Genomic DNA, 212,584 nt, shown 5'->3' on the forward strand with positions numbered 1-212,584 from the left:
CATCTTGGCCTGTGCAGGTGGGACCTGAATAAGTAATGCCTTTCTCTGTGTCAAGCACCACTGTCAATTTACCCATGCTCCTGTGGTCGCACAATAAACCGGAAAATAAAATCTGTAAAAACAGTCCACGTGCTGCCCGGCTATACATATAAATAAATACGTAATAGGCAGAGAACAGACTGCAGCGTTGTGGTACAACTTTGGTAGAATGTTTTCTTTAAGTCATCTGACTTACGGGGAAATGCTCGTCTCCAGAGATACTTCCCTTTCAGTCTGGGAATTCATTAGGGTCACAACAATATTTTCACATGGCCTCTGCACTGAACTGACATTCAAATAAATACTCTGTACTTTCATGGATGGTTCAATTCTCTGGAAAATGTTGATGTCCACATTAAGCTGCCGCTTTTTTGGCCTGTTAGGAATAATTGGTGTATTAGAACGGATGTACCAAACAACATAATGTGAAAAATGTTCCCGTTTTAAAATAAGCACACTCATTTGGACTGCAGGCATGCAAAATTATACAGAATCTCTTGCATTATACTAACATGATCTTGGTGACAATGGCGTTTCATCTTGTTAACGTTTGAAAATAAGGACCAAACACGCGACACAGCTGAGTCTGAAGGGTTTTGAAGGTATGTGCAAGTAGGAGCGAAGTCAAAAACTGCAGTTCCTAGAATGGCCAATTGAAGCAAACTCCACAGGCAAGTTAATCCCCCATAGACCTTTGTGTTAAAATGATATAAAATAAAAGCAGTTTTAGTTTTCAAACCTAATTTCTCATCCATGACACCTGTTTATAGGTAAGTAAAGGTGTGGTTTGCTTGTGACATGTGTGTTGTCACAAGGTTGCCACGTGTCCACCAAGGCATCTACCTCAGCACAGCATACAACAACATCTTCCCCTCAAAACCAGTCCTGTTGGATATGTGACTTCCCAACAGGCAGGCCCCAAGTGGTGAGAACTGAAATCTGCACCTCCACTTCGCTGACCCTCAAGACAGGAGCACCACAGGGCTGTGTTCTTAGCCTCCTCCCATTCTCTCTGTTTACCCATGACGATCAACCATCTTGGGCCTCATCGCAGACAATCATAAGACTGCGTACAGAGAGGAGGTAAAAGTATTGACCAGGTGATGCAAAGACAAGATGAATGTGAGCAAAAAAGAAAGAAAGATGGTTGTGGACTACATGGACAACAGGGAAGCAGACACACACCCATCTACATTGGTGATACCGAAGTTGAGACCTACAGTTGTACCATTGAGGGCTTGCTGACTGGTTTCATCATGGTATGATACTGGAACTGTTCCAGGCAAGTCTCCCATCCATTCAAGACATTTATTAAAAACCCTGGCTATACAGAAGGTCTACAGTATACTCAGGACTATCTGCATGCAGACATTTTTCTGTCTGGTTGCCCTCACAAAAAGACTGAAGGATTATTCTCTGGACACTGAGCAACATATCATACTGCTGTTTTGTTTTCTGATCTCACTATTTATGACTGAGCTGACCGGTTCTCTCGTCCACAGCGTTTCATTCATCCCGCACATGATGAATAAACCTGAATTAGCCAGGAGGAAGGTGAAGAAACCACTGCAAAGAAAGCTACAGCCGGATCCACCACACTGAGCTCTAAAGCTGTCCTCAAAGAAACCCGTGGGCGACATCACAGATGGTTTGTCCATCTTTACATAAAGTCAGCAGAAGTAAAATCTTGTCTTGGTGATGAAAAGTTACAGGAAACACCCAAAGTAATTTAGGTCTCTTAAAGGTGGAATATACCTGGATCCAATTTCACAGCACTCCACATCAAAGTTCTCCAGATCTTCCACTCATAATCAAAGATGGCACCAACATGGTGGTCACCATCAACATCCAGTCATGTTGTGATCTTTTGCGGTCCATATCTAGTGCTTTTAGGACCTGGCGCTTTATGGCTCTGCTAATAATCACTCAAATACAGCACAGTAAACCAGTGATTAGGGTGTCACATATATTCCATTTATTCTCAAGGTTCAGCACAAAGCGGTTTTGTGGGCCACTAACTATCAGTCATATCTATCTGAGCCATGTGTTTGTTAAATTCCCGAAGATGAGTGGTTTAATTTTAATAATTGTATTACCGCTTCCTTCATATTTCTTAATCATACATTATTATCTTATCTTCCCTCACTGCATGCACTGACATGATATAGGGAAACATGTTCTGTCAGATGCAATAAGCATGGAGGAGTTCTGGTATGTGCTTTTTGTGCGTGCATGAATATGCATGCCAAGATACCGAGATGTTTTCACACAGGAAGCAGAAACAGAACATTTGATTTGTTTCCACAGTGCTTTTGGCACTTCCTGCTCCATGACAGTGTTTTTAGAGAGAACAACAACTGTTAACAAAATGCATGTAAAGATATAAAATTCATTTTGGCAAACATTCAGCTTTCAAAATCTAAGTAAATATTTTATCACATAATATATTGGAGCTGTATACAGATATTTAGCAATTTATAAAAACAGGAAAGCAAAACAGGAAGCCAACCCATCGGGCCCTCTTTAGACCTGCTATCGTGCGTAACATCCTGAGAAAGAAGAGGCCAGCTTGTGTTTGTACTGATTTGGGATGCAGTAGAATATTGTTCAAACAGGTGTCGTCTCTAGGGGATTGCTACTACTGCTGGTTCAGAACAATAACAGTGCTGTTTGCGTTGAGGGTGTCCTGAGTGACGACATGATATGAATCTGTGGGACATAATGAGCTGTAAAGTCTCCATGATTCACTTAAAGCACAAGCGTTAAATTACCTATCTCCATTATTAGTTATTTCAGTGAGTCGCACTGTCACACAAATCCTGGAAGCCTCCCAACTTGTAGTAATTTCCTTGCTTTGCTGTTTGCAGCTCTGACATTTAGGTAAATAAGGACATTACTGAGGACATAGTAACAGATCTCTGTTGTCAAATCTCAGCCTCCCCCATCCCAGATGTGCCCTCACCCTGAGGCTCCATCGCTGGCTTCCTCTATCATCATATGTCTACACATTACCAGGAAACTTATTTGCATCAACTTGTATCTGGAACAAGGGTGGCCAAACTTGCTTGGTGTCTTGAAAATGATCCATCCAAGTAGTTTCTTCAGTTCTGAGTCACTGATTTCTGGATGGATGGGGTTTTGTTGGGAACAACTGTGGGGCATGATTACCTGGAACTCTTTAGAATATGTGAGCAGATACAGATAATTTTAAGTGAATATTTACTGACTCAGCTGTGGTCAATTGAGTTTTGGTATCTGACTGGCAGTTTAAAAATAGCAGTCCCCTCTTTGGCTGTGTTGCGTCCCAAGTGTGGGTTAAGTGCTACTGCAGCTGTGATGGAAAATTACAATGGAACTATAATAAAAACTTTTACAGGCATTTCAATGCTGCTTCAAAATAGTGTGACTGTTGTCAGGGGATATTCACCTCCAGGTCTATGCCTTCCTTCTTTGATGGGATTGATGCGATTATCTGTTTTGGTAGCAGGTGCAGCAACAGGTGGGTGACTTACTGGATGGCCCGATGGACGTTTAACCTTGACTTTGACCCCCTTATTTTCACGTTAATGTCCACATTAGCAGAGCTTTTAGCCATTTGGACGCAGTGCAACAAGCTGTAAACACAAAACCTCCTAGCAAATTTGTTGCAGATGTTTGCAAAGAGTACTCTAGAATCCATTTTGTTGCAGTTTGTTTTCTTATACCATTTGGTTCTGAGTGGATAGGGAAAGTCTTTGGTATTAAGTTGCAGACTTTACTGTTAAAACAGTGGAACCAAACAAATCCTGCATATGTTCATCCCTAATTACTGGTGCAGATTTAAGTTTTGTATCCAGCAGTGCAGTGGACACTCCTTTCTAAACAAACAGGATGTATTTTTGGAGTTGCAACCATGTCCTGCTCGAAGTTTGCTCCTATCTCATGGATAAATAAAGCGGGGTTGTATCCCAGTGTTTCTTTGGCCTGGTCTGGATCAGTGTGAGTCAGTGAGAGGCCTGCTGGAAATTTCTTATCGCTGCTGGAGAGCGCCAAAGGAATTATGTGATCAAATATCCCTTGTGGCATACAGTACACACACAAAAACACCCATGGATTAATGTGTTGTACCTCAGCTAGAGGGGATAATTTGAGGTGACCACTGACAGATGGAAAGCTTGTCACTCAGCTCTTGTTCCTCTAAGTCTCTTCGAAACCCCTTTGTGCCCACAGCTACAAATAATGCTCCTCTAGGTCTGTGGTCACGAAAATAGACCTGGCTTTCATCCAGAAAAATCTGATCCCAGAGCCATGTACACAACAACAGATAGTCGCATGGATGTACACCCTGGCTTGTTTGTGGTGTTGTGAATGATTGGTGTGTATTCTGACACCGTGCTTCAGAAATAGCTCCTCATGCCCAGAGACTCTCTGCCCCACATAAAGCTCTCTGTCCGTGGGACTTCAATATGTCTCTTCCCAGGCTGTTACTACAAATGTTGAGGAGATCAACTCGAACGTGAACTTTTCTTTTCATGTTTTACTTCAGGCGATCATCTGCGTGTGACAGAAGGTGAGTGATTTTAAATATTTACACCTGACCGCATCATAACTAATACTGCTGACGTCTTTCTAGTACGTGTTTCAATACAGAGTCACTGGAGCTGTTCTTGTGCAGTTGGTTGGTCACTTGGAGATATATCTGGCTACGTGCTTGACTTTGCTTTTGTATGCCATCCCTCCCTCAGTGTTTTTGCACATCTTACCATCTGTTTGCTTTGATGACGAACGGACAAAGGGAGATCAGAGAACTGCTTCATGTTTTTGACACGCCATATCACACCCTGTTGGCAAGCAAGCTAAAACTGCTTAAACAAAACTGCTGTAGCGGTTTTTAAACTGTTGACTGGGTAAGTCCATACTTGCGTCTGGAGCTGTTTGTTGGACTGTCAGCACACTGTCCGTTACGTGAGTCTGCTGGACCCCCCCCCCCCAACACTGTCCCCTGAGTCATCATTTGATAGCGTGGATGAGTTCCCTCTTTGCACGAGTTCCGGGTAGATCCTTCTTTATTTAGTTTGTTATTATACATTTTCAGAATCTCAGATCCATGTGTTTATACAGCAATCAGCCATAACATTACAACCACCTTCCTAATATTGTGTAGGTCTCCCTTGTGCCTCCAAAACAGTTGTGATTCATCGGAGAGTGGACCTGGACCTTCTGAGGGTGTCCTGTGGTGTCTGGCAACAGGATGTCTGGATGTTGTTAGTGGGGACCCTTTGGGTCCTGTGGGTTGAGGGGAGGGGCCTTTGATGATCAGGCTTGTTCCACTGCATCCCATAGATACTTAATCAGTTCGGGATCTACTCACTCTGGAGACCAGATCAAGACCTTGGGCTGTTTTTTATGTTATTTTTGAGTTGTTCCTAAACTGTCTTTGTGTGTGTGTGTGTGTGTGTGTGTGTGTGTGTGTGTGTGTGTGTGTGTGTGTGTGTGTGTGTGTGTGTGACATTGCTTTGTGGTGAGGATGACTTTTCTTTTCTAGGTGGGTGGTATACACCAGGTCCAAAGGTTTCCCAGGAGGACATCGTATTGTCACAAGATGGTCACTGTCATTTAATTCTCTCGTCAGTGGTCATAATGTTATGCCTGATCGGTTTGTGTATTTAACTTAGGTACACCGCCAGTGTACCTAGTGTCACTCATGCAAATTGACTTTGTCTTTGTAAGCTGTGCCAACCCGGTTGTTAAGGTCCTGATTAAACCATCAGTTTGTTCCAACCCAGCGTGATCACTGACTCAGATGCTAGTGCATTTGTTTCCTAGAGGGAGGTGATGCACGTACGCAAATTCGACTTGGTTTGTTTGTTCCCTCAGGATTTAAATCCTCTTCGCAAAGGATGTAGCAAAATATTTAAGTGCACATTCAAAATGCCTCTCCTGTCAGTGGTTTTAATGTTGTGTGTGATCGGTGTAAGTAGACGAAAGGAAAGCCTAAAGATGCTATGCTAGGATAAACCTGCGCTCTCCAAGTTCAGCCTTCACTCTATCAAAATCAGAAATCAGTCAAGTAAAGCAAAGTAAATAATAGGGTGCAAATGACAAGAGTTGATTATCAAATGGTTATAAGTTATAGGGATAACTTTTTTGTTCATTCAAAAAGGGAACTAAGACAACTTCTGTTTTTTTGGCTTACGTCACAGAGACATATTTCTCCAGACTGCAGAGCTGCAGCTGCCAGTGTGGGCTTAACCCCCCCTTTAAACCTGTGATTAAGACATTTCCTCTTACGATAAATTTAATCCATATACATACTTCTGTTCTGGACAGTAGTTTTGAAAGGTAATATTTTTATCCCAGCTGTTGATACGGGCTTATATCCAGAGCTGCAGAATTTGAGGCTTTACCACCACCAAGTCAAGCTGAGACGTGGTGCTTTTATAACAGACACATTTTCATTTGAGCCTGAGGCAAAAACTGCCCAGACAGGCTTCGATCGGCAGTCCAGTGCTTGGTGATCAGAGGAGGACAGTCTTGTTTTTCAATCTGTGTCAGAGGTAACAGCCTTGGTCTTTCTGCTGAGCACCTTTTGCACCCATTTGAACCAACTGGTTTATTTAAACTAGGAGTGCAAAAGGTGAGATTATGGTCAGAGATATCTTTGCGGCCTTGAGCTGTTTGCTCATGTTGGAGCTTGGGAGGTAAAAGTGTAAATACTTTTTTAACCTTTGATCAATGCTTCATGGAGGACTGCGGGGCAAACTAACATCTAAATTCTTGTGAAAAAGACAGGAATTTAAGGATTTTCGAACCTCGTGAGCAGCATTTTTGAAAGGCCAACACATGTTAAGTGCATGTGTCTCTGTAAGACTGCAGACAGCTCTTATTTCTTTTTCACAATTAAACACCTAATAATCATCTGGAAGCCTGTCTGCAGGTAAAAACAAAAGAACAACAACAACAAAAAAGCATATTATTTACAGTGGTGGTTTCTGGTTCTAAATGAAGCAAAAATGGTTTAATTGATATGACTTCATATAGCTGTACGTTTTTTATACCTGATTTAATGCAGTTCACAGTCACTTAAGACACAGTGCCATCAGCGTTTTGGTCGTGGCGTATGTATATGCAGCTCCTGTGTTGTCAAATTGGTGAATATGTTTTCTTAATTTTCTTGTGTTTCATCCACTTGCATGGCTTTTCTTTAATTGGAGTGTTTTCAGCTTGGCCACCCAACAGAATGGGCCTCCACAGACCAATGAGGACTTTGTGTTTCTGTGCACCCCGTTCAATTCATCCCACTGCCTTTCTGCTTTACTGTCTTCTCTCCGGTGAATCAGGAGCTTTATATACACCACATGACAACATGACTAAATGTTTTCGTGCTGAGTGTTTGTCAGCAAGTTACTTTGACTTGTATGTTTTAAGGTAATAATAATGCTTTTAGCATAAAGTAGAGCAATTATTCTAGGAAGGAAGATGAGATTCTCCACTTTGGTACATTCATTGAGTTGCTCTTTACTTTTCAAATTTTCCATCATTATCATTGTCCTCTTTATTGTTGACCTTCTCATTTGTCCTTCATACAAAAGCACACTTGCTCAGTTCCTGTTTGTTTTTGCACTAATTTGAACTCACTTTCTTTTTAGGCTGATATTTGTTATGTGATGTTTTTTATGCTAAACTGCTTTTTACCACGAAAACACACACATACACACACAAATGCTCACATCCACATGCATTTGCAGACACACACATGTCATTTGTTCGTCATATTTAATTTGGACATTCATCGACATGATGCATTCCCTTGCTCCTTACTTAAGCCTAACCATAACCTAATTGTAACCTCAACAATGAACCCAAGTCTTAACCCGCAAACAATTTTATAATAAAGGGATTACCAGCCAAAATATCCTTACTTTGCACCAATGTCCTCACTCTGATGGTGTAAAAGCTGGTCCTCAGAAAGATAGGGGTACAAGAGCAAATACACATACTGTATTTCCTCTAATAGTGGCCGGGTCCTTTATTTCCTCAGTCGCCCAAACCACCTGGCCATTATCGGAGGCAGGCTGTTATTAGAGGGGGGCCTTTATTTCTAATTCCCTTTGTTTCATACCGGTACGTGCCGTATTTGCTCAAAGTTTTCCTACCATTTACTCTGCTATTTTATTCACTTTAGCAGGTACACCATACAGGCAACAGCATCCGGGCAGGATTAATTGACGCTTACGCGCAGATGGTCAGAACGGACGAACGAATAAATTGCACCATTGTATCAGTTTGAACTCTGAAAAATAAACAGGTCCATTTATTGGGCAAACTGACAAGGTTTACAAAAAAGGCCAAAAAATAAAAAATAAATAAAAATTACTGTGTTTTGCAGCTTATGTAGATGTTTTGCAGCTTCAATGTTGTTTTGAGAGTATTTCGTCAAAAGTCTGGGTTCATGTGGCACTTGAACATGTAGCACATGTAGCTACTGCCATCTGTGGCACCTGCGTGTTACTACATCTAGCGCACCTGGCATGTATTTGAGACCGGCCTTTATTTGTTCGTGTATGCCACGTCCCTGGCCATTATAAAACACCCGGCTACTAATTGAAAACCAGCCACTACTAGAGGAAATATGGTACACATGGACAATCAGTTGAGCACTCAGACATTTCTGGTGCTGATAGGTCAAGAAGCATCCATGAAAGCTGAAAAAAAAGAATAAAACATGACTGGACAAAAGCCTGGTTGGACAATCAGAAAACTGAGAAGGTTCTAAGTAATCCAAGTCATGGTTTATTCAAAAATGTTAAGAAACTGGACTTGTAGAGTTTCATTCAAGTAGCTTCCGATCGGGCATAAACTAAAACATCTATGCGTGTAAACCATCAAAAACTCGCTTTTCTAGTGTCTTTTGCTAAAGCTTTTGGATAAAACATCTTGCTGTTAGTACATTGCTATTATTAAACTTTTCAGAGTTTTGTAACTGTAAAAATTACCTATCGGCACTCATGCAGTCCCATGGTAGCTGATTGGAGGGGAAATAAAAATGGGAAAAAAAGATGTATTCAGGCTTCAAAAAAGGCAGTTTCACATTCACAGACCAGTTTGTTGGAAAACATTAGAATATGAAATGAACAAATCCTCACTGGTGATTGCATGCCCCCAGCCAGGGGAGTTTGATTCTGAAAAGAGCAGATGGAACACTTTCATTCACAGAAACACTTAAGGATCATCTGTGTACTGAAACGACTCCTCTCTGCCAGGCTTTATAACCCTAACTCTAAAGGCTGAAGGTGCCAAACCGACGCTCTCTCCGCTGCTGAATGGATGCAGTAAGACATTAAGGTATGACTCAAACAGAGAGCTGCTGGGTGACTGATAAAGACTGTTATACAGTGAGCGGATGCAGAAGGAACAAATCAACAGACACTAGTGGGTAGTTGCTGAGTTGTTGAAACCAACTTCTACTTTTCGGTGTCCTTCTGAAGTATTCACTTTCCTTGACTGGCAATAACAGACTTTGCTTCCTGTTTTTTCAAATTACACTTTTATGGTCACTGTGATACATGTTCTGTTTCCCAGGGAGCTCTGGCATCCTTAGATCTAGTCTAAACCTGCTGTTTAATGGACACAGTGATACATGAGGTGTCATATTTACCGTAATAATGAGAACATTTTTCATATTTAAAGGACAGGACATAAATAAAACAACATGTATACAATTCCACTTATTATCTCACCTTCCAACACTTAAGGCTGTCATTTACATATTTTGGTGGACGAATGTCTGTGTGTTTGTTGCCACTTCAAATCTTTGAGAGCTCCCTTTAAACAGCAAACACTTCCCTCAGACTAACTTTTTCCCCATATCTTCATATGCTCAGTTCAGTAAATAATAATCATTTAAAATAAAAAATGCACAGGACCAAGTATAAGACTCAGAAGCAGTGCAGTCAGCTTGTACTTTCCTGAGGAAAAAAAAAAAAAAAAAAAAATAAAGCAAAGCAAAACCAAGTGCAGAGCAGAGATCGGGGTCCAAAAAACAGACAAAGGGTCAGAGGAGGTAATCAAAACAGACACGGAGGATCTGGAGAACTCTTTTGCACCCATCAACCATAATATTAAAAGCGCTGTGGAATACACAGCCTCAAATACAGACTCCACATGACAGAATACACTGATCAGCCGCAACATTACGACCACTGACACATGAAGTGAATAACATTGAGTGTTTTGTGTCAATGTCCTGCTGGGAAACTTTTGGACCTGGCGTTCGTGTGGATGTTGTTTAGACTGCTACTGCTGTTGGCTAGGCTAGTTAGCTGGTGTCTTGTTGCTGGTTGGTAGCTGCTAGCTGACTGCTAGCCTGCTGGTCGGTTTTTCAGTTGGATTGGGCTTCTATGTGTTTTGCCTCGGGTCTTGGCACAAGCGATTGTAACATGAATGACATGTATGACACATCTAGACCAAACCAGGCACCCCCACCTAAAGCAATGACACTCCTTGGTAGCACGGTACAAGGTGTTGACTCAAAATTCACTAGATCCCAAACTGATCAAGTATCAGGGGGACGATCCACACGGAGGCCCCTCCCCTCAACCCCATATGACCCAAATGCCCCCACTAACAACATTGTGTTACCAAACACCACAGGACACCCTCAGAAGGCCCATGTCCATTCTCTGATGAGTCAGAACTGTTTGGAGGCACAAGAGAAACCTACACAATATCAAGCAGATGGTCATAAAGTTATGCCTGATCAGTTTAAGCTGGTAAAAAAAGTGTAAACAGTGTAAGAACAGTAACCTCAGTCTAAATAACGGCTGCAATAAAGACAACAAAAGCCTACATCTGCTTTTAAGGCTGCTACAAACCTATATCAAGGTGACAGCAGCAAAACACAAATTCAGTCTTTTATCAGATCAGAGCCTCTACTTGACTCTCTTGCTGTTACTTTATTGTGATGGCCGGGAGGAGGACAGCTCACAGGGTATAAGTTAATAAAACCTAATGACGCACAAGCTCGGCACTGCAACACCTCAGCACTTTCTCTCCTCCAGCCTTTTTTTTTTTTTTTTTCTCTAATTCTTTCCAGATATGTTGTCTGCTCTGCCTGGGAATATGGAAAGAAGAGAAGTGCTCCTTCATAATCCCGTCTGTCTCTCTGAGGAGAAAGTGAGAGGGAAGCTGCGCGAGTGTCTGAGCACATAATCTACTCGCCGTGGAACAAGTGACGGAGGAGCTGGGGCTGTCAGTGTGTGTGTGTGTGTGTGCAGTTGTGTGTGTGCTCCAACAAGGTGGAGCCTGTGCTCCAGTGAGAGGCTGTGATTGTGGTTTAACGAGTGACTCCGTCGGGCTCTGATGATGATGCGGTTGTGGCGGCGCACACAACGAGCTGGGAGTCAATACGCTGCTGTCATGTCGACGCATCACTCGTGTGTGCTGATGTGTGCTTACTACAGGAGCAAAACAGGGGGAGACGAGGGGAGGAGGGGGGGGAGAAAAAAGAAAGGAGCAACCACAGGATGAGTAAGAGAGACTCATCTCACCCCCTCAGGCTCTTTGCTTGGGTCTCTGATGCTGAGCCCCTGCAGTCCTCATCTTTAAGCCTCGCTGGTGTCACAGCCAGATGTTATCCATCCGCATCTGGCGCTAATGTGTGTTTTTCACAGTGCGCACCCACAAACCCCCGAACAACACGGCTCTTTGTGTTTTCCAGGACGGTGTTTTCGCCAGCTGATGAGCGGGATCACTAATAGGCCCCATTAAATGATATTAGCTGTGGCTGCCTTGTTAACTCTTGTGAAACCCGAAGGCTGAACCCTCGCTGTTTTTTTGCTCTCTCCCTCTCACTCACACACACACACACACACACACACAGAAAGCACATGCACGGGTTGGGTGTGTCGATTGTGTCGCAAGCGCGCACATGATCTCATTCAGGTCCAGCCGTTGCGACACGCAGTTACTCTCCGACTGCAACAGGACGAGAAGCAGAGACAGAGAAAACAATTACGGTTAACAATCAATGGACAAATGATTGCGTTAATATAATGAAAGAGGAACATGTGGTCGCGATTACACTTTCATTGAGCCAAAGGTCTTTAAATGACAGATTTGGTCAAAACAACTGCTCAGATCTAAAAAAAATGACCCATATTATTTCAGTTATCATTCATTTATATTCATATTTATTTATTATTTGTTTCTATGTGCAACTGAGCTACTGTGACCATGCAATTTGTTTCGTGGATCATTAAAGTCTAAACACTTAGCTTTAATGCTTGTTACATGCCTGACTGATATATTGTTTTTGAGTCAAAGTCAACTGTGGACACGCCTTGAGGGCTGAGAGTTGAACAGTCCTGCATTTGTTGCATATTTGGCGGGAAAGAAATAAAAAACATATAATGTCACTGAGATTAAATGCTGTTTTGTCGTATGGTTGCTTGCTCTGGTTGGGCTGGGTTGCCTCACTCTCACATTTTCCCCCAGCTTCCCAGATGTTTTCTCCACCTGTCTCCTCTCTGGCAGGACTTCTCAATGTCTGGCTCAGCTGCGTCTCATGTGTAGTTCTCCAACAGAAGAGCTTCTCTGCTAATTTTTTTATTTAAAAAAAAAAAAAAAACTGCTCTTGAAGAAAAAAAATAAAATGTTTCTCATAATATGAAATATGCTAATGGAATAGGCATCATGAAATAGGCACATCTGTAATAAGAAATGATTGCGATAAGGAAAGAAGTAAAAGTAGGAATGTACTGTTCCAGCAAAGGCTGGTGCAAATAAATATTTTTGTGGTTAGAGTCTGATAAAGCAACATCAGAGAGTGGAGACCCAGATGAAGGGAGTCGATAGGGACAAGCACCACCTGGAGTCTGGATGGTTTGGTGGCGCTGGTGGTGGAGCAGATATCGGCTGATGGAGACTTCAAGATGAGGTGGAGAGTGACAGAACTGAAATTAATTGGGACTAAATGTCCCAAAGAATGAGCGCAAACAGATCATTGGGCAAGAGTGGTGATGTTGAAATTGAGAATGGAGTGATTCTGACAGCGCTGAAAGTGGAAGTGATGAAGTGACAGGGGAAGATGAAATCGTCCAAAATGACCATTGAGAGATAGTTCGCTCACGAGACCACACCTCAGTGTGTACAAAGAAGTCAGAATCAGCTTCAATGGCCAAGTAATTGTGCACATATGAGGAATTTGATTCAGGTCACTGATGGTACAAGACAAAACACTTAAATAAGCATGAAAATAAACGCGTAAAAAATAGAAAGCTGTACAAATCACTTAAATAAGCGTAAAAATAAGAGCGTAAAAATTTGAATAAATGAAATAAATCTGTACAACATATATTAGACTTCCAGAATAAAGGAATTTAAAGAATAATAATAAGAGATGGTTGGTGGGAGGTTGAGAACTGACCCAAATGGGTGAGGAAAGGTTAGATGCGACTATGAAGACAGGTGCGAGTAACTGGAAGTATGAGGCATGGACTTGTTCCTGACTCTAAGTTATATGACTAACAGATCTTGCACAATGAAAACATATTCAGAACCTAAACCTTTTCCAGAAGTCGGTGGATGTACATCCAGCTTCGTGCTTTCGTCACGTAATCACTTTTTTTTCACGTTTTATACTCTCTTCTTCTGAGACTTACGTTTGTGGGGATTTTATTACGTCCACTAAGTTCTCCGAGCAGCAAACGTTAGCAGGTTTTACTGCTTTCTGGCCTACGACTCCAAATGACCAGTCCGTTTTAATGTGACAGATTCTGGCTACATTAACCAGAGCTCAAGGCAAAAACGCCGTCAGCTTGTATTTCAGCACACGCAAGGAGACGTGATACAGCTGTGCTCTGGAAAAGCCACCACGCTCAAGAGTTTGTCAACGCACACTTCTGCTCGTATGCTGATGAAGATATTTCATGGTGCAAACAAGCTCAAATAAAAAAATCATTTAAATCATGAAGGGTGAGACTTGACAGCTTTCATCGGGCCTACGAGTGTGTGACTGTTTTTTCCAGTAAGGATATTCATAGTGTGGCTCTGGGCAAAACGCCAATGGAAATAAGGATGTCCAGTTCAAGGACCTTCCACTACACGAAAACACAGAGCTCGAGGGTGTAAACATTCAAACTATGAGCAGGAAGAACAGATATTTTAAAACTCAGTTGCAAATTAAAAGCAAAACACATTCAAAACACATTCAAAACACTGACGAAAAATATCGTCATGGCACTAAAATGTTAAACTCATTTTAATATGTCTGCCGCTGCATGTGCTGCAGATTTTCCCCGTCAAGGGTGAAATGAAGGTCCTGTAAAAGGGCAAATTAGGTTCAATGCTGCTCCTCTCGCTCTTATCACTTTGGCCTTTTCCACCCAGAGGATAATGAGCTCCATCAAAACAATACATTTCTCTAGAGAGAATATTTCCAGACCTTTCCAGGCCTAGTGAAAATCTTATCTTATCTTAGCTTATCTTAGCTTAGCTTAGCTTGTAGCCTGCAGGTTAAGAACTGGAAGTGTGGAGGTTTCAAGACATGACTTTGACTTCCACCACGGGGAAGTGTGGGATTTTATCCATGCTGCTTAAAACTGAATAATTCATTAAAACAAATAATTCTCAAGGTAGAAACATATTAAATTCATAGAAAAAGACAGTTACTATGTGAGAGTCATGCCTCAGTGTGGGCATCACATTTAAAATGAAAAGATGACATCATCCCCTTCAGTGACATCATCCTCACCAGCCTGCAAGCATGATCTCATCCTGTTGGTATGTAATCCCCCACGAGGCTTTTTTCCCCCCTTACTGCTCATTAATAATTCATGAACGGCATCCCCGTTTGAGGCTCTGAAGCTCTTCATACTGCAGGGGACGGAGAGCAGCTTATTAGAAAGAGTCGACTCATGATGCAGATACAGTGTGAGAGAATTGACTCAGAGAGATGATACTGTGGCTCTCAAATCATAAATCATCATCCCTCAAACCAATTATGACGTAAGAATAGCGATCCAGAGAGAACCTTTGCCGGTCAATTGGTGGACTTAAATATCTGAAATTTATGTTATGTTATATTTCTACTTCACTAGACTTTACAGGGATTTTAATTTCCAAAAATGAAAATAAATAACCTCCACCACCTCTACCAATCATGTCTATACATCAATATTTATGTAATAGAAATCTAATAATGGAATACAAAGTGGTAATAACAGTAACAGGAGACTCATTTGTCTGCACTAGATACTTTTAATACTCAAAGTGTATGTTCTTGAATTATGCTTGTACAGGTAAAACATTCATAAATATAATAGCGAAATAACTATGGCAACAGAGTAGGACCAGATAAATAAAGATTCTGTGTACATGATATTTAAATCCAAATTGTCGAAACCTTCAGAGACTTATTGTAATCAGTGACAGTCTCCCGGAGTCTTCCCTGGCTTTGTTGTGATCACAGATAATATGGTAATACTTCAAACAAAGCACAGCCCCCTCCCCCTTCCGACAGTTCAAGTCCAGACAGCAGCAGATAGCAGATTGGATCATCGTGGTCCTACTGTGAAAGTGCACTGCAGTAGACAAAGAGAGATCAAGGTTGATGTAATTCCCTTCTTTATCTGTGGACGCTATGAAAAGCGTGTAAAACTTCCTATAATCACGCAGGCAGTTCATGTGGAACTTTAATAATTGCATTGTGTATTTCACTGTTTATTGTTACGTATGAGAATTACACATCGGGAGGATGATGTCACAGTTGCACACATGTTGTGATGATGATGTCATCTCTTCATTGTGAATGCGCACTGTAGGTGTAGCTGCTGCTGCTGCTGCTGCTGCTGTGTTCCCTTCAGTGTTGCCAGATATATGATCGTATTTATATGGTAGGTTCAGGGTCTGTACGATATACAGTGGGGGAAATAAGTATTTGATCCCCTGCTGAATTTGTAAGTTTGCCCACTTCCATAGAAATGATCAGACTCTGGTTTTTATGGTTGTTTACTGGTTATGGGTATAGACAGAATATCAGTCGAAAATGCATAAAAAACACACAATCTAAAAGTTATAAATTGTTATGTATTTTATTAAGGGAAATAAGTATTTGATCCCCAAGCACAACACAAGTCAGTACTTTGTAGAGAAACCTTTGTTGGCAAGCACAGCGATGAGACGTTTCTTGTAGTTGGTCACCAGGTTTGCACACAGCGCAGGAGGGATTTTGGCCCATTCATCTTTACAGACAGTCTAAATCCTTCAAGTTTCTTGGCTGCCTCTTGGAAACTCGGAGCTTCAGCTCCCTCCACAGGTTTTCGATCGGGTTAAGGTCTGGAGACTGACTAGGCCACTCCATGACCTTAATATGCTTCTTCTTGAGCCACTCCTTTGTTGTCCTGGCAGTATGTTTTGGGTCATTGTCATGTTGGAAAACCCACCCACGAGGCATCTTCAGTGTTCTTGCTGAGGAAAGAAGGTTTTTGTCCAAGATGTTACAGTACATGGCTGCATTCATTGGCCCCATAATGCGGTGAAGTTGCCCTGTACCCTTTGCTGAAAAACAGCCCCAAAACATGATGTTTCCACCTCCATGCTTAACCGTGGGTATGGTGTTCTTTGGGTCATACTCACGTTTTTTCATCCTCCAAACACGGCGGGTCGAGTTAATGCCAAATAGCTCAACTTTGGTTTCGTCAGACCACAGCACTTTCTCCCAAGCCTTCTCTGAGTCATTTAGATGTTCACTGGCAAACTTAAGGCGGGCCTGTACATGTGCCTTCTTGAGCAGGGGGACCTTGCGGGCACTGCAAGAGTTCAATCCATAACGGCGCAGTGTGTTGCCAACTGTTTTCTTGGTGACGGAGGTCCCAACTGCTTCCAGATCATTAACAAGCTCCTGCCGTGTTGTTTTAGGCTGCTCCCTCACCTTTCTCATCATCATCCTCACTCCATGAGGCGAGATTTTGCGGGGAGCTCCAGACCGAGGACAGTTGATGGTCCTTTTATGGGTCTTCCACTTGGGAATAATGGCACCAGTAGTTGTCACCTTCTCACCAAGCCTTTTGCTGATGGTTTTGTAACCTATACCAGCCTTGTGCAGGTCTACAATCTTGTCCCTGACATCTTTTGACAGCTCTTTGGTCTTGCCCATGGTGCTGTAGAAGTTGGAATGTAAGAAACTGATTCTTAGAGCAGGTGTGCTTTATATACATGACGAGTTAAGATCAGGAGTATTGGTAATTAGTTGACTGAGCATAGCTGTGTGCCACATGCGCACCAGCCAATCTGTAGGAGCCTGAATTCTAAGTGAATTGTTGGGGATCAAATACTTATTTCCCTTAATAAAATACATAACAATTTATAACTTTTAGATTGTGTGTTTTTTATGCATTTTCGATTGATATTCTGTCTATACCCATAACCAGTAAACAACCATAAAAACCAGAGTCTGATCATTTCTATGGAAGTGGGCAAACTTACAAATTCAGCAGGGGATCAAATACTTATTTCCCCCACTGTAAAGGGACAAATATACGATAGTTTGCCTTTTGACTGACAATGAACAGTTGTTTCATTCAAATGACCAAGTCTCTGTGTTGTTATTGCACTTACATGCACATAGAATAGCTCTGATATTAAATACATTGTCTTAGTACACATGATAGATTGGGGCCGAATACAATAATTTTTTATAAGCTGCAATTAATATTTTTTCATTTCCCATGCTTCCCATCTCCCTCCCTGACTGACTATTTGACCGAGGTATAGGCGTCGTCTCGTAGGCTGCCAATCTCTTTGATGCAGAGAAAGAACGTGAAATATTTCCAGTTGTCAGAGGAAAGTGTTGTAATCGCACACGGTTTACAGGAATAACCTCTTAAGTGATTAACTCTGGCAACGTGTTAGTGTTTTCCTTGAATTGAAAGTATGTTGTCTTTGTGAGTCACGTCGACTGCAGATGTTTAACGACCCAAACTGCTAAAAATATTTCCCATAAAGAGTACTTTGCAATAATTTTCATCTGCTTAGTCCCAGTTTTCTATTTGTTCAGCCTGTGGGCCCCTATGGGCGGATGACATTGACACTCCAGCTCAGCTGACAAAGACATCCCATAACAGCACTTGGCAAAAGTAAGAAAAGACAAAAAACCGTCTTTTTTTTTCTTATCTCATTTGCTTTTTCCTTGTGCCTCCTGAAAAGATTTAGCTTGTATGTGAAGCCAGCACAATGCCAGGCTCCTAAGAATAATGAGCAAATCCCATCACAATAAATATCCACAGGTCGTAAAAAGTGAGGTGATGTGCCGCTGTTGTGACGCAGGCGAAGTAAAATCCATCTGTGAATGGATCTCCTCCTCTTCGTGAAGTAAAGCGTATATAGGCGCACTATGACGCATCCTTTCTACGTCATAAAGTTTGATAGTGACTGCAGGCACTAGCTCACTCCCGCCCACGAACACAAATCTATAATACTATAATTGTGGGGACACTGAGCCACAGTGAACCCACAGAGGCTTTCCCTGGCTATGAACATACATGCAAGTTCCACCCACAGCCTAGTGTTGTTTCCACCGAGCAAGAAGTTCCTATGTCTAAATATGCTGCCCAGCTGCGTCTGCTCTCAGTATCTGTCTGGATTTCCTCCAGATGCTCCAGTTTTCTGTTTTCTCTTGCACCAAAGATGAAGTGGAATCTGAGAGTTAATGTCACGGACCTTTACAGAGTTTTCCTCGCTCTCAGGTCACTCAACAATATATTGTCTTGGAAATTCCATCTGGGACTGAAAAGGTTAATCAACTAAATCATCCTTCAGTCTGAACGAGCATATTTGTCCCTGCACTCTGACTCATAGGAATGAATCTGTAAGACATTTGTTATTTTTGTTAAAGTTCAAAAAAAGAAAAAAAAAGAAAAAAAAAAGATGAAGATGAAGATCAGGCTTCAGGCTAAGATACTGTATAAGAATGTTAATGTTAAGGTCATGGCTGCAAACAGGTACAGGTGATGCGCGCCTATTTATGATCTATTCTACAGTTTACTTTTTATATATATTATTGGTATTTATCTCACGTTCTAACCTGCTTCACCTGGCTTTGTTTGACCTCTGATTTTGACCCATAGCTTAATGGAGGCAGTGTGATTATATGGAGGATATGCCCTAACTGGAAAGTTGTCTGAATATGAAAATGGACACTATTGTTAGATACCAGAAGCTAACAGTGGTCGTCTGAGTTAAAGTACAGTGTTTTTTCGACCCGTCCATCCACCCTGACCTACTCTCCATCTATCAGAATTTCTAACTCTCTGAATGAATATGTGCCACGATCATTGGCTGTGTATTAAATGATAGGTGAGTCTTCTGTGACCATCCATTTGGTTCATAAAGAGCAGTTATGAACCCATGCTCAGTGTAGTGGTGGTGGTTTTGACTCCACTTAACATCTCATTCAAAAAATGTTAAAAGAAATGGAACATGAGGTGGGTGGGTAACACTGAGGCAGACAGCGAGGAACCTGGGAGGTCACCCAGCAGTCGTCACCCGCAGTGGCCACGCATCACTTTAATCACTGATATCATCTAAATTCATCCTTATACTTATATTTCTAAGTTGGGCATGTAAACATGGAGGTCTGTGGAGATCGATCCGCTTCCGGGGTCACGGTCAAGTGGCCGTTTGAGGAAGTGCAGGGACCACAGTATTTACTTGCGACCATACATTGTATCCTCTTTAAAAATGACTCGTCCAGTGGCACCATACTGAGAAAACAGAGAGTCTAATGAAACATGTTGGCTTGTAAATCAACACCTACAGCTAATGAGGATTCAACGCCTACGGGAAGAGCAGCCATGAGCTCAATAATTAACCGACACGGTAAACAACCCACAACTATATGACACTTTCCAGGTAGTGATAGACGGTATGGCAGCTGGACCCTAATTAATATTCATCATATTTTGTGTGATCTTATTTGTCACATGTGTGATAACTTGCACAGAGGCCTGGTCACGTCCAGGATTACTGACAAAAAGAAGCCATCTGATGTGTCGGAAACCTTTACTTTATTTGAGCGAGAAGCTGGAGGATCATGCGGAACATTTACAGACAGTAGTAAACACATGCACCGATCAGCCACATCATTAAAACCAGAAGTAAATAATACTGACCATCTTGTGACAATTCAGTGTTTTGCTGGGAAATGTTTGGCATTAATTCATGAGGATGTTACTACTACATGTAGCACCCACCTAGACCAGACAAGACCAGACACCTCCACCCCATAGTAATGACTTCAGCAGCCATCCCCAGCAGAATGCAGGCTGACACATGCTCACACAGTGAAGGCATAACTCAAACAAACATTTGGCCTCTAAATTCACTAGATCAAGTATCTGTGGGATGGACTTGAAAAAGCCTGATCCACACAGGCCTCTCCCCTGGGCCATGGGACCCAAAGGCCCCCGCTGTTGCCAGAGACCACAGGGCACCCTCAGAAGGCCAATGTCCATTCTCTGTTTCGGAGGCACAAGGGAGACCTACACAATATTAGGACGGTGGTCATAATCTTATGCCTGATCGGTGCATCTATAAATTTAATAAGTTTTCTACTCCATATAAGGAATGAACTGGGATAGCTTTTAGTTTTGTTCCATTCATCATTGTCTCTCCAGATGTTTACACTCATTAGTCTGTCAAAACCTGTGGGCACAAACCTTGTTTTCTTCCATAAATATAGTAGTCTGCCACCTCAGTTTCAGCAGTGAGTTCACCACCATCATTTGGATGCTGGTCAAAGGTATACCCTGGGGGACTGTTTCAAGGCAGTATCAATAAAGCACATTCTATATTTCCAGCCGGTTCAGTTTCAGGCAACGTCACTCTGGACAACAACACTATTCACAGCTGTGGGATTCCCTGAATAGCTAATGGTGATACAGACATACTTTCCATTCAGTGAGAACGTATCATTGACTGGTTCGTCTGTTTGCATTTGGAAAAGTAGGTTGACTTAGTGGTGTGGTACATCTGGATGGAGTTTTTTTTTTCCAGGGCTAAAACAGTGGGCTTTTTTAGGTTAATTAAAAAAATGAGGGAAAAAGTTAAATGTCATCATAAACCTGCATTCTGCCCCTAAACTGTCCTGCACACCAGTGCAATCCGAAGTTCAATTAAATTTTATTGATATAGCTTAAACAACAATGCAAACTGTCTCAAGACGCTTCACAAAAGCAGGCCTGAAACCCCCCAGAGCAAGCATGAATGTGCATGAAAGAAAAACTCCCTTTTAACAGAGATGGCTCAGTCCAGTCCTAACTATAAGCTTTATCAAAAATGAAAGTCATAAGCCTGACCTTAAAAGCAGACAGGACGTCTGCCTCCCAAACCCAAACTGAAAAACAAGTGTTTTCTATGTGTGTGAGTGTCAGCTTGGACATAACCGTGACGTACAGATAAAAAGTTCTTTCTGTAGTTCTGTAGAAGAGGGGCGAGAAATACAGAGGAGGAGAAGGACGTTAGGGACCTAGGGACATTTCATGTCATTGCCAGCAGTCTGCTTATCATCTCATACAGACTATGAGAAAAGGGGAGTGTTAGCAATTGTGAAGAAGAGATAAGTTTTCAGCACATTTTTTAACTTTATATAAGCACTTAATTATCAAAAGTCATTGGGAAAGCCAAAAAACAACACAAAACAAAAAAAATTGTGTATGTGCAGGTTGGCTTGAAGCTACATTTACCAGAGCCTGGAGATCATTACCATGTCAAAGCCCTTGCAGAGCTGGGATTTTTTTTTTTTTTTTTTTTTTTTTTTTTTTAACATTTCTCCATTATTAATTATTCAGTGCAACATTCTCAGTGCAGAGATTAGACACGGTTGTGTTATTTCCTAGCTTGATCTTATTCCATCAGAATGACAAATGTAGAAATAAGTAACATGTGGTGGCGGTATGTTTATCTTTAATTAGAGGAAGGTCATTACCAGTCGCGACAGCAAGCAGGGTGTACTTGTACACAGCTGCAGCAGACTCATGAATTTGTAAAAATGCTGCTCGAGGATCACGAATCGAGAGGCTGGGCTGCTCTTCCACAGAGGCATTTTCAATGTTTTGCTGTATCCTTTGCGAGCTAGGAGAGGACTTAAATCCCGAGGGAACAAACTCACAAAGTTGAATCTGCGCGCACGCATCACAGTAGATTGGAAGGTAATGTTTGCAGTGAGGAATCAGAGTGATTATGGGATTGTGGGTGGCATGACATTATGACTACTGAGAGGAGAAATAAAGAACATTGCTCATCAAGGGGTCAATTTTTCCATATTTAACGTTAAAAAATACCCCACATTAACAGTTATATTTGGACAAATCTACATCTGTATCGTCAGCATGGAGACCCACATAGATAGATAGATAGATAGATAGATAGATAGATAGATAGATAGATAGATAGATAGATAGATAGATAGATAGATAGATAGATCTAGGAAAACACAATACACTATATATACACAATATTTGCAGGAATTATTATAAACGTACAGATGAGGAATTTAATTGATGAGGAAAATTTTAGAGTAAAATTCAAATGTATTTGTTTTATTTTCTTATATTACAGTAAAATGTCCTCAGGCGGAAAATCTCAAGCAACGTGCTAGTATCTTAAAGCCATTTGCAGTATTTGGGCAAACGCGCTACGAACTGGTTCTCATTCATCCACGAGAGGTGTCAGGAATTGCGGAGGTGTCCTGAACGCATCACCGTGGACTGGGAGTGGGGACTGTGGCTCGTCCCTCCTCCTCCTCCTCCTCCTCCTCTCAGCTTGCGGTCTATCTTCCTTCTCCACGGCGGCAGGTTCAGCTGCAGCATCGTGAGTAAGGGACGGGGAACGCGTCTCTCTGTGGCCGCTGGTGGACAGAGAAGTGTGACAGACGCGCGCGGATCTCCACAGAGGATTAAGCTCACCTGTGCGACGGAAGAAAACCCTGGAAGGGAAAAACACTCGCAACCGCAAAGTGCAAGGGAGAGAACCGTAAGTCTCGCATTTGCCGAGTCTCACTTTTAACGCTTCTAATAACCGCAGGCGAGTCTCGCCGCTCCTGTGACCTTTCAGAACCCCTCCATTCCTCTTTCGCACTGAGATGGGGAATTACTCACTCGCTTTTTTTCTGTCAAACTGACAGCTTAACTGATCTTCAATTTCTGTGGTTTCAGGCGGTTTTCCCCTCATTTTCTTGATGTTATTGTTAAACCTTGAGACGCAAAACATATTGGGCAACAGTCTTTTTTTGTATCTTTTGAGTGAGGATGTTTTCTCCTGGTGAGTTTAATCTCTTTGGACTTTTTGTGCGTTTTCCTCTCATTAATCATTCATTTTCCACTCGCCACGTGCGTAAATCGCATCGCAGTGTTTAGTTTATCTGCGTAAATCGTATCACAGTGTTTGGTTTATTGTGCGCTCCGAGCGGTGTGAAAGTTGTGATGAACGGCCAGGCTGCTGCTACTCCCCGACTCTAACCATCAGAGTAAATGTTACCAACTCGAGTTGCGTTGCTCCTGTTTTGGCTGTTGACTGATTGTAAGGTGAGGAAGGGCGGGGGACAAGCCCCGGCGCGCCTCCGTGCCGAGCAGCTTCAGACTGGCAGGGACCGGGTGAGTCAGACCGGGATGAATAGCTGGCCTAGTGTACATAATACTGTAGTCCCCGAGGACGCGGGGCAGAGGGGAAGAGCCTCATTTGAAAGCGGAAAATAGTTTCAGATGTTTGTCTTGATCTAGAATAGCGGTTTCCAAAGGGGATGAGGGAAGAGATGGTATGCAGACACTGCTGCTCCCTCAATTTAAACTGTCCAGGACCTGGCACAGTTCTGCATGCGAGGTGTGCAGCTGATCAGTGAGTTTTTTTTAATGATACCTGAGATGTCAGCTCTCACAGGTAGCTATCTCTATAAATGACTTAAGCTGCTGCAAGTCATTAAATGTTTGGCTGCTGTTACTTGGCCCACGCGGAGACAATCAGATTATCTGAGCACATAATCCAGTTACAAGCGATCATGATCCTCTCACTTGTCACTGCTGTTCTGTTACATCTTTACACCCAGCCCCATCTTTGAAATTTGATTCTGTCATTGGTTTCTGTATTACATAAACTGGAATGAATTGTTCCGCTTAAAACAACTCCGTGAACACAGTGAAACCTGCACCTGCGCTTTCCTGAACGACCTCAACGATGCCTCCAGAATCACTGGTGCATATCGCCCAATCAGCGATGGAAACTTAATGACGTTCAGCCGAGAAAATAAACAGTACATTATCACATTTTAGAAGCTATGATTATGAATTTGCTATGTTGTTGTTCTGCAATACAGTTAATTGAGTTCCCAGCTGCTGATATGACTCCCAACTGTGACTGAATAAATATATGAAATGCCTATTCTGAATTTGTTAATCTAATGCCATGAGTCTGTGGTTCTGTGCCAGCACAGATGATAAGACAGTGAATATAAAGCAGTCCAGCATATTAATGCGTCATTTCACTCTCTCTTTTTTTAATTAATTAATTTATTTTTTGGCTCAGACAAAACGAGGCACCGCTATGCAGTGATCCAGGTTTGGCAGAGGTGTTGGGACTTATTACTGTGTGACAGCTCCCTTATTACTATCCATGGATTAAAATAAACTTCTGTAGGCAGTGTAGCAAATCAGTTATGATGTCTTCACATCAGTGTTGAATGTTGGCAGGATTTTTTCGAATCAGTGTGTGACTGCACGTCATTTATCAGGTATTAGATTTATGGCTTTGCCCCAAAATAGACTTTCCCATCTAGTTGATGAGGATGATGATGATGAAAAGTTTTGTGTTGCCTGGATAAGCGCACATACATGCACTTTTATTGTACTTTATCCTATGTCTTCGCGTAGCTCCATGGTATTGGAGGAATGTCCTCTCATCTCACTATGTGCTGCACCTGCTGTATGCTGTGCGGTTGAAATGACAATAAAAAAAAAAAACTTTTCTTTTACCCCTTTGACCCTTTTTAAACTCTCACAATCCTCCCTAAAGCACAGGTTCCGAAAACTTTTTTTGTGCATTCAGGTGCTCTTTTATTATTTCACATGCAAATGACATGAGGGACTAAAGGGGTTTTTCTCAAGGGAGTTTATTGGAATCACCAAAAGTGAAACTTGTATAATAAGTCTCAACACATGTAGTTTTACAGCAAAATCTGGCTTTTTTTTCTTTTTTACAAAATTTTAAAAAATATACCAAAAAAGACCAAAAATATTAGCTCATCACAGCTGGAGCTGCAGATTGAATTTTGTAGTTAATTAGTAATAAAACTTTCCTAAAAGTGAAAAGTGAAATCACTGTGGGTATTTATAGTAGATCCTCCACAGATGTTGTGTCAGAATCAGTCAACAGGCTTTGTCTTGCACACCTGAACACGATGATGGGTACTTTACGTGAGAAGAGATGCATTCAAATGCTCAAGACTTGTTTTTACATGTTATATGTTTTACACGCAGTCCCTTCTTTTGCTTGTGCAGCTGCTCCGCATCACACAATTTATTCTTAAACAGACTTGTTTTTTTTTGTTTTTTTTGCATTTTTGTCTTCCCCGTTGCATTTTCAGGCAAACACATCTGTACACAGACTCTAAACATTGACGGGTTCGGGCACACATTTACAGACTGATTTGGAAATGATCAGCTCATCACAGATACGGTGAACACAAAGTTCCCGGTGTTTGTCCGCGGTGCTGTTTTTCCACTGGTCCAGTGAGCATATTAATGAATTAAAAGACGTGGCTGTTGTCATCATTTGTGGCCTTGCTGCTCTTGTTTGGCACCAAGAACAATAATTAGCAGAAGGGTTCAGGAGAAAGACGGATATTAACAAAAGGAGAGTAGCCGCATGTTAATTGGATTTTAATTGGAGATGTGCTTCAAGACGTCAAAGTGATTCTGACTTCCACTTAGATACATGGACTATAACGTTCCTGCTTCTTTTCCAGTGAATTTATTTTTTCTTTTTCCTTTTTTTTTCAAAATCACCTCTGGAGTATTTTATGCGATCTACATCTCAAATAAGATGTGTCTGAGAAATCATTCTTTCAATGATTCAGTGCCACTTTTTAAAAACAAAAAACAGTGCATTTGCAGTCTGCTTTATTCTTTCTAAAGTTTGAGGTGTGCCTTTTATTCCAGTCACGACGGAGGTCTTCAGTCTTGTCTGAGTCAAGGTCAGCTTATTGACAGCGCTGCCTCAGGTCCCTGTGTATTATCTCTATGAGAAACCTCAGCGTCTCTTCTCTTCTCTGTCTGTCTTTCTCCAGTGAGATTCACCCCAGCCGAAGAACAGTCAGACCATGCTCACACTATGACCCCAGCCATGTAAGTATCGAACACCGTGCATTAATCTGAATTGAAGTCACTGACTGGGAGAGCGCTGGAGTTTTGGGCTGATCGTAGCTGGACGTCTGCACTCTGAAAACGAGGACACGTTTGTGCTCTGAAAATATTAACCTGAAATTAATGACAGTGCTGCACGGTTAAATCGCAGGGAGATCTGCTGCAACAGGCCAATTGTTCTTTCCAAACCGTTTTAGCAAATTAGCAAAGATTTGTACTTAAGGAGGACAGGGACTATTTGACACAACGAACCTAATGCGAGTGCCTCTGTCAAATAAAAACCTCATTTGGGTTATGCAGCTGCACCGTGCATCTTAATAACAGTGTGTCACACCTGTTTTGCTGTTATTTCACGTTGGCATTTCACTATGCCGTGTACACAGTCACAGACTTCACACCACATAGCAAAGGTTATTACTGAGGTTTGTCCTTGGTTTGCACCGTCATGTTAAATCATTCAGTATAGTGTGTAATGACTCATCATTTACATAATTTGAAGCAGAGAAGTCTTCATGTGCAAAATTGCGATAATACTGATCTTCAGTATTCCTAATGAAAAGATAATAAGCAATCTTAATGATAAACTAACTGTGAGAATATTGTGATCTCAATTAGTCCAGAGCCCAGTGGTTAGATTTGATGTACGATTTCATATCAGCAAACTTAAAGTCAATCTTTGGTTTTGAAGATAATGAGAAAATGTGTTACTCTTAGCTGAGTTTAAATCTTAGAGCAGCTGCTGCACGTGTATACTAGAGAGCACATGAGCAGCAAGGTATTTGAAATACATAAAGTTATGCAGCTGACTAAGCCTACGGAAAAAAGTTCAAAATATTCTTTTCAGTTTTAGTTACAGCACTGAATTATAGCCGGATAACTTAAATGAATGGATTTGGTGCTGATGAAAGAAAGGAAACGATCTGAACCACGGCTCCTGGACGAACAGAGCATAGTTGGCGTCGACCTCTTAGCGCTGCCGTGCCTAAAAAGCTGCTTGTGCCAATCACTGCTTCACCTGTGCGTCTAGTGTTGCGCCATCACAGGGCTTGCATCAAATGAGTCATCATTTCTGCCAAAGCATCGCTCAAGTCTTCCAGTGTGTGGTTTAACTGTAGCAGGTTCACTGGAATCTGTGTGATGACAGCACCATAGTGCACATACCTGCACCTCCCACTGCTTTCCCAGAATACCTGACCATTGTAAAGTTTCCGATCTGGAGATGAATTGTTTTACAGTATGTCGTAATCTGTTGAGATTTGCATTGCCTATCCCATTCACAGTGAATTCAAAATACACAAGAGATTTCACAAGACAGATCAAAGATACATCAGATAAGAGAGCTGGCTGCTAAAACTGATTACAGTTTATTATTGTTTATTGTTGCAGAAACTAAATTTCTCTTTCCTCCTGTTTTTATGCCCTCACCACTAACTGTCCATTTATTGATTACCCCCTCGATTTCTCTCTGCAGGGTTCGGTCTGTAATGTTGACAGTCCTGATGTGTATTTCCCTGGCTCCCCTTGGTGAGTGTTATCTCCCACAACCACGACACCGGTGGCTCTTGTGTTCTTGCTTAATTGCTCGCATGTGGAGTACAGAGAACAGAAACCACGAATGTAGGGTTTTCTGTTTAAACGTAAGACGCACTATGCTCTGAGTTTAATTTATAATGTTTAGGTTTCGACGTGATGTGAATAATTTTCTGGAGGGACATTTTGTCTGCGAAACAGACACCAGAGGTGCATTTGTGTAGTCTTAAACTAGTGCATCGGTTACAGACTCAGACATGGAAACTCTTGAGCTGTTAATACTATCTGATTGTTGGAGATTCAATATTTAACAAGGATTTGTGAACATAACAAAAATAATCCTCAGGGTTCTTTTCTCTTCTCTTCTCCTTAAATGACTGTCTAATGTAATTTTTATACAGATGACATACGCTTTTATATCATTCTTGTTAGGAAAAAAATATATGTTTTCAGAAATATTGAAGCTGTTTTAAAATCTGTTTGTGGCCTTTGGGGAGATCATAAATAAATTAAAGGCTAACTGGTCTGTGAATATTACACAACAGTGATATTATTTAAATGTTTTGAAGCACAAGAGATTTGAAACAACACATATGCAACTTTATTTATATTAGATTTAGAGTTATCACATGACAACAGGCAGATTTCCCTTATGCACGGCTATCTACTGAACTCTTTTGTGTGCCTTTCATCCTCAAAACACTTCATAAAATTCATTCTTTTTTATTTTCTCTTGCCTCTCCTTGAGCAGTGGTTCAGTGTTTGGAGCCTGATGATGGAGCCCCTCTACGTTCAGGTACCCGAGAACTTCCGTGGCAGGATGAGTTGTGCTGTGACTCACCCCCAGCCCACTTCAATCTGGAGGGAGGCAACGCGGACACATCGGAGACAAATCGCTCCGGTTCGAACCTCCCACACCAACCCCGCTGTACCTTCAGGAGCACGACAACTGAATCACGTCCTCATGAGCCCTATGGCGGTAAGAGCTTATGTCCACAGTGTTTGTCATAAAGTAAGCCTTGCTACACCCGTCCTTGTTGTTGTCCTGATTGGAGAAATTCTTTTGTCTGTACTACTGAAAAAAGATTGTCATATCTCGTCTCCTCTGACTCATTGTCATGAAGATCGATGTTCGTTTGAAACAACAAAACCTGGCAAACATAACAGTCCTTGTGCAACTTTCTAAAAGCATTTTATAAAGTGCAGGAAGGTTCCATAATAATTATTCTTATTAACATCAAGCCTTGCTCACATCTGGGTTTATTGCGGGGACATTCCCTTTTCAAATAACAGTCTCATGATGTGATTGAGATTTCTTCATTAGAAGCTCTATTTTCCCCATTAGACAGAGGAGATTCTTTATGTTATACACACACAAACTGATTCCTGCACATTTCTCATCCATCTGTGTACACACATGAAATAATGAGCAGTTGGATGCTTTGCTCAAGGGAACTCGTTCATTACACTCTCGTTCTTCCAAAAAACATAAGAATCTTCAATAGTTGTAATAGGAACAGAAAGAGAATAAAAAATAGTACTTATACACATAAAACTCCATGCAGTATACAAAACATATAATATTTCACACAACAAAACGTGATCATTCTGGTTCATTCAATTCATGAATCATTGAAGAAACCCAACATTGTCCAGGTATCACAAAAACAATGTTAACAATTAAAATCCTTAATTGTTACAGATAATCATATCTGTATCATCTACTATACAGTAACTGACTTTTTTTATTTAAAATTTTAAATCATTGCACCAACTGCACATACTCTAGTTAGGGTTAGGGATGGGGTTAGGGTTAGGGTTCGGTTCAGGGTTCTCTCAAAGACATGAAAGTTGGTATCGGACAGTCTTGGTTAGGTTAGTTAAATCTAAATAAAAGGGCATTTCTGTTATCACTCCCTAAGTTTGCCCTGTAAAGTTTGAGACCACTAGCGGTGCTAAAGAGCTACGTTCCTATAAGAGTCCTGTACTTACAGATGCACCATCGTCCCTTTCAGTGCTTGACTTTAAACGCTACCAGACAAAGAGTCAGCAGAGTAGGGACCCAAAAACTGTGCTCTCTCCCAATAAAACATTTAACGGTAGCGACAGGGTTTCTGCACATCGTGACTCCCGCTCATCGGAACAAACCACAGGGTTGTTCTGACACAGCCTCATGACTCGGCCTGCCGCACTGTCACTTGTCATTGATAGACTCATTACACTTTAACGGCTTTTCATTTGACGTACGTCCCGGCTGATGTCCCATGATCGGTTCGCATCATGGTACGGTATTTACCTCTCCTGTTATTTGCACAGCAGACTCAAACCACCTGCGTCTTTTTAATGTTTCTTTGCGAGGAAGACAAGTAAGGGTCATTAAGTTTAAACGGCAAACTGCAGCTAATTCACTGAGTCATAATTATAAAATGCTCTGTGGATATTATCCTTGCGGAGGTGAGGCAACGCTGAGGAAAGAGGAGGATTAGTTCGCCTGCATCCCTCTGTCACGGCTCGTGATGCACAAAAGCTCCCATAAGATCAGAAAACGGCAAAGTTAAAGAGCTGTGCCATGCCTCCTGGTAACTTTATGCTGCCTTTTGATAGTCAGGGGTGATTCAGATCTTGATGCACGCATGAAAATAAGTATCCACAGTGGACTGTAGCCGCGACTGAGTTTCAGAACAGTCATTTTGCATACGCGGTTAGTCATACCAGTTTTCATTCACCCGTTTTGTTATAGTACACATATTTTCTGAGGGCAAAGATGAATACTGCACGTTTGCCTGCGGTGCATGGCAGACACTGAGAGAAGGTGAAGGTTGAAATGAAAATTTGTGGACATTTTATGACTGTTTTCAACCGGTAGACAAGTGTTTTTGCTGGAGAAATCCAACCCTTTATCCATCTGAGTGGTATTACGACACACACCGAACAGGCATAACATTATGACCACCTTCGTAATATTGTGTAGGTCTCTCTTGTGCCTCCAAAACAGTTGTGACTCATTAGAGAATGGACATGAGCGTTCTGAGGGTGTCTGGTAACAGGATGTTGTTAGTGGGGGGGCCTCAGGGTCCTTGTGCTGTTTTAATGTTTTTTATGTGTTGTTCCTAAACTGGTTTGTCTGTGTCAGGCTGCATCCTGCTGTGGATGACTGCTGCCATTAAGGTGTGTCATTACTATGGGGTGGGGGTTCCTGGTCTGGTCTATGTGGGTGTTACATGTCTTAGTAACATCCACACGAATGAATGCCAGGTCCAAAAGTTTCAGAACATTGTCACAAAATGGTCAATGTTATTTACTTCTCCTGTTAGCGGTCATAATGTTATGCCTGATCAAATGTTTTCAACATTAGGGAAGGTTTATTCCTTTATTCATTTCATGACTAAACTACCAGGTAGCGGGGGCCATGTGAAGCAGATGAGACAGTTCCACAGTCTCATCACAGAGGCTCGGTTCTCAGAATATCAAGCAAAGACTTGTTCTCAGAAGCATTCATTAGGAGGCCACGCTCTTCTAACATGCAAATGTGATTTCTTGCCAGGAACCTGTTTGTACATCCAGTGCAGCATTGATGAAAACTGGGGCAATCTAACCTGTGATCTTCAGTCTAACGGCCAGTCCTCAGGCAGGCTGTCTGCTGGTCTCAGCTTACGGCGGCTGTTGTGAGTGTGATGCTGTTTTCTTTTAACTGTTTCATTGATGTTCTTTTTTTTTTTTTTATAGATGACTCGTTATGTGTGTGTTTTAGTCTGATCAGATCTTCCTCCAGTTCTTCCCCGAGGCTTTAAGCATGTGTGTTTGCTTTGATCAGCAGAGGGGAAGCTCTGTGAGACGCTGTGTAAAGAGAACAATTGACCACTGAACTACCACACCATCTGATAAGAGATGGATGATAATGAAAAAAAACAAACACACAAACGTCATACTCTGTTCTTTTCTGCGAAAGTAAACAACAATATTCACCTGAATGAGCTGTCTAGCTCATGTAATTTTCTCAGCACTAGCTGGAGACATGGGACTCCATGACAACCGATACAGTAGATAATCCCTGTCATGCTGATCATAATCTTAAAAACTCAACAAAAGTTCATAAGAATATATCGTTTGTTTCCTTCGTTTATTTCCAGGCCTGGAGAAAGAAACGACACAGAGGTGAACGGGGCTCCGTCTGATAATTCCGTCATTTGCGAAGCCGAGGATTCCTTCACGTGCTCTGTCGCTCTCAGCCCTGCAACGAGCGCCGTCGCCGTGGTGGCAGTCACCATCTCTGACGCCGTGGCTCCACCGGTTCTGCTCAGAGTTCCCGCTCGACCCGGTAAGACAGCAGGCTTTTTGGTGTCAATCTTTCATAACAGGAACATGGATTGTGTTTGACCCTGACAGAGAGTGTGACTGAAAGTAAAGCTCATCCGACCTGAGCGCCGTGCACTGGTCAGGTTAAAGCTGCAGGGAGTTGTGCTAGTTGCTCCTATTTTCCTGTTGTTTTTGACTGTCTCTTTTTTTTTTTTTTTTGAATTGCTATGATGAATGTACTGCGGGGATGCAACTGAACTGCAACTACCACATCAGTGATGATTTATAAAGCATTTAAAACTAGAGGTTTGACCAGACTTTAACAGACAGTGGTAACGGGAAAGTGTTTCAGACTCTCACAGAATAGCTTCTAAAGCCGGATAATATATTTTAGATGCACAACCTCTCTGCTTTAAATGCATTACAGTAAATGATCTAAGAATCGCCTCTTTTACAAGGTCATTGACATTAAAAATACGTTCGGCCTCGCATGACGCTAATACAAGTCCTCAGTGTTTTAAACACCAACGCATTCAAGTCTAATGATTCCGGACAGATAAGGAGAAGGGCTGTTATTCAGCCGTGATTGGCGGACGTGACTTGAATTCATCTGAGGAGCTGAGCCGTTGTGTGCGTGTGTGTTTATATATGGTACACAACGCTGAAGGTGTGAGATCTCCACAGCGATAGACGAGGACTTTCCATGCTGTGTTTGTTCAGTCGGACCTCTTTGGTTAAACCGACAGAGCAGAGCAGAAACTGAGGAGTGACTGTATGTTGTCCAAGGATGACTCTCCTCACGTGTCCATGTCTAAAAAGGCATCTGCACAAACACTCTCTTTAAATACAGTTTGTTTTGAGAGAGTTTTCTGCAGGATTTGCTTCTACTCCAGTACCTTTAATTCATTATGATTTATAGATAAAAACAGTTGTGGTCATTTTATGTCATTGTGCATTGTTGTAAATGTTTAAGCATCAATAAGAACAAACCAGTAATATAAAATATATGCTTATACAACTTTGAATGGTTCACATTACATTAAACATAAATTTACTTTTGAAATAAAGTCATTAAGGCATTTTGCAGCATTTTGTCAGAAATACGAAATTTATACTAAACTAAAATGTTAAACGTGTTTATGTGTTTTAAAGTAGGGGTTAAAAAGACAGTGAAAACTGTCTCAAGACAATGAACGTTAAAGTTGAAACGTAAAACAGAGAGATCTGAGTTGCTAGACTCAAGTGAAAACTGCCTCTGAGGGATTCAAGCTAAAGTTGTAACGTTAACTCCAGGTTACATGATATTTTGTTTTTGCATCATCAAAATATGTTATGAGCAGTTGTCTTTTGCTCTGTAACCATGGAAACTGACATCACTAGCCAGTACCATGGCGCATTCAGATTTTACTTAAAAATTAGCTTGAGGGCTTTGGAAGGCATGCAGTGACATTCTCTGTCACGTGTGCAGAAGAACTGTGCAGTTGGATGACACAATGACGATATTAGGAAAATAAGAGCACATATCTCTTCATATACTGTTGCGTGGGCTAATTAACCTCTCCGAAAGTGGGTAAAAGTGTTCCCAGTGTCTGATTTGAGAGCAGTCTGGAACTCAGATTCCTGACCTTTTACTCATGACGTTGAGCAATCTCTGTTCTCCCCGTAGGCGCATTTGTGGTTTTATCAGACTTTATAATCTCTGGCTGAATTAGTCATAACTAAATGATGAACCAGGATGTACTTGTTACCTGGAGCGCTGCGCTCGTCTCACTTCGGTGAACGACAGTGGAGAAAGATCCAGGTCGATGCCTTTGAGATCCTCCTGAAGCAAGAACTTTGAATCTCTTTTCATTAGCTCACACTATCACACTTTGGTAGAAGTGAATGGAAACATGCCATGTTTATCACGGCTGAGAAATGAAGTGAATCTTCTAGTTATGCGATGCGGGGGAAGTCAGCTACACATTTGTCACGACCTCTGTATTAAAGACGTGATTGATGCATTCATTTAATATTAACAATCCTGTCACAAGAGCATTGATAAGTTAATTTACAGCATTAGATGTCATGCTTCGTGTTCTCAGTGATGTAGAAAACAGCTCTAAAATAAGAGGCCTTGAGGTTGTACTGTTATGAGCTATAGGAAGAATATAATGCTCTTGCACTTGCTAGGATTTATTAATCACTGATGATGCAAGTTGACATTAGGAAGGATCAAAGTGGTGGTGGATGTCATCATTGTGAGCCATTACACAGATGTAGAGCGAATCGATGCTGTAGTGGAGCTCAAAGTGCAGAAATCTTGTCTTTTGCTGCAGAGAAACCGAGTCCTCCAGTCAACATCTCACACATTCAGACCATTGAAGGGGAGCTGATGTTACTCTGGGACGCGCCGCTGGACTTTAAGGCCGGCCCGCTGAGGTACGAGGTCCGGTACTCCTCCAACAGAAGCCACCCAGCCTGGCAGGTAAATGCTAAACCTTTAGTGATGATGTTGACAGACGATGCTTTGTTATCAATTAACCTGCATGTTTACATTGTGGAAATCTTGTGGAAAGAATGACTTTGCTTGAATATTGTTTTGTTACTGATAGACTAATTGTTGCAGCTCTGAAGAGACGATAACTTGAAGCCATGTGATCTGCTGCCCGCTTTTATCACTACATCAAAGACACACTTGTCTCAGTGATGCGTGTGATGTTTTAAAAGAGTCCGTCCGTGTAGGTCGTAAAGAATTCAGAAGAAGGAGAAGTTTAAAACAAGAAGCCCGCTTCATGGAAATACTCAGCCGTCTACATACAGTCTGGTTTTGTTTTGGCAGTCGTTCCAGTTGATGAGTCACCAAACGGCTGCCACCACCATGTTGTGATGATTCATTTAATTCAGTCATCGATCCCTGAAAGCAACACACCCTGCGCTTTCATCATGTGTGTGTGTGTGTGTGTGTGTGTGCGCGGTTGCTTCTGCATGTGTACATGTTGTTGATGTTTATTCTCCCCTCCACTGTCTCCAGGTGGTGACTGCACCTGGTGAGCGCAGGTTATCTCTAGACCCGAGGGCGGGACCTAACTACACCATCCAGGTCCGCTGCTCCGGCCTGAGCGCGCCTCCGCTGTGGAGCGAGTGGAGCGCACCATACCACATCTTTCTGCAAAGTAAGAACCACCTTTAGATGTTTATATGGAAAAACATGCACCGATCAGCCACAACATTATGACCGGAGACAGGAGAATACATCACTTTGACCGTCTCGACCAGACCAGTCACCTCCATCCCATAACAACGGCACACAGCCTGCCTAGATTTCTACAGTTTTCATCAATTCTGCACTGGATGTCCAAACAGGTGCCTGACAAGAAATCACATGTGCATGTTAGAAGATTGTGGCCTCCTACTGAATGCTTCTGAGAAAAGGTCTTCGCTTGATATTCTGAAAACCGAGCCTCTGTGATGAGACCATGGAAGTGTCACGTCTGCTTCACATGGCCCCTGCTCCCTGTTAGTTTAGTCATGAAATGAATAAAGGAATAAACCTTCCCCTAGTGTTGAACACACTTGTATATGTATACACTGATCAGGCATAACATTATGACCACTGACAGAAGGAGGAAATAACATTGACCATCTTGTGACAATACAGGGTTCTGCTGGGAAATGTTTGGACTTTACATTCATTCGTGTGGATGTTACTTAGACATGTAGCACCCACCTAGACCAGACCAGGCAGCCCCCACCCCATAGCAATGACACTCCGTGATGGCAGCAGGATGCAAACTGACACAGACACACAAACAAAAACGCTTTAGGTACAACTCAAAAACCATGAAAAACAACACAAGGGGTTGACCTGGCTTCTAAAGTCACTAAATCGCAAACTGATCAATTATCTGTGGGATAACAACAATAACAAACTCACTTACATAATCTGGCTCTGTTTGCTCTCAGCGATCCTGCAGTTGCCAAGTAGAATTGTTTTTGCAGTAAACATTTTATACCAGTTCTCCTTGGCAGCAGTTCCACCATCATTTTCTTGTCTCTGCGGCCGAGAATTCATGACCGAGTGAGTCACAGTCAAACAGTGACCTCGATTATCTCTCAGGCAGATTTATGCCAGTGCTGCACTATTAATAAGGAACCCAGGTCATTAGCCTCGGCCATTAACGAGGAACCTATCCCAGTATGGCTAATGTCAGGGAACCCGGAACTAGAGGTCGTCTTTAAGGTTAGTGATCGGTTTCGAGTCGTTAATCAGTGTGACGCGGTGGATGTGAAGCCGCCATCCCGCATAGCTGTGCATATGACAAACAAGCACTAAATAACGAAGCCAGTATTAGAAAAAAAGGTTTGAATGAATGTGTAATTCAAATTACAAGTGCATTGTTCGTGGCAGCTTCTTGTCAGATGGTTTAAAACTAACCTGAGCCTCACAGCACTTTATGAGTTTATGGTTTTGTTGTTATATTAGTTGAACGTGTGCTTACGTGCTGCTACACACACACACACACACACACACACACATTTTCCATAAGACTGCTGCTCTACTGTGTGTCACTGGACCTGTGTGTGTCTGTGTGTGTGTCAGAGGGTTAAGTTTACAGCAAGCACGTTGAAATGAGCGACACAAACTTCTCTCAGGCGAAGTAAAGTTTAAAAAAAAAAGTCGAATGGAATGAAAGTTTTGGTGAAGGAGAGTTACAGAAATAACAATTCATCATGTGAACACAATACATCATGCACGTCACACAGATGTATTCACAAAAGTTTCTCTGATTTGCGGATGATTCACGATCCTTTTTTTGGCGGAACGGTTACGTCTCCCCAGATGTTTTTTGATTGGCTGCATGAAAGGAGGTGGTTAGATAAAATAAGCATTCAAAAAAGAAATCCCTGAAAAAGTTTTTTTTTTACTTTTGTACACATGGAAATCTGTGGGGTGAATGATGATGAGTCAGCCGTTTGTTCTCCATCAGAGCTTTTGTCTTAGTCTCCTTTATTGCTCTTGACAGCCGACTCTACATTCTGAAAATGTCTGTTCCTGAAGGGCCTGTCACGTAGAAACAACAGCAGATTCAGGAGTGAGTCTTAGAGTGATGCCATTAATTACAAAAAAAAGTTTTTCAGTATTGTCTTTCTATCTTTTTCTTTTTTTATCGTGTGCGCAGCGGTGAGCTACATCCCCGAGAAGATCGTGGTGCGGCCCGGGGAGAACGTAACGGTGTATTGCGTGTTCAACAACCGCAGCATCAACGCCAGCACGGCCGCGTGGAAGCTCGACCTCCAGCAGCCGCTTCATCCCAGCCAGTACCACTCAGTCAATCCCTGGGTATGATGCAACTCCTCGTGCACAGCTGCGTGCGATCCTGGGATTTTTTTCCAAAAGGAAGTCAAATGACTCCCAAAATAGGCATTTAGAAAAGCACAGTCCATTTTTTTTTTAACCCACTCTAGGTCAGCCGGATCACAATGCAGCCTTCGGCGAATCGGATGTACGTCTTGCTGAGTTGTCCGCAGAACTGGAGCAAACCTTACAGCCAGATCTTCGTAGAAGGTGAGCTTTACCGCAACAATGAGACGAAACACTAAGCGGCGTATCGCCACTGCTGTTACACATCTGGAACTATCAACGAATGGCGTTGAAGTTGTTGTTTAGTTTCCTCCCTTCAGTGGACAAAGACAGGAAAGAGATTGGCGATGTGTAACCACACAACAATGTGAACCGAAATACACCCAATCCCACAGCACAGAGTCTGCCTCACGTCAGCTTTACATATTAATCGACCCTCATCTCTCACGCGCCTCTGTCTTGTGTGTTTCAGGGGCTTTCATCAATATAACGTGCAAAACCAACGGAGACCTGGACGCGATGGACTGCAACTGGAAGAACAAGGAGAGGACGACGCTCGAACTGAAGTTCAAGTAAAGCGGCGTTTAATACACATCACTTTTTAAACACACAAAGGGCGTATGTAAACACTCATTAGACAATGTGCAGGGTGAGGGCCTGGGAGTCACCGACCGCAGTGTACCAGAGATCGCATTCGCTGGTCACACCCAGGAAATACTTAACGTCCAATCCTGTCCGCACATTCGCAATACCAGGAAGTTTCTTTCAGCAGCCAACTCAGTGTGTGTGTGTGTGGGCTCACTGACTAGAACAGGAAGTCCCTACACACATTCGAGGACAGTGATAGCTGACGGATTAATGTACACCGATCAGGCATATCATTATGACCACCTTCCTAAAATTGTGTAGGGCTCCCTTGTGAATCCAAATCAGTTCTGACTTGTCAGAGAATGGACATGGGCCTTCTGAGTGGTCATAATGTTGTGGCGGCTGTCACTGACTCACGCAGTTAGCTTGAATCCTTCTCTTTATTTTCTACTTTTCCTTGTTTACTTCCCCCCCCCAATCCCCCAACACTGTACACAAAGAAGACAAAATACTGTAAATTTGACAAAACAAAAGCTGTAATGTTTAAGATTACTTTTGATTTTGTTCATTGTTATATTCATTCGTCCTCTATAGTAATAACATTGCTGAGCTCTGGGTACACAGTGATGGAAAAAGAGTGGAAATTGTTCCGTTTATTGTGGGATTTTAGCTCCACATTTCACGTGTGCTGGCTAAACTGAGGCTGCTTATTTCTTGGAGCCATTACTTTGTTCCCAGATTTTGTTTTTCCGTACACACAGTCAAAAAAGGGAAAGAATACTTGAGATCTGGGCTATTGAAGTGAAGACTGGGAAAAAAACTAGGTTGAGGAGGTTCTCAGCAATTTAGAGTTTGTAATAAGAATTGGTTTGACAGCAATTACATGAGTGGTTGATCGAGAATGTATCAAATTATGAATGGTTATGCTAGAAACTCTAGACGCTAGAAAGCTGCCAGCTGATTAGGGAGGAAGCAAGAGTTGTGAATGAGCGAGGACAAAGACAGTCTTCACGATTTAACTTAATCTTTATTCGTTATTCAGTTATTCTTCATGCACAGCTGTTTTGATCGCACCGCATTAAGCTCCTTTGCCTTTTTCCCTCATGGCAGGTGGGCTGACCTGCCGTGCGACGTGATGCAGGAGAGGGAGCGAGCGGGTGAGGAAGTGGGGGAGATGGGGCCCGCATGCAGCCAGGTCAGGCCCAAGCAGAAGACCTGCACCATCTACCCTCTGAACATGAACTGCTACAAGCTGTGGCTGGAGGTCCCGTCCAAACTGGGCCGCATCAGCTCCAAACCGGTCTACCTGTCACCCGTCGATCACGGTAGGAAAGAGGGAGTTGCGTGTGGAGAACATCACCAGTAAATCAGTGACCACAGCTTATATATTAATCTATGAAGCTGAAATTAAAGAAATAAGAAATATATTTCTTAAAATAATAAGTTTGCCACATTTTTTATTATTCATTTACTAATGGAAAACAAATTTTTTAACTCACTGGTTTGATCTTCAAATGAAATGTTCTATACAGGGGTCCTTCCATAATTCATCTGAATATTAAGTGTAGCAACTAGAGTGTTGTGAGACTAAATTAAACTATGTTGCCCTCTTCACCTTCCCTGCAGTAAAACCCAACCCACCCACTAATGTGAAGGCAGTGAGCCAGAGCAGTGGCGTCCTGAAAGTCACTTGGAAGCCTCCGCCTCTCCCAGTCCAAGGGGTCCAGTGTCAGTTTCGGTACTACTTGCCGTCCTCTCTGAGAGCCCAGCCAGACTGGAAGGTGAGTTTAACCAAAACGGTCTTTTAGAAAAGGTCCGGCCAGTTAGTGCTCTAAGATCCCGGACCCTTTTCTAAATCCAGTTATACGAGCGCTGCCACCTCCTTCTCGGAGTATACACAACAAACAGTGATCCATTGGGAAACTGTTGGACGTGACATTTGTGTGGATGTGACACCCCCACCTGTAGCAATGACACTCCATGATGGCATCAGCCATCCCCAGCAAGATGCAGCCTGACACGTGCACACACACAAAACGCACAAAATACAACTCAAAAAACATAAAAAAACAAAAAAAACACAAGGTGTTGACCTGGCCTCCAAATTCACTAGAACCCAAACTGTTCAAGGCCCCTCTACTCAACCCGTAGGAAACCAAAGGCCCCCCTCATAACAACATTGTGTTACCAGACACCATAACACACCCTCAGGAGGCCCATGTCCATTCTCTGATGAGTCACAGCTGTTTTGGAGGCACAACTGAGACCTACACAACATTAGGAAGGTGGTCATAATGTTATGCTTGATCGAGGTAGACACTGCTGCGTAAAGGAATGAGAGCAAATTCCCCCATGAAGGATCATTAAAGAGAAGTTAAAAAAGAAACACAAACTCTAAATATCTATTTCGAGTATCCATGTATTGTCGAGGCTCATTTACCATATTTTTTTCAAAAAAAGAACCTATATATTTTTGTAAATGTGCACTTTTTCGTTAAACTGCAAACAAACAAATCAGAAACAAGCCTTAATTTTGCTAAAATGACAAAGGGGCACTGTGCCATGACCTCGCTGTACATGATCCTTATAAGACTCTGTTCCGGTCCCCTGAATCATTCTCTAGCAAATTGAAAACATGTTATTGTTATCAAATGCATCCTCTTCTCCAGGTTCGCTCATAATGACAAATGAGGAAATAATTTTATCTATTTCCTCTGGCAAAGTTTTTTTTTCCATTAGTGGCATTTTTTTTTTCTTTCATAAATGAACTCGAAAATTGTAATTTCCGTAGGTCCAGAGCTCGGTGCGCGTTCCCTGGGCGGAGGCTGCGGTGCCGGACATGTGCCGGGTGTATGTGGTCCAGGTGCGCTGCATGCACACCAACGGCACCGGCTACTGGAGCGAATGGAGCGACTCCGTCTACTCCACGGCACAAAACAGCAGAGGTAAGACACTGGTCGTTTCCAGCAGCACTAACCCCTTTTTAAAATAACCTCGATGCAGCTTGATTTCTGATGGAACCTTTCAGGTCACATCTGACCTTGAGCGAGTTTTGCTCTAATGGAGAACACACAAACAACATCATCTCCATCACAAACACAAAAAGCAGCAGAGCGGCAGAAGCTTATCGTGTGATCTAATGCTTGTTGACTGGTCTCCTCCTCAGTGCCGGAGCGTGGCCCCAATTTCTGGAGAATCCGTCGAGATGATCCGCAGAAAAACCAGTCGAATATCACTCTGCTGCTTGAGGTAATTAAAGAATTCCACCTCACAGCCTCAAATAAATGCAGTTATTCCTCAGCTTTGGGCAACGTTTGCACAGAACTACAAAGCCCGGCTGTTAAAAACTAGATTTGGGCTAAAGGCTGTTACATACTCCACGAGAAGTGTGACAGATTAACAGGCACAGTGGGAACATTAGCATCCGCATGGCTGCTTTTCTGCATTGGCCACACCCACTTCCAATTTCTGACCAATCACACCATAGTTGCTGGACACTTCAGGAGAAAAAAAGTTCTGCTCGGTTGTTGTGTCAAGAACAAGCTACGAGAACAAATTTCTCGCGGAGTATGTTAACAGCCTTAGGAGTTGCACATTTTTGGTTTTCATAATTACTTCACTGACAATAAAGGAGTTTCGTTATCTTATTGTTACTTTGTCCTCCAGCATCTCCCAGTGTCAGGGAGCTCCTACTGTGTGGACGGATTCATAGTGGAACACCACACCTCCAGCGGCTCGGTGACGAGGCAGCCGATCGAGCTGACGTCCTCCTACAGCTTTGAGTGGAACCAGGAGCATCAGACTGTGACCGTGGAGGCCTACAACAATCTGGGGAGCTCCGCTAGCAACGTAAACATGACGCTGGAGAGACAGCCTAAACGTGAGTCCAACAGCTAGTGTGAGAAATCAGAACTCCACGTGTGAGGAATTTGTTGTAGCGATTAGAACAACACATACATCTGGAAAATCAAGCAATAAGGAAGTATGCAAAAAATATAGAGGATAAACTGTACATATTGTGCATTAGGAAAGTGAGCATTGATTAACAAATAAGGTGTATTACTGCAGCACATGATATTGTCCTTCATTTGTTTTAATCCGTCTGATTTAAGCCACTGATTATATTGGAGGAACATTTGGAGGAATTTCAAGACTTAGAAACCAGGAGATTATTAGTTAAAAACAAAACATAACAGTGATTAATATCTGGATGCACAACAAGACAAATATTACAAAATGTTACACAAACCAGAATTCAGTGAAATACAGAAATGTTCTCATGGCCTCATGGATACAATAAAACATCCATATTCGGTAATGTCAACACACATTTTAAATTGCTTCTCTGCGCCTCTCGGTGCCTCTCTGTGACGTTTAGAGGCATGTTTTCATGTCAATGGCAATAAGAAGGGCTAAGATAATCTGTCGGTGGTTTAAAGTCACGCAGTTGTGCGGAGGCAGCAGTGAAGATCAGAAGGCATCATTCTCAGGTCAAACATGATCTGTAAGGTCCACCTCCTGCATGAACCCTGAGTTCTGCTTTGTTGTCTTGTGATAATGTGTATGTTGACCAGTACTTGAATCAGCACTTACGTTGTAATGGTCTAAATACATGTTGACATTTGTTTACCACTTCCACAAGGGCAAGGATCCATATGGTTTTCCTATATGACAGTTAATTTCTTTTGAAAAAACTCCTCTTATGTCCTACACTCTAGGATGTCAAATATATCAGTAAGTGCCCTAGAAAGGGTTAAACTGATGGGGTTTTTTTTGCGCTTTGAGAAAATAAAACTACTAGTCTGTAAGGTCGAGATGAGTGGAAAACAGTCCCCAAGATTCACGTCTTCGCGCTGCTCAAATTTACTGGAAAGAACAAGGTGGAAGGTGGTAAGTGGTTTTCACTTGAAGAAAAAAATCGATCACTTTCAGGACGATGATCCAACTTACTGGATATAGACCCTTTTTTTCTATTTCTATTTTTTTTTTTTAACATTTCTTGGAAACATCCTGTTTTTACTTTTTAAACATGTTCTTTTTTCATATATTAATTGGCCTCTATGACTAGTTTGCCCTGCTGGATAACACATGTGCAACAAATGTGCAAGAGAAATAAGCAGCCACTCACTAAAGCATACACTCAAAATTTGCATCTCTGTAGAGGCCATAAAAGCCCTGATTGAGGCTGCGCAACCATTACCTTTAATGCAGGAAGGACTAATGTGAGAGCTCAAAACAGGGCTAAGGTTCATTATTTAATGTGTGTGGATGACATTTCCATGTCTCGATCCCACTATTTAGGACTCAGAGACTAATATCTGACAGGATAAAAACCTTTTCCGTCATTCATGTCAGCCATTTCTATCATTTTCCAAAGAATGCTCTTTGTTAGATGTTTTCTCATTTGTGTTAGAGAGCACGTCTCTAAGTAGCAGCTAAACAAAAAAACTGTTCACACTGAGGGAAACCATTTAACAGCCGATTCACATGTCGCCCACGATGGTTGATAGAGTTCAGAAGTGGGCGAAAAGAAAAGTGAATACTGGACTTAAATTCATCAGGCGGAAACAATTACTCTAAATGAATGCGTCAGTGTGTGTAACACGTTTACTATAGAAGATGATGATGAGTACATTTCGTATTTTCAAGTTGTTTTTGGTTCTAAGAAGTGGTCTATAATAGACAAACCTTATGCAGGTTTGAGTCATTTTTTAGGGTGGAACCGCTTTCAAAAGTGAATTTAATAACAGATAAGACTTAATTTATTCCTGTGGGGAAATTAAAGTGTTTCAACAGTGAACAACATAATGGTGAGACAAGAGAAACTAGAAATAAAAAATTTATATGTTAAAGTTACAAAACAAATACAAAATAGCTAACCAACTATTACTATTTATAGTTTCTGAAAAACAAACTAATGTTAACCTCCTGAGACCCAAGCATTTGTTTGTAATGCAGTAGTTTTTGGAAAAGACAGGGATTATTTCAATGTTTATTACAATTTAAGTCATCGTCCTCAAAAACTCCCCTTTACAGCAAATGTAGTTTGAGCAGACTTTCATTTTTCCACATTTAAGTGCAGATACACACATATCTAATGTGCAGGTGTGTCTATTGCCCAAAACTGACACAATAACAGGGTAGATTAGTGAGACACATGTGATAAACCACAAGAGGCCACTTCAGCTTAATCTGGGTTGTGTCAAAAGGTAAACTCAGATGAAATTTGCTGCTTTGCACCAAGCAATTTTTTTTTCGGTTTCAGTGAGAACATGCAGCTGTTGTAGAGGAAGAGAAACCACGCTAGCCTCTTCTAAAGGTTTATTTGTTTACATGTACATATGTGGCACAGCACCATCCCAAAGTTAACCTCAGCTGGTAGTTAGAGAGTTGGCAGCAGTGGCGTCATTTAGCCTGTTAAGCCCCCCTAAATAGTTTGGTGTTTTATTAAAAAAAACAACAACAACAAAAAAAACATTTTAATAAAATAATGCCGACAAATTCAACATGGGGGCTAAGCCTCCCCTGTCCTTTAAGCCTAGTGACGCTCCTGGTTGGCAGCATAGATATTAATATATTGGTTTTAAATGGAGAACTTCCAGATGTTCTGTTCCAAGAACCACACAAGCAGAAGTGACCTGGCAGGATTGTTCTCATTCAGTTCCCCTCTGCTCTGCAGGCCGCTGCGTCCGTTCTTTCCACGTGATGGTTATCAACAGCACCTGCGTGTCTCTGTCATGGAGCCTGTCGGATAACAGCTCTGTGCCTCTGTTCATGGTCGTCCAGTGGTCGTCGCAGAGGCAGCAGGACTCCGAGGACTTTGACCAGAGTGGAGAAACGTGGGCGAGACTTCCCTATACCGATTCCCCCGTCTACCTGAGAGGTGGTACATTCTCTTGTCCGTCTTGTCATTTCTGAGTTTAACTTCACGTTTCTAGAAAAGCGAACTAACCTGGAACCATTTTGATGTGTCATGCCAGGTGAATTCTTTGGCTCTGAGGATTACGGCTTCCACCTGTACCCAATATTCGCTGAGGGAGAAGGGGAGCCAGTCTACACTTTAGGTAAGCTCACTGGCTGGATCGGTGTACACATCGGTCAGCCACATCATTACAACCAGCATCTTGTGACATAGCAATGACACTCCTCGATGGTGGGCACATGAAAACGGTTTAGGAACAACTCAAAAAAGAGGAAAAAACAGCAAAAACCTCCAAAATCACTATATTTATCAACTATCTGTGGGATGAACTGGAACCTCAGGGGCCTCATGTCCATTCACTGATGAGTCACAACTTTTGAGGCACAAGGGAAATCTACACAATATTGAGGCACTGTAACATTAAAGTGTTCATGAATGACACAGTGCCAACACACCAACTAACCGTGGCCTGATGTGTATTTTCCGACTGTTACAGCTACCAGAGGAGATCCCGCAGCCTACATGATGCCGATGATCTTCTCCTTCCTCACCATCATCCTGTTTATCACCCTGGTCCTCTCTCAAAACCAGTAAGAGCTGAAAACGCCTCTAGTATTTGAGAAGAATGAATGATGTTGAAAATAACCAACATAAAAGACACTCTCAGCCTTAGCTGCACAGCATCAGTGTTCAGAGAGGTTGTGTGTGTTTTTCCTCAAATGGGACCCCAGCGAGAAGTGATAAATGATATTAATCTTTCGGGTGCATTAGGGGTGTGACATTAAAGATGTTAGGAAGTGAGGATATTGCACAAGAGAGAGGAGGGGATCGGAAGTGTTTAGGCAGTGTTTGCAAAATGAATATCTCTTGTTTAATTTCCAGGATGAAAAGGTTTGTGTGGAAGGACGTTCCCAACCCAAAGAAATGCTCGTGGGCTAAAGGAGTAGACTTCAAAAAGGTAAAAAATAAGTAAATAAATAAAAATTCAAGTCAAAAATGTTTAATGTGATGCTCTTTAATATGAAATATTATTCATAGTATGGTATGACATTTGGTAAATTAAATTGACGACAAAACTCTACACACATTAAATTACATTAAAGCTAATCAGCTCCTTCATGTTAAATGCAAATATGAGGGGAATCAGTCTTGTCATACCTTTGCATTGAGCATTGTTTCTAACACGCTGACCGATTAAACATCTTAAACCTTGTAAGTTATCTGTCGATGAGTGTTTTTTATCTAGTACAAGACCGAAGCATGACAGGCAATAGGCCAGCAATCTGTAACTGTGGAGACGAATGCTAATTAAAAAAAAAACAAAAAAAACAATCAGTTAATCCTCTTAACCATGTCTTATTGTGGTACAGCTTTATTGTCGTGTTCACGTACTTTTACTCGTGTCAGCTCATAATCTGAAAACAAACAGTGACTTCAACCATTGTTCATGTCTCCAGATGGACACCTTTGACCACATGTTCAGACCTCCAGAGGGTCTTCAAGCCTGGCCGCTGCTGCTCCCCACCGAGAACATCTCCAAAGTCATCATAGTGGACAAAGCTCTGACCACAGCCCTGATCCAAAACCCGCTCGTCCCCCTGACCCCTGACCTTGACGCTCCCTTAGCTATGTCCTTATGTCCTGGGAGAACCGAGCAGGCTGTGGATTGTGAGACATTCCTGGGTGTTGTCCCGTCCATAGCCATTAACCAGGATTCTTTAACCAATTCAAGCTCAATAATAGATGAACTGCAGCCAGTGGATCCCTCGCTGGACCTTCGTCCAGGTAGCACTGACAGCTCTGCACAGTCGTCCGTCACGTACTCCACCGTGCTGCAGTTTGATCCGAAGCAGGACCAGCAAAACTTTCATCTCCGCTTTAAGGACGGCAGTGGCAGCAGCTCCAGCGACGAGGGCAATTTCTCCGCCAACAACTCTGACATTTCCGCATCCCTCCACGGCGGCATGTGGGAGCTGGACAGCTGCTGCAGCAGGGAGATGGACGACCCGAGACACTCCGGCTCCTACAACTCCGTGGAGGAGCTTTCCGAAACCTCGGAGCAAGAGGACGAAGCGGAGGCGAGGCAGGAGAAGGTGCTGTATTATCTACGAATGGAGTATCCGGCAGAGGAGGAGGAGAGCGAAGGGGAAGAGCAGAGCAGAGAGGAGACAAGATCTGAGCTTCTTAAAAAGGCTGCTGTGGACAGGCAGGACTGCTCCGCCGAGTCAAACCCTTTGCTCGGCTACGAGGACTCGAGTGAGCCCGGCGAGCTGCTCTCAGCGCCGCCATGCGCCTTCACCTCGCTCTACCTGCCTCAGTTAAGTACTGCTCCATGCACGAGGCAGCTCATAGTTCAGAACCAAGACAGGAGCAGCGAGCCGTGATTGAAATGCGCACCATTAAAAGTCTGTCGCGTCGTAAGCTGCGCCATGATCCAGCATTTACCAAAGCCGATTTGCATCTGTTCCTTCAGACACAGTGAGGTGCGGAGCTGGAAAACGCGTGAATACCTCAACTGATTTGTGGCTGCAAATTGATGTTCATCAGTGCTGCTATTGTGTTTTGTGGAACGAGACATCAGGAGGGCACAAGCCTAATGAGTAGGCATTTATTTATTTCTTTACTTGGGCTTAAAAACCCAGATCCTACTGTGCCACACTGCCGTTTTGCAGAATATGCCACCGATGCAGGAGCTTTGGCTGAGAATGAGTGTAAAGAGAAAAAAAAAAAAGCAGGCCGCTCAAGAAGCGTGTAGCTGTTCAGAAAGGGAGAAATACGGGAGGCAGGCTTTTTGTGGCTTCATACATCCTATAGCACAACGTAAAATGTACGCAGCATATTCCACAAGAGGTTGTACCACATTCACTGCCATCATTTGCTACCATCGTAATGTGGAAAACTGGTTATTTCTGCTACGTTTAAGTAGAAGCTGAAAAAGGCTCAGAGAAAATAAAGAGATGCTCTGCGAGAAAGAGGCGATGCACGATTCTGCAGTTTGGGTTTTCTCAAAGTGTCTTTAACCTCCTGTGACCTAAGCATTTGTTTGGAATGCATCTTAATTTCTTTAAGATAAGATTGTCATCTTTACGTATTTGGGATTAGCAGGACCTAAGTATGAGAAAAAAAGCATCTTCCTTGAACTGGAAGTAGTAAAAAAATGTGTTGACGCAGGGATTATTTCACTGCATATTACAATTTGAGTGTACCAAAATATGAAACTGTGTATTTTAATGCAAAAACACAATTTGGAAACAATGAAATCCCAACAATTGTATTAACCCTTTGCCACCAACATGGCAGACAAAAGTGTCCCCTTATGAGGACAAAAGGTCTAAATAAAGCAGCTGCCACAAACATAAGACATGGCGTCGTCATATGGACGCCATGTAGGTCTAAGGAGTTCAACAATGAAGGCAACACTTCAAAGCTATCGTTACGTCTAAATGAAAACCAGCTGATGGCAACAAGGTCTGTAGACGGTGAGTAACAGCAGGTGATCTTTGGACACATCCCCAGGCAGCTTGTACATTAACATCTGCATGGACGAACTCACCCGCCAACCTCGAGCCTTTTCTTTTTGTGCTGTAATGTATTTGAGACTTGGTTACAGTATGTGAAATGTGATAGCTATTTTTTTGTCCGTTCTTGGTCACTTGACATCGACAATGTCTGTATTCTGAAAACAAAAAAAGAATGTATATTTGAATCCAGGCAAAATTAAAAATAATGAAAATCTAGAAACCTGACTGGTTTAGATTATTCTATATGGAGGTCTTTTGTCTATTTTTCATGGCAAAAAATAAAAGTATTTATTGTGCGTGCTTGTGTTTTTTTCTTTCCACAGGGGCACGACACTATTAGTAAAGTGTTACATGATTAAAATGCAAGAAAGGAAACAAGTAAACAGCTTCTGCTCCTTTACAAAGTGAAAGTTTTAATTTTACTTTTTTGGTGAAGTTTTCAACTCTTTACGTTTAATACTGGTTTAGCATTTTTAAATATTCCATGAATGGTTGGTTATATACTTAGTGTGGGTGTACAGAAAGAAATTTAACAGTAAATGTGAAGGCACAGAAACAGACTCAACATTACAGAATACACCGATCTGCCACAATATTAAAACCACTGACAGGAGAAGTAAATAACATCTTGTTCAATGTTCTGCTGGACCTGGCATTCATGTGGATGTTACTTAGACATGTACCACCCACCTAGACCAGACCAGACACCCCCACCCAATAGCGATGACATTCTTTGATGGCAGCAGGATGCAGCCTGACACAGACACACACACAAAGTTTTAGGAAACAACGCGTCCTGTTGCCAGACATGACGGGACACACTCAGAAGTCCCATGTCCATCGTCTGATGAGTCACAACAGTTTTGGAGGCACAAGGGAGACCTACACAATATAAGGAAGATGGTCATAATGTTGTGTCTGATCGTTGTACATTAATCTTTATAAACTAGAGAATTGCTCTGTGACATTGTGACTGCAACAAGTAAATACACACACCAAACACTTCGGGTCAAAAGTTTTAGAACAGCATCAGTCTTCTCTGGTATAGTTGGTCAGAGCTTCCATCAAACATAAATTTATCAGAGTTATATCATCTGCTGTTAAACATGTGACCTCTCTTCATTAAGTGGCACATTAAAGAATGAACAGCAGTGGTTTAGGTGACACCCAGTTATTGTGTTTCGTGTAAGTAAATTCAGTTCCACTAGAGGTCCCTAAAACATTTACAATAAACTTCATATCTGATGTACAGGAGTGAAACTTTGCAAATATTTACTTTAGGATATATGATAAACTGAATGTCTCCACCAAGTGTAAAATATGAATTTTTTTTTTAACTATTTAGCAATTAGAGATAAATAAATACAAAAATGCTGATCCTGGGGCTGTGAGGCAGCTCGATTTAGCGAATACAGGAAAATAAACTTTGCTCACATAGTAGTGACACTGAAGTCTACAGACAAATTCATTATCTTTAAAATTAGCCAGAATTTGATGATAAATTGTTGAACCGTGGCCATGTTTCTTGTCGGGTGCATTGGGATTTTTCCGCCACAAGGAGGCAGTAAAGCAACGTTAATGGAGCTGAGTCTGCTCTTTTTTTCCTTCAGTGATGTCAGGGAAGCTGTATCCTTAAAGGCCCTCTGTGCTTCCTCTCGCATGCTTTCCATAGAAGGGCACGATGGAGAGGAGGTTTGGCAAAGAAGGGGTTTGAAAGCATTGAGGCCTGACGCCATGTCAGGTTCAGATATGGTAATACAGAGATGGAAACACCACGGAGAGGAGGGGAGGGCGGGGGAAGTCATTTGCTGAGCTGCTGTAAGGTGACTTCAGAAATAGCCCAGGAGTCATCAGCATGAATGTTTTAAATTAGGATGTTTAGACAATTACACCCTGCTTGTGATCAAAACGATCCAAAAATCTAACGCAAGCTTCCGGAGTGATGCCACGTCTGGTCAAGTGACCCAGATTAAACCAAAGGCAGCGGACGTCAGCACCTGCTTCCTGATCCGCAAACCTGCCGCTCAACGAGTGGGCTGTGAGATAAAGCAGCCCGCACATGTGAAAGTTCTTTTCCGCTCTCCTGATCTCTCAGCTGTGACAAATTAACCTCGCTATGATCTAAAACAATCAACAGCACATTCCAAGAAGTGGCTGACCCCAAGAATCTCCACCATTGTACAATTTTCTCCTATTTTCTCCTTTCTTACATCATGACTTTGGCTTAATTTGCGATGGAAAGGAGATTTAATGAGGCCTAAACTAATTAAGCGGCTGTGAAATGCGACTTCATAGTGGAGGACAAAAAATAAGATTGTGCATATCGAATTAACCTGCCTTTAGCTTTATGGCATACATTATTTTGTTTAAAACCATGGCATCTTTCATGTGCAGAGGATTTACACTGATCAGCCACAACATTACGCCCATTATGAGTTTCTTCGGCATTATTATGAGGTATAACATTAAAACCACTGACAGGAGAACTGATTAACATTGGCCATCTTGTGGGCAAGCAATATTCTACTGGGAATTTTTTGGGCCTGGTACAGTGCAAGGTGTTGAGACCTACACAATATTAGGAGGGTGGTCGTAATGTTATGCGTGATCGATGTATGTAATGTATAATGTTTTAAGTGAAGAATGCACAGCTATCCATATGAGGTTGCAAGACAACAACTCAAATGTGATTTATTTTTGTGTGCTGCACAAACGCTTCCACATCTGTGTTCCCCTCCAAGGAAATATCTGTCTGGTGGTACAAATTTCTTCAAAAACAAACCCACGAGTCTCAACTGATTTGTCTCCAAGCTGGAGTTTCATTTGGAAGTGACAGATCGAACTTCGGGATTTTGGCATTAGGCACAAGTTGGAAAATAAAAAAAATGAAAGAACGAGGGAACGAGTGGAATGATTAAAAACCTAGGAATAATAATAATGTGTAAGATGAGAAGGAGAAAGGAAAATGCGCTACAGGGGAAACTTTAAAGGAACCACAATTGTGTTTTTGAATGTTTTGAGATTTCTGGTTACTGGGAATCAGGTCTGCTGTAAGCCTTCAGGCTAAACTAATTATTGTTACGCGAAACAGACTTTGAAAATAAATCTGTGCAGCTGTAATAGTGACAAATTGTTTTATAATGCACATATAAACATAAGCAGGTCCGAACAAGCTAGGTGATGATGGAGTGCTGCTCAAAGACAGGCTGCCAGCGGTGCCAGCATTCCTGTGTTGATCAGAAGTGACTGTGGACACAAACTAAGGCAGGAAAAAACAAAGTTTGCTTATGAGCAGACTACAGGAGGATTCAGGGTGGGGAAAAAAAAAAGGAGCGAATAAGGAGTCAAGTAGGGACAAAAAGAAGCAGGAGATTCAGACAGGTTGTGGAACAAAGTGGCAAAGGGAGACAGAGCAAACAAAGTGGTATAAATACTGACATGACTGATTGGCTGAGTGGATACAGGTGTACAGAGTGGGAGCAGGACAGGTGTGAATGGCTAGGTCAGGAATACCTACAGTGTAAGTGAATGGAAAAGAGTCAGCTCACAGCAAATGGACGTAAGAACAGTATCCATTTTTTTTTTTTTTTTAAATTCTGCTCCAAAACGTGATAGTACATTTTGACCCTAAAGTAGCTAAGTGTCTGTAACTTTTACTTTCCACAAAGCACATTGCTGCCGCTGCTGCATTTGGAAATTAGACTCGTGAAGGGGAAGGAGAACCATGACAGTAAAATTTAGAGCGACAAAACCAAAGCAAAAAGTTGAATGATGGTAAAACGCGCATTAGAGAAGAGAAGCACTGCAGAGCTGGATGATAATTTTCTGTGGGTTTTCCACCACAAGGGACAGCTTTCTGTGCTGACATTATGAAAATATCAATTACCACCAGTGATGTTCGATACCACCAATTTCCTTTCCAATCCTCTGATTAAAAAAAGAAAGTAGTGTAATTTAAAGCACAGCTTTATAAAGAACTCAAGACATCAGAGCAATTTATTTATTTATTATAAACTCTGAAGTATATTGAGGTAGAGGCCTCATTTATTATATAGCCAAGCTAATACAACAACAGAAAAACCAAATAGACACAATCATACAAAATAAGTGAAAATGCAAATGCAAAAAAAAAAGAAAGAAAGAAAATAACATTAAAATAAATTACGGTTAAGAACGGCTTTAAGAACGGCTATAAAAATGAAAACTTGCATCCTAATTCTAACACTGTGCTCTCCTCTGTTGTTCTCTTCATCATAAACGCCTCATATTCTGTGTTGTGGTTTAACCTGAGGTGTTTCACAAGGTTTGTTGTGTTGCCACAACTCAATAGTTTAGTCACTTCCCACTGTGTTCCTACGTTACCGCGAATGAAGTCAAAAGTATCGATATTTTGATTTGAGAATGTATTTTAGAGCATAAAGACCTGGTATCGCAAGTATCGATATTTCAGTATGAATCCGCATGTCGATAATTACCACTTTTTTCCGTATTAGCTACATCCTCCAGACATGTTTGCGCAGACAAATCAAGAGGGTGTCAGCAGAATAAGAGGAGTCATGCTCTCCTGGAAAGTAGACGTGATGTGTTTTTCAGTGGTTACTTGTGGTCGTCTGCCACAGTAACAAAACTCCCCACCAGTGCTGAATAAAAATGCAAAATGTAATTAGAAGTATAATTTGCATAAATCTTTTTGACTCTCCAGAACACAATGGTTAAAATTCATTTTGTGTAAACAAAACCAGATGAGCAGAAATCATTGTGGCAAAAAAAAGTCACAATTCATTTCAAGTTTACCTTCTCCAAGACACGGTTACTGTATTTTAAAACGGCGTTACACTGCGTTTTTCTTTTCGGCGGACGGACAAACTGACCACACAAGTGAGGGAGGCTCTGCACGTCCTGACATCACTGTTCATGCTCCGGCTGTTGCCATCAACTCCATGTGAATCAGGGGAAAGATTTAGCAGCTTGACATTGTAAATCCCTCATTGATCGCCAGGCATTAATTTGTGCGGGAATCGTGAGGGGCTTTGGCTACTGATGTTTATCCACGTTGGCTTTGAAGGCCTCAGCATCTGGGGTAAAGGTCAGCTCGTGGCAAGTTCACTACAAAACTCAGCAACCGCAAAGGAAATGAGGAAAATCTGGGTTCGGAGCTGCATGTGCACGCGGCATTGGCTGCTCGCTTGCTTTTAGTAAACATGAGGTAAAAAAAAATAAATAAAAAAAAACCTTGGTTTGGTTGCCAGGCACCGCAGCACAGTGAGGAGTTGGATAGATTTGGGTTCTCTGGGAATGTAAAGCTCCTCACACACCCTGTAATCTGTAATCTTAGCTCAGCTGCAGCTCGGTTGTGGGGAAATCGATGTCATAAACATTCATGAGCAGAGACACGGAGACAAAAACAGAGAGTGAAGGAAAATTAGTGCGGTGCCAAGGAGAGAATGTAGATGCAGGTGGAACAGAACAGAACAAACAGAAAAGGGATGTCGACAGGAGATGTGCTGACCTCTGGGACCTTTTCCTGGGGCCCTTTCTGTGCTGGAGGCCCCAGAGAGGATTTGAGAAGACATGCATACTGCTCGCTCAGTCTAACGCTGTTAAGGCTGTAAATATATGAGCCATTTGACGCCTGTTGCATGATTTAAGTCACCGGACATATGGCAATATTTAATTCTAAAGTGAGATATTTTTACAGTGATTTGACTCCAATCAGTTTTCACCTTCAGTAATATTCATGTAACTGCAAATACACATGAAAACAAGAGTGAAATTTGGTACTGTTTGTGTTTGGTCATCATTCCATCAGTATATAGTAAATCATGTTTTGCATTCCTTTGCACAACCACCTGAGACTTGGCGTTAAGTTTTAGGTTTTATTGCAGCTTATTCTGCTTCATTTTAAACGCATTGTCCTCATTAGTGGACGAATTAGTTAGCCATCTAGTGACAGCAAAGGTTAAAACTTTTATTTACTTATCGACGTTAGTAGTTTCTAGCAATTTTTGCCAATTAGCAAGTATGCGTTTGAGGACGTTGGGACTTAATTGTTCGCAATTCTGTCTTTGCACAGCCATGTTCATCAACAGTTTTATATTTTCTCACACATTGGTGACTTCTTTATAATATATATATGATGATATAATCCCAGTGTCCACATATGAGGACATCATTTTTTTTTCCCAAAAAACTACTACTTCCTGTTCAAAGATCCTAAATACCGTGGAGATATGTTAAATGCATACCAAATACATCTGAGTGGAATTAATCGATCCATATTCCCGATTTACCGTAAGCTCAGTAATTAAAGACGAGTACCATTAATTCACTCAACTTCCTACATTGTTTTCTTGCCGACTTCAGAGCGCAACAACACGGCCACTCGAATCCGACGGGTGAAACAAACCTCCATGCTGTCAGCATTGTAGGATGCCATCAAAGAGCTCGTACTTGTCTTGTTTGCAGGAAGGAAAAGAACCATTAACCTACATATTTATAGGTCACACACGGATGTTTCAACCGCAACCATTAGCCCAGTCATTTGCATGGAAATTGAAAGCGACCGGGAGCAGCCTCTTCACCCACACTCGTCTGCTGTAAATGGGTCGAATGGACGATCAGTCAGTACGTGTGTCACAAAGCGTGCTTGTCTCTGGCTAACAGGGTGAAAGAGGCTCTGCTGAATGGCCCCCTTTTCACTCTGACACTCAGTTAAGGCCTAATTGGGTTTGGGGTCCACTACAAGCATGTGACAAGGCAACACCCCAGGCCTCTGTGCACTCGGTCCATATTTTCTGCCCCCCTTCCTACCCCACACACTAGAAATATGCCTTTGATCTGCAAACAACCAAAGTAGGGGTTCAGATAATTTTGTCTTTGAACATGGGCCGCAGTTTCAGACAATTACTTGGGTATTTTTACAGTTCATTCGTTAAGTGCACATACGGACCCATAAGACCATAAGTATGGATCCGCAGTGTGTTAGTCTTTGTATGTGAGACATAAGTATGAGCTGTGTCAGCAGCAAAAGACCATCTCTTTATGGTGAGCCGCGGTGCGTTACCGTAATACATTAATGCAAAGTCCCATCGATGAAATGCTGGCCAAAGGAAGAGGTACAGCCATTTTACACCAACATCATTTAACTGTATATTATAGATCTACAGTATGATGAATTTCTGTAAGGGTGCAGCGCTGGTGGAAACTTCCTTGCCTTCATTTAGCTTTACAAAAGAAATGTTTTGTAAAGTTACACTGTAAAAACAGCAAGTTAGAAATTGAAATTAAATTCATATTCTTTGCAAGTCTCAACTAAAAACAATAAATAAAAAGTAAGAACAAAACCGACCAAATAACCTGAGCTTAGGAAGGTGCTCTGTGCCTTGTTGCTACAGTGGAAAGGTGGAAACTGTTTGTTTGCTTCATTGTCTTTGACCTCACACTGTCACAGCATCTCCCTCGATGGCTGGAGTGCAAAGAGATTTTGCTGTGGGTGTGAACGCTCCTTGGTTGATGTTGCACCATTAGTTATATTGTTCACATTCAAGGGGCAATTGAAAGGGAATCAGCGCCATTGAAATCCCATGTCACAATTAACAAAAAGGTTAAAGTTTTAATGTTAAAATTAAAAACAAAATACCCAGTCTGAATTCAAATTTGGTCTCTATAGCTAATTTCCATTTATGGAAAGTCTTGAATAGAATAGACATAGGATAGAAAAATACTTTATTCATCTCCTAGGAGAAATTCGAATGTCCAGTAGCTTGTACGCAAACATACACAGACATCAATGTAACACACCAACAAGAATCAACAGAATCAACAGAGCAAAAGGAGAAGGAATACTGGAAATATGTAGAAGACTCTACTAACATGTTAATATGAATTACGGTGTAAAAACCACATACAGTTGACCAATGTACAATTGACAAGTGAGTATTTAAGCATTGCTGCTGCTTCTCTGCCCCCCCAGGATGTCATGAAGAGAGTGCTTGATGTTGTCCAGGATGGACTGCACTGTGTTGCATGTGCGCCGCCTCAACAATAGTCCCCAGTGAGTCCAGCTTCCTGCCAATCAGAGACCCCGAGCTTCCTTTGAGTTCCGAGAATGGTTGTCCCACCATTGAGCTTCATTCCTCTTCCATCAAATATAAGTGTTCACAGATTTGCCCCCCATCCCCCATCCGGGTTTGGCTCTGGTCAAGCTGTTTTTTGGTGAAGGGACTTTTTCCTTGCCACCATCACCGTGGTGCTTGCTCTTGGCCTTAGTGTACTGTGAAGAGTCTTGAGGCACAATTCATTGTTTTTGATGTGTTAAAATAAAATTGAATAAAACAGACTAATAATAGTTTAGTTGTGTTGTGTGAGGCTGTTTTCTGCTTTCAAAGTTGTATTTTTGTGAGGTACAGATACTTGTGCTTCATACGATATATAAACCCATAGTCCTCACTGGGGTGTTTCAGAAAGTTTCAAAAAAATATTCTAGGGTTTAATCATTTTATTTATTTCCCTCTGACACGACCCTATTCACTATATGTGTTCTCTTGACTTTATGTTATTTATCCAGTAATCTCTTCATCCTCCCCCCAAACATTTATGAGTACTTGGAACCTCTGACAGTTTGTTAGGATGTTCCCAGACAGAGGAATGTGCACGGCCATCCCACGAGCTGCTTGCTACCGTTGAGTGTTCCTGCTGCAGAGGTCTCCAGGCTCTATGGGACACCGAGGGAAACAAACAAAGGGGCAGAATTAGGCCACGGTGTTCCCACAGAGTGACGTAATCCAACGCCGGTCAAGATCAGCAGCAGAGGCCGGGATTTTGGGAATTGTTGTTTAAGTTTCTAATGGCTAGCCTAAGACACTGTGGTGAAGCAACTGGTGAAATAACATAGCCGGGGATGGAGCCATCTGTTTTGTGTTAGTGTGTCTGCGTGTCTTAGTTCCTTGGCCACAGCACATTCTGCAGGTTGTTGTTGTTTTATATCCATCGGACATGGTCATGCCATCAAAAGAAGGAAAAAAAAAATAAATAAAAACTCAGCCACTAAGATATGGAAAGAATAAAAAAAACACATTCATGGGGTTGTTCCAAGCCTGAACAGGTTTCTGATTATGTAATCTCCTTCCACAGATTCAAGATGCCTCGATTCTTATTCCCCGTCGGATCTCTCACATGATCGATGTGACTTTGAGGTCCTCTGACTGTCAGATCAAACATATTTTTCCCAGGGTAAAGTTTAGAGGAAGCAAAGAGAATAATTCAGGTGGCAGGGAAGAGACATATAATTAGACACTTTGGACTTTCATTTCACAGTTTAAAAAAATGAATCTTTACGACTGTATTCAGCCTGAGATACAGACACAACAGCTTCATCAATGTACCTTCTCTCTAGAGACAGATTTATGACTCTTTGAAGGGAGCCAGATGTTGTGCATTTGTTTCTTTCAAAGAGACAGTTAAAATACTGTCTCGTTTTGATATTTATTTATTTTTAAGATGCAAGTCTGGGAGTAACTTATTTCGTCCTTCAACATAAGTACTGTGATGGAGTAAGATCTCGATCAGAATCATTCAGACTTAGACATCCCACTAATACATACTCTCTTGGTGGGATATCTGTGTCTATCTTTATCTAAAATATATATTCTAGACAAACAGATGTTTTATTTATCGTGTGAGTAATTTGATAAACACCTTTGCGCTGACAGGGAATCAAACTTGGCTTCACTGCTATTGTTGTGTGTCGTGGCAAAATGGGAGAGAATGAATCCAAGCGCAGGACTCAGATGCTCAGGCTCAACAGAAGTTTTAAAAACAAAAGATCTTGAGCAAAAAGTCTAATACACAAATAATATGATTCTGGAGGGTAGCTGGAGGATTGGCAACTGGAAGAACTGGCAGAGAATGGTAGAGTGGAGAGTCCTTAAGTATGGTTCAACATAACGAGAGATGTGAAACAGGTGGGAAGGCAGCCCAGCCCCAGCCGTAGCAATCAGCAGCTCATTCCACACACCTGAGGTGAGAAAAGCAGACATGAAAGTAAACCGAAAGAGGGCAACAAGTCACCTCCTAACAGCTATGCTCACCACTATAACATCGTCATCAAAACGTCTCAAAGCAAAGCAGGAGCTTCTGTGTGCAACCGAGTGAAATGTATAAAAATACATAAAAATATATATACAATATTGAAAAATATAAAAATCAGCAGTATTTAAACAACTTAAGGCAAATATATACATTTATCTATAAAAGATAAAAAATATATATTAAAAATGTTTTTAAAAACGTAGTATTTAAAAAAACAAAGGCAAATATATAAAAATATATATATTTTTAAAAAATAATAAGAAAATATTAACAAAAATATAACATATACATATAGAATGAAAAAAACAGAAGTCATTGTACAGGCATCAAAGTTTCATTTAATGTGCTGAATCATGAAGTCATGGGTCCTCTTGTATTGTATATCCTATTCTGTGTCTAAATGAAATATCTATCTGCACTGCATGTGCAGCTTTACTTTGCCTTTGCTCAATATGTGTTCTTTTGTGAATCTTAAACCAGGTATTTTGATGCAAATATTTTGCTCCTGCAAAAGGAGGAAATCAACCAGGGACATAACCATCGGTGCAGTTAGTTTATTCAGCCATGCAGATGGAGTGTTTCCCAGCCTGGAGGACACGATGTCCACACTTAAAGGTGTTTTCACTTATTGTGCCTGATTGGACCTCTAATTGGGACTGTGTGAGCGTGCAGCTGTGTTTGATTAACATTTGTTTAGTAAGTTCTTTTTCTTTTTTGCTATATCTTACTAATATGTTCAAGTAGTTTGGTGGTCTGATGTTAAATCCTCAGCCTGAACAGAAGGTCTTTTAGTGAAATACCTGTGTCTGAGTGCGAGACATTTAAGTGATAGGTCCCCTGTGTTTAAAATCACCCTCGTTCAAGATTTCTCACTATTCTGTTTTCTGTGCTTCATACCTTATATAGTCTTATTCAAGCCTCATGTCACTGATTGAAGATTATGATTCTGGGAACAATTCACAAAATCCACATTAAATTGCATGTCATCTGCTTCAATAAATTTCAACTTAGTGAGCTCATACTCTTTCGTTTTGGCCGGGCTTCGTCATCCCTCTCAGTCATAAACCACAAAATGAACACTAGAGTCGGACTCATTCTATAAAAGCTTACCTTCTCTCAGTAATACTAAATGTTACGGTCCTTATTTTCAGCTGTAATCCAACTAGTTTCATCCTCCTTTTTTTCACAAATTGAATCCTAAACAGTTGTCCTCATCATTGATGTGAAGAAATCAGGTTAAAATAAGACACTTTGAGGATGGAGCAGCCCTGATCTGCAGTTTCCTCCCACACCATCACTGAGGCTGAGTGGGGGGGAGGCCAGCCCCGGGGTATTTTTCTCTCCAGTCTGAGAAGACTCAAAGAATTTTGAATGTTTTCTGTCATGACATTGAGGGGTACTTGAGAACATTAGTGGTCTGTGAGGTTTCGGGTCTGTGGCTCATTAGAACCATTATCCCTAACCTGATTGGATGGCTGACAGAACGGTGGTAAGCGGATACGTTTTCACTGGATATAATGAGACTGGGTGTCTAAAAGTGAGCGCTCACATCATGAGCTCATAGGGTTTCTGTTTTAGTGTACTTTACACCATTACAACCCACTGGATATCGATATCAACAGGCTAAATGTCTTGTATTGTTGAAATATAGGATATTTTTTAGACAGACTATAATGATACACGAGACTTGGTCACAGTAGCTTTGTTGCTTAGTTACATTGTTAAAGTCCACAAGTAAAAAGAAAGATAAAATAAAATAGATTAGGTTAAAATTACATTAAAAGAAAAGTATTATCTAGTAAAATAAAATAGAAAACAGTGTAGTTAGAATATGTACAGAATAGACCCCTTCATGGCCTATGCCACGATGTTGACTGGAGGCAAAACAGGGAAACTTGAGGCGAACACTAACTTGAAGTTTTATAACATACCAGCCAGATTAATATGTAATGCATCATCAGTTTCAGTCTGGATAACATTATGGGTTAGAATAAATTGTGACTGAAATTATGTTAAGTTAATGCTTATTTAGGGGATCCTTGTTACATGTTAATGCTAATGCTAATGCTAATGCTAACCACTAGGTAACGCTACGTTAGTCAGATGTTTCAGGGGCGTCCAAGCAGAAGTTGCATTTGCTACATTACCCTCCACAGTGGTTCCTCGTATTTCTTCAAATATCTTTGTTGGAAAGGCTTCAATTGATAAAGACAGACCAGACTTCGTCCCCTCTGTGTCCTCCTTTTGTCAAATCGTCCATCCAGTGAATGAGAGTGTAGGTTGTCAGTGAATGTAGTCCCATCAGTCAGAGTCAGCTTTTTAAAATAACACTCACGGCCTCAGGGAGTGATTGTATTAGTATATTCTCTGAAATATGCGTTTTCCTCGTCCATTGAAATATGCTAACCGCCGTTTACAAGCTATAGTGTTTGAAATATCCGGCATCCAGTTAAGCCCCGCCCCTAAAAAACATCACATTGTTTACAAACCGTGAACGGGTCTTCAGTAGCATAGCAACAGTGACATGGATGTGGGCATTTATCCATATAGCATTTAAACATTTTGGGAATTCTTCTGATTTGTATAATTTTCTTAATGAAAGATAAGAAGATAAACCACTATGAAAATATATTTGTTAAATATGAAGCTGAAACTGTATGTAGCATAAAATCTGGAAATTGGGGAAACGGATAGCTTGGCTGCAGGAAACATTTTGCACACAACGAGAGTAGTTTCAGAGAGTAGTTTGATATTTATTTTGGATTCATGTAGTAATTTTTTTTTCCTTTTTGCTCACTATTTATGCTAAGCTAAACTACGCTAATTGCCTGTTGACTCTGACACTGTGCTAATGATTGTGGTATTAGAAATTTCACCTCAATCTCAGCAAAAATGCAAACTGCTATTTATGCCACATGTGTTCTGTGTCCTCCACCCTTTTATAAGCACTTTCCTCCCCCCACCTCACTGCGCTTTTATAGCCTTCCCACATTATCCGTGTGCACTCCAAAAAAACTCCCACCCACTGTTCAAGCACACTCAAGTGGAAATAAAAACACTGCAAGGGCTCGAAAGAGAAAACACAGGTTGAAGCGGGAGGAAATTTACACGATAAGTTGATTTAATTGCTAAAAGTTGCCGCTCTGCAGTCTGCTCAGCATCAGTGAGGCTTGCGGCTTCTTGTGGCTGTTGGTCGTAAAAATGAAGGTCTTTGCTGACACAGACGACGAAACCGGCCGCAAACACTTCGCCTGCTTCAATTAGCATGGGTGTGCATTACAAAATAAAACCACTGTCTCATGGATGGTAAAAATCAATGGACACTGACACCAGCAAGAATTACAACACTGCAGTCAAGTTTCTCTGCAAGCACAGAGAACAACTTCGTTAAGCTCCATGACACAAAGGAATTGTAATTTGCATTGTTATTTATTGACTCATAATTTATGTGTTTTAACCAGTGGTTTTCTAACTGATTCTTTTAGATATTTATCTAAAAACATATTGTTAAATCTAGTTATGGAACATGTTTTCTAATTTTTATGAATTATATAATGTTAACAGATGTGCAAAGAGTCTGAATCATGAGATCCCATCACAAGTTATTATTTTAAATGGGTGATAAACTGTTTAGTGGCTGAGTTCCATTTGCTTATCCAAACAGGCTCCACTTTCCACTAAAACCGTTTGAGCCTTGATAACTGGATGCCCTGGGTCTCACCCACCCGAAGGGCACCCTCACACTTGTCCTCTCACCATCTCGTCTCACACGCCGTGCGTTTGTCGCCTCAAACTGTTGACACCACCAGCTTCCTGATCAGAGGAAAACTGTATGGCATCCCCACCATCCCTCTAATCCCCAGTCAGCCCGGTGTGATTTTACTCATCCAGCAGACAAATAGCCTCAGAGGTTGTTGTTAGATTACTCGCCACAGATACTATCTATCCTCTTAAGCTGCTCAGATAAACCAGAATACTTCTAAGCTGTAACTAGAGGGGTGGGGAACATGTATGCCGGAGTGTTTATAGATTCTCACCCACTGGATATGCGCACGAACCAAACTGAAAAGCCGTTTCGGAAGTCAAATCCTGTACACAAATTAGGCATAACATTATGACCACCTTTTTAATATTGCACAGGTCTCCCTTGTGCCTCCAAAACAGTTGTGTTTCAGCAGAGAGTGGACATGGGCCTCCTGAGAGAGGTTGTTTGTGGAGAATTTGGAGGCCAGGTCAACACCCTGAACCATTTTATATCTGTATCATGCTGCATCCTGCTGGGGATGGCTACTGCCATCAAGGGGTGTCGTTGCTATGGGGTAGTCAGGGTACCTGGTCTGATCTAGGTGGGTGGTACAAGTCTGAGAAACATCTGCATGAATGCCAGATCCAGAGCATTGTATTGCAATCAGAAGGTCAATGTTATTTACTTTTTCCGGTCAGTGGTTCTAATCTTATGCCTGACTGACGTAGCAGCATAAACTGTCTTGACATGAGACACTGTGAAGTTGTGATCACATCAAGAGGTGTGTGTGAAGTCCACCACATTGGTCCATGACGGAAGTTTTTCCGTGCTGTTATAAACCTAGCTTTAGCTTTATGTGTTTACTGTTACGTGGCCTGCAGCCTGACACTATTCTAGTACTTGTGATCTACACTCATTTAGTTACTCCTGAAAAAACAAAAAACAAAAGGACCAGTGATTTCTTTGCTTTCACCTCTGAGGATACTGCTGTCTGCGAAGTTGTTTAGGGGAAGTAGCCAATGAGTGCTTTGAGTGCTAATGGACCTGCATTGACAAACCTTTGTGGGGAGTGCTGGGCCAAATATTGATCGACAATCTACATGGAACCACTCAGAGAAGTTGACGTTAAGAGGTCAGGAGAGAAAAACAGCTGCTGATCAGGAAAACTCTAGTTTTAAATGTCCGGCAAGCCTTTTTTCCTCTGGGGAATTATTTGATCCACTGCAAGACTTTCTCAAACTAATCAAACGATCAGGAAATCCAACCAAATAGGATATTTTCAGGAGTAAAAATCATTGTGGTCCTTCTTTTTCCTAATTAAAAGGCAACAACAAACAGGGGGAAAAAAAACATTTAAAATATCTTTAATCATTGGATAAGCTTATATAATTTACATACTGCATAATATAATCCTCCACAGCCACAAATCTAATCAGTTAATTTTCACTTTACAAAGAAAAAGATAATGTGCTGTTGTCCTTTTTTCCTCTTGACACATTGCATGACAAAATAATAAAAGGGCATCATACCGTGAAAATAATCAAAAAAGAAAAAAACGTTCCAATCACTCAAGCAAGATAGTAATTCAGCTGATCCAGTGAACTGCAGTCGGCCTCTGTGGCTTTTATCTTCCAATCCTCAATGCTTTGTTTTTCCTAAGTTAAGTTTTGGACCTGGTTCAGAGCCCACTGTGCGCTCAGTGGGGTTTGTTTCAGTTCACTTCCATTTCATTCAACAGTTTGAGATGTGAACAAAACACGCGCAAACATGAGAATGAAATACAAATGAGATTGAAGAAGAGGAATTGCTGCCAGGTACCTAGAGACCCACGTCAGACCCGGGATAAATTGTGCTTGTGTTTGTGTAAGAGGAAGGAAGAAACAGCAGGACACCGGGAGTGGATGCTTCCTTTTAGCGTCATGCTGTGCACTGTTGGTCCTCTGCTCTGGCTCCAGGGAGACGCAACCAGTCTGTTTTTTTTTTTTTTAGCTCCCCTTAAATGCCCAAAACTTGCCGGCACCAAAGGCTCTCGGCGGCGGAAGGTTAATGGAGACGGTGACTGAGCTGTACGCTAACGCTGAACAGAGCAGCAGGGGAGTAGGAGGAAAACTGGTGACAGAAGGGATTTACTGAGCTGGAGTAATCAGCTGAGACTGACACAGAGTGGGTGGCTTTGTGAATTGTATGGAAAATTTCAGAGGGGGCATTTAAAGCGATCAGGCATAACATTATAACCACCTTCCTAATATTGTTATTAGGTCTCCCTTGTGCCTCCAAAACAGTTGTGACTCATCAGAGAATGGACATTGGACAAATACGGATGTTCTATAGCGTCTGGCAACAAAATGTTGTTAGTGGGGGGGCCTTTGGATCCTATGGGTTGAGGGGAGGGACCTCTGAGGATCATCCCACAGGTAATCGACCTGGCCTCCAAATTCACTAGATCCCACACTTTGTGCTGTTCTTCATGTTTTTTTTTTTTGAGTTGTCCCTAAAGTGGTTTGTCTGTGTGTGTCCTTGTGCATCAAAGAGTGTCACTGCTATGGGGTGGGTTTGCCTGGTGAGGTTTAGTTGGGAGGTACATGTCTGTCTAAGTAACATCCACACAATTGCTAGGTCCAAATGTTTACCATCAGAACACTGTGTTGTCACATTGCACCTCCCGTCAGTGGTTTTAATGTTTTAAACTCGATAGCGATAGATGATCAGGTTTAGCATGACTTGTAAAACTTAGTAAACATGAACTGAGTGTTTAGTCATAATAAGTCACACCACGCATAATTGATTTAGCCTGTGTTTTACAATAAACTGGACTTATGCAAAGTCTCATCTCGAGGTTTGAGCACTCACATTTTGTTATCACTATTTGATGATAACAAATCTCTAAAGCCTTGGTAAAAGAAAAGTGTTACATCTAGTGTTTGGCCTTATTATGACAACGTTTCGGGCTTTCACCACAAATTACAGCTGACCTTATTTTAAGCCATTAGCTCTCTCGTTTTCCTTCACCTGCCACTAAACATTGTTCTACGTAGCCATCGGAGCTGGAGCCTGCTCGGTCCCGCTGCCATGGCAACCGCATTGGTCTATGTAATCACGCTGTTTGTCTTGTGCCCAGAATAGCCGGAGGGTGCAGGCACCTGAAGCCAATGCAAACACATCACGCACCGGGCATCTGATAAATCTTGGAGGGGATCGAGCGGAAGGATTTTAAGAGGGCCAAGTTTACTAACGTAGCCTCTAAAAAAAACAAAATGTTTGGTGACAAGTTATTTCTTTTCCGCTTCGAATGAAGAAAAAAAAAAAAAAGGGGTATTTTCCACAACCATTTAGGGACATTTCCACTCTTGCCCACACAGCAAGCCATTATTATTATCCCTCTTTCTAAAACAATCAGACCACAAGCAGCTCCTCCTGGCACCTAGACTGTCAGCACTCCTTAAATCTCTGCCAGTGAGTCATTTAGAGCAGCTCTCATATTCCAGTTTTAGACTGGACGTCCCCAGCGAAAATACATTAAACCATTACAGGCTGCAGTATATCTTCAGAAAGACGCGCTAAAAGCTCATGTAATGTGTTTTACAGGTTTGTTTCCCTCACTGAGATGTATTTTTTCCCCATATGTCTCAGCTAATTTGGAAAGAAACCCCCAAAGCAGGGTTGATTTTTTTTTCTTTTTTCGGCATGTATTATCGCTTTACGGCCAACACATATGTTAAAAAGGGGACGGAGGTTTCAAATGACATCATGTCTATGCTGTGGTCGGAATATATATTTACCACGGCTGAGGTAACTGTAAAGAGATGGATAGATGCTCGACTACTTGTAGTCAGAAGGAGAAAAGACGGTGGATGGAGATGCCCCCTGCTTGTCCGAAAGTTCAAGGTCGAGTTTTAGCACAGTTTTCCTCCCTTGTCTCCAGGACTGGCGTACGGTTGCTGTTTCTGTGGTGCCGGGGCTTTATGGTGCTGTCTCCAGTGAGAGGGCATTGTGCGCACATGATGTGTGTGTTGGCACGGACCGAAGGTTTCCATCAAACCGGTGGTGGTGGAAAGAAGGGTGAAAATAAAGGCAGGAGGAGGAGAGAGGAAACACTTCAGTGACTCAAACACACAGAGATGTTGACTTTAACATCTGAGTGTAGCCGCACAGAGAGAAAGACGTGGCAGAAAGTGAATTTAAACAAGCCGGGCTGTGTTGACTCGGAGTCAACATGTAAGAACAACTAATAGCTACATTAATTGCAGCGGCAAGGGACTCTTTAATTAACTTGGCAATTTGGAAAACAGAGCATGTCTGGCTAACCAGCATTTAACCAAAAGTACAACTTTAGCTTCACCTCTGAGAGTCATGAGCTACAGTTTGTGTTTAGAAGCCCTGTTCACATCTCAAACATCCACCGTATAATGCGTTCCCGCTGTGCAGCAGTCAGTCCTAGATGCCATCAGAGATAAGCTCAGCTCTGTTGGGAGGAGGTTTGTGCTACGTCATCTCAGTTCAGTGATGTGTCATTAGCTCACCTTGAAAGCCTTTTAATCTTAAAGGTTAAGCAAACAGAAAACTTGCAGCTAGCAGTATAGCAGTAACAAGGGCTTAGTAAATTGTCAATTGGGTGAGTCATTTCAAATTTTAAAGAAAGTTTTCTTACAGGACCTTTGGGATCCTGGGCCCAGCATGAATTACATTTGACTGACATGCTTCCTTATTTTTATAGCATAGTCAAAACCATAGACTGTATAAATATGGATGACGTGTCCAAGCTTCCTCACATTGGCCAAACCGACGCTGTTTTCCCGGGGATACATGCGGAGCCGACTTGCGCCTTTGGAGCCAGATTCTGATCAGCAGGGCCCAAGAGTGGAACCACGATATCGATGACCAGACCACACTTCCGCCAGACTCACTCAAGTTTTCATTTAATTAACACGACTGGTAAAAATATTTTTTACAGGTCTCACGGTACTGCTTTACGCAGCGGTTGGCATGACAACTGGTGGTCACCATTATGCCACATCCTGTTTCTATAGCCTCAAATATCTAAGTAAAACGAATTTAACTAAAAACTGACACTTGAACATGCATCAACGTGTGTTTTAGTGTTTAGATTTAGGCCCATCCGCTAACAGGGAGGGGGTGGGGCTTATGAATTGTTAACTATAGTGCAGCCAGACACTAGGGGGAGCTCTACTTTCTCTAGTCTCACTTTTTAGTGAGACTAGAGACTAGTAGTTCCACTATCCGTCTTTATATAGTCTGTGGGCAAAACTCACAACCGGTATGTTGCTTAGCTCATATTTACCTTTTTTGTAGCAGTATGCACAGATTATGTAATACGTTCCCCTCCCTTTACCAGATGTGTTGTGCTATCCCCGCGCCACTGACATGACTAACTGTGGTCTGGTATGGAGGTGTAGTAACGCTGTGATGAATGAGCCAAAAAATGTTTCAAAACCTCTGGGAGTCATCTATTCTTATCTGAACCTGACAGCCCAGCTGTGCTCAGGGAAGCAGTCGGCATCTGCCTCTCTCTCTCTCTGTTACACTCGCGCCAACACAACAAACACACACGGCATTTTCTTGTCAGTAGTGTCATCAGCTATTGAAGAACAGACATTATTATTAGATTTGCTGAGAAGAGGCTGCTTACGTAAGCCCAGCAGGCAGGCTTAGAGAAATATTGCTTTTCTTCTCTGATTGTGTACGGCCTTCCTCCCCGCATTTCTCACAAATCACCCAATAAAGCTTTCAGCGCAGGGCATGCAATATCCACCCGGCCAGCACAACACATTTACCAGTCAGCACTCAAAAGAGCACACAGACTGTTTGGTTTAGCCGTTTGTACACGCGAAGCAGAGGCCAGGAAGAAATAAAAAAATGACAAAAGATTATCAGAACAACAGTGCATCTCATTGGGAAAAATACAGGCATATGTAATTAAGGTTTACACCGATCAGGCACGACATCTGCTTCATAGTAAAACTAACACAGGTTATCATAACTGTTCAGACTGAAGGAAAAATATTCAGCCATACTTAGGAATCGACTACAACCAGTCACAACTAGTACCTGATGCACAGAGTAGCTGTTTTGTCATTCAGTAAATACACAATATTGCAGATGGTTGGTTAAGCACTGAAGGTATTAGATCCACAAACACACTAATGATTATTTTAATGAGTGAAACTTTTTTTTTGTACTAACCTCAGTGCCTTATTTTCTGTGTCATTCATCTCATCTACTGTTGTTCAAGGGAGTCTTTGGGGAGAAACATTCTTTAGATACTTTTTCGATAATGCTTTATCAAGTAATGCCGTCTATAACCATTGGACATAAATATGTGTCTATACAATACATTTTATTTCTGACTTTAATGAGACACTCATAACGGGGTATTTGGTTTTCTATTATTATAGTACAGTAGGCTTCGTCTGAGCTATTGGTTGTGGATCCTGGAAGTTATTTCCAACCTAAACGTCCTGACCTCGATATAAACAACGGAGCCCAAAGTCAAAGAGAGTGCATGAAAACTAAATCCAATATGCAAACATCTTGGTTCTAATTATTTTGGTTATTGTACTTTTTTTTGTTATTGTAGTTATTTGTAAAGATTTGTTTCCTGTCAACCTCATCAAATCAAAGAAGACAGGAAGTGTTCCACGGTACGTGACCTGTGATGAGAGGGGGTCAAAACATAAATAGAGATTGGTAATCACTGTCACAGAGGATCCACGAAATGTTTAATAGGATGTTTAAAGTAACTGTTAACAGTAACTGAGTCCCAAAGCATGTTTGGGTTTAGAAGCGTAGACTGTAAGTGGGAATACGTTTTTTTGGAAGTTTTGAAAGTCAAACAATCTGAAGTCGTGTTTCAGCTCTCTGGCAGATTGTCTCACTGTGCTTTTAAGGGAAAAATAAGACATAATAAAATAAAAGAAGACCAGGGAAAGCCAAAAAATACCCTGAGAAAAACTAGGACACAGGATTTTAAAATGTATTATTCTACGTTTGTGTGAGGCAACCCCTGTCTGGCTAAATATGGTCAAAATCCTGTAGTGTGCATCCATCTTATGCTGACATCAATGTTTTTATAGTACGTTAGTGCAGTCACACGAGGGAACAACAGAGCAAACATGTTATCGTCTTTCAAACACAGTGTCTTTCACCGAGGAGAGCCTTGTTTTGTGCCGCAGTTCAGGCTTCGTAACGTTCAGTGATGTGGTCGTTGGTGTTGCGGAAGGAGCATTCAGCAGTGTCTTTAATCCCTTCTCTATTAACCTTCTTACAAAAATGTCACATCTTCTTGCGACTGCACCCAGCGCCAGTGGGCATCGTACTCCAGGTGCAGTTTGCCGTTCATTTTGCATGTGTCCAAGTCAATCTTTCCGTTTTTGTAAGGTTTGAGTTTGGGGCTCTGGCTGGTTCCCAGTTTCTCATTGAGGTTGGAACGGGTCGGACTGCCTGTTTGTGTGGTTGGTTTCTCGAGGATGATATTAGCCCTAGCGACGTGCGTCTGGGTTTTGTCTTTAAAAATGGGGCTTCCCTTTTCTGTCTCTGGAGCTTTGGTCCAGATAGTAGCATCTTGCTTGGGGCCCTCTGACTTTGTTTTGGGAGAGCTGACAGGAACTGCTGGTTTCCCAGTTAAAGTCCCACCGGTCCCATTCCCAGTGACAGTGCTGCTGACCCCGTTCCCAGTTGCACCTTTCACCTCTGTCGCATTTCCAGGCCCATTTCCATTCTCATTTGCTCCAGCCCGAATCCCAATCCCAAGCCCAGTACTAGACCTAAACCCTACTCCTGCTCCTGTCCCAAGCACCATAGCTGTTGCAACGGAACCTCCTGCGGTGGTCCGACCCCCAGCTGTAGCTTCTGAGGCCAGTGGCGTGGCGGTGCAAATGACAGACTCCGAGCTGGAGGGGCAGTACTCGTCCATGTCGTCCGCCAAGGTGTCCAGGTAGCTACCAATGGAGATGTTGTCCAGCTTGTCGTTGGGGTCCTGCAGGCTGCTCCAGGAGCCTCTCCAAGAGGTGTCGGGTCCCTCGCCCAGGCTGTATTGGCTGCTGGTGAGGCTGCTGCAGTGGCTGGTCAGCGTGCTTCTCTCCTCCAGAAGCCATTTCACCGCCTCAATGCCCTCATGGACCGCCAGCAGCTGTTGCAGGATCTTCACGTCCACCGATCGCAAGTGAACCTGCGGACACACAAAAAGGGATATTCTGCAATTAAAGAGGCATGGTTATTCTCACCGTTTTCATGTTTTGATAGCATGCAGTGGGGTTCCTGGGGAACCACTGCAGATGTTTATTTAAAGCCGTCAGCTTTGGCTCCAAGTGACAAGTGCAAACACCATTATAATACTATTAAACTACTGCAGATTACCATAATTGGAAGAAACATAAAACAGACGCTGGCAGGTTGAGTCTACACTACTAAAAATGGGAAACAAATAAAGTAAGGTAGAGAGGAAAAGGCTTACAGAAGGAAATACCATATGACCAAAACTGACACTGCAGGAGAAGCTGTTGAGAGACGGAAATACGATACGGTGGAAAGTACGACACATTACAGGAGGAGAAAATCAAGAATGAGCTTTAAATTCCTCTGGGGGCTTTAAACTGTCTCTTAAATTACCCGAAAATGATGCAAACTATTTGAAAATGTGTTTAGTCACCGCGACATATGGCATAAATAAATAAAGTAACAATTACATCAGGAATTACAGCCACTGATATCTTCTTATGTGGTGTCCGATGCCTGCGTGGGAGACTAAGAAAGCTTAATGGTGAGCTAGAGGAAAAAGAGGACTGCGGTCACGGAAAATTCCCCCCGCAGAATACATTTGCAGAGGTCTACGGTGAAGTGCCAGGACGAGAGGTGATATATTACACCACGTTTCAAAGGGCTGCTTCATGACATCCACTTGTCTCTGCAGATAACTGCATTCTCTCAAAGCAATTGATTTCTCAATATTCCTCAGTTTCCTGTGCAAACAGATTTTTCATCTTTATTACTTTTTTAAATCAGACTCTATATCAGTGTCTCTCAAATTGCAGTTATATAAACATATTTGTGTAATTTATTTCATGCTAACACAATATTAGACACATAAAGTGTGATCTAGTCGTATTTAGGATTATAAGTGGAATTAGCCAGAATTAAACAGAAGAATGTGTAATGTGTAAGGTCATGCATCCAAAGTGTAACCAAAGCTTGCACTTACATTGTGAAAAGGAAGGTGCTTGAAGCTATTTTATGATAATATTAAGCCTTGGGATGATATCTTTTGAAACCATCATATGTTTTATTCAAATTTTCAAAAGTAGACTCTTAATCTCTAAAGAAAATTGTAACCATAGCTGCCGTATAAATGTAGTGGACTAAAAGGAGCAATATTTTATTGCAACCACTTGATTTAACTAATTTATACAATTTTCCACAGTGTTGTGATGCCTATAAGATCTATTTTACAGCAAACCAGCTAATTCAAGAAACTACAGATCCTGCCTTTTTTGACTGAAGGGTCAATGATCATAAACCTTAAGACCCTTTAAGACCTTTGCCCTCTGACCTTTGGAGGACATTGTGGGCCTCGACAATTTCTTTTAAATCAATAAACTAGTAGAAAGGAATGAATTGATTCATTCAACCGGCCAGTTACTTTTCACCAGGCCCTGAACGTTAGAGCTGATGGGCTGCATCCATGTGGATTTTGTCTGCCTGGCTCTGTCATTGTTCAACACCGTTGCACAAAACACCTCCAGAAAAAATCTGAAATATATCCCTCTCCCTGACCGTGCACGTAAGAGTTTGAGATTCTTGGAGCGTGTGAGCAGTTTCAAACGTCATTTCTATGCATAAGCCGTGGCCGACCTCTATAAAAACCAGCATTTCAGGACAGAACCGCATTCTGAAAGGTAAAGCTTCGGCTTTGGCACAATTAGTCCTCTTCAGTTCTGCATGTTTCCCTTCATCTTTCTCAGTTTATTCCCAGCTGTATTTAAGCAAGCCATGCCGTAGGAAGCTGATGGGAATTGGTGGCTTTGAAATGGGGAAACTAAGATACGAGACCATAATGATGCCCACTTTCCCCCCAATCTTCCTCTGTTGTTTTTCCCTCTTGATAAATTGGATACTTTCCTCACTCCAAGCCTCTAAAAAATCACCAAACAAAAGAACCGAAGCAGGAAAAGAATCCCTGTGATTGGTCACTGACTCATAACCACATTCAAGCCATGGCCTTTGTTAAAGGGTCAGGAGGAGAGGCTTCATTTCAAAGTGTCAAAGGTCAAAAAGAACAATCACATCAGATAATACTACATCTTGATTTTGGCTCCTGTTACTCAAAGCAGGCTGTGTTTTTTTTGTCAATTGTCCTCACAGATAATGACATTATGGGCTCAAACTTAGTTACTCAGCCTTGCACATCAGGATTAGCCGTTAGGGTCTGGGTAGAATCTGGACTGTTGCCGTAGCTACGCCATCAAATTGATGCTGAGCCATAAACCGCCTATTAGCCTGAGTGCCTTGAAAGATTGAACTGGGTTGATTGTGTGACTTGTTGAACACTGTATTAATCACAAAGGTTTACTTAAATCTAAACCAGTACCACAACCATGAAACCATGCCCCAAACTTTACCCTGTGTGTAATTCTAATTATAAACTCAACAAATGTGTGTGGGGAAGGTTTTTTCTACAGGGGAATTCCCCAAAGTGTTGCAGCTGAGCAGGAACGAAGAGATCTGGGATAGGATGTGAGGTTACACGCAAAGTTCTTTATCGAATGAGCTGATGCCAAAGTTTAATTGTTCGTCAAATTACACTTGCAGCAACAATGATAAACGGACACTGTAACAGTGAGTCATTAGATGTTACTCAAGGCGTCTTAGAATAGGAATATCCACTGCTGCCCGTCCCTTCACCTCTGCTGTAAATTAAACACCCTTCACGTAATTGCAGGGAGGAGCGCCACATGAGTAAGAGCGGATTCGGGGTGGAGTTCAGGTCTGAGGTTTCTGGCAGGCAGGAGGATGACTGCCTAATGAGGGTGGCAGTAAAAAGCAGTGCCATGCCTGTCAGCGCTGAGGTGGCCCGATGCTAACGAAGCTCAGCGCTCCACCAGCCTGTGAACGATGCTGCTGCTGCTGAACTGTGGCCATCCGGGAACATACATAGATCCACATGATTAATGGCAGCTGCCACGTCTTGCTCTTTTACTTATTCGTCTGTAAGTGGGAAGGCTGCAATACAGATTCGCTGCCCCCTTAAGACAGGTTTTCATGACCAAAAACCCCCAAACTGATGAGAGATTAAGTAGGGATCCGCTACCTGCTATAAGTGTGTGTGCTATTTATAAATATACAGTAATATCGTCATTTTGCATTCATTATTAAGCTATTCAAATAATACGCTCTGTGAAACGGTGCGCTGTTGATACAGCTCCTGTATCGCTGAATGAGACTGAATGATGACCTCTATTTATCCCTTTTCCCTAAGATATGTTGGATTCATGTTAATGTGTATTTAAGGACATTTAAATTTGTGGGGGAAAATAAAAAAAATATATATATCAAAAATGTCTAATCAACCAAAGATTTTGCGACCGTCCCTGCAGTACCTCTGTTGACTCCCTAGGGGTCGCGGACCCCCTGTTGAAGACCTATGCCTTAAGATATAACCAGACAGGTGGTAAATGTTCACAACAAACTTATACACCTCCCTGAAAAGTGTTTGCCACCTGAACTCCTGCGTGCCTTCTTTTGCTGCGGTCTCGTAAAACGTATCATCTATCACAAACTTATACATAGAACAATGAATACCTTTTGAATTGCGTTACCTACTGAGAAACAAACAACAAAAGAAATAATTAAAAACATCTCCTTTGTCATCTCTGTGCCAGTGGAACCAGCACCCGTGCCAAGTGCGTCTTCCGCTGTGTTCCTGGAGGGATTTCTTTCATTCCTATTAATTCGGTGGATTGATTACAGCTTTTAATTATGCGACGAAGTCAAACATGGTCATTACTGAATGGACTCTATGGAGTGAAAAAGGTCAAACGGGTTTTTACCGTGACAGCAGAGAGGATGAGAGCTGAGCACGGAGGTCGAGGACCTTGAGGGCCAAAACGTCATTAATCATCTTTTTGCATTTTTTTTTTTTTTTGCATTTGAGGCATCATTACAAACCGATTTTAGCTTTCCTACTTAGGCATGAGACCTAAAGTCAACTGGATGATCCACAGGATTCTGGAAAGCACACTGTCCTGTCTTTTAAGCCGATCAGGCATAACATCATGACCAGCTTCCTAATATTGTGGCAACAGAGAGTTGTTAGTGGGGGGGCTTTGGGTCCCGAGGGGCCTCTGTGGATCATCCCACAAATACTTGATCAGTTTGGGATCTAATGAATTTGGAGGCCAGGTCAACACCTTGGAAGCCAGGACTGGTCTGGACTAGGTGAGTGGTTTGTCTCCTGTCAGTGGTCATAATGTTGTGGCTTATATGGTCATTCACTTAAATTCAGGGCTCCACATGTGTGCATATACTTTCACATCATCAGTGTAACAGCTGAGCGAAAACCCTGATGATACCAACCGACTGCAACACTTGAGTGATCTCTGCCTGAGGGGATTCAGCTATCGGTGTGTTTCCTTCATTGACTTTGACTGACCTACTTTTATCTTTTTTTTTTTTTTTTGTCAAATAGAAGGATCAGCAGAGAAGACCATGCCAGGACTCCCAAACAGTCCTAAAATGCCTTCAAGCTGCAGACCTTAAAGCCAGAACATGTTCTGATCGTTGGAAAGTTTATTATTATTGTTATGGATATTCTGCAGGACTTTCTATCAGATTGCAGTTTACTTTGGACACTGTCCTGGACATTTTCTTTAAAACGCTGGATTCTGTGGCAAAGAAAATTGTGGCACAGCGTTTTAGATTTTGGACACACACTGCCCTTGCATGGTTACACAAGACACACAAATTACAAACGCCGACATATTTTAGGGAAAATGTCTTCATATTGATTGCTTATTGGCAGGGTTTACACATATATCTTCCAACACCTATTTCAATGAAAACTCCTTATCTTAAACGATTAAGTTGCTCTACAAATTTCAGCACATCATTACAGAATCATTACGTTCACTCGTGTTACTTCAGACATCACTCTTATCTGCGCTAATAATATTCTTGGCTTGGTTGCAACCTGTCGTCAGCTGTTTCCTCGTGTTCCTCTCCTCCATCTGTCTTCAATCTGTCTTTATTGTAGCAATAACTTCAAGGGTTACGTTGGTTAGTGCAGTGTTATTATAACCATAAATAGTCATCCAAATACAAGCCGGCTTGGACAAAAGCAGAAACACGAGCCTCTGGATCTTTTAAAGATGTGTTTAGATTACGATATTTCGGTTCATTCTTCATCCATTTGCAAAGTTATTCGTCAGAGCGCTCCCGAAGGCAGACGTTCAGACGTCAGTCCGCGATAGCGACACATGCACGGAGTGATTTGTGATGCCAAACAGCTTCCTGATGTCACACGGCTACTTAACAGAGTGCTGAATCCCTGTCAGATGGTTGTCTCTTACACCAGCAAAGTAAACACACACACACTCTCTCTCTCTCTATTATATCACCAAGTGTCCCTGTCTGCTGTTTCACCTTCCCCATCAAACTCACTCCCTCTGCAGACACGCAGCGTCCTTGCACTGCCCGGCCCACCCCACCCTCACCGTCTCCATTTGACAACAGAAGGTCGCCGCTGGCTCTCTGTGAACCTCCAGCAGCTCCATCTGTCTGCATTCACCTCTAAATACTGTGGAAAATATCCACTTGTTCTTGTTATCGTGTTTCCATTGCGTTACCGCAAACCACACATGTGCTGGATGGCAACATGGCAGGGTTTCATTGTGCAAACCGCAGGTCGATGCAAAAAAACCCCCAAAAAACTAAATAGCAGCTTTAAGCTTGGACGGAACTAGGAGCCCATTTTCATCAGCTGAGAGTTCCCTTTTCCATTTATTGTTATGCATGGTGTACTGCACATAAAAAAAAGTAATCTTATTGTTCCAATCAACAGCACATGGGTAGCGAAACACAGTGAGCAAAATGTGACGGAGGATTCGAGGTGCTGCAGGTCATCCGCCGATGATTTAATTAGTACAAACCCCTGAGCTGATTGTGACAACTGTGAGGAGATAGCCAGCAGCCAGACAGAGAAGAAGGGCTGAGATTAAATAGACATGATTTCGATTCCCTACAGCTCAGCTCTGCACTCAAAGCTGACTTTGCGCTGACATTAATCTGCCTTGAGGTGGAAGAAAGGGAGAAGCTACGGAGAAGGGAAAAAAAGGAGAATGACATCCCTCAAACCATAAACAACATTCGCTCTTTGATAGCTTTACGTACAGATGCTGATCATGAATAAAATACAAAACAGATAATACATAAAGGGCCTTCGGTGTATGTGTTTCCGAGTGTGTGTGTCTGCGTGGCTGACTGCCAGTCTTCTGCGGTTAGCAAAGGAGGAGCGTCTCTGTCCAGTAAATCTGTTTAGATCAGTGGAGAGCGTGTCTCCGATTAGACGGCCGGGGACGAACGCAGCAGACGAGAGCTTAAAAACTGCTCCCAAACTGAAATCATTAATGACAACATGTATGTGCGTTCAGCTCGCTGCGCTACGAAATGTTCTCGATAACATCGTATCAAGCCGCGCACGCCGAGAAAGTGCGTACGCATACAGTAATTAGTATGCAGATTAAAGCCAGGTGTCAGGCAGCTAATGAGCTCAACATGAGAAGCTTTTTGCATTAATTAGGTTTTCGTTTTAGTCATTTGTCAGTTTGACAAATATCTGCCAGTTAGCATTAATAATGAAAGGATTTAATGCTGCTTTTCAGATTTATTTCCAGTATTAAATGATAACCTGAGGAATCAATTTTCTAAATGTTTTTTCTGCTATATATATGTTCCAATACCACATGTTGATATTAAACATAAACCAAAACTTCAAAAAATTATGTATATATGTAAATTCCCTTTTTGTTGTTCAGTTCTTGTGTCGAGCTGACATGAGCTCATCATTTACTTGTTATGGGTAGATGTGGAATACCCACAGAATTAGGTAAACAGCGCATTATTTCATTCTGTAACCGCTTGTCGTCTGGAGGGTCGTCTGGCTTCTGGAGCCTATTCCATCTGCCACTGGGCGAGAGGCGGGGTACATCCTGGACAGGCCTCCAGTCTATGTTAGGGCTGACACAGAGACACAGACAACCATTCACACCTCACACAGCCAATTTAGAATCACCAGTTAAGAGAGAACCCACGCAGACACAGGGAGAACATGCAGAATGGCCCGATGGATTAAAAGCCAGATCCTTTCTTGCTGTGAGGCGTCAGTGCTAACAGACACACCACTGTGCAGCCCGGATATGAGAATTGTAAATCTCGTTTAATACGACAGTTGACAAATTATTTATTAAAATATGATAAAAATAGTAATTTGTTGCAGGTTTCGATCAAAATTAGACATTTACAATGTGCTTGTAACCCACTGTCACTTATGTTTTATCATAAGATAGCCGTCTCAGTAAAGGCATTTTATATATATTTTTTTTGTGTGTGTGTGTGAGTGCCTTGGACTTTTCTTTTGAGCTTTGCTATTCATGTCAATTTCCGTTATTTGCATGAAAAACTTCCCGAGGAAGTTCTGATATTTAACAAGAAGCAGAGCTATGATTCATGACTGATGGTGACACACTGACAATATGGCCCACACACACACACACACACAAACACAAACTTAATCTTACAGTGGACAGATGCTGTAGCCTACCATCACCATACTTTATAGAGAGAGTAAGAGATGAAGGAACACTAAAAAAAAAAAGGAACATATTAGCGTACTCCTTCACACCCTGCCTGTTAATGTGGATCACTGAGCTTCTCAGTATAGTAGAAAAAAAAGAGAGGGAAAGAACACACTCCAAGGTCTCTATCAGTGCACAACTGTGTGTACGCGAGAGCTCTTTCCATTTAGCTTCACTCTGCAGACACTCTACACATGCATTACCGCACGTCTTACTAAGCAGATTTCAGATGAAAGTGCAATGCTCACATCTTTTCTCCTCTGCACTCTCATCACACTACGGCACTCTCGCAGATGAGGGAAGCAAACACGCGCAACGCAACACAATGCAATAGAAGAGGAGCAACCTGGCTCTGTGCAGAAAGTTTCGCTCCCCTCCGGCTACAAGGTGGCTCTTTATTGCCATCACGTCTCTCCCCGTCTTCCCTCCTTCGCAGCGGACCTGATTGACGACCGAAACTCTTAACAAATCAGTCTGCCTCCCATGCTCTCGACAGATTTATGGGAACTCTGGATGCTTCGTGAATCCAAACGGGTGCCCGGTTGGTCAAATACGCACTTGGGAACCTGCCAGTAGTGTCAGCATAAGTGTGGGCTAAACGTTAGCTCATCTTCAACCTAGAACAGCTGATTTCAATCACTTTTGTTTTTACACCTTTGCAACAGTTATTATTCCTGAAAAGACTATTGCAAATATTTTCCAACTCTTCTAACTTTTGTCTCACATGACTTTGATGACATACTGCTACAGAGCCCTGTAGTATTGATTGTCTATGGTTAGATCTAATCAAGGTTACATGCATGATATGGGCCTTGCAGCTTAATTCCAGTTTGATGGTGCACACTGGAAGTGACGTGCAACTTTCATACATGCAGATTTAGTCGTATGCATATATAAAAAAGGAAAGAAATTCTCCATACGTGTGAAAGAAATGTCCACCTTCCTCATCTCTCCACTGATCTTGTTGCTGTCATCGCTCTCCTGTGTGTTAATTATTACCAGGCTTTGAGGTGCAGACACTGAATAATAATGACATGCAACATGCAATGCATGGAAAAGGCCGATGTTCCAGTCTGACCGTTACCATAGTTGTCACATAGCTAAAGGTGAGATATGAATCCCAGCTAGGACCCCATATGAAAGTGGCCAAGATGTGGTATGAAAAATGTCAAATTTGATTTATTCATTTGAAAAGAAAAAACTAATCTGAGTGCTGCAAACCCATCTTGAGCTCCCACAACTACACAAGAAATAGGCCCAGGATGCATTTATGTTCAGCAGCAGTGTGAGCCGTGCGTATAATGCAATGTGGGGTGAGCACCATGTGTTGCTTTTCTGATGACATCATGGAAACCTGCCTTACCATAGACAGTTAAATGATAAAGAAGCGGTGTATTGAAAAAGCCACTTGTCAAAGCTGAAACTAATGGAACTAGGAGCATCAGACATAAACGCTGACACCATAAAATGTATAAATATAGACAAAGCATCGCTACTTCCTTTCATTGGGCAATCAGTTACAACGAAATGTTGGATCATACACTGTATTTATTTATTTTTTACAACTCTCACCCCTTTACAGAGTAGTTGGTATGATACTGGTAGTCGCCATGATGTCACTTACTGTTTCTATAGCCTAAAATTAAACTTATCTGAATAATGACACTTAAACATGGATTATATATATATATATATTTATAACTACCTCATTGTGCAAATGACAGAAACCATCCTTGAACATTAAAAAATTATAACTTGGATTTTAGTGTTTTATTTCAGCCCGAGTCCCATCCACCAACATGGAAAAGGTGGAGCTTATGACCTATACTGCAGTCAGTCACCAGGGGGAGCTCTACTTGCTTTAGCTTCACTTTTGAGGAACAGTTCCGCTGTCCATCCTTAAACAGTCTATTACAGACACAGTTCTGTCTATGATTATGTATGCAGATGATCCATTGTATTTCTCCCTACCAGCTAGCCAAAGCAACATTTACATGTGCAATGGGTCTAATTAAGCCTACACCAAAGTAGCAGAAGATTCCAAACTTAAAGGCCCACATTCCTGAAAAGGATAATAACAGCTGATAATGTTTCCCCAGGAAGCGTTCATTTACAGCATGGGGTGGCACTATTTCCTCCTTAAGGAGTCGACATGCTGACATGCGACCACCACCATGCGTTTGCGCAACAATCCCAGAGTAAATTAAGCTTCTATTTGTAAATAGTGACCTATAATGTGTTTTGGAGTCGTTTTCTCTCAGAGGACAGCTTGCTTTGTTTTGGAGTTGGGCCGTGGTGGTGCATGTACTCTGTGTCACAACCACAGACTGGGTGCGCGCCTGCATCCGCCACAGGAATGTATGACATATAGGATCACAGAGGGCGGAAAAACAAAACAAAACAACAACTGGAGCACTGGTGCATCGTTGCTTCAGACCTCCGCTGTTTAGAGAAAGGTGGGGTCCATGTAAACAAGAAGACAGTGAGGTATTTGTTTTGAAGGCAGGATATTTCCTGTTGATTTGCTCCATTAACAAAGACTTGGCTCAGCTGGACAAGAGAAAAATGGGATAATCATTTCATTTGTGTAAGGCAGTCTTGAAGCATACATATAGACATATCACACCAGTACTAGGGCGTATTTGTGTGATCGGTTTGAGCAGAGTGTTAACCACCAGACAACAGAAAGAAAGTGCATTCACCACAAAACGACGGGCCTGTGGTCTTCAACTCATATCCTAGCAACGTGCAGCTGTTGGCATGGTGATGAGCTGAATTATTGAGCATGAGGAACCTTTTTTAGGCACAATCAGAGATATTCCTAATCATGAGCAACCGTAGATGCATAATTATCTGATTATATAAAAACAAGGGTCACTGATTTATATCCAAATCTGGTTTTAAACGATCCATCTGTTTTGTAGATTGTACAAACGTTAATGGAGCTCTGTGAGAAATTGCAAGAAATTGTCAAATCTTTCAGTTCTTGGAATGAAATCGTGCTTTGAGAATAAGGAAACAACACTTAACAAATAGTTCTGTGGATCCCCTGAGATTAACTTCCCACTCAAGAGCTCCCTCGAGATCTACAAACCTTCAAGGTATTTTTTATCTCCCCAGTTTGCTTTGAAACCAGCATAGGAACAGTGAAGTGATGCAATGACCGGCAAGCATTTGGTATGGAAATGCATCTTTATCTCTGTGTTTCGTTCCATGTCTTTAAGATTAAAAGAGCATTGCACGGCCCACGCTTTTTTTTTTAATGTTCATGTGCTTATTTAAAAAAATGCCAGGTGTTGCACTAATGCGCTCAACCAATCAACATGGTTCTTTTAATGCTGGAAATGAAGGAACGAGAAAGAAATATGCTTAAAACGGAGTTATAATCTCATTTCCGGCACACACAGAAAACTGTTGTGAGAGCAAACGCACCTAATGTTGTGATAGAAACACCTAACACTATGGAATATCAACAAGGAAAAAGAAAACCCTAAAGCGACATGTACTTATTTTACCATGAAGTTCAAACACAAAACCTGTGTGTTTAACTTGGCATGAGTGCGTTGGGGTACTACAAGATTCATTCTAAGTGAAAACTAAGTGAAAAGTGAAAACATTTTTAACACATTTTTAAGTGGCAACATTTCTTGATCTTAAAATTTGTCCCGACTGAATTTGTAACTGAATAGCCCTGCCCTAAAGCATCTAAGGGGCAAGAATATCGCTCAAATGTGACGGCACGAGGTTTAGAAATAACTGAAAAGCTGTGGTCAGTGAGGTTACTGTAGGCCCCAACAATTAGCAGGGGTCCGAAAAGCATTTGGAAAACTAGGCGGTCTTGAAGAAACATTGAGTGGTAAGGTCACAAGCAGCCGAGCTGCAGGAGAAATATGAAAAACCTTGGCAACTTGGACATTTCGCAGAGAGTTCCGCTGTGGTTTGGGAATGCACAGCAGGAGCAGGAAGGAGAGATTGAGGATGTCCCTTTGGAGAATTGAACATGGCCATATATTCACCACTGTCAGCACGTTGAGTGCTTATCAGACTTTAACACATTAGGCACTATATGCTGAGATGTCGTTATCGTTAATGAGAAAGAAGCCAGAGAAAGAAAAAACATTGATATGGCAATATATTGTGACAATTTTTCTTACGAAACAATATCTATTCTGAATGTGTTAATATTGACTCAATTTGTCCAATGAAACATTTGATGTACACATATGCAACTTGTATTTTAAGGTGTACTTAACATTTCTCAGTGAATTGTGTAGAATATCGCAATAAATATCGCATATGGTGACTCAAGTATCGTCATACGTATCGTATCGTGAAGTGCTGGCTAAATTATTCTAATAATGAATACTACTTATTAATACTAATAATTAATACACATTTAGTTCTTCAGCTCTGCACCTATGCATCATTTTCCCTGAGACATGACCGATTGATCTATTCATCAAATATTCACAACTGACACAACAGCAGCGTCCAGTGGAGCAGAGCTGGATCAAATTCTCAGCCTTCATTAAGCTGCATCAGTATGACAGCCCTACGACCAGAAAACAACCCAAACAGTCGACACACACCCAGCGGAGCACTCTTACCATCTCCATCTTCAATTTCCTGATCTTTTCATCTAAACTCTTCCTCCCTGTCTCCTTGCTGGGGTCGTGCGCGGTGGCCAGCTTGGCGTCCCCTCCCCGCGCAGAGGACGCTTCTTCCCGCATCCACCTGAGCAAACCCTCGGGCGTCTTCCGGCCAATCTTCATCTCAATGTCTTTCAGATCTGGAATGGACTCGCTGGCAGTGCCTTCATCCATCGTGCCAGTGACTTCAAACCGACAAAAATATATATATAAAAAATATATAAAAAAATAAATAACGATTACGTCCGTCTGGTTTCTTTGAGACTGTTGCCCGTCAAGCTGCAAGAGTCACTTCCTTCAGGATTGTATAGCATCCTATGCGTCTCATACTGAGTTGGACTGCGCCAAGGGAGAAAAACACTTTCACAGTGTCAACACAAAAGTGTGCGTTTATTCCAAGTGACTGATGCCGAGAAAAAAAAAATCCCTCATTGGTGTTTTAACTCTCTCGTCATCTTGCGCAAAACTGTCAGTCCGCTATAGGCTGCACGGCATAAACTGGTGATGATCAAGTGAAGGCATAATAGCGCTATTTGCCGCTTATGTCCCGTGGCTTGTTGAGTGGGTCCCCTACAGCGGTTGAGTACAGTTTGTCCTGCGGCTGCTCTCTGCAGCTGAGAGCTGGGGAGGTGACTGTCTGCCTCGCTGGAGATCCCGACGCTCATTCACACTGCGCAGATTCCACCTGCATGATGACAGCCACCAGCAACCGCAGAGTGGGAGAGAGGAGAGCCCAGACCGTCAAGCAACACACGGTAACACTGACAAAGCTTCCGGGTCCACGTCTGACTTTCAAAATATAATCACGTTAAAGGAAGGTTTGAAGGTTGGGCGGACTACCAAAACAAAATAACAAAAGAGCAGAGAACACTCAGAGGAGAGCTGGTGCGTTTATAATGTAATGAACCGAATGAAATGTAATGAAAAACATACACACACACATATATGGGCCACTACTATGAAGAAAAATATAACTTTAGTATAAATATCAAAAGTATTTGATATTCTACAGCAGGGGCGCCAGCAGGAATTTGGGGGCCCCAAGAAAAAGAAACCACAATGGGACCCCCATCATAAATAAAATTCATATTGAAACGAGAAAATAAAGTGACTAACTGAATAGGTTTTGCGATTTGCAAAAACAAAGTAATAGAACCATTGACTAAATAAAAAGTCCCCCGTTTATCAAGTCTTTGAAGTCCAGCTTTGTAGCCATCTGATTCAATGGACAAGACGGCAATGCTCTAAACTATTATGTTTTTATTATGTTTTCTTTTTTACCTATCTTTTGGGACCACTGTCAGTTGGGGGCCCTTGTATTTGTCCTAACTTTCCCCCCATCTATATGGGACTGTTACTAATACATCCAATGGCTTAATGATACACTGATCAGACATAACATTATGACCATCTTCCTAATATATATGTAGGTCTCACAGAGAATGGACACAGGCGTTCTGAGGGTGTCCTGTGGTGTCTGGGAACACAATGTTGTTATTGGGGGCCTCTGTGGACCATTGGGGTGCCTATGGTGTGGGGGTGTGGCTGGTCTGGTCTAGGTGGGTGGTACATGCCTAAGTAACACACAAAGTCCAGGTCCAAAAGTTTCCCAACAGAGCATTGAACTGTCACAAGATCGTCAGTGTTACTTACTTCTCCTGTCAGTGGTTTTAATGTTGTGGCAGACTGGTATATATATTATCTTTGAGACACAGAGACATCATAGAAACACCACAAAGACACATTCAGTGGTGTTATCTGCAGTAAGGAAAGCGAAAGAGATGCTTTTAACTGGAAACACTCACTGGGGCTGCCATGGAGAAGCTGACTACGAATAGAAATACAGCCATCAATGAAGTGACTAATTGATTATATCAGGGGAATAAAGAGAAAAACTGAGATAGTCCCTACTGAAGAGTAGGTTGGGGGGTTGGAACTGTAAAGAAAATAACAATGGCTTTAAAATGGGGAGCGATTAGGGTTGTCTCTTTCCTTCTGATATGACTAATCCCAGATACCATGTTAGGGTGAGTTTCATACGTTTGAGGACAAAGACCATATAATTAATTACTAAATTAATTATCATTGTCAGGTCCATCCATTGTTAACAACCCTTCAGACGGATTGTGAGGATGTAACAAAGGCAGAGGAGAGCTCGGTTTACAGAGAGGAGACAGGAAGGTATAATGTCTGGATTAATGAGGCCTTCCTATGATCCTCTGCATTCACTGTCACATCTCATGAGGGGCCCCAGAAATCCCACCTACTCTCCTGTCAGGGTTAGCGTCACATCTGAATTTAGAGAACTTAAGATGCTCGATTGCTGCAGGGTCACCTTTTAAACCTGCATTTTACCTCTAAATAAGGAGGACAGAAGAAATAATCAGACGTGATACTGCACAGAATTAATTCATTGGCTCAATTTTAAAACCTGTATATTGGTATTTGCGGTATTTGCAGTATTTGCGTATTTGCAGCAAATTTTAGAAAGCCAGTTTCTATGTCAGTATCATTAGCCGTTAGTGTTTAAATTTCAAAAATGCAGATCGCTCTTTGTCAAATGCATTGTCTGATGTGTTTATTGTATTACACTGACTGCGCTTTGTACCAGAAATTAAGGCAGACACAAACACAAGTAGGTTAACAAGGGGTTAGTTTGAAAGCAAGAGAACCTCTACCAGCATGTGGGGCACATATCGTAATCCCACTTCAGATGGGAGTAAACTGTGAAGGCTGTAGGGATTATTACAAGGGGGTCAATCTTTTTGTTATAATACCTTTGTTTTGGCTCTTAGCTGCTGGAACGTAAAATATGTCTCTAGTAAAATGTTGAGAATTTCTGTCTTTGGCTTAAAGGGTCCACAGTCTTACAAACAAGCATGTGTAACCATTATGTTGCAGTGCAATTAGCCTGGTATCCACGATGGCCACCATGGCAACGGTTGTCGAGGGCAGAAAATGTTCTTATTTCTGCACACCCACAATGTACAAATGGAAAAGGGGCAGCTGGTGCATGTACAGTACCAACGCTACATTATACAACAGGTCCTGATGGCAGCAGTGTCTACTGTAGCAGTAGTTCAGAGGCAGCAGCGGTTAAAAACGTGACTGAGGTATTTGTGTGTGGGTTTGCATGCTCTCTCTCTATTTGCGTTTGTTTGCTCCAGGTGATCCGGTTTCTAGTTACACTAAAACCTGCACGTTTAGTATTAGGCATACCGTTCCCATTGACTCGTGCGTCCCTGCTGCTTTCTTTCTTTTCAGAACAGTTGTTTTTTTAGGTAGCGAGCTTCTTTGTCGAGTGCATACAATATAAATAATTAAATTCAGGCTCAAAGCAAAAAATAAATAAATCTAAAATGACTCACTGCTACCGCATTCATCTTTTATTTTCTAGAAGCTGTTCACAACTATGACTAGGTTAAGACACAATGTGCATTGCACATATTTTGCACTTTAAGAGTGATAACATAACATAATACCACTAACAATAACAGGCAGAAACACATATTTGCATTGGCCAAAGCCGTTTCATTAAGCCACTGGAAGAATAGTAGTCAAATCTATGACACAACAAGAGAAAATACAAATATAGAGGAAAACCCTAGAGTTTAGGTCTGTCTGTCATAATATGGCTGGACAAGTTTAAAGACTTTCAGTCGATCAACTCTTACTGTTGTTACATGCATTTTGCAATATCTCTATCAGTTAAACTGAACAAAGACATGGCAGTTTCACCACCATCTAGTATTACACTAAAAAACCAAGCGGATTTTCAATATACAGCATTTATATATTTTTTTTCTTTTGCATAACTATACAGATCAGGCATAACATTGAAAACCCCGGGCCAAATGACCAGGCAATCGACCCGGGATTTTGTCGGCTCAGCTCAGCTTCGATGTGAACAGGAATGCCACGTCGACCCACTAATTTACACAATGATTTGTCACTGGACAGCCTGTCACACTGTGTCATTGTAGAAGCTCCAGGGCTGTGAGCAGCTCAAAACAGAGCAAAGTTTTGGTCCACTCCCATAAGAGGCCGATCTCAGAAGGGCAGAGATTCTTGTCCATTTTTTCAATCAAACCAATCAGATGTGTTGATCGTTAATGGAAGCGCATAGGTGAATTAGTCCTACGTCATGTTCGGGGAATCTGTATGTGAACTGCGGATGCGCGGTTGTGTTTATATTGTCAGGTTTAAGTGGTGCTGAAGTGAGGACCCAAGTGCAGGACTAAAGGTGAGGCCAGGTTTCAAACAAAAATGTATTTAATGGAAACAAACAAAAATCCAACAGAAGGCGCTGCAGACAGGCAGGTAAATCCAAACTAAACCCCAGAAATATGATACGAAAACAGGGAAAAACATCAGAGGGCAACATAATGACGCAACAGAGAACAAAGGGAAAGGCAGGGCTATATATATGCACAAGAGGGCTCAGAGATGACAAGACACAGGTGAAACAGATCAGGGCAATCAAACCAGGTGAGACAAATTTACAAACACACACAAGGAAACGCGACAGGAAATCAAGTACTTAACAAAATAAAACAGGAAATGCAATGATACCAACAGACATCAAAACAGAAACACAAGGAGGCACAACAGACAGAAAGTTACGAAATTAAACAAAATAAAACAGAAAACTCAAAACCATAATAACGAAATAAAACACAGAACCATACAGTTTGTATAGCGATATGGCACACTTCTATATCGATCATGGCAGCGCACTGGCGAGACTGTGAGATCTGCAAGCTGCTCTGCATCCGTGGAGAAGACGATGATGTTCCTGATGTGATGACGTAAGAGAGAGAGTACAAAACAGGCATGCAGGTCTTGTAGCGGGAGGTCAGACCAAGAACTGCTGGCGATGTGAAAGCACACCAAAGGCTGTCAACCCAGTATTTTTGATGTGAAAATGGTGTTAGACATGTACCTCCCATCCCACAGCAATGACACTCCTGACAGCCTCCAGATTTCCTAGATCCCAAATGAATCAAGTACGTGTGGGATGCACTGTAACCATCCCCCACCATACTTTCTATTTGTTTTCCAACAGGCTCAGCTCCTCCTGAGCTATCTCCCAATCTCTATTGACCAGGTTTTTATTGTCACTCTAAGCTTATTTCCAAATGCTACCATATCGTATTGCCTACTTTTTTGTCACTTCTTTGTTTGTCATCACGTACGGCTTATACCTCAACTGTCAGAGGATTGTTCAATCGTCAAAATGCTTCTTTCTGAGCTGCCCGAACTGCTTCATTGTAACGAGGAACTGGTTGAGAAAGACTCAGGTGGAGGATAGAAAGTCGTTATTTAAAAAGAAAGCAAACACAAAGTCCAAACAGAATCACAAGGAACAGAAAAGCACACAAGGACAAATGTTCTAGTGTACTAGAACACATGTTCTAGTACACTAGAACATTTGTAGCATGGAGCACAAAGACAAGCTGGTGAAGTGGGGAGTTAAACACTGAGATTAAATGATTAAATATAGGGAACAATGAGGCACAGGTGAGACACATCAGGGTTGGGTTAACGAGTACATCTGAAATGACAGAGTTAGTAACTTACAGTAAATCAAGACCCAGGGCCTCAGAGCTGGATGTGACATTCATTCACTTGTTTGTTAACCACCACCTGTGGAGGGGGCTTTCAGCATTATATGCCATTTTGTTGCTCTGTTAGGCCAGTTTATCGTAATACAAGTTTACCCTCTGGTGGAAGAATTTGGGTTTCTATGCATAACCATGCGTAAAACAAAACTATGACTGTACCATGTGTTAATCTGATTTTCTAAGTGAGTATTATGACAAGTTTTGAGTGCAAAAATCTTCTCAGTGTTTGCTTTGTTCAACCGTAGAGAGGGATTTGCATATCTGTTCACTGTGGTTATCTTTCAGAAGCTCAGCTTTTCAGCAGCTTATCGAAACGCTGCATATTTTCTTTGGTTAATTATGTCGTTTTGTTTCGCACAGATTACACTGGGTAAATTAAATAATATAGTGTGCTTACTTCAGGTCACACTTCACTGCTTAAAGTACTAAAATAAAAGATGGGGGGAAAATACAGGGATTGTGTTTCATTGTTTCCCCTGTCAAACTAATCCTGATGGGTCACATTCTTCTGTTGGCTACTGCGAACACAAGGGCGAAGAGGGGGCAAAAAGCATCTGAGACATTCTCAAAAACAAGGATTCACAACTATTTTTACAAGACGACAATACATACAAAATTATCTTGTCAGAATATCAGTGTTTCTGCTGCAAACCCGTAGACTGTTCACAGAATTTGTATGCAGCTGAAACAAGCTGAGAGTATTAAGAATGAGAATGGCAGCTCGTTTGACGCAACAATGTGTCAACATACGTAATTATTCACTAATTCCCATTAACACTATTCCACTCCCACGTCACTCCCAAGCCTAACCCGTCCAACCTGTCTGTGCTTGGATGACAAGCATGATTTGCGCAACAGTGCTCCTAGGTGAGCAGTGTGTTTTCTTGTCAAGTAACTTGAGCTAAAATCCACTCGGGCAGGACTTCTATTGGCCTTTTCTTAAGGTTTAGAAGGAGGAGGCCATGGAGACTGGCAGTACCGAGGACATTGAGTCCCTCATGGAGGACATGGACTACATCCCTGGTCACTTCCACCTAGAACTTAACCTAAACTGTGATCCCGTTGGACCTGTGAAGCTACGACATCGGGACACTCATCTAAAACAGGAGAGTCTGCGAGCGGAGCTTGAGACCGAGGTGGTGTATCTACAATACGCCATCCAAAATCTTCAGGGCCTGCTGGCTTTTCACCTTGAAGAGCTGGACAGGGCAGAAGAAATATTCAGGTGATCACACGGTGTTGTTTTTTTATATTGTTGAAGTACGCTTTCTTTAGAGATCCCAGCTAGTAATAGATTGATGGACCACACACATAAGCTGTGGGAATTTGTCTTTAACACATGATTCCCCCAAACAACACTTAATGTCTACAGTGAAAAAAAAGACTCATTTTTTCTAAAATTCTTTTTTCTACATGTATTTGTTCCTCTGTGACAACTGTTACATAACTATCGTCTTCTTGGGTGATGACTTGACATGAGTATGACTGTCCTCCTGTCGATGGGTCTGGTTATTTCTGGATCAGGTGTAGCCAGTCCTTGCTAAGGGCGGTGAAAATACTAATTTAAAAACACTAGTAAATAACAGTCACACTAGCTAAATGCTAACATGCTCCTACTGGAAATGCTAATGTGCTAATGTTTCTGCGTTTATGCGAGTGGCATTGAACAGTGCTATTAAACCAAACCCAAAATGACAATTTATTGTCGAAGATGTGCTAAAAGTAAATGTAGCCAAGCTGTGAGGAGTTGTGTACGCACTAGTCTGGTTAGAGTGGCAATAAGAAGCACGCTAGTAGAGACGTCTTAATGGGGTGTCTTTTTCTCTTCAATTCAGGAGCATTTGTAAAGAGGACCCTGGAAACCTCAACGCCTGGGCCAACCTGGGCTACGTGTACGACAAGCTGGGGAGGGAGCTGGACGCAGCGGAGTGTGTGGACAAAGTGTCCTATCTTATGGGCTTAAATGCCGGAGAGGCCTCCCGGGAGGAGACCAGGGTACTGGCTGCACGCTGCCTGGCCGAGCAGGCCTACGTGCATCCCTACGATGTGGAGCTGGACGGCGAGGACGACCTGAGAGAGAGGCTGATGGCAGCGCTGACACTTTACAATAGGGCACTGGTTTATGGAGATGATCTGGTGAGACATGAATGTAAAAAAAAAAAAAAAACTTTTACAGTGGAAATAGAGTAGAAAAGCGCAGAATGCAAATGCAAGGTGGAACTCTGATACAATGCATGTTTAGATGTTGGGCGTACACATAACCAGCCAGTGTTCTCCTTGTTATTATTAGACTTTTCAAACCATTACTGTAAGATTGTAGATGATTAGTGAACTTCAAGCTCATCCCACGCTCAGTTCAAGCCAAATATATGTTATTATTGCAGCGATGTGAAAATTGCTCACGCGTGTGAAATGTCTTTGTTTCTCAGATTTCAATAGAGGAAAAAAGAAGCTGGTATTTTAAAATGGCAGTCATCTATGTAAGGTAAAGTATGAAGAGATTTAGAAGATACTGCTTTGCACAGTGTGAATACGTAACAACGTGCTCTCTCTCTGCAGACTGGACGACATCATAAAGACCAAAGCGGATTCTGAATACTCCAGACTCACTCACTACAACAAGGGACTGAAACTTCTCAAAGAAACACTGGAATCCGAGAAAATGCAGCACAAAGGTAAACCAGTGTGACTCTGTGTGATTTTTATCTGCTCCGTTTCACATGATGCAGAATGTGCAGCACAGTCTTTCTGGTATTACTTGATTTAGGCGGCGATGCAAGATGTATCCAACTTGTACAGAACAAAAAAAATAATCATCTACAAAGTATTTTTAACAATATTACCTATACAAAAATGGTAAAAGCAAATGTGCACTGATTGATTGATTAATTGATTGATTGATTGATTGATTGATTGACTGTAAATGAGGTACCCTAAATACACCTTTTAATGCTGTACTGAGCGGTGGAGGAATATTATCTGTGCCGAGAAACCAGAATCTGGATTTAAGTGTATATTGTTAGGAACTATGTGTTGAGAATGGTCCCATTAAATAGTCTGAAGGTCTTAGTGTTAAAAGTATGTTGACAGTAGAAGCTGGTAAAAGTCTGATCTCTCCTGTCAGCTCTAGCCTGGTGTTACATCGGAATCATGTTGGAAAGGAAGGATGAGTTTTCTTCGGTGCCGATGTCAGTACACGACTGTGGCTTCTCAGGCTCTGATCCTCTGTCCTGCTTTGGAACCGTGAGTTAACCCTCGCACTCACCTCTGTGGCCAAATATCAGACTAATGATCTGTTTTTTTATTCCCGCTGTGTTTATGTGTTGTTTGGTGGCTACTGAGACCTGTTTGAGTTTATACTAAAGATGATGTAAGTGTATAGTCCTTAGTTTTAGATTTAATGGAGCAAAGGAGGCTATTCACGCAGAGAATAAAATAAATAAATAAATAAATATGTGACCACACACAAACATTTCATCTAATCCTCAACTTAAGGGAGTGAGTCTGAGGTAGAAGGTGCTTTCACACAGAAATAAAATTTAATCCTAATCACCAACGTGACAATTAGAAACTGTGGGTTAGTGCTACAGAACATTACATCCAAAGTGTAATGACTGCCATCTGCAAAGCATCTATTAAGAGCTGGTTTAGAATCAGCACTTCTACTTTCACGGATTTCTGACATGTAGAATAGAATAGCACAATATCATTGCAGAGCACAGGTTATACAGTATTGTTTTCAGCTCTGCAAGATTCTCATTAAAAGCAGTATTAGAAGGAAAAAAACAGTAGTGAAAAGAATAACAGTATTAAGTCAGAATGCACTGTAATATACATATAGAGTATAAATATGAATAAAAATATAAATATAACTATAGAATAAACAGTTGTATGTACCGTGTTGTGCAAATATTGGATGCTGTAGCTGATATGTGCAAGAAGGTGAAGAATACCAGAACTTCAGTTTCGTTTAGTCAGTTAGCAGCTATTCTTCCTGGGGTCCACACAAAATAAAAATACCTACAATATAACATAAAACAAAAGCAGAAGAAAATCATGATCCATACTTTAAGTCTAATAAAGTATAATACAGTGCTGAAATAACAGTCTACATCATACTGAATAATATACAAAAAAACATTCACCAACTTTAAACCACAATTATAGTGTATATTTTATTTTTCTACTCTTGGTCTCTGTCTCTGAATACCCATATTCATCTTTTAAGAGGATTTAGTTAGTACTTAGAAGTTCCTATTTTAATTTAATGTGTTGAAGGTGTGTTAGTCCTGCTCTACGGAATCATTTGTACAGTAGTTGTCCTTGTCTTTGTCCTCAGGCCATAAATATGGCCAGTGATGATGCATTCACCCTGAACCTTCTGGCCAGGCTCTTTGTTCTTCTGGGCAAACATGAGATGGCAACGGGGATCTGCAACATGGCCCTGAACGTGCTGCCAGATCCAGAGCTCAACTGGCAGGCTTACTGCACCCGTGCCAAGGTACCACAGCTCAAACACATCAGAGACTCGTTAGCATACCCAACTCTCTGACAGCAGATTGCTAGAATTGATGTTTACGGGCAACTAGATAAGAATGTCTTCTGTTGTCAGATCAATATGGTCCTATATGTCAGAGACCTGGAGAAGGCAAAGCATCATCAGGGTGCAATCCCAGACCGACAGAAGCTAAACGAAGCTAGAAAGGACTTGGACAAGGTGCTCAGTGTACGTCCCTGCCTGCGAACTCATCTAGAAATGGCACAGGTAACGGCATAACATGTAATGTTTTCTGTTTTTTTTTTTTTTTCATTGCATCAGATTTATAGCATGTCTCCACTTTTAGGTTTACTACTACATGGGAGTAGACGCGCTCCAGGAGAGCCTTCTGGTGAATGAGAATGCGGTGAACAGCGCCTTGGTCAGTCTGTCTCACGCCCTGCAGTGCGAACTGGCCGACAGCTTGCCGGACTTGCATGTTCTCAGAGGGCGCTGCCTCCTAATGAAAGGCGAGGAGCAGAACGCCGCGGACTGTTTCCAACGGGCCATGGAGTTAGAAAGACCAGGGAACACAGACACCACAGCGCTGCGCTGCCTCCTAGAGGCTCTCCTTGCCCTGTACATGCAGGAAGGCCCCGATCCCGACTCTGCCGTCACCCAGCTGGAGCTGTGGGTGCGCAAGGCGGAGGAGAGGTACCCTCAGGACCTGGTAAATGCCGAGCTGAGGAACCTGTACATGACACACACGGCTGAGGTCACAGAGTTATCCAGGGCTCTGATTAAGACGGGACGGCTGAACCTGGTGAGGACGCTCCTGGACATAGTGGTGCCTAAACAACTGGCCAAGAGGAGACAAGTGGCTCGATCTTTCTCATATACATGAAGCAAAGATGTGACTTCAAGAGCACGTGACCATACACACAGTAATTAATGAAAGTCTTCACTCCATTTCACAGATTTAAATGAAACCGTTACAATAAGGTGTCTGTGCTGTCACAGGGTACACTTACCAAGTTTTTGGGCTTTATTTTCTTGATGGTTAATTTTGGATCCTGCTATTCAGACTTGCAGTTTGCACAGTGAAAAGTTTGACCTCTGGTGCTTTAATAAGAGGGCTCTATACGACCACTCCCTGAATGGGTGCTGTACCACTGATGACCAGTAGGTGGGGGTGTAGACCCAAAATAAAAGAAAAGATTTTGCCTGGTTTTTGAAATTTTGTTTGGTACACAGAAAATTATTAAACCACAAATTTCTGAATTGCAGTGTAACTCTGTATGCATGGACTGTTGTACACCACGTAATAAATGATGGTCTTGATATACAGACAGCTGACAAACAGTGTCCATTCTTGGTTGGGGGGGATTTATAATGCAATCAAGTCAATATTTTAGATAATCTTGGTCACAACCAAGATGGATCTGAAAACAAAAAAAAAAAAAAAATGTTCCAGCCACCATTAGTTTCAAGGAAACTAGCTAATTTTTCTTTTTTTTTTTTATGAAAACAACAGCGTCTTCAAGCAATCAAACTGGCTTTTAAAGGGTTAAAATTCCTCACAATTTTTAAATTCATGGTAGTTTTGTAAAGTGCTGAAGTGGTTTAAGAGATTTATGCAGAAAAAATCAGGAAAAAACATTAATCAGTGAAATTTTTATAGCAGTTTTAGGACATGGATGTTTTTGTCTACTAAGGTTATAAGGGTGTGGTAAATTAAACAGATGCCTGAGGGTTAAATCATAGATAATATGAAATCATAAATCATCAGTCTCAGTGGTTGACTGTTGGAGACCGCATTTCAAATCAATAAATAAATATATTTACTTCAAAATACCGTTTTAGCAGTGAAAATAAATATATGGAGCTCATACTATCACTTTGAAAACCACTTAAACCTCAGTAGACTCCAGATTCAGGAAAGACACAGGTACTGAGGAGCCTAACGTGATTCTCAAGCTCATACATTTAGGCCCGGTGCAACTACTGCCACCTCATACAGGCCTTATGATCTTGCGGCATGACATTTTAAAAAGCAGAGAACTTCAGGACAAGAGAGATTAGCATGAAAAGTTCGATGAAGATTAATCTGGCAGAATATATTCCCATAGAATATTTCTGAAAACTGAGTTGCGGCACAGGCTGCAGCCCCATGCAACCGTCCAAGTAATTATAATATATATTATACAATCTTTTGTTGAGCATCACAAAATTGAATTCCCTTTACCTAAAATAAAAATAACAAAATCTAAATTTGATAGATACGTCCTTTTTAGTGAAAAAAAGTAAATAAATAAAACCAAAAAAAACAAATAAAATAAAAGTGGTGTCATTAATTTGTGTGAATCAACCAGTTTAGTAGCCACGGAAAAGAATATTTAAAAGTGGAAAAATGTGCATTTTTATGTTGCAGTTAAAAAACCAACTTCTTTACAGATGACAGAGAAACCTCTGGCACGTTAAATCATTAAAAACTCAACACAGTTAAAGTTTAATGAAGCTGTATTTTAATATATTGTGTTACATGATCCAGAAAATTAAACGTTAACATAATGCAATGGTTTGATTTCAGCTGCAGTCATTAACTATTAAATCATGATGTTTACAATAGTACATTATAGTATTTTATATTATCACACATACAGAAGAAGTCTGCGTCAGTTTAAACAAAGATAATTTACTCAGTAAGAAACTAACAGAAAACCACCATCCATCGCTTTGTCCTATTTCCACTACTGCTTAATTGACTTTAACTTCAGATAAAGATAATATAGCTTTGTTTAGTCAAAAAATAAGAGAATTAAACTCTTTATTATCAATATGTTAAATGTAAATGTATACAACTCAGCTACTATAGACAGTTCATTTTGGGGCATCTCGACTATTATTGCCAGGAAACTTTCAAGGAATAATTAGAAAAAGTGCTGGCCATTTGTACCAGACAAGGCGCAGTACTGTCGACAGGTTCAAACCTCTGATAGCCCTGTAGAGATACTCTGCAGCCCAACAGTGCAACAGTTTCTTGTGAAGTAGGACTCAAATGCAGTTCACAGAGGGAGGCAGAACCAGGGAGAAAAATGATTTCAAGAAAAACTTTCAAACCAAAAAAACAGGTGAGGTCCCAAACAAGAACTCGGACAGTGTAACTTGACAAAGAACAAAGTGAAGGGCAGGTTTATACATATATATACACACACACATATATACACCCTCAGACATAACACACACACACGGGCTGATGGAATAACAAGAGACAGGCGAAACCAGTGAGGGTGGAGCACACAAGGAGAAACCAGTCCAACACTCAGAGTAACAACACGAGAAACACCTAGGAAGAAAAACCAAACCAGATCAGAGAAAACGTGAAAAAAAAGGAAAAAAAAGGAGAATGCCATGTACTCGGCTCCAGGTAAAAAAGAGGGATATGGCACAGGGCCTTTGTCGAGCCCCTTAAGAATTGACAAAATCTTATTTATATTTGTATGTATATTTATGCATATATTTGTCATTATAAAAATGCATCTTAACGAGAAAAATCTAACATTCACCAGAACTCTAAATATGGCTAAAATACTACAAGAAGAAGAAATGATCATTTTACTTTTTAACACAGTATTTTTTAGTCGTAATTACTACACTGTGGTGAAGAGAAGAAATATATAGTATAAGTGAACGAGGGTGGTTTGAATGTCTACCATGACGAACAGACGAAATAACTCTTTTCACTATCCTTTCTTTTGACCCACTGTCCATCTTTGTTCATGGCCACCGCCACGTCACACTGCTCGTCCGTGTGCTCCGCTGAGGCCCAGTTCTCATACCGCACGAGCCTGTCACTGACCCAGAACCACATAACCAGAGGGCAGCTGTAACGCAGTCCCAGCCAGACGTAGGGAGTTTCGACCGTCTGAGCTGTCTGCTGGACCAGTCTCTGCTCATCCCGTTCCGTGATGGAGACCAGGTCCTTGTGGTTCGCTCTGCAGTACTCTAAGGCAGCTTCCCAGGTCTTTTCTTCTCTGATCAGGACCAGTTTATCTGGACACAAACAAACGCAGGGTGTGAGATTAAATTTGAGAACATCCGCCTCCGAAAAGGATTTTGTATTACATTTGTTTTATTTTGATGGTAATTTAAGTTGCAGTTTTCAAAGAAAATAGCATTAATTTTAGGAAGCAGTCACTGTAAAGTCAAATGTTTTAGGAATAATTATATTCACCAGGCATTAATGATCTGATAGACTCACCATAATAGCAGAAGAAGGGTTTCTTTTCCATACAATCACCAGTTTTCCATTTTCCAGATTCCCTTGACATAAAAGAGCAATACTTGCCGCCTTGGTTGGGATCACGTTTCCAGTTTCTGTAAGAATAATCACTCCCATCCGACCACCTCCAAGGTCTGAACTGGCTGATCCACACAGGTTCATTCACAGTTTCAATCAGCTTTTTGAACTCAGGGTCTTGAATGTGTTCGGGTCCACTGACCAGGTCGGTGTACTTTTTTCTGCAATGGCTCTGGGCATCTCGCCACTTTTTCTCTTTGTTAATTAAACGGAATTTGTTTTTTGTTGTTTTGGCTGTGGAATTAGCAAACAAACATTTTTCAGTTAAACCAATAAGGTGAGATAAAAACAATCAATCAATTCTGTAAAATTAAGATCCGTCATATTTACATTTCATTGCCACATGGAAAAGGTGAAATTCAAAAACCTCACAAACTACAGCAGCACAGATTGTAATTCCATTAAAAATAAAAGGTAAATGGGGCAAAATAAAATCCTGTTATTAGACAGTAGCTGCGTTTCCAGTACCCCTAGAAACGTGCAAAACCTAAATATCCCAATAAAAAACTGGTAATAGAAACATCTACATTAAAAAAAAATATCGCTAAAACATTTTAACGCTCTCATGGGTTGGTTTTTAAGATGTATCAATATAAATGTTTATCGCCAAGTGCAACGGCAACACTTTTTTTTGCAATTCCGTCATCGGAGAAGACGCAGGGGTTCATGTGACCCGTTTATTCGAAGTCCATTTCCTTAAAGCGAAGACTCACATGATGAAAATTTAAGAGAATTATAGGATACTGTGAGATGAGACTTTATGAGAGTTGCAGCTCATGCGCAAAACACCTTTCTATGGAAATTTCAGAAATATCGCTTTTATTTTACAACCGGTAATGGAAATGCAGCTAGTGACAAAAAGATGCAAACAGCTATGCAGTCTCACCACAATAGCAGATAAATTTATGACGTTCAGCACAATCCCTGATATTGTCCGGGCTGTCCGCCGTCGCACACACTTTTGCCTCATTTTCACACAATTTTTGCTCCATATCATTAAGCTTAGGCCACTGGCACTCTCCACACTCCAGGCTCCGTATCTCTGCTCAGATTGTTGCAATCTCTCCATATGTCCCACGTTGGGCACTGTGGCCAGATCTGTGTACTTTTCTCTACAGTAGGTCTGGGCTTCATACCAGTTTTTAGGCTCACTAATAAAGTGGTACTCATAGGGTTGACACATGGAGAAGAAACACTGCCCTAAAAAACAAACAAACAAACAAACAAAAAAGATGTAGGTCAGAACTGGTGCTGAAAAGGAAACGGGGAATGTTATCATGCAGTTATTACATATGCATCCCGACTGGTGTGTGAATCCATTTTAAGCTTCAGTGATTTTAGCGATAAACAACAAACGTTTGTGAGGTGAAGGACTGGTAGTGTGAACCACTTACCCGCCAGAATGAGCAGAAACAGACTCCGCTGCATCATTGCCATTTTAGGATTCTGAGGGCGTTATATTTTCAACTGTTTGGTTTCTGATGAAAGAAACGCATTTAGAGAAAATAAAAGTTTATGCAAAGTTCGTCCAGTTTTAAGGAGACTGATTACACGCTGATAACAAATATTCAAAAAAAACCTGGCAAACTGGGATGAAATTACTGCACCACAACAGCGACTGGCTTATCATAGATGATGCATGTGGTCTGAGCTAAAAGCGTGCCAGAAAATATTTTCATTCAATTTTAATATCGCGATCTACAGGCATGAAACTCACTTTAAAGTTACAGAACATTTAGGAGCAAGAACATTTGTTTTGTCACATATATAACAGGTGTAGTACATAGTGACATCTCAAGACCAGGGAGCTACATGAAGACATACACCAACCAGGCATAACATTATGACCATCTTCCTAATAGGTCTCCCTTGTGCCTCCAAAACAGTTGTGACTCATCAGAGAATGGACATGGGCCTTCTGAGGGTGTCCTGTGGTGTCTGGCAGCAGGATGTTGCTAGTGGGGGACTTTGGGTCCTACGTGTTGAGGGGAGAGGGCTCTGTGGATCATCCCACAGATACTTGAGCAGTTTGGGTTCTAGTGAATTTGAAGGTCAGGTCAGCACCTTGTGCTGTTTTACATGTTTTTTTTTAGTTGTTCCTAAACTGTTTTTGTGTGTGTGCATGTCCGCTGCTGCCGTCAAAGAGTGTCTTTACTATGGGGTGCGGGTGCCTGGTCTGGTCTAGATGGGTGCTACGTGTCTAAGTAACATCGACACGAATGTCAGGTAAAAATGTTTCCCAGCAGAAGATTGTGTTTTCACGAGATGGTCAGTGTTATTCACTTCTCCTGTGGTTTTAATGTTGTGGCTGATCGGTGTAGGACTAAGTACAACACAGAAGGCTGACTAAAAAGCGCGTATGTGCAAGGTTATGCAGACGATACAAAACTGTGTAAAAAGTGCAAGGGTGAAAGACCAGCGCAAACACACAATACAAAACAGTTGGGAGATAATACACTTGTGTACGGTCTTTAGACACTACACAACAATGGAGTGCAGCACCGACCAATAAGCAGACCGACAGAGTACAATCCAGTTTGTCCAAAATACAGACAATCAATTAATAAATTGTCTAATTCTCCAATAAATGAAACTTGAAAGAAAATGTGAATAGATTTTTTTCAGAGAATTTAAACACAAAAGAGTCCACACTCACATTAGTCTCTTCCTTCTCTCCGTCCTGATGTCTCCTCTGGATGCGCTGGTGGGGACTGCGCTCCACAAAATCTTGTGTCCACAGTTACCGCACAGGTTTTCAGCTCAATATTTGAATATTCAAATATTCAAACCAGAAACAATAATAGATATGAAAGAGGTCTTTTACACGATTCAGTGTGAAACAAGGAGACGGCTTCGGTAAACACTGCCCTCCTTCACAGCCGCGGAGCCAAAATGTAAAGTGTTTCATAATGTTTCCAAAAACAATCTTTTGGATATGTTTTTTTTAATTTTATTTTATATTGAGAAAAATTATAACTGTAAGAGAAAGTTCTCAACATTAAAGTGATACCACTGCACAAATTCAAGTGTGCGGAAGTTTCTTTTTCTGCATAAACATGTTCTTCTATAAAATGCTCATTGTGTGGCTCTGTCAGATGTGATCCAACAGATGTAAAGTGTTTGACCAGTTTAAAAGCCCTGATATTGTCGTGCTCTCTCCACGGCTCTACACACGGTGCACGTCTCTATGTGCGTGACTCTTTTCTTATCACGTTCACCACCTCAACACTGAACCAGAAATCCACAGCTCAAACATTCACAGGTAGCTGCAGACTGACGACTGAACTTCTGTCATGTTGGTGCAAGTTTCCACCTTTTTCTGTTTAACTTTTTATTGCTTGAGATAGGGAACAGATGACAGGCTGATGTGGAATCTAGTGTTTCATTCATTCATTTTCTGTTGTGTTGGGATTATTTTCATTATTTTCATCTAGATGTGTACTAACTAGTCGAGATTTCTTAGATTTTACTTAGAAGGGAGGATATATTTTATACACATAGATGTGACTCTAACTATAATTATATATTCATATTTACTAACACTCACGTGACCAACAAGAATGAAATCTTTGGATAGTGATGGGGTCGGAAGTATCAGTCATGTTTAGGTTACTTGTTTAGGAGCTTCTTATGAGGGGTCACAAACACGAAGTTAATAATGGAAGGGATGGATATAGAGCATGTGAGGCAGAATAGAAGACAAACGAGAGGCTGTTTCAATAAAACTGTAGCTATCAGGAAACAGGTGATAAGGAGGATGAGTGTGAGGGAGAGAGATGTGAGGCCTACGTCAGGGAGGAACAGGTAGGAAGGACTTTCTCTTTTTTCTAGGGTGCTGTCCCGGCGGAGTGGAGGACCTAAGTGGCCAGGGGTCGGGACAGACCCGTCTACAAACGATGGGAGAGTTAAGCCTAAACCACGACTCCTCCCCGCATGTATCCAACCAATGATGTTCATTTTGTTGAAACTGTTCAAAAAAAATCATCCTTTTCTGGGACGTTAACTGAACAGGTAAGGTCCATGCGCACGAATATATATAATCCAACATATATTTGAAAAAGTATTAACAGCAAGGAGTCATTAAAGTGTTTTTTTTCCCCAGAAGAATTAACGAACACGCTGACATATATAAATGAAATAAACTTACAACAGGCAGGAGCCTATTCTAGTTGTCGTTGGGCGAGGGGCTGAGTGGATCCTGGTCAGGATGCCAGTCCATCGCAGGGCTAACACAAAGAGACAGACAACCACACACACTCACACCTGCAATCAGTTTAGAATCACCAATGAACCTAACGAGCATGTGTTTGGAAAACGGGGGGAAGGCAGGGAGAACCCACACAGATACAGGGAGAACGTCCACACAGAAAGGCCCAGAATCAGTGCTAATCACCACATAACTGTGCCGCCCTGTTTTCAGTCTAACCCTATATAAAAAAAAAATAAAATAAAAAGAAAAGAAAACCTCACCCCAGCAACAGGTTGATCAACTCCCACAGAGCTTAATTTTGGTGGAGTATAAATCCATTTATAAGAAATCAAGCATTCACACAAAGCATTCCACTGTTCTGGTTTAACCTGGTAAAACTTCAAAGGCATTAAATGTAACGTACAAGTCAACATTTACACTCTTGGTCACCTTATACCCAAATCAGTAAAACGTGTCATCATACTACAGAGAATTCAGAAGAACTTTGAAAGCGTTGCAATGATTAACTGTTTTAAATTTGTACTAATGAACTTTCAACAAGTCACTTTTTTTCCACCCGTGCTCCACCTTTGGGCCCAGCCCATGTACAGTATGCATGGGTGAAAAATGCTGTTGGCAAACACACCGCACATAGCAGAACACAGAGCATTTGTTGTCGAGCTGCAGCCAAGAGAGTTCAGTCATTTCTCATCTTAACTTTGGCTTCACTTCCACAAAAACGAGCTCTGTGGAGTTTGTAACTTCAACCTGGACAGGAGAAATAATTACAGCTTCCTGTTACAACTCAAAGAATACAGTCTATTACAGGTACAGTCTATTAATCTTGTGGAATGCGGGAAACAAACCAACCCTTTATTCATGTGACAGAGTGGTTACAATTAGATATACACAACAATCTAAACTTTACAAGATTTGAAAAGAAAGAAAAATGCCATTGTTCCCACTACGTTACTACAATAACAGCCAATCTGGAAACAAGATAACCAACAACAAGGTTTGCCACTCCCTAATGAATATTGCAAATGTTTATAACAGTGTTGTTTCAACCCCTCATTGTGGAAGATTTCAGGTTCTGCGGCATTACTCTGACCAGTAATAATGACACTCCTCGCAGAAGGCATGAGCTTTCTGAAGGACAACAAGGACAAGCAGACTTCCAGATCACTCAGGTAAGATTTGATTTTTCTTCTCATTCGGTGGTACGATACTTGATATTCAAATTGAAAAGAAAAAGTGAAAGAAGATGTTGTAGACCGTGAGACTGTGGTAAAAAAACAAACAAAACAAAAAAAACGCTGTTTTTGAAAAAAATGCAGATTTGGCACAAAGACGGAGATCACTGTTGCTGTGTAGCTTTTGTTGCTTCATAGGTTTTAATGGAGCGCTCAGTGGCACCGGGGATAAAAACAAAATACAGTGAGTTTTCAGACGGCATCATGTGGCTAAAAGTGGCTAAAATCTGCAAATTATTTTTTAACGACGGTTCCGACTTGGCTGCTCGTGTGAAATTTCACCGATTTCTCAGACACACCCTGCACAGCTGACTAGGGTGGCAGGATTGTAATTATTGAGCTCATCTGTGAAGCGTCGGAATTCTTCTTCACACCTGTCAGATGTCACATGCTACAGTTACAAAAATGAATGAAAGCATTGTTCCACCAAGACTATTATAAAACCAAATGACTAAATGTTTCTGTGAATTGTTTATTTAGCAGGAACATTCCACGATACGTCTGTAGTTTCTAACCACGCACAGGTTCATATCATATTTATTAGACTCAAAACCTTACACCTAGACAAAATGCAAAGCAATACAAAACAGTGAGCAACAAAACAAAAAAATGTCAAGCTAGTACAGTAATTTTCCAACCAGACTTTCCCCCTCTAGCTACATTCACTCTCGTAGCTTAATGAGTGCGTGTCTTTCATCTGAAATGTCTACAACTCCTCAGACACAGCAGTGAAGAATTTCAGCTTTGTTCAGTTGTTGTGGAATGACATTTAACACAACGGTCCCATCTAGTGGAAGCTCATATATGTGTTAAACATAGGCCTGTGCATGGACGCCTGAGAGGATTTAATCCGATCTGCAGCATGAAAGTGTTATCCTAAATTTGTCCACTGTTTCAGTCAGAGAAGTGACCACTGAGACCCACAACTAATCAACAGACAATGTGTCCAAATTAAACTTATTCTTCTTAAGAAATTTCATTTGGATAGTTTATTAACTGTAAACATTCTCCTAATTTACTTGTTCTTCATTGCATTAAAACAAATGGAAAAGAAAAAAAAAACATCTATCTTGTTGTTATTGTAGGTTATTATGCTGTCGCCTCATTGGTCCAACCCACTTGAGATCAGCTTTATGTTTTCCAGCCCACAAACTAAAAATTAGACTTCCATTTATTTTCAGACTGGATGAACGTGCTGATTAATTGTCCAAAGTCACACTCTCTGATTTAAATGTCTTAGGTTCTTTTGGTCTTTGACTAACCTCCAGTAGCAATGCAAGCAATGCAAACTATGACAGACTGGCACACAGGCCTCTTCAGCTGCTGTGATGACACGCAATCGTGTAAGAACCAACAACTTTTTAAAAAATTTTTAATTCAAAAACTTATAATTTTGTGTGCCAGTACTATGCTTCAAAACTGTTTGTTTTTCAGGCTGCTACGGTTTCTGGTGCTGCCCTTGCCTTGCTTGCACCGTCGCAGGGAAGTTCGGAGAGAACCGTTGTCTCCCATTATGCGACATTTGCAGCCCTGCAGTGCTGTCCGCCTTTGGGATACCCCTGTGTGTACCTCCTGCTGGACTGGCTCTGAGGACCGGCATTCGACACACATATGGCATTGAGGTATGAGTAAAACGGATTCTCTCAAATTCCTTATCCCGTGTAGGAATTAAAGGCTTGTTTTTGTTTTGATGTCATAAAAATGTATAAGCATTCTTCAAAATATTGACAACTGAGGAATAGTGAAAATAGCGTGTAACTAGATGTTCTCTCCCTTCAGGGGTCCCTCTGCAATGACATCGCCACTTCCTGTGTCTGCGTGTGGTGCTCCTGGTGTCAGATGCATCGCGAGCTGAAATATCGCAAGAAGAACCAAACTAACGTTGTGAACTTGCAGCCTACAGCAGTGAACAAGCCTCAAGCGTATCCACCCCCCGCTGGCTTTGTACAACAATAGATAGAAAAGCAGAAAAATGTCGTTCTGATAGGGCTTTGTGGCTTTTCGTTGATCTGTTCTGTCTTTTGAAAGTAATCTGGTGGAGGTGATTGAATCAGTTATATGTGCTGTTTGTTTAATGTCCTGCTCATTCATATCTGATATTTGTCCTGCTATTTAATGATGCTAACTACCTTCTAATTGTGATACACACACTCTGGTTGTGTTAATAAATTAACCTGTCCTAAAAAACTGAAATTACTACTAACCACAGACTGCATAAATATCAAAAAACAATATTTGACCTGTATTTAAGTGTTTTAGTTTCCCATCCAGGAGGTGGAGTGCATCACCTATACTGTAGCCAGTCACCAGGGGGAGCTCTACTTGCTTTGGCTTCACTTTAAAGGGGCTGTTCTGCGGCCCACACTTACACAGTCTATGCTACTAACACGCTAACAAGTTCAGAAGAAGAATCACAAATGTACCTTTCAGTAGAGTTCTGCATCTGATTCCAGGATAATATTCTCATTATTTTACTACAGACCTCATCCCTCTGTAACTGGTTTAGGTGGAATAAAAATGACAAAATATGTGTAATAAATATAAACAACACCGTGTCACTGTGCTGCTTTCTGAAGAATTTTAGAACTTGAACCGAACCATCTTAATCGAGAGGGGAAAAAATTGCTTATTTTGAATATATGACAGCATTTTATAAATCCTTATCGTGGCAAAGATTTTAGAAAAAAATGTACAATCTCAGTGAAATTATTCGGCTTCATAAATCAGGATATATATCATACACAGTTTCTGGAAATATATAAATTTTCATTTAGTCTTCTCTTACCAGAGGTGATTCTAGAGTCTTATGGGGCCCTGAATTAAAATTTCCACTGGACCTGGTCATGTACAACAGAGCTGGACACTGAACAAGTTAACTAATGTTAACAGAATAAACACAAAAATAAAAAATGTGTTGCTACTGAAGAAGCTACTCGGATGAGTGGCGAAACATCTTCACGAAATTCTATTCGTGAAGTTGCCTTATTCAATGCCTTTTGGATTATTATTAATTATTATCTATTTCACTTACCACTTAATTTCTTTTGTCTATTTTTTTTCCCCCGAGTCCCAGTGGGATACCTTCTATTCATTTTAAATTGGGTGCCACTGACATAACTACTTTGAAGAGTCATGCGCATGACGTATAACGGGATTTCAGCATGCAGGGTTGTGTCAGGTGGGGGTCCTGACACAAACACATTACCAGGCTGTAGTTTAAAGATTTTTAGCGCTCTGTGGCCCCCTACTGGTTTGAGTGGTTAAAAGATCTGATCATATCAGAGACTGGCAGACAACCATCTAAATCACAGGTCTTCAACACCCCTAGCGGATCGCAGAGGTACTACAATATATATATGTTTATCTCTATATGTGTATATGTGTGTGCGTAGATAGATAGATAGATAGATAGATAGATAGATAGATAGATAGATAGATAGATAGATAGATAGATAGATATTCCCCCACAAATTCAAATTTCTTAAAATACACATTAACATGAATCCAACATATTTTAGTAAAGGGACAAATGAAGGCGGGGAATCGAAATGAAAAAAAAAAAGGATATTTGAAGCAGTTTGATCTATAATTTCAATAGATTAATACTGAATACAGAATGAAAATAATAATGTATATTTATAATTTGCACTAGGCGAGTTTAGTATGGAACACATATAGTAGGTAGGGAGTCCTTACCTAATCTCTCCATCAGTTTGGTTGGGGGGGGGGTCCGTGGCCTGAAAAACGTTTGAAGACCCCTGATCTAACATGATCATTTGTATTTGTGTACTCAAGTTGGTCAACTGGAATTAAACCCTAATATGTTACCTGAATAACTTATGCAGACATATGTCTGAAAACAAATCTAGGAATGTAAATATTTTATTTCGAATAAGTTATTTCCATAAACCGTATAAAAAGGGCATTGGAACTGCTCCACAACAGTGAAGCCCAAGCAAACACATTTATATTTTACAGGAAGGAAACGGAAAATTATGTATTACTATACAGTCAAACATGGAGTATGTCTTTGTAAGTAAGTTTTTGTCTTGAGTTTGCATTCTTCGCCTATATTTTGTATTTTTCTTTTGAAGAAAAGTCTTGATGTTAATGTTTGTCCTCAACTAAGGTTATATTAAAGCATAATCAACACCTCTAATATGGTTTCTGAAATAACATTAGATTAAATCTGTGTGAAAACTTGAACAAATGTTTTAAATATGTTTTCTTTTTCTGGGTTGTCGGTACAGTGTATAGGCCTACTCAGACAGATAGTAGATTCATCCATCCCTCCCACACTTCTCTTTAGATTTATTTATTCAAATTTATTCAAATTTGGCACAAATGTCCACTAGATCCACTAGACTCAAAGGGCCACGGTCACGTCACAACACATTATTGGCCATCACTACACCGATGTAATCTGCAAACTGCGACTAGCAGAGTCATACAGCGGAACACAAGGCGGAAATTCCTGTTCAGTCTTCTGTGATGAGAAGTCCACACTTTGCATGATACTCTCACGCCTCTGTCAGCGCTCAGACATTTGTAGCCAGCTTGTGTTGGTACTGTGGCCTTAACTGTCATCAAATACTAGAAGCTGAAACCCAACTCCAAACCTGCTGTCTTTTGTTTTGGTTGTTCACGTCAGGGGCTGAATCCAGGACAACACCCTGCAAGCATCACAGCGAACTAGGAGCACAGTTTCATTACATGCAGTTTTATTCCTTGATCTTTGAAAAATTTAAAAAATATTCCTGAAAACATTGCAGAATTTATCTTTACTGCTGACCATTAAACAAGAAAATCGGACAAAACTACAGCGTCACTACAGGATCTAAACAACGTTCGATGTTTCCTCTACGTTCTACTACACTGTTCTTATTAATATTAACACTGGAGGGAGCCAAAGTTAGTCAGCATTCCCCACGTAACAGCTTAAAAGTTATTAAGGTAAACTCTGCAGGGCTTTTGAATCTGCACAAAACAAAACCAAGTTGAATAACTAGACCATGTTGGTTTCCAGGCCTGTTATCTCTCACTGGAAGGCCAAGACTCAGATTCCTGAAGTGCTTCAGAATAGAAGATAAAGAAAAATACCTGTGACTTGCTGTTAAGTTCCTATGAGCAGCTTTTTGCTAATTTACACTCCTTATTTACACTATTTCCCCTCTTTCTGACCAGCAGAAGAACAATATCTGTCCTGGAATCCAACTCATTAAAGAAAGGTGAATGTTTTCCTTTTATAATTAAGAAACAATAACTTTTAGCCTTTTAAGACATGTCAAGTGCACACTTCTACGTGTTTATTCAAATCAACTTATTTGGATGCATTAATTAGAGAACAAAGGACATTCAAATTCCACAGCTTACTTTTACTTTCATTTCTCCGAGCCTATAGCTTCAGCTTGTGCAGCACTGTTTGTGTAGAGTTGCTCATCACGTACGATATGCCACTCCTGATCCTAAGCCCATCCTTTCATTCACTGGGAGCCTGAGGTGACAACTAGGAGGTGTCCAGGTAAGACCTCTAAGTTTATCTCTGTAGTTAACATTTATCTGTCACAGTGGAGAAATTCTAATTTTATATTGTAAAAAACAATATAGGAAAAAGGGGGTTTGTGTCGACCAAAATTATAAATCCTCACTTTGTTTAAAACAGACTTTGTACTCTGACCAGATATATTCTCCTAACTTTATACTTGTTTATTTTGTTTGTTTTGTTTCAAAGAGATCCTACATTTAAATAATTATAGTTTTGATTCAGTTTGTCATTTCATTTATTTCAGTATTATATTAGCTATTAAATAAAATTTTTGTATGCGAAAGTTAATTTATAAAATGCAGCGAGTAGGACTTTGTGCACTGTAAAATTATTAATGTTTACTTCATAGTACACGCTCTGTTTCAGGAACATACTCTGTGGTTTAACAGCTATGGTACTTCGTAGTGTAATACAGCGCTGTTGTTGTGGCAGAGAATTAAATCCCAATAGCATATGCCGAAGGGACTCCTTAGGCAGAGCATCTACCAGCAAATGAAACTTCAAAATAGACACAAATCTTTTCTGGTTATGGCAACAAGAAAGAAATAGAGAGATGAGACACGATATTTCTGTACAAACCTGCAGGTTTTGAGCACTACATAATTTATTTTAAATTTGAACATGACTAATGAGGTTTACGTTAACATTAACATCTCATTCATTCTTTCTCAATTAACAACAAGTTTTAATATTTTAATATTAATATTGTATATTGCACAGTTGTGGCAGTGTGCTTGAGAATTGCAATTTTATGTTGGTATTATTGATTTATTCACCAGTCAACCAGGAGCGTGCAGGCATGACATATAAACTGTTTGACTTGCAAAACAACACAAACCTGATCCAAATGCAAACAAGACCTGTACAGGTGACGGTGGCAGCTGGAGCTGTTGAAGTTGTTTTATTCACTTGTAAATGGTTTAGAATTTATATGGGCTTTCCCTGGTGCTCTAATTTTCTTCTGATTTCATGGTTCGCTCTGATTTCACAGGATAATTCCTCACTGACTGAAGGTCAAGACCCAATGGCAGCACAATCTCAAAACGTAGACTGGAGCACTAATCTTTTAGACTGCTTTGAGGATGCAAGCACTTGTAAGAATCACAACTTTGACAAATTAGTATTTTTTAATCCAGTGCCTTATATATACACACAAGAGACTTTACACCTTGTTGTGTTTTCCAGGCTGCTATGGTTTCTGGTGCTACCCTTGCCTTGCCTGCACTGTTTCAGGACGATTTGGAGAAAACTACTGTCTCCCCTTATGCGACTTGCCAATCGCTTGTTCAGGTGCAGCCTGTGGAATGCCTTTGTGTGTTCCACCTGCAGTATTGTCTTTAAGGGCGTCTATGCGACACAAATATGGCATCAAGGTACGCGTGAGCTGCAGATATACACTGAATAACTTGAGAGAAGAAAAAAAAAAGAAAATGATGAGTAAATCTATGTTTTCCTGTGGTTCTCCTCAGGGATCCATCTGTAAGGACATCTGCGTTTCCTGTTTCTGCCAGTGGTGCTCCTGGTGTCAGATGCATCGGGAGTTAAAGCATCGCAACAAAACAGCCACGGTCATTAATATGCAGCATCAAACCGTTTTTAACATGCAGCCTACTCCAATAATGATGGTGAATGCAAATCCACCTCTTCCTGGTTTTGTGAGCCAGCCAGGAGTTGTTGTGACTCAGCAATGATGTGCTGTTTGTTTGGGGGTCTATATATATATATATATATATGCATGCATTTCTCATATTTATTTAGTTTTAGTCATAAGATTAACAAGTCAAATATCTGAGTCTCAGTTTCTTACAAGACAGACTTGTTTGACTATATATTTATTTTACATTTAAATGTAGTCATCATTTTGTGTTTAATGCCTTTAATTCCAAACAAAAACTTAAAAGCGTTGTGTTAGAAGTTATCAGTCACATTTCAATAAACTCCATTTGCATTTACACTCCTTAGGTCATTTGTGTTGACTGTAACAAGAAAATACTATACTAATACATACAAATGACTCATCAAATATAATAATTTTAACCTCCTGAGACCCTGCGTCCCCATATGGGGACAACAGGTTTTAGGTTTGTGGTAGGTAGGAAGGAGGTGTTGAGGTGAGAACCCAAAAGCAGGACTAAAGGTGAGATAGTTTCAAACAAAGAAAGTACTTAATAATTAACAAAAAGCGCTTTGCAAGGTAAGAAAATACAAAAATCATCGACATGTCATGGACTCTGGGAACGAGGCATGGAAAACAAGGAACGTGGCAACATGGAAGAGACATTAAACGACACGGCAAAGAGAAGGCAGGGCTATAAATACACATGAGGGCTGACAAGACACAGGTGAGACTCATAGGGACAATCAACCCAGGTGAAACCAATGAACAATCAAGAGACAAGGAGGCACAAGACAGGAAATCCATAACTTAAGAAAATAAAACAGGAAACAGAACACATGACACACACAGACATGACAAACCACAAGGAGACACTACACACCGGAAACTAAGAAACTCATTCAGTTTTAATGCCTTCATTGAGAATATACATTTCAACACCTCATGAAAATAAATAAATAAAGAAAAAAAAAACATTAAATGAGGACGTGTGTTTAAATTTTGACTGTGTCTGTACAGATGTTTCTGTACAGATGTATGTATACAGAATATTTATTTATTTATTTTACAAATACTCACATTTTGGTTCCTCAATCGACTAAGTTTATATACCTTCTAACTACGACTAACATATAACATAGTTTCAACATCTTGACTAACGTAATGTCTGGATCTATACTGTAACATAATAATTAATATTTGAATATAATCGAACACTTTTTATCAAACGAAACCAAGCATATCATTAACATTGATCTTATGGAAAAAGTAACGTCAACAAGACATAAACACTACATACTTTATGTTGTGGAGCAATATTCCTTTACCCCAAAGTGACACAAGCTCCCGTTAGCCTCTCGTTAGCCTCAATAACAAACCGGAAGGCTAATCCAAGGCTAATTAATTAGCTGGCTAATTAGATAATTCATTTCCGGTTAACTTCAGCTACCAGGCTAGCTATGTTGTCTAGCTATAATTAATATTTGAATATAACTTAACTTTTTTATCAAACCAAACCAAGTGTATCATTAATTGATCTTATGGAAAAAAGTAACGTCAACAAGACATAAACGCTACACATACGTTATATTGTGGAGCAATATTTCTTAACCTCAAAGTGACACAAGCTCCCGTTAGCCTCTCGTTAGCCTCGATAACAAACCGGGGCCTCGTCGGAAGGCTAGCCCAAGGCTAATTCATTAGCTGGCTAATTAGATAGTTAACTTGAGCTACCAGGCTAACATTAGCAATGTTAGACACTGATACCCAATAGACAAATAATACTCCAAATTCACTTACCGACTAAAGTTGAAATGATCCATGATCCAAGACAAGTGGATAAGATGAGGGCGGTGTGCGACACTCAGATCTCAGCTCAGATTGGGTACGTTTCTGGCAACACCACAAACAAACATAATTCACCTGAAACAGCACCACCAAAGTGTGAGTTGGTTCTGTACTCACTGTATGGTTTACAAATAATAAACATGCAAATAAGCAACAAGCAAATTTACGTTTTACATTTTGTCCTCACACTGTACCGAAAATGAACCGGACCGCGACCTCAAAAACCGCATCGAACCGTGATTTTTCTGTATCTTTACACCCCTAATAGATCACAAGGGCTCTGGTCTGTAGCTACCACGTCTTCACGCTCAGTTAGCATCAACTCATAGATATATTTATGACATCAGCTACTTAGAGCGCCCTCTACTGACAAACCTCGGTTTACAGGGTAGTATGGCTGACACAAAACACTAATATATGACATCTTATGATACAGTAGTAGTACGAGTTATTTACCTTGTTTTCAGACTCTGCGGCCTCCTCTGGTTTGAGTAGTTAAAAAATCAGATTATGTCAGAGGCTGGTAGACAATCATCTAAAATGATCATTTGTATTTGTGTACATGATTGAGTGGGATCAAATGCTGATATGTTATGGAATACTTACCTGAATGTTTTGTACAGATATACTTGTGAAAATAAATCTGGGACAATACATACTTTCTGTGACCAAGAAGTTAATTCTGACAAGGAGAATTAGCAAGGATAAGTTTCTGAGACCGTGTGTGAAGTTACTTCCGTGTGTGAAGTTACTTCATCCGTACAATTCTATCTATTGTTGAAGAGATGATCCACTAGATGTTGGTGCTTTGAGGGCCATGGTCACATTACAACACATTACTGACCATAATTCAACTCATGAACGTGACCTTTTAAAACCACCTTGGCCCAAACAATGACAACACCACGCCATCACACCATCTTTACTACATTGATGTAATCTGCAAACTGCGACTAGCCGGCATACAGCCACAAGGAGGAAATTCCTGTTTAATATGTGTTGAGAAGTCTACACTTTGCATGACCCCCTCTCACCTCCGTCAGTGATCAGATATTTGTAGTGTTGCTTCTGTAGGTTGACAGGAGAACAGCCTTAACTGTCATCAAATACAAGAAGCTGGTTGATACAGACGAAACCTAAGTCCAAACCTGTTGTCTTTTATTTTGGTTGTTCTTGTCAGGTGCTGAATCCAGGATAACACCCTGCAAGTAAACTAGGAGTATGGTTTCATCACATTCAGTTTTATTCACTGATCTTTAAAAGTTTCTCTTTCTTATTAATATTGACACTGGAGGGAGCCAAAGTCAGTCAGTCCCCATATAAAATTAATTCATTTTATGCTTCCTCTGGAGGCCCCGGGGATGCTGGAGCTGTCATTGGGGCAGAGGCTGGGTACACCCTGGACAGATCTCCAGTCTCTCGTAGAACCTTCTTGCTGTGAGGCATCTGCGCTATCCACCACACCACACAACAGTTAAACTCTCCATGGCTTTTGAATCTGTATTCATTCTCATTCTTACCCGGTACTGTTGGCTAGGCTAGTTAGCCGGTGTCTTTTAGTGTTTTACATGTTGGCAAAGGGGAGAGGTGTTGGTTGCATGTCCCATCACTTCTTACCTGCTGCTGTTGGCTAGGATAGTTAGCTGCTGTCTTCTTGCTGGTTGCTAGTTGGTAGCTGTCTACTGTCTTCTAGGCTTCTGAATGAGTTTTGCCTCAGATCATGGCACAAGGGATTTAACATCTTATCCCGTGTATTAATGAATTAAATCTGCATGAAACAAAACTGAGTTGAATAACTAGAGTGCATCACTTTCCAGGCCTGTTATCTCTCACTGAAAAGCCAAGAACAACATTCCTGGAGTGCTTCAGAATGAAAGATAAAAAGAAAATAGCCCCAACTTGCTCCTAAGCTCCAATGAGAAACATTTTTATTGATTTAAACCTTTTCCCCTGTATAAGAACAATGAAATTAGAATAACTGTGGAATCAAACACATTAAAATAGGTAAATGTTTTCCTTTTAATATCTGACTGTGTTTACTAAGAAACCATAAGCTTGACATTTCAAGTGTACACTTCAGTTCATTTACTCAAATGAACTCATTTAGACACATTAATTAGAGAAGAAAGGGAATCCAAATTCTTTTATTCACTTTTAGTTTCGCTTCTCCTAGCCCATAGTTTCAGGTTTTGCAGCATTGTTTGCATTAAGTCGCTCGTCACGGACGAGATGCCACTCCTGATCCAAAGCTTATCCTTTCATTCACTGAAAGTCCGAGGTGCCAACAAGAAGGTGTCCAGGTAAGACCTCTCGGTTTATTTCAGTAGTTAACTTAATATTTGTCTGTCACAGTGGAAAAGTTCATTTATACCTTTTAATATATATATATATTTATTTATATTTATTTTGAAGGTATAACTGGACTTTTGTCAGTGCTCTTGTTTTTTTAAGTAGAAACAGAAAAGCATACTCAAATATATTTAATTCAATCAAAATACTGGATTTTTTTTAGAAAAAGCATTAGTCCCTAACCATACAATAATAATTGTAGTTTCCTGCAAAAGCAAACTTTGAGCAGAACTTTCTTTCAGTTTATCATTTTCAGTTCCATGTAAAAATGATTAATTTTTAAGATAAGTAGAGGAATTTATTTATTTTTTTTTTCAAACAAAAAAATAAAAATACATAGTAATGCTGGTAAACTAGCTTGTGGATTAGTGATTCCCTAATTTCAGACTTGTGACCCAATTTACTGTATGACTTAAGTGCCCTTCCTTGAGCACGGCACCCAAACCACTGAAACTGAACAGGAAAATGCCGATTTATCATCATCATCATCATAATGTGCAAACATTACTTCAACTTAGCTGTTTTGAAGGTTTGTGTCCTCAGTTACCTCATCCTCTTGAGAACAAGTTCGGCAGCATGGTCCAAACCGCATGAATTAAGTTCTCCATGTCATATTCCAGTATAGGAGCTTTCCACGGTGCTATCATTTTTGCTAAATCTTTTCAGGATAATTCCTCGAGATCACCACGCTCTCAAGATCCAATGGCAGCAAAATCTGATCGCATAGAGTGGACCAGTGGTCTGTGCGACTGCTTTGAGGATGCAAGCACTTGTAAGAGTCACAAACTTTGACAAATTAGCATTTCTGAATCCGGTGCCTTACAGATACCACGCGAGAGACTTTACACGTCGCTGTGTTTTCCAGGCTGCTATGGTTTCTGGTGCTGCCCTTGCCTTGCCTGCACTGTTTCAGGACGATTTGGAGAAAACTACTGCCTCCCCTTATGTGACGTAGCGAGCGCTTGGACGGGAACGCTCTATGGCTTCCCTCTGTGCGTTCCTCCTGCAGTATTGTCTATGAGGGCGTCCATGCGAAATAGATACGGCATCAAGGTAAGACTCGTGAGGCGCAGATATACAACTGAATTACCTGGGAGAAAAAAGAAGAAAATTATGAAAAAAAAAAAAATGTTTTCCTGTTGTTCTCCTCAGGGATCTCTCTGTAAGGACATCGCCGTCGCCTGTTTCTGCCAGTTGTGCGCCTGGTGTCAGATGCATCGCGAGTTAAAGAATCGCGAAAAAGCACCCACCGTCATTAATATGCAGCACCAGACAGTTTACAACATGCAGCCTCCTCCAGTGGTGGTGATGAACACGAATCCGCCTGCGCCTGGTTTTGTGACCCACTCAGTCGTCGTGACTCAGCAATGAGACTTGTGGAGATTTAATTGGATTTTTCCGCTGTTTGTTTTGGTCTAGACATGTGTTCACCAGATATATATGTGTTGGCATCAGTGTGTGAGGGACAAGTATTTGTAATTACAGTGAATGAAAGTCAAAACAATAACAAGTCTGAGTTTGACCTGAAAATTAAGATCGGTTGTGAAGTGATTTTTAGTCTCTTTTGCAGTTTTAATACTAATTTCAATGTCTTAGCTTTCCTCTTACAGCAAATAAAAATATTTTTTCAACCAATAATAAAAATGATTAAATCCTTGTCAATGTGTCTCATCGTTGTATTCGTGTCTTAGGCACCTCCAAGTCCGCAGACACTAGTTTCAGACAGATAAATCCCACCTGTTCAATAATAGGTGGGATTTCAATGCTGAAATGTACATACAGAGCCACATTACTCGCATTTTGCACATGTCAAGTGTTACCAAACTATAAAAAAAGAAAGAAACTGCAGAATCCTGCTAGTGAGAAACATATTAAACTATTAATCACATGTGGAAACCCCAAACAATTAAAACCTACTGCAAATCTATTTGTCACTAATATAAGTGATAAATAGCATAGCCACTCCACCAACTTAACACCCAGGACTAGAGATGGGACACATCCTTGACATCCCCTCCAAGGCTAAAACAAAAAGACAAACAACCATTCCGACCAACTTACAATCGGATGCTGGAACCGGATAAAACACGCGCAGAAATCTGTACCGAGATCCCGAAGATTAAAAAACCCCAAAATAGCTGAAGGAAACTCATGCCTGAGTTCCTTTCAAAGTTTTTTTATACTGTCCAAAAGTATATCAGTGTAACAGGAAGTATAACTACCCAGCTGGAAAAGCTGGTCCACTCTTAACTGTCTGAACTGGTTTCTGACTCATAATCACATTTGCTTGCAGGCAATTGCCGAAAATAAATAATTTAACAGAGAGACATATTGTTCCCGGACCGTTTACACTTTCACTTCTCTTTGCAGCGTGTGATGGAAAGTTCTGAAAAATGCCTTGACTTGTGAATTTATTTATTTTAAATGGATGACCCATTCCTTTTATTGTACAAGTATGTTTAGAGAGGATCTCACAAATATTTAATGCTGCATTCAAATGTTGGGGCGCAAGAAAATTCCATCCTCATGATCAACAACAACCCTGTTTTACGAGTGGCATCATACGCACTCCGACTGTGAATAGTTTCATTACAGTGAGCTTCATTACATTCCTTGGAAACGATTCAACAATGGGATAGATGGACTATAATTATGTGCTGAAATGAACTTGTAATCCTAGAGATGCACTTATTTTATATATTAGATATGTAATATTAGCTAATTTTCCTGAAAAAATGGGAAAAATTCAGTTTTCAGTAATTTTTAGGCACAAATTTTAAAGACAACGTCAGATAACAAGGCTCTACAGTCTTTTTTATTTCTCTCCATGTTTGCTTACACTGGTGACATTAACTGCATTCATACTTTTGACTACTCATTTACTCATCTATTAAGACCCACAAATAAGAAATATGTCTGTTTTTTTTTTATCAGTTTTTACATCTGTACAGAAAGAAACAATTCAAAGTAAATCAGTTTAAGAAATCTCATGCTTTATATTCACGTACACTGGCGTCCGCTTCATGCATCGACTTCTGCTGGTTGCTCTGGTTGTTGTAATTTATTTTTTTTTTTTTTATAATTTATGCACTTTCTTTCCCACTAAAAACTGCTTCGAGAACGAGGAGCCGTTTACCAACAGGATGAAACTAGGAGTGCCTGCCTTCACAAAAAACCTGTTGACAGAACACAAAAGATAATCAGCGAATCAGGAAATGAGCTTTGAGGAAGTTAAAATAAGGAAATATTAAATGACGCACAATGACGAGATGAGACAACCAACAAAGAGATATAGGTCATGTAATTAAAACATTTTTATGAGTGTTTCTTAGCTAGGAGGCATTTACCATCAGCAGGAACTTCTTTGGTTTATAATAATTTGGCTTTTTTTTTTTTTTTTAAACAGTTTCCATTCACATATTCACATCATTAAAACATTAGTATACCTTTTATGCTGCAATGCTTTTAAAAGAGATGTCTCTGGGTCAACTTGGTAGAGCTGCTCGGTCTCCTCATCTTCAAAGTATAGCTACAAAAGACAGTCAAACATTGTCTTTGAGTGGTTATTGTCACTCAATGTTTTTGCCAATGTTTGCACAGCTGATCCATTGGATGTTCACAGGTGTCCACATAGAAAAGACGCATATGTTCCATGAATTCTTGCGGTGAATTATGAAGGAAGTGCACTATAACCAGGAACAGCTGGCCTCACACAGGAATGAGCAAAGGAAACAACCGTGCAGTCAGACAACAATCCACACAACACAAAGGCAGGTTGGACAACAATAACTACACTGGGAACAAGCTATTAAGGTATGCTAAAAAAAGAAGTACTTAGTGTGTGGTATGAAGACTCACATATTCTCTTAATTGTCATAGATTCAAAAGAATCACAGCGACACAACCTGATGCTTTGTTGCTGCGCGGTTGAAAGGTAGCACGACTTCAGCTGATGCAAGTTTAATGTCAACATACCTACAACACGCAACATACGAACCTGCAGATTTTTTGGGAGGTATTTTCTGTCCGCGTCCCAAGGTGGAAGTTCTTCAAACATGGCCGCCAGGTGGTCTATGAAACTGAACAAACAACAGGAGTGATTTAAATCACAAATTGTCTACGATTACAAAAAAAAAAAAAAAAAACTTTCTGTGAGACTGAGCTGAATGTGTGTGGCTGGACTGTTAGATCAATATGTCAGGACTGGTGCCATAAAGCAGGAGTAGTTTACCAGGTGTTCTCGCAGAAGGCTGAGATGAAATCGCTCTGTTGATGTTCTGGGTAGAGGAAGAGAACAGGCCACTGCAAGGCGCCCTGCTCGTCCAGGAAGACTTGAGCCCCGGTGACTTCCTTCGAGCTGAGGCCGTCCAGGCTGAGCTGTGCTATCGCTGCGGGAGAGCCTTCGTCCTCATCCTCGCTGTCTGAACCACGCTGACGAGAATTCACAGGCTGAAGCTTGATGCCTCGATCCTGCGGAGAAGAGAGGTCTGATAATAGGCTGGACACTTCACAAACAATGAGATGAGTTCACAGATGGGACTTGTGTCATATTCAACTGACTAGATAAAGTTTTTAGCTCTTCTTCCTAAGTCGTTTGGCCTGGCCGGCAGCGACTCTCTTTGGGCGATTTCATCAAGGTTTAGCCTGGCCCCTCCCCCGAGACCAATTTGCCTTAGTATACCTGAGACCAGTCATATATTAGAGAGAGTCTGGCCAACTCAAATCATAGGCGCCATGTTTGATACATCGGAGGGAAGATTCTACAGTGTAACCCTATAGGGCGGATGTGCTATGTTTAAATATATATATATTATACATTATTATTATTACATTATATACATAATATATATATATATATATATATATATATATATATATATTAACGGGTCTGTAAATGTTATTGCCAACGTCAATATGTGAAAGGCCCTCACTTAAATATCCCAGCATCTTCTTACCTTAAATATCTTAAATGAGCCTGTGAAATGCTTTGTAGCCTAATTGCCTCATCAGTCACAGAGCTGTTTTTACCACCTCCATGTTTAACCTTTACCATTAAAAATTAAAAATTACTCAGAAAAATTAGAAATACTCAGAAATAGTGAAACTTAAACTAGTCTTACTGCTATTTAGTATTATCATTGGTATTATCATTATAACATGCGCATGCTAGCCATAATAACGTGTCAACTAAATTTGTCTCTCTACATGGACATAAATTACAAATTGTACGCATGTGTTTCACAGTATATATGATGGTAGCTGCTGTTTTTCTAAGCCTTTAGTCTAGATTACTAGCTAGCATGAGGCTAGCATGAGACTAGCATGAGTCTTGGTTAACGTCAAACTTCATTCATTTGTAAAGCCGCGTTGGGCGTTTTTGAGATCAAGGTACATTAATGATGGTATGACTTTACTTTTCCTATATAAAATGTTATCAAATGTCAAAAAGAGACACTGACATTTACCTCACATAATAAGGAGAAATCAGCTGACGTCCAGTTCTTGCTTTTAATCACCTGCTCCTATAATTTGTTCTGTTTTCGTTCACCGGGGAAACGGTGGAGTTTCCCTGATCCTGTGCTGGAGCTGTAAGCTGAGCACTGTGGCATATTTTAACTTTTAATCCAGTTTTATTCTCTGTTATTGCCACTTCTCTATGGGTTAATACTGGTTAGATGTAGCAAACATGGCGCCCATGAAACACGTGACCCGCTCAGGACCAACCAGCATAGCAGGGGTAGGTCAGATGGGCCATTCCCTAGTTGGCCAGACTCTCTCTAACATACAGCTCGGCCCTTGACAACACAGCTCCCAGGATCACAGACACATAAACCCCGGAGGAACAGCAATTCTTCAGAGGGGGACTGGTGCTTTTCAAAAACAAATATGTACAGACGCTTCCACGGCTTCATTGGTTATGAAAGTTAATATGACACCCACCTTTATCGCAGCAAGAAGAGCTTCCTTCTCACCATGCAGCTTTTTTTCTTTGGCCTTGGCTTTCCTGGCGTCCCGTTCCGCTGCTCTCTGGGGAATTAAACATACAGGAAGATTTACTTAGACACAGCCTTCTTTTCAGACACTTCACGCAGAATTTACAAAAGTCATTAATCACTTTGTGTTTGTCTGCCGTCGCTCTCAGCTCCAGCAGCTTCTTGTCAGTGGGATGGACCTTGAGGCCTTCGTCACACCACTGCATCGCCTCTGAAAAGTTTCGCAGCTGTATACAACACTGAGCACCTGCAGAACCATAAGATAAAGAGAAAGATTCACAGCAAATGTTTCTGTCATTATTGTAATCTCTGAACGCTGTCACGTTATCTATTGGTTGATATACATCCTTAGAGGGGTGGGTGACATGAATAAAACCCTCTATTAACCTGTGTACTACACACCTCTGATCAGGGCTTTAAGATGGTCTGGCTTGAGCTTCTTCGCAGCTGCAGCATCATTCAGTGCAGATCGCATGTTACCTGTGTGACAGAAAACCACACGCATCGTAAAACAAATACCACAGTGCGATCCTTCGTAAGAAGCTTCACATTTAAACCCATATTAGGGATATTTTTTTACCTAGATAGAAGTGTGAAGCTGCTCGGTTGGTGAGAAGAACAGTGTTGAGCTCCTGGTCTCCACATTTCTTCTTCAAGCCTGCCGTGTAGGACAGCACGGCCTTTTGGTAGTTCTTCTCTTTGAAAAATGCATTTCCCTCGTCTTTCAGGCTCCTCGCTTGCTCTGGAGAAGAATGGGTTTCTCACATTCACAACCCAGTTTTGACTGAGGACAAACCAATCCGCAGAGTTAACTCTTCAGCATTTCGCTTGGTCGTATATGGGACGGCAGTAGCTTTTCGAACCAATCAGAGCTCTGTACACGAGTTGTGTTTGAGTAAATGCTGCGCGATGCAATATGTCATTTTCTTCTGATTTCACTGATAAAAGTCATGATAGGATTCAACCAACACATTCTTTCGAAACAAAACAATTCAGGCGCACCCAACAACTTCAAATTTTTTAACTGTGTGCAAACTTTGAGTGCAACGAAAATACCACTTAGAGTGATTCTGACTTTTGTTATAGAAATGTCAGAGTTTTGGCTTTCGAAAGAGACCAGGAGCATGCACGAGCTCCAAAAAGTTCGTTTTTTTTCCCGCTGTTTTTGTTTGTTTGCTTGTTTGTTTGTTTTGCAAAAAAAGAGGCTAGAATAATAAGAGATTTAAGAGTTAAACCTCAATTGTGGGGAAAATGCATCTTTACGGCAAAGATGAAGCAAACATATGATAACTTTTGCACTTCAAGTATATCTTACATCGTCAAGTTCTTATATGCATATATTATACCTATGCAATATATTATATCCTATTTTGTGTGTATGTGTGTTTATATATATACATACATTAATACATGTTTACATAGTATATATTGTAGTTATGTACGTATGCTCATCTTGCACATATGACACATTTTTATGTGTATATTATACACATAGAATCTATCTATCTATCTATCTATCTATCTATCTATCTATCTATCTATCTATCTATCTATCTAATTTATGAGGGCATGTCATGCAGCAGAGTCAAAGCTGTGGTCCGCTCACCCTCTGGAGGCCGGTCTTCGTCGTGGATAATGGACTGAAGGCAGGACAGCTCTGGGTAACTCTTCGGATCAATCTCCTCTGGAGCTGATTTCATGAACATGGGCACTTTATTGAACTCCTGTGTGATGGACAGAAACATCAAGCTTGCATGCTAGTTAACAACAGTAACAATTAATTAGTTGATACAATGGCACAGCTCGTTATCAGGTAGAAATAAATCTGTCTGATGCTGATAGTTTCTACGGGTAATCTTACCTCTTCCCAGTTGTTTTCACTGAAGGCGTTGTTATATCTCTGGGTCTTGAATTTGTCCATGAACTCGTCCATGTCGTCGTCGCTGTCACTTTGCATCGCCGAAGACGCCATTTTTATATTTTATTTTATATCTTTAAACGCAGTTTTTATTGTTATATAATCGTGTATAAATCGTGATGACAGCTTAATGTCAGCGGGATTTAAGGTTTAAAGCGGTACTGTTTCTAGAAGTCGCCTTGTTTACACATGTGCATGAGCGGTACCATGGAAATAAAGATCCGTACGGAAACTCTGTTCCGATACATTGGTTCCGCCACTCAATAAAAGCTCACTCAGGTAAACCACACAGCAAAAATATTTAGGTTGAATGTCATATTATTAGATTTATTTTGCTGATTCGTTAATGTTTTCTGAGCTGGAGCTTATGGCTAATTATTACGTTTTCATCTTGGATCAATCTGATGATTATTTTAGTAGAAATGTAGACAACCAAAAGAAATGTTACCCAGATCTTTACAATGCTTCTTTTGCTAAACCCATTTGAGGAACTAAAATCATGACATTTGTGGTATTTATGTGTTAAAATACAAAAACAAAACACACAAGCATAGAATACTTCCATGACTATCAATATTGATTATTATTGGTTGGGAAGTGACTATTAATGTATAATATATTTATGCATCTTTAAAATGGAACAACTTTCAGCACTTAATTTTTATCCTTAACTTCCAATTGTTTAAGTAGTTTTGTCTCGAACCATAACTACTCTATTTATTCAAATTAAGTTTACTAATTAGGAATTAGGATTAGGATCAAAATATTTCTTCCATAGCTGGAATTTATTGTTTTATTTTCCACCGAATTCCAGTGTTTAGCATCCATAATGATTTCAGTTCGTCCATGTAGACTCATGTTTTTATTTGCATGAGCACATGAAAGACTGAAACACAAGCTGTAGCTTTCCTCGGTTACACTGTTAACCAAATGTATTTAAATATCCCAGGTTTATTGTGAAAAAAAAAACAAAAAAAAAAACAAGTTTCAACAAATCCAATTTCATATTTGTCCACCACCTTATACACAGAACAGAATCTATTTATCTTTTTATTTCCACATTCAGAGTCACACAGTTTCCACTCTTCCCAGTAGATCTAGCAGTCCGTCTTTGCTGAGAAACACTGTCTCACCTGTTTGCTGACAGATCACCTCAAACTTGGGCGTTTCCTCTAGAGCTCCCTGTCCTACTACGATAACGTATGGATAGCCCAGTTTGCTGGCATCCTTCAACCTCTTTCCAATGGTCATCTGTGTACGATCATCAAAGACAACTTCACCTTTCATATGGGGCAGAGTCTCTCCCAGGGCATGAACAAGTTCTTCCCCTAGGGCCGTTCCTTCGTCCACCTTACTACCCTTCTTGGGGGGTATAACACAAACCTGGTAAGGGGCAATAAGACCCGGCCAGCGGATCTCCTCTTCTGTTGACATCACCTCGATGGCTGCAGCAAGAATTCGGGTAACCCCAAGACCATAGCAGCCCATCTCAGTAACAACTATCTTGTTCTGGGCATCTCTAAACTCTGCTTTGAATATTTCGGAGTACTTTTTACTCAGGTAAAAGGTGTGACCTACTTCTATACCCTTCGATTCTACCAGTGTGCCAGTTTTGCACTGTGGACAGTCGGTTCCGTCTGATGAGACGGTCTCTACGTTAGCAGAGAAGGAACAGTTCCCGCACAACAGTAGCCTGTCCTCTCCGGCATCTGCTGGTAACTGGAACTCATGGGAGAGCGTGCCGCCGATGTTTCCTGTGTCTGCCTGCACTTGAACGCAAGGCAGGCCCAGCCGGGCGAAGAGCTGCTTATACGCTTGGCACACAGATTCATATGTCTGATGTGCTGCTTCTTCAGACACATCAAACGAGTACATGTCCTTCATGTAAAACTCCCTCCCTCGAAGAAGACCGAACTTCGGCTTCGGCTCATCTCTGAATTTGCGGGTGATCTGTGTAAAAAATAAAATGAATAAAAAAAGAGATCATCATGTACAAAACTGATGCATACTACAACAGATGCTAATACAAATAACAGGTTGAATAAATGCGCACTTGGTAAAGAAGCAGGGGCAACTGTTTGTAGGAGAAGATCTGGTGAGTGACGAGAGTCGTCACCGCCTCCTCGTGAGTGGGACCAAGGCAGTAGTCGCCTCCATGCCGATCTGTCAGACGAAACAGCTCCTTTCCCATCAGGTCCCAGCGACCAGTTAACCTCCAGAGATCAGCTGAGCACAAACTGGGCATGTCAAGCTTCTGCCCACCAATCCCCTGCATCTCCTGGTCGATCACTCTCACCTGTTGGTTAAAGATAACCAAACTGAAAATCCTGAAGAGTTCTTCGATAACATTTCTTATTCCAGCTGTATAAAACTGGGACGTCACACTGAATATAAACATCAAGGGTCTTGGGAGGAAAACAATATTTCATCAATAAAATAAAATAAAATTCCACTACTGGGCTCATGTATTCAGTAGATTACTGGAATTTAAAAAATTAACCTGAAAAGAAATAATTGGTCTCAACCTATGCAACTAATTACAATACACCTTAAATGGATTAGACCTTCATACTATGTCTTACAATAAACTATTTAAATCATCTAGGGCATGTGGTTCATCTGTCATCTCGCTATGTCCTTGTTTTCTTTTCCTCATACATGTTCCCAGAGCAAAACAAAAAGAGTATTAACAAGGCACGGATAAGGCAAAACTAATCACTGATGGGAACTTCCCTGAAATACATTGCTCTGATAAGCAGAAGATGTTAACTCACCAGCTTCTCCATGGAGCGAACGGTGGCAGGAAGGTAGTAGTAGCACCCTGGGTTGGATGGATGGATGAGGCCGGCCTGCTGCATGAGCCTCTGGCTCTTGCACGTCATCTCCGCAGAGAGCCGGCCGTCCTGTCCCACATCACACAGGTTTGAAGACTGGTAGAGACGGGACATGAGGAGCGCGGGCTTCGGCCGTGCCGACGGAGTGCAGGGCGTATGCTCGGCACGGCCTGAATGGTTCCTCTTTGGAAGGATCAGCGTCCTGGGGAAGTGGGTAAAGGGTCTCCGCCAAACCCGATGAATTATGTGTTCCATGGTCAGTCCAAGTGTGATGAGATTTCTGAGAAAAGACGACAAATCAGTTAAAACTTAATTTTAATTTTAATAAAAACTTTTTTCATAGCCTTCATTGCGTGCAGCATTATTAAAAAAAAGTAATTTTTTCATAGCCTTCATTGCGTGCAGCATTTTAAATATGAGTGTTTGTTATTTTCATATCTTAAATGAACAATTATAACAATAAAAATAATACATTTTTATTTATATGCGCCTTACAAAACACCCAAGAACTCCATACAAAGTGAAGTAGACAGAGTTTAAAATGCAGAACAGACATTAAAAATATTAAAAAGTACAAGACTCTAAAAAGATTAAATGTGGTCAAAAAATGAAAAGAAAATAGAGTAGTCAGCATGGGTAGTCTAGTCAGAACAGTTGGGGTCGGACGTTGGCAATATAGTAATAAAGAACATATTTTGACATCAAATGTGACGGGAATTTTTCTGCTCCATCTTATAAATATTCATGTTCGTAATTAAGAATAGTACTTTGTACTTTTTTGTACTTTTTAGTACAAGAAATAACGACAAATTGTGTAAAGGATGTGGCTAATACATAGGATATCAACAGATAAACAGATAGAACAGAAGAACAGATAAAGTGAAGGACGTCTCATTTCCTTAATATATTATACATACAATATATTTTTTTTTATTTATTGAAATGAGTCGCGATGCAATAACCTAAGGTGAAGGACTGACAGCTCTGTCTAACAAATGTCAACAAACGTTTGTAATAAACGCGTGTCTGAACGAACATGAACAGACTCACCTACGAACGACCGATAACTACAGCCTGGTTTGTCCGAGAAGATTGCACAGGCGAATACACAAAAAGCGGCATTTATTTTGTTTTTCTTTCTGCAGAAACATTGAAGGTGGCCACTGCCTTACGCCATGCTGATTTTCTTCCTCTGCTGAATGTGGGAAACGTTGCCTCACACCGCCACCTAGCGGCCCGGAGGAGCACATGCGCAGCGGCAGGAGCAGGGAAAGCGGATTAATTTGAACAATGGGTCAAAAATAAACAATATAATAAACAAGTGTATTTTTATTCTTTGTGGCTATAAAATAGATACGTGTTATTTATGCCACATTGGAGTATTTTTCAGCTTTGCAAGAGCAAACAGTTTAAGGGACAATTCAGTTCAAGTTTATTTATATAGCGCCAATAACAATACAAATAGTCTCAAGACGCTTTACAAAACCCGGCATAAAAACCTCTAGACCAAGGATGAAGGCGAGGGTGGCAAAGAAAAACTCTCTTTTTACGGGAAGAAACCTTGAACAGGAGATTTAAAATAATAAAAAAGATAAAAGATAAAAAAATAAATAAAAGTAGTTAGTAATGAAAAAGGGGCAAAATGATACAAGCAATGGATTATTTATTGACTGAAAGATAACTGTGTTTGTTTGCTTGTTTCCAAATACATATTTTCAACCACTTCCTATTATTCAGAGCTGTGTTTATAGAATGAGAGCATAAACACTGCTAATAATCCTATTAAAATTTACTTAAAATGCAGATATACAGTCGTCATTCTTGGCTTCTGTCGCAAAAATGGAAAATAGAAACCCTGAAACCTATAAAAGAAATCAGATACTTTTTACTATCTATCATACCATGGTCCGAGTGAATGCTAGATTCTGATTGGCTGTGGTGTGAACATTATAAAGTGATAATGGACACCCATAAAGACGTTCCGGTCAAATTACCTGATGACAGTTCTAAATGATTGCGCTGGCTCAAACGCTTTGGTAACCGTGCCAACAGAAATACAGAACTTACTTTGTTTCACAGTTTATTTATCGCAACCGCAATACAGTTGACAAAAAAAATGAGTGATTTCATAGTTAACTTTAACCTATTTGGTGAATTTGATCATTTTGGAGACTGGGATGCAGCAGAAGAGAAAGAGAGAAGAGAATATGAAAAGAAGATGGAGATGCAACACACAAGGAGGTGACATCGGAAGAACTGGACAATAAGGATGAGATTAACACAAAGAAAACCACGGAATGGGCAGTGAAAACACTTAGAGGCTTCCCGGCTCAGAAAAACATGGACATCAACTTTGAGAGCTACACTGCCACTACTCTTAATCACATTTTGTGTCTGTTTTATGCCTCTGTCCAGTCGACCAAGGAAGGAGAATACAATGTAGCCAGGTTAAATAGTCCGCTCAGCCACTTCTTGTGAAAAACGTATGATGTAAATGGTAAAAAAACAACATTAACATCTTAATAATTTACCTAATATTTATTTATTTCATAAGTGGACTTTGCGGAAGCAGCCGTCACGCCTCCGCGTCATTCATTAATTTCTGATGATGGACACCTCGTTGGGTATTATCCCTTACTTTTATTTTATTGTGTGCTCTTTTGACCATTTAATGGAGCGAGTCCAGAGATCTGACTGCTAAGAGCATTCTTAACAGGTTTTGATATGATTTTCTTTTTATGTTCACTGGCTCCAGAGTGAGCATTTCCAGAAAACCAGAGTGAAGCAAAGAGATGCAGCATAATCTACTTAGTTCATCTCATTTTGCGGTGGAACTGGCCCCAGGTGTATACCGGATAGATCTGCTGCCTCTGCATCTAAATATTATCACCGGCATTTCATTTATCCATCCAGGTTTGCCTCTGCTTTCTCTGGCTCAGCCACAGCGACGATGGTATGATGCTTCATTTAGTGTCATTTTTCCATCACATTTTCTTCATTTGACAACAAATTCCTTGTCAAACGTGAACATTTGCAAGCTGCCACTTCATTTTTTACTTGACAAAGACAGAGGACGGTTGAATATGTTCACTTAATCTGATGAAACAGAAATAAAACCCCAAGTCTGAATTAATATTCTACTTGAGCAGGACCAAAAACATGCAAATCACCTTCCCAGTGGTTTGCTATAGATGTGGTAGCAAACAATTGTTGTGTTGTGAGTAAAAGTCCTGGCATTAGTCTTTATGTTGATCAGTTATTGTTCAACATGTGTTTGTTGCTGTAACGTGAAAAGATTGAAACAACTGAAATAATAATAAATAACTTCTCAGTCTTTGTTAGCTGTTTGTGAAATTTTGTGCTCACATGCAACGTTCGCTTACATCCTGTGCATCTCCTGGGGGCTAAGCTAAGCTGAGTTTATATGTTACATTTTAGTGTCTATTTTATATATAGAGACTGCTTCTTTTAAGCTGAACGAGAAACTTCCTTTTTATTCTTCTATATATCATGAAAATATCAAGAATTGACAATAAAAACCTTTGAATCTTTCTGGATCAAGTGACGAAATCAAAAACTTTCTACTTGTCTTAAATGCTATGAACTTTTTCTTGTTACAGTTCAAGTCTAAATGTAACAATGTCAGTGTGAAATATAGATTTTGACTTTATTCCTTTGTTTAACCTGAAAATATGAGTTTCAGACAAATATCTCCCTAAAGACGTGGCACGTGGAACCACCATACATGTTGCTCCTCTAGAACTAAAACCTTAAAATGCATTGATCTTCAATATTAAAACACTCAACAAAAAGTTAACAAACTGCATTAAAATTTACTTTTGTATCATCCTGTTTTGGTAAAATCAACGTTTCAGACCTGACGGAGCTGAACAAAAAAAACAAAAAAAAAAAAAAAAAACCAAAAACATTTCTTGTGAAAAGGGAAGGCAGAGGCAGCGGCGAAGAAATAAAAGGTGCAATGGCCTGAAAACTAATTTAATGAGCCATCTGGTATTGATATTACTCCACTTCCTCACTGAGTCATACTATGTATTTACACACCTGTCTTGTAAAAGTTCTTAAAAAATGCTGTTTTTGCCAAAGAGAAGAAATGATCCGTCCAGTTATTTTAAAGCGTCACAGCGGGACGGGCGGATGCTCTGGATTTAACAGTGTTCTTTAAATTTGTTCTCAGTATTTTTTTCAAATGGCAACATGTCTTTTTAATGCGCAGAGTGGCACCGCACTTCCGCCTGTGGTTTTTAAATGTATCTAATGTCGGTAAGTCAGTGTGTGTGTTGGTCTTTTATAGACCAAGTGAGTTTTTAGAGGCCTTTAACACTTGAGGACGTTTGAGGTCACTCTGACCTCATAGTGAGTAAAGGTTCATTTAAAGTGCTGCAGGTACATAGGTGACCTATGGACGTAGGCTTTTATACTTATCCTGGGGTGACCAGACGTCCTCTTTTTCCCGGACATGTCCTCTTTTTGAGACCTAAAATGTGTCAAACTTATTCAAACTTTTGGATTTTGTTTAACTAGAGTCTCATGTTTACATCAAATTTGCGTTGCATTTCTCTGCGTGAAGGGTCATTTGTGTTTCCACTTCCTGCTTCACTTTCAACAAAGTCGAAGTCGCTGAAATTTCCCCAAAGACGAGTCGTCCTCAGTTTACCTTTCCTCCAAAACGATCACTTTCAAAACTGTGGAGATGGAGAAACAGCCGGAGACACTCTACTACCAAATGGACCAATCACAGCTCTTATGCGTAGTCATATTTGTTGGGGGGAGGTGCATGTCAGACTACGGCTCAATTTGTGTAGGGTCAATTTGACAAAGAAGTCTAAACTGAACATGCAATAGACGCACTCACTCACAACCACAATAATACACTCATAACCTGGCAGCCGTCTGCACGCATTATGCTGTTAACCAGTCAAATGTTTACGACCTCTCTAACTCATGCTCTGTCAGTCTCATTAGTCGGCGCTGCTCTCTATTTTTGTGTAGTGTCTCTTTATAACTGCATTGTCTCCCAAGTGTTTTGCACTGTCTGTATGACACTGTTTGTTAGGGGTGGGCGATACTGGGAATATTGGTATCGATCCGATACTTTTTTAATTGGAAGGTGACGATCATTGAATAACTTCATAATTTTGCCTTAGGTTCGTTGGTTATGATAAAACACAGGACAAATATTTTATTTAACAATGTAATAATAAATATATATAAATAAATGTTGGCTCATTCATTTCCCACCAAAGAAGTAGGTCTGCATCCTATGTAATTGTCTTTTCTTTCGAGTAAGAACGCATTTCAAAAACGGCATCAATGCCAGTTGTGCGATGCTGCTAGGGTATCAGAGTCTGTCTGTATCCCCCCTTTTGCTACATTAAGGGATGGAGAAGCTCCTGACTGCACAGACTTGGAAAGAAGCTGCATGAACTCTGTGAGGATCAATTTACTGGATGTGTTGAAGAGAAACTGTAACAAAAGTATCGATCTTATCACGCTAGTATCGATCAGATACCAGGCATAGTATCGATGCTATCGATATTTACACCGATGCGCCCAGCTGTACTGTTTATCTACACTGTTTGTACAGTTTACACTGCTTCGTACTGTCTGCATAAGATTGCACACACATACTTACTTAGTCCCATGTCTTCATGTAGCTTCATGGTCCTGGTCCAGAGGAACGTCCTCTCAGCTCACTACTGCACCTGCTATATATGAATTAAATGATAATGATAATAATAATAATAAACACACTCACTTTGAATTTAAACACATGTGAAATGGAAAAAAATACCAATATGTTATTAAATCCTAATGAATGTAAGCAATAAAATGTTGTGATGAAGGAATCCCTGTTGTACGTGTAAGTAATTGACCCTTAAATGATCCCCTCATGAATATTTATGCACAACAAAACAGAAGGGATGTTCATACTGGCGACAACCTACAATAACGAAATATCAAAAGTACTGAAATATTGATATTTCCAGGTCTTTATGCCCTAAAACAGGGGTCTTTTTTCAGGCCAAGGACCCCCAAACTAATGGAGAGATTAAATAGGAACAAATTAGGAATAAATGACTCTGATGTCTAGAATTCTTTATGAAATTATGATTTGAAATACAATACACTTTTTTTCCCCTCAGGTTTACCAGACATTGGGGTGCATTTACATAACGTATCGGTAACGGATCGGTATCGGATCGGTATCGCTGATATCGGCCTGAATTTTACTCGGTATCGGATCGGAAATGAAATCTGTGGTACTGAACATACCTTCTCAGTACAAATCGTCCCCAAGTACAACATTGCTGTACATCTTCTTCACTTTAATTGTTTACTTTGTAAACAAAGTGCTCCATGCTGATGAGTCTTTATTGAATGTTCTATACCATCACCTGTAACCTTTAACTTTGCCTTTGTTGACATTACGCCGCCATCTGTGTTAAAGCACCCCACCCCACCCCTGGCTCTATAGCTGTTTTATGTCAGCAGTTTTAAACCATTATTCCCAGAAAGGCGATGGTACACATGCACCTGATGGCCCGGCTCACGTGGTAAACGCAGCAGAGTGTTTCTCCTCTTACAGGTGAAGGCCGTGGAGGACGTCGTCCACTCTGATGGTTTCAGATTGACCGAAGACGCGCACACTGATGTCCCCTTGAACCAATTAGGGTCGTTTCATCCATTAATCCAGTGCTGTCTTTGTAAAATTCAGTTCCCAGAGAGAAGGGCGACTGAATGTCTCCGTGAGACATGACCAATCCCATTATGACAGATTTTTATCTCTAATCTTCCTGTTATCTTGATCATGTCTTCGGGAGTTTTCCCAGAAATTCGGTGTAAGAATCCTGACCTACAATTCACCACATTACCTTCAAGTCTTGACTTTCCACCGATTCTCGAATTCTTAAATGACGATCTTTGCCCTTCACCGTTGGGAATACTGCACAGGAAAACATGTAGGAGCTTTATAATTTGATAGAAGGTAATTACCTCCCACCATTATCGGAGGGGAACATGTTCTGCTTGGCTACAGCTGCTGCTCGGTCTGCCTGTGCTGAACACGTCTGCTGCATTTGTGCACAAAATCCTGTTTGAATTCAAACGCATGTCTCCAGTTTGACTCAGCAGTAGATTAGACTTTATCTCATATTTTTCACGTCAGATACACAAGAAAGCACAAAATGCAAAATGCTCAACGGCGGTTGATTTCAGGGATCTTGTTACGTCATCGACCTTTCCACTCACCTTGGTAAATCCGTGCCGTTTGGGGTCAGTGTGTCAGTAATCAGTGACGTTAGACCAGTTCATCACGACAAAAAGAAGCAGTCGCTCTGATTGCAGCCGTGAACAGACGCAAACAAGGTGGAGGGCTTTTCCTTCCCGCGGTCATGTCTCTCATGTAACCGGTGTGCTATTTGTGATATTGTGATTTGTACTGGGTGTTATATGTGCTGTGTGTATGGACTGTAAAAGCAAATTTCCCGCCCCAGGGACAATAAAGTATGAATCTGGAAACCATCACCTAAACACAGACAGAGCTTCGGACGCTTTTCATAGATTAACGGAATAACCTACGGAAAACACTAATGGCCGTTTAGGGTTTGCTTGAATCATTTTAGGATAAACACGCATTAAAGAGTCAGATTTGGGATCGTATTGACAGAAATGTTGACAGCAGTCTCTACGGGCCAATTCATGACAAACACACCTGGCATCTAAAGGCCACTTACTGCATTGATTCTGGGCTCTGAAGCACGCCACTGGCAACAAATGGATCTCTTGTCGTGCAAACGCAAATGTCTTTCATTGTATTTTTCAGAAACTCCTTCCGATAGTGAGGCAGAAAATCGTAAATGTGCACACGCGTGGAACAAGCTGAAGGCAGAAGCAACGAAAGACGAGTTAGTGCGGGAAACGTTCATTAATTAATGGAGTATGCACCATTTATTCATACCCTTAACTCCAATGCCACCCTGCTTCTCCCTTCAGCATTTCAAAAGTTTTATTTTATTCATGCTGTTTGTCACTTCTTGAATGTTGCTATGATGTTTCCTGATGTTTCTAGCCGTTGTTCTGTTCATCTGTTCCTTCCTGTAAACTGTGCTTGGGCGACTTGAAAGGTGCTTCCTAAATAAAATGGATTATTATCATTGGAAAATTATTCACAATCCTTGTCTATTGCATATTATATCATTCCCGAATGCATTTTTGAATGTAAAAACCTAGAAAAACTGATAAGAATATACTACATTGATCAGCCACAACATTAAAACCACTGACAGAAGAAGTCAGCTATAAGCATCTTGTGACAATTCAATGTTCTCCAAGGAAACTTCTGAACCTGGCATTCTGCCGGATGTTACTTGTGCACAGTTTATGCTTCTGCGTCAATTTGATGCACAGCACAGACCCTGACGTGCATCCTCCCCAGAAATGCAACCACGCGTCACGGTGACACAGGCTGCAAGAGCTGTGATTGGAATTGAATTTGTTTTGGATCAAGAGGGACGGAGCACATGGAGGAGAGGTCAACTGAGGAGGATCAAGGGTACAAGCAGTTGCGTCAAAATATCGGTGAAACTGTTGTGCTTCCGTTGCCGCTGTTGAAAGTGAAGCCAGAAGCAGAAACAAAAATGAACCCGACTGTCAAAAAAAAAGGCACAAGCGCAGACCAGCGTCCACACCGTAGCAATGACACTCCTTGATGGCAGCAGGATGCAGGCTGACACAGACACACACACAAAAAAAAACACTTTAGGAACAACTCAAAAAACATGAAGAACAGCACAAAGTGTTGACCTGTGGCATCTGTGGGATACACTGGAGCAAAGCCTGATCCACAGAGACACCTCCCTCGACCCATAGGACCCAAAGGCCCCGACTAATAGCATCCTGCTGCCAGACACCCTCAGAAGGCCTGTGTCCATTCTCTAATGAGTTACAACTGTTCTGGAGGCACGAGGCCAGACCGGAACAATATTAGTAAGGCGGTCGTAATGTTATGCCGGATCAGGGTATATTAATGCGCATTTGTGACCGTATAGAATTCACAGTGTAGTTATTTGTTGCGCGCGTCGTCTTGATGTTTTTGGCGAAAAAGGCCGTGTTAATTGTTGCATTCATCTCTCTTTCTCCCTCCTCAGGGAAGACCGTACATCATCCCCAGCAAAACATAATATAATTTCACAGACATCCTGAGTGGGACCTCCAGCGTCAGTGATCGAGCTGAGATGTCATTGCCGAGTATCGCATCGCATCATCAGCTGCGCCGTAATGACTCCATGATGGACTGTCAACATTGACTTTTTTCCTCTCGCGCGGCCCGGGCCGCAGTAAAGCCACAGACAGCCAGGCCATCAGAGTGTCGTAAAACAGATGAAACATCTGTTTGACTGCAGGGGGAATCACTTTGCATCCCTCAATTAGAGGCGCGGTGCAGTGGAGGCCGGTGCAATCACGGCCTTAAATCAGGTAATCAGGGGGAGGCCGGGGAGGCCGCACCTCATCTAATGTGATTGTCAGCTGGGGGTTGTAAAAGGCTTATGGACGTAGGTCTCTCCTGGACGGCTGAAAATGGAAACAGGAAGTATAAGAAGTGTGTGTGTGTGTGTGTGTGTGTGTGTGTGTGTGTGTGTGTGGGATGGGCTAAGGTCCGGTTGGAGGGAGGTGGAGAGATCCCCAGCGCTGATGGACTGAAACGTGGACGCTATATAACGCGGGGAGATGCAAGCGGTTGGTCAATGACTGGTTCGCCGTGCTGAAAGGACGCTCAAAGAGAAGACAGGAAAGTACCACGGGACAGCTGCAGTGGGACAGTCAGACATCCAGCATGCGCGCTCTGGTGGTTTTGCCCCTGCTCTTGTGTGCGGTGGCGTGCGTGGGCCAGGTGAGGGCAGACGTGAAGGCGGTGAAGCTGTGCGGCCGGGAGTTCCTGAGGGCCGTGGTGTACACCTGCGGAGGCTCCCGCTGGAGGAGGGTGTTAAGCGAACCAGACATGGATGGTGAGAGAACTTTTACGCTTCTTGGTGTCACGCATCAGGAGATGCAGGAGTGAATGAGTGCACGTTAATGTACTGAAATGCTGATTTCTTTCAAGTAGGTTTAAAACTAGGAACACCTGTACAATTTAATTCATTAATCCCTGAAAAAAGTGCATAAATTTAGTTTGCAGCTAGGAAGATGACACATTAGGAGCAGTTTCTTAATAATGCTCCTTCTCATCCACATCTGCACATGTATTTATACATGCATTTTTGCACTGTCTGCATCCTTCAGATGTGTGCACATACACTACCGGTCAAAAGTTTTAGTCCAGCATGCAGCATCCTCTGCTATAGTTGGTCAAAGCTTCGTCCTACAGCAAGATAATGACCCAAAACCTTTAGACCAGGCTATAACAGAACTACCTCAGGATAAAAACAAGATGGAAAGCTTGGAAACATGGAGTGGACCATGGCCCAGTCTCTTCATGGCCCATGAACTGGACAGAAAAGTGAAAGCAAAGCTCCCTACAAGTGACACACACTTCGGGGAACTAATGCAAGAAAATTATGAAGAAAAATATTTGATTTCCATTTTTAGAAAGAAAGAATATCACAAGTGTGTTTACATTTATTTTGATGTGTCTAGAATATAGTTAGAATATATTTTGGGTTATATATTGATTACATGATTTAATTTTTTTTTTTTCTAACTTCAGTTGTTTGGTTTATGCTTTAACTTCATGCTTTAACTTTAACTAAAATGAGACATTAAACTGCATGCATTTCAATAAAAAAACTTTTAACCGATAGTGTACATAAGCCTACTTATTTTCTATATCTTACTTGAATGCTGCCTTGTTTGTTTGTAATATATCTAATCCTATTTTTCTTTTACATTTTTTATATTCTTGTTTCTTATTCTTTAGTCCACCCATATGTGGACTCTGTGCACTGTTCGTGTGATTACTGAATGTCTTTGCTGCTGTGAGAATGAGAATTTCTCCCTTGCGGGATAAAAATCTACACGTTTCACAGAAGCAGAATTAGTGTCAGTCAGTAGCGTTATGTTCTACCATATCAGCTTGTTTCTTTTCAGTGTCCTCTCCTATTTAAATGCAGGTATCCAGGTTTTCTGTCAGTTCCGATCTCATGTCTTTGGCCAGTTGTGAGTTACTTTCTCAAAGTTAGCACTGCAACTTAAATCACTGAAAGGTTTTTGGTTTAAAGTCAGTAGTGCCTTGAGTCACTCCACTGCCTTCCTGACCACACGGCTGCGTGTACCGTTAATGATCCGGCTGAAGTGGGTGTTCAGGGGGAGGAGGAGACCACCACATATCACTGATTAAAAGCTGTTCCAAAGGAGGCCTCACTCTTGTACCGTACAGTCTGTCCCACACACGAAACAAACTGGGTTAGCGTATCAGCGGCGCTGATTAGAAAGAGTAAAGTGACACTGCAGAAGACAAATGGCGCGGAGTTAATCAGCTCAGACATTCGGTTTCCTTGGGAAGCGGGGACGTAAATTGGGCCGGATCGATCTGAGAACGGCTGTTCATCAGTTACGCGCTCGGAAACAACTGTCAAAAGGTGCTTAATCAATCAAGCTAAAGGGAAACAGAATGGATTTATAGGCAGTCGCATTAAGTGGAGTTCACAGACCCTGACCTCAGTGGTATTTGACATTATGCAAAGGATTTATGTGGCGCTAATAGTGCAAAGAGGTAGGTTTTGCAATTGATAATTCTCAAGTTTTCTCATCCGTCGTACTTGTTCCTTGTTCCAGGTTTGCCCACAGGGGAGCACAGCAGCCTGGAGAGCCTCGGGGGGCCGAGCTCCGAGGTGACCAAACGGGACATTAACAACGTGCTGACCACCTTGTGCTGTCAGGTGGGCTGCAGGAAGAGCGACCTCACCTTCCTCTGCTGAGGATGAACCCTCTGGTTTCTGGTTCTCACACCCACAGTAGCGACCGGAGTGACTGTGCTCCCCACACGGCCATGCCTTACTAAGAAAGAAAAAAAAAAAAAAAAAAACAAATCTGAAGAAATCACATGCTGAAGTCTAACAGTACGATCACTTTCTGTTTGTAGATGTGAATGTGGACCACTAGAGCGTCTGTGAACATGTTTCTATACCTGAGCTGGAAGATATGTGCAACCATAAATATATATATATATAAATTATAATATAAGCAGAGATGGTATTAAAAGTTGCAGGACAGATGTCTGTGTCCTGTACATGTACGTAACAAGTATCCACAGGGTTGCAGGTGTGTGAAATCTTCAGACTTTGCTTTGATTTGTTTTATTTTTTAACTTGAGCTGTAATCTGTTATTTCACTATTTTTGTCAATTAAACGTTCTTGCACAGGGTTTACATTCAATGAGCATTGTTTTTTTTTTTTTTAACTAGACACTGAACTCTGCAAACCTAACATCAGATTGTAACGGTATTCATAAGGATGTATTGTATTACTTCATGTTAAAGAGCCACAGGCAAAATATTTGGGTTGAGAACCAATGACCAGTGCCCATCTGGCTGGAGAACTTTGCATATTTTCTCCATTTCTCGTCTTTTCTCGACTTTGAGCAATGCAATTTTTAAACCAAAACGAGACTGAATGTCTCCAGACACGCTGCAGTCGCCTTTGTGAATCTTTCATACGTCAGCATGCTAACATGCTAACTGACGCTAACTGTAGCTGAGGCTGGTGGAAAAGTTTTAAACCCAAAACCAAAGCATTTAATGTATTCAATAAGAAATGAAAGGACAAGTTTTAGGCCGTGGATTTAACATTTGTTAAATAACCCCTAAAATAAAATATGTTCTATACACCGATCAGGCTTAACATTATGACCACCTTCCTAATATTGTGGGTTGAGGGGAAGGGCCTCTGTGGATCATCCCACAGTTACTTGATCAGTTTGGGATCTAGTGAATTCCGAGGCGAGGTCGACAACCTTGTGTTGTTCTTCATCTTTTTTGAGTTAAGGCTGCATCCTGCTGGGGATGGTTGCTGCCATCAAGGAGTAGGTAACATCCATACCAATGCCAGGTCCAAAAGTTTCCCAGAACAACATTGAATTGTCACTTCTCCTGGTCATAATGTTGTGGCTGATCGGTGTACATGTGTGCACTGAATTGCGTTTTACTCAAACTGTCAATATGAACCTTACTGAGGTATTAGGGGACAAGGCATTTGTTTTTAATCTTGTTGCAGTCAACGAATGAAAGCTGGGGATCATCAAAGTCAGACGGATTAGTTTTATAGCAATCAACCCCACACATAATGAAATATTTAAGTCCACATAAATGGTGGACTCACAGTGTTATCTCTGCTGCAGCTACCAACACGAGCACTTTCGCAAAATTACCCAAACATAAAGAAAAGTGCAAGCAGGCATCCAGTTATAACTTTTATTGGTTTTGGAAAGAAGCAAACTAAGTTTCTTGGTTCATCTTAGCATTGTTATGTACTGTACAAACAGCTTGCACATGTGTTTGAGGTTAACGGTACAGAACCAAAAAAAAAAAAAAAAAAAAAGCATTGTGGCTCAAAGCACACATAAAACACACTCCCTGCTCTCTTCTCAACATTAGTACAAGGTAACACTCAGCACAACACGTCATTTCAGTACTACCTATCATCATAAGACGCCCCACCTTTTACTGCATGCTCTGCATGCAATAATGAATTACTGCAGGACAAATTCACCACAGAGATGAAGATCTGGAAAATACAAGTTTTGCTCCATTTTTGTTTTTTTTTGTTTTTTTTTTATTATTAAAAGATGCAACTAGACCCCAGCAGCCAAACAATGACGGGAGGAGTTTTGCCTTTCGAGCTGAAAGACCTGTGGTGTGGTGGTAATTTAAAACAGATGCATGGTGGGAGATGGGACTGGTGGGCCTCTGTAGATAATACTGTAGTGACTGTTGCACCGGTCGCTTTAACATTCACCCAGAAGGTAACAACGTCCCCGTCCTGACCGGAGGGAAATGTTACCGAACGAATGAGTCACCAGGAGCTAAATGGCACCAATCATCCGTCGTTGCTTCAGTTCAACAAAACGCGAGTTCAGTGTTCTAACAGATCGGCTCTGCACGTGACCAAAAAAATAAAAAAATCTCAACCTTTGTTATAAGAATGAGATTTTTATTCCAGCTGCACAGGCCGCATCTGAATTAACTACGTATATTTAACAGCTATGTCGAATCCAAAGTACTACGTCGCTGAGTAGGAGTACCGGGGTGATTATCATTATCTTTTTGTCCTAAATTCATTCTAAGATAATTGTACGACAGCTCTGAAAGGTCTATGATTGGTTACATTTAGCAGGATGCCGACATACAGTACAGTACAGAGGTTTTTCGGCTACACTTCAAACACGCTTTTTTGTTCTTTATGTTGAGCGTCAGAGCGTTCAGGAAGTTCAACATCATCAGCACAGTGTTTTTTTTTGTGTTTTTTTTTCTTCACATTAAACAATATAATATTTTTTCATTTTTATCCATTTTAAAAATATTCAGCTTATTCTCCTTAACAGTGGACTGACTGTCCGGGGTACACACACGTAAAATACAAAACAAACAAACGAAAAAAAAAAAAAGAAGAAGAAGAAAAAAAAAAGCATTTTGGTCAACTTAACCTTGCTTCACGACCTCATTCAAATCATGTCATCTCACAGAGACCATTACGATTATGCAAAATAAAGCCATGGATTCAAGCGCGGGCTGGCTGGATGATGGAGGGGTGCGTTTGTGATATATTCAGGGGGTTTAGGTACCAGTGAGGTGAATGGAAACAGGTGAGAAAGATGGAGGAGCGGAGGAACTGAAGGTCGTCGAAGGAGATGAGAATGTGGGTCAGTGTTTTCTTTCCGATTTGTCACGATGAGGTTTAAAAAAAAAAAAAAACAAGCTGGTCCCGGTAAACGAATCCTGCTCCAGTGAGAGTTTGACCAAACTTCATAACCACGGTTGGAGAAAAACTGTTTTTTTGTAGTCGTTTTATTTAAAGGAATAGTTTGATATTTTGGGAGGAAATGCACACTCTCTTGTCAGGACTCAATCGAATACATGTTGAATGTGAAGTTAGCTTAGCATAGCTTAGCATTAAGGGTGTAATCAGAGGCGAGCGACTAGCTTTGCTGGAAGCTTCTATTTGAGGCCATGCTGTAGTCAGGATCTTAGTCTGAGCTAAATGCTAATGGAGGTGTGCTAATAATGCTCATTATGCTAAAAGGATAATTATAAGAACTTATCCATTTAGCATGTTAGCGAGCTAAAATGAGCCAATCACAACTTTTTAATTACAAGTATAGCTTGTGTTTTTTTTGTTTTGTTTTTTTTTAAATTAGGGTTGAAATGTTTTTGCTAACTCGTTTTAGTTTAGCTTCCAAGCTAGCCACTTCCGCTCTTTAAGCTAAGCTAATATATGTAAGAGAGACCTTGACAAAGAAGTGCATCTTCCAAAAATGCCAAACAATCTCTTTCAAGTGTGAACCTTGCCCATGGTAAAGCTAACTCTACATTAACACTGCTTTCACAAAGCATAACACAGCATCCAGGAAGATATTTATCTTTTTTTTTTTCTCTTTAAATTACCCCCTCCCCAAACCCATATATAGCTCAATTCTTCTGTTGCACTTGAGTTAAAAAATTATATCTGAAATAAATTCAAAAATTATACCTTATACTGTACACAGGTTACTTAACTACACAGATAACAAAAAAAAAAGAAGAGAGAGAATTCAAATATTTATACCTTTAAGGGTTTCTGAGTCGTGTGATACCATTCAAATTCTATTCATATACAGAATCACATGTTTTATACAACAAATCATCGTCATCAATAAATAAAAATAGAATGCTGTCGTGTACTCTGGAGTCTAAACACCGCTGTCCCCGGGGAGGGGGAACAACAGAAAGGCTATCTGACAATACGAGGAAAACACCAAACGCCCTTTAAGATACATAGTATTGATTTAAAATGACACTTTGTACACTTCTTTTGTTCTGACGGGAAAACGTGTTTTTCTTATTTTGCAACCAGTGAACTGACTTGTCATTGCAGCTGCCTAACGTGCACAAAAAAAAATAATAATAATAATAATAGTAATAAATCTCCATCTGTGTGTGTGTGTGTGTGTGTTTTGGGGAAATAAAGTAACAGCTCCAGTGATTAATTAATATTAATAAGGGGGATGCAAAGTCATGTGACCCTGTAGTACCAGTAGGCAATGCTTGGACGTGTAGTTTTATACTCGATTCGGATTAGATCATCATCAACTAACTAATATTTTTCATAACGATGGCGATGGTAAAGCAGTTCTGGCTGCCGTCAGTGCAAAACAGTGAGTCCAGCTCCCTCAGGTTTTTAAACCTGGACCCTGACAGAAGGTTTACTCATACAGGTGTGTGTTTATTATGTGCAAATGAAGGTGAACAACTTAGTATATATATATATACTGTCTTGGCCCTGCTTCAACACTTCCTTCCTTGTCTTAACTTTAGACGTGATAGGAGTTGAGGTGCATGTTTGACCGCAAAGGTCTTATCTGACGATATATTCACGGGCAACAAATGTTTCTGCGCTGAGGACAAAAAACAAACAAAAACAAAAAAAATATCTGTCTGATACTCTTTCCCTCCATTGGTCAGGCAGCTGCAGTGAAACTTAAAAAAACAAAACAAAACACCACACCAGTGGAGGATGGAGACAGAGGCAGAGACTTTAGAGGAGAACCCAGATGTCTTAACTGCAGCAATACGGATGTTATATGAAATGAATACAAATACGATAATTACATGACCTAAAACAGCTCCACGATGCTATAGTATAAGTTATACAATACTGCTGGGTAGGCTGCGGACCTGTTGTCTGGGTTCAGAAAAGGTTAATGGAGGGTCTGCCTGGTTGTCGGTCTGTCCTCTGTCCTCCTCGGTGTCCTCCACGGCGTCCTCCTCGGCCCACTGCAGTCGCTTAGTTCAACAGTGAAGCTCTCGGTGACTAACGCAGGTCAGTTGTCCGCCAGGTATTTTCCTAAGAGAAAATCAACATTGACAGGTTTTTATAGATCTATGTTAACTTCACAAACACTGAGAAAGAGCTGCATAATTATATATGATTTAATTTCAAACTGCAGTAGCAAAGCTGTAATGTATACTGGAGATGTCCGTACGTCCAGATGCATTTTATTTAGCTTCAGTTTCATTTTCACTGAATCATTACAATCTAAATCTAATCCAATCTTGTTACTGCTCAGTTGCAAAAAACCTTGAGGACAAAGGTTAGTAGAAAGTTTATTGTGTGTTCACCATAAGGCTGCTTTACCTTCACCTGCTTAAGCACTTGAGTGATGGAGGAGTTTTCTCCATGAACTCAGGACTGTAAAAATATCTCAAAAGCTGAACAATGTAAGTTATCATTTAAAAAAAAAAAAAAGGTTGTCTATCATAGTTATCTATAATTTTAAACAGAACAGTACAGAAATAAAAAAACAGAAATCAGTTTTTTATAAAACTTAATTTATATATACATTTTTTTTTCTGGCTAAATACTTCTGTTTTTCTGAGTAATATATTTCTTTGGCTTATTTTTCAGAGTAATTTTTTCAGTCTTAAAAAACATGAGAAAAAAAACAGGCAAAATAATTACTTCGAAAATCAGAAAAAAATAATTAATAAATTTAATTTCATACAGAAACACCTAAATATTTGATCCTAAGTGCAGCTATAGAAAGGTTTGATGTACTGGAAGTGTTGGCGACGCTCTGAGGCAGTTTGGGTGGCGCCTAAGATGCGAGACTGACCTGCGGCAAACCTCTTCTTGATGAGGGAGAAGCGGTAGCCCGGCCCGGCCAGTTCAATGTCACAGCCTGACAGGGTGCTGCCCTCGCTGGTGAACTGCACCGCCAGTGGAGCCGGTTTACTGGGACCCTCTGTTAGCTGGAAGCGTGCTAACAATGATCCCACACCTGAGGGAAGGGGGCGTTAACATGAGACAATATATATATATATAACCCTAACCACAAACAAAAAGGTTCTAGACTACAGACATCACAGTATCTACATTATCATTGTATGAAATCTAATCAAAGCGTTTATTCTGCTTGAAGGGAACTTTTTATGCATTTTCCTGTCTTTAAAATCAGGTGAGCCCTGCAGACTTTCTGTGACACATATGTACTGCTTGTATCTAGGAAAATTACAGCTCCACAAGGTTGGTTGTTGTCTTTCTTTCTTTATTTTTTTTTTTTAAAAAGCACACTCCAACATATCATGGTGGCCAGTTTATTCCAGATAATAGCAGATGTTCAGAGTTTAGTCGCAACTTCCTGAAATGGTTTGATTTTTAGGTTGCTTTTGGTCACAATAACTTCAAATCCTGAGTCTGTGGTGATGTCTGGGATAATTGAAAGAAACTCCTTAATTTCTTCTACATCTGTCAGTTTAGCCTTAAGACTGACACAACTTCCACAGTGTGAAGGGGTTTTCAGTTCCTTTACCTTGACTCATCAACATAAATCTTGTCAGGACACAACAAATGTCCCGAAACTGTCCTTAAGCGAAAGCAGGATTCTCATCATCTACAGTCACAAGCGTTCCCCACAATTTCATTTTCAACATTTACAGTAAAGTTGTTAAACTCCAGTACCTCCGTTTTCAGATTTCTGTGAGATATCAGGGATTTTCCAGTGGATTCTTTGCTGCTCTGCATTCCTGTGAGAATAAAAAAAACAAAAAAAAAAACAGTGAAGGATGTCGCCACAACCTGCCACATGTTGCTCCTGTTTAGTATGTAAATCTTTTGGTTCTAAATTGCTCAAATAAATACAAATAATTCTCAAATGTGACATACACCAATAAAGTTTAACTCTAGTAAGAATTAGCTTCTAAGAGCAACCGTTTGTCTTTTGTCCACTCTGCTGAACCAAACTGGCAAATTAATTTGAATCTGTGTGGCTTTTATATTGTGTACTGGGTACTTTATTTGCATTTTATCTTTAAGAGATAAAGAGACGTACTTTTAATGGAGCTATTCAGTCAAATTTGTATGTAAAGTATTATCAGAGACAGCGGATTGCACACAGCTGCTAAGCTTTTGTTTCTTTCCTTCTTTGTTTTCTTGTGTTTTTTGAATTTTAGTCTGTACTTACTCTGTCCAATAGAGAGAATGAAGATAAACAAGTACAAGAATTCCCTTAAAAATAATTCTTATTAAATGGTCTAAACACAATACCAGGCCAGTGTACGTGGTGTGGACACGTTACCATGCTGCAGGAGGGAGGACAGCCTGCAGTTTGGAAACGCCTCCATCGACGGGGACGAGGAACTGGACGTTGTTCAGAGCCATCGGCGTCGACATAGCCTCTCCGTTGTATTTGTAGTCTATCCTCAGGTCGGTGCTGGTGGGCTCACACCTCCAGCTCACCGCCAGGTTCAGAGGAATCGACTGGAGGCCCTGCACCGATACCTGCACACAAGACCCGTCCCAACATCAGTGGATTAGCCAGGAACAGCCAGCGTACAGGGGAACATTTCTTAAATAAAAAAAACAAAGCAAAGCTTGCCTGATACTTGAGCATGTCCACGTTATAGTACGTGGCCTGTGGCTTCTGCTCTGCCACCTTCTTTAAATGGGAGATCAGGTTTGGCATGTTCACCCAGAAGTCCCTGGAATCGGCCTTAGGTTGTGTGGTGGTGTCACTGGTGGGGAAGCGCGTAGAATAAGAAAAAACACGGTTAAAATAAAAACATTTCACGTGATTCTGCTATTCTTTCATGTTTCGTAAATGTAATTCTAAATGATAAAAATACAGAATAAAATATTTAAATATGAACACATAACAGTCATCCAGGTCATGAAGTATCCAAAAAGTATTAAAAAAGACAACTGGACTTTTTTAAGAAGACGTTTCGACATCACTCATCTGAGTAGCTTCTTCAGTCCTAACAAGTTGAACTAGTGTCTGATGAGTTTCACCCACAGATGTTCATATTTAAACCTCAAACTTCACACCTGTCCCTTAGAAATGAAGAAACTACTCAGATGAGTGGTGAAAAGTCTTCTCTACAAATCCAGTTACTTTTTTTAAACACCTTTTGGATGTAAAACATTATACAAACATTAACGTATGAATAAAACATCTACATTTTAATTTCAACAAAGAACCACTAGAGGTCAGGCTTTACACTAATTCACAGCATGTTTTTTTGTGTGTTTTTGTCACAATAACTCTTTTAGACACATTTACTAGATGAGAAGTATGAAATTATAATATATTTTTTATGGGTCACAGTAGGTGGTTTACAGAGCACATGACTCAGAAAAGGATAACAAACAGAAGAAGGTGTCATCCAGGTGACTTCATGATGACTCTTTAAGCAGTCAGCATCGTTGTTGTGGATGATCTCACTCGGTTTACTCATCCTCAATGATCCGTGTTTGACAAAAATTGGCCAAAAGCAGCTCACCAGAAGGTCTAATCTGGGCAGCAGCATGAAAGTGCAAAAATTACACAAAAGACTGCACTTTTTCAATGCACTAAAAGAAATTGAAGTGGTCTGGATTTATAGTTACTTATAGGTTGTTATACTGTTATTTTACTGGTCCAGGCTGCGTGAGATCAAATTAGGATGAATGTGGCCCCTGTTTTACAGGCATGAATAAATCTTGGGAGATAACAAACACTTTGTTTGCATATTATAATATAATTGCATATTTCACGTATATTGTATTTTTTTTATTTTTTATTAACCATGCTGACTAACATCTACATTTTCTTTTTGTACATTGTCCCTGCTTAAATAAATAAAATTAAAAAATAAACATCTTTTAAGCCTCACACCAAGTTAAGAATGTATCTTGTAACTTATTTTATAATATTTATTGTTACTATTATCAGGTATTTTTATTTATTCCGATTTTTTTCTTTCTTGAACACATTTAACACACTAATGTGCTAAATACTGAATCAAATAATTTTGTTTATTTTATATTTCATAACTGAAATATTATGAACAATAACTCATAGATAAATGCATTAGAAGGAGGTGATTTAAGAGGACCGCGCTGAACACATGATAAAGTGTGTAGCATGCTCGATAACAGAAATGTATCATTTACAGTAAGGAAACATAATGAAGTTTAGTTTAATGAGAACATGTTAAATATTTAGGGAGACTCCTCAAGCTCGATAATCAAGTTGTAAACTGAAGGCTGCGGTGTAATTTGTCCACTGAGTGAAAACAGTGCATGTGGTACTGGGTGAGTTCACAGCGGTGTCATTACCAGCAGAGCAGCTGGGGGTTAGGCAGCACATGCTCCAGTCGGCTGTAGTTTGTTATGCTGAAGGTTAGCACGGCGGGGGACGGGTTATTGGCAAAGTGCCGAGTGATTCCCGCCGGAAACGACAAAACCATCTCACCTATGATCTTCACAACGCACCTGAGAGGAAGAGGAGGGAGAGTAAATTATTCAATGACAAGACATACGTATCCTTTCATAATAAATGTGAACTCAAGTAGTTCTTCATGTGGTCTGCATCACCACCGTAAAAGCTTTATAACACATCTGTAACACATTAGTACAATTATTATTACAATATAAACCCAGTTAGCACCTCAATTCAAAGCACTATATAAGCTATAGTCATGATATTGTAATGAAGACACGTTACCTGTAACTACTGTCAGTACCACATGAACATATAATGAAGGTTTGACAATATAATGATCATTTTCTTTGATTGATTAGACATTTTATATATATATATATATATATATATATATATTTTTTTTTAATTTCTCCCACACATTTAAATTTCTGTAAATACACATTAACATGAAACTAACATGTTTTAGGGATAAATTGAGACAGAAGACTTTACATTTCAGTCATCACTTCACTGATGCAGCGATACAGGAGCTGTCTCAACACTGCACCGTTTCACACAAAGCGCCACACTACACCTGTCAATCTAACCCTCCTGTACGCAGTAGGCTCCGCCCCATATCGCTGCTGAGCCAATCACGTGGCTGCGTATTACACGCCGACTCTGCCAGGTTCCCCGCTATTTGCCGAGAGCCTGTTCAGTCCCCGTGTGAAATCCAGAAGCACACTGCTATATTAGCAGAAGAGAAGCTGACAGTGCAGCTCGCTCCCATCAGACAACTACTGAGGCTACAATGTTTTAGTGATTCAGGGTCCTAACTACATTTAGAATGCAAAATACATTGAATGCAAAATGATAACAATAACACATATTTAAATAGCACTAGGCTGAGTTTAATACTTTTTAGACCCATGCTTCTAGGTGCTGATTTTAGATGCTAATTGGGGGCAGGTTAAGGAAGTATACCCTTAAGTACTTCTATATACACACACTTTCTTAACATTAGTCACAATCAAATGACAAATTCTGTGATCCTGGTCTGGAACTTGAACTATAATAAGTTATAACACGTGACACGACATGTGTGAAGACCTACTTGCTGGGGTCGGCTCCTTTAAAGAAGGCGTTGACCGTCTCTGTGAACGCAGCGGCCACAGGAAGCGTGTCCTGGGCCCCCATCGTCAGAGGACTGGGCCCTCGGGAGCAGCCTGGAAGTGACGGACGGAACCACACACACAGACACACAAGCACACATTAAACTTGTCTTAATGGGACAAGGGTTGCAGCGTCTGCAAGTTAAACACGCCATGAATCTCTCCTTTTTTTTGGGTCACGGTCACAAACAGAGATCAACAGATTAACACGCGCCGATCAGGCATAACATTATGACCACTGAGAGGACACTGAGAAACTTTTGGACCTGGCATTCATTCATGTGGATGTTACTTAGACATGTAGCACCCTACTACACCAGACCAGGCACCCCCACCCCATAGCAATGACACTCCTTGATGGCAGCAGGATGCGCACGCACAAAAATGGTTTAGGAACAACTCAAACAAAAAAAACTTGGCCTCCAAATTCCCTAGATCAAGTATCTGTGGGATTGAGAGGCCCCTCTTCTAAACCCATAGGACCCACACTAACAACATCCTGTTTCCAGACACTACAGGACACGATCAGATGGCCCATGTTCATTCTCCGATGAGTCAAACTGTTTCAAAGGAGACCTACACAATATTAGGAAGGTGGTCATAATGTTATGCCTGATCAGTGCACGTTTCATCTCCCGGAACCAGGACCCTAAACTCTTCCTCACAGTGTGTGAATGAAATGAGGAACAATAAACTACACTGGTGAAATGGAACAGAAACTTTGGAGCAATTCACAATGAGGACAAACAGTGACGTTAGTCAGGCATGAAGAAGAAACCCGTTTCTCTCTGCTCTTTGACTGCGAAAATTTAAAGACAATCACTTCAAAACATCTCCCTAAGACTTATGCATTTTTCAACAATAAGTTACCCACTGATATTCGCTTTTAAACTGAACCACAAAGCTGGATGAGGAAGGAAAGACAGAGGAAGAGAGAGACTGAGAGAGATGAGCGTGCTTCTTCCAGACATGCTGTTAAAGCTGAGTTATTCTGACAAGATCAGAGAAGATCAGAGCGCCCAACGATCAAACCACGAAGCCATGAAGAAGAAGAAGAAGAAATAAACTGACGGCAAACTGATTAGTAACGTACACGAAGAATGGAGACTCATCAGGGAAAGAGGGGCGATCAGTGCAGACAAAGTGAGAATGAACAATGTCAGGAAGAGAGAAGCTAGAAGAAGATATCACTGCGTATTTGACTGCATATGAAAGAAGGCTCAGCCAGGAGTTAGCGTGGCGTGGGTTAGAGTGATGAAGGGAGGATGGAGGAGGAGGAGGAGGAGGGAGGAGGAGGAAGAGGAGGGGGGGGGAGGGGCAGGGCAGAGGAGGGGGGCGAAGCTTGCACAAATGAGCCTCGAATTAGTGTGTGTGCACGCTACCCCGGTGCAGAGACAACTTACCTTCAAAGGTTAAATAAAACTTCCCTCTGTCAAACCATACAAGGGATGGCTGGTCATTCTCTGTGTGGGGTCGAAGGGGGTGGAGGAAGGGGGTGTGGGGGCAGGTGGGGGTCGGGAGAAGAAGGACGAGGAGGAGGTAGAGGGATGAAAGGGAGGAGAGGGTGAGGAGGGAGGGAGGGAGGGAGGGGGAGAGAAGGACAGTAGCGTGAGTCTCACATGGCAGGTCTATCACACGTCACAGTGAAGTGAAGGTGGAGCCCGGGGGGTGGGGGTGGGGGGATGAAGAGGGACGGAGACACCGCCGGGACAGAACAAAAAAGACGGGTGGCACGGGATGTTTCTTGAGTGGGTGCTTGAGTGCGTGAGGAGAGGCTGGATTCAGGTAGAGAGAAAGAGGACTGGGCGTGTGCCGGCTGCTGGATGGATTTTGGCAGCGGTGCAACTCGGTGTGCAAGGAGACAGAAGTCTGAGGGCGCCATTTTGGTGCCAGTTTCAGGTCCAGCAGCAGCAGCATTAGAAAACACCAGCTGATGCCTGAAATTATGGCAATATTATAAACTATATACGTCTTTTTAATTCGTTTTCTGATTGTCACATTTTCCTCCAGGCTTCCACCTTCTGAAATTATTTAAAAAAAAAAAAAAAAAACAGAAAAGAAAAAAGATGGAGGATGACTGCTATGTCTGTGTACGGCCAGTAGAGGGAACCCCTGAGACTAAAGAGTAAAGGTGCCCAATTCCACATTTCAGGGGACGGAGGCTTTGAAAGGACGAACATTAAAGTGTGTGGATCTTTCACACACTTGGATAAATGAAGCTTAGCTAAAAGTTAGATAAGGAAGATATGTCCTTACGTTCCGTCTCTATTCCTCCACTATCAATTTGGCCTGTTTCTGCTGCTCCATTCTCTTCATCACTTACACTTTTTTTTTTTCCCTCCACGCTGTCAGAATCACTTTGTCTTCAATTTCAGTATCACTACTCATGTCCAAGGATCTGTTGGCCAGCGTTCTCAGAGCCAGTCGGTCCCAAGTCACAGTTCAGTTCATTGCAATTCTGTCACTCTGTCTTTTCTGGCCGTCTGTCGTACAACAACCCCTCCCCACTTCTCCTCCATCTTCCTCCTCCTCCTCCACATCAACCCACCAGAGTCTGGGAGAACTGCCTTGTTATGTGCACGAGTATATCTCCATGCAATGTAGCTAAAAAAAAAAAAAATCTGTATCTTTTATATTATATCAACACTTGTGGTGAAAATCTGATTTGATGTAAGTGGATTATTGCCAAATAAAACCCATATCATGCCTTATTTTGCGGATTTCTTTCTAACAAATATTTTTTTTGGTGCTTTTAGGTGCTTTGTTTTGAGGGAACACATACTTAAAAAATAATCCTGGGAACCTGTGGATTATGTAGGATATTGGAGATCACAATAGACATATTAGCTGCTTGCTGTATCTCTTAATAACCTCTACTATGAAACATGCAACGACACTGTGACTCCACTAAAGTCAAATACGTACATTTAACTCATAACATTGAGTAACGTTAAGGCTCGTTTTTAGTCCACACTACTGCGTAGGGTCCCGTGAGCAAAGGTGTGTCACCGAGTGAGTCACTGGACTAACAAAGTGTCGGGTGATGGAGCGATGAGAGCGGCGCGTTGCTTCGCGAAGAGAACAAAAGAGGCAGGTGTTTCAGATTGGGAGGGCGAGGTCCTGGCGGCGCACGTCTCTATGGCCGCAAATCGCGTGAGTGACGGGTGCGAAAGGTGGGCGTCGGGGGGGGGGGGGGGGGGTCGAGCGTGGGAGTGGACGGAGGCTTTACGGCCAGCGGAGGGCGGATGAACTTGAGGCTGCGTCGTGCACTCGGCGCGCACAGAGAGGACGGCATGAATACCAAACAGCTGCTGCCTGTCTAACTCGTCCTGATTCTCATGCCAGACTTCAAACGACTCTCAGCAGCAGCTCTCGTCTGACAGTATGCGTGACCGCGCGCGTGTGTGTGTGTGTGCAAAAGAGAAAAACAGACAATATGGATCTCAAGGGCCCACAGATAAGGAGCTCTTCAGACATGCTCATTAAACACAGAGCACACAAACACTCAAATACACTCTTGTGGCGCAGACGGAGAGTAAAGGTATCCGGGAGCGACTGCACTGCACTGCACTGCACTCTGCAAACCACAGCGCGTGTCGTAGAGAAGGAGAGACGGGAGGTTGCCATGGCGACATGGCGAGACAGTCACCGGTGCACAGTCATAAAACAGAGAGAAAAAGTCTCACGAGCACGGGCAGATGGATGAAGGGGAAAACACTTTTTTTTTTTTACTGTTATGCAATAGATGCAGCTTTTTGAGTCACCACAGCTTTCATTTTTTTTTACGGCAGATTTTACTCCTGACATTCAAGAGAATGAGCGAGAAAATGAGTGAGAGAGATGCACAGATAAAGAGAGAGTGAAAGACCATCGTCGGTGTTAAATGTCCGAGGAATGTGTGGGAAGGCTGACGAGCGAAACGATGAAGATAAATGATGATTTCACTGGAAAATGCTGCCACATAAAGGAAAAAAATGAATGTGTGGTTTGTCCCTACATCTGACAAGTATGAAATTAGTAGGTATTCGAACAATGGTACAGAATTTTTTTTTTAAATACCTCACAATTTGAGATTTTCGATTAAAAGATACTTAAAACTGAGAATATGAAAGAAAGCAGCTGTTCTCACTGTTTGAATACCTACACATTTTCACTGGTATTCATTAAAAAGGCTCAAAAAAAGAAAGAAAGAAACAAAAAACACTCTGATGGCCTTTACCCCTCTATGTCAAGAGCACTCTGGGTAAAGAGCATCAAACAGATGAGTCACAAAAGAGCACTCTTCCCCCCCACCCCCCCGTCCTCTCTGACAGGGGCGCTCGCTTACCATACCTGCAAATGATTCAAAGTGTCTCTCAAAGGAGGGTAGTTTGTCTACATAAGCATCATCTTCTGATAAGCCCAAAGGAAAACAATAAAAAGACAAACAGCAAAAAACAAAAAAGAAAAGAAACAGAAAGAAAATCAAACCCAAGAGAAATGCAGATAACGCGCACTGACATGGACACAAAATGAAACCACAAGAATAAACAGAAGACAAAACAACTTAGATACAAACATGATAATGTTGAACTAAAAGCATTGGCCCTGGAAAGTCTAACAGCTTTTTGGTGTATAAACAAATGGGCTTTGTAAAATCTCCATAGAATAATTTCTAAAGTCCATTATTCAGTCTGTTTGAGAAAGCTCCCTCCAATCAGAGACCATAGTCTACTTTTACATAACTGCCTCCAGAGTGTGTGTGTTTTTTTTTTGTTTTTTATATTATATTATCCACTATGACTCAGCCATGTTACAGTCTGCTGAGATTTTCCATTATGCACTCATAACTCTGCACCGTGGGGTCCTTCAACGCTGACTCTAAAGTTAGATCGAGTTAAATTGGCTGTCGTGCCACTAATTCATTAAAGGATTTCTGCGGCGAACGTTTGCGGCTCAGAATTAACACCCCGCTTCACGGCCTCACCTCCCACTCTCGCGCCGCGTGTGTGCGAGCGTGAGAATGAATTCGTCTGCGTGTGCCAAACCGAAACCAGATGCAATATTTATGTCCATCAAAAAAGATCTTAGGCAGCAACGGATAAAGATACAAAATTATTATTCTCTTTTATGTTGTAAAATTGGATGAGTGTGTGTGGTATAAGATGCCCCAAAACATGATGGTCAAGAAACGGCCCCTATTTCCATAAATGAATAAATAAATGTACACAAACTCTGAGCACAAGGAAGGACAGGGCCAGCTCGTGAAATAAATAAATGTTTAATATCAGAAGTGGAATTCCGACTACTGGCCGGTCAGCTGATGATGGTTCACACACCTGACACAGACACGGACAGCTCCTTGCCGACAGTGGGGGTGGTGGCGGCACTCAGGGAGTTGGTGGAGGAGATGGAGGAGGTGCTCTCGGCCCGCGCCAGCGGAGCGATGGGAGGGGGGCTCGCCGAGTGGATCGGAGGGCTGAATGAGCGATTCTGAAAAGAGAAAGAGAAGGAGAAGAGGGAAGGGAAAGGAGTGGTTCAGTGTTTTTGGAAATGGATTTAAGTGATCAGGTCTAAATGTGACAAAAGTTTTTATTGAAATGCAGTTTAATGTCTCATTTTACTCTTAAACGAAAGCACAGAGCAAATAAACAACTAAAAATAATCATGGAATCAATATATAACTCAAAATATAGTAACAATCTTTGGCTTTATTAACATGTGAACACACTTTCTTTCTTTCTAAAATGGAAATCAAATATTTTTCAGAGAGTTCTTCCCAGTTTTGTTGCAGAAGTTCCCAGAAACGTGTGTCACTTGTTGGGTTAAAGTCTAAAGACTGGGCCAAGGTTCACTCCATGTTTTCAAGCTTTCCCTCTTGTTTTATCCTGAGGTCATTCTGTTATAGCTTGGACTAAAGTTTTGGGACATTAATTTACTGTAGGATGAAGCCCAGACCAACTACACCAGAGGACACTGTGTGCGGTTCTAGTGTATGTTATGGAAGATTCCTAGCTCAATCAATCAGAAACAGAAAAATAACTGTTGCAGCAGTTAAATCACAATATACATAATTATTCTTTTACCGCATCTCCCACAGTGGGTTTCCCTGGAGGAAGTTTGGGTCGTGAGGGTGGGCGCGGTGGAGGTGGAGGCGGGGTGGGGCTGACCGATGAGGGAGTGCCAGGTCGTACCGGTGAGGACGAACCTGCACAGGAAAACACAAACACAAAGTAACACTAAAATCAATAAAATTACTGGAGCATGATTAAATGCATAGTAGCGAGAATTAACAGACACCTCGAGTTTTATTTAACAAACTTAATTTACTGTCTCATATAAAGAAAAAAAAAGACAGTAACGCAGTAAGAACTCACTTAAGAGCATTGGTGGGGAGAAATCCATTTTTCGCTTTAACAGATCAGAACCAGTTTCTGCCACAAACACCACATGATTAGCAGCTGAAAACCTCCAACTTTAACCACCTCTCCCCTTGGGTGTCTTTAACCGCTGACGATAACGCAAACCCCTAACCCTAACCACAAAATGATTGTGTTTGTGCTCACTTTCTAGTCATACTTCTTTAATAAACATCAATTTCATGCTTTTTTCCCCCCCTCACACAATTAACTTTAGAAATTCAAACGATTTAAAACAAGAACCCCTGTGAACGTAAAACACATGAACCCTTTTTTCTAGGGAAAAAAAGCGCACAATCACCGTTCAGTGCAATAACAAAGGTGGTGCAATCAACTGAAAGCAATTTTAGAGTGGATGCTCTGCAGGCAATACAATCCTCTTCTAAAATCTACTTCTAGCTTTGTTTGTATGAAAGCTCCTGACATCGTTAGTCATCTGGAGTAGTGATTTTTTTTTAGGTCACATAATGTAATTTATCTTCTACGTCTGCTCTTAGGAGCTTGATATCTATGAGTCACATTCCTGTTAGCATCATGAACTACTCACCGCTGTTCGTCCCGGACGTGGGACCAGGTGATGAAACCACCGCGCGATATGTTGGGGGAGGAGGCGGCGGAGGCGTACTCCGACTCCCCTGGCCAGCATCTTTGGGCGAGGTAACCGTTTCACCTCCGTCCTCTTTGGGATGGGAGGAGTCTGTGTTCTTGGGCTGCTCCTCTTGCGCAAGGACGAGGGGCGGTGGGATGGAGGGGGCTGCGGGTGCCGCCTCAGCAGGGGGAGTCACCGCCGGAGGCGTGTCTGCTTTGGGGGCCGGGGCTGGTGGGACAGCGGCTGGTGAATCGAGGGGAGGAGGAGGGGAGGTTGCGGGAGGAGATGCAAGCTCCTTCGGGGCAGGGGGCGGAGAAGAGGCGAGCGTACAAGGGTTTTGGTCGACGGGTGTGGGAGGACCTGAACGGACTGGAGGAGGAGCGGGTTCCTCGGAGGGAGGCGGGGAGGTCGGTAGAGGGGGAGCGGGGTCTTCTTGAGGAGGTGGTGATGTAGGCAAGGGCGGGGCGGGAGATTCGGGTGGAGGAGGAGGAGAGGCTGGTAATGGGGGTGCTGGTTCCTCGGGTGGAGGCGGGGAGGAGGGGAGCGGGCGCGCGGCGTCCGTTGGTAGAGGGGGCCGGTCGGGAGACTCCTGGCTGAAGCAAACCCACGAGTCTCCCGTGTCCTCCACAGTAGAGGCGTCCTGCTCCGGACCAAAGATGTTGTCCAGGTCGGCTATCGAGGGCTTCCTGGCAGCGGCTTCGGCTTCTGTCGACGCTTCTGAAACACAGGTGAGCAGGGAGCGATCACACACCACAAAAGACAGTTACAGAAAGTTAAACAGGTAGCCAGGATCAATTTGAAATGTAGCTATTTAAGAGGCTCCTTACCAGCATCATCTGCAGAGACAGGGGATGTCGCCGGGGGAGAAGTTGGGACATTTTTGGGTGGAAGTGGAGGTGGAGCTGTAATGATATTGTATGCACAGTCTGTTAGATAGGGCAGGTAAATAGAGGGTATGCGCTGACGTCACTGTCGAATTAAGGACAACTGACCTCGACAATTATAAATACGAACTAGTATGGATTTGGAAAAGTGGATTAATACCAGGTTTCACTTAGTTTAAGGTCAGTTATGATAAATGCAGCTAAATAAAGGATTAGAGCTAAGAGCTTTACTGAGAAGTAACGTTAGTCATAAAATACCGTAACGTCTGACTGGACGTTAAAAGGATGATGAGGAGTGATGGCAAATATTCTGTTTATTATTTTATTGTTTGAACTGAAATAGTTACTGTTCGCCCTAACTACGCCAAAACTACATCAACAAACTTATCTGACAGCCCTCCATGGAACTTAACTTCATCAAAAAATAAAAAATGAATATAAATGAATATCACCTGACACTAAATGAGAATCACAACACCAGGTTTCTGTGCCTGGATTCTAGTTGTTTCTTCTTAATGCAGCGACCCATTTACTTTTCTTTTCTTTGACAGATATCTGTAAAAATATATCTGCTGACTGCTTTTCAAATCTGTTGCTCTTCGCCTTTTTTTTTTTTTTAAAAAAAAATCATTTTACAATTTAGACGCTATTAAAGCCTATGATTCACACTAATGTTGCTAATCTCCATGTTCAACTGTCAGTCTTTGTCACTCAGTGGCCGTAACCACGGAGACTTGCTATGACGTCACGTGCGTACCCTCTATACAGGATATATTTCACATGAGTGCAATACATGGTGGGCTGCATACCGTGCAGTTTGAGGCAACAACAAAAACAAAAGGAACATTTTGGACGTATAAATGATTATGGTCACCTGTCACAAACACCAATTTGAAGACGAATCATATAAACTGTCCATCATGCAAGAAATTACATTCAGTCACCACCAGGACAAATGCAAGGAGTTGGGTTCAGTGCAGAATGAGAGCCAGGTATTTATTGACCCCTGGTCATTTAATAAACTACAAGCGACACTGAATCATGTGCTTGTGAAATGGCTCGTGAAATGAAATGGGTTACATAAAGATGGGCGTAGTAGCATCATGGCCACACTGTAGTTGGATGGGGCGAGGGCGAGGGGGGGGTCAGCTTGCAGGTCTGTTTGTTAGTCGGATGACGAGGGAGTTCATGGGAGTGCGCAGTCATTCCGGGGGAGACGAAGTAGGTCGGCACATTATGCAGAGAATTTCAACACTTACTGCCTGTGGGGAAGGATCTTGTCAAAGAGGATTCGGGCTCTGACAGAGGAGGCCCCCACACATCAGACTCAGACAGAACCACTAAGTTCAGGAGGGGACAGAAGAGGCCGTGTGAAGGGTATTGACAGCAAAACACTAGACGGTACGGTTTGGGATTCTTTGGGCATTAACAAAAAAAAAAAAAAAAAAAACATTGAGGGGAAGCAAATATAATCAGCATAATTCATCAGTATAAAAAGAGATTTCCAGATGTAGTGACAGGCTGGAGTCAGGATGCAACAGCCCTCAAACAAATCCTATATGAGGTCAAGATTTCAAGAAGCTGCTTTAAAGGTGATGATGTCACTTTATGATCATTATGGTCACCTGTATTTTATGGTGCTGAGTCTAATCTGCGGTTTAGGGTTCTGCATTAATTTGATGCCATAACAGACCATGCACAGACCCTAACTAACCCTGCTCAGAGACGGCTCAAATGTCGGCTCATTCAGTGGGTCTGCATCCCGTGAAATTGTCTTCTCTTCCGAGTACCGACGCATTTCAATAACAACATCAGTTCCAGCATCAATTCCAGCTGTGTGATGCTGCGGTGATGCTAGGATCTGAGTATTAGACTCTGTGCTTATCCCACCTGTTACTACAGGTCGAGATGGGGAAGCTCCAGACGTGGAGAGAAGCTGCATTCGCATGAACTCTGTGAGGATTGATTTGCTGGATGTATAGAAGGGAAACTGTAACAACATTACAGATCTTACCACACTATCCATACTATCGATATTTACATCGATATGCCCACCCCTAGTAGAAATGGCTCACACTGGCGTTGACTATGCCCTAACTCAGCCTTAACTCATCTGATAAACTGTCTGGTACAAGTGGGAAAAGACCAATATTTTAATCTTGATAGATCATTTTACTACATATATCATGGCAGAGGAGTTTACCCGTATCACACACCCCAACAACACCCTATTACTCAAGATGAAAGAAGAAAGAAGCGAAGAAGAAAGTGAGTGAAATCACCAGTTGCCAGTGTCAGACTCAGAGTTCTTCTACTAGTCTGGATGAACGTATAAAGGGAATTTGTGTCGAGCTGACGTTAGCTGTGCCTGACACGGCGTTTGCGTAACGGCTAAGAGCTCTTCCGCAGCTCGCATCACTAAATCCCGCAGGGCTGGATGAGAGCAAGCGACGGCAGAATCTCCATATTAACAGCGCAACAACCCTCGGTGTGCCAAGTTCAACTTTAACCTCAGCACATCTGCACAGTGAGCCTGAGTGAAGAAGAGCGTGTGACAGCCAAGAAGAGCTTAGCTGGCATCTTAAAAACACAATCTGTGCATGTGCCTTTCTATTACATTTGTAACATCATTTAACAATAATAACAATTGTTGACACAAAAATATTGTAAGAACCTATAGAGAGAACGATGCACGTCACAGAAGAGGAGGTTTACCTTCAGTTTTCTGTTCTCCAAAGGCTGTTTCCAAAGGAGGCCCAAATAAGGCTGTGGTGTCTTCAGGGACTGGTGCTTGTTGACTGCTGCAACAGACGGTGGACATTAAAGGAGACGAGGACGTTAGCAGTAGTGCAGTCATTTAAGGAAGCAGCTGGTAGATGCAGCATCTCGCTACACCTTCTGTCTTTTGATGAGACTTTTTCCTTAACACTTAACACAACTGTATAATATGTTCAAATGCACTTTGGATGTGACATAAAAGGACTATAAACAATAGAAACGATTGCGCCGTTTCTGAATTAAAAGAAGCTACAATATTTTAACACAATTTAACAATTATATTTCGACACTACGATTGACCACCACAGTCTTCTCCTCTATCGGTGCATTTATTCATTATTATTATTCATTTGTGGCTCAACCCATCTTTTCATTTCTGCCCTCATAGAAACAGCAACACTTCTATTTCAGTCTCCTGGACAAATACAGCGTCCTTCCATCCAGCGACCAGCAGCCTGGTCAGAGACAATGAGAGACATACCTGGGGGGCTGTGGTAGTGGAGCTGGTGCAGGGGCCACTGTGGGTACAGTAGGAACGACACGTCTCGGTCTGGCAATCTCTTCACCTGGAAAAACGAACGAAACCGTTCTGAATCTTGACTTGATATTCTTCTAATTTGGTACAATTAAAAACTGAGTGTGGATGTGAGTGAAACACGACTGATGCTTACTGGATGGGTTCCTTTTCAAACCCTGAAACGAGAGAAATGACGGTAAAATATAAAAACTCTTCGACAATTAACATCGTACATTACTCCATCCACGTACAAGTTTATTGAAATATGTAAAACGTCAGCGCTCTCGACTGGATTATCCCGTCGTTTTGTGAAAACGAAAACCACTGTGTGGTTTACGCAGCATAATGATGTGGGTTGTGCAACAGTGAAGGTCAGAGGATGAACCTCAGCCTTGGGTTGACTTAATCTGATGAGACTACGGTTCCTCTTGTGTAACTACAAGCTGCACAGAAGTGGGCAGTTCTAATACACACACACAGCGTTGTGCACAACATACACCGATCGGCCGCAACATTAAAACCACTGACAGGAGACGTAAATAACGTTGAACTTATCTTCCATTCAAGATCAAATTGGGCTGAATGTGGCCCCCAAGACCCCCTCCACTAACAACATCCTGTTGCCAGACACCACATGTCCACTCTCCAATGAGTCACATCTCTTTTGGACATGCATTGGACACAAGATTAGGTCATAATGTTATGGCTGATCGGTGTACATGTGAACAAACACAAATATCTTTTTCGGATGATGATCAGAGACAGTAGCTGACTGAATGAGTGCAAAGCTATTAGAACAAGTCACTACGATATTTAGTGCACACGTTAGGATCACATTAGAGAACCTGCCGCCTGCACTCAATGGTTAGTGGAGTTCGAGCGAGATATATTGGAAAGCTGTGAGAACAAAGTCTTTGAAGTTGTGAGTAGCCCACCCCCCCACCCGGTAACAGATAATGTGTGAGACAGACGAAGTGTCAAAAACTTGAAAGAGCGTGAGTTTTGATGGAGACCGAAGAGGCGGCGGCACAAATATTATTGCCTTTCCAGCTGTGATCCTCAACCTCATCACCGAGCATATGTATGAATTCACCATGCAGAGCGCAGGAGGCCGAGAAAAGGCAGAGGGCAGATAAAGACAGAGAGGGAGAGGATGGGAAGAGACAGGAGGAGATGAGGAGACACGATGGGGAGCGACTGAAGTAAGACATCAAAGGGTCCAGCTGTCAAAAGTGCAAATGTCCTCCCTGTAGAGACCGAGCATGAAGCTGTTCGAGATGAAAAGCAAGTACTCGAGCTTGAGAATCTGGAAAATATATATTCATATTTCGGCGCATTTGCTTTTTTAATTTATTTTAAATTCACGTACAAACAAATTAGCCAACAGCTTTGACCCGTCGCTTCAGCCGCCGATCCCACCCATGTGTTTTCTCTCATTCAGTGGAGCCCAAAGGCAAGGTGAGAAGAAGCAAACAGAGCAAACGAGAAGCCGTGTGACGTACATTTAGAATAACCCCCGGGGGGCGGGGGGGGGACGGAAGGAAAGGACACTTACCGGGCTACGTCTCTGTGACCAGCAAAAAGGAAGAGAGAAGAGATACCTGGTCAGAAAGTGACAAATCAGTAAAAACAGACATCATTTGCATTAAGAGAAGAACGGCCTGGTTGGTCGGATTCAAGGATGTGAGTATTTAAAGACATAGTTAACATAGCATTGAAGTTTTTTGTGTACGTACTGTGCATAAATAGCTCAATAATAGCTCGGGGAAGTCGGGTCTAATCACGCAAGAGGGTATTAGGAGACAGCTGGGGATGACTTATTCAGACCGATCTGTGTGTTTGTATTCATGCATCACTTCAGCCTCGGCTGATGGTTCAGGAAAACAAAGAGCAGCGAATTCAAGGCCGTCGCATTTGCCCGAACCTCTAATATGATCAGTGAACCCACTGTGACTGGACGTAATCCAAAATTATCCCGCAGAACTGCTTCAATCACAACCTCATTTCCATCCTACTTCCTGATCATTATTCTGTAAAAACTGTCATTTTTTTCCACCAAATCCTTTTTATGTATAAATATATATAAATATTTTACTCTTTGAGCCTCTCATCTCTTGGGCTCTTTCATTTCTACCGAAATCTCCCCATCTGCCTGTGTCATGGCCACCTCGCATCAGGCTCCTCTCCCTGCATCCCTCGCTCTCGCGCTTGTTCCAGTTGTGCAGTGAGCCGTGAGTGATTAAAGTGATGCAACAGTGGGTGGGACGGATTCATTTAGTTGGACACGGCAGCAAAGGCTGCAGCTTGGTACCGTCTCTCGCAGCCAATCGTCGCTCTGCTCCGCGTAAACAGGAAGAACTACAGGAAGTGTTGTGACTCGGACTGTGACCTTTATAGCCTCTATCGGGGACTGACGCAGATCTTTAATGTAACTGTATTATATATTTAAAATTTGAAAGAAGAAAAAAGCAAAGAGCATCTTTTTTTTTTTGTACATTTTTTGACTCGAGTCATTTGACTTGCAAATTTGACATTTCATATCAAAGACTTAGCTGGCTGTAAATCAGTGCTGAACTGACTGCATAGTTAGAGATAGAAAGTGGAAACTCCGTCTTTACTTATTAACATTTTAATACATTTCACCCTCCCCTCCCTTGTAGGTTTGATCTTAGAACCGGCAGTTCAAGAATCTAAAACCAATTAAAATCTGATTAAATACATCTTACTCAGCAGAGACTATTGTGGTCTAAGTACCTGAGCAAACAATTTAACTTGCATGCAGGCACTTATTAGCCCCTTGAAATACAGGGTCAGTGCTAAAGCTTAAAGTTACCACACGCTGCCTTAATATCTTGCTTCATAAGTTTGTCTATTTTCGGCAACACATTAACACAGTAAAAAAAAAAATGTAAGAAGTATGAAAAAGTTACTAGACAAAGAAAATATTAACAAAGCAAAGGCTTACCGGACTCCTCTACAGAGGTTAGCATCATTTGATTGAGCAAAAGAACAAGCGTTAAAAGGGAGATAAAAAAAAAAAAAAGGAAGACAGGAGAGGAATTGTTAGAGGAGAACCACCGGCAAAGCAAAGCGTGTACAATGTGCACAGTCATCTGCAAACACCGCAATCACAATGAAAGACAAATAAATAAATGTGCTGTAGGCCGATGGTTTTTCCACCGCATTCAGTCAATCCTTCATCCCTCCATGTACACCTCCTCCTCCTCCTCCTCCTAACATGATGTGAACACCGCATCCCGGCTGAGGTTTTATGTGAAATAAGCTGTTAATCTGCATCATCGTGCCCCTCTCACAGGCTTCTGTACACATTAATAATTCATGCAGACTATATCAAACATTACCATGGAAATTAAGCCCGTGCTCTCAGAATACATAAGACACAGTATCACTTGTCACATGCTGGGGAAACAGCATGTCAAGGTTTCGCAGATACAGCGCAGAACGGCTGAGAGCCTCATGTATAATGTGGACTCTCAGGGTTTAGTCTAAAGAATATAAATGATATTTAAATGGGCTTAGTCTTGCTTTCTACAATGTGAGTATTGTAGTCAGGAGATGAACTTTAACTAGACGAGACTGAGGAAAAAAAAAATGGAGAAAAACAAAACAAAACAGTGCTTGCTTTTTGAGGCATCTCCCTCTTTTCATCAAACCATTTCATTGTCAGTCCATCGTCACGGTTACCAGGGACTGGGATGACCCTGCGTGTGACTCACATAATTTATATGCAAGGGAAAAAGTTCAGGCCGAGCAAACGTGATGTTAATTTCAACTGGTGGAGGTGAAGCTGGCGGTTTTGTAATCGCAACAACGGGAGGATGCATTTGTCAACAATCACATGACTCCGAGTCAACTTTTGAACCTGACGTTCGTGTGGATGTCGTCCCCAGCAGGATGCACAGACACAACTCAAAAAAAACATAAAGAACGGCACAAGGTGTTGACCTGGCCTCCAAATTCACTAGATATATGACATCAAGGCCGGCCACTAACAACATCCTGTGTTGGAGGCACAAGGGACATCTACAAAATATTAGTCAGGTGGTCATAATGTTATGCCTGATCAGTGTATCCAAACGAGGCTATAATGTTTCACCACACATCAAAGTGTCCTGTGTCTGTGTGCGATGCCCACCTGAAACTCCTGTGTCTGTTAAGAGCCCAACACTTATCTCAGTTAGAGGTTATTCATATTATCCTGGGGGGGATCTTGTCTTTGCTTTCAGTTAATGGTTCTCTCACGACCCACCGGCAGCACGAAACTCTTAAGGTGTGAAATTTATCAGGGAAAGATATTAAGACTGTATTGTAAGAGGCTGATAAGTGGTGTTTCCGTCCACCTCCCTGTTTAAAGAAGGGGTTTCCAATTTTACACAGATGGCTCATTAGAGGACCATTAACCGTGCAAAGAAGACACCGCCCTCCTTAATCTGAATAACATCCTCTGCCTCAAGTGAGTAGTGGATCTTTAACGGGCCTTTGTTACAGGTGGGCACCGATGCAGGCGTTCTAAGATAAAAACCTCACCAAAAGTCCTACAGCTACAAAAGAAATGACCTCATAGATGAGTGGTGAAACTTCTTCAGGAAACCTCCAACACATCCAGTTGCCTCGTTGTAGACAAAACCTGACCTGGATGACTCATAATCTTCACAAACCTACTAATAAAAACAAGGCAGAAGATGTTCATTCAGTTTGTTCAGTGTCACTCAATAGCGCACCATTTCATGCCGAGGGCCACACTATCTGAGACCTCTCAATCTAAGCCTCCTGCACACAGAAGGACCCGCCCATATAGCTGCTGAGCCAATCACAGGGCTGCATATTACACGCCGACTGTCACATTCCCCACAATTGGCCGAGAGCCTATTCCGTCCCCGGGTGAAATCCCTGAGGAATGCTGCAATATTACAGCCACCCTACTGTTGCATATGTTTGAAATAAAAAAAGTTAATATTTGAATATGCTTGAATATCTTAATTTTGAACGCAAAATGATAACAATAATATATATATTTATAAATAGCACTAGGTTGAATTTAATATAGAACACATACGGTAGGTAGGGGGTTCCCTACTTACTTATCTCTCCATCAGTTTGGGGGTCCTAGGCCTGGAAAACATTTTGCTTTAGATCAACTGTATGTAACTGCAGCACACTCCACTTTCTACACAAGCATGAAAAAGCCTTCGCACCTGATCGGGTTAACGTCGTCGGTGGGTGAACACGCTGAACCTGGATTAAATTACCCAGGCTGGAATCTCAAATGACCGCAAGCAATCTCAATGTACAGCAGACCGACACACGGGTTCATTGTGCCCACTTTCCTACCTGAATTATTCACAGACAGACACCCAAGCTAAGAGTCCTCGCTGGAAAACACAGGGATCAGTACGGGGCGCAGGTAGGACGAGGCAGGGACGCCCGATGCCTTCTCCTGAGTCACACTTGGAAATTACAGGTTGTCTAAAGGGAACGAGTGCTCGGATCTCCACTCGTTGACCGAGCTGCGCGACTTAAAGCGAGACCGTCGCAGCATGCAGCGCACAGTCTGAGGGCTTCTGTTGCGGTCGCACATCTGCCTTGTGTTAAACTAACCAGGAGAGAACACTTAGGTCCATGACACCACTGACCACAAGTGTAACAAGCATCATAATGTCACAACATAAACTTGAGGTTTCACTCTAGGATTTTAAAACACATTGTTGCGCTCAACTGACTCACTGGAATAAACTAGTACCGCTGTTGTGTAAAAACCCGTTAATTGGGAAACAATAAATGTTGAAAAATAGCAGCAGAGGAGCTCAGCATTGGCACACACGAGGAAGCATGTGGATGACACACTTGCACAGCTGCACCAGTGCACAGTTAAAAGCCAAGTCAAGATCTGCATACGCACGCCACAAACAACGCAGATGTCCATTAAAAGAAACTCAGCAGCGGCAGCGGAGGTACTCACCATAGGGGATGGGGACAGAGCTATGTTGCCTATTGAGGCTTTCAGCTCGTCCACCGAGGGCACCGACACGACACGATCCGCCGGCTTGATCTTGATTTTGAATTTTTTCCTGTGGTCCTCCTCCTCCTCGGACTCGTCCGAAGAGAAGAAGTGGGGTTTTTTGGTGGTAGGTGGTAGCTCAAGGTCAAGGAAAGCAAAAAATAAATAAAAAGCCCTTTCCTCAAATATTATTATTCTCTTTGTCTTGCTAAATCATGTGTATCTAAAAAAAATAAATAAATAATCTTTGAATGCCTTTGACTTAAACATGCAATCAAGCACCACTTCCAAACTAAATAATTATATCTTCTCCTAATTAAAATGGAACTTCCTTGTTGAAACCAGTTTATTTTTAAGTGACAAAATGTCATTGTGGGTGAGGACCAGACCCAGACATTATTTTGGTGCATGCTTGTCCACTGAATCCCTACAAATCAAAGTCATTAAAATAACATTACCTGCATCACAAACAGTCAAATAACAAAACAAGAAAACAGGAGCAGACAGCGACGAGAACCAACGCACTGATTACAGTGATGTCTCCACAATTAACAAAAAAGTTAATGGAACTTTTCTCATAAACTGCAGGTTCACATCCGGTCTGTCACTTATTCATTCTCCTTTGACACTGTTATTAGATTGCTAAACTGCTGACAAATTTTGGTCAAAAGTTGTTTTTTTCCTGTGTATTTCTCAATAAACCAACATGAGAATTAATTCTGCGCATCTGTTTTAACTGATTTAAAAGCCAAATGCTAACACCTATTAATTTGCACACAAAACAATCTACCAGTGTGGATTAATTTAAAATCCTGCACAATCAATCGGAGCCATTCGTTGTTAGTGAGCCAAAGTGACTTGACAGAGAATATGATGACCAACGAAGCTGAGGATATCTCCTTCCTCCGATTCCTCTTCAGGCCTGATGCTGTAGCCCTCATCGTCCACCTCGGGCGAGTTCTGAAACACATATTGAGTAAAGATTTATTCACTAAGTCACATTTTAGTGAAAAAAATGGTGCAACCTCAGGCTTATTTACAGCCTGTGGATGCCTTTAATAAGTCAGCAGCACTTTAAATTTTACAGATCTTTAAATTTTAGAAGCATGTCAAAATCAAAGTTTTTGAGGCGAGTGCTGCTGATCAAATGCAAGAACCGTTCTGAGACTGTAAAATGCTACATTCAAACATTTACTCACATATCTGTCCCAGTCAATTTCTCCGTAGAAGCCATTGGCGGTCCCGTTTGACTTCTTCTGAGACGAAGAACATGGAGAGCGATTAAAATCCCACCAAACACTTGAGGTACAGCATGCTATGCATGACTACACTACTACTACTAGTAATACTACACAACCACAGGAGAACTACTGTATGTTGCAGCTAATAGTCTCCTACAAACATCCACCTTAAATTTAAAGGTTTTCCTTCCTTTTTGTTATTGATCAGATATACTGACATTTGCAAAACATTGAGTGAATATCTGCCTGGTCGCTGATGATCTCATAAAAGAGATGGTGATTATTATGCTGCAAACACTCCAATGGAGCTGCAGAACGCCACCACAAATGTCTCAGGGGGCGGCCTGTTGCCATTTTTTTACCCCCAAAGTCTTTTCAGAGAGCCCGCTAATGAAAAGAGAGCTGGAACGCAAACACAGGCAGCTCACTGATGAGCTGAAGAACAAACTCATTTTTCAGAACTAGTCTAAAATCGACACACGCTACACTACTCTAGAGGGTAGTCTACTCTAAGGAGCTGATTTCAGTACCGAATCAACCTCTTGGGGTTCCTGGCGAGTAAAAAAAAAAAACAAAAAAAATAAGAAGAAGAAGAAAATGGAAAAGAAATGATGCACCTCATAGTCATCAGATGAAATTTCCTCCAGTAACTAGTGGCTACAACGAAGAACTAATTTACAAATGAATAGAAGGGCTTGTATGTAATAAATGTGTTCCATTACTTACACCCCCGTCTCTGTCTGGCGACCCCCTGTGAGAAATAAAGAGACGAGAAAACACGATTTAAAGTGTAAGCTCTTCACTTTGAAAACAAGCACTTGGCTAATTAGACAAAACCATTTAAAAGGTTATTCGAGGATAATGTTTTCATAATCATGCTAATTCACTCAAACATCACACTCCCGCTAACATCCCAGCACATACACATTTTTAAAGTATGACTTAGAGTTCAATGCAAAGTCTTACAAAGATTGACCAAACGGATTATATGAATTATAGGCACAATACAGCAGACTATAGACTGTACCGCCGTGGTTACTAATTGACCAATGGATACTGAACCGTACATTGTTAATGGACGTAGCTGTCTAGCATTTTCTATAGCCTATTTGACAAGAACTGCACTTAATACTAATCTTGACATTGCTCATACTTATTGTAATACTTCCATTTTGTTCAGTTGAAATGCAAAGAGCGGACCTGCTGTCATAAATCCATTTTTCTTCTGAGCTTTAAGTCAGCTCTTTTCCCAGCTGCGCAGCGTCACTGGAAATACCTCCAGCGGCGGCACGGCTGATACGCTCGGAGCTCGGATCACACAAAACACAGAGCACTTACGTGGAGTCATTGTCCTTCTCTTTCTTCCGTATCCCAAAGGCCTTCCTGGTACGTTTTTTCAATCCTGACAAGAAAGAAGAGGACAAGGGTGAATTACTGCGAGGAGAGGCACAGAAAGGCATGACTGAAAGGTGGGGTCTGCGGGTGGGTTAAAGGCTCAAAGGTGGGGGTCACCTCTCTGGCATGAATCATCCGGGAGATAAAAGGCGGTGTTTTCTTAAATGTATTATTGAGTGGCTGGACGCGTCCCTGTGAAGGCAAACGCCGGCTAAAAATGCGTTCAGGGTTATCGCGGATGGGCCGACAACCTTCCAATTCCCAAGGCAACTTTTTAGAACGGAAAATGTCTTTAGATCCATAAAAATCTATTCAATGAGGACAGTTACACAGAGGAAAGCACGGCAGATTTCAAATGCACTGAATAGCCATTCAATTGCCGCTTGTAATCGTGTAATGGAAAAGTTGAGATCGGCACTGATCTCCTGCTCTAATGGAGCGGCTCAATGCACAACACACATGATGACTACATTGTTCAGGTGTGTAAGTGTGTTGATACTGGAAAGGAAGCTTTTGGTAAACGGCCTGGACATTTAAACAGACACTGAATTCTGTTGAGCGAGCAAAGTAGATAGTTTGCATATCCAGTCAGGCGTAGCCGCAGAACAAACGCAACAACAACAACAACAAAAAAAAAATAAACAGAAGCAATCAACCTGTCATTCAGGCTCAACTTTCTATTGTTAAACTGAAAAACTGAAATTTCTTATAGATATGCTCCGTTTGTTTTTGCATTTCGCTTTTATCAACAACAAGTTTGAACTCTGCTGCTCCATCAATGTGCACTTTGACCAAATCGCTGATAGAAGTCAAGCCAAATATCACTGTAAATCATTGAATTTATCAACTCCTTTCTGCATCGCTTTATTTTCCAGGAATCCTTAAAACACACTAACAAGAATGTTCCACTTGTCCTGAAAAGCCTTGTTTTAAAAAGAATAAACTTGTCCTTTTGTCCTCTTACCTTGAAGGAAGTACAGTCACAATCAATATGTTTCATTTGATCAAACCCTTGCTACATTTATGAGGGTCTAACCAATCTCCAATTCTCCCTCCTCTGTCTTACCCAAAATGAAAGCCCAGCTGTCCCCCTCCATGTCTTCACTGGTGATTTCTTTACTCTCATTCTTCCTCGCCTTTGCATGGTTGTGAACCCATCACACGACGTCAAGACAAGCCTATCTCTTCCTCATACCTCAAGCAGAAACAGACTGAGCCTCAGATCAGGAACTTGATGCTACCTCTTCTCAACACACACACAGACACACACACGTATGCACACACAGATAAGAGATTGTGTCACTGTCCTTGATCTGTGTCTGGTGCTCAAATTCAACACCAGTGACTCTGATCATGAATTAAAGAACAAACGTCATCATCTTAACAAAAAAAATGCTGAGGTCTGCATGTACACGCTATATTCTACGCTACACTGATCACATAAGCAGAACAGAAAAAAAGATGCAAATACAGAAGTGCGTCGCCACATGAAAGGTGTACTTGCGAGTGTTTACAGTCTGAATTTCACTTCACTACTTTTACATCAGTGTCCACAATAGAAAATCAATTGAAGAAGACCTTCTGGACCCCCAGAAATACTCTCTAATTGATCCTAACATATGCAGCCTGGCAGTCTATTGATAATCACTGTCAAGGCTTTAGCACATACACACATATACACACACACGCACTCGGAATGAAGAAGTGTTCACATTGTGAAACAAAACTGGGTGCGCAAAACAGTATGTGCACATGCACGTCAAGAGCTTGATGAATATTCATGGGCACTTGCTGATCGTTTGTGAGGAAGTGGCACTTGTTCCTCTAAAAGCTGCCAAAAGCATTACTCATGAGAATAAGAGCATAAAAAATACATGCCTCCCTAGCGGGTGGGGACTTTTACTGTCCCTTACAAGGTGAATAAAGATGAAAACAGGAAAACGTCCCAGTAATGACAGATGTTTTACTTTTTCAGTTCAGGAAGTTACTGAACAAATAGCAACGCGCTTTCTGTTTTGCCTTTTAACGTTTCACTGCGCTCCAATTTACGACAATAAATCACCTAAAACATTTCACTTTTGCAAGGTGACCGCTGCAACCATCACACTGTTTGCGTGGGTGCCTGCGAGCGCGTACTGTACGTGCTGTTTGCTATCTGCTGTATCTCACAAATACAAAGAACATTTGCACACAGACGCATCCTCCCATTAACTGAGACCGAGTCTCTACTTTTTCTCCCAGAGCACTGAAGGCTTCATTTTTCACTTAAGATTTCTTCTTTCAATCTCCAACTAAAATGTTTCCATTTCTCTGATCTTGGCTGAACTAGCTGCCGGAGGCTTCGACGTGAGGAAGCAGCGTGCTCGCTCAGCGTGTCGCGTAATGAGGGGAGCTTTAATTGTTCTTTCAACAGCTGGGCTACAAAGGCTGTGATTGACAGCGAGTTCTCCTCAGCCGCTTCATCTACACCACGGAGTCTCAGGTTGTTTCATGCGACGACTGTGAACGTGCGTCAGTCTGACATCACGCCGAGCCTAAAGTCTCAACGACTATTTGAGTCTTCGGTTGAAATCCATTTCATCTAAATCTATAAAAACGTCCGGCCACGTGCTGCAACTTTCAGGCTTAAGTTGAGGTCTTAAAAATACCTTTCTGCATTTCTCACCCTTTCTGGGGCCCTCCCCCTTCTCGTAATTCCTTCTTTTGGGTTTCTCTCTGCTGTAAACCTGCCGCTGCCCCCGAGCGAGAGCTGACAGATTTACAGCTGTGCAAATGAGAGAGCATTATGTGTATGTGTGTCTCTTCATGTGTCAGTGTGCACATGGCAGCTCCTCACTGCACTAATCTGAGGGATTTCACTCTAATTCTCCTTGTTAGATTCGTTTACGTGCCTCTTGTGAACATCCATTTGCTTTCTCTCATTCTGTAGGGTTCCTCTGAAATATTATAAATAGTTCGAGATAAAAAAGAAGAAGAGAAATAAATAGCGGGAGACTGACATCGACCAGGTTTGCATTAGCAAACATCCAGCAAACTGAATTCCTGCTGCATTCACACACCATTCAACAAATAACAACTTACAGACCATCTCATGTTTAGAGCACAGGAGGACCCGCATCTGACTGGATGACATGAATGTGAAAAAGTACAGTGCATGAATGCGTATGGCACGGGCTAATTAACAGAGAGGGAAATAACAGAGTGTGTGTGGTGCACGCTGGTTAATGACTTGATGGCTTCCGTTCAGGGGGATGCTAGTACTAGTGCTAACGTAATTAGTGGTCTCTTCTCAAGACGCAGTAATTTGATTCTGGGAACAGCCAAAGGACATGAAGCCAAACAGGACAGGACACTGTCTTTAAAAAAAAAAAAAAAAAAAAACTCAGTGAGAACACCACACTGACCACATTTAATTTCTTCTTCTAACATTAGGATGGGAATTATTTTCTGATCTGATCTCCAAAAAGCAGAGATAAGAATCTTGAGCTGAGATGCTAAACTTAGAGAAGCAGGATACAACTTTAGAAAGAGTCTTCAGAAGTGAAAACAAACTCACCAAGAACAATGTGAAATCATTATAGCTCTGTGAGATCCACCCTTCAACCTACAGGAAGTGGCTGTCACTTATAAAGCCTTCAATAAAAGAATCGTCATGAAAGGCTGCAATAAGAAAGCTAATTACAAGCTTTCACCGTGATGATTTAAACACGGAAGCTACAAGTTCCCATCACAATAAATTGAAATATGTCATCACGATTGTATTGTAATTATTTGTCTTAGACATCGGCATTCCACAGCTGTCAACCATAAGGAGGCATGAAAATACATTTAAACAAATTTCATTGAGGAAATTGACCTTGCTCTGGAGGTTTCTCTTCATACAATTTGTATCACTATTGATGCTATATAGATAAAACTGAACTGAATTGAAAGTACCTTCAATACAACAGCGTCTAAGCCGAGTGATGGTTTGTCAGATAGGAAAGGAAGGTTTAAGCAGTAAAGTGTCCAAGTCTGATTTTGACAGGGCACTGATATCCAACTTAAAAACCTAATTTAGAGCTCAGTTTTCATCAAGTAAAACTTCCCACAGTAATTTTAAAGAATCCATGTTGTTTTGGGATGTAACAATACATTTAAGAAAATACTGCCTATCTAATACAGACAAGAAATACAGATTTAAACTAAGGGTTGCGATTCCACTTCCTGTGGGACTATCCGTCTCCTTCTGCAAAGGAAGGATCTGGTGCATCAGCCTCAGCTACATAAGCCACAGAGCCAGAGAAATGAACTGGACGGCACACCATGCTCTGGGAACAAAACAAGCCCACGCATGTTCACAGAAATCGAAATCACCCATGGACAAAATTACATTCACAGGACGGTTCTACTTATAAACAGGAAGAGCCGAGGCAGTTTAACAAGCTGCTCCAAAGGGGGAAGAGATGGAGAGGTTTCATCAGCCAACTAGCCAGTCGAACAGACGCACACAGCTCGCGCTGCCAGCTGCACCAGAGCGGACCAGGCGAGGCCACTCCAGACTCTGAATGGGAGACCTGTGCTGCTGTGCATAGTAAGTGGAAAGGACGATAATACGCCATTGAGAAGTAATAAAATAATTCTATTGAACTGGAACATACCAATCAGAGAATTAAATAAATTCCTTAAGCTGTTGTTTGTTTTAATACCTATAATTATATGCATGTCTCTCTTAAAAAAAATAAAAAAAAATAATAAGTTTTAATTTAGAAGCAAATGCGGCGAGCATGTCGAAGCATGCTCAGGTGGCATGTGAGGATTACAGTTTGGAGACGGCGCGTTGGACTGTTGTGTATTGAGCCAAGCTAAGCACGAGGAGAAGCATGAGGATCGACTGACAGGCTGGCAGCGAGGTTAGCAGACAAGGAGACAGGTAATTAGTGGCACAGGACGAAGCCTGACAGGCACATAAACAAGCCCCCCCCCCCCATAAAAAAACAAAAACAAAAACAGACAGACAGGCCGCGAGAAGCGTAGCATGCAGCGAGACAGGAAGGCAGAAGGACTGACGTGCAGCAGACACACAGAAATGTGGATGGGCATACTGCAAACTGGCTTAAAGGGCTCTTTTGTCTGAGTGACTCATCCCTCTTGGCCCTGAGAAGCAGGAGGTGGAGCAGACAGGTGAGGAAAGACGACGCGTAAGCTACAATGACCTCACAGCGCTGCAAGAACTCTTGAGGAAGAAAAGCGCCCTAAAGCCACAAGCACACGTGACAAGTAGCAATGTGGACGCAGCCTCCATTTTACTTCGTGTGCTGTTTTTGCAGACGAGCTCAAAGCAGAAAGTTTGACTCCGAAAAAAGGGCAAAGCGGAAAACACTGTGGAAGCATATTTATGAACAAAGGATGTGCAAATGAAAACCATGCGCTCATATTCAGTAGGTACAATGCAACATGGAGGAGTCACCTTTAAATATGAAGAAATCTCATTACTGACTAAACTAACTTCAGATTTGTGCAAATGAGTCAGTGCATATGAAATGATATTTGAATCCTCTTTCATCATCTTTCGCATGCACACATTTGTTGCAACTTCCCTCACCTTCTTTTGCCTGCGCTCATCTCAGAACTGAATCTACCTTCCGAGCTCAAAACCAAAGATGGAGGAAGAGTCTAAGAAGGGGGAGGCTGTCCATGGATTTGCTTCCTCATTACCTGGGATCACAAATGGAAAACTATGGAGGCATGACATAGGAAAACCTCTAGAAACTGCCACAGTACCCAAATCCTCTCAGCCTCATGTATTTTTCCATGCCAAAGTGTGTGTGCGTGTGTTTCAGTGAGTGGGCCTGTGTCAGCGCAGCAGAGAAAAGACAAAGAGGTGGTGTCAGTTTCCGTTTGAGCCCTGGATGCTAAAATTAGTGTTCGACTGTACTGTCCAGGTGGCGTCTCTGTGAGCCATCAAGTGTAACGCCTGCAGTTCATATAGACAAATGTGCTAGGGATTGGACGGTGCGTGTTTGTTTTGATGCATGAATGCACCCTCAAAAAAAAAAGAAAAAAAAAATGAAAGAAATGTTTCATCGAGTGACGTCATCCACCTTTAAGGAAAGTGGGTCAGGGCCAGAAACCGCGTAGCAGCGTTCTGGCAGTTGGTGCAGAGACGAACAAAAGATGTTTGAGAATGAGGACGGTGCTGATGCATCCATCTGTGCACCCGTTCTGTATCCATTCAGTCGCTAGTATTTTATTTAACAGATTTAAATAAATGTCTCAGGAGCAGATAATGATAGAAATAATTGACTTAAAGTATTTTCATCCTTCATGATCCTGCAGTTTTCCACAATTATGTGGTAAATGATTATATGTCAGGAAAGAAGATGTGAAAATGTTCACACTGAGAAGCTGAAAAGAGAGAATGTTCTGTATGTTTTCTTGCTAAATTATTGGCCTATATTTTCAATTGTTTCAAGAACATGGCAGATATCATAGATGTTGTTCTGGGCTCTATCATAAAATATTTATCGGAAAAGTATAGATTAGAACGAGAAAATTCAATGTTAATATTGATGGAGTGTAGTAGTGATGGAGGCGCACGATGTTTATAAAGAGGAAAAAAAAGTCCAGTCTTGTGTATTCTGCTTCTAATGAAGACGTTGGCTATTTATTACCAGTCTTTGTCCACCCCCCTCCATTTACATAAACAAGCAGCACTTATGTTTCTCATCCCCAGGCTCCAAATAACATCCGCCAAGGCCTGCGTGTCCAGTGACCCGGCTGCACAGCCAACAAAGTAGCTTTTAACATAGATTTTCGGCACAAAGACACAGGGGGAAGATGTATTTTAAACCGGTCCGTCCATTTATCGACGCGGACGTTCATAGATCAGAGAGGCCGATATGGGAACCGAGTGCCCTCTCCGCCTCCAGCTGGTGCTCCAAGCTGGCGCTGGTGCCCATGTCGCAGACTGATAATTCTCGACAAACAAATGTATGGTTATGTCCTCCAGATAGCATCACTCATAATGGAACATCATTTTGCGACTGCAGACCACAGTTAAAGACACATGCTGGGAAAGTTCAACATCTGTTTTAATCTCAGTTCATTGACAACAGAAAGTGTGTCAGGACGCGTTGCAGATTTTTTTTTTAAAAAAAGAGTCATGGCATGAAACACGTTGAAGATCCTGGGTTTCTAAGATGACACTGCCATTGTGGGATGTAAACAACTGCGTCTCATGGTGACCACCGACCAGTGACAACCTTAAGATCAATACAGCTAAAACCAAGGAGATGGTAGTGGATTTCTGGAGGTCCAGGCCCAACCAACAGCCTGTAACCTGTAGGCTAAGGTTGTTAAATATCTTTCGGAAGCTGCTCCGTCATGAACAATGTCGACCACCCCTCTACACGACACAGTCGGGCAGCTGGTGGAGCTTTTTCTCACGTATACACGTAACTGAAAATAGATTGAAGCTTCTAAACTTGCTACAATTTTTGTGTGACCTCTATTTGGTAGAGATGATTTCTCAAAATCTGTATGTATGGCTGCAGCCGCACTACACTTGTTTAAACCCCCCCCCGCTAGGCCTCAGACCCTCTGGAAAAGACAGGTCCCCAGCTATTTCAGTCATGTCAAAACACATCAACACAGCTGCCAGCGGGTGTGGGGGCAAAAGAAAAAAAAAAAGTAGAAATCCTACCTTCTTCTTTCATCCACATTAATCTGACAGTACCAGAAATGTCATGTGTAGCCGCCATGCGGAACCTCATTACCAGTACCAGGATAAAACAGCAAGAATAGAGAAAGATCCTCCTTTCCCCTTTCTATGCATGTTGCATTTCGTAGCCTCGGTTACCTGGGACACAGAGTTGACGAGTGATGTTCGACAATCGGTTCGTCTCGAGCAGCAGACGTTTCACAAACGCCGGGAAAATGTAAGGCCATCTGTCACATTTATTTCTTTCCACTAAATTTGTGGGCGCTAACAACAACAACAAGATGATCGCTAAATAGGCCTGCTGTTAGTCATTTCTCAAGTTTTCATTAAAAATATACCCCGCAGAACAGCATCATAAAATGGCAAAACAGTGATACGAATAAATAGTTTTAGTTTGTCTTCTCTCCTGAAAGCATTAAGACGATAAAATGTCTTGAAGAGCACAGACTTTTTACCGGTAGGATGTGAGAACTGAGGCTGCGTGACCACAACCTGAAGAACAGCAACTGAAAGCTAATTGGACAACAATGACTTCGAAGACCTTTCCCAAGCCTCCAGTGACGGCATGTGTGACGTTTGCTAATGTGATATTGTCTGGTGTTCAAGGCTAAACTTTTTTAGACAGACGCAAAAAACAAATAAATAAATAATAATGATATAATAAATCAATGATGATAATAACATAATAATAAATAAATTTCAACAGTTAAGTGGATGCGTTCCTACTCATAAACTGTCACAATTCAGTTTTTGACCGTCACACTAAAATACAGCAACTCCAATTCACGTGACGTTCAATGCATTCTGTTAAAATTCATGTAGGCTACTGCAGGCATGTGCTTCTAAAAGGATTAAAAACACATACAAAACTCACAGCAAACATCTTGTGTCTGAAAATGTGATTTAATGAGTAGAGAACTAGTCTGAGAGGCAGATAATTTATGTGGTACGGTAAAACTGATGCAGTGTTTACCCACATGCAAAAAAAAAAAAAAAAACAAGTCTATAAAAAAGTAATTAGCTCATTAGGAAGGTAAACAAGCTCCTGCTGCAGCCAAAAACTTTGCCTGTCTGTTGACCTTAGAGGAAATAGCAAATTCAATTTAAATGCATCTCTCCACTCTAGGTCGACACATCGAGGACCTTTAAAAAAAAAAAAAAAAAAAATACAAAACAAAAAAAAGGCTCTCCTCTCATTAGCCGAGCGTCGAGACAGACGCGATGAGGAGTTCTCAGTGCTCCAGTCTGGCTCAGTTACAATCAAATATTGATCGAGTCTCCTGAATGTAGTTTTTGGGGTGAAGTTAATAATATCATTTACAATGAAGGAGATGTGAAATGTTCCAAATACAACACAGACCACAGACAATCAAATAATATACAAAGAGCATGTATTAAATGTTGTAAACCAAGAAGTAAACACAAACAGCCACAAAGAGATAAACATGTAAAAGGTAGATTAACTATTTGTAAAATAATCTCTAGAACCTTAGTGCCTGCAGCATGCCCACTGATCAATATTCACCCCCATGTTTATTGACTTTTTTATTGACGTGATCGATGTTTCAATCTAATGAACATGTTTGTCAGGATTATCTGCAGCAGAACAAGCATCATACAAGGTAACCATGGTAAACACTGGCTATGAGATAGACATCATTAGCATTTTGAGGTTATTATCAGTTGGTTGTAGCGCACAACACTTTTTAGTTTTAATTAGTTAGGGAGCCATATGACAGATGGTGGTTTGGGTATAAAATTAAATATAATCCATTATAAAAATGGAAGGAAGGATATTTTTCAAATGATTGTCTATTTTTTTTAGACACAATGTCTGTATTTGTGCTGAGTTTGGACCGTCTATTGTATTGAGAGAAGGATGAGGAGGAAGAATCGAGGGTCTGTGGTGAGAAAACACTCACACACACCCCAACGCACAAAGCCAACTCAAATGAGTCACTGATGAATCAGTTTTTACAATTTTACTGAGCAGATTGGCCATTAATGATTAAGACCAAAAAAAAAAAAAAAAAACTCAAAGACACAGACAGTGGCCTTTGCGGGTGATATGTTTTGTGTTCTGAAAGATTTTTTGGCAGAGATAAAAGGCCACGGGGACACAGAAACCATCCATTTGGAAACAGGAATTTTCATTAGCCTTTTTAACACGACAAAGGTTGGTGCGGAGAGAAGAAATGCCATACAACTAACATCTGATGACAGATAAAGCAATATGTGTTAACAAGTTAAACGCTTTGCACCTGCGGTGGAAATGAGCGAGTCAAAGCTGAAAACTGGCAATTTATGTTGCCCAAACTCCTCAGATATGATCTATACTCACAGATTGTAGTTGCAGTATATAAGGAATGTAGTTTTTTTTCCCCCATGATAGGACGCTTAACCGGTTTCACCACACACAGGAACAGTCTTGTTCCACAGGCCATCATTCCGATGAACAGGTAACAGCCAGACAGAGACAACACCAAACCAACACAGACTCTTTCGTCTGTGGCACATTACAGCGAATCAGTTTCACTGTCCTGATCATCTGTTAACTCATGAAAATGTACAAATACATCTCACTCTGAATACTAGCACTACTAGTAAGACAACTGACAGGAGAAGTAAATGCCATACCATCTTTGTGACAATCAGAGTTCTGCTGAGAAACCTTTGGACCTGGCATTGATGCGGATGTTACTTAGACATGTAAGCTACCACCACATAGCAATGACACAGACACACACGGAAAACCGGTTTGGGGACAACTCTGAAAACGAAAATGAAAAACACATGAAAAAGTTTACTAGATCCCAAATGTTGAGTATTTGTGGGACGCACAAGACTGGTCCATAAAGCCCCCTCCCCTCAACCCACAGGACTCAAAGGCCTCCATAAAACAGTTTTGTGCATACCACCATCATATATAGCTGTTGTGGTACACGGAAAGCATTGTGAGTCAGATTCCTTGTACGTGTCGACATACATAGACAAATAAAGCGCGTTCTGATTCATGCACATATAAAGGTCGTTCCTTGTCATCATGAAATCTATTGTCTGAGAGTGGCGGAAAAACAGAGGTGCACCAGCGTCGTCTTCTGGCACACGTTTGGTCCAATAGGCTTCTGTCCTTTGATAACTATCCAAAGTGACAATTAGGATATTGCAAAGGTATAGGTAGGGCTAACAAGGACAAACAACCACATATGCGCACACACACAGACAACCAATCAGAGTAACCAATCATCAATATCTTTAGACTGTGGGAGGGAGAGAACATGCACCATCCTCAAAGAACGGCTCCAGCCGGCCAGTGGGCTCAAACCATAGACTCTACACAGAGTGGAAACCGTGACCCTTGACCATGACAGCTCAGAGGGGGAGTTCATTTTACAAGCGTTTCCAAGAGTTTTAGTTTTGATGACGCAATAGCAACAGCATGTGACAATATGATGACTAACAGTTGCCATGACAACTGCTCAGCGAAGCAGTCCCATATGACTGTGACAGCAGGAAAAATAATAAATAAATAAATAAGCAAACACAGGGTATAGTTCTTTGTATCTGGTGGAGGTAAAGCACAGCACAGTTTTATAAAAAAAAAAAAAAAAAAAATTGAGAGTGAGTCTCGTGGAATCCCAAACCTAACCCTTACACTAACCCGAGATCTCCAAATTTGCCAGATGTTGCCACGTATATCCCTGAAATTCCAGCATTAGTTAGACTAATGGACACGTCATCCACATTTTCTACGGCCTGTGGTTCAAGCCCAGAAAATTCTCGCTAACAGGAATCAGTGCAAACCATCAGACCACTGTGACGCCCTTGGATGATACAAGAAAAAGCCTGCATTACAAAATAGTCTCAAGAATATTAAATGAAATATAGATTTCAAGTTGCCTTGCAGGAAAACTAGGATTGAGACATTTTTTTTTCTTTAGTTATTATAGTACAGGTTCAACAGAGCAGCAACATCCATTGGAGACTGTCCACTGGGGACAAGCCTCTGCTCTGCCTGTAGCAAATCAGGCGTCTTTGTGTTACAATGCCATCCATATGACCGTTTTCTCCAGGTAAAGATACGTGAATTTCATTACACGTGGTCTGCGAGCGAGAGGGACACAGGTAGAGACAAACAGAGCAGATCAACAGTCAGATTAAGAGTCTGCACAGAACGAGCCGTTTCCACATGAGCTGAAAGCAGGGCTGCACACAGAATTACTCCCTGTGCGCGTGTGTGCGCGTGTGTGTGTGTGTGTGTGTGTGTGTGTGTGTGTGTGTGTGTGTGGTCTTGTACAGATGAGGTCTGACAAAAAGTTGATATTTATCAGCAGCTCAGATGCAGTCTGGTCACGTCCTGCTTCCACATGGCTCCGAGGGGAGAACAGGAAATGACTTTGTTTGCAGAAAAAGAAGAAACAATTATGAAAATGAGGCCAAAAAAGGGGGGAGTGAGAGGAAAGAAGAATATAACATGTATAACAGCAAACCATCTCCTTTTTTTTTTCCCCATCTCTTCTTCCCTTTCACCGAGATGGGTTCCTAAAAAGCTGGCCCAAATTCCTGTGGATTACATTTGTCTTATTTCCTCCCAACAATCTAATCTCAGTTCATTCTGGTCGAGGCAGCTGACTCCACCCCTCCCCGTGTTCACACCCAGATTATAGGTTTGGCCAGATTTTGGTTGGTAAAGGAATGTCCCGTCTATGGTCCATTAAGACAAGAAGTGTATTTGAGACCTCAGACGGGACTTTTTTTTTTTTAAACACAGACTCCTCAAATAAAGGTCATGTAAAGGTAGAGTGTGGCGAGAGTCTAAAAAGAGTAGAAGAAGTGTGACAGACAGAGTGACACGGGAGCAGGAGAGGCGGAAAGAGAGCGGGGAGAAACCGTGATGAACCACAAGATCTGGAACCACTTTGAGGGAACCCACCACCATTTCCAGTGTCACTGTAACGCCCAACATGAAAAACCTTACACAATCCACCAGTTGACCACGGCTATGACACACACACGCTGCATCGACTGCCTACCGGTGCATTTAATGTATGTATGAGATGTAATCTTCAACACAGTAAATAACACAACCACCAGCTAAGAACATGGGTCATCTTACTGACTCAGTCTGGTTTTGCACAACAAAAAAAAAAGAAAACAACCAGCCTGCACAGGCGTTAGATGATGGCGACTCATGAACTGTTCTCATGATCTGTTTAGCCCCCCACCCCCAATCTTTCTTCTGCCATTTACAAAAAGAAAGTAAATAGGTTGTCTCTTAGTCCCATGTATTTGTTCAACATGATGGACACATGGGTTTTGTAAATTGCACAAAGGTACGAATAAAGAGACACTGTTGCTAGTGACTCCGTGTTACGTAACCAGCTGATAATTCAAAAAACAACAAAGGGGGCCATGCAGGAGAGTCCTCCAACGAATGCAGCTCAGAAGTAAAGGAAAATGAAGATGGCGTGACACCTCAAGCATATACAGATGCACAAATCCAAACAAGCGCAGAGGCACGCGAGCATAGAGTAGACCTCCACTGCTATCCTCCCTACGGAATAAAATGTCACGATTACGAGACGGCTTGCTTCGGGGAACTTAAATGATGAAGCTTTGGGATACTTAGACATTGAGAGACAAAGTTCGCACATTGCAAAATTCAGTTTACACAAACAGGGATTGGTATACTGTCAGAATTAGTGTTGCATCAATGCCACGCTTTGACAAACCAAGTCCGAGTACATTTGACTTCTCGTTCATAATAATAACAACAACATTACACGTGCACACACACACACGCCCACATAAAGGCCAACGTATTAATAATTTATCGGTATATCCATATCCAACAATCACACAGAGCACAGTCCTAGCACACTGCACTGTGACCAGTCAACATATATCATCTATGAATTCTTTCAGTTACAGCCCATTTACCAATGGTGATGAAAACACAATTAGAAGCTATTAAACTATTAAATGCATTTTTATTAAAACTGCTCAGAATAGAGAGGGGAGGGGAGAAACACATCAAGGTTCGCAAAAGGACCATGCTCCTCAAAGGCAGAGGCCGCTGAACAGATACTGTTTTAAGACATTAGGAGAATACCAGACATGAACAGAAACACTTAAGAGAGGCGCTGACAACAATTTCCACATTCGTTCCCAAATGCTAGCGAATAAAAGTCTTTTGCGGAGAGCCTCGTGACTAGCAAGAAGAGAAAATGAAGAGCAAAACACAACCTCGTGATTCTGGGAAAAAAGTCCCTCAGCATTAGCGTAGGAGTGTGTCAAAGATTCTGCATTTGTGTTTAATATTCACTCAAAAACACTTCAAAAATACCTCAAGCTGCTGATGTTTAAAGGGTCTGCTTAGACGGGCTGATCTAGATTTAAAAGAAACGAGAGTAGAAACGGTTCCTTTCCCTGCGTCGCTGTCAGAAGCTAAAGATTGTTGTTATCATTAGGGGGAAAGTGCAGGGGAGTAACTTCCTTTTCCTCCTATCTGCCGTTTAATTTAGACAAATTGGACTCTGGCCAGAGAGTTGGTCTGCATGGCCCATTTGTTTTTGAAAGGATGTTAAATGCTATAGAATGAATGTTACTCAGCACTTAGTGAATAACAAGGTCAATGATGCACTGAATCTCTCTGAGAAAATGTTCCAAGTTGACAGGAGTGATGGGTCTTCTGCAACAAGAAACACTGCTAATCATTTTAAAATTTCGCATCCATCAGTCCATATCAGTCAAAGAAAAAAAAATAATGGTGTCATTGGCCGGGCTGTTTAGACATTTATAACAGCAAGATTCAGCAAACTACCAAGGCATCAAGGCCAATGCTATATAAACTGAAGTGCGCACAGTTCAATCATTGCCTTTCTTCCTCTCCAGGATTTTATCAATCTGCCACTTTTCCAAAACTGTATTTAAAACAACCAAGCGGTATAATGAAGTACAAAATACTATATAACTGCACACTAAGCTAACTCTAAATTCAAGCCACACTGCATAATCACCTCCTCATATACGATTCCTTCTTTAGCAGACGCAACAGCTTAAAACAAACTGCATGGCTCAGCTGGACCACACATTCATCTAGATGTGCCAACTAGGCAATAAAATATTGTGGAAATATCACAAATATCTGAAACCCATGAAAACAATTTTGAGAAAGTAATTGTCATGATTAAATAAAAATGTCTCAAAAGGGAAATATCTAATCTAATCTAATCTGTTTGACACCAAACTGAACCGAGAGCTTGTAAATTGGGATGACATTGATTGCTGGGAGGAAATCAGTAGCAATACTCAGCCCTACTGATCAGCCACAACAACACAAACTGACAGGTGACATTAATAACTTTTTGTGGTGGGAAACCTTTTTTTCCCGACATTCATGTGGGTGTTAATTTGACGCGTACCACCCAACTAAACGTTGCTGTTGACCAAACACACTGCTCCATGGTTACAGCACTCCATGACTGCAGCAGGCAACGCACCCACCACACCTCAAAAACTGGCTGAAAAACTGCAACAACTCGCATAATACGACGATGAACCCAAAACGCCCAGATCCCAGTCTGACTGAACATCTAGGGGTTGCGTGCTAACAGGCCGAGTCCACTGTGGTCACACTCTGAAACCAACACAACTCAAATGATCTCAGGTACAACGGACACCCCACAGAGGTCCTGTGTCCATACCTAAATGGGTCAGAGATGTTTTGCGAAGGCTGACTGCTGCAACTTTTCTTTATGACATGTGGAGGAAGTTCATAATTACCACAGTGACAAATAAAAAAAAAAAAAAACTGACTATTAAATACATTCGATAAAAAAAAACAAAAAAAAAAACGGGAGTTTAGACGGACAGCTCTTTAAACAAGACCTATCCTCTGCGGCCATCTTTCATCACAGACACAGATCCAGAACAGCACATGGCCGACACTTCTTTCAGTACTGTTCATCAGCCGGTTACTGTGGGACTACAGACGACTACAGATGACAGGTGCTTTGTGCCATGTGCTTTAGTTTCAGTGATGTGCAGTTTTCTCTCAGCTGCACTTCTCTCTCTCTACCTCTAAATCCCAAGCGCTCCCTTCCTCCTCTTTCTTTCCCCTTCTGTCTCTCTCCCTGCTGATATGGTAAAAAAAAATAAAAAAAAGAAGAAGAAGAAAAAAAATAATCAATGGCTCCTCTATTCTGTGGACTGGTCTGATGTCTGCTAATGAAACCCTATCTGCTGTGAGTCATTCATCTGATAGCAGCTGGGGCAATGACTGGCAGGAGGACCATCTCTCCAGCATCATTTATGATCCCACAAAACATCATGCACACCTTTTAGGGCACAAAGTCTGTTGTTTGCAGAAGTATTCACTGATAATGGAGCCGGTCCAAAATGAAACTTACCACGTTTAACTGACTCGCACATGTTCTCTCAAGAGAGAAGTGTCTAGGCTGTTGTATAAATGTACCTGATGTGAGAAGTAACTTATTAATATTATTGCAGCAATATTAATAAAGTTTATTTTTAATCTTGTGTGCAAGCGAAAGTTGGTGCCAAAACTCCTGACGTTCCTCTAATGAGTTACGGGGAAAAATGTGTTTTGGGAGGTCATGCCGTGAACTTCGAATGTGTAATCTCCTGTGTAGATTTACTAGGCGCATTTCACTAGTCAGACATAAACCCACAGCAAAACTAATCATCTTGAAGAGTACAAGCTTTCCATCAGCAGGCATGCCAAGGCATTCAATAACTGCTGTTGTTACTCCTACAAATCCATCATGCTTTTAATAGCACTATAAATTATGAACATAGTTGAAGAAATACAAGCAATTTTCTTTTGTTTGTTGCAATACATGGGGTTATTAGATATTAATTTCTAAATAGAAGTATTTATACTGTACTTTGAGATCAGTTCTCATGAACTGCTTCATAGTAAAAGAAAAAAAAAGGATAAAAAATAGATTACGCTGCTTTTTACAGGTATACACAATGTTGGAGTCACCTCAACCAGTAGAGAGCTCCTTCGTTTCGCAGTCACAACTTCAAAGGTACTATCAGATTTCAGTTCTGACTACTACGTTCTCATGCGCTCTATGTTCTGGTGGACAGTGCATCTGGTTGCATCACTGTCTACGCTACTGCAAACATGACGTTAATGTTTATGTGCTGAAATGACATGTTAATTATCAGCCAAGAATTATTCAACACTGATGTACTGCGATATGTTAGCATTGCCTGACATAGTCAAATATATTGACAGGAAATGACAAAATTACGATACTTGTGAATAAAAACAAAGGGACATTGATTCAGATCAGCAAAATTAAAGTTTCGAATTCTCTGACTAGCAGCGTTTATTGTGTCTGTCCTCCCTCCTACGCCCACTGAGGACAACTGCTCAGTGTTCTGAGATAAAAGCCTGAAGACACAGGGCCGAGGGATGTGTACTGATATCTTAAGTGCAACAACAACGACAACTTGTTCGTTTATACGGTGCAACATGAGCCTCGGGTTTGCAAAAACATTTAATCAACCAGTTATCACAAAAAGGAGGTTGCATATGTAGTAGGTGCAGACAATCTCCAGCCGACCATTCCCATACATTTCGGTTCGGCCCCAGGCTTGCCACATTCTGGTCTGAAATCATAAAATCTTAGCACAGCATGTAACACTACTACCTCTCCCGAACCTCTCTTGGCTTTGTTTAGTGCCCCCCTGCAGCCTCTTACCTCTAAAGTACCCTCTAAAATACCCTTGCATACAAGAATGAATGAAGTGGCTATGCAGCTTTTGGCTTCTCTTTAGCACAAGCCTGTATGTAAACCAGGCCTAAAGCCTAATGTACACAGAAGATACACTCATTGTACACAAACAGAAACATACTAAGCAAACAGAACAAGCCAGAAAACATGTCGCAGACAGCTGCTGAGACACTGCTACACGCGCAGCATTTCTCATTTTAATCACATCCTGCAGACACTACATTTATCCCCTTCTCATGAATTATACTTCTCTTACCCTCAATCCCTTCAGCTCTCTCCGTCTCTCTTCCTCACAACCTTTCAATCGCTCCCTCATCACAACATCCCTCACGCATGTAGTATCAATCTAAACGCCGCTAATCTCTTCCTGTAGCCGCGTCTCTGCGTCACTGCGCTAGCGCATCCTCGGCTGATTGAAACTGACATCTGTTTGCACTGGTCTGGCTTGTAGCCGCACACATGCAGCGCTGGACCCAGACGCGTCCACAGATACGGCATAGATGGGATTTGTCACACATTGCTGGAGGAAAACAAAAAACACTTTATCCCTAATAAACCCAGTGTTGAAAGGGGAAATGTATAAAATGGGAGAAGGAAGCAAAGACATGAAAACTGAAGAAACATGTTGTCTGCAGTGTTTCGTGATCAGTTTTTAACTCCTGCAGGTAGTTGGGGAAACAACAATGTTGAAATACTTCAGCTGAATTACCAATAAAAATGCAGGTCTCATCAAAGTGTTTCAGACAAATGGGGAATAAATGAAGAACAAAGAAAGACACAGCATAATTATAAATAAGGTAAAAGTACACTGCATCACGCTTTGTATCACATCAGTATTAATTTAATCTGCCCCTGTTACTACACAATACTTAACACGGACATGTCACTTCCCTCTGGCTGGTTGAAATGCATTGTGAGAAGCAGTAATTGCAGTAGGTGACGCAAGCAGAGGGTAAGTGGGCACTCTAAGACACACAACAACAAATCTCTTCAGCGCACGAGTAAAAATAATGCGCTCAAATGTTTAGGTCACAAACGGAGAAAAGAAATCCTCGCAAATTCTACGAGATCAACTGCAATGCGATTTCATGTCGATTTATTAATTAAGCAAAGTTAAGAGATTGAGCCAGGCACTAAGAGTCAGCTTGGGAGCTTGAATACATTACGCAGAGAAGCACATTAATATTATATCGGCAAATAAATCCAACTTCCCCGAGGGCTTCCCTGGCACCACGGCTATTCCCTGTGTCTTTGGGAAGATGAAAGAGCATGAAGGAATGCAAGAGAGAACCGTTCCACAGCGAGAGACACAATAAGAGACACCTGGGGAAGATGTTTCCAGGGAGCAGATGCAGAGAGAAAAGCAGAGACAGCAGAAGAGTTGTGGTTGCCACTGTTAAAGAGCTAATGTGGATGATGCATCCGAAAATTATCCATGACTTAGTTGTCAGATGAGTGATGAGGAGATGAGGCTTGAACTCTACATAGACAAAAGCTGTAAAAAAAAAAAAGGTTCAGGACATCGCGTTTTCTTTTAATTTCTAAATCTCCGTTCCACCACAGGAGCTTGTCAGATTTGCCGAACGCTACTCAACCAAAATGCAGGCCTTTCATGACACTCCCAGCCTCCTCTCTCCCTCCCTCCCTCTGCATCCATTTGTCCGTCGCTCCCCCTCCGAGGCTCTGACACACATTACTTGCTCTCCGAGCATCTCGTCCGTTTTCATGTTCTGTCCTACTTGGACATTTTTTGCCAGTCAGCTGATCTCCTCTCACATCTCGACCAAACCCTCATTTTGTTTACCTGCTCCTTCCTGGAAATGGCTTCAAAGCACGATCTCAGCATACCGTCTCCCAGCTTGCGTCAGCTTCTTTCTGTTAGCGTCTCTCCTCTGACAGAGCCTCTGCTCGGCTGCTTCGGACTTTAAAATATCCACTATCGTGAAAGCAGCATTTCATGAGCGTGGGGGAGATACAGGGAGACCTTGTAATCCATGGTGTTCGGGTCACAAAGGAGCATATTAGATACAGACTTGGAATTTATTGAGGGAAACTGATTGGTCACAGTAGCTCAGTTGCTAAAAAAAAAGGAAAGAAGAAGATAGATGTAAGATAATTTAAATAAATAAAAAAACTAATGAAATAAATTAAATATAAAAGTATAAGCAAGAAAGCAGGTCACACCTTCTCTTATTCTTTCTTGGGCAACATGACTTGTTTTAAGCAATTTCCCTTATGGATGAATACAGTTTGTCTAAGTTACTAGGAAATGATGAAAACTAAACTTTATGAGATTAATTTAAGGATCTATTTGATGAAACCCTCTTCCACTTCCACACCTTTTGCACAGATAACAAATCACCAAAACAAACAGCATAGCCTTCCGTTCAGCAACCTTTGTCCCACTAGCAACCCAACTGAAAAGAAACTGAAACTGAAAGATAATCATGGGATGCTGAACTACATTTATTAGCTCTCGCCTCAGCTCTGCTCGTTGATGGATCCACCAGCGATTCTCCCGGTCCCTTCCTCGTCAAAAACTACGATAAACCCACGGCACCATCACAAGATGGCATTCGCGCCGTAACAGACACAACGCCGCACGGCTGTCTACGATAAAAATAGAAGCGCTGATTAAATTAGACCGCACACCTATGAAAGCAAATCACCTACTGTTTTGACAGCAGGTTCCTCTAATCTCTGTGTGGGCCCCAGTCAGGCTGAAAACAGCATCAGCAGTGTGTTGGTTAACAGTCTGCGCTCCATCTTGTTAGTTTGTAATGTGCCATGTGTAACGTCTCGATTTAAATAAACTAGTGCAGCACAGACAGGGAGGTGAGAAGAGACTACTGCAAGGAAAACGCTATTTATTCATGGAAAATTATCAGTTAAATCATGTGCCCTTATTTTATGTTTGAGGGTTGAAGCATGATTCTGCGAAATATGCAATAAAAGCATTTTTTTTTTTCTGATGATCATTCTGACTTACATTTTTTTAAATCTGATACATCACTCAAGGAAACAGTTTGATTACGCTGTAAGAGAGAACCTCATCTTCCCCCAGCTGCCACTGGATTACACAAACATGTCTGTTTATCTGGCTCTGGATCTTGGGCATTATTACATAAGCTTGTCTGAGTGTGTGTGTGTGTGTGTGTGAGAGGGAAAGAGAGAGCGATTGGGCGTGCCTGCATGGAGAACACGATAGATTCTGGACTGGCTGTTGCGAGGATGATGCGCCTATGAATGAATGTGGTGTTATGAGGAGCATGAACAGGAACGAGCAGATTCAATTTGACTGTTTTTCCCTTCAGCTCCTCCTCTCCTGAACCTCCGCCGCCTGCGTGTCTTTGTTGTGGGAAAGTTCATTTGGGTCTCTGTCAAACTTATTGTCAAGCACAGCCACAATGGACCTATTCTACTGTGACACTTTCGACAATGAGCTTTCTTCTGTGTCTGCCACACTTTGTAGGGAACAAGCACATGAATACACACAAAAAAAAAAACACACACACACACACACACACACACACACACACACACACACGGGAACGACTGCACATACAAGCGATTTGTTTTTCGTAACAGTCATGTTAACATCCTCGCGCACACATATGCTATTATTAGGGAAAGCCAGTGACTCAGACTTACCGCCTGACGTCAGTAGTAGCCTGTCACCTCCTCATCCTTTGTACATATTTCAATTAAGACACAGTGTCTCGCATAAACATGTGTTCATGAGTGCTGATAGGTGTGTTCACGGGAAAACTGTTTACTCAGTACACATGCCTTACTTAGTTATCGAGAGGCCTAGCGAGGTTGGTCTTATCGCGTTATCTGCTTCTGTCTCCGGGGTTTTATATCTCAGTGGACCTGCATATACAAAACGTTCTACTAATCATTAGGAAGGAACTACGAGTTCCTAGATTAGATATTGGCCCACGCCCCACTCATGGACAATGACCCATTTATTTCCACTTTAAATTGAAATAATCCAACGCCTGCATGCAAGTATGTATGAGGCTTGAGGCCTGTGTGATTACGAAGATTTCACTGAGAAATGTGACTGAAACTATGACTGTGATACAGAATGATGGTGAGTCATGGTGAGTGAGTGGTCATTCTATTGTGGAATATTTGAGGGAGACATAGACGGATCAGGTGTATGACCCCGTCGAGGCATGAGACCCCTGGGGTTGTGCCTCAAGGTGTGCAGAGGTACATGTCACCAAGATGTTAGCAGCAGATCCTTTAAGGCCTGTAAGGTGCGAGGTGGGGCCTCCATAGATTTGACCGGTTCGTCCAGCACATTCCACAGATGCTCGACTGGATTTAGATCTGGGGAATTTGAATGCAAGTCAACACCTCAAACTCGATTTTGTGCTCCTTAAACCATCCCTGAACCATTTTTGCTTCGTGTCAGGGTGCATTATCATGCTCAAAGAGTCCAAAACCATCAGGGAATACCATTTCCATGAAAGAATGTACATGGCAGGGCCCAACGTTTGCCAACAGAACATTGCCCAAAGGATCACACTGTCTCCGTCCCAGAACCATGTGTTCCCCAGGTAAGCATCGCCGGCTGCAGCTGTGCAGGCTGCAATGCACTGTGCAAACTGTGATGCACTTCCGACAGCTTTGATCAGAATAATTTCTTCAGCCTTCGTTCCCAATATGCATCAAAGAGCCTTGGCCAACCACGACCTTGTCATCGGTTCACCAGTGTTCCTTCCTTAGACCAGTTTTGACTCATCACAACAGACCAGGGACACCCCACAAGAGCTGCAGTTTTAGAGATGCTCACAACCCAGTCATGTAGTCAATTGGACCTTGTCAAACTCACTTAAATCCTTACAAATGCCAATCCTCCTGCTTCTTATACAACAACTTAAAGGACAATATTTTTTACCTATTATATCATGTCCGTTAACAGGTGCTGTCGTGAGGAGTGACAATGAAGGCAGTGCACTGAATAAAAGTAATTGTATCAATTGAGTTTGAGTGAGTTTGTCTGGCAGACAAGTGAATCCACTTGGCAAAGAAGCAGCAACTTAAATCCTCAATATTTCTGTCAATGCCTTTAGGCCTCGAATACCTCTGTCAGAAAGTCGACATGTCTGACATTCATTATCAGTAAAAGCCTGTTGTGAGAATGTAGGAAATAATGGTGGGTTAATGTTAAGCTGCAGTCCAAGTGTAGCCATTAGACCCAGAAAAACAACACCCACACACTGCTTAATCCCCAAGGCTGTCAGTGGCAATGTCACGATGCTTTCATTACAACTCAACTGTGATGTTTGCTGCCGAGATCCTTCTGACAAGTTGAGTCAGTGGCTACGACCAAACAAGCTTGTATGCCTTGAGCTGACACGAACTTAGTTTAGTTTAACTGTATTATAGCAAAACCAATGTAATCTCAGTGATATGGTTTTGTTCAGATAATATCAGGCCATTGAAGGAATAAAGTGGAGTCGAGCATATAGCCATCTGTTCCGCAACATTCCAGTCAATGGCTTATCCAAGTTTCAGCCAGGGAAGCTTTAAATACTGGGCCCCCCTATGTGAGTCTAATGCCTACTGTTAGTAACCAGGATTAAAAGACTATGTGTCTGAACCACAGCTAGTGTCTATGACAGGCTATGCTGCCCATTACGTTCCACAAAAATCATTATCACTGTCAAAAATATTCTGACAACATACTGCTTATGTTAGGGCCTCATCAGTGCTGTGACTACGAGCTTTACTTTCTCCTTAGGATGGTGCCACAGGAAATGCCATAGGGTCATTAAAATTAAAGGGATTTTTTCCCCTACTTGGAAGATAAACACAACCAGCAATTTGTGAAACAATCTACCAGTACGATATATGGTGTGCACATTTTGGAAAACAGCCTGGGGTGATGGAGGATTAAGTTTCCAAAATGTAAACTGTTGGGGCGCTAGAGAATGGGCATATTTCAGCTATTAAATTCTGATGTCTTTTGAATATTGAAACGTGGACGCTTTGACTTGGTGTTAGCACTAGATGAGAGGTCAAACCATCAGCAAAAGTATTTGATTAGATCCTCTGTAGAACAAGAATATTCACAGAAAATTTCCTGTTAACTATCCAATTGGCTTTTCAAGGTATTATGTCACTTTGCAGCTAGATGAAAAGTGTAGAGTGTAATGGGTACCACAAATATGACGGCAAACTTAATTACAGGAAAGTAGATAACGCTGTACCACAAACTACATACAACCAAAACGCCCCTGTGCCGTCAGATTAGAGGATGTTATGGAATAGCTGACAATAATTACTCATCTGTTCTTAGGAGGACGTTTAATGCATAAAACTTCACTATCACATTAGGAATTAGGAATTCCAAGTTGAAAATGAATGATAATTTTCTGGTGGTAGCAATATGTGGTTATTGTTGCACAGCTGCTCCACAACATTCATTCCTTCTATCGTACTGTGTCTAAAGGAAAGGGGTTCTTATGGTTAATATGAGCACTATTAAGCAATTTCCTTCCACTGTGACTTACTATTGAGTAACCACCCCACCTTTTATACCCAGTGTGTTACTCAGGGACAATCAAGCTTGCCATGGCATCGGGCTTTAAAAAGCAGAGCTAACGAGGATTAGCATCCAATTTTAACACCTGACTGTAATCCTGGCCTCGCACAGTCCACGTTAAGTCTGTGCTAGCCATGCTAATGGGAGGGAAGTGCTTTGCAGATGGTCCATTTTCTTTTCCCCCTTTGCAAATGTTACCTAACAACTTGGCTCGTGAGACATTCAGTCGGTGACAGGACACCGCACATGCAGGGGAGAAGGAATGATAAATTAGCTCGTTATTTTTTCAGTTTAGATGTAAAATTCACAAGTCGGCTTTGATTTTGTATCGTGGTCCAACACTGAGCATACAATGGTATCAGGAGAAGGCTGAAAATATGTAGATATTTTTAAAAGACTGGGTTGATTTTACTTAGCACCACTTTTATGATGGTTAAGAACGCATCTGTTTTTCTGATGTACCCAATCAACTGGCAACTGAATGTATATTACAGCATAGACAGGACTCAGAGCAGTTCATCATTTATATGATGACATGTGTGGCAATCAGTGATGCTGGTGATGATAGCCGTCTTTACAATCTGCTCCATACTATCAGGCCTGGTTTAGCCTTGGCCTTTAGTGATGGAAATACACCACTACCAAGCATCCACGAGGAACACATTATGTATCAGCCCGTTCTGCTGATTAAAATGTCAGTCTGTTTTAGATCTACAGTATACAGACTGCACACAGCATCCGGGTAATCAAAGAAAATCAAACTGATATACATTCAGCAAAGTGAATCTAATCACTAGTCCAACAAATCGACTGCATCATTCTTTACTACTAAGTACTACATATAACCAAGAAAGATATATCCAGAAAAAAGGGGACAAGGACTGGGAAGTGCGTGTAGATGAGAAACACAATTCAGTATTAAGTCAAAATTAGTAGACAGTGAAATTTGAATATGCAAGTATCTGCCCACGTGCTTATGCACAGCACGTGTGCAGGAAGCATTACTATCCACAACAGGCTAATAAATGTCTTCACTGGCACAAGAAACACTGGCATTGAGGTAATTTACCAAATCCTCTGGAATTAACTGGCCTTACCACCATCTTAACTAACATACACTCAACAATATATATATATAATTATTTTTTTTCCTTAGCAGATAAGATTCACAGTTTTTCTACATGTGCTGCCTCACGAACCTTACGTAATTCAAGGTTGATTCAAACGACAGTCAGGTTCTTCTGAGAGTATAAATGACAACATACAGGGTAGAAATAAAAGCCATCTTATGAAACAGATGGATGGAGGGTTTGGTGTGCCAGCTGCAGAGCTGGCCTGCCCCTGATGATGTCATCAATTAAAGGGACATGATACTAAAACAATTGGCATTCTTCTTTTTTTTTTTTTTTAATCACCACGCTTAACCCCACGGAGCTGGATCAGTCCAGTTATGGCTGTGTGCATGCGCTCCCTCAAATAGACATGCAATCCACATGCGGGTGCTGGGTTTAATGTGGTGTGAGCACACAGCAAAGTCATACAGCACGGCGAGCGTGTGCATGTGCATCAGAGCACACTATACAAAGAGAATTTATACAAGTGACCCAGCTGGGCACATAAGCCGCCCTGCACAATAAATCCAAATAATCCTTTACGATGGGAAGCGGGAAAAGGGGGTTGGGGGGGTACTGAGACATATGCACGCACACTCACAAAGGTACACACGCTTCAATTAGCCTCGCCATTGTGCCTCTGTGGTAGACGTTCAGTGGCTGTGCCCTTTTTCTAAGAATAACATAGTCAACAAAACGCATGCACTCAAAATAGCAGTGCAGCTTATGACATCTGAACCTTTTCAAAGACAGACGCACGCACACAAACATACACACTTGCAGCGGCAGATGAAGCACCGTAGGACAAGGACATTAAGGAGGATTACCTTGAAATACAAAAAATAAAGGCAACAGCGTTGTAATAATAAAAAAATATATATATCTTACCTTCCATCATGGTTGCAGATTTGCATTCCTCTATCTCCAAGGAGCCTGAATGATAACAGGAGGCGTTGGGAGGGGGAGAAGAGAAGAAGCTCCCGGTTACAGATATACAGTGGAATTAATGGGCAGCAGAGCAGCTGTGTGCTTGTGGCTAACGCCCTGGCTAACCGTGAGCCTAAAACACCCCCAGACGTCGCCTGTCAGATAGCCCAGGAGGGACAGAGAGATACAGAGAGAGATAGAAAAAGAGAGAGAGAGGACAGAGGAGGGGTAGGGGCCAGGCTAGGCTGTCGATCAGAGCTCGGGCTTAAGCCATGGATGCTGCTCCTGCTTCTGCTCCTGCTCCTGCTGCTCCTACTGCGGCTCTAACCTACACACAGCCGAGGATGCTGAGAGGTGGGGAAAGAGCTAACTGGAGGAAAAAAAAAATAAAAGAGGGTACAGAGAGAGCGAGAGAGAGAGAGAGAAGGGAGGGAGGTGGAGAGACTAAGAGAGAGGGAGTGTGTGTGTGTGTGTTTGAGAGGGGGGTGGTACTGCCGAGGAGCGACAGAGGCAGTGCGCTGAGGTCACAGATGGCCTCAGCCAATCCCTGCAGCTCTTTGTGGAGTCACATGGCTCGCAGGCTGAATCTCCTGACACCACGGCCCAAGAGAACGCTCCATTAGAAACCTCTCTAGCTTGACAAATAACTGTGTGCATACATTGAACGCGCACACATGTGTACACGCCCAACAAGAGGCGCTGAAAAATCAAACAGGCACGTGCAGAGTAAATACGGACGACACACAATTGCGGTAAATACACACACACACACACACACACCCCTCCCCTTCATCCTACCTTATGTCAATGCAGTATACCGAGCCCACTCAGTGGTGAATGACATGAATTATTTGGTCGCGGAGGGAATAATGCTCAGACGTGAGGCAAGCTGACAACCCATGCTGGACGCTATAACAACACACCTCTGCACAAAATATTTGCACCGCTCTGTCCTGCTCAGTGACTATTTCTGTAGTAACTGCTTGTGTGCGCCTGCCCCCGTGTCCCGCCTTCCACTGAGTATCTGTATGCTTTCCCTCTGCTCTCCCCTTTCTCTCGTCCTCCCCCTCCGGTTCCCTCCCACCTTACCCTCACCCTCTCTCTCTCTCTCTCTCTCTCTCTGCCAGCCTGATTCACTCAGCTGCCTCTTTCTGTCTCTGCGCCGTCCCACCGCACTGGGACCGGGATCGATCGGCGTGACGTCAGGACAGAGCAGGCTGCAGCTGCAGCCGGCGAGCAGGAAAGGTCCGATGACGGACCGGCCTCCGGAGAGGGGCGTGTGCTCGCGCTTGTGTGGGTGCACTGATTGACTTTCTGTGAACAGAGTGGAGGCGGCGAGAGGCGGGAATGGATGTTTATGTGGCCAAACTACACAGCATTAGGGGACTGAGTAAGTATAATGATAAATAAAAAAAATTAAACATAATAAGTGTCTGCTGTGCAATATTTTTTGATTGTTGGGTATAGTAGTTTAAAAACAGAGATTTAATATTTTTAATATAAGTTTAAAAATAAACTGGATGATTATGTAATTTTACTTTATTAAATGTGTGCATTTCAAACAGCTTTTTAAAAAAGGTTATTAGTATACATTTGTTTTATATTTTATAAAGTCACACAATTAGACAACATTTAAAACACAAAAGGTTACATAGAAATAATGTTAATAATGAGGGAGAAAAAAAGAAAATTGTATCCATTTAGTTATTTTTGATTTACAGTAATACTTCTATTCAGTGTCTGAAACTGTCACACAATAGTTATTTATAGAGTATTTTTACAAGTAGCAATTCATTGATAAATCTGATCAAAATTGGGAGAAATCTGTAAACACATATATAAAGAACCATTTTTTCATTCTGGTTTTCTTATTTTTCTTGCATACTTCAAAAATCTTCAGATAGACAAATAACAACAAAAGTAATGTTATCACTTACAGCTGTTATAGTCAAATGAAAAATAATAAGTAAAGAAAAAAGTGTCAACAAAGTAGTGAGTTTGAGTAGTAGGCAGGACCTGTGTTGTTGTAGGTCGACATTGCAACATGTGCTTTACATATTGTGTGTCACATCCTATAGTCAATAGTGACTAATTTCCTCCAGAGGGACAAATAAAATAAGTATCTGTTTTTCCATCTACACATGTATTTGTCCAGCTAGAAACAGAGCCAGTCCTGCACCTGACACCTCTCAGATGATGCTTAGGCCCGTGTGACACCGCCTCACCCTCTTCAAATCTTTCTCCATCTCAAAACGTCTTTCTCTTTCTTTGTCGATTTCCCCTTTTTTGCGTTATCTTTATCAAGCCGTCTTCATTCTTCTCGTTCTGCCTGCTCCCTCCTTCCATCCCTCTATTGTTCATAACTGAGCTCCTCTGTTTTAAAAACACCAGATGCCACCAAAGAGAGGGTCCCCAACCTTCAATCAGGCCCCTGGCTTTAACTGCCATCCCCCTCATCCCATCTCCCAACTTGTTTTTCAGCTGTGACACTCCTGCTGTTTCCCCTTCTTGATTATTTCTACTCCCTCTCTTTCTTTTGTATTCATATCCAACTCCTCTTCTGTTTTTTTTTCACATCTCTATTTCCATTCAGTTTCTCTCTTCTCCCCTTGTTTTGCCCAGGCTCATTTGTTTTTCTGTGGGACAAACACCTCTTCTCCTGCACTGCCATCTAGTGTTCACTGCAAATAATGACAGCTGTACGCCATTGTGTTAGGAGGAGGTGCAAATACTGTACTATTTGGTATTCGCTCTACACACTGCAATATCATGAATATACTACAAATATATGTTTAAAAAATAAATATGTTTGTGACTCATCAGAGAATGGACGTGGACCTTCTGAGGGTGTTGTTCTGAGGTGAGTTACTGATCTTGTCCAGGTGGGTGTCTTACTAGCATGCACACAAATTGCTACAAGATGGTTAATATCATTTACTGATCCTGTCAGTGGCTTTAATGTTGGCTATAATGGAAAACTCTGTAGGGAAAGTATAAACGTTACTGGCTACAGACCCCGATGACTTTCTCCTCGCCTATGACTGTCATCTATGTCCACCACATGTCCAGTGTCATAAGTTGTGTTATCACCACTTTCTTGTATTGTCTAATGTCCAGTCTTCTCTTATGTTGGATACAGTGTACAGTGAAGTGGAAACAAATCTCCCTTTTGTGACAAATAATGTCTAAGTCTTTCATAAGATGCCTGTAAAATTGTCCACTGTACTGATATTGCTAATATTGTGTATAACTGGCTGGTTGCTCACAAGACAGTTTCCATTACTCAAATGCTCACAAACAAATAATATAGAGAGACATTTGAACCCAACATTAAAAATATGGCTGAGCCTAGCATTAAAAACAGTGCAGCTAAAAACCAAAGATATTTTTGAGGTGGTTATTTTCAGTATGTCATGTGATGCGAGTCGACACTATTAATACCCTCTGAGCTGGATGCAGATGCTTAAAACATACAAATTGAGAGTAACCTCTCTTTGTTATCACTTAAGGAAAACTGACAACGTTAGCAGTCACGTACAGTAATGTCAGGGGCTTGAGACCATTTAATTGTCTTTGGTCGCTTTGGTTTTACTCCTCTGATCTCTAAGCGGTTGGGAGTCAAATGTAACTACAACACAGATTATTTATGGAGATTAGAGGACACCAAGAGTGAATGTGTCGAGTGTGCAGCTTCAGGGAAATGAGGAGTGTGTTTGAACAGCATGAACATTAGTGTATTAGTCTCTATCCTTCTAGTTTCTAGTGCATTTCATTCACTCTCACTCAGCGACAACATCAGACAATTTGCTGATGTATGATATGAAAGGGTAAACAGCATACAGCATCCACACATTATGGTAATATATCGAAACAGTAAGGTCAAAATAAAAAAGGGAAGGTGAAAGCTACGTTGCCTGAGAAAATATAAAAGGCGAAGAAGCGAAACAGAAGCGTGACCTATACCCCTTGACAATATACATTCACACCGCTGATGAGGTGCTGTGATGCCGAAAAACAAAAAGGCGCTTTTACCTATTGTACCTGCAACGATGCGAAACCAGCCGGTACACAGGTCCTCAGCCATTTACAGCTCACTCCATGGATGCCCAGCTCTCACCTCAGCCGGACCGAAGGATGAGACGGAAGGAGAGAAAACCGAGGACAAAGATGGGTCACTGGAAAACAGAAGGAAGGAGGCGAGGATGAGCGGTATCCGAGGAGAGGAGTAACTAACGGGCTGAGCAACGTGCACGCTGATACCAGCACCGGCGGCGCACAGATGACGGCATGCACACAACCTGTAGAGAATAGTAATGTGGCACAAGAGACTGTGAGTTTAGGTTTGTTCGGCACTGAAGGTCAACATGTCCTTAACTGCAGTACAGGCAGACACACGCACAGACACACTCAATAGTTTTCCCTTAATGTGCACAAATTCTGCTGCACCGAATTAGGATTCCATATAGATGTTAATCATGCAAATTAGCTAATTTTCTTGAATAAATTAGACGTACAAATATATTTAGTATACCAGTATTTCAATAATCCTGAGGTTTTCAACATCCAGAAGAATAACTAAAGATCATGGGTTTGAATATGTCGGGACATATGCACTTCTGATACATGGTTTTGGTCTTTCCTGGTGGGGGACAAGAGCAGTGTTGGTCCATTTCACTGGGGTCAATTACTGTTCGTCTACTAAAACCACAGGGAATTTCAAAATTGTCCATTTTTCCAACTTTGAGGAAGACTCGTTGACCTTTTTTCAGTGCTTCAGTCCATTTGTCAAATTTACTTTCCTGAATCTAACAAGCATTTGAAGCAGCTGCACTTTGCTATGCAGAAACTCAGCGATGGTTCCAAACCATAGTCTATTATATACCAAATGTCTGATTAGATCATATGTTTTTAAATCTAAGATATATTAACAGCGCCACATCCAAAATGTCATCTGGCATCGGCAACTGCAGGGGATATGGAGGAAATTGGGTTACTGAACTCCAAAAACAACAGCCAGAAAGGCTAATGCTACTGGCGCCATCTGCTGTTCACTTAAAGACACTACATTATTTATAATGAAACGTCTTTAAATCTCTGATCAACTTTTACATTTGATTCTTGTATGGTTTGTCACACATAAGCAGGATAACAAAGACAGGCACAGTTAGTAAAAACTACTGAATGAGGGAACCATGTAGGACAAAAAAGTTTTCAATTTTCCATTGTCTAGATTCAGACTGGTTCTCTGCAGCAGGACCCCAGTGTCACCTCTGACAATAACTGATGATACACGTCTAATAATAATTCAAAACTTGCTCCTAACCTCCGGTGACAACACCAGTAATTTTTTTTTTTGCCACATTCAAAAACAGTGCTGCTCATTCTTTGGTACCCATCTCAGGAAGACACACTAAGTGCAAAGTTGTCTCTTTGGCATTAACACAGACGACACTTATTCAGAAATAGACTATAGGCAAGATTGCTTTAATTTCTGCCACACTAAATATACAACCCGGATGGCTGGTAAAGTAAAGTGAGTATGTTCATATAAAAAAGAAAAAGAAGAAGTGAAAAAAGAAAGAATAAATATGCTTATCTTATACACCGAACAGCCACAACATTAAAACCACTGAAAGGAGAAGTAAATAGCATTAACCATCTTGTGACTATGCCCCAATGACACCCCTCCCCTCAACCTTTGGGACTCAAAGGCTCTTGCTAACAAAATGCTGTTACCATACACCACAGGACGCCCTCAGAAGGTCCATGTCCACTCTCTGATGAGTCACAACTGTTTTGGAGGCACAAGGGAGACCTACACAATGTTAGGACATAATGTTATGCCTGATTCTTCTCGTGTTCCCTCTATCCCACCATCTACCTTGCATCTGTCTCTATTTACCACCACACACCAACAAACACCCTTCCCATCCCTCCCTCTGACCTACTTTCCATCCACCTTTCTTTATTCCGTTCGCCTGTGGAGTGCAGTGTTGCTCTGATCAGACATTTCTCTCTCCATCTGTTTGAGCGTCCAAACCTTTTCACATCACGAGCAAAGCCCGCAAGACAATTTCAAACCGGTCATTACCGTTGTTGTACAGTATGAATACAATTAACTCAAGAAAGCCGCGTTTAACAGAGAGATGCTGCTTTAATCTAGAAAGTATGGAACCACGGGGAGTAGAGGATGAAGTACGAGGATGTAATTTCAGGTCCCCGAACAGATGAACATTCATCAAATGTGTTCTACTTTCATCCTTATATCACCCATTAAAAACAGCAATGTTGCACATACTGAACTTTTCCCTTTGTATGAACAAAGTTGGATATTACTAGACTACCAACACTATATATGGTTAGACAGTCAACAATTAATAAATCATTTTCAATTGGTAAATTAACTTGGTAGCAATAGCACCTTTATAAATGTGTTTAATATGAAAAATTGTGATGTGTTCAATACTTATTTTACCCGCTGTATGTAAGATTAGTTAGTTGAGACTTATGTGAATCACCAGCTCACGTCCGTTCAGCCAGGCTGGCTACAGACCCCAAGACAAGTTTAACAACATGAAGACTGATACTACATGGTGTGTCCTGGCTTTTAAATGAGTTATAATAAAAACAGAAAAACATCTGACACCAGTTTAGCAATTCATCTATCTATCTCTTGCCAGCTCCATCAAGGAGAGCAGGACTCTGAAGGTGGCTACAAAGAGAGAGCACGCAAGAGTAGCGGTGTGAAATAAACCAGCAGGAAGACAGAAGGGTGACTATTAAACTTCTAGGAAATAATCATATTTTCTTCCAGAAAACACTGACTCACATGAACAAGTTTTTTATGTGGGATTTATGACTAACTAATAATAAAATCAGGTCCCATTCGGGTCACTGAATGCTTATCAAAGCGATGACACTGAAGTCAATAAAAGGTGGATTTCGGTTTTGTTTCGTTTTGTACTCATGGCCAACACAAGCACACTCTCGTCACCTTTTACCTACCTGGAGTTCACAGCCACAGCTGAGGTATGTCAACACAGTAAGAATTTTACAGATACCGTGCCTCTCAGCACATGCCATCGCCGTCCCGGGATTTTCCCTGGGCTCATGTTGGAATTGTCACGTCTCACTGCCTTGTGCCATTTCCTGCACACGGCCGAAGAAACATCCCCGCAAACTTCCACCCCGCTCCATCTTTCCCCGCCGCTCCAGTGGCCCCGATGAGGGACGATGATTAAGTCATTAAACGTACGGACAAACGCACCACCCCGGCCGATTTAGGCAGGAGCGAGTGCAGTCAAACTAAAACACCATTACGCTCGGAGGCAGACGAAGGCATGCGGGGCGATAAGGCGTGGCGATGGCAGGGTGCCATGTTGGGTGCCTACGTGCCATCCAGCCACTCGTGATGCTCTCCGCCTGTTAGCGGTGCTCGGCCAGACAATCATCACCACAGGCGGGCAGGCGCACATTCACATACACACTACATAAATGTTTTCCGTATAATTAGCATCCACTTCCTAATTACTTGGCGATGCTGAAGAGGCCGACTGCCAGCTCATAGGTAAACTTGCCTTGTTTAGTCTGATGCCGCCGGGGGTGTTATTTTAACTCACAGCTTTAGGTTCTCGGGATTGGAGTTAGTTTAGTTGGTTCGGTTTAGGATTGCGTCATCTGTTCTCTTGGACAAACAGTGCTGCCAAGTCAGGGGAACAATCAGTGGTCAATTAGTTTAGCGCTTGTTAGCAAGTGTTGTCTTCTATGTGCCAAACCGCCGAAGGAGCATTTAACAGAGGGAACGGTCACTTCAGGAATATCCACTCGCGACTCAAAGTCTAAAGCTAAATTACAGCCTTCCCACCGCCTCCCTGCCCTGTAGCATCAGTTTAACGACTGTCAAGCTTGGGTTTTTCTCTGACCCCAAACCCCATCCAGAGTCAACCCACTGTTACGCGCCCCTTCTGAAACCCCAGCACTTCCCTTCAGCCTCAGAACAAGGGGTGGAAAAAGATGAGCTCATTCCCCTGATACTGCACCGGCCCGCTCTGTGGTCTCCCTAATGGTCTCCAGGATGTCAACACCAGTCCAATATGTCCTCCCTCTTACTCACACCAATTACCATTTCCACACAGGGCCCAGGCCTAAATAAACACGGAGCAAACTCGCTATACAATCAGCTTATATCTATAAACAGTGGACCAGTTTGAATTAGGCCACTCCCAAGAGCACCGTACTTTGCTTGGACGGCCAGCCTGAGATGACAGAATGGAGCCAGATGAACTCACTGCATCAGGAATAGCACAGACACGAGTTCTATACTCTCCAATAGCTTCTTTGGATAATTCAAGCACATTATGAACCTGATATGAAACAGATTTAAAACGTTTGGTTTTGGTTTAAGTGCTGAGTACCAAAAAAAAAAGGCCATCAGCTAAATGAGTCCTTTGCTTAAAGCTAGGGTGGAAATTAGAAAAATCACACAAAGCTATGTCAGACAATTCACACAGGAAATAAACAAACCGAAAAAAAAAAAAAAAACAGTCCAAAGGAAAATGCCTACGCTTGCTTACTGGCTCGCTCTAGTCTGGCTGGACACCCACAAGAATGTTGCTAATATGGGTAACGTGTGCACTTGGGTGTACACGCTGTGACGTGCTGATAGGAGCTCAGATAGGCCTCCCAATGACGCATTTCAACGGACCCGTAACTCATGAAGTTACTTAAAATAGAAGCATAGACTAAAAAACTCCCGGATCTAACAGCGCTTCCAAATAAACCGAGAAGCGATAACAGTTCATGAGACCATCTCAAAGACATGATGCAGGAAGTGAATGCTCTTAAATGGTCTGTGGGATTCCTTTTCACCCACTCTAAAGGTTTCCAACTCACTGAAAGTGTGAATCCAGAGAAAACGACACACTCGCCACATTTTCTGAGTCACGGGAGGAAATTAAAGATGGGATGAAGTAGATGGGTAATTTTAAGTTTAAGTATACATATTCAGTTCATTACATAAAAACATACCTCACTAGCGTAAGCGAGTCATGGGATTCCTCCTGAGATTAATCTCCAAAACAGTTCAAGGTTTTGAGATGGCACTGTATTCTTTGAACAAACTCAAAATGATTTACAGAGAACAGATGTAATCCCCAAATAAATTAAAATTAATGTCTGGATTAAAAAAAAAGCCTATTTCAGCATTTGATTGCATTGCTTCTGGTCCACACATACACTAATGTTAATCATGTCACACCGTTTCTCTGATATTAAGCAGCAATTCGCTCCAGCTTTCTGATTATTATTTTAAAAGATGAAAAGTAGATAGAGGGAATGAGGAGGAATGGGGCTGCAGTCACAGTTTCGTGCCCACCTGCCACTAGAAAAGCACCTTGAAGCTGATGTTGCTGAGAGAATGTTTCTCCTCATTGATGTGTCTGTCCTCTGCTAGTGAGGAAGCATACAACTCAGGAAACTCAGATGATATAAAATCAGCTCCTAAAACATCTTCCTCCTTGGGGTTGCCATGGTTACACTGTCACTTTGGTAAGTTAAAAAAGTTGAACGCCAACAGCTGCTGCAAAGAAATGTGCATATTCTCATATTCTTGGTGGCCTCAGTGGGACGTCTACTGATCTGTTTGCATTGAAGACAGTGGAGGGAGCAAATATTTACTCTATATATAACTAATAATTAATCAAGTTCTTCTGTCAACTCTGTGTATGGCTGTGTAAGTCAGCAATATGCTGTTTTGCACATAATTTATCAAGATGCGCGACTGGATATACGGACACACATGTGCATCTTATATAATTTATGTACCAAGGAACATCTACCCAGTGGGTAGAGCGATGCCTCGTTCTGTCTTACTCACTGCTGACTTGTAGAAATTCCTGAGTCAAACACCAAAGCATGCATCCTGCTCTTTTCCACAGCTCACCCACACACTGAGAGCTCCCCCCAAACTCGTCACGCACACTTCTGGTAAATTCTTTGCCTTAAAATAAGGAGCATCAAAAGATGCTCACAGAGACACGACTCGATTAGTGCACTTTACATTTTCACACAACCAAAACACACTTAAAAATTTAACCTACCTCAATGTAGAAATCAAAATTCTTTTATTAACTGATGAAGGAATTTGTTGTCTCTAGATGGTTCTCTCTTTTCTCTCCAGTCGCTTTTAGCAGGCTACTGTTTCACAGCATTTGCCCATTTGGATCTGCAACAAAGAAAAATATTTAACATCAGAATAAACACTTAAATGCATTGGTGACAAGGATGTAGCCATACAGGTATTAAAGGTGTTTTTAGCTGTCAGTAAACAAGTAACGAGCCAGATGAAGGATCCCTGCTCTTGGAATGAGAAATTATAACCCATCTGATGGTTGGTTGGTGCTTTCCTCGAGCATGCACACAGGCCTCCGTGACTGACACTCAGGAAACACTTCCTCCACACAAGCACAAAAGGCTTCCCCCATGAAAAATCTATGGCAGATACTGCATGAATGACTCACTCCTTCTCCAGCAGCAAAAACAACACTTTCTGTATTTAACTATGCCAGTCAGCCACGGTACAGTCATAGCTTAAAGTTTATTTATTTCCTCAAATATTCTGGGAACTTGTCAAAAAAATACACAATAAAACACAATAACTGGCACACTTGATGTTAATTGTCTTTACATTCACAGTTCTTTTTCCTACTTTCAAATAACAAAGACAATTTTAAGACATATTAAGACAGTTTTCTCCAATTATCTACTAAACTGTCTTGTAATACAGTAACACAGTAATGCCTTTATGTGCTGAGCCCATCACTTCATAATGCTGCGTTTAAGGGTTTTCACGGCTCAAAACAGGAAATAGGGATCAGACATTTTCCCAGGCTGAATTCCCAGGCAGAGTACATCCAAAATTGAAACCTTCTTTGTCATTCATCATGCTCAAACTTGGCAATTCTTTCTCTCCCCCACAGCTTTTCCCACATTTCAATAACCTCCACTTGAACTCACACTGCTTCAACACTCGCATGTGCAGTAGGAAAGTGGGATACAATATCCCAAAGAGTTCCAATTAAATTGTTTTGTTTCGAGACATCTGTAACATCTTTAAAGTATTTCAGCACAGTCTTAATTTGTATATCAAAGGTCTTATTTTGGTTTGAATCACTATGTCGTGACAAATTTCCCTCAGGTTTGTTTAGATATTGTGTGATGTGTGGCTGAAGACTGAACATTATGTGCTGAAAATGACTCGGACTCCATTAATCAGACTGCGGTTGATTTTGCTAGGCACACCACGCATACACGATCGAAATGTTGGAATGGGAACCAGCTCCACAACTCAGGTGTAGCTCCACGTGAATCATCATCAAGCAACAACACCTGTGCACAATTTAAATAACAAAATGAAGGGCTGCACTCCAGAATCATTTGGGCATTGACTGGACACCTGCTGATGGGATACACCCGAGCCTATGATATTTTGTTTCAACACTCCCCGGGCATATACACTCCAGTTCTTAGAAAACGTGCTCAATCTAATCTAATTAATCAAACACATTATTAATTTCCCAGACAAATGGTAATTACTGTCCAGTACAGCCAAACTTCAAGATGCAGTCGGCTCAGGCCGATCGACTAGTACGAATCAATGCCCATATTTTTAAGATGCCTTTTAATGTTCAACTTCTTTACACTGCTCATTATAGCTGCTCTCACACTTATTTTATTTAATATGTTCTTCTGTTTTTATCTTGTGTCTGCAAAGTGTCTTTGAGTTCTTGAAACGCACTATATAAATAAAACGTATATTATTATTATTATTATTATTATTATTATTATTATTTCATTTGAGGTTTAAGTACTGTCAGGGGACCCATGTTTTCCAAGGCTCTAATGTCAGTCAAGACTACAGTGGCTTAAATGCCCAAAGGAACTCCATTTTCACAGAAGCCATGATGAGAAATCAGATACAGGCTGCACATTTGGAATTCATTATCGGGGGAAAAAAAAAAAAAAAACGTTGCTTGTATTCACACTCCACGTGTTCTCGTCTCACATAGATCTCAGTTATATGTGAAAACTTGGCTTGCCAAAAGGCCATTGCTACAGTTTCTGCAGTTTGAGTTTGTTGACTGAAAAATACATTTCTTCTTGCTTTCATGACTACTGTGATCTTTTATCTTGAAGTAATTCCCACCTACTAAGCCAACTATCAAATGGGTCAATTCCAAACACTTACCTTTGACTAAAGGATTATAGATAATAGATCTATCACCATTTCTACAAGTTATAACTAAAATGCTCTGCCCCACAATTTCTGGTCAAGTAGCCCAATCCCTGCATGTTCCAGAAATTCACTGACTCAGACATGTATGATAAACAATAAGTCCTGTGACGAATATTAAGAAACAGGGCCAGTTTGCGTATTCATTTCTAGGACATAAGATGCTCTAACCAGAGTCTCCATGGTTACGAGAGCATTATTCAAATCCAAAAATACGCAGGCCAGCTGTAGGGTGGGAAGTATCACCGGTTACTGTAAGTGAAGTCCTGGCTGTTTAACTTACTGCGTCAAGCTATGATATCATTTACCACAACTAGTTGGACTCACTTTCAATTTCTCTGTTTACATATGTTGGGAGGTCAGTGGTTTGTGACTACGCTGGTTAACACGACTTACTCACAGCCAATGTTTTAGGCCTAAATTCAACACAAATGGGTTTCATGCATGTTTTGCCAAGCTTGTTAATTCTCACTTTTGCCTCTATTGGTAGTTATTGCTAAGCCAAATGCCCTAACAAAAGAAAAAAGAAAAAAAAAAAAAAAGGGAAGCGGACATTTTAGTTCCTTACGACCTCTGGTGTGATTTTTGCTGAATTGTTGCTGCCAATCACTGACCCATTAGACCCTTAAAACTAATGATAACTAAATATTCACTGAATGTGTTTTAAGGTAATTATTTGATTTTTTCACTTAAAAAGTGTTTTGTCAACATATTGGCCTTTAAAGGTAAGAGTATTTTAAAGTGGAAAAAAAATATTAATTTAAAATACTTTTACAGCAGAGGACTTTTTTTTGTCATTAGGAACAAATGCGTTAGGATTTTTAAGGAACTCTTAAGGGAGTTACAGTAACTTAACGTTAAGCTAGCTTACTTCTGTGTTTGTAGCAAAGTTTGAGCTGGTATTGCTAAACATTACTTTAACTGGCAGATGAGTCTTGTACAGCATGTGAAATGTAAACCGATAAAAACAAATATCCTCGAAACCATTTAGTCCAAATGATTTTGAAAACAAGACTACAACAACGACGACGATAACAAAAGCGTTGAAGCAGTGTAAGCCTAGCTGAAACACATTTTAAACAGCTAGCTGTTAAATCCGCGGCACTGATGTTAAACGTTAACGTTACATCCGAGTCAAAGTTTGCGGTCGCCCTGAGGTTTTTCCCAAAGACAAAGACGACACTTACAGATATCTGGAAAGTCTCCATGCACTCTTTTTCGCTTTACACTTTAGCCGAAAGCAAACGCTGTGTTGCGCACCACAGAGCACCTGACATGCGGATTACCACATCAAAGATGGCTACCGGAAGTGACATTAGTTGTTCGTCTTGTTCGATGGTTTTATATTTCAAAATTGTATTATACTTATTTAAAAATATTATTCAAAATATTTTTGAATAAATATATGTACGTATATATATATGCTATATTTTAATATCAATGACACAACATTATATTTTTATGTAATGTATCAATATTAGAAAATCATCTTCAAAATAGGTTTTTTGTTTTTTACTTCCGGCTACCGTTAACCGTTTGGAGGATTTAGGGAAACATTTTGCTGTTTCTGACAATGTCTTAAAATACAGTAAAACGGGCAAAAAGTAAAGCTGACAGTAAATTAAACTTAAAAATAAAATGTGAATATTTACATACACACACATAAACTGCTAAACTGGCATAAATGCAGAAGTAGTATTAGTAGTAGTAGTACACCACGTGTATAAAATGTGTGGAGATCGTTTAACTGATTAAGCTGATGTACATAACTGGACATGCTGTAGTCCCAGCGCTCACCCAAAGCCCTTGATTAATAATCAGAGCTTGGAAAGTTATTTCCTCCAGCCAATCATAATATTTTGACATGCAGCTCAATAGAGTTATGTAACAAGAAAGTCCTTCCCTGCTGGCCTGTATTGGATTTTCTGAAAGTGTTTAATTACATTAATTTTAACAGTGTGACATAAGCTTGTCCAAGCATGCAAACCTTACCTCATCCACGTGATGATTCTCTTCCTTTACCAGTTTAGTCCTGGTTTTAGTTTATTGCTTCAGTGCAGTATTTTATGAATGCTGCCTGTGTGACAGCAGGTTAGCCTTCTGTTTTGGTGCAGGTTTGACTGTACCTTGAGGCAATGGGCGTGTTTGTTTTTATGTAGGCAGGCAGGGCAGGGAGAACCTGCTGAGTCCATCTGTAAAATTGTGATCACTGTATTTCTGGGGGGAACAAAAGAGGCTACAGCCTGCTTAGTCCACAAGATAACATGTATGTTGTTGTTTTTTTATTAACTTACTCAGTTTAAAAATGTATTCACATTGATAGGCTGTATATAAATGTAGGAATAGTCTGTTTTAGTGTAGATTCCATTTTATGATACATTTTCAATAAGGCTGGGTTAGTGTGGAACTATATTCCAGTATACAGATGGGGGAGTTGGAGTTTATCCAGCTATCATTGATTCAAAAGAGTGGACGGTCACTTTTGTAGTAAAAATGTTTTTCACAGTTAGATCAGTCAAACAAAGAAGAAACAAAGGACAAAGAACATCCGCAAATGGCTTTTATGAGAAGCTTGAGCATCAGAATATTCAATATGGCTGTCTAAACGATGAAATAGTTTACTGATTATCAGAATTGGGGCTTGTTATTTGTCATTAATGCAACTGTTTGTTTGTTTGTTATTTAGCTTGATATCTGGCCTGGTCTTCACTGACAAATATCATCAGTGAAATCTAATATGGATAAGATAAGTTTAAAAAATAACAACAATATAAACAACAAAACTGTATACCAAACATACCCTGGATTGCAGCATTTGAATAGTCTCCAGAGTGCTGATCCACAGGTGTAGCTGAAGTACATGTTAATATTCAGATGTAATTCACACGTGGTTTATCTGAGTGTGTGTCAGAGTTCATCTGTGTCAGTACGTTTTGTTCAAGACACAACATGTGACTGGTGATGCTATCCCACATAGCAATTTCTAGAGATTGGTTTTCAGTATGCAACTCTGGCCCAGTTGCTGTGGCAACCTGATCGACAGGGAGGACTTGGTCGTCCCTGTGATACAGTGTGAGAGAAAAACCCTGTTCAAATCCAGATACACTGCGTCCTCTGTCTGGGTTTCTCTCCTCTCTTGCTCTCACATCATCTCCGCACGTGCGCTTATTCAGTTACACACACTTGCACAGAACACGTGAACACGCTACCTAATCAATTTGTGGCAGGAACACCAACTATTCATTAGGAAAGCTTAATCCCAGAGAGACAGCTCAATACTCAATAACAGGAACATTATATAAAGTGAAACAAGAAATTCACAAGAGTCTAGTTCAGTTGATTTAGTTGTTTATTTTGGTGAATTCTTGGTTATAGGCTCTTTTGCAATTTCCTTCCCTGCATCTGTTTGCATTAGGATTAGTCCTATCTATCTATCTATCTATCTATCTATCTATCTATCTATCTATCTATCTATCTATCCATCCATCCATCCAGCCATCCAGCCTCCTGTCACATAACCCATTGCCCATTAGTTTTGATGTGTTATTGTGTGACTTATTAGTTTTGGGTCCAACAAACATGAGCCAAAAGCACTGAAGCAGACTCCCATATTTTGGTAAAATCATAGTTTTTTCATTGTCAAAGTTTGTTGTAATTGTTTGAGTTTTGTAAAATGACAAGGTGACTTTCTTATTATTGGAAATAAAGCTTTTTTTTCTTTCTTTTTTTTTTTTTTTTAAGTTAGACGTTGTTTTAGATGGCAAGACTTTTAACTATGGATAAATACCTCATTTCGTAGGAAGCAAATTTGACTTTACAAGAGGAGACCGATATTTTTGGCCACCCGGGGGCAGCAGAAGGAAATTGCACATTTAGTTGAGTAAGGTGTGTCAGAGTTGCAAGTAGCTTCACACAACTGGAAGATTATTATTTCTATATTATTCCACTGTTATTGCACTGATGAACAATACAAGGCCAGTATCATGTACCATGATATCGTAGGTATTGTCTTCTAGAAGTGAAATATTCTGTTGCTCTTTGTAACATTTTTCCTATGTATTTTCCTTAAGTTGAAGGTGGCATTGAAGGGACTGTAAAGTCCTTTGAGACAAACCTGTAGTGTATGTACATAGATTGGACCAGATTGTCAGGATCCACTATGATGACGCTGTAGACAGTGGCTAGTGGTAAAGCGTATGAAAACCATTAAACATATTATATCTGATCGTAGGTTTGATCTAAAGCAAGATAAACCTTGTTCAAACCCTGCAGCTGACCTGTGTGTGCCTGCCATTAACTACAAATGATCTGAAGTACAGAAGATTACTGGAAGGAATGGCATTGCATGAGAACAATGATTGAAAGACACACACATGTATCATCACAGGCTCTCACGCAAGCCAACGAATTGTTCCCATGTGCTGCAAACCCCCATGATTTGGCAAGGGTGCGTGAGAGCAACAAATGGTTTATACAGATTAGAACCAAAGGGGCTCAATGACACAGCTGTGGAAGAAGCAAAGCAAAGTAAAACAGAAACGACTGTGAACTTGGTCACGCCACGGGGAAGCACACATTCCTCACTCTAGCGCTCAGTTAGTAATTTTCTCCCCTAGTTCATCAATGGAGTGAATAGCTGAGTCTGTTGCTCGGTTGTTTATTTCTGTTCCTGCCAGGGGTTCAAAGGGAGAGTGCTAATGGACGGACAGTTCGGTTTGGTGAACTGATCATGGGCAGGTAGGTCACATCACAGCCTTTCACTGTGCTGGGTAGTTTGTGACTACAGTGGGCATGTTTGCGAGCACCCCTGAATATCATCGTAAACATCCTGTATACAATCTAGAAAAAGTGACTTATATTCTCAAAATGCTCCATTGTTTTAGACAATAAAGTGCCACTAAAACGCCGCAATGGCAACCCAGGCCCTGCTCAAATCTTGCATTAGCATCCGACCTGGGCCATCCCATCTCAAGTGGCTAGATTTAGTGAGAGCGGAGTAGGAGGTCTTTAATGTGACACACAAACCAAATCCAAATGTGGTCAGAGATCAGATCTCTCAAAGGTGATCTTCTGGGTGCTCACACGTACTTTACACGGCAATTGAGTTACCCAAATCGGAGCTAATAGGTGGTTTAGACTTCAGCCTAAACGCTATAGCTATGGCAACTGCACAGACCCTAGCACCGTAGCTGACATGCACCTCCCAAGAAATAAAACCAAGCAGACTGCAGAAGTTGCTGTTTCTCCATCTCTGCAATTTTCAAACTGATTCTTTTGGATGAATAAACATGGAACACATTGAGGAAAGGTTACCTTAACTGAACGTAACTGAAGCAGCAAGTGGATAAAAATTAACTTGACTGGCAAAAAAGACAGAGCACTGACTAGTATAAATAACTCACACCAGCGTCTATGTCCTACAGTTACCTAAATGAGCCTTTAATGCAAGGTCTGAACAGGCCCCTAGTGACACTGCTTCCACTTTGTTATATAACCTAAAGACAAGTGTATCACCCTTCACTATTATATAGAGCAGGGGTCTTCAACGTTTTTCAAGCTAAGGACCCCCAAACTAATGGAGAGATTAAGTCGGGAAACCCCTACCTACTATATGTGTTCTATATTAAACTTGGCCTGGTGCTATTTTTATTATTATCATTTTGCATTCAATGTTGCTATTCAAATAATACACAGTTCAATTTTTTTATTTTTTATTTTCCATATTGACAGATATTCAGATTGACAGGTCTGGGCTAGTGTGGCGCAATGTGTGAAACATTATGCATGCTGTTCCTGTATTGCTTAATGAAAGATATCTTCCGCCTCCATTTATTCCTTTACTGAAATATGTTGTTCGTTTGTATTTAAAGAAATTTAAATTTGTGGGAGAAACATTAAAAAACAATATACGGGTCGCCGTATGGGTTGCGGACCCCATGTTGAAGACCTAGGATATAGAGAATACACTAGGTTTTTGAGACTTTGATTATATGGTGTAAAATGACCATTGTGTGTGCATGCTCAGCTCTATTCTGATAAAAAAATGTGTGCACATAATCTTACAGTCTCTGTTGTAGAAGTCTCTGTTGTCTTCAGTGATTAAAGATAGAAAGGGCGCGGAGGCATTTTTCATTTTAACACTCGGCCGTTGCCGTTTTCATGCCGAACGCTTGTGTGAAGAGCGGCAGCTTTTGGCACAATGAGAGCTGGAGCCCCCGCTCATTCCACATGCTGTCACTGTGCTGCGCAAATTTTCTACTCAAAGTTTGTTGAGGCTGTGGCAATTCGTGCCACCACATGCATCACTGCTATTTACTATTCTCCTGTTTCACCTGTCTCCCCGCCTTCTCAGCATCGTCTCATAGCTTCTCGGCCGTGAGTGCGGGAAACTCAGTGGTACATTTCATCACTGCCCACACTGACAAATGTTACCAGCAGCCTTCCAACCCTAACTGTAAGCACTTGGTTTCTGTGAAAATGTTGCAGAGTTTGCCCATAGCTGCCAGTTTTTAAGTCGTTAGACCACTACTAAGATTTTGGGGATTTTTTGTAGTTGCATAACTGCCTCCTTAGAAGAGGAAGAAAAGCCTTACACCTTAAATAGAATTGGCTGCAAAATGCAACTAATCAGTCGCATTCTGAAGCCAGGCAACAAGGACTTGCTGAGGTTCTTTAAAACTGGCTATCAGTGGTGTTTCTGTGCACCCTCAGCCACTTCATCATCTCTCCTCTAATTGGCTCGAGGGATATAAATAGCCGCATGTATCCGTCACGAGACTGATTTACTTGCATCACTTACAAGGTTAATGCTGCCTCAAGGGACCCAAAAGGGGAATTGTGTCGCCTTTTCCCCGAGGCCCTCGACAGCA

General features: G+C 41.3%; 9 protein-coding genes and 1 long non-coding RNA gene across 31 annotated transcripts; 5 read left to right on the top strand and 5 right to left on the bottom strand.

Moving 5' to 3' along the window:
- The first annotated feature begins 4,466 nt into the window (after positions 1-4,466).
- On the top strand, positions 4,467-48,923 carry lepr (leptin receptor). Of its 3 annotated transcripts, none has more exons than XM_047587723.1 (22): positions 21,994-22,223; positions 22,633-23,046; positions 26,351-26,408; positions 27,898-27,950; positions 28,708-28,935; positions 31,501-31,621; positions 32,087-32,274; positions 34,571-34,719; positions 35,266-35,407; positions 37,415-37,575; positions 37,701-37,800; positions 38,069-38,168; positions 39,295-39,509; positions 39,811-39,965; positions 40,976-41,129; positions 41,351-41,433; positions 41,851-42,064; positions 44,864-45,067; positions 45,165-45,248; positions 45,603-45,696; positions 45,989-46,064; positions 46,564-48,923. In XM_047587723.1, exons 3-22 carry the CDS (start codon positions 26,395-26,397, stop codon positions 47,488-47,490), a joined length of 3,462 nt encoding a protein of 1,153 aa, XP_047443679.1. In that variant the 5' UTR covers positions 21,994-22,223; positions 22,633-23,046; positions 26,351-26,394; the 3' UTR covers positions 47,491-48,923. The 3 variants fall into 3 exon arrangements, with proteins under 3 accessions (XP_047443681.1, XP_047443679.1, XP_047443680.1); XM_047587724.1 differs by having other exon boundaries at positions 22,869-23,046; XM_047587725.1 differs by lacking the exons at positions 21,994-22,223; positions 22,633-23,046 and adding an exon at positions 4,467-4,588.
- Positions 48,924-63,809: 14,886 nt separating this feature from the next.
- lurap1 (leucine rich adaptor protein 1) lies at positions 63,810-83,709 on the bottom strand. Its single transcript, XM_047587862.1, has 2 exons — positions 82,929-83,709; positions 63,810-70,646 (listed from the first exon to the last, which is right to left on the bottom strand). The coding sequence occupies exons 1-2, from the start codon at positions 83,142-83,144 to the stop codon at positions 69,741-69,743; spliced, it is 1,122 nt and encodes a 373-aa protein (XP_047443818.1). The 5' UTR covers positions 83,145-83,709; the 3' UTR covers positions 63,810-69,740.
- Positions 83,710-89,440: 5,731 nt separating this feature from the next.
- Positions 89,441-94,431, top strand: ttc22 (tetratricopeptide repeat domain 22). Its single transcript, XM_047586326.1, has 8 exons — positions 89,441-89,819; positions 90,430-90,730; positions 91,024-91,079; positions 91,154-91,269; positions 91,719-91,837; positions 92,934-93,095; positions 93,207-93,359; positions 93,439-94,431. The coding sequence occupies exons 1-8, from the start codon at positions 89,557-89,559 to the stop codon at positions 93,973-93,975; spliced, it is 1,707 nt and encodes a 568-aa protein (XP_047442282.1). The 5' UTR covers positions 89,441-89,556; the 3' UTR covers positions 93,976-94,431.
- Positions 94,432-95,579: 1,148 nt separating this feature from the next.
- LOC125009607 (putative C-type lectin domain family 20 member A) lies at positions 95,580-98,516 on the bottom strand. The gene is made up of 3 exons (XM_047587684.1): positions 98,318-98,516; positions 97,333-97,665; positions 95,580-97,124 (listed from the first exon to the last, which is right to left on the bottom strand). The coding sequence occupies exons 1-3, from the start codon at positions 98,421-98,423 to the stop codon at positions 96,781-96,783; spliced, it is 783 nt and encodes a 260-aa protein (XP_047443640.1). The 5' UTR covers positions 98,424-98,516; the 3' UTR covers positions 95,580-96,780.
- Positions 98,517-102,282: 3,766 nt separating this feature from the next.
- Positions 102,283-104,460, top strand: LOC125009497. Its single transcript, XR_007112958.1, has 4 exons — positions 102,283-102,448; positions 102,704-102,810; positions 104,114-104,216; positions 104,308-104,460. It is a non-coding gene; the product is annotated as an uncharacterized LOC125009497 (long non-coding RNA).
- A 9,630-nt stretch (positions 104,461-114,090) lies between these two features.
- LOC125009564 (cornifelin homolog A-like) lies at positions 114,091-115,892 on the top strand. Its single transcript, XM_047587627.1, has 4 exons — positions 114,091-114,181; positions 114,897-115,002; positions 115,096-115,283; positions 115,383-115,892. Exons 2-4 carry the CDS (start codon positions 114,933-114,935, stop codon positions 115,599-115,601), a joined length of 477 nt encoding a protein of 158 aa, XP_047443583.1. The 5' UTR covers positions 114,091-114,181; positions 114,897-114,932; the 3' UTR covers positions 115,602-115,892.
- A 1,126-nt stretch (positions 115,893-117,018) lies between these two features.
- ttc4 (tetratricopeptide repeat domain 4) lies at positions 117,019-122,369 on the bottom strand. Its single transcript, XM_047587916.1, has 10 exons — positions 122,085-122,369; positions 121,830-121,947; positions 120,804-120,965; positions 120,626-120,703; positions 120,346-120,470; positions 120,171-120,257; positions 118,462-118,700; positions 118,228-118,309; positions 117,677-117,759; positions 117,019-117,406 (listed from the first exon to the last, which is right to left on the bottom strand). Exons 1-10 carry the CDS (start codon positions 122,193-122,195, stop codon positions 117,307-117,309), a joined length of 1,185 nt encoding a protein of 394 aa, XP_047443872.1. The 5' UTR covers positions 122,196-122,369; the 3' UTR covers positions 117,019-117,306.
- Positions 122,370-123,076: 707 nt separating this feature from the next.
- pars2 (prolyl-tRNA synthetase 2, mitochondrial) lies at positions 123,077-126,164 on the bottom strand. Its single transcript, XM_047587915.1, has 4 exons — positions 126,026-126,164; positions 124,916-125,255; positions 124,195-124,437; positions 123,077-124,091 (listed from the first exon to the last, which is right to left on the bottom strand). Exons 2-4 carry the CDS (start codon positions 125,228-125,230, stop codon positions 123,210-123,212), a joined length of 1,440 nt encoding a protein of 479 aa, XP_047443871.1. The 5' UTR covers positions 125,231-125,255; positions 126,026-126,164; the 3' UTR covers positions 123,077-123,209.
- Positions 126,165-134,728: 8,564 nt separating this feature from the next.
- insl5a (insulin-like 5a) lies at positions 134,729-137,354 on the top strand. The gene is made up of 2 exons (XM_047587559.1): positions 134,729-135,000; positions 136,766-137,354. The coding sequence occupies exons 1-2, from the start codon at positions 134,829-134,831 to the stop codon at positions 136,906-136,908; spliced, it is 315 nt and encodes a 104-aa protein (XP_047443515.1). The 5' UTR covers positions 134,729-134,828; the 3' UTR covers positions 136,909-137,354.
- Positions 137,355-138,385: 1,031 nt separating this feature from the next.
- On the bottom strand, positions 138,386-207,834 carry sgip1a (SH3GL interacting endocytic adaptor 1a). 20 transcript variants are annotated; one of them, XM_047586532.1, is made up of 28 exons: positions 207,708-207,834; positions 203,524-203,648; positions 197,459-197,601; positions 193,388-193,432; positions 167,300-167,363; positions 166,688-166,712; positions 166,492-166,512; positions 165,920-165,976; positions 165,617-165,680; positions 164,682-164,854; positions 161,667-161,675; positions 160,257-160,268; positions 158,856-158,877; positions 158,666-158,750; positions 158,122-158,207; positions 156,666-156,746; positions 155,350-155,424; positions 154,481-155,239; positions 153,601-153,722; positions 152,854-153,007; positions 148,939-148,998; positions 147,478-147,589; positions 146,279-146,434; positions 144,558-144,693; positions 144,258-144,460; positions 143,642-143,706; positions 142,797-142,961; positions 138,386-142,027 (listed from the first exon to the last, which is right to left on the bottom strand). In XM_047586532.1, the coding sequence occupies exons 3-28, from the start codon at positions 197,508-197,510 to the stop codon at positions 142,005-142,007; spliced, it is 2,826 nt and encodes a 941-aa protein (XP_047442488.1). In that variant the 5' UTR covers positions 197,511-197,601; positions 203,524-203,648; positions 207,708-207,834; the 3' UTR covers positions 138,386-142,004. The 20 variants fall into 20 exon arrangements, with proteins under 20 accessions (XP_047442488.1, XP_047442495.1, XP_047442493.1 ...); XM_047586539.1 differs by lacking the exon at positions 207,708-207,834 and adding an exon at positions 206,903-207,041 and having other exon boundaries at positions 197,468-197,601; XM_047586537.1 differs by lacking the exon at positions 207,708-207,834 and adding an exon at positions 206,903-207,041 and having other exon boundaries at positions 165,920-165,973.
- Between the last annotated feature and the right edge of the window lie 4,750 nt (positions 207,835-212,584).

Source organism: Mugil cephalus, chromosome 6 (assembly GCF_022458985.1).
Source record: "Mugil cephalus isolate CIBA_MC_2020 chromosome 6, CIBA_Mcephalus_1.1, whole genome shotgun sequence".
Taxonomy (NCBI): domain Eukaryota; kingdom Metazoa; phylum Chordata; class Actinopteri; order Mugiliformes; family Mugilidae; genus Mugil; species Mugil cephalus.

Coding starts and splice junctions, on each gene's coding strand:
- lepr (XM_047587725.1), top strand. Junction 27,951..28,707: donor TATTTCCCTGGCTCCCCTTG/GTGAGTGTTATC, acceptor CTCCTTGAGCAG/TGGTTCAGTGTTTGGAGCCT. Junction 42,065..44,863: donor GCTGGAGAGACAGCCTAAAC/GTGAGTCCAACA, acceptor TCTGCTCTGCAG/GCCGCTGCGTCCGTTCTTTC.
- lurap1 (XM_047587862.1), bottom strand. CDS start 83,144: ATGGATGAAGGCACTGCCAGCGAGTCCATTCCAGATCTGAAAGACATT. Junction 70,647..82,928: donor GGAAATTGAAGATGGAGATG/GTAAGAGTGCTC, acceptor GTGTGTCCGCAG/GTTCACTTGCGATCGGTGGA.
- ttc22 (XM_047586326.1), top strand. CDS start 89,557: ATGGAGACTGGCAGTACCGAGGACATTGAGTCCCTCATGGAGGACATG. Junction 91,080..91,153: donor ATGGCAGTCATCTATGTAAG/GTAAAGTATGAA, acceptor CTCTCTCTGCAG/ACTGGACGACATCATAAAGA. Junction 91,838..92,933: donor CTCTGTCCTGCTTTGGAACC/GTGAGTTAACCC, acceptor CTTTGTCCTCAG/GCCATAAATATGGCCAGTGA.
- LOC125009607 (XM_047587684.1), bottom strand. CDS start 98,423: ATGGAGCAAAAATTGTGTGAAAATGAGGCAAAAGTGTGTGCGACGGCG. Junction 97,666..98,317: donor TAAATTTATCTGCTATTGTG/GTGAGACTGCAT, acceptor CTAATTCCACAG/CCAAAACAACAAAAAACAAA. Junction 97,125..97,332: donor ACCCTTCTTCTGCTATTATG/GTGAGTCTATCA, acceptor GTTTGTGTCCAG/ATAAACTGGTCCTGATCAGA.
- LOC125009564 (XM_047587627.1), top strand. CDS start 114,933: ATGGCAGCAAAATCTGATCGCATAGAGTGGACCAGTGGTCTGTGCGAC. Junction 115,003..115,095: donor CTTTGAGGATGCAAGCACTT/GTAAGAGTCACA, acceptor TGTGTTTTCCAG/GCTGCTATGGTTTCTGGTGC. Junction 115,284..115,382: donor GAAATAGATACGGCATCAAG/GTAAGACTCGTG, acceptor TGTTCTCCTCAG/GGATCTCTCTGTAAGGACAT.
- ttc4 (XM_047587916.1), bottom strand. CDS start 122,195: ATGGCGTCTTCGGCGATGCAAAGTGACAGCGACGACGACATGGACGAG. Junction 120,471..120,625: donor TCTTAAAGCCCTGATCAGAG/GTGTGTAGTACA, acceptor ATGGTTCTGCAG/GTGCTCAGTGTTGTATACAG. Junction 117,760..118,227: donor ACCTCCCAAAAAATCTGCAG/GTTCGTATGTTG, acceptor TGTCTTTTGTAG/CTATACTTTGAAGATGAGGA.
- pars2 (XM_047587915.1), bottom strand. CDS start 125,230: ATGGAACACATAATTCATCGGGTTTGGCGGAGACCCTTTACCCACTTC. Junction 124,438..124,915: donor TTCGCTCCATGGAGAAGCTG/GTGAGTTAACAT, acceptor TTTAACCAACAG/GTGAGAGTGATCGACCAGGA. Junction 124,092..124,194: donor TGCCCCTGCTTCTTTACCAA/GTGCGCATTTAT, acceptor TTTTTTACACAG/ATCACCCGCAAATTCAGAGA.
- insl5a (XM_047587559.1), top strand. CDS start 134,829: ATGCGCGCTCTGGTGGTTTTGCCCCTGCTCTTGTGTGCGGTGGCGTGC. Junction 135,001..136,765: donor AAGCGAACCAGACATGGATG/GTGAGAGAACTT, acceptor TCCTTGTTCCAG/GTTTGCCCACAGGGGAGCAC.
- sgip1a (XM_047586532.1), bottom strand. CDS start 197,510: ATGGCTGAGGACCTGTGTACCGGCTGGTTTCGCATCGTTGCAGGTACA. Junction 167,364..193,387: donor ATCTGCAACCATGATGGAAG/GTAAGATATATA, acceptor CTTTCTTGTCAG/GATTGAAAAAACGTACCAGG. Junction 142,028..142,796: donor CAAGAAGAGGTTTGCCGCAG/GTCAGTCTCGCA, acceptor ATTTTCTCTTAG/GAAAATACCTGGCGGACAAC.